Raw genomic sequence first — 260,326 nt, forward strand, 5'->3', positions numbered from 1 at the left:
GTTCTCCGTATCCTGGTCAACAACCCGTGCTTTATAAATTTGCATATGCATCAGAAATGGCTTTCTGTAAGTGGAAATAGCAGTCTGTTGACTAGCAGGATGAAAGTTAGAAATTCACTTCCTTGACGAAACTTTAAAATTGTGACTTGGCCAAAAATTATTTTTTTTTCCATTTGTTTTTATTAGTTGGAGGCTAATTACCTTACAATATTGTAGTGGTTTTTATCATACATATTTTGTGTTCTCTACCCTTAAACAACTCAGGTAATAGAACCCAGGGAGGCCTGTGCCCTTTAGCCTTAGCGATGAAAGTACTGCCGTGTCCAGCTGTGAATGCTGGAGAATTCTGTTTCCTGGTAGGCTGCAATGGTCACAGGGATCATTGGCCAAGTTTTGAGTAAGCAGGTGATCTGTAAGGGTGGCAGAATCTTGCCTCTGGAATCTGGGCCTGCATCTTGAATGACCCTCCTTGATCTTTTAAGTGTCCAAGCACCTTTAAAAGGACTGAGAACTGAGATTCTCATGAGCCCACAAATCAGGCTGGATGAAGTGTTCCACTGACACTTGGGTCTTTCTTCTCGGCTTTAGCAATTAAGTCCCCAAGAGTGAAAGTATAGATTGGTATGACATAATACAGTGTGGTAAATATTAATAATAGCTTTTACTCTGAAAGCACTCACTGTGTGCCAGGCACTGTACTATGCTGAGGTCAGCAAACCTTTTTTTTTTTTTAAAAAGGTCAGATAGTAAGTATTGTAGACTTTATGGACCAACAGACAAAATTGAGGATATTGTGTAGGCACTTATATAGCACTTTGCAATGCAATTATGTGTAGGTAGTTTTATAGTCTTTTCCAATGCAATCATTTAAAAAATGTAACAAAAAAAAAAGTCTTAGCTCATGGATCATAAAAACAAACAAAACAGGCTACTGGCTAGATTTGGCCCATGAACCATAGTTCACTGATCACTGTTCTAAGCACTTTACGTATATTAGCTCATTTAATCTTTTCAGTCACCTCTGAAATAGGTACTCTCATATCCCCATTTTAGGGATAAATAAATAGAAGCAAAGAGAAGTTCAGTTTACTTTCTGGGGTCAGACAGTTACATTCTGTTAGTACAGTATAAATAACAGAGTCTAGTATAATGATTATTTTTCTCTATGTACATATTCTTCTTTGGAAAGCCCAAACACACTACAGAAAAAGACATTGATTGGGATGTCCCTCTAATGAAATAATCTGTTTCTGACATCAAAATGCCCAGTCACTGGCAAGTATATTGGGGGGTCTGTTACAGGATGAAAGTTTGGGGACAGAAGTCAAGCGTTTTCTCTACCTGTGCCCAGCCTTATGAACTCTCTCAGCCTCCTTACCTTCCCTAATCTTCTCAGCTATACAAAGAGCCAAGGCCAGGCATTTGGTGACAATCAAGCCACAGAAAACAAAGAGTGAAGAACACAGTATTCCCTGTAGCTGGTAGGCAGGAGCTCTTATTCCCTCTGTAAAATAATGAAGCTTTTATCAAGGGCCTCCTAACACAATAACACAACTGAACATTTATGTCCCCAGATGGCACATTGCAGTCATTCATCTCGTGTAACCTGCTGATTCATGCAGAGCAGTCGTTGAAGCTAAATTATCAGTTTGTCTTTCAACCTTGCTGATAATATCAGCCAGATACTTGGGACAACTGATGATATGAACTTATGCGTGGAAGAGAAGTTGAAGCTTTACTGTCTCTAAAAGGAAATGTCACAGACAGAAAATGCAAAGATTGCTTTGGTCCCGAGCCTCTGGCACCAAAGAAGGGCTCTTGCTGGCTAATGTTCTGAAAATGGTGGATGCTGTTACTGGCTAACGGGGCAATGATTCTCTGATATGGGTGTCATTTTTCCTGGCTCTTTAATTTGTAGCAAAGTCAAGTGGAAATAGTTTTCTTGTGTGTAGCCTCAAGTCACAGGGCCCTTAGTTGAGTAATCATCACTCTGGGAACATTTCAAAATGTTAATGGCTTAGAACTTTCCAATTTTCTGAGCATCCCTTATTTGGCAAGGCGAGGCAGTGAGGGTTCTGGCCAGATTATAAGCAGCATTCTGGATATAAAAGGGAGTTACCACTTATTCCATATGAGGATTTCAAACTGTAAACCATTTCAATTACTCAATGACTAGTGGGACTTGAATGCCTCCTCTGAGCAAAAAATATTAGGTATCATAACATAGCCAAAAATTCAATGTCATGTTTCTTGTCTATGAACATAATACTAAAATTATACTAAAATCATGGTTACCATCTGGGTTCAGCTGATCCACAAGATTAGCAAAAACAAAGTGTTATGTGGTAAAAGTATGTGAGTGCTAGAATCATGTTGTTGTTCAGTTGCCCAGTCAAGTCTGACTCTCTGCGACCCCATGAGCTGCAGCATGCCAGGCCTCCCTGTTAGAATCATATGAACCTGTAAGTTTCTAGGTCAGAAACAGTTGAATCTTGTTCAACCCACTATAAAGTATTAGATTTCTGGCTTAACGTATGAAATGTTTACTATATTATTATTAAAATTAGTTTTGGAGGCTTTCTTGCATACTACTATTCTTTGAATTCCTTTTCTTTTTTGATTGATGTATGGTTGATTTACACTATTATATAAGTTTCAAGTGTACAACATAGTGATTAACAATTTTTAAAGGTTTTATTACATTTATAGTTATTGTAAAATACTGTCTGTATTCCCTGTGTTGTATAATATATCCTTGTAGTTTATTTTATATCTAATAGTTTGCACCTCTTAATTCCTTATCCCCACCTGCCTCTCCCCACTGGTAACCACTAGTATGTTATCTATATCTGGGAGTCAGCTTCTTTCTATTATATTCAAAAGTTTGTTGTATTTTTTTAGATTCACATGTAAGTGATATCATATACTATTTGCCTTTCTCTAACTTATTTCACTTAGCGTAATACCCTCAAAGTCCATCTGTATTACTGCATATGACAAAATCAGATTCATTTTTATGGCTGAGTAGTATCCCACTGTGTGTGTGCATGGGTATTAGTTTCTCAGTCATGTCCAACTCTTTGCAACCCCATGGATTGTAGCCCACTAGGCTCCTCTGTCCATGCGATTCTCCAGGCAAGAACACTGGAGTGGGTTGCCATGCTCTCCTCCAGGGGCTCTTCCTGACCCAGAGACTGAACCCATGTCTCTTTTGTCTCATGCACTGGCAGGCAGATTCTTTACCACTAGCACCACCTGTATATACACACACACACATATATGTATATGTGGTAGCTTAGTTGGTAAAGAATTGGCCTGCAATACAGGAGACCCCAGTTCAATTGCTGGGTGGGGAAGATCCCCTAGACAACGGATAGGCTACCCAGCCCAGTATTCTTGGGCTTCACTGGTGGCTCTGATGAATCCACCTGGATGCAGAAGACCTGGGTTCAATCCCTGGGTTGGGAAGATCCCCTGGAGGAGGGCATGGCAACCCACTCCAGTGTTCTTGCCTGAAGAATCCCATGGACAGAGGAGCCTGGTGGGCTACAGTCCATGCGACTGCAAAGAGTTGGACATGATTGATCAACTAAGCATGCGTGCACACACACACACATATATACCAGCTTCTTCATCTGTTGATGGACACTAAGGTTGCTTCCATACTTGGCAATTTTAACTTGAGTACTTTGACTGTATATAGCACTCTACTGCCTAAAACACTTAAGACCTGAAACCCCTAACACTTCTAAAAGAAACCGTGCTCACTTTCTCGGTTCTGTGATATCCCTGATGTCCAGTGGCCGTTTACACTGGGTTTACATACCCTCTGCTTGCTGCTGAGCGAGAGGGCACAAATCACAGCTAGTGAAGCGGTAGGAATGTCTTTGCTGAGCACCCCTGGGAGCCACAGAGACCCCACAGTCACATGGCTTCCGGAGGGAGAGTCTCTTGGACCCACAGCAGATGGAAACTTCCAGGTGGGAAGTCCACTCTACACTGTCCTGCCTGAGACATCCTTACAGAGGATGACAAAATGGGCACTAACATCTCACAATACCGCATGCAGTTAAATGAGCTCAAATACACTCTCATCCTAAATATGATATTGTTCAAATTATAAAGTTACATCACGTCTTACCTTCTGGTTGATAATAAGAACTTAAGTGAGAGCTTTAAAGTACCTACAAGTGATTTTCATACCCTTTCACAACAAACAATTATTAGCTATTACCTCCTGTGTCCTGGACTCTGCCAGGCTCTCATGTGTCATCTTTTCCTCTCCACAACTCAGTGTAAATAACAGGGCAGGGGTTAGAACCCAGGTTTTCTGAACTAGATCCAGGGGGACTCAGGTGCCACAGTGGCTTTCTGACCTTCTTTGGATGTCTTTCTCAGGGCCGTTTAGTAGACATTAGCTAATATGTTTTGTAAGAGGAAGCGATTTGGTAACACAGAGAATGAGAACAGCTTGCTTTTAATTTCTTTGGGAGAGATTGTGTGAAATTAAAAGCTTCTACACCAGGCTCAATGACACTTTTCACTTGGGCAGTTAGTGTAAGCAACCCTGAATGGGGCTGTCCAGAGTGATTATTTTCTTAAGGAGGAGGAAACGAGCCAAAGTTCATGATAACCCTCTCCTGATAGGTCAAAATCAGCCACCCAGCTTGACTTCCCTGGGGAGAACCTGCGTCAAATTGAACACAAATATTTACTTACTCAGACTTAAAGAGGAACCAGAGCCTCCTTCCTGCAGGAATTGCCACCCTGCTCTGGAGAACTGGGCAATCACAACTCCAAAGCAGTGACCACAGCAGCAGTGCTGTTCATTGGAATGGTAATTAGATGTTCTGATTTAGTACATTCTGGTTTAGTACTATGCTGTAGTTTATTTGGGCTCCCCAGGTGGTACAGTGGTCAAGAATCTACCTGCCAGTGGCAGAGATGCAAGAGACCCAGAGTCAATCCCTGGGTCAGAAAGATCCCCTGGAGTAGGAAATGGCAACCCACTCCAGTATTCTTCCCTGGGAAATTCCATGGACAGAGGAGCCTGACAGGCTATAGTCCAAGAGGTTGCAAAGAGTCAGATATGACTGAGCCACCCCCCCCACACACACACTATAGTTTATTTAAGTATATCACAGACAATATGTGAAAAATAGGTCTAGAAACAGGACAGCAAATATTGCATTGATTTTTAAAACTTGGAGTATAGTTGCTTTACAATGTTGTGTTATTTTCTGCTGTAAGCAAAGTGAATCAGCTATATGTATGCATTGTTGTTGTTTCAGTCACCAAGTCATGTCTGATTCTTCTGCGATCCTGCAGGGCACTGTAGCCCACCAGGCTCCTTCTATCCATCGGATTTCTCAGGCAAGAATACTGGAATGTACTGCCATGCCCCTTCCCAGGGCGTCTTCCTGACCCAGGGATCGAACCCAGGTCTCCTGCATTGCAGGCAGATTCCTTACCTTCTGAGCCACCATTTGCTATTTAACATAGTACTCCCTCAGTCACGAGTCAATGACAGCACCAGTGCAGACCTTCACCATGATGGACTCCCAGTCCCAGCCCCTCCCTGCGGCTCAGCACATGGCATTGCCTCCGACTGTCCTGGAACCTGCACCCAGCCCCACTGGAGGCCAGAAGAGAACAGCAGTCCCTGGACCAAGGCAGGGGCATGGGCAGTGAAGAAACTGTCCTAGGGAAGCAGTGGGCTCCAAGACACCATCACATCCTCTGTGATCCCATTGGACTTCACTTGCAAAACACAAATGCAAAGATAAGATGATGAAGAATTTCAAGACCATGATGACAGAACATTACACCCCAAGCCTGGAGCCCTCCTGAGCAGGTAGAAAGTGCAGGGGAAACAGTGATGCCCAGGAGGTGGGTCCCAAGGGTCTGGCTGGCCCTCCAAGGAGCCTCCATATAGTGAGCAACCCCGCTATCCAGGAAGAGATTCCCAAAGCAGAAATGACAGCCAGAGAGCCACCGCGCTGCCAGGAGGTAGCTCTCCTAAATTTGAATTTATCAGGAGACAAAATGACCATAATTATGGTGGCTCAGGCAGAAGAGTCTGCCTGCAATGCAGGAGACCCAGGTTCAATCCCTGGGTCAGGAAGATGCCGTGGAGAAGGGAATGACAGCCCACTCTAGTATTCTTGCCTGAAGAATTCCATGGACGGAGGAGCCTGGCGGGCTACAGTCCACGGGGTCAGAAAGTCAGACTTGACTGAGTAACACTGACTAACACTGAAGAGGAAAATGAGCTCAGGGATCTAAAATCTTTGCCTCAGGCTCAAGAAAGTCCAACTAATTATTAGGATGATCTTGTAAGTGGAAAAACTTGTTTGTTGACAAGCTAAAGGGAAGGTACTTAATGAGAGTTCTAATCAGATAATCAGCACAGAAGCCACCAAATCATGAAATCCAAACAAGCAAACAAGAAAGCATTATCTTATTAGCTGGGCCAAAAAACCAGATGGTCAGAGAAACAGCTCTGGGAGCCTGGAAAATAAGATGTTAGGAGAGAAAAAAGAAAAGCGCCATTGACACTTCTGAGATAGGAATAAACCAAAATTCAGATAAGCTTGAAAAGAACAACCGTGGGTCTTGCAGACTCTATGGACGTGAATTTGAGCAAACTCTGTAAGATAGTGAAGGACAGGGCAGCCTGACACGCTACAGTCCCTGGGGTCACAAAGAGTCAGATACAACTTGGTGACTGAACAACAACAGTGGGTCTTGCGTTTTCCAAAACAGAGTACACATGTCACCCTCACTGGGTTATAAGCCTCAAATAGAACTATTTTGACACACACAACTAGGGCATTAGGTCAGGTGTTTTGTACGGGCTGTCATGCCTAATTTTCAAAACCCCTTCATTTTTAAAAACCTTTTAAATTGAAGCATAGTTGATTTACAATGTCGTGTTAATTTCTGCTCTAGAGCAAAGTGATTGAGTTATACATATTTATGCATTATTTTTATGTATTATTTTCTCTTATGGTTTATCACAGGATATTAAAAATAGTTGCCTGTGCTATAGAGTAGGACCTTGTTGTTTATCCTGTATGTAATAGTTTGCATCTGCTAATCCCAGACTCCCTCCTCCTGGGCAGCCACAAATCTGTTCTCTGTGTCTGTGAGTCTGTTTCTGTTTCGCAGATAAGTTCATTTGTGTCGTACTTTAGATGCCACATGTGAGTGATATCATATAATATTTGTCTTTCTCTTTCTGACTTCACTTTTTAGAATGATAGTCTCTAGGACCACCTGTGTTGCTGCAGTTGGCGTTATTTCATTCTTTTGGGGGGCTAAGTAGTATTCCATTGTATATAGGTACCACATCTTCTTTATCCATTCATCTGCTGATGAACATTTAGGTTGTTTCTATGCCTTGGCTGTTATGAAGAGCGTTGCTATGAACATTGGGGTGCATGTGTCTTTTTGAATTACCATTTTGTCTGGATACGTGCCCAGGAGCAGGCTTGTTGGATCCTGTGGCAACTCTAGCTTTTTGAGGAATCACTGTCCTGTTTTCCATGGTGGCTGCACCAATTTACATTCCCACCAATAGTGCAGGAGAAATACCACCCTTCATCAACCTCAGTTTGCGGTGGGAAACCAGGTGATGAGAGATAGGGGTCTTTGTCTGGAGTCTCCCAGGTGGTACCCAGTCACATAGAAGAAGGTGGGACAGCAGCACCTGCCTCCATGCTTCCTCAGATGCACAGTACTGGCTGCCTCTGTTTCCCTCTAGTGGCACAGAAAGCATTGCTTAAAGCCCTGTGTCCTGATTTTTTATTTGAAAACTGTAACCACTAGAGCAAAAGAACTTGGGCGTGACAACTATATGAAGAACAGCAAAAGGACACAGGAGAAATCTCACAGCTCCTCCTGTTTTCTCTCTTCCTTCTGGTATTAATCATTTCTTCCAGACATCCTATGCCTCTGTGTCCTGTTTGTAAAATAAAAATCATAACAAGATCTTCCTAGTAGGGCTTCCCTGGTGGCTCAGCTGGTAAAGAATCCACCTGCAACGTGGGAGACCTGGGTTCGATCTCTGGGTTGTGAAGATCCCCTGGAGAAGGGAAAGTCTACTCACTGCAATATTCTGGCCTGGAGAATTCCATGGACTGTATAGTTCATGCTGTCACAAAGAGTTGGACACAACTGAACAACTTTCACTTTCATCATAGTAGTCCATTAGTAGTCCACTACTACCATTAGTAGTCCAAAACTACTAATATTGGTGATATGTGTACATGGCATAGACCTTCCCTCAATGCAGTGTGTGTTATCAGTATCTGTTCATGTTAGTCTTAATATTAGTGTCTGTGTTGGCATGGAAAAGATCATAGAGTGTGGAAAGGCAGAGGCTTTGGCAGAGATCAAGGGTTGATCTCTGTTGTTTTTGTTTAGTTGCTTGGTTGTCTAACTCTTTGCAACCCCATGCACTGTAGTCTGCCAGGCCCCTCTGTCCATGGGATTTTCCAGACAAGAACACTGGAGTGGGTTGCCATTTCTTTCTCCAGGGGATCTTCCCGACCCAGGGATTGAACTGCATCTCTTGTATCTCCTGCATTGGCAGGTGGATTCTTCACCACTGAGCCACCAGGGAAGCCCTGCTCTCTCCTTAGTAAGACTAAAATAGGAAAAAAGCAGAGCTGTGCATTAAGGTGGGTCAGAAAGAATTACAAATGTAGGGCCTGATGGTAATTAAATCTTGGGTTGTGTTGCAAATATCAAGAAACATACCTAATATGCTTGATTTCCCAGTCTTACTCTCCTAACTCTCAGAAAATTCTCTGGGGCTCCTCAGACCCCACATGTGGCCACCTTAGTCAATCAGTAAGGGTCTAAGGGAAGAACTAATCCCCAACTTCCTGGCTTCAAATGTTGCTGATTTATCCTCTCTGAAATTTATTTCTAAGATATTTCTCAGTACTCCTGATCACTTCATTGATTTATTTTCTATTTAGTAGTTTACTAGCTAAAAGTGACTTAGGAATTGGGTCTCATTATTCATATACTCTACTTATCATTTCAGCGTAGAGTAAAAAAATCTGTCTTTACACAACACTGTGATACAGAGCAGAAGATTTATAACGAAGTCTTCATTGATCTACTTTTTAGGCTAAACAACACTTTCCAACATTCTCTTAGGGAATGTATTCTCCAGTCCCAGTAAGTTGACTTCTGTGAGTTGAGACTTTGGGTCCTCCCATCCAAGTACTAACCAGACCCAACCCTGCTTAGCTTCCGAGATCACTTGAGATCCAGCACATTCAAGGCGGTATGGCCATAGACTAGACCTTGGATCCTAAAGAGGGATTCGGTGCACCAGGGGGCCTTGTGAGAATCCCACCATACTCTAAGCTACACCTGCCACCCAACCACTTCAGGAAACTCATGTCAAAGGCCTTTCAGGGGTAATCTGCCTTGATCATCAGTCACGAGGAAGACCTGCCATTACCCAGACTGGGCAGAGAGGTTTATGTTTGGCACACAAGTAGTCCATCTGGACTGCTCTTAGTATTTTGTCATCAAAGTATGGTACTCATCAACACGTACCCATCATAGATGGTGTAGCTACAGCCTAAGAAATGGGACTGAACCCCCTCAATGGTGAGAGTCTGAATTTCTGGTCAAGGAAACCCCAAAGACCAGCTGAGCCACTAGCCAAGGATGAAGGGAATTTTGAATGATTAGCCAAGGAGGGGGAGAGTGAATATCCTGTCTGGCCTCCCAGCTACCTGCAGTGGTGGGAGTGTTGTCTGTCTCACTTGCTGTCCCCCTGTAAGTTCCCCTCAGAGGCTCACCCGAATCCTAGAGGAGCTGGCCCCAGACTTCATGCAAAGTTAGTAGACTGCACCAGGAAAGGGATGTCTGTCATGTGTGCAGTGGCATGGCCAGATCCTCCCTTCAAGATGGAAAGATTCATGCCCCAACAACTGACCATCAAAGTTGTTGAGGGTTTGCTGTCTTTGGGAATTATCTCAACTGAAGAGGGCCCCCTGGCCAAGGTCACGTGGCTCTCTGGGCAGACTGCATATAGTCCGAAGGGCCTTTCCAGCTTCAAAATGCCCCGCAGTGTAAGGAGAGTTCTTATTGTGACTGTTCCTCAGTTCAGCTTCTCCTTCTGCCCAGCTTTTCTTCATCTTTAACCCCCAACCTTAATAAACTTTCTGTATGCTGAGCTCCATCTCAGAATTTACTTCCCAGGGAACCTAACTCAGGGCACTCATGATTACTTAGACTAACTAACTCTAAGGATAAACTAACTCTTTATCCTTACAATCATATTTCTTTATCTTTGAACTGAAAGTTTGTCACTAAGTCATGTCCGACTCTGCAGCCCGGTCCTATCTGGTGGGTCAGATGGACATCCAAGAAGATGGCAGGTTTGATCTATTGTGTTCTACAGACAGGGACTATCCACTGGCCAAAGGAACTAGTAGCAAGAAGTGGAGAGGTCTTCTTCTAAGGGCCAAAATAAGAAGGTGGATCAAAAACTTCCCACATGAGGAGCTGGAATAGTAGCAGGTCTCATTTGTTGTAGTTGTTGTTCAGTTGCTAAGTAGTGTCTGACTCTCTGTGACTCCCTGAACTGCATCATGCCAGGCTTCCCTTTCCTTCACTATCTCCTGGAGTTTGCTCAAATTCATGTCCGTTGAGTTAGTGATGCTATCTAACCATCTCATCCTCTGTCGCCCCCTTCTCCTCCTGCCCTCAATCTTTCCCAGCATTAGGGTCTCACTGGACACCTTCAAAAAAACTCATACAAAGCTAACATTTTCCTGCCTCCCCCAGAGAAGGCATCATGCACTAGCAAGGATGGACCAAAGATGCCCTATATATTAATACATGTAACAGGATTCCAAGTTAACAACAAGCTTAATCCACAGGGGGAAGTCACTAATTTCTAAATGTTTTGCTCATTTCCACAGTATAATGATTCCCACCATGGCTGATTCTAAGCTACTGATGTGACATTACTCATTCATTGTGAGGTTGAAAAGAATTAGCACAGTAGCACATAGCTCCATGGCATCTCCACCAGACACATGCAAGACATGTCAATAACCTTAAAGACATGATAGATGATAGCAAAATAAGGTAGTGGTGAGCATAGCTGCCTTCCTATATCACCAACGCTCAAAGATAGGAGATAGCAAGTTTTGAGTATTTATCACCTCTTTTTTAATATAATTTATTTCATTATCATTTTATGTAATTTAATTTTTAATGGTGGCATTTGTAACATTTGGTCCATAAAATTCCTAAAAATTTAACAGTTGGCTCAAACAATCTGGTCCAGGCCAACTCCAGCATATCACCTGGTGTGGGAGCAGTTAAGAGCAAAGACTGTCCCTGTTTTCACCCCTCTTAGCAGTCCCCTACACAGAAAGCTAGAAACAGAAGAGGAAGGTGAAGAGAAAAGTCATGTCCCTCTCCCCAGCCAGAAAGATATGGGCATAAGAAATGTTCCAGTTCTCCATTGCTGTGTAATAAACCATCCCAGGATGTAGTGGCTTTCCTGTCTTGCATCTGAGGGTCAACGGGTGCTTCTTCTGCTCCATGAGCAGGTCACCAGAGCTACAGTCGCCTGCGGCCTTGACTAGGCTTTCATGCCCATGGTGTCCTATTTACACATCTGGCCCCTCGTCAGAGACACCTAGAAAACTGGGCTCAGCTAGGACTATTGGTTGTCTGGGCTCGGGACTTTTCCCTCTCCACGTGGTTTCTCCACATGACAGGCTAACATACCAGATTTCCTACTTGATGGCTCAGGGCTTCCAAATACTGCAAAATAAGAAGTTGCCAGGCCCTCTTTTGACTTAGACTCAGAACTGGCACAGCAGCCTTTTCTGCCGATTCAGTTCAGTTCAGTCACTCAGTCATGTCCAACTCTTTGCGACCCCATGAATCGCAGCATGCCAGGCCTCCCTGTCCATCACCAACTCCTGCTGATTAACAGGAGTCAAGGGCCCAGCTCAGGGCTTCCCTGATGGATCAGTGGTAAAGAATCCACCTGCCAATGCAGGGGACACGGGTTTGATCCCTGGTCGGGGAAGATCCCACATACCTTGGGGCAGCTCTGTGCTGTAAAGCCCACGTGCTGCACATACTGAAGCCCACACACCCTAGAGTCCATGCTCTGCAACAAGAGGAGCCACAGCAATGAGAAGCCCACACACTGCAACTAGAGAACAGCCCTTACTTGCCCCAACTAGAGAAATCCAGCACAGCAACAAAGACCCAGCAAAGATAGCCAAGAATAAATTTTAAAAATTGCATAAAAAAAGAAAAGGCCCAGCTCAGATCCAGTATAGGGGGGACAATGAAGGGTGTGGTGCTTTAAGGCCATCTTTGGAGATCAGCTACCATGGGATTGGGGATGTCCAGGAAGTAAGAAGGGACAGATGGTTTAAATCAGATGTGAAATTGGAGGTTTACATGTAAGATTGGATCAGATTGAGAGTTTTTTAAAAAATTTATTAAGTATAGTTGATTTATAATGTCTTAATTTCTGCTGTACAGAAAAGTGATTCAGTTGTATGTGTGTGTGTATACATTCTTTATAATATTCTCCTTGTGGTTTATCACAGGATATTTTTGTTTTGTTTTGGGTTTTGGTATTTATTTACTTTTAAGAAAAGTAATTTTGACTTTCTGTTTCAAGACTATGTCAATAATCATCCACTTGAACGCCCTGCAGTAAAAAAAATAATCACATGAAAATTCAAAATGAACTATCTAATCCAGTAGCATGCTTAAGGGAAATCTATATAGCTTGCCAACTCTAGGAAGCAAAAGAATGTCTTGTTAGTAACTAAAGTTAGGTATTCTAGAAGGTTTCTGTCTTGGTGAATTTTCAAACTTGTAGAGCCTCATATTTGGTAGTGTGTGCTCTTTTTGAGCACACACGTCTCAGCTGTAAAGAATCTGCCTGCCAATATAGGAGCCGCAGGAGACTCAGGTTTGATCCTGGGGTCAGAAAAACCTCCTGGAGAAGGAAATGGCAACCCAATCCAATATTCATGCTTGAATAATCCCAGGGACAGAGGAGCCTGGAGAGCTACAGCATGGGGTAGCAAAGAGTTGAACATAACTGAGTGATTGAACATGCACACACTCTTAAAAATAGAATTTATTTTTTAGAGCAGTTTTAGATTCACAACAAAACTGAGTGGAAAGTACATGATACCCTTTGTTCCCACATATGCACAACTTCCCCCACTATCAACATTCCCCACCAGAGTGGTACACTTGTTATAATCACTGAACCAATATTGATAACATCATTATCACTATCAACTTCCCCCACCAGAGTGGTACATTTATTATAATTGATGAACCTACATTGATATATCATTATCACCCCAAATCCATAGTTAAGACTAGGGTTCATTCTTGGTGTAGTACATTCTATAGGTTTGGAAAGATGTGTAATGGCATGTATCTATCATTACAGTATACAGAATAATTCTACTGCCCTAAGAATCTTCTGTGCTCCATTTGTTCATCCCTCCTTGCCTAATCCTTGGCAACAATTGATATTTTCACTGTCTCCATAGTTTTTGCTTTTCCAGAATGTCATATTGTTGAATTGTACAACATGTAGCCTTTTCAGATTGTCTTCTTTTGCTTATTAATATGTGTTTACGATTCTTCCATGTTTTTTTCATGGCTTGATAAGTCTTTTTTTTTTTTTTAGTGCCAAATAATATTCCATTGTCTGAATGTACCAAAGTGTATTTATCCTGTCTGTTACTGAAGGCCATCTTGGTTGTTTCCCAGTTTGGCCTATTATCAATAAAACTGTTATACACATCCATGTGGAGGTTTTTTTGTGTGGACATAAGTTTTTAATTAATTTGGATAAATACCAAGGAACATGACTTCTGGATGATATATGGTAGGAGTAGGTTTATAAGAAACTACCAAACTGCCTTCCCAAGTGGCTGTGGTGGTGGTGGTTTAGTCACTTCAGTCATGTCCAACTCTTTGCAACCCCATGACTATAGCCCACCAGGCTCCTCTGTCCATGGGATTCTCCAGGCAAGAATACTGGAGTGGGTTGCCATACTTTCCTCCAGGGGATCTTCCTGACCCAGGGGTCGAACCCACATCTCTTGTCTCCTGCATTGGCAAGTGGGTTCTTTACCACTGGCATCACCTGGGCGCCCACAGAGTGGCTGTACCACTTGAGAGTTCCTGTTGCCCACATCCTTGTCAGCACTTGGCACTAAAAGTGCCTTGGACTTTGGTCACTCTGATAGGTGTATTGATAGCTCATTGTTTCAATAAATCTAATCTTTAAGTTGGAAATAATAACACCTAATTCACAGTCCTATGTATTAAATGAAAAAATGTGTAAAATATATAGCACAATGCCTACCATTTTAAAAGATGCTTAATAAATATTAGTTTCCTTGTTCTCTCTCTCCTTAGTTAAACCTTATAACTGTGACTTCTTTTAACTTTTTATTTTATATTGGAGTATAGTTGACTAACAATATTGTGATATAGCAAAGTATCACAGGATAGTGAATGTCTATATACTACATATACCTTACTATACTATATACTTACCATATATACTATGATAAATATGTACCATATACTTACTATATACTATATATACCCTTTGCTATACCTTAAGACCTTGTTGTTTATTCTATACACAATAATTTGCATCAGCTAATCCCAAACTCCCAATCCATCCCTCTCCAACCCGATTTTAAGGGTTTTTTTTTTTTAAGTTTTTATTTTTGGTTGCTCTGTCTTCCTTGCTGCATGCGGGCTTTCTCTAGCTGTGGTGAGGGGAGAGCTACTCTTTATCGCAGTGCACAGGCTTCTCATTGTTGTGGCTTCTCTTGCTGTGGAGCACCGGCTCTAGGCCTGCCGGCTTCAGTAGTTGTGGCTGGAGGGCTCCAAAGTGCAGGCTCAGTAGCTGTAACACACAGGCTTAGCTGCCCCTTAGCATGGGGAATCTTCCCAGACTAAGGATGGAGCCCACATCCCCTTCATTGACATGTGGATTCTTTACCGCTGGACCACCAGGAAAGCCTGAGATTGAGTTTTAATATAACTGAAAAGTGTCAGGAAATCATGGACTCTTAAAAAAAAAAAAAATGCTGTGGGTGGGAAATGAATATTTGACATAAAAGTTTCAGGGGGTATTTGTAATATAAGATAACTTTGTACATATATCTCTACTGTTTAAACGTGTTTTTTGTTTTTTTTTTTTGCCTTTCGTACTTTGTATTTCTCAATAGTAGCTTGACCCAACATCTTTCTGTCTGCTCTATAGAATGAAAATACAAACTAAATGAGAATAGAAAAAAAAAAAAACATTAAATTGTACAAATTACAAATCTGCTCCCAAATATACTTACAGTAAATAAAATACACATTTCAATAAGAGATCTGCAGTGAATGACTGCATTCTGGGAAATGTCAGGAAACCTAGGAGGGGCCGACATTCGTGGGCGGAGCTAAGAGGCTTCGCACCAATCAGTTTGCAGCGGATTTCTGCTGGCCAATCTGCGAGCTATACGGAGCACGTCATGAGCGTCGCCTGTATGGGACTGACTTGGGGAGGGGAGAAGCGGCTCTAACCTTGACGCTGAGTTCATTTCCGGTCAACAGCATGTACAGAACGATTTCAAAAAAAGTAAACACGTTAAGGTAAATAGTAGAACCCCCAGACACATTTTCTGGCAGCATACATATGGAACTCTCTGGCTCCAGTGGGCGGTCGTGAAGAGGTTCTTCCTCGGGACGACGTGGTCACGGGACTCGGACGACCCAGCGGGATTGAGGGGAGCCGAGAACTGGGGAGAGGTTCCCTCTGGTTTTAGGTGGAGACAATCTTCTCAGGCTCAGCCCAGGGCCCTGCAGTCCTCTCCTCGTATCATCTGGCAGAGTGCATAATGTAGTCTTCCACTTGATGCCAGAAGTCCTCCTTGACCTGCAAGTGATGTCCCGCAGCTTGGATATTCAGTGGATCATCAAAATTCCACGGATGAGTAAACAAAGAGTTTAATCCCCAAACAACAGCCTTCGGTGCCCTCATGGGGGCCCAGCCGGTGCTATCGGTCGAATGTTCTCTCAGTCAACTGAGACATATCTTCGGCCATCTCTGTGATGTTGGGGTGCCAGGTCCTGGGCAAGCATTTCCACTTTGGGAGGCACCATGTTGCATGCATCAGGAGCTTCCGTTTCAAACTGAAGTTTTTCACCCTGGTAGTAACCCTCACCTGGGGTGACAGTTTGCTGAAAACAATGAAGCTTGTTTGGATCAGGAACATGTACTTTACACGTTCAAGGTAAATTAGCTTCAAGTTCTACGACCTCTTTCACAAGCAGCTTGTACCTCACGGACACCTGCCGAGTGCAGTCAGGCTGTGGCTGACGCCTGGGACTCTGAAACCGTCATCCCGCTTCAGCTTCCTTGCCAGCAGCAGCATCACTGCCTCCTTTTTCGTGGGCACCCCGAGACAGGCGAGGCAGGCCCGGCACCCAACACCATGCCCGGCTTGGGGAGCAGCAGCGAGACGTGGCCCCTCACCCCTGTACCGGCTCCAGGTGGCAGGACCGGGAGTCCAGTTTAAACTATTAAATAAACTAACTACATAAGACACCGCAAGTAATTAGTGCTTATGAACTATTAAGAAAATGTTTCAACTTCCAAGTAGGATTGAGGTAAATATATAGAGCTGTTGTCTTGAGTCAGTGTTCACTCTCTCTTTGAAGAAGGAACATCTTAATTTCTGTTTGAACAGCGCAACCTGACAACTGGCTTACATTTATATCGTTTTTTGTCAGACATTTTAGGTTAAAACTCAGCATGTGAGCCCCTCCAGCTTTCCATAACTCTTTTGCAGTTTTTCCAAATGTGGAAATTGTGGAAAAATAAAGTGTTCTCTAGAACACACCCACATCCTGCTCAAGTTTGAACAGATTAAGAAACAATTGTCAAGAATTCACAATATCTGTTCCTTTCCTAGAATGGAACAACATGTTGGAGTACATCTGTAAAGTATCATTGGGAATAATATACCAATAAAGTTTTTTGTCTGCAGTGGTAATGTATTTGCTTAGCTCTTTAAAGTTTAAAAAAACACCTTCAGGTATATTATTTCATTCCAACCTTGAGCCACATTGAGAAGGAGACTTTTATTGCTGCTTCATTGCAGAAAAAGAAGCCAATACCTAGATAATCTAAGTGATTTGCTCTAGGTCTGAATACCTAAACCCAGTCTTCGGGCTTCGAATTAAATAGGTTTGGTTTTCTAATTTAATAACATGTTAGCATCTTTCTTCCTAAGAGATAAATCGTCCTTTCTCCAGACAGATCTAGTTTGAAAGAAAAGTGTTATAGAATATGGGAAAACATTAGATCCTAACTCCTAGAGAAGGGTTATCCTAACATGGACAGTATTTCCAATGACTCTTAGTAAGTAAAGTTGCTCAGTTGTGTCCAACTCTTTGCGACCACACGGACTGTAGCCTACCAGGGTCCTCTGTCCATGGGATTATTATTGTCAAAACCCTGGATTTTTCTCTTGCTTCTGTGGGACAAGATCACTTTTTTCCCAGAGACAAGTTGGTTGAGAGAGTGTCTCTTACTGAGGAAGGCAGATCATACAAAACAGGCAAAACTCTAACAAAGAAGTTACTTTGGGCAGGATCTGGAGAGCACTGGTCTGTTAGCAGCCAGGTTGAGTAAGTGTCTAATTCAAGTGTGGGCTTCCCTGGTGGTTCAGGTGGTAAGGAATCTGTCTGCAGTGCAGGAGACTGGGGTTCGATCCCTGGATTGGGAAGATCCCCTGGAGAAGGGAATAGCTACCCATTCCAGTGTGTTCTTTCCTAGGAAGTCCAATGGACAGAGGAGCCTGGTGGACTACAGTCCATGGGGTTGCAAAGAGTGGGACATGACAGAGCAACTAATGATTCAAGCATAGCTTCTTGAGCTGAGGCATGGCTGGCAGTGCACATTTCTATACGAAAGAGTCATTTCAGAAAAGTGCTATGAATTACAGCCTGTTGTAAGAATTGACTTTTAGGCCAGATTTTTAATTAGCATCAAAGTTTCTTAATGGGAGATTGTGTAGTAATTAAAACCATGAGATTTGAAGTGAAACGTCTAAAGCTGAAGCTGAAACACTAAACTTTTCTTAAAATTTTATGTATTTTTTGGCCACGCCGTATTGCACATGGGATCTTAGTTTTCTGACCAGGGATTAGACTTTGCAATGAAGTAGAGTCTTAATGGCCACCAGGGAAGTCTCCCCTGATATTTTAATTTATTGTATGTGTGGTCAGTCAAAAGTCACATAACTAAACTCAGATGTGTTCCTCTTAACACAAAATAATAAGGGCCCATTGGTTGAATTAAGACAATTGTAAATATTAAGATGGATAATCAGTCGCTCAGTAGTGTCTGACTCTTTGTGACCCCATGGACTGCAGCACATCATGCTTCCCTGTCCATCACCAACTCCCAGAGTTTACTCAAACTCATCTACATTGAGTCGGTGATGCTATCCAACCATCTCATCCTCTGTCATCCCCTTCTCCTGCCCTCGATCTTTCCCGGCATCAGGGTCTTCTCAAATGAGTCAGCTCTTTGTATCAGATGGCCAAAGTATCGGAGTTTCAGCTTCAACATCAGTCCTTCCAATTAACATTCAGGACTAATTTCCTTTAGGATGGACTGGTTGGATCTCCTTGCAGTCCAAGGGACTCTCAAGAGTCTTTCCAGCACCACAATTCAAAAGCATCAATTCTTCGGCGCTCAGCTTTCTTTATAGTCCAACTCTCACATCCATACAGGACTACTGGAAAAACCATATCCTTGACTAGAGGGACCTTTGTTGGCAAAGTAATGTCTCTGCTTTTTAATATGCTCTCTAGGTTGGTCATAACTTTTCTTCTGAAGAGTAAGTGTCTTTTTATTTCATGGCTGCAGTCACCATCTGCAGTGATTTTGGAGCCCAAAAAAATAAAAGTCTGCCACTGTTTCTCCTTTTTTTTGCCATGAAGTGATGGGACTGAATGCCAGGATCTTTGTTTTCTGAATGTTGAGCTTTAAGTCAACTTTTTCATTCTTCTCTTTCACTTTCATCTTGAGAAACCTGTATGCAGGTCAGGAAGCAACAGTTAGAACTGGACATGGAAAAACAGACTGGTTCAAAATAGGAAAAGGAGTATGTCAAGGCTGTATATTGTCACCCTGATTATTTAACTTATATCCAGAGTACATCATGAGAAACGCTGGGCTGGATGAAGTACAACCTGGAATCAAGATTGCCAGGAGAAATATCAATAACCTCAGATATGCAGATGACACCACCCTTATGGCAGAAACTGAAGAAGAACTAAAGAGCCTCCTGATGAAAGTGAAAGAGGAAAGTGAAAAAGTTGGCTTAAAGCTCAACAGTCAGAAAACAAAGATCATGGCATCCAGTCCCATCACTTCATGGCAAATAGATGGGGAAACAGTGGCAGACTTTATTTTGGGGGGCTCCAAAATCACTGCAGATGGTGACTGCAGCCATGAAATGAAAAGATGCTTACTCTTCGGAAGAAAAGTTATGACCAACCTAGAGAGCATATTAAAAAGCAGAGACATTACTTTGCCAACAAAGGTCCATCTAGTCAAGAATATGGTTTTTCCAGTAGTCCTGTATGGATGTGAGAGTTGGACTATAAAGAAAGCTGAGCACTGAAGAATTGATGCTTCTGAACTGTGGTGCTGGAAAGAACTCTTGAGAGTCCCTTGGACTGCAAGGAGATCCAACCAGTCCATCCTAAAGGAAATTAGTCCTGAGTGTTCATTGGAAGGACTGATGTTGAGGCTGAAACTCCAATACTTTGGCCACCTGATGCAAAGAGCTGACTCATTTGAAAAGACCCTGATGCTGGGAAAGATCGAGGGCAGGAGAAGGGGATGACAGAGGATTAGATGGTTGGATGGCATTACCAACTCAATGGACATGGGTTTGGGTGGACTCTGGGAGTTGGTGATCGACAGGGAGGCCTAGTGTGCTGCGGTTCATGGGGTCGCAAAGAGTCAGACACAACTGAGCTACTCAACTGAACTGAACTGATGGGACCAGATGCCATGATCTTTGTTTTCTGAATGTTGAGCTTTAAGCCAACTTTTTCATTCCCCTCTTTCACTTTCATCAAGAGGCTCTTTAGTTCTTCTTCAGTTTCTGCCATAAGGGTGGTGTCATCTGCATATCTGAGGTTATTGATATTTCTGCCAGCAATCTTGATTCCAGCTTGTGCTTCAATCAGCCCAGCGTTTCTGATGGGTACAATGTGAATGGATATTACAATGTGGTTTATAATAAATGTAAATGATAGGTTCCATTCAAAGTTGTAACTCTATATCCAAAAAGTTTTTTTCACTTGTCCGTCAGTTAACTTTTCGAGCCTGTCTTCAGGCAACTTACTTACCCTTGACTGTGCGCATAGATGTCCCAAGGTCTAAACACAGCCTTTTGCAAAAACACAGGAAGCAGTTACCTGCATGATACGAAAATCACTCCAGGTTTACTTACTACTCTTGTTTGCTTTTGTTAGGAAAAGGAGCTTTGGTTTTACCATCTGCAGCAAGGTTAAAAATGAAAATGCTGTCTCTTCTCACCTAGTCTCAAAAGGTAAAACAAATGACTAAACAGTAAGGTATAAAACATTGATATAAAATGTTGTGAGGATAGATTTCACGAGATACTGGAGATCAGAGAGAAACACAGGATCTATAAAAACTTGAAATCATGGATTCTTTATAGGGAGAGAGAAGAATGACTTACTACATTTATGTCTGTGGGTTTTTAAAAATTATTTATTGATCTACCTACCTACCTATCTGTGCCAGGTCTTAGTTGCAGGATCTTAGTTGCAAAGATCAAAGATCTTTGATCTTTGCTGCAGCATTCAAACTCTTAGTTGTGGCATATGGGATCTAGTTCCCTGACCAGGGATCGAACCCAGGCACCTGGCATTGAGAGCACAGAGTTAGACACTAAAGGACCAGGGAAGTCCAACGTGTGTGTTTTAATGTGAAGTGAATCCATCGAAGTTATTGCAATAAATAACACTGATGGGAACATGATGTCAAAAAATTTCTCCACTTATTAAGCCCTCGGTGCCAGGGACTGTTCTTGTTGCAGGGGAAACAACAATAAAGAATACCGAGTTCCTGACCTCAAGGGCTTTTCCTCTAAAGGAAAGGATGAGTTATCCAACAAGTAATCACTCTAAGTAGAGGGAAACCCGGAAATGTTATTTTGTGTGTTTTGAAGCATTAGCTTTAAACTTTGATTGATTTTTCATCTTTTCAAATTAGGGCAAGTAATAATTTAGTATTTTTTCCCATGTACTTTGATCCCATTTTATTAAGTGTTTGAGACATTTATGTTTTTTAAATGAGACTTTATCTCAAGCACTAAATTTGCTGAACCTTTTCCTGAAAATTGGCTTCATTTCACCTTCGTTTTCCACTAAGGTTTTACGTCACTGCAAGAGGAGTAATTTCCCTTACAGAGGAGCCATAAGTATACACAGATACAAATCAACCCTCTTTTTTTTTTTTTAACTCTTTATCCATCCTGACGCAGTAATTTCTTCTACAAAAACAGAATAATCAGAAACTACTATAGAAATGTTAGATTTTCATTACTAAAGAATAACTAGAAACACAAGCAACTATAGTACACATTTTCTAGGTGAAATTGATGTTGAAATCTATGTTCCAGTGAGGGGGTGCTCTAGATTTTAAAAAATATTTTAAAAAATGAAAGAAATCAATAACAACAACATACAACTAGATGTTGTTAGAGAATGTTGTGAACCATGATCTCTGGTTCACCTTTGTGGATCACTTTATTCATGCTGTGTCAGTGAGTCATTCATCTTTCTGTGAATCATGTTTGTTGTACTGGTTCCATATTTACTGATCGCTTATTACACAGAGCACCATCCCTGAGGGTGTGAAAATCTGACCATCTCTCTACCTTTGTAAACTTACAGCACAAACTCCAGGAGGTTGGGAGGCGAGGCCAGATAATCCAGTATTAGTGTGGGTGTAACCTTGACCTTGACCACTTTACTGGCTGAGATGAACTCTGGAGTGAGTTATGTAGGAGAGGAAAAAGTGGCCAACACATGAGAAAAGATGCTTACCTTAGCAGAAGAGATTAAGGGTAGACATCATAGGGTTAATCAAAGAGATTTAATGTTAATGGGGAGGGAGTGGTGGTCAGCTTTAAAAGGGAGCCCAGACTCCCCCTTCCTGACACAACGTGACTTTACCCAGTAGGTTACAGGGTTAGGCATTAACAGAGCCCCCTGCAGAGGGTAGAGAACTCGCCACTACCAAGGACGCACATGAGGCCCTACAGTCTGCCCACAGAGGGTCTGTTCTCATTTTGACTGTTCCACTCCTGAGATTGACAGTCACTTCTCTTTTACATTTTAAAATTAGTTTGATTTTTCTTATTGAAGCATAGTGGATTTACAATGTTGTGTTAGTTTTTACTATACAGCTAAGTGACTTACTTCTATATACAAATATATATTTATATATGCTTCTATATATATATGTTTATATATACATATTTATGTACAAAAAAGATTTTAATGACTCAGATAACCACAATGGTGTGACCACTCACTTAGAGCCAGACATCCTGAAGTGTGAAGTCAAGTGGGCCTTAGGAAGCATCACTGGAAACAAAGTTAGTCGAGGTGATAGAATCCCAGCTGAGCTATTTCAAATCCTAAAAGGTGATACTGTGAAATTGCTGCACTCAATATGCCAGCAAATTTGGAAAATTCAGCAGTGGCCACAGGATTGGAAAAGGTCAGTTTTCATTCTGATCCCAAAGAAGGACAATGCCAAAGAATGTTCAAATTACCACCACACAACTGCATTCATTTCACATGCTGCTGCTGCTGCTGAGTCGCTTCAGTCGTGTCTGACTCTGTGCGACCCCATAGACAGAAGCCCACCAGGCTCCCCCGTCCCTGGGATTCTCCAGGCAAGAACACTGGAGTGGGTTGCCATTTCCTTCTCCAATGCATGAAACTGAAAAGTGAAAGGGAAGTCGTTCAGTCATATCTGACTCTTAGCGACCCCATGGACCACAGCCTACCAGGCTCCTCTGTCCATGGGATTTTCCAGGCAAGAGTACTGGAGTGGGGTGCCATTGCCTTCTCCGGATGCTAGCAAGGCTCAAAATCCTTCAAGCTAGGCTTCAACAGTATGTGAACCAAGAACTTCCAATGTACAAGCTGGATTCAGAAAAGGCAGAGAAACCAGAGAACAACTTGCCAACATCTGTTGGACCATAGTAAAAGCAAGGGAATCCCAGGAAAACATCTGCTTCATTGCCTACACTGAAGCCTTTGACTGTGTGGATCACAACAAACTTGAAAATTCTTAGAGATGGAAATACAAGACCACCTTACCTATCTCCTGAGAAGCCTGTGTGCAAGTCAAGAAGCAACAGTTAGAAACAGACATGGAAAAATGGACTGGTTGGAAATTGGGAAAGGAGTATGTCACGGCTATATATTGTCACCCTGCTTACTTAACTTATATGCAGAATACAATCATGCAAAATGCCAGACTGGATGAAGAACAAGCTGGAATCAAGATTGCCAAGAGAAATATCAATAACCTCAGATACGCAGATGACACCACCCTTATGGAAGAAAGTGAAGAGGAACTAAAAAGCCTCTTGAGGAAGGTGAAAGAAGAGCATGAAAAAGCCAGCTTAGAACTCAACATCTGAAAAACTAAGATCATGGCATCCAGTCCCATTACTTCATGGCAAATTGATGGGGAAAGAATGGAAACAGTGACAGACTTGATTTTCTTGGGCTCCAAAATCACTGGATGGTGACTGCACCATGAAATTGAAAGATGCTTGCTTCTTGGAAGAAAAACTATGACAAAATTAGACAATCTGTTAAAAAGCAGAGACATTAATTTGCTGACAAAGGTTTATATAGTCAAAGCTATGGTTTTCCCAGTAGTCATATATGGATGTGAAAGTTGGACTTCATAAAGAAGGCTGAGTGCTGGAGAATTGATGCTTTTGAACTGTGATGCTGGAGGAGACTCTTGAGAGTCCCTTGGACTGCAAGAAGATCAAACAAGTCAATCCTAAAGGAGATCAATCCTGAATATTCATTGGAACAACTGATGCTGAAGCTCCAGTACTTTGGCCAGCTGATGCAAAGAGCCTACTCATTGGAAAAGACCCTGATGCTGGGAAAGATTGAAGGCAGGTGGTGAATGGGGTGACAGAGGATGACATGGAGAGATGAAAATCATTGACTCAATGAACATGAGTTTGAGCAAACTCTGAGAGATGGTGAAGGACAGGGAAGCCTTCCCAGGTCATGAAGCCAAGGAGCTGCAGGACAGAGCTAGAAGAAAGGCACCAGAACTGTGCTGGGCTGACTCTTGAGGCAGACAATGGGCCAGGCTGGAGGACTGGTTCCCCAGTTGCTGAGAGGGCTGACAGAAGAGGATCCTGAGTCGTCATCGTCATTGCTCTTCAAGGATCGCCTTAGCTAAGAAAGCTGTCCTGCTCAAAGTGGTACCACCTTCTGAGGTCGGCTCACATTCACAGCAACATATCCCAGCTCAAAGAAAACTCAGAGTCATCCCTGCAGAAGGCAGTATTAATAGAGTTCAGTTTTTCCCTCTGCCCAGTCCTGCCTCCTTCCTATTCCTTTGGTAGCACAATAGTGAAGTGAGTGAAGTCACTCAGTCGTGTCCGACTCTTTGTGACCCCATGGATTGCAGCCCACCAGGCTCCTCTGCCCATGGGATTTTCCAGGCAAGAGTACTGGAGTGGGTTGCCATTTCCTTCTCCAGGAGATCTTCCCAAACCAGGGATCGAACCTGGGTGTCCTGCATTGCAGGCAGAGGCTTTACCCTATGAGCCACCAGGGAAGCCCTTGGTAGCACAATAACAATCCTTAAATGAAGGTCCTGCTCATTTTTATGAAGTACAAACCTGTCTTGGCTTATAAGCTATGCAGAAACAGGCAACAGACTAGATTTGGCCCATGGCTATCATTTGCCAATCTTTGTTCTATAGCCATTTTCATAAATTAAGTCACTTTGGGTATGAGCTTACATCACGTGATGCTCATTTCCCAAAGTTAAAATAATTACGCTAAAATGGTTACATTTAAGTCATGGATGGAGAAATCAATAATGCCACCAACTCGAAAACAAGCAAAACCATTTCCAAGGAAAAAAAAAACACTCCTACTCTGTCCATGCTGTATTTTCCCATGAAACAAAAGGAAGCCTTTGTCAGTTTGAGCACCAGACATTCTTGAAATGACGTGTATGTCTCTTGACAAAGGAAAACATTGTCGACGCTTAAATGTGAAAATTTGGTGCTGTGATAAAGAGTGGTTTTCTACAATTTTCTCACTTTGAGCTTCATGGACTATAGCAGCTGTAAAGACGGAAAGAAGGCACAATGTCACATTCACTTGGGATTGACATTGGAAAGAAGCTCTCTGGCAACGATTCACTGGACCCATTCATCAAGAGACCTAGAATCTGCTCGGGGCAATTGTGACCTCAGGCCTGCCATGCCAGCCACCACCCTGTTCTTCAGCCACTCTAGCAACTAAAGTGGACATTATGCCCTGGAGGTCTTCCATGTTCCATCTCTGAGCTGCAGAAGAAACCAGCATCAGGGATTGTGCCCTTAAAGGCTATGTACTCAAGAATGGTCATGGTATCAACTGTGAGTCAGTGAACACATGAGCTTAGAACAGATCCTCTTGTAGGCTATACTTCTCTTTAATTTTGTTGTTTCAACTCCTGCACAGGCTTCAGTGTCAAACTGTGAACAGGACATATTTTCCTGATGGCTTATTTGACGTTAGTACCTAGTCAGATGTGACCTTGTATGAAAATAGACTCTTCAGTTTTCACATTTTAATTAACTTCATATTAAAAACTGATTTTTTTTCCCATAGAATACAGGAGTCAGACTCCTGCATTCTAAATGAGAATTAAAATTTCCCGGAGGAGAGTGTCTCAAATAGGCCCCTGATGTGATTCATGATTTCCTTTTGTTGCCTTCTCTCTTGTAGGTGTAATCTTTTTAGAGGCATTCTCTGTTAATCCCATAATGATATCTGAAAGAAAATCAGTGAGGATAGAGGAGGTCTGACTTTTCCAACCCTAAACTCTCTCAGTTAGAGCTAGAAATAACCTCGGGAAACCATCGCCTCAAAGACTATGGTTAAACTAAAAATAACACAATACAATTTGAAGGGGGTGGATGACTGTGGTTCAGACAAGAGCTTTGCCTTTATTGCAGGTTCTCAGGCAGAGGTCACTATGAAGTCAAGCATTGTGGTTTCTGTGACAAGCCTTCTCCAACTCTGCAGAGATCCTGGGCATGATCCCTCTTCAAGCCTCCTTTGACTTCCTGTCCTTCTAAAACATCCTCAGAAAAAAAATGAAAAAGCATCCTCAGATTTTCTGGGGTGCCTTATCTGGCCCCTTCTTTATTCAAAGCTAAAAGACAGAGCATCAGTGTGGAAGGGGGAACCAGAAAGGATGAGGAGTAATGTACCTAAACTACTTTCTCTGCGTCCTAGGTGGCTCAGTGCTAAAGAATCCGCCTGCCAATGCAGGAGACACAGGTTCAATCTCTAGGTCAGGAAGATCCCCTGGAGAAGGTAATAGCAACCCACTCCAGTATTCTTGCTTGGAAAATCCGATGAACAGAGGAGCCTGGTGGGCTACTGTCCATGGGGTCTCAGAACAGTCAGACACGACTTAGTGACTAAACAACAACAAAAAGCTACTTTCTCACCAGGGCTCGTGACCTCCCACAGCTGGCGCAGAAGGAAGAGGTGGTGGGATTCATCCTCTTCCGCACTAATCTGTCAGTGGAGAATTGGAGTCTGAGAGCCATGTCACCTCAGCCCGGGCTGAATGTGAACACTGCTGAGCAGTAGTTTCATCTGCTTGGTGATTTAGTTATTTCCTTATTACTTAACACAAACTCATTTTTTTTAAAAAGAGAAAACAAATCTGTAAAAATAACACAAAATCTTCATGGTCATAACGGTCCTTGATACTGCCCTAACACACTTCACTTGGAGAATCTCAAACAAGTATTGAGTCACCAACCTTTAGGGGAAAGGGGATATGATTTGAAATTGTGATATGACCTGGTCATTCAATGTGTAGAGTCAAGATATAGGGGTAATGGTGAAACACAGGAGAAAATCGAGTTACAGAGTAATCCAGAAGGCTGAGGAGCGCAGGTCAGAGGCATCTGGGTTCTGCTGTCTTGCTCTGTGTCCTCAAGGGAGCACGGTTGCTCTTGCGAGACCCTGCTGTGCAGTGCTGTTTTCAGGCTTTCTCGTAGCTCAGGGTGTCCATGTGATGGTATACTTGTATTCAGTGGAATGTAGGGGGTGGTTGATAGTTCCTGTGAAACCCTGTTTATATTCAACAGCCTGAGCCTTTTCCCCTGTACCTTCCCCCTTCTTTCTTAAAGGCACCATGTTTGGAGGCGTGTGTATGTTTGTGTGCACGCGTGCACACGCGCTCAGTCATGTCTAACTCTTTGTGACCCCGTGGACTGTAGGCCACTAGGCTCCTCTGTCCATGGGATTTTCCAAGCAAAACTACTAGAGTGGCTTGCCATTTCCTCCTCTAATTTTTGGAGGTCGAGGAGCCGAGTTAGCATCTTAAGGAACAGAGGCCCAGCTAAGGGTGGCAAGGCAGAGAGACAGAATCCCTGGACTGGCTGCTTCCTCTGACCTCTGTATTTCAGCTACTGTTGTTTTGATCGTTTAAGCTAAACAGCATCCCTCATGGACACACTTATCAGGTCAGGGGCCCTGAGGACCCCTTAACTGAGCAAAGTCACACAGCCAAGCCATGGTTCAAGTTTGTATCTGCTTCACAGGAGACCACTCTCGCTCCACTTTTTTGTCTATGCCCCTGCTTCCTCAGTGGAGTCCTGGAACGTGGGGTGTTTTCCTGTGGCTGAAGTTCCTAAAAGTAATTTCCTTCACTGTGTTAAGTGACAGACTTATTCAGGTGTATAGCAAAGTGATTCAGTGAATATATATATAAACTATGTATATTATGTATATATATATTATATATACTTATATATATAATTAAACATATACACAAACTGCTATATAGTAGGTCCTTGTTGTTATCTATTTTATATATAGTAGTCTGTATCTGTTAATCCTGAACTCCTAATTTATCCCTCCTGCCCTTTCCCCTTTGTTAATCATATGTTGTTCTGTGAGTTTATTTCTGTTTTGTAAATAAGTTTATTTGTATAACTTTTTTAGATTCCACATATAAATGATACTATATGGTATTTGTCTTTATCTGACTTCACTGAGCATGATAATCTCTAGGTCCATCCATGTTACTGCAAATAGCATTATTTCATTCCTTTTAATGGATGAGTTAATACTCCATTGTGTTTTATGGATGAGTAATATATATGTATATACTCCACATATACATATACACACACACACACACACACACCACATCTTGTTTATCCATTTATCTGTCAGTGGACACTTAAGTTGCTTCCACGTTTTGCTATTGCAAATAATGCTGCCATGAATATTGGGGTGAATGTATCTTTTCAAATTATAGGGGTTTTTTTCTGGATATATGTCCAGGAGTGGAATTGCTAGATCATATGGTAGCTCTGTTTTTAGTTTTTTAAGAAACCTCCATATGGTTCTCCAAAGTGGCAGCTGTACCAGTTGACATTCCCACCAAGAGTGTAGGAGGCTTCTCTTTACTCCAAACCCTCTCCAGCATTTATTATTTGAAGACTTCTTGATGATAACCATTCTCATTTGTATGAAGTGATAACTCATTATAGTTTTGATTGGCATTTTTCTAATAATTAGCAGTGTGGAGCATCTCTTTATGTGCCTATTGACCATTCTGTATATCTACTCTGGAGAAATGTCTATTTAGGTCTTATGCCTATTTCTTGCTTGTGATGTTTGTTTTGTTGTTGTTGAGCTGAGCTCTTTGTATATTTTGGAAATCAAGCCCTTGTCAGTTGTGTAGTTTGCAAATATCTCCTCCCATTTTGTAGGCTGTCTTTTCATGTTGGCGAGGGCTTACTTTGCTGTGCAAAAGCTTGATTAGGTCCCATTTGTTTTTTTTTTTGCTTTTATTTCTTTTGCCTTGGAAGACTGACCAAAGAAAACATTTCTACAATTTATGTCAGAATGTTTTGCCTGTGTCCTCTACTAAGACTTGTATGGGGTCATGTCTTCTATTTAAGTCTTTAAGCCATTTTGAGTTTACTTTTGTGTATGGCATGTTCTAACCATACACATACACAAAGTCATTGATTTATATGCAATTTACTGGTTTTTAAAGATTTTTTTTCTTTTAAAATGAGGTTATGTTTTATTTATTTGGGAAGATTTTTCTTATCAAGGGGAAAATCTATTTTCAGTATGATATCAAAAGCTCAGTGCCATTCAGCAAATAGAATTAAACATCAAAAAGGCAGTATCAACAGTTATTAGCCCTAGTGGACTTAGATTTCCCTATTTTCTCTCATAATTAGTTGCAAAGGAGTAATATTTTATTTTATTTTTTATTTTTTTTAGGAGTAATATTTTATACAAGTTACTTTACATTACACTAATAGTCCATATTTACAGATCTTATTGTATTTGTGTTGAGAATACTTATATGTTATGTTCCTGAACAGTATTGAAGATGAGTTGAGTACCCATTTGACACTAAATTTTCTATTATATTTTATCCAATCATAGAAAGTACACATGGTTTATTTATTTGTTTTACAGTTTTGTTTCATTTGAACTCTATATTGCTTGTTATTTTTATGTTTCTCTAATACAATGTATCATAGAAACATGGATTTGAAGTGAGATTTTTAGAAAAGTGTAACATCTTCCTTTAGAATAATATAAAATACTTCTCAAGTGATCATACATCACCTCAATCAACACCATTAGGTTGTTAGAAGTAGTGACCATTTAAATTCAGCCATTAATATATTTTTTAAAAGATATTAATTATAGGTTCCTTTATCAGCTATGCTACTGTGCTAAAAATCTTATAGCATCTATCTAATGTTGCTGTTGTTTAGTCACTAAGTCATGTCCAACTCTTTGTGACCCCATGGACTGTAGCCCACCAGGTTCCTCTGTCCATGGGATTTCTCAGGCAAGAATACTGGAGTGGGTTGCCATTTCTTTCCTGACCCAGGAATTGAACCTGTGTCTCCAATATTTGCATATGGGTTCTTTATCACTGAGCCACCAGGGAGGCCCATCTAATGTTATTACACTCTTAAAAACAGATACAGCATCTAACCACAGTGGCCTTGTGAATACCGAGTGTAGGTACCTGGGATTTGAAAAAACTTCTCTGAAAAAGTTGTGTTTAACCCTAGCTCAGTGCCTTTCATCAGTCATCCACTTCCTCTAATACTGGTATCTATTAACATGCAGACAATTTATCCCAGAATATGCCTTCAGTTCAGTTCACTTCAGTCGCTCAATCGTGTCTGACTCTTTGTGACCCCATGTAGCGCAGCACGCCCAGCCTCCCTGTCTATCACCAACTCCCAGAGTCCACCCAAACCCCGTCCATTGAGTCAGTGATGCCATCCAACCATCTCATCCTCTGTCTTCCCCTTCTCCTCCTGCCCTCAGTCTTTCCCAGCATCAGGGTCTTTTCCAATGAGTCAGCTCAACGCATCAGGTGGCCAAAGTATTGGAGTTTCAGCTTCAACATCAGTCCTTCCAATGAACACCCAGGACTGATCGCCTTTAGGATGGACTGGTTGGATCTCCTTACAGTCCAAGGGACTCTCAAGAGTCTTCTCCAACACCGCAGTTCAAAAGCATCAATTCTTCAGCACTCAGCTTTCTTTTTAGTCCAACTCTCACATGCATACATGACCACTGGAAAAACCATAGCCTTGACTAGACACATGAGTGTTTCTTCACATGATTTACTAATCAAAAAAATAATTGAAATATTCAGTTTGACTGAATATTCAATACTTCTTTCCAAGTAATAAGTAGAGACTCCAACCAACTAACTCCTCGGAACTTTTCCTCTTCTACAATTTGCACATATTCAGGGGACCCATGCTTCTGAAGTAACATGCCGAAGTGTTTTTAGTTGGATTAGCTTCTTCATTTCTATGCATTTTATTCTAAGATTCTTTATTGTGACAATGTTGAGTGTGCCTGTCTTGTATCACAAAGCTTGTTATGTAAATGTAGCTATATTTCCTTTTAAAAAATTATTTATGCACTTGTTCAGTCACTAAGTCATGTCAACTCTTTGCAACTGCATGAACTATAACATGCCAGGCTTCCCTGTCCTTCACTGTTTCCTGGAGTTTGCTCAAATTCGTGTCCATTGAATTGAAGATGCCATCTAACCATCTTATCCTCTGTCACCCCTTTCTCCTTTTGCCGTCAATCTTCCCCAGCATCAGGGTCTTTTCTAAGGAGCTGGTTCTTCACATTAGGTGGTCAAAGTATTGGAGCTTCAGCATCAGTCCTTCCAGTGAATATTCAGGGTTGATTTCCTTTAGGATTGATTGGTTTGATCTCCTTGCTGTCCATGGGACTCTCAAGTGTCTTCTCCAGCACCCACAATTTGAATATTTCTAAAATAATTCTTATGGTGACATACAATGAAAACTGAAGAAGAGATAAAAACCACAAAATCAAAACAAAATATTCACAAGTATTTGACCACTTAGACTCAGGCCTATGACACTGTCCAGGAGGGCAAGCTCCGGGGGAGAAAAAACAACTATTTGCTGTTTTTTTAAGACAAGCCAACCACAGGTCTTTGATTCCAAGCTTTCCTTGTGGTTTAGTTATGGGTTTGCTGTATTACCAAAACTGATCACTTTTGAAATGGTGACTTTTAAGTCCTTTTAGATATTAGGAATCTCTTTGAGGAGAGAGGACCTGAGCTGATCTGTTACAGTAGTCCAAAATAATAAGGAATTACAGTCATGCAACAAAACAGCTGAGAAAGAGAATAGAGGATATTAGTGGATTTGGTGTTGGAAAGAATCTTAGTGAGAAAATGCCAAAGAATTCCTAGGTTCCTGACACATATACCAAATGAGATATATTATTAATAATAATTCAATAGGATAAAAACGTAATGGACATGTGTTGGTATATTATCCATAAGGAGAAATTTACAAATAACCAAAATGTTCAATAATAGGAAAACGAGGAAGTAAACTGTGGTTGAGAATGAAAAGTATCATTTCATAATCTGACTACATGTGAGAACTTAGGGAGACCAACAAAATTCTATTGTGGAACCGAGATCAGCTTTCTTCCTGAGTTCACTGGATTCTTTCACTTGCCTGTCATTAATATTGTCGAAATGAGGGTTGCCGGACCTGGCAGAGTTCCTAGGCATCTGTGAAGGATGCTCAGGTGAGGCATGATTTACCTAAGGTTAGACAGCTCAAGTGAACAGTCATTGAAAAGCAGTCTATTCAAGCCGAAGCATCACTCCAGGAAGTCCGGGCGTGGACATGGAGGCTCAGCCCAAGGAAGTCCAATCAGCTGAGCTTAGAAGGGATAGGAGGCAGCTGTAAAGAGATTCCCTGAGGACTCGGAACTGGTATGAACCGGTTTCTCAGTGGAGAAAGGGGGATAGGGAATTCACCAAGCACCCACATGCTGTTTTCATACTTCTGTACAACCCATTTCCTGTGGGCACAACCCCACCAGCAGAGCTGTGGGAGTGGCATGTTGTGGAAGAAAGCATAGCTTTCTCTCAACCCTGTGCCAGCCCTGAGATTCCACTTTCCATGGCCCTGAAAGAAAGAGATTAGCAAGGACCCAGAGAAACTGAAGTTACTGGTTCTTTATGTAACCACATTCTTTTTATACTGTATTCCACCCAATAAGCATGTACAAGGAGTACATTTAGCAACAAAATAAGGACTTCTAGGATGGTGACGTGTGTGCCAAGAGCACTGTGGTATAATCTTCGTGTGGCTATTGTACCTTTGGGTTTTAAAGCTCTTAAGAAATCCACATTTGCCTGCTGCAGGCAGCAGGATGTGGTGAGTGGTGCTGGCCTTCTCTTCAACAAGAGATGCCCTGGGGAGCTCAGAAAGAGTCCTGGATTCGCAGGCAGGAGACCCGTCAATTGACTAGCTAAGTGACCTCAGGAAAGGCATTCAATCTGAGCTTCGCTTCCTCCACTGTCATATTAGATGGATGGTGGCTTTCTCATCTTTCGGAATTGTTGTGACCACCGTGAGATACTTAGGTTCAGTTCAGTCGCTCAGTCGTGTCCAACTCTTCGTGGCCCCATGAATCACAGCACACCAGGCCTCCCTGTCCATCACCAACTCCCGGACTTTACCCAAATTCATGTCCATTAAGTCAGTGATGCCACCCAGCCATCACATCCTCTGTCATCCCCTTTTCCTCTCACCTTCAATCTTTCCCAGCATCAGGGTCTTTTCAAGTGAGTCAGCTCTTCACATCAGGTGGCCAAAGTATTGGAGTTTCAGCTTTAACATCAGTCCTTCCAATGAACATTCAGGACTGATTTCCTTTAGCATGGACTGGTTGGATCTCCTTGCAGTCCAAGGGACTCTCAAGAGTCTTCTCCAACACCACAGTTCAGAAGCATCAATTCTTCAGCGCTCAGCTTTCTTTATAGTCCAACTCTCACATCCATACAGGACTACTGGAAAAACCATATACTTGACTAGATAGACCTTTGTTGGCAAAGTAATGTCTCTGCTTTTTAATATGCTATCTAGGTTGGTCAAAACTTTTCTTCCAAAGAGTGCCTTTTCATTTCATGACTGCAATCACCATCTGCAGTGATTTTGGAGGCCCCCAAAAATAAGGTCTGCCACTGTTTCTGCTGTTTCCCCATCTATTTGCCATGAAGTGATGGGACCGGATGCCATGATCTTTGTTTTCTGAATGTTGAGCTTTAAGCCAACTTTTTCATTCTCCTCTTTCACTTTCATCAAGAGGCTCTTTAGTTCTTCTTCACTTTCTGCCATAAGGGTGGTGTCATCTGCATATCTGAGGTTATTGATATTTCTCCTGGCAATCTTGATTCCAGGTTGTGCTTCATCCAGCCCAGCATTTCTCTTGATGTACTCTGCATATAAGTTAAATAATCAGGGTGACAATATACAGCCTTGACATACTCCTTTTCCTATTTGGAACCAGTCTGTTGTTCCATGTCCAGTTCTAACTGTTGCTTCTTGACCTGCATACAGATTTCTCAAGAGGCAGGTCAGGTGGTCTGGTGTTCCCATCTCTTTCAGAATTTTCCACAGTTTATTGTGATCCACATAGTCAAAGGCTTTGTCATAGTCAGTAAAGCAGAAACAGATGTTTTTCTGGAACTCTCTTGCTTTTTCGATAATCCAGCGGATATTGGCAATTTGATCTCTGGTTCCTCTGCCTTTTCTAAAACCAGCTTGAACATCTGGAAGTTCATGGTTCACGTATTGTTGAAGCCTGGCTTGGAGAATTTTGGACATTACTTTGCTAGTGTGTGAGATGAGTACAATTGTGTGGTAGTTTGAGCATTCTTTGGCATTGCCTTTCTTTGGGATTGGAATGAAAACTGACCTTTTCCAGTCCTGTGAGTTTTCCAGATTTGCTGGCATATTGAGTGCAGCATTTTCACAGCATCAAATTTTAGGATTTGAAATAGCTCAACTGGAATTCCATCACCTCCATTAGCTTGTTTGTAGTGATGCTTCCTAAGGCCACTTGACTTCACATTCCAGGATGTCTGGCTCTAGGTGGGTGATCACACCATCATGATTATCTGGGTCATGAAGATCTTTTTTGTACAGTTCTTCTGTGTATTCTTGCCACCTCTTCTTAATATCTTCTGCTTCTGTTAGGTTCCATACCATTTCTGTCCTTTATTGTGCCCATCTTTGCATGAAATGTTCCCTTGGTATCTCTAATTTTCCTGAAGAGATCTCTAGTCTTTCCCATTCTATTATCTTCCTCTATTTCTTTGCACTGATCACTGAGGAAGGCTTTCTTATCTCTCCTTGCTATTCTTTGGAACTCTGCATTCAAATGGGTATATCTTTCCTATTCTCATTTGCCTTTCACTTCTTTTCTAAGCTTTTTGTAAGGCCTCCTCAGACAGCCATTTTGCTTTTTTGCATTTCTTTTTCTTGGGGATGGTCTTGCTCCCTGTCTTCTATACTATGTCACGAACCTCTGTCCATAGTTCATCAGACACTCTGTCTATCAGCTCTAGTCCCTTAAATCTATTTCTGTCTTCCACTGTATAATCATTAGGGACTTGATTTAGGTTATACCTGAATGGTCTAGTGGTTTTCCCTACTTTCTTCAACTTAAGTCTGAATTTGGCAATAAGGAGTTCATGATCTGAGCCACAATCAGCTCCTAGTTTTGTTTTTGCTGACTGTATAGAGCTTCTCCGTCTTTAGCTGCAAAGAATATAACCAATCTGATTTCAGTGTTGACCATCTGGTGATGTCCATGTGTAGAGTCTTCTCTTGTGTTGTGTGAGATACTTAAAATCTTTATTTTTTTATAAAAAATGGGTATGAGTATCTGTAAAGTGATTCCTAAGCTAGTATTGAAATAATGTACTAAAACCTGTTCCTACCTATTACAGAAACTCCTAAACACCCCAGATGCATCCTAGAGTCTCTTTAAATATAACATTGAAACACTGAGGATTTTTAAACCTATCAGTATAGCTAACCTCTCTTCTGAGTTCGAGGCATCTGAATGTCATTTAAGCTTCAGACTCAGAATAGCAAAACTTAGTCTGTCCCTGCTCCTGTTTTCTCTTGCTTAACGAATGACATCACCATCCATCCAATGACACAAACCTGAAACTGTCATGCCGCCCCACTAGCTGCATTGCACCCCATTTACTCCTAAATTCTCTTGACAGACATGTCTGTATCTGCTTCCATCACCTTTACCATAGTTCTTTTCTCAATTCCTGGAACTTATCGTCTTACTTCTGTTTATGCCTCCTATGGCCACTTACCTTTGCTGTTGCCAACAGCATCTTTCTGAAGGTTAAGTCCAGTTACAGTGTGCTATGTGTGTGCTGAGTCACTTCAGTCGTGTCAACTCTTTATGACCCCATGGACTGTAGTCTGCCGGGCTCCCCTATCCTTGGGGGCTCTCCAAGCAAGACTACTGGAGTAAGTTGCCATGCCATCCAGGGGATCTTCCCGACCCAGAGATTAAACCCCCATCTCTTACATCTCCTGCACTGGCAGGTGGGTTCTTTACCACTTGCACCACATGGGAAGCCCCCCAGTTACAACACTCCTAAAATTCTTCAATGTCTTGCTATGCTTCTGATGTCCACCCAACCTGTTAGCAAAGCTCACTAAGCTGTTTATGATTGGCTCCATCTCATCTCCAGAGTTCTGTTTATGCTCTGTGCACTCACGCCCACACCTGCAAATACACGTATTCATGCACTCTGCTCCAAAATACAGACACAGTGCCCTGTGTCTCTCCATGGGTGCAGCCATCGCCCCATCTCTGTGTGTTGTCCATGCTGTTTCTGGAATAATTTCCCTGTTGAGCTTATTCTTAAGGATCTTCAAGGCTCAATTTAAATACTGTGTCTTCCAACATACCTGAAATGATTTCCACGTCACTCCACACACACTCCATCCCACCCAAACTCCATCCCACCCACCCACCCCTTCCATCTCTGTGGCCATAGTCTCCCATGGGCTTCTCTGTTTATAATGGTTTCTTTTTCTGATTTTGTTACCACATGAGCTCCTTGAGGGGAAGTGCTGAAATTTCCCTTGTTTTCTCTCCAACAATTTGTTTGGTGCCTGGCATTCTCCTGACCCTGACAGATATGAGGAGTTGAGGAGATCCACCCAGAAGGAATATTCTTTGGGATCCCTGCCCAGACAGAAGGAGCATCTCTTAAATCAGGGACAACCCTGACATTGTCCAGCAGGTGGAAAACAAGAGCTCAATGGTCAAGTCATAGGTCCTAAAAAGGTTCTACACCAGTGGTACTTTGAAGGAGAGTTCACAGCTATCTGATTATTCTTCAGATATGACATGGCATAGAAAGCAGAAAAGGGCTCCTTTTACTAATAGTAAGATATGGGCCAGAAGAGAATCAATGGGATAGTATTCCCAAGACTCAGGGCCAAGTGAACACGTCAAGTAGGAATGGAAAGTCCAAGGGAGTCAACAGGGCCAGAGAGAGACCACAGCCCTATGGAGTCAGGCCCTCAACCCCTCTGCTTGTCCCAGGGAGAACTTCTCCTAGCACCTGGATCTCACATGCAAATACACATATTCACACACTCTGCTCCAGAATACAGACAAGGGTATTCCCTTGACACACCCTTACCCTTGATGCATCCTTGGGGAAGGGCAGAGGACGAGAGTGGCACCTTCCCTAGATATCTACTGCTCGATCACTGTTCATTCCTTCTTCAGAAGTCACACACGTCATTAAAATAGTGTTTAATTAGTGTTGCTATCTTGATGTGCCCAAGCACTATCCAGGAAGCCCAGGAGAAGTGCTCCCTTCTCATTAGGTCTTGTGTCTTAGGGCCAGCCTTACCCTTCAAACGTTCTCTGCTCGCCCCTCCATACATGCCCCAGGCCCACGCGTGCACTCCCGCTCACCTACTTACATGCATACCCACACATGCAAACACACACACACGCAGAATCCTCCACTCATATGAGAGTCCTGGTATCAGAAACAGCTTTAAAATCCTCTGGAAATTCGATGGCCATTCTCCCATATTATCCTAGCAAAATGCATAGATAACAACAAGCATATATCAAACAACAACAAAAAGAAGGAAGTGAGGAGAATTTGCTCAAATGTGCGGGCTGTGGTATATTTTTCATTCATTCTGTCAGTTATAATCAGATGGATAGAAGCATGGAGATGCATACCACCACACATCTTTCAGTAGTGAGGGCCGCCCTTGCCACTCTCTGGCTGCCAAAGATGGAATAATATGTTATCTGTAACCTGAGTTTTCTTTGTCAATATTTCAGCAGATTCTTAACAGTCTGGCCAGTGATATTTCTGGCTTTATTCCAGCATTCATCCATCTTAATTTTCTTAACAAGATGACTCCAGAAGAAGGGAAAGCCAAAGGGGGTTAATGATGCTGACATTACTTATTGAAAATACATAATTTTAAAAATATTTTAATTTATAATAATTTGGTTGGGAAGCACCCAAATTAGTTCCAATTGTATTAAGGGATTAGGAAAAGAATCAAGAATGCAAGAATCCTGGTGATTATGTTTCTTTGTTTTTGTGTTTATATAAAGTATGAATGTAGGATTGCCAGATTTAGCAAATAAAAGTAGAGAATGTCCAGTTAAATTTGAATTTCAGATAAACATGAGTAATTTTTTAATGCGTGTCCCAAAGATTGCATGGGACATAATTTATAGCAAAAATTCTTCATTATTTATCTGAAATTCAAATTTAACCAGATATCTTCATTTTATCTGGCAACCTTATGTGTATTATGTGTGATAATAAATAGTTACAAGAAAAAAAACTATTGACATTTTAAAATATTTTATTTGATCAAAGTGTAGTTGGTTTACAATGTTGTAATAAATTCTACTTATATAGCCAAGTGATTCGGTTACAATGTTGCAATAAGTTCTGCTTAACAGTAGGGTGATTCAGTTACATGTGTGTATATACACACATACACACATTCTTTTTCATACTGTTTCCCATTGTGGTCTGTCATAAGATATAGAACATAGCTCCTCGTGCTATACTGTAGGACCTTGTTTTTTATCCATTGTATATCTACTATTTGCATCTGCTACCCCCAAACTCCCCATCTCTCCCTCCCTCACCTCCCCTCCCCCTTGGGAACCACAAATCTGTTCTCCATCTCTGAGTCTGTTTCTGTTTTGTATAATAGATCATTTGTGTCATATTTTAGACTCTACATGTAAGTGATTCCATATGGTATTTGTATTTCTCTGACTTAGTTCATTTAGTATAATCTCTAGGTCCATCTATCCATGTTGCTGCACATGGCATTTTTTCACTCTTTTTTATGACTGAGTAGTATTCCTGTGTGTGTGTGCATGTGTGTGTGTGTGTGTGTGTACACACATACATCATCTCATCTTCAGTAGTCCAGTGTGTGTGTGTGTGTCTGTGTGTCTGTGTGTGTGTGTGTGTGTGTGTACACACACATCATCTCATCTTCTTTGTCCATTCATCTGTGGATGGACATTTAGGTTGTTTCCGTGTCTTGTTGGCTTTTGTCAGTAGTGCTGCTGTGAACATAGGGGTGCATGTATCTTTTTGAATTGGTTTTGGCTGGATATACGCCCAGGAGTGGGATTACTGGATCATATGATAACTCTATTTTTAGGTTTTTGAGGAACCTAAATACTGTTCTTCATAGTGGTTTCACCAATTTACATCCCCACCAACAATGCAGGATGATTCCCTTTCTTCCAGGCTCTCTCCAGCATATGTTATGTGTAGATTTTTTAATGATGGCCATTATGACTGCTGTGAGGTATTACCTCTTCGTAGTCTTGATTGCATTTCTCTGATAATTAACAATGTCGAGCATCTTTTCATGTGACTATTGGCCATCTGTATATCTTCTTTGGTGAAATATATATTTATGTCTTCTGCCCATTTTTCAATTGGGTTATTTGATTTTTTTGCTGTTGTTGAGTTGTATGAACTGTTTATACATTTTTGAAATTAAGCCCTTGTCGGTAACATTGTTTGCAAATATTTTCTCCCAATTCATTGGTTGTCTTTTCATTTTGTTAACGGTTTCCTTTGCTGTGAAAGAGCTTATAAGTTTGATTAGGTCCCATTTGTTTGTTTTTGCTTTTCTTTCTTTTGCATATTGGGAGACTGACCAAAGAAAATGTTGGTGTAGTTTATGTCAGAGAAGGTGTTGCCTATGTTTTCTTCTAAGGGTTTTATGGAGTCATGTCTTCTAAGTCTTTTAGCCATTTTGAGTTTATTTTTGTGTATGGTGTGAGGGTGTGTTCTCACTTACATGCAGCTGTCCAACTTTCCCAACACTCCTTGCTGAAGAAAATCTTTTCTCTATTGTATATTCTTGCCTCTTTTGTTGAAAATTAGTTGACTGTAGGTGTCTGGATTTACTTCTAGATTCGCTATGCTGTTCCATTTATCCAAATGTTTGGTTTTGTGCCTGTACCACACTGTTTTTTGGGTTTTCTCCCCACATTGTTTTGGTAACTGTAGCTTTGTAGTATTGTCTGAAGTTTGGGAGGGTTATGCCTCTTGTTTTGTTCTTTTTATCAGGATTACATTGGCAATTCTGGGTCTTCTATGGTTCCATGTAAATTTTAGGATTATTTTCCCTTATTCGGTGAAAAATGTCATGGGTAATTTGATAGAGATTACATTAAATCTGTAGTAGTGTGGGTAGTGTGGCCATTTTAACAAGATCAATTCTTCCAATCCAAGAGCATGGGATATCTATCCCTTTCCTTGAATCATCTTCAGTTTCCTTTATTAATTTTTATAGTCCTCAGCATATAAGTCTTTCACCTTCTTGTTCAGGTTTACTCCTAAGTATTTTATTTATTTATTTAGTTCAAGGTGTGGGTGGTAACTCTTCCCTTAATAAGAATATTAGATAGCTCTATACATACAACTCTATATTTATAACCATACCTGTTCATCATGGAACACTCCTACAATGTTCCTTGAGCTAGGTGGGTGCAGGAGAGCAGGAGGGTGACATTCAAAGTGAAAAAGAGTAGCAAGGGTTTTTCTTAATCAACAAAGCTTGCAAATTAGAAAAAGTATAAATTTAAATTTCCTAGAATATGATCCAACAGTCCTTGTGTGTGAACTTGCATTTATTCTTTAAATTTTCTTTAAATTCAATCACTGTCCTACTGCATAGGTGGACATCAAAGAAACAAAACAAAATTCACACCCATAGAGAATTCTCTTCTGACTTCAGTATCACAGACCACAGATCCATTGAGGCTTTGCTATCCTTTCAGAACTGTGACTGAGTAAACTTACTTTATTGTTAATAATCAAAACCTAAAGTTATTTTTTTCATGACTTAACAAATATCATCAAGGAACTTGCATTAACATCCCATTGAAGTCACATTCATATACCAAATTTGTTTTGATTATATTCCTTTTTAAATTACCTTCACTTCAAGGAATGATTTGTCGAAATTTGATAGTCTCTGTGGTTTTATAAATCATCCTAGGAAATGGTTCCTCACAAATTTGCTGTGATTCTTAACAAGTTTACATGATTAATGCCTATTAAAGGTTATTAAGAACTTAACATGATAAATATTAAATGTCCATTGTGGTAATTATTGGCTCTTATTCAAAGTCATTTCTGCAGTGAGAGTAACTGAAAGATCTCTGGAGGGAAACAAAAAATGTCGAAGATGGGTCTTCCTTTTCACAGAAGCCATGAGCTTCAGCTTTTGGTTTTCACTGAACAGGTTTCTAACCCGGGTAGAAGGATATGTATGGAGAGGAGCTCAGCAGAGTCAACAGGCAGCCTGGTTGGGTGTTTTCAGCTTTCTGTCTTAATTTGGTTTATATTTTCTGTGTTCAGGCTTCATTATTCCAAAACATAGGTAGGGATCTTAAGGCAAGTATGAGAAGGCAGGGCATTCATTGCCTGTAAATTCTCTCAGATGATGAAAAGCCAACCTTCCATGTCAAGGATATGAGAGAAACAACATTGGCACATTTTTTTTTTTTTACTTTTACTGAATTAGTTGATTTAACAGTTTGTATGAATTTCTGCTGCACAGCAAAGTGATTCAGTTATACATGTACGTTCTTCTTTAATGTTCTTTTCTATTATGGTTTATCATGGGATATTGAATATAGTTCCTTGTGTTACACATATACAATAGGACTTGTTATTGTCCATTTTGTATACAGTAGTTTGCATCTGCTAATCCCAGACTCCCAATCCATCCCTCCCCCTCTCCCTCTGGCTTGGCAACCACAAGTCTGTTCTCTGTGTCTACGAGTCTGCTTCTGTTTTATAGATAAGTTCATTTGTGTGATATTTTAGATTTCACATATAAGGGATATTTGTCTTTCTGACTTCACTTAGTATGATCTCTCAGTCCATCCATGTTGCTGCAAACGGCATTATTTCATTCCTTTTATGGCCTAACAATAGTCTATACACACACACATACACACATATATAAAATAATCTTCTTTATCCATTTTCTTTATTCCATTTATGTGTTGATGGCCATTTAGGTTGTTTCCATGTCTTGGCTATTGTAAATAGTGCTATGAACAGTAATAATATGTGCATATCTTTAGAATTCTATGTCTGGATATACGCCCAGGTGTGGGATTGCTGGATTATATGGTAACTCTATTTTTAATTTCTTAAGGAACCTCCAGACTGTTCTCCATAGGGGCTGCACCGATTTATATCCCCACCAACAGTGTAGGAGTGTTCCCTTTTCTCTACGCCCTCTCCAGCATTTGTTATTTGTAGATTTTTAATAATGTCCATTCTGATAACAACACTGGCTCATTAATAAAATAACAGTACAGTCCTGCTTGTCTTCCCTTGATTTTTGAAAGTCCTGTCCTTCTAAAGGTCAGAGTGGTAAGCAGACAGTCAGTTTGCTTCAAGATGCTGCAGCCAAACAAAGGAATTGTTCAGGCCACCTGCAAAGCCAGCAAGCAGGAGGAAACCAAACAGCCAGAAAAGAAAGGGATTATTTTTGCTGCTCATTTAGCAACATTCAAGGTGGTGATAGGTACAAGAGTGTGGAGCATGTTGTCAGAAAGTATAAACTGAGTCCAGTCCTTCCTCACAATTTACCCAACACCTTAAGCCAAGTTTGCCAGGGTTCAGTCCATTGAAGGAAACTGGTGATCACATCTCTTTCACTGAGAAGAGAATGTATAACTTAGATCCAACCAGGAAGTGTCAAAGACAAAAGCCTCAGTGAAGACTTACTTTCAAAATCTTTGTTCATAGGGTTGTATTAGGCATGTGTTCTAATAATATCCTGAAAAAAATGTGAAAGGAAGGGGCAGAAGGAAGTAACGTCACTGGGACCTGGGACCTGGGACCTGGTGCACAGACACTGCAGTTGGACTGAGCTGCAATTCCTCATTTCTCTTTCTTTCTCCTGAGTATGCAAAACAGGAATCTAGTCCAAAGTCCAAAAGTTCTGAATTTTTTTGTTCAGAGTGAGTTTTTGTCCAGTTTCTGCATTGCTTTCTGGGAAGGTGATTTCAGGAAAACTTTCTCTTCCCAGTGTTACTCATTTCCAAGAGTCTGAAATTGGACATTGGATGTTGTTTTATAATGAACATGAAACCAGAACTAGCTCAGCATCGTGACACAGAAAAATCATAAGCTTCTTGGGAGAAATTTGAGAAACGGATTGTAGAATCAAAAGAATCAAAAGTTCTTTTCTCATGGCTAATTCATTTCAATGTATGACAAAAACCACTGCAATGATGTAAAGTAATTAGCCTCCAACTAATAAAAATAAATGGAAAAAAAAATTAAATTAAAAAAAAAGTTCTTTTCTAAGACATACTTGGGAACTCAGAATGCATTCTTCCCCAGGAAATTTTAGACCAGTCCACCGCGGCCATTGGCACTCATCACAAAGGCAAGAGAGTGCTATACTAACAACATTCTAGAACCTGATCAGCACTGCTGAGAGGACGCATCACAAGTCTCAAGTAGGGCTCCCAGAACCATGGCCCTCTTGCTTTCCCTATTCAGTGGCAAGATCTTCTATTATCTTCCAACTACCATCTGGCCCCAGTGAGCCCTGCAGGAGGTTTCCTCCCAGCGAAGGCCTTGCAAGTACCTTGTAAGACCCACAGGACCTGCATGGTGGGGCTTGGCTGAGGAGAAGCTTCCAGCGGAGGAGACGGACATGAGAGCCTCCAGAATTACAGAGCCATGGCCCCAGTGAGAATGGATTCTTCAGGAAGTTTTCACTGAGTCTGGTGGGAAAGGAGCTAGAAAAGGAAAGGAGCTAGAGGGGGGGTGGTAGAAAGAACCAGATGGCAAAGGGAAGCAGAGCCTGATAGGAAGAAATTTTAAGAGAAGTAATTTTCCTGGTAATGGTTTTGTCAGAGGGTCCTTTGAAAGCCCCAGGAGAAGAGCATCAGGGGAGATTTTCTGTTGTCATCTTCACTGGTGAAGGCCCTTTTAAATGAACCTGACTTATCTGCAGTTCAGCCCCCCAACTCGCCTAGGCCCCAAGTCCTGCCTCAGACCGAGGTTCAAGGGTATCCTTGACCTCCTCTTCCATGACTGGGACATCCTGTCTCAACAGAGGGTCAGTATTTATTCTCCAGCACCAGAGGGCAAGTCAGAGACGCTTCTGCTTTTGGAACTGATTAGGTTTCGGTCTGTTTGTAAGAACACATTCTAGGACCAAACCCTTATATCTCTGTGGCCGGGACAATGCAAAAGTTTCTCTGCTTTTCCTTTTCCCTCTCAAATACTGAAGACCCGCTATGTGCTGGACTCACTTTGGCCTTGAAGGAATAAGAATAAACACTAATGGTGGTTGGGTGGAATGGTTGGCGACAACACACTTTAACACAAAGTGGTAAATATTATAGAATCGTTTGGAATCCAAGCTATTGGCCCAAAAGGAGAAAATGAGTAATTCTTCCCACCCTTGTGTTAAAGAGACCTAAAACAGTGGGAGCCAGAGTGGGGGCCTCTCAGGAAGCCACAGTGAGTGCAAACAGTTGTGACCACCTCTGAGGAACCAAAGGAGTGAGTCTTGGTTATCCTACAGTCACCAAGGTCACAGTGACCCCACTCTACTCTTTGACATCTACTCTGAACAGATTCATTCAGATGCTTGCTCACTCATACTGCCTCTTGGCCATGTGGCTTTTCTTCCCACCTCCAACCTACAGATGTTTTGGGGAATCCCCATGTGAAGGAAACCTAGAGTGGAAAACCAGAGCAGTAATGGCCAGAATCTGTTGGGCTGAAGCCTGACAACTCCCCCATCTGAGATTTCTTGATGGATGAATCGGGCAACTTATTTTAACCTTGTGATTCAACTCCCTCAGCTTCAAATGGGGGATTTCCCAACCTTGTGGATTTGTTATGAGAGCTAAATGATACAATGCCCAGAAATCGCAAGGCACACTGCCTGGCAGAAAATGGGCCCGGAAGAGCTGGCAACCACTAGTCCTGTTTGCCTCTTCTCTCTAGAGGCTGCCCCAGGCCAAGAAATACGAAGGCTGCTTCCCCTGTGGTTCTCAGAAGTTTCACCTCTCACAACCCACATTCCAAGGCCTTCAGTGGGCCTTGCTGTTGACCCCAAGGAGACACGTGTGTCTATGAAATGACCAGTCAAGATTTGGCCCACCAGAGCCTGATGCCAGGAAATGTCATCAGATGGTTTCTCCCTTTGCCTGGGAGTCTAGGGTCTCCGCCATCTGAACATCCGTCATTGCCATATGCTGCCACCCTCAGCCTAATGCTCCCTGTAGGTGCCCCGACTGCCAGCCAGAGCCTGGGGCACCACTTTCCTTTCCGTTTCCCACAGTGATCTAGGGTTTGATCCAGAAGGAATGGAGAAGTGGGGTGGGGGGCGAGCAGTTGTACACGAGGCCCAGCTGTCTCTTGATCAGATGCTGCCTCCTCTGATGCCCCTGTGGGAAAACTTTCCTCTGCCACGTCTGGATCCACAGGGCCATGGGATGAAGCTTTGGGGAGGAGCAGTATGTGAAGATAGCAGTTCATGGAGTATCTTCCCCTCCCCGTATCTTCTGTTTCCTTTCCCCACTTCCAACATGGTGGCAGGCTCGGATCTTACAGTCTCAGGGCAGCGGGTGGTACCTCTGAGCGCTTGGAAGATGGAGCAGGGGAGATGCAGCCTGCAAGCCTCTCTGGTGCTTTCTAGAAGTTCCCTTAAGGACACACACCCAGGCTCTGAAAGAAGTGAGAGGAAGAGACTATGAAGAGAATGTCCTGAAGAAATAAGGTTGCCCAAGCTTCCTTCTTGCTCTCTGATTTCGCCTCCAAACTGGAAACAGAGACCCCAGACGGGAGTTGAGGACAAGGCCTGGGATGTGCGTGCTGCTTGCCTTTTGTTACATCGCCGGTCCCCACAAAGCCAGCAGCTTAAAATAACACTCGGGGTTTTGTTTCTGTAGAACCAGCCAGTCTCACTTATAAGCTACAATCCCGTCCTGTAGGTCCAATCTGTTCGGGCTGGATCTCTGCTCAGAGTATCACAAGACTGAAGTCAGGGTTTCAGCCAGGCCGGGAGAAATCCACTCCAAGCTCACTTGGGTTGGAAGAACTCAGTTTCCTGGCGCTCGCGGGGCTGAGGCCCATGTTCCCCTGCTGGCCGCCAGTCAGGGCTGCTCTCCATTCTCCCTTCAGGCCAGCAGTGGTGTGTTGAATCCTTCCCATGCGTTGAATCCTTGACGACGTCCTCTACAACCAGCAGGAAAAATGCTCCGCTTGTAAAAGACTTAGGTAATTATGTCAGGTCCAAGTGAATGCTCTCCCTAATGTAAGGTCAACTGATTGAGAACTTCAGTTACATCTGCAAAATCTCTACACAGCAGTACCCAGACTATTGTTTGTTGATCACTAATGGAAGGCGTGTGTACCCCTGGGGCCAGGAATCTTGGAGGCTGTCGTAGAATTTTGCCTCCTGTTGTCCTGGGGCAAGGAACTGAACCCTGCTTCCCTGCAGAACCGTTAAGGCCGCAGAAGGAAAGGTTGGGTAATGCGTCCAGGGATACAGGATCACGGGGACCCCTGCAGAGATGCTCACAAAGTCTCGGTTTGACACGAAATTAATAGGACAACATTAACTCCCCAGGCATGAGGCCACCATGTGGAACTAGACAGTGGACATGTGAGAAGTGACCAACTGTAATCATACTCTCAAAAGTATGCACTTAGATACGCCGTCAGAAATGAAATTGACTTGCAGAAATCAACGACAGTGATATTTCTTTCACAGCCACAGGATAGCAGTGGGAGACCTTAGTACCTCCAACACTACCTCTAGTACCTGATATGTTTTTTCATGACTGAATGAGTGAACAAAGGAATGAAACTAGTAATGAATGGTTGGCAAAAGTTCACAAGAGCCACCAGCTTCATGAATCAACCTTTCTTTAGGTAATGGGAAAGGAAAAAATGTGTCAGGGAAGCTCTTCAAAAAAAGTGTGTTTGGTGAAAATTCATTAAGTATTATGTTAAAAAAATAATTCTTTAATCAAGATTACTGGGGAAATGCTAGATCACAATGGTGAGCCAGTTTCTTCCCTGCAGGATTTTTTTTTTTTTTTACATCTTTTAAAATGCCAGTGTACATTATTAGGTAATAACATATGTGGGACAGTGTATGTAGCATTTTCAAAACTCATTTGATAACAGAGAGGCCCCTTTGTTCCTGACAGTGTATGGTGAGAATGAGCTGGGTAATGCCACTGTAACAAAATCTCGGTGGTTATAACAATGCCGTTTCTCTCCTCTTTCCCTTACATGACAGCTGCTTGGTGGCTGTAGCTCTTTTCGACATCTTCTTCACTCTTGGATGAAGACTAAACGGGCAGCTCTCATATAAGCCACTGCTGGTCTCATGGTGGAAATCAAAAGAAAATGGTAGAATCTTGCCATGGTCTTAAGATCTTGCTGGAAATGGCACTCATTTTATTAGCGGAAGCAAGTCACATGGCCAAGTCTCATATAAACAGTGAGACCATATATAACCCTCCTATGGGGAGCATTTAGCAATACTGATTGTGTGTGGAACACACTTTTTAAAAGCCCCACGTTAGGGATGGAGAATTGACAGTCACTCTGGGCTGGGGGCACCCCATATTGCCAATGACAGAGGAAGGAGTCAGAACCACTGGGCAGAGTGAAATTAGACCACGGGCAAATCTTGGCTTTCGCCCCAAATCTATTCTGCTTGTCATTTATGCTTCTCTGTCAATTTGAGAAAAACAGTAAACAAAAGCAAAAGGTATAATTATCTGAATTATCTGAACTTTCACTGCTTTAGCTTAATATGCCTCAATATTTTCAAAAGAAGAAAAACATTAAATCTTCCATTATCTTTGGCCTAAAAGTCCTGATTGTTGGCCATAGCCAAGAGAAAATTGAAACCTGCCTGCTCCTCTTGAAAGGGAGCAGAGTTTATTTGGTTTTCTTTATGCTATGAATGATACGGAGCTCCATGAGTAGGAAATTAGCACAGGCCACCCAAGGCTCATCTTTCCTGACAGGGCTGTGAGCGGGTCCTGCCAATGTGTCACTGCACATAGGTCTGGATGACTAGATGAAAAACAAACAGTTGTGTCTAAATGACTGCCTGACTCTGGGCTATATCTGAACCGATAACAAAGCTGATGAAAGGCTTCAAAATCCCAATGAGAGAACATGGTATTCTGCTACCAAGATAAGGAAGGAGGATTCAAGAGAAAAAGGCACAAATCCAAGGTTGATGATTTGGCTTTATTTTTTCATCTTCTACTTCTTACCTTCACCTTCTCTTCTTTTGAACTTGGCGGGGGACTGAGAGAACTTGCCCAAATTAAGAAAAACAATAAGTGATTGGGGTCAGTAATTAGCCAATAGGTATAGTCAAACTTTGGGCTTCCCAGGTGGCACAGTGCAGGAGATGCAAGAGACGAGAGTTTGATCCCTGGAGCAGGAAGATCCCCTGGAGCAGGAAATGGCAACCCACTCCAGTATTCTTTCCTGGGAAACCCCACGAGAGAGGAGCCTGGCGGGCTACAGCCCATGGGGTCACAAAAGAGTCAGACATGACTGAGCACACACAGTCAAACTTCATTCTCCTGGCTGCATCCTGAAAGCACATCAAATTTTACAATGAATCCATATCTGACATTTCTAGAGTAAGGATTACTCGGTGAGCTCCACTTCTGTAGGAAACACCCTTATACTCTTGCCCTGAGTTGCTGACCTGTTCAATACAGTTAGAGAACCACTTTCAAGATCAGCTTTAAAATGGGATCACAGCTACTAGACTCTCTCACCTGTCACTGCCTCTACCATTCCCTCTGGTCCCTTCATTAAAGAAATGTTTCTAATGATGTGAAAACAAACTTTTAATACACACTCACCACACAGACATATACCATATACAGTTATATGTTTAAGTTAAAACTTACTTTAAAACCAAATAGTTATACATTAGTAGCTAGAAAGACCATGATTGAAATCTTCTGTTCTAACAAAGCTTCTTTAAGGTGGTTTTAATTGATGCCCTTTCAAAAGCCTAGAACTGACCCACTGAGTATTTTATAAATGTGTGGGTTTGCCCTTTCCTGGGTCATGTGTTTTGAGCAGTGTAACTATTAAGGATTATATTTTCATCCCTGCTCCCAAGCTATTTGGCTTCACAGACAATACAATTGAGCTGAATTTGATTTTGAATGAGACTATTCCTTGTTCTCAGCTACAGGTCATCAGGATTTGCAGCCAGTACCCCAGGTGGATATGATGGGCTTTTTCTTTACACACAAAAGAAGTTGTATTTCAAGCCTTTTAAGTGGTTTTATGCAAAATAAGTTAGTTTGTACTGCCTATAATGAGGACAAATCCATCAGAGTGTTTACAAAACAACAATCTACACTCTTCTCCACAGGGGTTTTTGTTTGCATTTTGGCCTTTCCACACAGCATGTGGAATCTTAGTTCCCAACCAGGGATCAAATCTGTGCCCCCTCCAGTGGAAGTGCAGTCTTAACCACTGGACCACCAGGGACGTCCCCACATGTCTTTATATGAGTCTGATTATTTTGTTAGGTAAAACCTATCATTAAGATGTAATAAGAATCCCCTACTTATAACTAGATGTCAGAGCTAATCACCTTGAAACACTGAACCATTTCTCAACTTGATGCTTATTATTAAACTGTCCAGAGAAATGAAATGTGATATTTTCTTCTAGGCTATGAAGAATATATACTATAGTTATAGCTTTGATTTTTAAGTGTTATAAGTTATTTATCCAACTTCTCATAGTACCAGAGAACTAGAGGAAATTTAAAGAAAGAAGAAAATGATCAGGACGCCTGTCAGTGAAGACCACAGATGCGAGCTAACTAAACTGTGGCAAATAGTTACTCCCTGTTGGAAAGAAAAGAGTATATGTCGTTGGCTTATAAATATTTCAGGTGGAAAGTTTTATATTTCCCTTTTATAAAAACCAGCTTTAAGAGAACCTGAATCCCATTGCCTAAACCTGAAACTTTTCACTTTTCACTTTCCCCTCCATGACCCCTTCCCGCCCCATCTACATAAAACTTTCAAAAATATAAAGTGTCCCTTTTAGAATCCGATAGACAAGAAATTCACCATGAAGAATTTTACACCTTGGGGAATGTAAAAGGTCATTTTCCATGAGCCTAACGAAGAAAATTTCTGTCCTGCCGAAAAGTCATGACCACATTTGATGACAGGTTTTCCTTACATCTTCATGATATTCACTCAACTGAGAAAACAGACGCTTCTCCAATTTCCTAGCACAAATCCACACAACTGCTTTCATTTTCCTCTATTTTGGCTGTGCCGGGTCTTAGGTGTGGCATGCTGGATGTTTAGTTGTGGTATGCGGGATCTAGTTCCCTGACCGGGCATTGAACCCAAGGCCCCTGCATTGGACCACCAGAGAAATTCCCACGAGCCTTCTCTTACCCACTCACGTTCTTTGTTCTCCCCTTTGCTGAAGGAAGAGGTGCTTCTGCTCCTACTCAGCATCTCCTCTGATCCTCTAGAACCATCTCTCTTTTACCAGGAGGCCCCACCCTTGCTCTTCTTTCCCCCATCCTTGATTTTTCATTCTCTGAATCCCTCAGCGTATGGACATGCTTATGTGTTCCTTCTCAAGGAACCAATTATGAGACCGATTAAGACACTCCTTCAGCCCCACAGCACCCTCTCCTCCTGACTCACTGCTCTTCTCATCTTTGCAGCAAAACTTCTCAAAATGTATGTCTACCCACTGTCTTCACCCCCAAACCCCCTTCTCCCCTCCCCTGACTGCACTTAACAAAGTCACTGCCAAGCTGCATGTTGCCATTCCCAAGGTCATATACCTGCTGCCCTCATGTAACCTGAACTCCCAAGAGCTCTCAAAGAGGGGACCCCTCCCTCATTCTTCACACACACTTCCCCCTCGATACTCCACGCCTTCCTTAGTCCCCTCCTATGTTCCTGCCCACTGCTTTCCTCTCTCTCAGGCTCCTCTTCCTTGGCACAGGCTCTAAGGTTGCAATGCCTCGAATTTAGTCCTCCTCCTCAGCACTCATTCCCTGAGATGAAATACTATTTGTGTGCTAGTGACTTCAGAGTCATCTGTTAGGACTCATACTGAAAATAACCAAACATCAAACTCTGTCTTAAGTAGTAAAGGGGGAATATGACTTCCCTGGTGGCTCAGATGGTAAAGCGTCTGTGCCTACAATGTGGGAGACCTGGGTTCGATCCCTGGATCAGGAAGATCCTCTGGAGAAGGAAATGGCAACCCACTCCAGTACTCTTGCCTGGAAAATCCCATGGACAGAGGAGCATGGTAGGCTACAGTCCATGGGGTCGCGGAGAGTCAGACACAACTGAGCGACTTCACTTTCACTTCACAATGGGTCCCATAACTGAAAAGTTCAGATGCAAGATAATTTTCCTGGCTTCAGCAACTTCATCAGGAATTTCTTTTCAAGTCTCTGTCCCGCCTCCCATGTTATTAGCTTCATTTCAAGCTGATGTCCCTCATGTTGACAAAATGGCTACAGCAGTTCCAGATATTACATCACAAATCATGCTGCCAACATGAGAGAGAAGGTTGATTTCTAGTTGCTTTCTTCATGCTATCAGAAGGACAGGAAACATTCTTTCTTAGAAGATCCCAGAAATGTGACTCCACATGTCTCATGGGCCCAAATGTTTCACAGACATACTTCTTATCTATTTCCTTTGGATAGGGTAATGCCATGCGAAGGGTGGCATCAATCTAAGCTACCTAAATCAGTAACAATGATATGGGAGAGGATTATCTTGGTGAAGATAAAATAATCATGAATCCATGTCAGATTTCAGGTGAGGAGCCCATTCCCTCCAGATAATACGGGTGCCACACAGTGGTGATGGGAAAGCATCGGGGGAGGTGCCCCCATAATGTTTCCAAAATTATGCTTTATCTCTGATTTCTTCTCTGTGCTCCAGACTTAAATATCCAACTATCCGTTTTGACATCTCCTTGTGATATAATCAAAAGAGCACTCTCAACTCTCCGTTACCCCATCTGCCCTCACTAAGTCTGGTTGCTCCAACAAGGACCTACTTTAAGAGCACAGGGAACTCTGTTCAATGTTATGTAGCAGCCTGGATGGGAGGGGAGTTTAGGGAAGAATGGATGCATGTATATGTGTTGCTGAGTTGCTCTGCAGTACACCTGAAACTATCACAACATTGTTAATCAGCTATACTCCAATATAAAATAAAAAGTTTTTAAAAATTAAAAAAGAAATCCAGTTTCTCCTCTAATATTCTGTTGTCAATAAACGGAACCACCATCACTTTGCAAAAGACCAAGATTTAGAGATTTCCTTTGTCTTCTTGCTTGTCCTGACCCTCATCATCTAATCCACCACCAAGTCCTATTGGTTCTACGTCCCAGTTACATACTGCAGCTATTTATTTCCCCGTCTCCCACCACTGTCACCTTCTAGGTTCACATAATCACTGTTTCTTGCCTAAACTATCGCAATCACCAACAAAATGTTGTCCTGACTTCCTTCTTGCCCTCCTATAATTCATTCTCTACACAGCTTCCAGAGTGGTCTTTCCAAAAATATCTGATCATTGCCTTTCAGAGGCTCTTAAATGTCACTGCCATTTTTAAATCACTTCAGTGATTTCTCAATCTTTTTTTTTTTTTAAGTATTTATTTGGCTATGCGAGGTCTTAAGTTACTGCACACGGGATCTAGTTCCCTGTCCAGGGATCAAACCCAGGCCTCCTGCTTTGGGAGCTGAGTCTTAGCCACTGGACCACCAGGGAAGTCCTCCTCTCAGCCTGTTTAGGTGGAGACCTCAACTCTTTATATGAAGGCCCTCCCTTATCTAGCTCAGGCCCACCTCTCCATCATTATCTCATTCCATTTCCCCTGTTCTCTTGTTCCAGAGACAGGTCTTTTTCACATGCTGCACATGGCCAGTTTGGATCTCCTTTTCACTGTTGAACTCTTAGATCCCAACAGCCCATTCTTTGATCATAACTTCTTATCCTTCCAGTCCCCTTCCTCCTACTTCAGTCACTCCTTCTAATGTTCTCCAGGCCCTGACTCTTTCCCAATCCACAGTGTAGCCATCCCTCCACCTGTGCTTGCTTCCTGCCCGGCCAAGACAGCATTGAAAAGATTATACAACTGCACATTAGCACCATTGTCTGATCTGACCTTTGGTCTCAACTCTACCCAACACACTCTTCAACAATCTTACTCGTGTCTCAAGCCAGATCCTCTTTCATTCCCTTTAAACTGTCATCAATCTTCAATGTCATCCCCTCTCTCATCTAGCTTCTTTAAAAAAAAAAAAAAAAGTTTTTATTTATTTGGCTGCACAGGGTCTTAGTTGCTGCATGGGGAATCTAGTTCCCTGACCAGGGATTGAAAGGCCCACATTCTAGCTCTTAAATCACACACACAAAAAGCTCCCTCAGCCTACTGCCTTTTTATCCACAACAGAAGATTTCTATTTTTAATTGTTTCTATCTTGTCTCACAGAGATTTTTTTAGTTTGGATGGTGTCTGCTAAAAAAGTATTAAAATGAACAGAGTTTAAACAGCAGGGAAATATAAACCTTCACATAACAAGAAGTCTGAAGTTTCAGGGTAAGTTCTGTAGCTGATGTTGTCAAGGACCTGTTTCCTTTCCGTCTCTCCACCCTGCATTCCTCATCAGGTTGGCCTTCATCTTTAGGTATCACTTCCTCACTCGACATAGTCCAAAGGCAGAAAGGTTAGTAGTGAGATCTCTTCGTATATCTATTGACTTGAAAAATATTCACAACCTGAAAGTTAAGATACTTTATTTGATAGGAATTTTTAGGACTCCCAGCTCAGGAGTCAGCATCTCAAGTAACCCTGAGAGAACTGCTCCTAGGAGGTGAGGCAGGATGCCAGGTTCTGTAGAACTTTTGCAACAAAGGGCAGGTAGGCTGAGTGGCAAAGGATTATTGTAAATTAAAGGAAAACCAGATACCTTAAGGTAAGGAATTTGGTGCTTTTCTATGTGTGGGAAGATATACAAGAGTCTGGGCTCACTGAAATCATTCTTTCGTTATGCACCTCAGCTCCCTGGGGCCAGTATCCTGTGTTTTCTTATCCTGAGCTTCCTCTCCTCAGGACTCACCATAGGGAGTGGCTACAGTCTGATGGCTGCTAGATGGCAGTCCTTCTTTCCTTCCTGAGTTTCCTCAGGGCTCACTGGGTCACATTCGAGAGTTGCAACTCATGATGGCTATGATATTCTTTGTTTATTGATATGGCAAGCAATGTTCCATTTATCATCTCTTTCAATGGAAATCTTCCCCAGGAGCAACCAGGTATACTATATCCAAGGTCCATAACTATCAATGATCACATGCATCATATGATATAAATGTTTACAACTGCTACCTCTCCATGAAAATGCAAATAATCCCTAGTAATTTATCTTCAGTCAAGACCTTTTATTCCTTTTAATTCCAGATCTCCACAGCCAACCGTCTTTTACACACTGACATAGTAAGATCTCTCAAGCATCTCCAAACCTAGTGCCGCTGCTTTGCTGGTAAAGCCCGTGGCTGACATCAGTTATCCCCGTTAAGATGGTTTAGAGTCATTTTACATCCTTCCATTTCCTCTACCTGTATTCCAAGGAAAGCCCAGCATTGGGAGTCTCTCCTAAACATCTTCCAAATCCTTAGTCAGGGCAGAGTCCATATTCAAGAACTCATCACCTCTTTCGGCACCATTGGAGTAGCTCCAAGTGTTCTCCATGTCTCTGGATTTTCCTGCACACCTTTAATCTATCCTATCCAACTTTTCTAGAGGTCTTTCTGTTGCCTCAAAATTCTTTAGTGGCTCTACATTTTCCAAAGGGCAAACTTGAGCCTCCTCTGATTTATGCATGGACCACCATAATCTTGACTACAAGAGCCTGTCCTTTCTCATCTTCTTTCTCCCCTTCTTCCCTCCTTACTCTAATCTTACCCTTTCACCATAATGACCTATTTGTGAAAAACACATCATACTCACTCCTGCTTCCATTCCTTTGCACATTCTGTTCTTTCAAATATACTTTCTTTGGTTTTATACCCAGAAAACTCTCTGTGGTCCTCATGCTCATAGAGTTGTGTCCAACCCTTTGCAACCCCATGATTGTGACCTGTCTGGCTCCTCTGTCCATGGGATTTTCCAGGCAAGAATACTGGAGTGGGTTGCCCTTTCCTGCTCCAGGGGATCTTCCCAACCCAGGGATCAAACCCACATCTCTTGCTGTCTCCTGCATCAGCAGATGAATTCTTTACCACTTGTGCCACCTGGGAAGCCCAGAAAACATTCAGGAAGTCTCTGTGCCACTGTGAAATCTTCTCTGAGTAAATCAAAGAAAATAGTGGTTTCTCCTGTCTTCTGACTGCCTTTTGTATATATCATTATGAACAGAATTCTCATTGTATTTTAATTCTAGATTTGTAAACTTTTTTAAGGATAAAGACAGTTTTATCCCTGGACCCTCTCTGCCCAGAATAGTACCGAGCACACAATAAGTATTAAATAAAAACTTTTTGAATAACAAATATATTAATACTGAATCTCTAGGATAATAATTGGTGGTGTTCAAAAGAGAACAGAGGCTGGTTTAGTAAAGTATCGCAGTAATGAGTCCCAGATCAAGATCACCAGTCTTGTAAAGATCAGATAACTCTACTCACCTCCTTGTCAGCCAGCCATCAACTTTTTCCCAACAATATATTAAGATTGGTATAAATGTGTCTGCTGCTGCTAAGTCACTTCAGTCATGTCCGACTCTGTGCGACCCCATCCCTGGATTCTCCAGGCAGGAACACTGGAGTGGGTTGCCATTTCCTTCTCCAGTGCATAAAAGTGAAAAGTGAAAGTGAAGTTGCTCAGTCATGTCCAACTCTTCGCGACCCCATGGACTGCATCCTACCAGGCTCCCCCATCCATGGGATTTTCCAGGCAAGAGTACTGGAGTGGGGTGCCATTGCCTTCTCTGATAAATGTGTCTACTATGCAAAAAATAAATTACATGGTCGATTGATAATAGGACTTTATGTACAGTGGAAAACACATAAAAACATACACTTTTGAGATAAAATCAGACATGCAAGACTTCTAGAAGCTAATTCATCCATTTCCTCTCATCTAAGTTGATATTAGGCCAATTATATTAGAATATATCTTTATACATATATTTTTTAAATACCCTGCAACCTCCCAGCACAAAAGTTTTGCATTCTACACTTTTGAACCTTCATCCTGAAGGGACTGCTGCTTCTCTACTATTGTGTCTTGCTTTTTGCAACAATCCATTGCTTGGAGAGCAGATTTAGGAAAAAATATGACTACTATTTGGTTATGTTTTGCTTGAGATGCAAGGCTAAGATTGGCCCAGATGGTCATTGGATGTGGGTCTGGAGGTTGAGTTTATCCATTTCTGGTTGCTATCCATAGTAAATGATGTCACCAATTTCACTGTCAGTGATTTCAAGAATGATGGGATTTGGGTGAGATTTTTTCTATCATATAGATGTTTCTTTCTTTGTATCCTAAAAGGAATTTTAGGTTATGTTTCCTAAGTAAAATCAGAATCCTTCTGTGTGTAAACAGTAACAGTGACTCAAGATAATTTCCTACAAAGTGATGGATTGACTTTCTAATTTTCTCAAAAAGCACACATCAAAAATCATATAGTTATTAAATTCACTCTTAATTAAATAGAGAACAAGTCTTTAAATTATTTGGAATTCAGAAAGAATGGAAGTATGGATGCATTGATGGAATAAATAAAGAACAAGGGTTGAATCCTGAACATTTCTTTAAAATATCTTCAGGAATCCTTTAAAAAGTCTTGGATTGATCAGAAATAAAGTAATTGATAGGCTATTTTAAAACTATTGATTGATGAGTCTTTCCTATTGATTGGTGGTCGTGTGGTTAAGACTCTGCACTCCGAAAGCAGTAGGCCCAGGTTCGATTCCTTAGTCAGGGAACTAGATCCCGCATGCTGCGACTAATACCTGATGTAGCCAAATAAACTTAGAACAAACAAAAAACTTATTGATTGCTAACTTACTTAGTGAAAAGTTACTAGCCTCACTAGTTACTATTTTAGCTTACTTTACCTGAGCTAGGGTCACCTAAAAATTGTTTCCATGGCTATTAGAGTTGAACTTAAAATTAAATAGATTTTGAAATGTGTTTTGAGTCCTTATCAGGAGAGTTTTTAAAATTATAGGTACTTAGAAATAAAATCTTGACAACATTTTATCATAGTCCAGTAGGGACTATGAACCCTGGTGGCTCAGATAGCAAAGAACCCACCTGCAATGTGGGAGACCTGGGTTTGATCCCTGGGTCGGGAAGATCTCCCTGAAGAAGGAAATGGCAACCCACTCCAGTACTCTTGCCTGGAATACTGGCAGGCTACAGCCCATAGGGTTGCAAAGAGTTGGACACAACTTAGTGACTAAACACACACACAAGCACAATTCTTTAACTTTACCAAGTCCCGTTGTTCCAATTGCTGCTTCTCCTCCAGGAACCAGAATACACATCACTCTGCCAGCACTCGGGACTTTCTAGCTATAACCTTTTGCTTATCTTTTGAATCTGAAGTGACATCTCATTGCCAATTGCACTGGCACTTATCAGAAGAGCGTGAGCCTAAGCAACTGAGTCTTTGCTTTGTCTTTCAAAAGTAGGCAGTTAAAGAGTACTCATTAAAAAATTGAAAAAAACCAAAAAACTCAGGAAGAGAAGGCTCGCCCTATAGGAAAGATTCTTGGGAGGGAGAGCCTCTGTTGGGATTTGGACCAGGGAAATGGGCATAGGGCATGCTAGGAAGAAATTATTCTAGTGGGAGAAGGTGGGATAAAACCCATCAGTTCAGAAGCAGCTCATTCGAGGAGGTGTCCTTCAGAAGATGGGGATCCTCAGGCAAGACTAATGTCAGCATCCCACGGAGGTTAGTGCAGTCCATGGGCAGGCATTTGGATTTCTGAGGGAACTGAGAAATCCTCAGGGCAAATTAAGCCTGTGATCCATCACTCTATTGGACCAGCTGGGGTTCAGAAACATACTTGCATCCTGCTTTCCAGACCCCACCTCCATAAGAAGTTAATTTGCATTGCACAACCCAGTCTTCTGGCTTCAACAGAAACATTTCGTTCTTTAGAAATTACCCCCAAATATTTATAGCTTGACGAAGCTAATTTGAAACACACAAGAGAAAGCATGCCATGCCTGACGGAGTTCTCTGGGCTGCAGCTGCGGGTGTGGCCGTGCGTCTCAAAGCCAGCGGCAGCCGGCCGGGGCCTCTCTGTTACAAGCCACGCTCTCTCAGCATCAGGACCGCCACTCAGGTCACCTGGGTCACTCTTGCTGTCACTAGGTGACCGGCCGCATGGATGCCGCTGTTGCCCGTCACACATCCTTCAGAACCTCAGCTTTCGAGGCATTTGGTTCTGGAGCAACATCCTGAGCTTGTCTCAAGATCGAGGCATGTCATGTCCCAAGTCCTGACCCAGCAAAATGTTTTACAATCCATGTCCCAATCCAGGAAAAGCTGAAAACCTAGAGTTTGCCCTGAAAAAAAAAAAGAAAACAATTAAATCAAACAATTGGGAAAAGATTGCCTTTGTTCTGCGGAGAAGATTCCACGCCTGCCCCAGGGCCACAGGCAGGAGTCAAGGCCAACACTGCGGGCAGCCCCAGAGCAGCCTGGGTCATCTGACCCAGCTACCAGATGTTTCTGCATCTTCTCCTCGGCGCTTCAGTGGAAGCAGGAATGATCATGAGCCTCTTTAATATTAAAAGAGCCACCAAGGGATTTTCCTGGCTGTCTGGTAGCTAAGACGCCACACTCCCAGTGCAGGAGGCCCATGTTCAATCCCTGGTCCGGGAACTTGATCCCATGTCTTGCAAGTAAGACCTGGGACAGCCAAATAAATAAATAGTTTAAAAAAGACACCAAAAGGTTCTCAGATTTCCAGAGAATGGGAATATCAGTGTAGCTATACTGGACAAACTCTTTACTTTTCCAATTAAACCAATTAAACTGGAAAAGACTTTTCTCAGACATTAGAAAGGGCATGGGAGGAGAAATTTGAAACATGTTGTTTGCTCTGAAATGTCAACATGAAGAAAATAAGAACGGAAGACAGAAGCAGAAGAGGGGGTGCCATTAGGAAACAGAAGTGCCCACCAAGTCATGTTTGTTTGCAAGCAAATGCTGGCTTCAGCCCACATGTGATTTCCACATGCCTCCTCAGAAAAGCAAAGGGAGCAGGATGACAAAGCCCAGCATTGTCATCACCATCAAGGAATATGCAGATTACGGTCTTCAAATAAGCCTCGCAGACCTGGGCAGCTTCACCCACAAGAAGGCCACCGCTCTGCTCTCTCCTCACTAACACTCATCTCCGCCGAAGCGAGCGTGGCGTTCCTACCAAGGGCAGTGCTGTGATTCATGACATTTAACAGATGAGGAAGGGCCCCCCCACCGCCAGGAATGAGCCACTGGGCTGAGACTGGGCAGAAAATAGCCTGAAATGAGTCACACCGTGTGAGACAGCACAAAAGATGATTCACTGGGTCCCAAGGAAAATAGGAGGGGACCCTGGTGTTGCCGGGGGAAGCTAAGGTCCTGGTGGGCAGAGTTTATGGGTCTGCATCCCTGGGAGCCTCACGGAGCTGGGGGGGGAGTGGGGAGGAGGGGTACTGGGTGGGGGAGGAGGGGGTGCAGGGTGGGGAGGAAGGGGTGCTGGGTGGGGAGGAGGGGGTGCAGGGGGGGGGAGGAGGGTGCAGGGTGGGGAGGAGGGGGTGCTGGAGGGGGAGGAGGGGGTGCAGGGTGGGGAGGAGGGGGTGCAGGGTGGGGGAGGAGGGGTGCAGGGTGGGGAGGAGGGGTGCTGGGTGGGGGCAGGGCGCAGCGCCTGCTGGGGTGGTGGCACCGCCGGGCGGCTGCTTTTCAGTCCAGGATCTCTGTGGCCTGGAGACGCATCTGTACTCAATGCTCTGAAGAGGGTGATGTGAAATGATTTCTCCAGAAGGCTGCACAGCTGGCCTCAGAGAAAACCATTTGGAATCGTTTTCCATGTACGTTACCTAGAGGCAAGCTTTCCCTCGCCGGTGCTAAATTTAAACCATTCCTGTCCTTTCAGACTCTCTATTGAAAATCTGTTTCTCATAGAATGTCTCTGTCTTGGAAGTAGCACGCGACCCTCTCTTGTAAAAATGGAAGGGAATCTAAAGCATATAAGTCACCCGCTCATTCTTCTACCTCCCTCGCTCACTCTCTACACACGCACACATACACACCTTGCTCTTTTAAGACAAATTTTCCAGAAGGGAGTAAGGAAGGCATGGAAGGGAGAGAGATGTGCTTCCTAGGATGGGGAGGGGCTGGTGTCTGGTCCCTGCCAGCAGTTCACAGGCAGCAGCGCCGACTGACTCACGCAGGAGCCCCAAGGGCATCACTGGTTTCCTCAGTCGCCCTTTAGGAGAAGAGAGACAGAAAACGTGATATTGTAAACGTTCCCACAGAATCACAGCCTTACTGGATCCAAGGGAACCACAGGCTTACGCAGCTGCCCACCAGGCTGGAGTGTAAAGAAGCCGATGAGTCCCACACAGCTGAAGATCTCACAGAAAACATTTCACACACACGCTCGCACATGAGAGACAAGCGCCAGTGGGAAAGTTTACACCATCTGATAGTGTGTCCTATTCTACGCTCGAACGTTACAGGAGGTTTTCAAGTCCTCCAGTATTTCTTGAGAGCCACCTTGGTGGCTCAGATGGCAAAGAATCTGCCTGCAATGCAGGAGACCCAGGTTCCATCCCTGGGTCGGGAAGGTCTCCTGGAGAAGGAAATGGCAACCCACTCCAGTATTCTTGCCTGGAGAATCCCATGGACAGAGGAACCTGGTGAGCCTCGGTCCATGGGGTGGCAAAGAGTCAGACATGACTGAGCGACTAACACTTCACTTCAGTATTTCTTGATGCATCTGAAAAGCAAAGTCAAATAAATAAATAAATAAAAGCAAAGTAAAAAATAACTAAATAAAAGCAAAGTCAGTGTGTCACTATTAATTGTTGTTCGGTCGCTAAGTTGTGTCTGACTCTTTGCAACCACATGGACTGACAACAGGCCAGGCTCCCTTGTCCTCCACTGTCTGCCAGAGTGTGCCCAAATTCATGTCCGTTGAGTGGGTGATGTAGCATCTCCATCTCATCCTCTGTCACCTCTGTCTCCTTTTGCCTTAATAACCTTATTATAACTGTAGAGCCCATGATCATTTCAAGAAGTTAAAAACCAAGTTGAAATGAAACTCAGGAAGAGTTCCAGCTTGAAGTCTAAACACAGATGCTCTTTGCTGTCGGCAGACGGGGACCCACAGGCCTCAGCACATCACATCCCTCACTTTGTCGAGGCATCTTGAATTCTCATGGTAACGATGCTGCTGCTCACCCTGGCTCTTCTCCTCGTCTGGAGTGAGTGAGCCCCGGGGGGGACGCTGCTGTACGGGGCGGGGGTGGGAAAGATGCTGGGGTTCTGTGCAGTTTGCAGCAGTGCTCGTAAGCGCCTAGAACTAACTGCAGGAGAGGGTTGGAGCTGCGTCTTGTCTGAGGGTCCTCCCGCCTCCCCGTGAGGCTCAGAAAGAACAAGGGACTAAGTCAGCCTTCGATGCCCCTCGCTGAAGGTGAGCACAGCGGCAGGGTATCTGGAGCCCTCAGCAGAGACGGCTCAGGGAGAACCGGACAAAGTCTTGGGCTGTTCTATGCCCCAGGTAACAGGCCCACCGAGTATTTCCTTAGAGAGTCCAAACCCTCTGGGCTGCCGGGTCTCTTGAGTTTCCAGGGTTTTCTATCCAGGCCTTTTGCCAAAACTGCTGTTACCACTATGCATTGAGATTATGGTGCTCAGCAAATGTGCCTGGAACCCTCCACTTGATATTTTAGGGGCTATGACATAAAGCCACCAGGAAAGAAAGGCATTCTTTGTAGAAAGCCGTAGATCACCATGCATCATTTCAAGTGTCAGTCTTGCTCCTCAGCCGCGTTGTCAATGCTTCTGGCCTTAATTTAGGCAAGGAAACCACCTGTCATCCTCAGGCCGCAGCTAAGAGATTTAGCCTTCCTGGAGTTCTGCCACGTTTTTTACCCATATTGAGTGTTGCTGAAACATGTAATCCCCTCACACGTGTCTTTATGAGGAATCTGTCATCATGAGGATGTTTTCTGAAAAGTCAGGCCAGCATTGACAACCTGGTGTGTGTCAGTATACACTGGTGACCGCAAGTGACTCTTCTGCATCACTTACCATATCCTTTTGCAATACCTTCCTGCATGCTCAGCACAAGATCACCTGCAAAGTGATCTACAAATGTCACAAAGATGAATGACCTTGCTCTATTATCCAGCCAAAATGTTCAACACTGGCTCTAGCCTACCAACTACTGCTGATTGTAAACATCTTGGTGGAGTTAGACCAAAGCAGAAGTTACCTCGATGAAGGTTATGTCAATGAAGTCCAGTCCAGTTCCTGCTTGGTCACTGAAATCTTTACTCAATGCTCAGAACAAAATTTGATTGACTACCTGCTGAATTTCAGAACACACAAAAAAAATCCATATTTTCTCTTTGATTCGCAGAGTCTGGCAATATGTAGTTACAGAAATCTTTCTGTGAAGTATCACAAGATGAGGAACTTCCCTGGTGGTCCAGTGGCTATGATTCTGTGCTCCCAATGCAGGGGCCCTGGGTTCAATCCCTGGTCAGGGAACTAGATCCCACCTTCTGTAACTAAGAGTTTGCATGCTGTGACTAATGAAAGATCCTGCCTGCCACAACAAGGCCTGACACAGCCAAATAATTAAGTACATAAATAAATATTAGAAATACCACAAGCTGATTCATAGGTAACAGTCATGAAACCAGGACTCAGAGTCAGATATAAAATGAAGCACAATTCTAAGGCATATTTCTTTTCTAATAAAAGGTATTTGCAGCGCTCCCTTTTTGCCATAAGAAATAGTTTTGGTTCTTCAGATAGCTAATTTCTAATACTGGCTGTCTCCTGAGGGTTGCCAGTGTCCCTGCTCAAGGCAGTGGTTTCTATAAAGGAATAAGGGTAACAGCCACGTGTGAGGGAGACCTTGTGCTATGCCCTAAGGCTGGGCCAAGAATAGTAAAATAAAAGTTAATTCCCACTTTGAGAGCTCAAAGAGCTTTGAGATTTAGAAAAATTAAAAAAGCTAACTTTGATGGCAACTCACTGAGATAAGGAACAAATGTTAACCAGATTCTTGTTGGACTATTGCAATCCTAGGCGGGGAAGAGCATGGTACGCCAGCAATCCAATCAATCAACTGGGATTAAACCAGTTCAGTTCAGTCACTCAGTAGTGTCCGATTCTTTGCGACCCCATGGACTGCAGCACGCCAGGCCTCCCTGTCCATCACCAACTCCAGAGTTTACTGAAACTCATGTCCATTGAGTCGGTGACACCATCCAATCATCTCATCCTCCGTCGTCCCCTTCTCCTCCTGCCTTCAGTCTTTCCCAGCATCAGGGTCTTTTTAAATGAGTCAGCTCTTGGCATCAGGTGGCCACAGTATTGGAGCTTCAAAGGGGTTAAACCACTCTGCACTAACTTCCGGTCTGTGCGCCACCGACCTAGCTTCCTGTTGAAGCGTCACTTCATGCTTTCATGCAACATACTTGTCCAACATGTGAAACTAAATTCAGAATCATTTTCCTGTGAGTGTAAATACTCCTGCTAATTGAAATCTTGGCCTTCATAGTCACTACCGTCATTGTTAAAATACAGCCAGAGTGATGTTTAGCACCACTAGGAGTTATGTTCTAATGGAAAAATCTATATGAAGTTCATGCCAAATTGAAAAGTCGTAAGGGCAGCTGAGCGAGCGCATTTATCACTAAAGCTATTATTCACAAATGCTCTGTTTAACTAAGAGCATGTGTTTAAACAGTATCCCACACTAAACCCAAGATTTTGAAGCACTGCTTATTCAGTAGCCAGTGAAAACAAGCCTATCATCCCTGTGGCAGCATTGACTATCAAATTGAGTTGGGTTTTTTTTTGTTTTGTTTTTAATGTCCTTTCTGTACAAGCCAGACTACCACTGGAGATCAAATTAGGTCCTAAGAAAAGATTTATATTGTGTACCCGGTAGCTGACATTTCTAACATTCAAGTGGGGGCTGAGTCACAGCTGTGTGTGGGCAGGAGTGTGGAGCTGGGGCAACTGGAGGGGCATGGAGACGGTTCTGCACTAAACTCGCTTCCTGGGATGGGGTGGGAAGGCAGGGACGCTGAGACAACCAGCATTTGTCCACGTGGCTATTTCCAGTTAATGGGAACATACACGCAAGCTGTTGGTCTATCCATGTAACCTATGAGGCAGGGATGGAAGGAAAGATCAGGTAAACTCTGGGTTACTATCTTGGAAAGTGGACAAGAGAGCAGGATTTTTTTTTTTGGGGGGGGGGGGGTGGGCACACAGGATCTTAGTTCCCTGCCTCAGGATTGAAAGTCTTAACTATTGGACCGTGAGAGTCCTTGGTCAGGAAAGTTTTTTTTTTCTTTCACTTTTTATTTTGTATTGGAGTTCAGTCGGTTAACAATGTGTGACAGTTTCAGATGCACTGCAGGGTGACGCAGCCATATATATACATGTGCATGCTCAGTCACTCCGGCGTCCGACCCTGTGGACTGTAACCCACCAGGCTCCTCGGTCCAAGGGATTTCCCAGGCAAGAATACTGGAGTGGGTCACCATTTCCTCCTCCAGGGGATCTTCCCAACCCAGGGATCGAGCCCACGTCTCCTGCATTGCAAGTGGATTCCTTACCCACTGAGCCACATGGGAAGCATTCTTCCTCAAATTGCCCTCCCATCCAGGCTGCCGTATAACACTGAGCAGAGTTCCTGGTCTGGGAAATTGCTAAGCCCAGTTACTTAAATGTATTGACGTAACTTTGTTGGGAGATTGCATTGAGATTTTTTTAAAAAACTTTTCTTTCTTATTAAAAGAAGAAAGCAAGGACAGTGTCCATGAAGCACAGTACCCCTCAGAACCCTCCCTCTGTCCAAAGAAACATAATGACTTCAGTGGCCATGTGTGGTTTGAGTCTGCCTAAGTATTGATATGACTGTAACAGTTCTTAGTATAGCAGTGTCTCAGTGCTATAAGAAGCATATTACTTTGCGGGCATTTCCAAATTGGAAACAGGTTTAAGAAATGGTAAAGGAAAGGAGGTGAAACTTAGGATTCCTTGGAAAAGAAAAGTACCCTAATTCTCTGTGTTCTCTGGCCCTTGCTTGATTTCTCCTGTCTGCATTCTCTAGCGCTTTCCCACGAGGTGTCTGTCCCAGTTCCAGGGCCCTTGCATTCCCCTCCTGGTGGCTCAGATGGTAAAGAATCTGCCTGCAATGCGGGATCCCTGGGTTGGGAAGATCCCCTGGAGAAGGGGATGGCTATCCACTCCAGTATTCTTGCCTGGAGAATGCTGTGGACTGAGGAGCCTGGCGGGCCACAAGTCCATAGGGTCGCACAGAGCCAAACCCGACTGAGCACCTAAGCCTTTCTCTTTTCAACCCCACCTGCAGGACGTGGTGATGAGTCACACAGCCGGTGCAGGGCCCACTGGCTCAGATTGCCTCTGCCCCCAAAACTCCTGGGATCTGCTGCATCTTGGGCTGCCCCCTCTCCTCTCCAGTCTGGCCTCGTGTTCAGGACTGGGTCTCTGTCTGTGTCCTTTAACGTGAGTCAGGCAGTTACCCTGTCTAGCAGACTCTTCATCCTCAAAGCAGATGCTCCATCCCGAGCCTGCCTTACTGGAACTGGAGCCATGATGATTCTCGCCAAACCACAGCTGGAGCTGGCTCCTGCCCCCTTGTCCCCACAACTGTTCAGGCAGGTCATCCAGGCTCCAAGAGCCCAAGTCCCCAGTCTCTATGCTACTATTTACTGGTGTGTAACTTGTCTCCAAGATGGTGACAATAACCTTCCCATCCTACATGCACTTTTTTTTTTTTAACTTTTGTATTTTGAGATAATTAACAGACTCAAGAAGTTGCAAAAATGATACAGTCCCATCTAGCCTTCAATCAGCTTCTCCAAATTATGACTGGAGAAGTATAGCTGGTGTAAGACATCACAATTAGAGGACAACATACAGTGATATAGCGCACATGGAAAGTGACATTAGTCCACTGCTGTACCTGGACTACAGGCCTTATTCAGCTTCCATCATTTTTTAACCTGTGCATGTGTACCAGTGCATATAGTTCTATACGGTTTCATACCATGTATAGATTCACATAATGAATGACCACAGTCAATACACAGGACTGTCCGGCCACCAAAAAAGGACTCCTTTGTGCGGCTGCTGCTTTCCTTTGCCCCTCTCTCCCAAACACCCCCTCCTTACCCCAAGTCTCTGTCACCTGCCAACCACCAATCTGTTTTCCATCTCCATACTTTTATCATTTTGAGAATATTATATAATTGAAACCACCCAGTATATAATCTTGAGATATTTTCACTAAGCATAGGATCCTTGAGGTCTAGCCAGGCTGTTGCTTGTTATCAGCAGTTCATTCCTTTTTATTGATGAGTCGTAGTCCTTTGTAAAGGAAATGGCAACCCCCTCCAGTGTTCTTGCCTGGAGAATCCCAGGGACGGCAGAGCCTGGTGGGCTGCTGTCCATGGGGTCACACAGAGTCGGACACGACTGAAGCGACTTGGCAGCAGCAGCAGTACTCCACTGTATGGATGTGCCAGAGTTCGTTCAGTTGAATGCAGGACAGGAGGGTTATTACTGCCATCTTGGAGACAAACTACACAATTTTCCAGCTGAGTGAGTGGACAGTGCGCACAGAGACTGAGAACTATTCACCCATAACGTGGGAGATGTGAGCTGAAGATTTAAGCTGCATCCAGTATTTTACTATCACACATAAAGCTACTATGAACGTTTGTATACAGATTTTGTGTGAACATAAATTTTCACTTCTTTAGGATAAATGCCCAAGAGTGAAACTGCTGGGTCAGATGGAAAGTGCGTGTTTTACGGCAAACGGCCAAACTGTTTTCCAGAGTAACTGTACCATCATACATTCCCACCAATAAATAAGAAACCCCATTTCTCCATGTTGTCCCTCATTAGGATCTGATATTATCATTTCTTTTCATTTAAGCCATTCTCGTAGGCGTATAATGATATCTCACTGTGGTTTTAATATGTGTCTTTCTAATGGTTAATGATGTTGAACATGGTTTTGTATGCTTATTAGCCATCTGTGTCTCGTCTATGGTGAAATATCTGCTTATATCTTTTGTCCATTTCATAATTGGATTTTTTTTAAATGTTGTTCTTTATATAGTCTATTGTGTGTGGCTTGCCTTTCATCCTCTTAAGTGTCTTTCACAGCACAAAAGTTTTATCTTCTTTTTGTTTGATGGACAGTACTTCTGATGTCATGTCTAAGAACTGTGCACCTATAAAAGAGACTAACATGTATTTGTACATGCTTGAGTATGCATAAAGGAACTAGAAAGACAATTAATCTAATAAAAGTGTGGTTATCTGTAGTTGGAACCAGAAGCTGTAGGCAGGAGCAAGAGGCGTGTCTCTCCATCTTTTTATATTATTTGAGTTTTTAACTATATGGATATGTTCATTTAAAAAGGAGATCATGGGTTTTGGAGTCAGGTCAGAGTTTCAGTCCAGGCTCCAAGATTAGCTGTGGGAGCTTGGGAAAGTTATTTTTTTTTAAATGACTTCCATTTTCTCATCTGTAAAATTAAATGTAAAAATAGACATAATATCTCAGCAACTTTTTTTTTCCTCAGCAGCTTTTAATGAAGATTAAATGAGATAATGTGTATGAAAATTTTACTCAATAAGTAGTGACCCAACTATGGGATCGAATTACTAATCATGAACCAAAGAAAGACTTACATTTTAATATAAAATAGTTCCTATTTTTCCTGCTGCATGGCAGTTGTCTTTGGTGACGTATTGCCCAGTTTTCTAGGCTTGTTACATTCTGCTAAGGGATGAAGTGCCTGCTTCTGTGGTCTCTCTTCTTCAATTAATGCTGTTTTGATAAGTAAGCATTTTTAGTGATAATAAGCTATGTTCTTTACCTGAACTAGTAGTCTGTATTATTTCCATTAGGTAGAAATCATTCCTCTTAGTGTATAGGCAACAGCCCAGGGCTCAGAGAGGTAAAGTGACTTGCTAGATTATCTAATTCTAGAGCTTCTATGTCTAACTTTGTTGCCAGTGTAATTCAGAATATTCTCTATAGAACTCCAGTCCCTAGGGCTATTGCTAAAAGAAAAGAGTTCATTGGTTAAGTGATTTTGGTATACCATTAAAAAATTAAACATGTTATAAGAGTCCCTTCTTGAGACTTTCCTATTCATTTTAGGAAATTTTAAAGGTTCTGAAAAGTCCTGTAGTCTTTAACCCAGCATTTCCCAAATTAAATTAGCAACTGGGCTTTTTAGAAATATAAAGAACTAATATATGGATAAACACCCCTTGGAATTAGTATTCCATAGAAAACATTTTAAGGAATCCTGCACTGAGCATACATTTCTGTGCTATTTTAAAATGCTTGATATTTCTGTAAACTGTCTAATTCTGTTGTGATATCGAATGTTTCAGCTTCACAAGAACTCCACGAATAGCTCACTTATATGGTGTCATAGCATCTTGCTAATGAAAATAATAATCCTATGGCAAACTTAGTATATGTATGTATATGTGTGTGTGTGTGTGTATATATATATATAATATGTATGTGCATACTATATATAATATTTCTTTGGTTTGTAACAATAACCCTAGAGGAATAGCAAGTTTACACCAACAACTCTGAAGGTAAATGATGTTAAATAGAACACAAATCTCCTTTCTAACAAGCCTGCTTTTCACCTTGAATGATGTACAGTTCTGAAAAGTTTAAGGTCATTTGGAGGGTTCTATTTAACTAATGCAAAATATATGTTGTATAGCATACAACCAATCTCAGTCACTACCTTAATTATAGTACTTATTTCCAATATCTCTTCTTATAGGCTCTTATAACATACCGTGTTATATTACATTTCAGTCCCCAGACAGGAGGAATATGCCATATTCTCTGTCTTGAATTCTACTATCTGTACAGTATCAGAGGGCAGAGGGTAAAGAATCTGCCTGCTAAGGCAGGAGACATAAAAGACGAGGGCTCGATTCCTGGGTCAGGAAGATCCCCTGGAGGAGGAATAGCAACCCACTCCAGAATTCTTGCCTGGGAAATTGCAAGGACAGAGGAGCCTGGCAGACCACAGTCCGTGGGACTGCAGAGAGTTGGGCGTGACTGAGCGACTAAGCTCACGGCACATGCGGCAGTTAGCTCTTTAAACAGATGTTTGGTGGTGAGTGTGATGTTGATGGTTTTAGATACATAGCTATGGACATACATAAAATATGAAATCATACTAAATGCCTCTTTGCCTCTAAAAGTTTTCCATTTCTAAGGATGCAAAATGAGTCAAATATTCTATTTTATGGTCATAGCATCAGAATAATGAGCAAATCCAGGCTGGTCACTGTTCCATGTTATTCTTAGAAGGTAAAGGAAAATTCATCTTTTCACTCCAGCTGAATGTTATTTCCATTTCACTGGCATTGGAAATAAAAGGAATACTAGAGTTATAAAACTTGAGTGTTTTTCTATTTTTATTGACAAGTGTGATTTAGTAATTTGTTTGAAAATTATTTTTTAAATGTTTAAATCACAAATTGAAGCCAGTGACACAGGTAACAAATAGCACTTTAGAGATGTAATAGCTAGGAGATAGTTTTCTCTAAAAATTAAAGGAAAAGAAGACTTATTTCCTCAAAATATTATGCAAGAAGTTCAGGGTTGAGTTACAGTAATGAATACTGTGTTTATTTTTAATAGTACTGTCTATATTTCTACCTAGAGCATACTTTGAAAGGTTCTAGACTAGGAGAATTACTAATATTAGGCATAAATTGTTTATGAATTGATCTTAAGATGCTCTTATTTTCTATCTTATTAATAAATGATTTTTTCCAGTGAGGGATATAGATTACGTCCTCTTCATCCTAAGGTATACAAAACATAATTTTATAATATTCTAGGATACACTGTTTCCCAGAACTTTAAATTGGGTCACTAGAATAAGCTAAATACTGGAGTATAGGAAAATTTAGCTTGATCTGAAGTTTATGGCTTGGTTTATAAAACAAAAACAGAACTTTGTTTTTGCTTTCTGACTTTTTAAAGCTACTTGGCTCACAATAAAAAGAAAACAAAATAAAATAAATGCACTTTATGTAATTCTGTTTAAACATTTACTCACCTACTGTTTTCATATAGAATGTCTAAAGAAAAACCAAAAAAGTTACCTTTTCCATTTTTTAAGCTGACAGTTGTGATACAATTCACAACTTGAAAATTCTAAATCAATGTGCCATCTGTTACTATGAATATGAAAGATAGTGCTTCATGAAGACTTTTAATTATATCAAGACATGAAATTTGGACTTTTGGTTACTATCTCAGTAACCTATAAAAAGCTTCTAATTTTGGAATATTTTTAGGATTCACAATTTCTTAAAAGAGCAATTCCAAAGAAGAATCTGAGGCTCAAATCAAACACGAAATTTAAAACCCATTTTAAAAGTGCTTAACCTTAATAGAAATCAACTTGAAGCATTCATAAGTTTTAACTGACTTTCTTAACTTTCTGCTTTGGATTTATTTTCTTTACTGACCCAGATAGTCCATATAGGAAGACCCAGCAATTAATATACTTATTAGAAAAGGGTTTGTTCAAATCTGCTTCTCTGCTGCTCTAACTATGTGGCATGTATTGGTAACTTAACAGAATCCACAATTTACCTCTCTTCATATAATTAATATATCATAATAGGATTCAGAATTTAGTTTTACTTTAACAAAGTCTGAAGTGTACTCAGAGCGCTGAAACATATACATGACTGTATGTAAAACAGCTAATGCGAAGCTGCTATATAACACGGGGGCTCAATGTGGTACCATGTGATAACCAAGGGGTGGGATGCGTGGGGTGTTGGGGGAGAGGTTCAAGAGGGGACATGGGTATCCTTATGGCTGATTCACGTGGTTGTGTGGCAGAAGCCAATGCAATATTGTAAAGCAATTATTCTCCAATTAAAAATAAATTAAGAAAAATAAAGTATACTCAGGACTAAGATTTATATATATATAAATAATCTAAATGTTTCTTACACTCCACCACAGATTTTTGCCTTAAAATATCTAATACAGTTACAACACAGAGTGAAGACAGATGTCTTATGCTTGTACGTTTTCTGAAACTGGGGCTTATTTTATGGAGGAAACTTGGCTTAATATTTCGAACTTTCATGCTAACCAAGTTTAGGGCACTTGCTTTATATAGTTTCAAATTTTAAGATTAAACACAGGGTAGATCAGTATTTATACTGAGCAAGAATTAAGTTCTGGTTCTCTTTTCTATAAAGCCACCTATCTACTTACTACATTTTTGAGTTTATAGTTAACTTTACAATCTTTAAGTTTTATCAGTAACACACACTTGCACAGCTTAGAAGTCAAACCCTGCTAAAAAGATGTGTGCCAGAAGTGGCTCCCAACCCCAGCTCAGAGGTATCACTTTCAGCTCTCCTGTTCCTTCTTTTTTAAATTCTACTTATTTTTAAAACCACTTTATTGAAGTATGATCGATATATAAAAAGCTGCACATATTTATACAACTTGATGAGTTCGGAAATGAGAACATACCGTGAAAGCACCCCCACCGTCAAGGTCACTGACAAATCCCCCATCACGTCCCAGTTTCCTCCCACCCCCTTTAATAGTATTTTGAATGTGTCTTTCAGAATACATGATCTGCATGTTTTAAGTATATAATCATAGTTAGCTGTAGGCACTGTGCTGAAATAGTAGATCTCCAGTACTTATTTTTGCGAGGTAAGTTAGCCCTGGCCCTTTCCAGTCCACTGGGGAAGGAGCGTGCACACACACTCCCACTGCAGGGAAAGTGAGGCTGTGCTTGTGGGTTGCAACACGGCAGCAGTTAGCATCTCGCTGGCTCATCACCAGTCCTGCTGTTTTGGGGTCAGCCTGCTATTGAGATGGCTTGGGCCATGAGCATGCAGCATACATCAGTTATTACAAGTCAGTTCTATTGGCTGACCCACAATTCCTGAAACTTATCAAACTGGATGACCAAATCTACTCTTTGGGGGAAATGTTTCTAAAACTCAGGACCCAGAAGAGCTCAAATCAGAACCAACTAAAAAAAGGAGAAAATACTTAAAAGAACAGGGGCTTTGTGGAGTTATAATCAACTAATAAAAGTGGAGGCCATTCTACTACAAGTTTGATGGGGCCCACACTCATTCTGTCTTCCTACCCTGTGGGGTAGTCTTAGAGATATCTCCTGATTTGATAAAAAATGAACTGTGTGTTTGCTTCTTGCTTTTCTTAGCATTTAGAGGTGATTTTCAAGAGATAGGGGATGATATTTTCTCTATCCTAAAACTAGAAATTCTAGTACACACTAAATTGTGCCTAAAAAATTGCTGTAAGTAAAAGTTTACATCACCTTTTTTCCATCATTTCATGTAGAGATGAAAGGATTGTAGATTCTTTTAATATTTTTAGCTGAATCTTTAAAAACTAGTTTTATTTTTGGCTGTGCTGGGTCTTTGTTGCTGTGAGGGCACTTTCTCTAGTTGTGGCGAGCAGGGGCTACTTCCAGTTGCAGAACATGGGCTTCTCATTGTGAGAGCTTCTCTCGTTGTGGTGCACCAGCTTAGCTGCCTCAGGACATGTGGAATCCTCCCAGACCAGGGATGGAACCCAGTGCAGGCGGATTCTTAGCCGCTGGACCACCAGGGAAGTTCCTGGCCAAATCTTTTAAAAGGGACAATATATTTGCCATCTATTTTAAAAGGACTGTGTTTACAGGATTTTATATTTTAGGAGCTTCAAACACAAAAATACTACATTAAGCTCCATAGTGAAATTTTTAAGCATTTGGAAAATTATTTGCATTATAAGTTGATATTAACAACCATTTAAAATGTAACCACATCTTCATTATCTATACAAGTTAACTTCAAATTTAAAGATAATTATACTAGGTATGGAATCTAAGGACTTCCCAGGAGGCACAGTGGTAAAGAATCTGCCTGCCAAAGCAGGCACTCTAGGGACATGGGTTCAATGCCTGGGTTGGGAAGATCCCCTAGAGTAGGAAATGGATGGCAACCCACTCCAGTATTCTTGCCTGGAAAATTCCACAGACAGAAGAGCCTGGAAGGCTGCAGTCCATGGGATCACAAAGTCTTGGACATGACTGAGCATGTGCACACCATACACATACAGAATCTAAAAAGTTTCTATGTACATTTGTTGTTCAGTCCTTATGTTGTGTTTGACTCTTTGCGACCCCATGGACTGCAACACACCAGGCTCCTCTGCCCTTCACTATTTCCCGGAGGTTGCTTAGACTCATGTCCATTGAGTTGGTGATGCCATCCAACCATCTCATCCTGTCATCCCCTTCTCCTCCTGCCTTCAATCTTTCCCAGCATCAGGGTCTTTACCAATGAGTCAGCTCTTCGCATCAGGTGACCCAACGTACTGGAGCTTCAGCTTCATCACCAGTCTTTCCAATGAATATTCAGGGTTGATTTCCTTTAGGATTGATCAGTTTGATCTTGCTGTCCAAGGGACTCTCAAGTCTTTTCCAGCACTACAATTTGAAAGCATCAATTCTTCTGCACTCAGCCTTCTTTATGGTCCAACTCTCACCTCCCTACATGACTACTGGAAAAACTGTAGCTTTGACTAGATGGACCTTTGTTGACAAAGTAATGTCTCTGCTTTTTAATATGCTGTCTAGGTTTGTCATAGCTTTCCTTCCAAGGAGCATGCATCTTTAAATTTCATGGCCGCAGTCACTGTTCACAGTGATTTTGGAGCCCAAGGAAATAAAATCTGTCACTATTCCTACTTCTTCCCCTTCTTTTTGCCATAGTTTTTTGAATGTTGAGTTTAAGCCAGCTTTTCATTCTCCTTTCGTCCTCATCAAGAGGCTCTTTAGTTCCTCTTCACTTTCTGCTATTAGTTACCACTCTAATATCTGAGGTTGTTTATATTTCTCCCAGCAATCTTGATTCCAGCCTGTGATTCATCCAGCCTGGCATTCCGCATGATGTACTCTGCATAGAAGTTAAATATCCAGGGTGACAATATACAGCCTTGGTGTATTCCTTCCCCAATTTTGAACCAGTCGGTTGTTGCACATCCGGTTCTAACTGTTGCTTCTTAACCTGCATACAGGTTTCTCAGGAGACAGGTAAGGTAGTCTGGTATTCCCATCTCTTTAAGAATTTTCTATAGTTTCTTGTGATCTACACAGTCAAAGGCTTTAGCATAGTCAGTGAAGCAGATGTTTGTTCTGGAATTCCCTTGCTTTCTCTATTATCTAATGAATGTTGGCAATTTGATCTCTGGTTCCTCTGCCTTTTCTAAACCCAGTTTATATATACATCTGGAAATTCTTGGTTCGTGTATTGCTGAAGCCTAACTTGAAGGATTTTGAGCATTTTTGCTAGGATGTGAAATGAGCACAATTGTACAGTAGTTTGAAAGTTCTTTGGCATTGTCCTTCCTTGGAATCGGAATGAAAAGTGACCTTTTCCATTCCTTTGGCCCTGGTTTTCCAAATTTGCTAACATATTAAGTGCAGCACTTCAACAGCATCATCTTTTAGGATTTGAAATAGCTCAGTTGGAATTCCATCACCTCCACTAGCTGTGTTTGTAGTGATGCTTCCTAAGGCCCACTTGACGTCACATTCCTTTTTTTGTGCAGTTCCTCTGTATATTCTTGCCACCTCTTGTTAATCTCTTCTGTTTCTATTAGGTCCTTACCATTTTTGTCCTTTATTGTTCCCATCTTTGCATTAATTGTCTCCTTGATATCTCAAATTTTCTTCAAGAGATCTCCAGTCTTTCCATTCTATTGTTTCCCTCTATTTCTTTATCTCTGTACGCACATAAACCTATATAAAACATGGGTGAAGGGAGACTGTAAAACAGAGTATCTGATTACTTAAGAAGTCATGGTCTATCTTGAATATTTGAAATTCAGTTCAGCCCTATAATTTTTTCCACACTGTCTTAGCCTGAGCCATTTATTTTCAAGCAAAGAATAAATGGCATTAGGAAATTTTTTATTGAAGTATAACTGACATAAACATTAGTTTCAGGTGTACAACTGAGTGACTCAGTATTCACATATACTGTGAAATGATTACCACAATGAACTTAACATGTCACCATGCCTAGTCACAAAAATTTTGTACAGTGCTATACATGACACCCCATTTTTTTTTTTTTTTTTTTGTAACTGGAAATTAGTACTTTTTGGATCCCTTCACCCGTTTTGCCCAACCCTTACCTCCTACCTTTGGCAATCACCAATCTGTTCTCTGAGCTCAGGTTTTTTTCGTGTTTTTCTAAATAGCACGTAACAGTATATGCCTTTCCCATCTGACTTATTTCACTTAACATAATGCCCTCATGGTTCATCCATGTTGTTGCAAATGGCAAGATTTCCTTCTTTTTTATGACTGAATATTTCACTCTGTGTGTGTGTGTGTGTGTATTACAGTTTCTTTATCCATTGGTGGACACTTGGTTTATTTCCTTACTTTCACTATTGTATATAATGCTGTGTATTTTTCATTTTCTTCAGATAAATACCCAGAAGCAGAATTACCAGATCATATGTTAACTTTTTAAATTTTTTGAGGAAACTCCATACTGTTTTATATAGTGGCTGCACCAGTTTCACTCATGCCAACAGCTCACAAGGGTTCCATCTCCACATTCTTGCCAAAATATTTGATAATAGCCATTCTAACAGGTGTAGGGTGATGTCTCATTATGCTCTTGATTTGCATTTCCCTGATGATTAATAGTGTTGAGACCTTCTCATGGCCGTCTGTTAAGTATTTTTTGAAAAAGTGTCTGTTCGGGTACTCTGCCTATTTTTTAATCAGTTTGTGTCTTTGTGTTGCTACTGAGTTGTATGTTCTTCATACATTTGTTCTTTATGCATTTTGGCTATTATTCCCTTATCAGATATATAAGTTGAAAATATCTTCTCTAATTTAGTAGGTTGCCTTTTGTTTTTGTTGGTTTATTTTGCTGTGCAGAAGCTTTTTAGTTTGATGTAGTCCCACTTTTTTGTTTTTGCTTCCATTACCCTTGCTCCTGGTGACAAATATAAAAAACCATCACCAAGACCACCTTTCCCCACCCCCCCAATTGTATGGTTTCACATATTTCAGTTAAATCTAATCCATTGTCATTTTTTGTATAAGACAATAGTCATTTCATTCTTATGCATATGCTGTCCAGTTTTCCCAACACCTTTTATTGTATGATCTTGGTTCCTTTGTCATATACTAATTGCCCAAATGTGTGTAGGTTTCTGTTTTGTTGACCTATGTATCTACTTTTGATTACTATAGCTTTAAAATCAGAAGTGTGGTGCCACTGGCTCAATATTGCTTTAGCTATTTGAGTTCTTTGTGGTTCCATTGAAATTTTAGGTTTGTTTTATTTTTTTGTGAAAAATGCCATGGAAATTTTGATAGGGATTGTATTGAATCTGTAGATACTTTGAGTAATGTGAACATTTTAACAATAATTCTTCCAATTCATGTGCACAAAATATTTTTTCACTTATTTGTGTCTTCAATTTCTTTCATCAGTATTTTAGTTTTAACAGGTGTTTCACCTCCTTGGTTATATTTATCCTGAAGTATTTTATTCCTCTTGGTGCAATTATAAATGGGATTTCCTTAATTCCTCTGACAGTTCTTTATTAATGTGTAGAAGCACAACAGACTTTTTTTTATTTTAATCTATTTATTTTGGGTTGCTCTAGGTCTTCATTGCTACACCCAGGCTTTCTCTAGTTGCAATGTGTGGGCCTCATTGTGGTGGCTTCTTTTGCTGTGAAGCATGGGCTCTAGGACACTCAAGACTTCAGTAGTTGTAGCTCCCAAGCTCTAGAGCGCAAGCTCAGTAGCTGTGGTGCGTGGGCTCAATTGCTCGCAACATGTGGAATCTTCCCAGACCAGGGTTCAAACTCATATCCCCTGCATTGGCAGGCTGATTCTTAACCACTGGACCACCAGGGAAGTCCAAATTTTTTTTTCATTTAATTTTATTAATTGGAGGCTAATTACTTCACAACATTGCAGTGGGTTTTGTCATACATTGACATGAATCAGCCATGGATTTACATGTATTCCCCATCCTGATCCCCCCCTCCCACCTCCCTCTCCACCCGATTCCTCTGGGTCTTCCCGTGCACCAGGCCCGAGCACTTGTCTCATGCATCCCACCTGGGCTGGTGATCTGTGTCACTATAGATAATATACATACTGTTCTCTCAAAACATCCCACCCTCGCCTTCTCCAACAGAGTCCAAAAGTCTGTTCTGTACATCTGTCTCTCTTTTTCTGGTTTGCATATAGGGTTATCATTACCATCTTTCTAAATACCATATATATGTGTTAGTATGCTGTAATGTTCTTTATCTTTCTGGCTTACTTCACTCTGTATAATGGGCTACAGTTTCACCCATCTCATTAGAACTGATTCAAATGAATTCTTTTTAACAGCTGAATAATATTCCATGATGTATATGTACCACAGCTTCCTCATCCATTCGTCTGCTGATGGGCATCTAGGTTGCTTCCATGTCCTGGCAATTATAAACAGTGCTGCGATGAACATTGGGGTGCATGTGTCTCTTTCAGATCTGGTTTCCTTAGTGTGTATGCCCAGGAGTGGGATTGCTGGGTCATATGGCAGTTCTATTTCCAGTTTTTTAAGAAATCTCCACACTTCTCCATAGTGGCTGTACTAGTTTGCATTCCCACCAGCAGTGTAAGAGGGTTCCCTTTTCTCCATACCCTCTCCAGCATTTATTGCTTGTAGACTTTTGGATAGCAGCCATCCTGACTGGTGTGTAATGGTACCTCATTGTGGTTTTGATTTGCATTTCTCTGATAATGAGTGATGTTGAGCATCTTTTCATGTGTTTAACTGTTAGCCATCTGTATGTCTTCTTTGGAGAAATGTCTGTTTAGTTCTTTGGCCCATTTTTTGATTGGGTCATTTATTTTTCTGGAATTGAGCTTCAGGAGTTGCTTGTATATTTTTGAGATTAATCCTTTGTTGCTTCATTTGCTATTTTCTCCCAATCTGAGGGCTGTCTTTTCACCTTACTTATAGTTTCCTTTGCACAACAGACTTTTATATGTTGATTTCTTACACTGCAAGTATACAAAATTCACTTATTCTAACAGCCTTTCAGTGGAGTCTTTAGTGTTTTTTGTAAATAGCATCATGTTACCTGCAAATAGTGAAATTTTACTTTTTCCTTTCTAATTTCAGTGCCTTTTATTTATTTAGCGTAATTGCTCTGGGGCTTCCAAAACTTCGTTAAATAAAAGTAGTGAGAATTGGCATCTTTTTTATTCCTGATCTTAGAGGAAAAGCTTTTAGCCTTTCACTGTTGAGTATGGTGCTGGCTGTGAGCTTGTCATATAGTATTTTTCCTCTAAACCCACTTTGTTGAGAGTCATCACAAATGAATGTTGGATTCTGTCAAATGCTCTTTCTCCATCTACTGAGATGATGATTTTTATTCTTCACTTTGTGGTAGATCACATTGATTAGATGTTGAATCATGCTTGTATCCCTGAAATAAATTCCACCTCATCAGTGAATGATCATCTTCATGTATTTCTGAATTCAGTTTCATAATGTTTTGTCAAGGATTTTTGTCTTTATTTTCATCAGGGATATTGGCCCGTAGCTTCCTTTTATTGTGGCATCTTTGCTTGGTTTTAGTGTTAAAGTAACATGTCACGCATCAGAATCACCTGGAGGCCTTGCTGAAGCACTGATGTAGGGATTCACGCTACACATTTTGGATTCCACAGAATTCGAGTGGAGCCAGATACTTTGCATTTCTCTTAAATTCCTGGTGATGGTGATGTTGCTGATGTGGAGACAATCTGAGAACCACTAATTAGAGATTATCCAGTTTCTTCCCTGCAGTTTTGGAGAAACAGATAGCACTTCCTTCCCACAAGTTTTACTTTGTACTGCTGCTTCCATCTTCATCCCCATTCTACAATTATTTCCTCTTTTCCCAGCACCTTCTATAAGCACTGACTTCCCACCTCCTGTTGTCTGGATGCAGAGACTTCCATTTTTTAAAACACAAAACAAGTGCCCTATCTGACTATTATTTCTGTGTCTCACACATCTATCTATTCACTGCCAAGTTTCTAAATGATATCCTGGAATCAAAACCTCTACATTCTGTTACTTTTCTCCATTACTTGGATCATCTCTGAATTAGTTAAGAGTCCTAGCAGGAAACAGCACTCTCAACTTGAGAAACTACTGAAGGACTCTTTATAAGAAAGTGTGGTTACAATGGATACTAGCAGTAACCTAGGCTGGAAACAATGGGAGGTCTTCTGCCAGTCCTAGAACAATGGGTGAAGGGAAACCGAATCTAGAGGGAAAGTGCTGTGTGGAGAGTGAGCTATCTGAGGAGCCGTGACCTGCCTGAGAGACATATGGCCCATAGCAGTACCATGGAGGTGAAGGGCAGGGGAAGAAGAAACGTTTTCTTCCTGTCAACATGCCAGTATTTTGCTAGTGTTCCAAACTGGCTAATATGACCAGAAACCAGAGGTTCCCTAATCCTGGCTGGCAAAATCGTAGAGTTCAACCCTATTAAGACATAGGAGTGGGGAGAAGAACAGAGAATGGGTCTGAGGTACAAATAGAATACACCTAGGATCATCCGCCCCTTTTGTTCTTTGGCATATATTCTTGTCCTTTATTTAGGCAACAAATTTATGTTCTCAATGTAAGAAACATACAGAGTCCCGAGGCTATCATTTCATAAGAGGTTGATATCAATCTAGTCATACTCTTCTCATGAATACAATGGAACTTTCTCCAGGATAGATTATATATATGTTAGATGATAAGGCAGGTCTCAATAAATTTAAAGGACTGAAACAATACAAGATCCAAATTTAACAAAATTAAATTAGAAATCAACAATAAAAGGATATTGGGGTAAATTCCCAAATATTTTGAAATTAAACAATATACTTTAAATAATCCTTGGTTCAAAAATGAAATCAAGAAGAAATCAGAAAATATTTTGAACTGAATGAAAATGAAAACACAACATATAATCAAGAATGAAAGTGGGGACCTCACCACCAACTTTACATAAATTAAAAGGATTAGAAGTAAATGCTATCAACAACTTTATGCCAACAAACTAAACAATTTAGATGAATTAGAAAAATTCCTAAACATACAAATTATTGAAACTGACTCAAGATACAGAAAATCTCAAGAGGTGTATAACATGTAAAGAGAAAGAAACTGAATTAATAATTTAAAACCTTTCCACAAAATCCATATCCAAATTCTAGGACACATAGGGAAAAAGGACTACTTAAAACAATCTATGAGGCGATCACTAAACTAATTCTAAAGGTAGAAAAAAGGGCAAAAGAAAACCACAGACCAATATCATGAATTACAGAAACAAAAATCCTTCGTGAAATACTCACAAATCAAATCCAGCACCTCTTTTCCAAGGGGCTGTTAATGGTCCATTTCTTGACCTACTGGTAAATCACTGAACTAAATATTTTTCTCTTGTGCACTTATGTCTCTGTAATGGTTCAAGTTTAATGATTTAAATACACACAAGAAAGAAAAGAGTGCCTAGTTCTATGCCTTCAAACTATAACAGTAAAAGATAAGGACTAACAGAAAAACAAAAATAATGGCAGAATTTGACAAATTCCCTAAAAAGGTATAAAGTGTTCAGAGGAAATGGGAACATAATTGATCCATGTATGCTACTCTATTTTTTGAGGTGGTATGAGAAGGAAAAAACAAAAACTTCATAAGAAAAATAGAATTGGGGTTGCATTTATCATGGACGGGTAGACTTTCAATAGGCAAAGAAAAAAAAATTTAGGTAGAAATATGCATGAAAAAACTTTAAGCCTATCTGGGAGAAACACCAGGTCAGGTTTGGCTCTACCACTATATATACATAAAGATTAAAAAAAAAAAATCACTGGAAGCCCAAGGTGAGCAAAGTATAGAGGGAGTAACTTAAGTTTTCAGAGCAGGAAAATATGCTTTTGGGGGTATTTTTTGAAAGTTAAAGAGCTGAATGTCTTGGACCAGGAGAAAGAGAATAGGGTGGCAGTTAAGGGACTCTGGCAGTTAACTGGACCACTTTCTCAACCTTTCAGGAGTTGGTAAGGTCAAAACTATTCATGTTATTTGCCTTTTTCAATCTCAATCTTTCAAGTTTCCAGACACTATATGACTTTTGTTTTCATACCAGATTAAATGTGGAAATAAATATGAGAGTCTAGGGGTCCTCTATTAAACCAGGTGGTAAAGACCTAAACCTGAAATACTGAGTTACATATTTTTATATGTGAAAATATAAAACAAGCTCACTTGTGTAATTTTTTGTAAAACAGTTACTTTTTCATTAGAAATGTTATTTATGTTAGCATGCATTGGTTTATGATTTTTTAATGAATTAAAATCTTATAGTCTGTTGTAACTTGCAATACATTATATATGATAGATATGTAATCAATATAAGTGAAAGTTGTTTGGGGTCCTCAAAAATTTTAATCATTATAAAGGGATCCTGACACCAAAAAGTTTCAGAACTTTCAGAGAGACTTAAGAGCATACAACAGAGTAATACTGATAAGAATGAAATGGTGAAAGAGACAAAGAATTCAAAAGTTTATGACTTAGGAGAATGACAAATTAAGAGAGAAGGAAATAAAAAAGATCAGAAAGTTTGGGAAAGGCAAAACTGACAAGAATTCAGCTCTACCAAGTAACAACATGTAAGAAAATGAAGTATTTGTAGGGTCTAAGATATAGTGTGATGGTCATTTTCAAGCAAAAGATACACATAAACATTACCATGAATATATCTTGGATCACTTGTCCCCAGTTCCTTGGTGGAAGGTTGTGGTAGCTTCTTCTGAAAATAGCTCTTAAATCAATAATTCTGTGAGCTTCCAGACTATATTTATTTTTATTAAGTGTTATTTTAATATTTTCTTACTCTTGGCTAAATTACTATAGACAATTAGAAAGAGGCAGTCTGGTATAGCTATAGGCGGACCAGACTGAAAAGACAGAATTCTCATTACTCATTTTCTCTGGAGTTTACACTCTTTTAATTTATACAATAAAAAGATATACAGGGTTGATCTATTAGGCTTCTTCAAATCTAAAATTTTATGAATCGGTTATCAACCCCCTTCTCATGAACTAAAAAATATACCCCAGCTTCCAGAAGAGTTATAGAACAAACCCAGATATTAGCTACTAAGTAGCAATACCTTTCTCAAGCGACTATATCTGTTGTTGTTCCTCTTTACAGTAAGTCCTAAATCCTAGTATTTTGTCAAAAAATATGACTTTATCTAGCTCATAGACTTCTTGATCTTGTAGATTTTAAGCATATACTGCTCTGACACTTCTATCCCCAGCAATTCTCCATCCAGTCAACACCTTTCCAGGCTAAGGAGTTCTACAGCAAGTGTTGTCATCAATCTTAAAAACCTCTTCATCCCACTGATCCTTTAAATTGCCCACTTCTAGAGTTTTAAGACTTTCTCCAACTCATGAGATTAAAGATGAATTAATTATTGTAGGCTGAATAATGTTAGGGGGAAAAAACCATTACTTCCCTAGGCTTTTTGGTCATAATATACCAGGTTGCTTTCATGCATTTACAAATCAGTTTATAGCAGTGCTTACCTTTCATTTCAATAGCAAAAGAACTATTTCCACTCCCTCCGAATGATGTTTTCTATAATACTCTACTATATAAAGCAGGCCATAAAGTGCAATTACCCTCAATGAGGTTGGTAAAGACCTAAAACCCCACAGACTTGGTCAGGCCCTGCCACTCCTTCACATCCCATCCACTGAAGGCCCTCAGGGTGCTCCCCAGGCAGCAAGGAGCACATCAGGAAGACCATCACTTTACGGCATCTTCAAAGATGCCACGATGCATGGAGGAGTCAGAGGTTCAAATGCAGGAAAATTACTTCAGAAAATCTCTTTACAGCAACATCAGTAACAACACATTACAAAAGTTGTTTTTTCTCAATTTACTCAAATGTACATAATATAAAACTTTTCACAGATGCATTTTAGGAAAATTGCCCTTTTAAGTAGTGGCTACAATACATGATATTAGGAATAATCACTGGTAATTCCTCCTATAATAGATGTCAGTAGAGTATAAGATATCAAACACACATCAACAGTGAAATGGATCAAGATTATTTTTTTATTGCACACTTGCTTACAAGTTTGCTGCTGTGGGAGGAGCTAAAAAGCTCAAGTGTTGTTAATTTCAGCCATATTTCATCAACCTCATTACAGCAGTGATTTGCCTGTATGTTCCCCGAGGCTTATTATTTTCCAGAAACATTAACCTTCGCAATTTGTCTAGGCGCTGGAGCAGATTTAACATTTGTTGTTTTAAAATTTTAACCACTCAGAAACAACCCGAACAGCATACTGTAAAGAAAACAGTGTTTCTGTCTGTTCATATAATCCAGGCTCAGAAAATCTGATTATGTAACATTGCAGAGGTAACTATAAACCAAACTTCCCCCACACTATTCAATTCTTGTATGTATAATTAAGTATTTACTTTAGAAAATTTTAACACCTTTAGGAACTGATTCTTTCACAATTAGGCTTTTTATAAGGTCTCCTCTCCCTATCAAAAAACAATCCCCACAATGACTCCTAATTTTATCTTAGACTAAGCTGCTCAGAATAGTTTTATTTCCTTTCCACAATACTCCACAGATCAATGCAAAATGGAGAAAGTGCTGTTCAAACAAATAATATGGCATTCAAACAGCTCAAGCTTTAAAAATCAGGCTAGAACCCAAAGCCTGATGGAAAAAGACACAAGAATGGAGACATAAAACTACTAATAGCAAACACAAAATTTTGACCATTAACAGATCAGAAGTAATGGCTGATGCTCCTACTTTAAGCTCATCAATGTCACACTAAAAAAAAAAAAAAAAGATATTTGGCAAAACTCTTCTAAATTATTTATCCCAAATGAAAGTTATTTTTAATCCATCACTCTTACATTTTACACTTTAATCACTCATGTTTTCCTTTTAAGACTATTCAGAAGAAATAGTTCTACTCAAGCTAATAAGTTTTTCCTCTCACACAGTTTTACATAAAAGGTTACTAAAATCACAATTCTGAAGAATTTCTTTTTAATCATACAAACATTATATACTTAAAATTCAGTAAAGAAATTATATCCTTTCATATTCTATCCAGAATGATCAGTTACCAAATTTGTATGAACTCTTTTTCCACAGCATTTACTTGTAACAATCAATTTATGAAACTTGTATCTCAACTCCATGGTGAACTAGCATCCATGCTTATTCCACATAGGTACTGCCAGTGGCCCCTGTGGTGTCCTTTCAACAACGACAAACTCATCAGGGTTGCCAAATGCTTCATAGAAAACCAACAAATCCTGTATTGCACGCTCCTCAATCTGAAAGGAGGAAGGGAAGAAAACTTGCTTTACTCTTTGAATTACCACTTTCTATGCCTGCAATACAGCACAATAGGTATCCTGCAAGGAGAAGGGCTGAGGCCTGAGCTACAGTAGTCAGATACCCACCTTTCTTTGATTTTAATCTTGAGCAGAAGGAAAAAGAAACTGAAGATAGCAGATGGAATCCATTCATTGCAATCTCTCATCCTGTGAGATACTTCCTGTCATTGCACAAGTTGTCTAGCTCTTTGAGCTCTTTAGGACGATGAGTCTCGTCTGTTTCCTAAGCCTGGCTCTCTGGTTTTCAGCTAAGTCTATGGAATCTTGGTGTCTCTCAAATAAGTTCTGTTCTCCTTAAGTCAGCCTGGCTGGGTGTCTGTGGCTTACAACCTATCAACTCTGACTGATACAGAAGCCAGATGGAGAGCTAGGGAAGGCCAGCTCTCTACTGGTCACTTTCAAAAACTAAAACAGTCCAAAGCATCACCAGTGCTAAAAATATTAGCTTTACACAATTTAATTTTTATTATCCTGAATACCTTCAATTAATACTTGCTGAATGCTTCAGTTTTGTTTTACACTACATTTACATTTTACTGTGCTAAATACACATGCACCTCTGCAAAGCAAATAGAATTTTCTTAAGACCTAAGAATGAAATACAGTATATAGTTCTTACCCTGAAATAAACCCAAACAGGCATGTTACTTACCTGAATCAAAGCCAAGGGCTTCTCTCGGCTTCTGATAAGAGCTGCTTCCTGCTGTAGCTCTTCTTCTACGATAGACGCGAAAGTGACTGGTGCTACCATGGAAGGAACGGTCAGTGAAGAAGACAGCCAGGGACTGAAAGAATAGGAATAATGAGCTTTCAGTCATCTTGCCAAATTTTTGCACATAATATCTCCCCTGAAATACTCTTTACCAGGGTTGCATTGTCTCCTCGTGACCTAGAACATAAGGGGACCTGGAAGCTTCTGCATTCAAATGTAACAGAATGACGAGGTGAGAAAGAGAAACAGGGAGAACTGATATTTTATTTGAATCAGGGCTGTAAGGTTTGGAAACACCAAAAAGTGGAACAGAGCAAAGCAATATAACAGAAAGAGGACTCAAACTGTAGAGCAGCGTATTCAGATAATACATTTCTATTGATACCATTCTCAACTCTTAGTGTTCTCTCCCAGTGCCAAACCAAGTCTAGCTTTGAGGTCCCAAAGCTGATCAATTAACCTTACTTAGGACTGTCTGGAAGTGGTACATCTGAAATGTGGTTGCCTTCTCGTCCTGGGGAACCATGAGTAGAACATCTGCAAAACAAATGCCAAAACTGGAGATTAAAGCTTTTAGTAACATTAGTAAAATTGCTTATTAATAGAAATACAGAGAAGAATTGCAAGGCTCTGACTCGAGATAAATTAATTTATGAAGTCAGACTTACCTTTGAAATTGTAAATAAAACAACAAAAATCTCTAGATAATTATAAAATTATGTGTATAAAATATCATGGGGGAAGATCTTACAAGATATTGGGTCTGTTCTTCAGAAACAGAGTCACAAATGTAGAAAACAAACTTTATGGTTAGCAGGGGGAAATGGGGTAGGCAAAGGATAAACTGGGATTGATATCTACACTACTATATATAAAAGAGATAACCGAGAAGGACTTACTATGTAGCACAAGGAGCTTTACTCAATACTTTGTAATGATCTATATGGGAAAAGAATCTAAAAGAGTGGGTGTATGTACAATCGATTCACTTTGCTGTATACTTGAACTAACACAACACTAAATCAACTACACTCTCCAAAAAAGGTCTGTTTCTTTCTAATAACATTCATATAGCCAATTTATTATTTAAAAAAAAACACATTAGGAAATAGACAACTCTATGAAGACTGTTTTACATTAATAACATTTTATGAATAAAAGTGACAGATTAGCACGAAGTTTCAAAATATATAAAAACACAATGGTCAGCAGCCAAATTTTGTGAGGGACTCTAACAGACAGTATAAATACTGTGAGCAAGAAAAATACAGAAAATGCTTTGATACCCCAGAGATTATAGATAGGACAGAAATTTGTTTTATTCAGATACAGCTGACATACAATGTTGATTACTGCTTACTGCTGTCCAGCAAACTGATTCAGTTATACATATCTATATATTCAGTTTTTTAGAAACACTGTTTTCCATTATGGTTTTTCATAGGACACGGAATACAGTTTTCTGTGTTATACAGTGGGCCCTTGTTGTTTATCCATTCTGTATGTAAAGCTTACACCTGCTAACCCCAACCTCTCACACCATCCTTTCCCCACCCCCCTTCTCCTTGGGAGCCACAAGTTTGTTTTCTATGTCTGAGGGTCTGTTTCTGTTTCATGGATAGGTTCGTTTCTGTCATACTTTAGATTCCACATATAAGTGATATCATATGATATTTCTCCTCTGTCTGTTTTACTTCACTTAGTATGATAATCTCTAGGTCCATCCATGTTGCCGCAAATGGCATTATTTCCTTCTTTTTTATGGCCGAGTAGAATTCGGTTGTATCTATGTACCGTATCTTCTTTATCCTTTCCCCTGTAGATAAGACATTTAGGTTGCTTCCGTGTCTTGGCTATTGTGAACAGTGCTGCTAGGAGCACAGGGGTGGCATGTACTTTTTTGAATACAGTTTTGTTCAGATATATGCCCAGGAGTGGGGCTGCTGTGGTAATTCTGCTTTCAGTTTGCTGAGGAGCCTCAATACACTGGCCACACCAACTTACATTCCCACCAAAAGTGTAGGAGGACTCCCTTTATTCCACATCCTCTCCAGCATTTGTTATCTGTAGACCTTTTAATGATAGCCACTCTGGCTGGTATGAGGTGGCACCTCATTATATTTTTTATTTGTATTTCTCTAATAATTAGCAGTATTGAGCATCCTTTTGTGTGCCTTCTGGCCATCTGTATGTTTGCCCGTTTTTATCTTGGTGAGTTTTATGAGTTGTTTATATATTTTGGAAATTAAGCCCTCATCAGTTGCATAGTTGGCAAATATTTTCCCCCATTTCATAGATGATCTTTTCATTTTCTTTATGGTTTCCTTTGCTGTGCACGAGGTTTTTTTTTTTTTTTTTATTTCTACTGCTTTGGGAGGCTGATCTAAGAAAACATTGGTATGTTTATGTCAGAGAATGTCTTGCTTAAGTTCTCTTCTAGGAGTTCTATGGTATAATGTCTTACATTCAAGTCTTAAGTCACTTTGAGTTTATTTTGTGTATTTTTGTGTATGGGGAGAGCGTGTGTTCTAACTTCACTGATTCACATATGGCTGAGAGAACAGAAATGTAAAACACACTAAGAACTCACAAACTAGATGAGGAACCATGATACAAAATGACATAACAGAAAAGAATTTAAGAAAACAAACTTAAAGGTCTACTGACTGTAAAGATTAAAACAACCAAATAGATTTGGTCATCTGAGAAGGCCTCACAGAAAAGACGATAAAAAGGGTATAGAATGAGGGAGGTAAGAAGCATTCCTGTAAGGAGAGAAATGAACAAAGGAACTATGTGAGCACCCTAGCTGTGGAGTTTTATGCTTAGAAAGATACCTAGAAATTACTTAGATTAATCGACTGCCCTCATTCAGCAATAAGCAAACTAAGGTCTCGATGGGCTTTACAACAGAAACTCAAACAGAACATGAATAAACGGGGCCTAAAATACTGACTTTCTGATTCATTTATGCACGTTTATTGGGTATATGTCAGTACTATGGTACTGAAAATCACGCTAAAACCCAGTTCTCTTCACTCTGGTAGAAGATTTTTTTAAAGGTATTTAAGTAATGATAAAGCAATGTGAGAGTGGATAATTGATATTTACATCAATATATACAAAGTACTATGGATTCAAGGGAGAAATTACATAATATGGAGAAGGGTATATACACTATTGGCTTCACTGAGGAAATGACATTAAAGCTGACTCGGAGAGCGGCACTGGGATGGGGGTTGGCTGTACAAATACATGAAACAGTTCAAGACTGTTGGCTTAAGTAAAGGTGGGTTCTCTTCAATGAACTGAATGACTGGATTAAGAGATTAAGAGGGAAATAAAGTTAAAACGAAACAGGGTCAGAGTACAAATGCACTAAGAACTAAAATGTTTAAACCTGATGTGTGTGGGCAAACAAATTTACTGAATCTATTTTCATATACATTATCGCAGTTAATCTTTCTAATACTCTGAAGAAAGCATGTATTGCTCTTATTATATTGATGAGGAAACTATTAAAAATACTCAAAGAATATTCGATAATTTGCCTGATTAGCAAGCTGGGTAAATGGTAAAGACAGAACTCAAATCCAGGCTTTTTTCACTCAAAATATAGAGTATTTTCCATACACTGTAGCACAGAATACAGTCCATTACAAGGTCTTCTAATTCTTTAAGGACTGATTCAACTATCACCTTTTCTCTCTGCAAACAGAACTGAATATAAGGACTACAGTATCTTGTATAGGTCTTGTTAAGGCCAATCAATCAAAACTTACTTAACATTATATAATTTATAAAGTACTATCATACGAATTACCTGATATAATCCTTGTAACAAACCCATATGATAGGCATTACTGCTCTCATTTCAGAAAGGTTCACACTGGACTGCTATAAGAATTATACCCAACTCAAATCTGTTTTGTAAGATGTTAAAATTTTTTTCATCAATGATTTTCCAGTGGATAACATTATTAATTATAAATTTACTCAAACATCTTTATCAAAATTTCATCGTAGAATGAAGTAAAATTGCTAAATAGAGCTATGACTAAACAAATACGAAAAGAGTATAAGCTTTCCAATGATAAATAACAGCATTATTAAGCCTCAGGTATTTGCAGCATAGAAACAGACATCCCAACAGATAATCTTATAAAATTTAGCCTTCTGGAAATAAAAGCAACATAAAAGGGCTGGCTAAAATCTTTCAAAGATTTTTGTTCAAACTGAGGAACATTAATCTTGCCAAATTTAGACTTCAAGAGAAACACTTACTTTTTGCTCGCGTGGTTGACAATTATTTTTTTTTATGGTTGACAATTATTAAAAATAATTTTGTATAATCGCAATTACAAAGATTTTATATAAAATTAGAGCTGATATAATGATTTTATCTCACATGTAGTTTTCCTTACTAATTAGAAATGCAGATCACATTTTCTTCCTAGAAGCACCCTTTTAAGGGGGTATTTAAGTGAAAGGAAAATGAAAGAAAACACATTAAAATGAAAAAGAACACAGAAGTAACAAACAAACAAAAAGTACATAAACCTCTCTTTTTACATCAGTAAGTAACTTTGCCATTCTTTTATTAGCTCCCTAGCCTGGGGGTGGGGGATGATCACATTTTCTATAATTAAGACAAGAATGTATTATTTGTGGAATGAGCCCTCCATCCCTGCCACTGAGTCCCTAAAGTATTCCTGTCTTCTTGCTCTAATTCCCACTATTTCCTCTCTTTATACTGCCCTTTCTCCTCTCTTCTTTTAAAAATCCCATAAATATATGGCCATTTGATCATTATGTTATGTTACGATAAATAATCATTTAAACATATAGCCATAAACATAATGATCAAAATATTTGAGATTGAACAGGAAAAGTGTTTATGAACTAATACTCAAACTTTTCCTCTTCAATGAAGTTTTTCTGGACAGCTCTAGCCCGTGGTCATTTTCCCTTCTCTGAACCACGCATACAGCATACAGTCATATATTTCCGTGTGACTTCTTTAACACTGTTATATTACACTGTATTTTTGTTCTGTCAGTTAACTTCCATGTATGCATATTTAGACTTACCAACCAGATTTCAAACATACTTCAGACTGGGTCTGTGTATTATACTTTTATATATATACCCAAGAGAGACCAGCAGAATACATATATCAAGTGTCCCATAATCTGGTGAATTAATAAATATTCTACTTTATCTGTTATGTATTACTTCCTAAAATACAGCTCTCTTAATGGTAACATATTTTCTATGATGAAATTAAAAATGAAATCAAAGCTGTTTTCTTTCTCAGTGACCAGAAGACAAAAAACTACTTAAAACATTAACTTCCACTTGCCAAACACCCAAGCTATGGATAGCAAGATACTATCATACATTCCTTTAACTAAAATATCTAAAGCACTGTAACATCACACACTACTTTTCACATTTAATAGCCTGATGTTATAGCACACCCTAGCGATCAACTATGAAACCACACATCCTTAATATTTTAAAAGATAAACAGTATCTATCCAAAGAAAATTAGAAAATTTTAAAAATACATTCAATATTTAAAATGTAAAAATGTTACAAAACAATCTTAACATTCACACCTTGACATTTATACATCCAGGGCAAACAATATAGCTCATTACATTAAAAACAAATGCTACTTGAAGTAAGAGCTACAATTTTGTTTCATTTATTCTTCCCCTCCGTTCACCAGATGACCACTAAACACCTACTACACACTAGGAAACATTCTAATCAGTGATAAGCAAAAGTCAATCTTCCTTGCTCTCACTGAACATACAGCTGAACACAGACATTAAAAGACTAGTATTTGAAAATACTGGGCTTCCCTGGTGGCTCAGTGGTAAAGAAACCACCTGCCAATACAGGAGACAAAAGAGACACAGTTCAATCCCTGGGTCAGGAAGATTCCCTGCAGGAGGAAATGGCAACCCACTCCAATATTCTTGCCTGGGAAATCCCACGGACACAGGAGCCTGGTGGGCTGCAATCCATGGGGTCACAAAAGAGTCGGACACGACTCAGTGACTAAACAACAATTCAAAAACAGTAAACAAAGAATCACACCAACAGTAAGTTTACGATAGTTCCCATGTTATCTACAGGAATGCATTCCTAGTCCCCTAGTGGATGCCTGAAACTGCGGATGGTACTGAACCTTATACACACACTGTTTTTTTTCCCCCATACATACATACATACCTATGGTAAAGTTTAATTTCTGAATTAGGCACAGTAAGAAACTTGCAACAATAATAGAACAATTATATAACAATATAGTGTAATAAAAGTTATGTGAACGTGCTCTCTGGCTCTTTCAAAATATCTTAGCGAAACATAATGCCTTTTACTTCTATGTTCTAAAGTATGATAGCAAAACTAGCATGAATATTTCATGGGTAGAAGATTCATTTATAGCATAATCGTAGCACCCTAAGGACAATTTTTTTTTTCTCCTTACTAGGTTGAGAACTTTCCACTTTTTTTTTTTTCACTTGAAGCTTTCATTTAAATGGCTTCTCTTTGGCATATTTGAATTGTCAACATCACTACTCTTGTGCTTCGGGGCTGTTATTAAGTAAAATAAAGATGACTTGAACATAAGCATCGTGAAGCCCCAACAACTGATCCGATAACTGAGACAGCTACTGAGTGACTTACGGGCAGGGCACACTGGACAAACGGGTGATTCGTGTCCTCGGTAAAACGGTAAAATGGATCAGGCAAATGGTCAGGATGGAGAGCGACTTCATCACGCTACTCAGAACAGTGCAGAATTTACAACTAAAAAAATTGTTTGCTTCTGAAATTTTCCATTTAATATTTTCACACTAGAGCTCACAGCAGGTATTTTCACACTAGAGCTCACAGCAGGTAACCAAAACCATGTAAAGGAAAACGGCAGACAAGGGTACTCCTCAGACTGTGGTGAATGTGACAAGCGAGAAGAGCCACGAGGGCATTAACAGGAAACTGGCCCAGTGAGAGAAGTCAGGCTTCTTCAACGCATTGACTGAACAGAGACTGGAAGAAGTGAGTCAGCAAGTCAAAAGGCAGTCAAGTGGGAAGAGGCAACTGGCATCTGAGAAACTACAAGGTCAAGGCTAAAGTACAGAGATCATGTTAAAAACTAAAGAGGTTGACAGGAGCTAGACTGTATCAGCCTTGAGGGCCATATAAGAATTCTAGCTTTTATCCTACGAGGTAAGATTTGCATTTAAAAATACACAAACACTAGCCAAATATGCCATAGAGAAGGATAAAAGGCTATATGGCAAGACTTGTTAGGCGGCTTATTCAGACGGCCCAGGTAAAAGATTACAGTAGTCTAAATGAGGGTGGTGGCAGTGGAGATAGTTAATACACAAATGGATATAATACTAAAGAGCTATAACTGGCATGTGCTGCTGACAGACTGGATACTGCTGAGGAAGATGATCATGTAAAACTTGCGAATGACATTTACTCAGGAAATCAAGAATAGGCTGGGTTTATGTTTTGCCTGTATTTTGGCTTTTATGAGAAGGCTATGAGGAAAATGTTCAGTTTGGTTCGGGACATAAAAGTTTAAGGTATTTCTGAACATCCAAATAGGATGGCAATATCAAAGAAGGCAGATGGAGACCTAAGTCTGAAGCTCACATGACAGATGTGAACAGGCAATTTAACTTTGAGTCTTTCATGTATAGCTGATAACTGAACAGAGAAACTCATGAAACAACACAGAACATAAGTGAAATGAGAAGATAACCTATAAGTGAACTTCAAGTATGATGAGTCATATAAAAAGCCCATGGTGTTGGCAATATGGAGGCTACTTCCGAATTTAGCCTGAACTGTTTCAGTTTAGTTGTGGGACTGGAAGCCAGAAAAAGTAAGTGGGCAATGACAGCTCTTTTGAGAAATCTGGCTGTGAAGGAAGCAGGGAATGGGGAACAACAGGACAATTCTGGAAGAAAGTAAGGAGGCTGAGTGAAGGATTGACTTTCCTCGCCACCTCCCCACCCACCACCACTCCACATGTGAGATACCTGTGCATATTCAAAACCAAATGGGAAGAATCTACTTAAAAGGAAAACACTGAACATCCATAAGAAAAAGAGAGACAGTTAATAATTTAAGCCTTCATTAGTGGGCCTGGGTTAAGATACAAGCACAGGTATAAATCGAACCCGCGTCTCTTATGTCTCCTGCATTAGCAGGCAGATTCTTTACCGTGAGCCACCAGGGAAGCCCGTAATGACTTTAGAAGATCCTAATTGAAATAAATGGGCTTCCCTGGTGGTTCAGTGATGAAAGAATCCGCCTGCCAGTGCAGGAGACATGGATTCAATCCCTGGGTCGGGAAGATCCTCTGGAGGAGGGCATGGCAATCCACTCTAGTATATCTTGCCTGGAGAATCCCATGGACAGGGGAGCCTGGCAGACTACATACAGTCCATGGGGTTGCAAGAGTCAGACATGATTTAGAAACTGAACAACAGTGAAAATAAATACTATACAATTAAAACATGAGAAATAAATTGAATATCGAGGCTGATAAACTTCCTCTTCATAATGTGTTGTCACTTTTGTATAAGGTTGGTCTTCTCTTTTGGACTAAGTTCTGTATGAGCAGGGGCTATGTTAATTTTGTTCACCACTGTAACTCTATTATCTACTATAATGTCTGATACACATCAGCTAATATATGTTAATATTAAGACATCTTACATTGCACCCAATTTGTATTTATGAGCCTATCACAATAGCTTTAATATTCCCTTAATCAAACATAAACATTATATAAAAAGGTTTATCTGTTTTACACATTAGAGTTCGAATTAAGATTTTTGTTTTAAAATAACATTACATTGCCAAAAGTATTTGAAAAGTTAGATACAGATCATGACTTCTTTAGATCCCTTCTAATCTGATTTTCTGTACTGTAAGTAAAAGGCTCAAAAACTACAGTCACAAATATACATATCTGTAACAAGAAAGCCAATTACAAAAACAACAAAGCTATGTTTAAACAGTTCATCTAAACCTGCACTTTCCAGGTCGTTAGGAGACTCTGGCCTTCCTCAGGAGCTGCTTACAGGACAGGTAAGGTGACAGTAAAGCAGTATGTTTCCTAGACCCCTCTCTTCACTCCAGTCAGAGAAGTTTATATTACCTGTTTGATATGTTACAATTGGACGAAAGATCTGATTTTTAAAAAGGAGTTGAGGGGGAATCTGACAATCAAAAACTTTAATCATTATGAAAAAATTATTAATCTGGCTACAACTAACATTTTTAATTAATTTTTATTTTGTCTAAAACATTCTAGGGAGTATAATATATAGGAGATGTCATATTAGCAGAAATAAGGTAAAAAAGAAAACTCCATTTAGTCAACCTACTTGAAACAGTTTTTCCTTCCAACATTGGCCTAATGCCCCAAGAATGTTTGTTCCCTTTTGAATGATAATTAAAAGAGAATTTACATACCATGGTGCAGAAACTTTTTAAAATACCACTTTTAATCTATGTTTAGATTTTCATGTAGGCATTTATAATATGAAACATGTTTTTAAAATACATTGGACTTTGACAACTAGTATCAAAAACGGCTAGAGAAAAAGATGGAAATACCTAAACAGACTCAAAAAAACTTGGATGCATCTCAAAATGGATGCTAAGTGAAAGAGATTTTTTAAAAAGCATGTGCAGAATGATTCCACTGATATAATAAAACTACAGAATATAAAAGTTAATCCATAATGACAGAATCAGGTTAGTAGCTGCAAGGAGACAGGATGGGGAAGGACTGTAAAGGAGCATGAAGAGACTTTTGAGAACAGTGGTTAATAGTCACCAACCTGAATAGCTGGTGATGATGGTTTCACAAAGGTATACATATGCCAAACTTCAAACTGTATACTTTAAATATATATAGTTTACTGTAAGCCACTTATCAAAACATATCTTAAAAATAAACATGTTAATTTTGAATGTAAAAAGAATGTATAAAAACCTGCCTTATAAATTTTTAAAGATTATTTCAGAACATAAAACCACTATAAGAACATTTAAAGGTAGGAAAATATTTTACCTTAAAACTTTTGGAGACTGGGAATTTTCAATTCCTTTAAAACAAACTTTTTTGACATGATCTCCTGAGCTCTGGCCAGTAACAGATTTTTTTTCTTCTACTAAGAAATCCCGGAATGACTTGGATGAAATTGAATGTTGAGAAGATACCCTGTAGAAGACAACAAAGATAATGGAAAAACATTCATTTTTCTTAAAAGGCTGTTGCTGAAAGTGACGAGGGGACAATGAAGTGAATATATACCAAAAATTTTAGTGATATAATTACAGTTTTCAGTGTGATGTTGGATTTTTGCTGTCAATTATAGACTAATGAAAACTGTGATAAGAAAAAACAATCAATGGAGATCAACATGGGTGATAGCCCAGATGCTGAAATTAACAATGCTTTTAAAAACAGTATTATAACTATGCCTCAGATAACAACGAAAAATATGGTTAGAATAAATAAGCAAGCTCAGCAGAAGGAAAGTGTCTATCAAAAAGACACTATGAAAAAAGAAAACAGAAATTCAAAGACTTTAATATTCAACAACAAAATTCACTGGAGGGGTGTAACAGCAAGATTGGAAAAGTCTAAACTGGAAGATAAATTTTTTCAATCTTTTCTTCTGATTAAAAATGTTTTATTGATTTAAGTCAGTCATGGTGACTTAAGGTAATATTAAAAGTAACTGGAGAACCAGAAGGACAGGAGATAGGGCAGATAAAAATATCCCAAGAAAACAATGGCCACCTCCAAATCTGGTGAAATCCATAATGTGAAAGAACTCAAGAATTTTAGCCAACCCCAAAGAAGAAAAATGTAAAAAAGAACATATTTAGACACATAGTGGGCAAACTGCTAAAAACTAGAGATCAAAAAAGAAATCTTAAAAACAGCCACAGAAATCCAACACAGTATGAAAACACCTGGCTTATTTATTAGAATGAAAGTCAAAAGAGAAACATCTTTAATGTGATGGGGAAAGGGCGTCCCCCCACTTAATTACATTAAAAAGAGCATTAACCAACCTAAGCCATAATGGATTCCTGACCCAAATGACCATAAACACTGGTTGTTTTAAGCTACTGTTTAAGGTAATTGGTTACAAAGCAATAGATAATACAAGATAACAATTTCAAAGGACAATAAAGAAATATTAAAAATAACTATGCAAATAAATTTCACAATTTATAAGAAATGGACATACCCTAATCAAAGATAACAAAAAATAAAATAGAAAATCTGTATAGACCTGTATCTAAACAATTGAATTAATCCCACCAGATTTTTACTGTAGAAACTAACAAATTGATTCTAAAATTTGTATGAGAATAGAAAAACCTAGATTAGCTAATGCTGTCTTAAAAAAGAAATATAAAACTGGAAGGAGATAAAATAAGTTACTGTAATCAAGACTGTGGTATTGACCTAATTATTAACAGATCAATGGAACAGATTAGAGACCTCAGTAACAGACCCTCATGTGGTAGTCACTTTACTTTCAATAACAGAATTGCCAGAGCAAACAAGTGGGAAAAAGTGTTTTTTATAGAAGAAAATAAAAAGGCCTTTATTTCACACCATACCCCCCAAATTATTTCAAGATGAATTATAGACCTAATGTAAAAGCTAAATTCCCTGGAAGAAAATTGAATTACAGACTTAATGTAAAAGCTAAATGTCCCAGAAGAAAACAGATTATCTTCGTAACTTGGTGGCAAGCAAAGGTTTCTTCAGACATAACCAGCAATAACCATCAAATCAAGGAATGATAAATTAGACTTAAGCAAATCAAAAACTTCTGCTCATTAGAAGATATCATTAACTGACTGAGATATGAAGGAAGACCTAAGAAAACAAAAAATATCTGTAAAACATACATCTGACAAAGAACTTTTTTTTTTGGACAAGCCAAATCTAAGATTTATATAAATGTGGTTGACATTAAAAATAATTCTGAATAAAAAGAACAAAATCAGAGAAACTGCACTATCTGATTTTAAAATGTATAAAAGATATCATCAACAAGTCAGTCTATATGGGCATAAACACATGCACATAAGTCATGAAACTGAGTGGGCTCCAGGATTAGACCTACACATACACGGTCAACTGAGTTCCACCAAAACTGCCAAGTTAACAAAATAGAGCAAAGACAACCTTTTCAATAAGTTCTGCTGAAACAACTAGTTATCTGCATGAGGAAATAAAAATCTTGCCCTGTACCTTACCCACATACAAAGAGACACTTGATCACAAAAGCTAAACTAAGGAAACATCTACATCAAAACAAAAAATGTTTGTAACCTTAGTTAAAGACATGGAGATGCTAATACCATCTCCTTCCTTATAGAGGTTGTTATATGGATCAAATGTTAACTCATGGTAAAATATTTAACAGTACCTGATACACAGAAATGCTATGTAAGTCTGTACTATCCACAATTTTCACAGCACTTAACAAAATTTGCTTAAAGAGAAAAAGACGACAATGAGAACACAAATTCTGATATGAAGAAATATAGTCAATTAACAGGCATAATATCTTTCCTTCCTAAAGTCTGACTTAGAAAAACTAATCCAGAAATGTAACTTTTTAGGTATTAATCCTAAGCATCATTTTCAGAAATCCTTAATAAGTCAATATTATGAATAATATAAAAAATTTCCTAGTCAAACATTAATTTCATCTATTTTATTTCCTCAGAAAACAAAGTGAATACAAATGCTAACCAGTTAATTCCTCCCAAAACTAAATTCATACTTTGAAGAAACCATAAAATTCACACCAGAGTAAACTCATATACTATTTGGGGTTCCCCATGAAAGATTAGCAAAGCCTTCTAAAATCCTATTATCTTATCTGAACTCAGGAATTCAGTTCAGTTGCTCAGTCATGTCCGACTCTTTGCAACCCCATGGACTGTAGCACGCCAGGCTTCCCTGTCCATCACCAACCACAGGAGCTTACTCAAACTCATGTCCATCGAGTCAATGATATCATCCAACCATCTCATCCTCTGTCGTACCCTTCTCCTCCTGCCTTCAATCCTTCCCAGCACCAGGGTATTTTCAAATAAGTCAGTTCTTCGAATCAGGTGGCCAAAGTATTGGAGTTTCAGCTTCAGCATCGGTCCTTCCAATGAATATTCAAGACTGATTTCCTTTAGGATGGACTGGCTGGATCTCCCTGCAGTCTAAGGGACTCAAGAGTCTTCTCCAACACCACAGTTCAAAAGTATCCATTCTTCAGCACTCAGCTTTCTTTATGAACTCCCAACTCTCACATCCATACATGACTACTGGGAAAACAATAGCTCTGACTGGACAGATCTTAGTCAGCAAAGTAGTCTCTGCTTTTTAATGTGCTGTCTAGGTTGGTCATAGCTTTTCTTCCAAGGAGCAAGCATCTTTTAGTTTCATGGCTATAGTCACCATCTGCAGTGATTTTGGAGCCCAAGAAAATAAAGTCTCTTTTTCCATTGTTTCCCCACCTATTTGCCATGAAGTGACAGGACTGTATGCCATGATCTTAGTTTTCTGAATGTTGAGTTTTAAGCCAGCTTTTTCACTCTCCTCTCACTTTCATCAAAAGGCTCTTCAGTTCCTCTTCACTTTCTGCCATAAGGGTGGTGTCATCAGCATATCTGAGGTTATTGATATTTCTCCCGGCAATCTTGATTCCAGCTTGTGCTTCATCCAGCCTGACATTTCACATGATGTACTCTGCATATAAGTTAAATAAGCAGGAAGACAATTTACAGCCTTGACATACTCCTTTCCCAATTTGGAACCAGTCTGTTGTTCCATGTCCAGTTCTAACTGTTGCTTCTTCACCTGCGTACAGACTTCTCAGGAGGTGGGTAAGGTGGTCTGGTAGTCCCATCTCTTTCAGAATTTTCCAGTTTGTTGTGATCTACACAAAGGCTTTGGCATAGTCAATAAAGCAGAAGTAGATGTTTTTCTGGAACTCTCGCTTTTTCCATGATCCAACAGATGTTGGCAATTTGATCTCTGGTTCCTCTCCCTTTTCTAAAGCCAGCTTGAACATCTGGAAGTTCATGGTTCATGTACTGTTGAAGCCTGGCTTGGAGAATTATAGGCATCACTTTACTAATGTGTGAAATGAATCCAATTGTGTGGTAGTTTGAGCATTCTTTGGCATTGCCTTTCTTTGGGATTGGAATGAAAACTGACCGTTTCCAGTCCTGTGGCCACTGCTGAGTTTTCCAAATTTGCTGACTTATTGAGTGCAGCACTTTCACAGAATCATCTTTCAGGATTTGAAATAGCTCAACTGGAATTCCATCACCTCCACTAGCTTTGTTTGTAGTGATGCTTTCTAAGGCCCACCTGACTTCACATTCCAGGATGTCTGGCTCTAGGTGAGTGATCCCACCATTGTGGTTATCTGTGTCATGAATATCTTTTTTGTATAGTTCTTCTGTGTATTCTTGGCACCTCTTCTTAAATCTTTTGCTTCTCTTAGGTCCATACCATATCTGTCCTTTATTATGCCCATCTTTGCATGAAAGGTTCTTGTCTGAATAACTAATATATATCTGATTGACCTACCCACCAAAACACTTTTATATGCATCATCTCATTTAATCTTTACAACAATAATCCTTAAAGTATTTTCATCACAACCTAAATTTAAAAGAGCACAACCAAAGCTGAGGCCTTTGAATGACCCTCAGATCACCAGAGATAAGCAGAACTGGGATCCAAACCCAGTTATTAATGATCACAAAACTCATGCTTGGCCATCTAGTCTATCACTGGCTTCAATAAGAATCAAAATAATACTCCTTATAAAGTGCCAAAGATGACACAGATGGAAGGAAAATGATGATTCACACTTAGTTTTGTTAGTATATGAGCTAATAGGCATCTATTCATAACAAAATCAGCTGAAAGCTTCTACCAAATTTCTATCTGCTCAATAATTAAATACAACTGCTTCACATAAGGTTTTTCTTAGGAAAAAACTCACCAAAATAACTCAGTACATGCTAAAGAAATCAATCATGTGAACATATTACAAATAAAGTTATACTTTATTTATATACTAATGGTTAATATTATACAATGCTTAAGGTGCTGTTCTAAAAGTGTTTCATTAACTGTTTACTCTTCACAATACCCCTGTGAAATAGGTCCTGTTTTTAGCCTATTTATGAACAAGAAAACAGAGAAAAATTAAATAACTGATCTGACAGAGTAAGACTGGAAAGTCAAATTAAAGACTTAATCTGAATTCACACTGCTACTAGGCAATAGATCCACATTTTAAAGTTCAGGCAAGGCTGACTCCTAATTACCAGGCTTAATCACTATACTACTATGTTCACAGAAAATCATTCACCCTATGTAAAATTCTTAAATTGAATGAGATAAATTTTCTTTACAGATTTATCAGAAATATGACCTACCAAGGAATTTATGTTAAAAATATTTCTTCAAAAGGAACTTACCTGACTGACTTTATCACAAAATTTTCCCCAAAGCACATACATGTGCAGGACATTAAAAATTTAAACACAAAGAACCATGCCCCATTTCCTTACCAACTCCCTTCTCCTCCCCAAAATACACATACCTGAATGTTTCTACCGGCAATCAACGCAACTGTGCTATAAAGTACTTTGTATTATTAGTCACTAGGAACACTGCAGGCAAATACTCTGCCAAAAAAATCTGATGAATGTCTTTTGTAAGTAATTCATGTCTCTAAATACAGAAACTTCACAATCATCTGTATAAAAACCACAAGATGTCAAATTACCAAACTCTGGTAATCTGCAAACTTCTAGACGTGGTAAACAGTGTACACCCTAAAAAAAAATTATTTCTTTCATAGCTATTTATGATAACATATCCTTAAGAATCAATATAGGTAACAATGCTTATTTATAAGATATCTTATATTCACATATTAATCATGCATAGTGGCTACTTATAAATTGTCTTATATAGACTTCTTTAAATGAATTCTATTATTCTTTCCACTGATCATGCCATAATTTGAAACAGTGTCTGATGTCTGATTTCCCACAATTTTACTTTCCTAACTCAAAGGCTCTGGCTCTTTTCCATTTTAGCAGCCAGAGAAACTTAAGAAGCATTTGTAGACATTTGTAGCCACATAAAAAATTAATCAACATTTTTTTTCTCAACTAAGGAAGCTCTAAAAATTGTGCTTTAATGAGTAAAATTTCTAGCTAAAAAATTAACGAACTGAACTCAGTTTATAGGTTAGCTCAAAATGGAATTTGGAAGAAGTTACATTCATACAGCCAGGCCACAAAGATCGTGCATTCTTCCACTCAAGATGGCTGGTGAGAAATGCAGTTTTATTTCTCCAAGTAAAATAAAGGATAATGAAAACTGATCAACTCCCATATATACTTGGTATTTTCACAACAGATTTAAAAGTCAACTGGTTAGAATTTCATTGTAATGCAGAAACCAGTTATTTTTCATATTTAACATTGTCACACCTAACTGCATGCAGCAGGAGTACTGTTACATACTAGAAGTCATCATACAGACTAAGGGAAGGAATGGGTGAACAAACTAAGTAAATTCCCTATCACAACCAGAAGTAGACTTAAAGGGCTAATTTGTGATTTGCTAAAGAATTGCACATTAACCTTATTATTAAGAAGTTGATGTTTAGTTGCTAAGTTGTGTCTGACTCTTTTACAACCCCATGGACTGTATGTAGCCCACCAAGCTCCTCTGTTCTTGGGATTTCCCAGGCAAGAATACTGGAGTGGGTTGCAGTTTCCTTCTCCAGGGGATTTTCCCAACCCAGGGGTCAAAACCACACCTCCTATACTGGAGGTGGATTCTTTACTGCTGAATCACCAGGGAAGCCCGTTATTAAGATAAAAACAGAATAAAAACATCCTTTAATAATTAAGAAAAATCACATTAGATGATTTATCAGGAGATGAACATGTTCCTTTGAGAAGTAATTGAAAAAAATCACTATAGCAATGAATATATTCCATATATATAATCTGTAAATCAAATCAAATTAAAATGCTAATTTCATATTAATTTTCTACTTTTTTCAAAGCTGAGCAAACTTTAAATTCTACCAACTTTATTTAGACCAACATTTACAAGAGATATCCTCAGAAAAACAAATCTATTCCTTTTTTTCTAATATGATTTTAGTAAGGAAGAAAGTATCAAATAGTATACAAGTTGTTCCTAGACTTGGATGTTCCTAGACATGCTTTTCACAATTAATAAGAGAGCCCACCAAGTAGCCAGTATAAGGTATCAAAAAAGAACCCACATCAAGGCACTTCACTATGAAATTTAGGAACACTAGAAATAAAAAGGGGGGAGGAGGAAAAGAAACTGGTAACATATGAAGAGTTAGGAATTGGAATGGCATTAGACTTCCCAATAGAAATAAGAAAAAGGAACTCTACAAATGATTTCCAACTCCGAATTCTGTTCCCATCTGTCAGTCAAGGGTGGCGTGAATAAAAACATTTTCAAAGTTATAAGAGCTCCAAAAATGTACGTCCTATACATTCTTCATCAGAAAACTACTGGTTTTGATGTGGAGTATGCTACCTCAAATCAAAGAATAAACCAAGAAAGCAAAAAACACAGCCTCTAGGAAACGGGATTGAACACTGGAGGGAAGCAAAGGAAATCCCAGGATGACAATTAAGAGAAACTTCAAGATCACAGTATTAGGCGTGCCTGAAAAAGGCCTAGTTCAGACTAGAGAACTCAGAGTTCTAAATGAAAATGGTTCCAATAAAAAACAAAAGTCGTAAGTTAGCTGGGATGTTTCCCAGTAAGGGAATTAGTTATTCCTGGGAAAAATAAAGGCATAAAAAAGGAACCAGAATCATACGATGGTTCTGTTGTGAATCTGAACCAGTCAAAAGAGAATTTTTTTATTGGGGTTGGAATGAACTCCAGTGTTTGAAACAGATTTGAAACCAAGAGTTAGGTTAAGTCTATTAGCTGGATTTCCCAACTTGAGTGATCACTGTTTTGCCCCTTCTTTTGCTCGTTTACTTTTTGTTTTTACATAAGGAAACTGGTGGACGGCATGGCTGAAATTGTTCCTCCTAAGCCCAACGCTTCCTCAGGCTTCCCAGGTGGCACTAGTGGTAAAGAGCCTGCCAGCCAACGCAGGAAACACAGGAGACACGGGTTTGACCCCTGGGTCGGGAAGATCCCCTGGAAAGGGAATGGCAACCCACTCCAGTATTTTTGCCTGGAGAATCCCATGGACAGAGGAGCCTGGTGGGCTTCGGTCCATGGGGTCGCAGAGTCGGACACGACTGACATGACAGCAGAAAGCTTCCTCATGTGCTTAGTTAACTGGCTCAAATTGCAATATATTTAGTATCTTGAGAACTAATTTAAGAAGATTTATTCTTTTTTTTTGGTCTTTTCCATGCTTTTGTTTAGGAAAAACATTAACTCTATTTTAACAGCTACTCCATAAACCTAACAGAGGCAGTGATCAAATTACTTTTGTATATTGCCTTATCAGAAACTAGAACATGCCTTGCATGTAGAAGCTACACAACAAATACCAATGAATTGAAACATTCTATTAAACCCATTCCCTCAAGTTTTACTCTTTTCTTTTTAAATTGGGTTTTCTCATCTTTTTTTTTTCTGTGATCAAGTTTTAGATTTACTAGTGGTTCTGACATTTAGTCTTCCTGATAGCAATCAAAATAAAATGAGTTGATACTCTCCTCAAAATAATTTGCAATTAGCCTCCAACTAATAAAAATAAATGAAAAAAAAAAAACCACCAAAATAATTTGCATTTTAATTGGGAAAAAATATTCCTTCTTACAAATAGAAAAAAAGTGGCATTAGAAGCAATGAAAGGATCTCCCCATGCCCCCCCACCCCTCCCGCAATCAAGGGTAATCTCCAGTACTCTCTTCTATGCTTGTGACAGCAACAGGGTTTTTTCCTGCCCTTCACATATCCATGTATTTTTCCTCTAAAATTGGTTTCCACATATTCTATTAGTGGACTTGCCTGGTGGTATGGAAGCTGGGGATCTGCCTACCAATGCAGGGGACGCAGATTCAATCCCTGGTCCAGGAAGATTCCACATGCCACAGAGCATCTGGGCCTAAGTGCCACAACTACTGAAGCCTGCATACCCTAGAGTCTGCACGCCACAACTACTGAGCCCACATGCCACAACCAGAGAAAGCCCATGCAGACCAATGAGGACCCAGTGCAGCCAAAAATAAATAAAAATTTTTTACAAAGTCTATTATGACATTAGTTACCAAAAAAGGAGGATGGAAGGGAAGCAGGAAGTACAATCTATTTAACATATCTCAAAATTGCCATATGAACTCTTTGGAAATGATTCCTGCTAATGCTGCATTTATGGTTAAATTCTAATGGAGAAAACTATATAACACATTGTTAAGTAAATAGTCCTGCTTAAAAGTGACAATGACAAGCTATGATAACAGAGATATTCATGATACATACAGGGAATGTGCAAAGAAATTAGGGTGCTAAGAGATTTACTTTTATCAAACTTCTCCATGATATATTTTTTATAAAAAAAATGAAAAAATAATGCTCTCAAACTACTTTAGCAATAAACATTAATTAAAATACCAAGAAGAAACTTTATCTACACATATGAAAAAATTTGAAAATCATGATATACTTGTCAAAACAAACAAAAAAATAAAGCATTTCCCAAGGTCTGATTCATAACATAAAAGCTAAGGGGGAACAAAATATTTGAAAAAACAGGAGGAAAAAAAAAAACCAAAGCCAAGAACCACCTTAAAAGCTAATGTACAAAGCTTATTTTAATAAAAATTAGAGCATACCATGCATTTGCTGGCTTGGGGCTTTTTGAAGGAGCACTTAAAGCTGTTTCCATGTTATTCATTCCTGAATTATTATCTTTGGTAGTCATTGCAATCATTTTTCGTTGCTTCTGAGAAAGTTTAACTCCATGAGAAATCATTTTTCTAGAAATTAAATTAAACCAATCAGTTTTACTGCTTCTGAGAAAGTTTAATTCCATAAGAAATAATTTTGCTAGAAATTTCTGCTTAAGATTACAGGTAATTATATTGTTTTGTGTTTATTTGATGAAATTTTACTATTACTAGATCAAAATGACCACAAGTTTCAACAGTGACCATATATATATATATACATATATAATCAGTTTATACTACCAAGGATAAAATAATAGCTACAATGAGCCTTTATAATAGCGTGCATCACACTTGTATCAGAAATAGCCTATATGGATTATTTTAGAGGCCAATTTCTGGTATATAATATTATATTCCACAAGAGCTGGACTATCAACCCAACTCAATCTTTAGCACGTACGTAAGAAATAATGTTATGGAGGCTAAATTACCTATCAATAGAAAAGAACTTAGAACTAACTTTAACATCAAATGCAGAAAAATAATAGGAAAGGTCCAGTAGGTCTTTCTAATTCCTTAGGGCAAAACTATAATACAACATGTTCTTTCCTTTCTATGATTTTGTAACCAACCCCAAATTTGTCTTTGGTGTAGTTCCACATTTTTGTCTACTTTCTTCAATTTGCATGATGGTTCTGAGATCCACGACAGGAGGGCTGACAGGGCTAAAAGACATATAAAAGCTACTTTACAACCCATTCATTACTTTATACCCAAATATTACTGAAACTGTAAGTTATATATAACATCATTAATGAGAGGACAATTTAGGTCCATTTTGTCAGCTGTGGTCAACTTCAAAAAGGATAAATGAAAGCTTCTTTTATATATACATACATAAATAATAATTAAATGTATCTAAAGTCAAATGTTAAGTGATATATGTTTAATAAAGCAGTCTAACATTAATGATTAGAAGATGCTTCCAAGTGTTCCCACAATTATGTTTACTTAGGCAAAAAATTTTGAAACTACTTTCTGACTATCTTTAGATCATGAACCATCATAAACCAGGACATCATAATCTTTATTCCAACTGTGCAATAGAGCATATTTCAAATATTTACACAAATGGTCCAAATGATAACTAGTAAGGCAATTAACAGTTTTAGCCTATAATAAACCATACTAGGTAATAAAAGATGAAGAACAACCTCAATAAGCATTTTGAAAGAATACTGTATTTTAATTATATTTATTCCTTGTTTTAAAAACTGGATTTTCTAAATAAAATAAAATCATGGACAGAATATATAGGTAAGGTAAAACTACAGTATAATAGTATAACTAAATGAATATCTTCTGACAATAACTGTGAACAACAACACATTTTATGAGCTCTTAAAATACCCTTTAATGTGCTAAAGAAAAGATAAAGTAAGCCTATAAGAGACAAAATGGTCTTCCTGAGTGGGTATTTTCACTAATATACACTATTCGTTAAAAAAAAAATGGTGATGTCAAGTCACTGCGTGCATCTATGTGTTTGTTACAGAGGATTTACTAGTATTCACTAATGACACTACAAAGGCAACTATATTTTGTCTGGAAAAAAGAGCCTATTTTAGCTGGTTAGTAATTTGTATGCACTTTAGCTGATAATTTGTATGCAGTTAGATCATTTCCTCTATATTAGAAATTTGTATTAATGTTTTTAAATGTGCTCCATTAAAAATTTTCATTTGACTAAGAATGAATGATATTTTTGCCAACTAACAAGTATAGTACAGAACAAAATAAAAATCCTACCTGAAAGAGCCAGAAACCCAACTGGAAGAGCTTGTAGTATCAATTCTGTTACTGGGAATGGGCTGTGGAGCAGTTATTTTAAGTACTGGTGATTTTTCCCATGGTTTTAAATCTTCTCTAAAATATGTAGGAGGTGTACCATTAACATATGATTTAATTTTCCCCTGGAGGTAAAAAAAAAAAATTTTTTTTTAATTGAGTAGTAATAGGCACCCCTAGCACAGCAGTTTACACACAGTTGGTACTCAGCAGATACTGGTTAAACTATATTAAAGAATAAAATTTTATGACAATAATCATCTAGCACTTTTAAATGTCACACAATTCACTCTGAATATACTTAAAGGACTCTGAATAAAATGAAAGCCAAATAATATTGTCACTTCAAAAGGGATGCTAAAACTGTTGCTATTAAAAAAGGTCAAGGAAATTACTGAAATAGTTATTTCCACTGCAAGGATAGATTCTTCTACTACTGCTAGAAAGGCACTTCAACCTTTCTTTAAACCTCAAATGTCTTCCAGGCCAACCTTAGTGTAATATGAATTGTCCCCAAACTTCTACTCTACATAAAAAATTTTAATAAAATTTTGTTTTGTATCAGTCCTTGAGTCCTGAGACTCTTAATAAAGGGTTCATTTTCTAAGGTCTCACAAATTTCTAGATATTCTGATATGTTTTGTGAATGCAGAGAGATTAGAAAAAGATTATATCTGGTTAGTTAGATGTTTTCATTCCCTGTATATTAACAACTAGGAATAAAATGTTGAAATGTCTAAAATATGGCCTCCCCAGAGTTCACCAGACTAGGAATTCAGCAGCTTGGTGTCAATTATGCTAGACTAGGAGACTCCATTTCAGATTGCATTGTTGTAATTAATACCATGGAGGAAAGATATTAAACAGATTTTGCAATTCAGCTCGTTTTCAAAATCATTTTCCTTAGTTTTTGGCTGGTATTAACTGACATTCCAAAAAATAAATTTCAAGTAATCCAGCCATGAATATACGGGTGGTGCCACTGGTAAGGAATCTGCCTGCCAATGCAGGAGACACAAGAGACATGGGTTCCATTCCTGCTTCAGGAAAATCTCCGGAGTAGGAAACGGCAACCCACTCCAGTATTCTTGCCTGGAAAATTCCTAACAAAGGAGCCTGGTGGGCTACAGTCTATGGGGTTGCAAAGAGTCAGACACAACTGAGCAACTACACATACACATATATTTCAACTGCCTATACAGTACTGCTATACTTTACATCAATATTATATTTAATGTAGAAAGATTAGAAATATAACATCATAAACAGCTCAACAGTGCCAATAAAATCTTTAAGAGTAGAAACATGAGGCAAACATGAGAAAATTAATACTACATGACATGTATTATGTCACTAGTTTTATATATATATATTTTTTATAAACCAGTTAGAGGAGTGTTTTAGAGTAAAACACTTGTAAAAAAGCCCAGTAAAAAAATGCTGGGTTCTTAGTAGCTCAGCTGGTAAAGAATCTGCTGACAATGCAGGAGACGCCGGTTCAATTCCAGGTCAGGAAGATCCACTGGAGAAGGGAAAAGTTACAAACTCCAGTATTCTGGCCTGCAGAATTCCACTGTATAGTCCATGGGGTCGCAGAGTCAGACACAACTGAGCGACTTTCACTTTAGAGTAAAAACAATGAAAAGACTAAACCGTCTCTAGACTAGAATTTGAAGAAAATAGTGCATTAAAAAACAAAGACAAACCTCAGACTTATCTGAATGAAATCCTGTTGTAAAGTCAGGAGACTGTAAATCTCTAGGACTACCCACTCCTGCATAGCTTCCTTCAGAGTCTGATGTCAATAGTTCTGGAAGAGACTCCACAGAATTGGTCTTACCAGACTTTAACAATCCTAAAAGGTAAAAAGTTTTCAAACATTTAAACACATATACATTAAACATATATGAATTACATTTAAAGAACCAAATAATTTAATGAAGTAAGAAAATTGAAATGGAGGTTTTAAAACAAGTTTCATTCATTTCAATTACATATCAACTATGAGGAAGATTGTTATTTGGTATCTAATGTAAGAAGTGACTCAGAATATTTTCCCCCATAAAGATAAAAAAGGAAGACAAAAATAAGTAAATGCTACTCTTTTTTATAAAAAAGAATATATTTACTAGTGGAATGTTTCCAAAGGTTAATTATAAATTAATCTAATAAATAATGTCTTCTAACTTTAAGGGTCAACACAAAAATTAAGCTGTCACACAACCATCCTTGATGAAATTAGCCTCATACTCAAAATTTCTTCAAGAATAGGTCTTTTTTTTTTGGCCCCTATTAAATTTAACCTTTCAATCATTATTTGCTTTGGCCACAGAAAGAGTAGTATAGCAGGAAAAATACCAAAGGGAAATCAAGAAAATAAATTCTACTTCTGTCTATTACTACCTGAAATCACGTTACAGTTTTCTGACCTTGCTTCAAGTTTAAAGGAAGGGGCATAAATTAGTTCACTACTAATGTCTCTTCCAACTCTCAAATGCTATGACTCTAACACATGTGCTAACAATAACATCATTTAAAACAAACCAAATGTCTGCTTTTTCCATAAACCTTTTAGGTATTTGGAAAATCACTAGTTCCATGATTATCTATCCATTTAAATACCTTCTCATCAATGTACCTATGCTTCCTTCTAAGGATGTGAGGTAATTCATGTAACACAGAGAATGAAAAATCACAGAATTTTAAACTTGAAAAGGTCCTAAAATAGGAATCAAGATATGTAGTAAATGAGAAAGACCTTTATATTAGCTATCTTTTAAAATATATTTTATATTACCTAAAGCAATTATTCTTCACATTATTTATCAAGCATGTCAAATACCTCATTTGTACTTAAGTTGTTTGTATAAAGCTGATTGACTATGAAAGAAAATACTGTGGATAGAAATTGCACCAGTTTGTCTTACTGCTATAGATACACCTACTATTCCTTGAAGCCATATTGTAGTGTCATTATTTGTTTACACTTCAAAGTTTTATCTAAAGAAACTTAAAATTTAGGTAGTTTAATTTAGATCTAATCAGATGAATCTACAATATAGGGTAGTCTATACCACCACTGGCCTTAACTTCTGAAAACAGAACAAAACGTTGTGAGGGGGTGCTACTCTAGTGTAAAAACACTAAAAAAACAATAAGCAAAGGCAATGTCAATCTTAGTAAGACATCAGATTTTCTTTTACATTAAAACAAAAAAGGCTATAAAAACATTTTTGGACAAGTAGGGAAATTTGAGTGTAGACTGTAACACTAGACAGTATTATGAATTAATATCTTCCAAAGTCTGACCCTCTCCCACCCATCTCCTATCTGCAGAGATCTGATATGGCTGAACTAAGGGGAACTGTGTGCATAAGATATGTGCAATCTTTCTACTGTCTCTAGGCTTGAAACACTGCCCTGTTCTCTTACCACGTCAACCTGCCTCCTCTTCTTAACTAACCTCTTTACTCTGCAAGAGCCAGCTCAGCTATCGCTGTCCTCTAACAGACGTGTCCTCTAACAGACGTGTCCTCTAATAGACGTGTCCTCTAACAAACCTTCTCAGGCTGCTTTGGGTGCCTCTCTTGTTCTCACAGAGCAGGTATCAGAGTACTTAACCACAACACACACCATTTTCTGTGGCCTCCCTAAGACAAGGATTATCTGTTTCTGTAGGCCCAGCAAATGGCATGTATTGGCATTCAACACATGTTAAATGAATTAGATAAGGAATAGAGTCGTGAAAGATTACATCAGAAAATACACCCTCAAATAGGTTCCACTAACCTGCAGATGGCGGACTCTGAATAATATCTGAAAGATTATAACCTCCAGAACTATCTGACCGTTTACGTGGCTTCTTTTTCGCTTTTGTTTTTGTCTTCTTGAACATACTTTCCCTAGGAAAAAAGCAAACATAAAAGTCATTTTTAAAAAGTTAAGTTAGAGGTAAAACAGAACAATGAAATTTTGAGCAATGGAATACAGCATTTTGATCAAACAGAAAACACAGAAGAATACACATGCTCTAGAGTCCCCTTTATCTATGTGGCCCAGAGTTCCACTAAACTTCAATGCGATACTATCACACTGTAACTAGTATTTCTGTGAAAGTCAGAAACAAGGTGGTATATATGAAAATACTTGAGAAGTAAAATACTGTACATGCTCACATACAAACTATTATAATCTATGATCTGGAACTAGAAATATTTGGTGATAATTTTTAAAGCATTTCATGGGATGCTGTAAGCATTATTAACCAGGAAAGGGAAAATAACACTATCTATGAGGACTACAAGTATCTTATCTCATCTAAAAATAACAAATCTCATTATATAATTTATCCCCAGTTAACACAGGTCAGCTATGAATACTATTATTTTGTAAAGTATAATATACTTAAGTCAGTGTTAATTTTATGATCACTTTTAATGTGGTAACACATCATACATCCAAGTCAGACATTTATAAATATCAAGTAGCCTGACAGGTACCATCAAACTCCAGAAAAGAGGTTAAAAAAAATTCCTGGAACCAAGAGGAACTTTTCAGAGAGCAACATAATTGATTATTATACACTTACATATATATATACACTCATATGTAGTAAATTACTTGAACATCCCAAAATTTTAACAGGTCATTTACCAAGTAAAGGGAAAGTAATTCTATAACCAGCTGGTAAACTAACCTAAAACACAGGGTGGAAATTCTAAACCTGACTTGTCAAACAGTCAACAGGGAGATTATGTAGAACCTGGGATATTTTATCAGAGGACTCCCAAATGCCAGGCTTTATAGGTTGTATCTCTTGAACTAGTAGGGTTCTCTATACTGGGGGATCCAGAGGAATGGCTGATGAATCCCCTTGGTTCACCCTCCCCAGAAGGCAAACCTTTTCTCTTCTATCAAGATGGAGGTGAGGCACTTATTTGGTTCAGGAATAGATCAATGCTTTTAGAAAAATTCTCAAACAATGCTCTTTTTGAAATCCAACCAGGTACACTAGTCTTCATAAACCTAGTACCTCTAATTCTTAAGCCTGTCAAGAATTCTGTTTTGTCTTTTCTGTTCTAAGTCACTATTGCTCAACAACCACTTTCTAACTTCCAAAACATTAACGTCTCCTGACCGACATTCACTCCTTTCCTGTTCCCTCTACTCTAACACAACATGCCTTTTTCATTTCTTTACTATGCTCTCTGCAGGGTTTGGAAAGGTACTAAGATAACTGTACTTATTCAACCCAACATATTAAACTGGAAGGCTATATTCCTTTTATGCTTATGCTTAATTTTGTTATATCTACAAATATTAATTATGCAGTCATATCAAGACTAAGAATGAACATAAATACCTATTTTCTACGTTTTCACATTTTCTTTCAGTGGCAGTACAAAAGTGCCAACAGTGTCCAAGACTGGAAATGGGGGAAGGAGAAAAGAAACGGGAAAAAAAAAAAAAAAAAACCCAAATCTAAAGCTTACGAGTAATTCTGTTCCATATTTACTTCTTCTTTCAAAAAGATATCTCCATCTTCTACATCCAAATAGCTAATATCTGGTCCATCTTGATATGGTGTAATGACTCTTCTCTCCATTGCTGGAATCTATAAGAAAAAAGATGTTACTTTTTCTTATGAATTCTACTAAATGTGTAGAGGAATTACATCACCTACCTTTCTCTTGCCCCTTCAATCTACAACCAGTAAAACAGCCAGAGCTCAAGAAGGTGCTTCTGTCCAACACTAGGACATCAGAGATTTCCACACATCTGCACGTCTAAAGGTGCAGGCTGGAACACACAGAGGAAGGAGGCAGAACCACCAAGAGTGGAGTCTGTGCCTGCAATCCTGGGCCTCTCACCATGGCAGCTGAGTCTACAGCTTCAGAGAATCAAGAAGCAGCAGGCAAGGCGGTACACACGTCTCTAGTCTCCTGAAAGGAGTGGTGGTGCTCACAACCCCAGGTCACTGGGTAGCAGTGGCAGTGGGCCCTGGAACCCAGCCCTCTACCCCCACCTCCCACAGTGGCGGAGCCCAGAAACCTTACACAACACCAGACACAGTAGAGACACCTGTGAAACTGCTCCAGCACTCTCATGCTCCTCCTCCCCCCATGCAGAGGAGACCGTCACTCAAAGAATCCCAGACGCTGGGGAAGGGCCCCACATCCCACTGACGACTGCAGCTCTGGCAGAAGAAAGGCAGCAAGGATCAGGGAGGCACAGAAGGAACAGACAAGGCACTGACACACTTCTCACCGAGCCAGTGGAAGCCGGAAAAGTGCCAACAAGAAAATACAATCGGACGCAACCAGGGAAGAAACCAAAATCTTGTGTCAGAACGCCACCTACTGGGAAACAAGAGTAAGGACTCCAACTTCCAACCTATCACCAACCTCAAATGCACCTGCAGAGGAATCACTCATCAAGCACCGTGTACAACCACAGTAACACTGTATCACAAAAGAGAAAATAATTCTCCAGAAACCAAACTGAATCACAGAGTGTTTCAATATAACTGAAATATAATTCAAGATAGCTGTTAACTCAAGGAGCTACAAGAAAAGTCAAAAAGGTGGTTTAATGAGCTCAAGAATAAAATTAATGAACAGAAGAAATCCTTTACCAAAGAGATAGAAACTCTAAAAAAAGAACCAAACAAACACTGGAACTGAGGAATCTAACAAATGACATAAAGAATGCATTAGAAAGAAATAGAAATAGAGTTAATATATGGAAGAATTAGCAAGCTCAAAGATAGAAATCTTGAAATGATACAAGTATAAGAAAAAGAAGGAACAAAATATTAAAAAATGAGGAAATTCCTCAAGACCTATCTCTTTTAGGAAGGATGACACTAAGGTAATCAGTAACCCAAAAGGAGAAGAGAGGGAGAAGTCAGCAGAGTGTTTATTTAAAGAAATAACAGCTGAGAAAGTCCCAAATCTGGGGAAGGAACTGGATATACAAGTACATGAAATTACCTCATACAAAATGACCTTCTCCAAGACAAGTAATAAATAATAAGATTGCTAAGAGTCAATAGCAAAGATTTTTAAAGGCAGGCAGTGTAAAAAGGACAGTGGCCTATAAAGAAACCTCCACTAGGCTATCAACAGATGTCTCAGCAGAAACTCTACAGGCCAGGAGGGAGTGAAATGACAGTCTCAGCATATTAAAAGATTAAAAACTGTGAGCCACAAATATTCTATCTGGGAAAGATATCATTTAAATATGACAAAGGCTTTCTCCAACAAACAAGCTGAGGGAGTTCATCAACATTAGACCTGTGTAACAAGACATGTTGAAAGCAGTACTTTAATAGAGAAAAAAGTAAATAAAACTTTGAGCAAAATGATAAATAGAACCAGGAAACTGTAGAGCATAAAGGTTAAACAGAGGAAAAAAAGAAGAAGAACTATAAGCCACTCCTGTTTGGTAGCAAACTCACAACATAAAAAGGGATAATTTGAGAAAACAAAAACATAAAAGGGGATAAGAAAAACTGAACAGGTAAAGGAAGGTAACCAGCATAAAAAAGATTTTTTCTATGAGCTGTTTTTTTTACAAAGCTCAGGACAACCACAAAACTTTATCCTACAAAGCAGAGATATGAAACATAAAAAAAGAAAACACTGAGAAAAAGACCAAAGAAACCTCCACACCAAAATGACAAAAACACAAGGAAAAAGAAACAACAGAAATGTCAAGCAACAAAAAACAAAACATAAAATGTCAGGACCAAGTCCTCATCTATCAATAATCACTCTAAATGCAACGGACTGAATTCATGAATCAGAAGACAGAGACTGGGTGAAAGCACCAAAAAACAAGACTAGCTCTGTGCTACCTCCCGCAGGCACACCTCAGCTGTGAGGAGAAACACAAGCTCAGAGTGAAGAGATGGGCTACTATACTCCAAGCAAATGGCAGCAAAAAAGAAGCAGGTACAGCCATCCTCACACCAGATAAACAGACTTCAAGCCGAAAAATGTAACAGACAAAAAATGGTCAGCATACAGTTATAAAGAGGACAACTCATCAAGAAGACATTGAAGTTACTAATGTATGTGTACCTAACCTAAGAACTATAAAATATGTAAAACAACTATTAACCAGCCCAAAGGGAGAGAAATGACAGCGACAAAATAATTGTAGGGAGTATTTACCACCCACTTAAATCAAGAGATGGGCTTCCCTGTGGCTCAGCTGGTAAAGAATCCACCTGCAATGTGGGAAACCTAGGTTCGATCCCTGGTCTCCCTGGAAGATCCCCTGGAGAAGGGCAAGGCTACCCACTCTGGTATTCTGGCCTGGAGAATTCCATAGACTGTATAGTCCATGAGGTCACAAAGAGCCAGACACATCTAAGCGATTTTCACATATACATAAACAGATAGATCAATCTAGAAGGAAAGTCTACAAGGGAACAGTGGCCTTAACTGAAACATCAGACCGAATATATTTGACAGATCAAATTTGAACAGAACATTCCATCCAAATGAAGCAGAATATACATTCTTCTCAAATGCTCATGAAACTTTCTCAAGGATAAGCTGTATGTTGGGACACAAAAAAGTCTCAACAGATTTAAGAAACCCAAAATCCTATCAAATATCTTTTCTGATTACAATGGTATAAGAAAATAGAAATTAAGAACAAGAACGATAGAAAAATCACAAATATGTAAAAAACAACATGCTATGGAACAACTGGGTTACTGAAGAAATCAAAGGAGAAACAATCCTACCAGAGGACAAATGAAAATATGATATACCAAAATCTATGGAAAACAGCAAAAGCAGTATGAAGGGTTTGTAGCGATAAAGGCTTACCTCAAAAAACAAGAAAAACTTATACCTAGAGGTACTAGAAAAAGAACAAATGAAGACCAAAGGAAATAAAGACCTAGCAGAAGGAAGGAAACAGGAAGAGAGGACAGTAGAAAAGATAAAGTAAGAGTTGATTCTTTGAAAAGATAATAAAATTGACAAATCATTAGCTAGACAAAGAAAAAAGAGAAGGCCTGATAAATAAAATAAAAAATGAAAGAAAAAAATGATACCAAGAAATGTAAAAGAATATACGAGAATACAAAAATTGGAAAACCAAGAAGAAATGGACAAATTCTTAGAATAATAAAACATTCCAAGACTGAATCATGAAGAGACAGAAAATCTGAATAGGTGAATCATGAATACAGAGATTGAGACAGTAATCAAAAAGCACCTAAAAAACAGAGATCCAGGACCAGACTGCTTCACAGGTGAATTCTACAAAATAGTCAAAGATTTAATACCTATCTTAAAACTCTTTCAATGAACTGAAAAGGAGGGAATGCTTGCTAACTTCTTTTATAAAGCCAGTATCACCCTGATACCAAAACCAGACAAAGACAACATAGAGAAAGAAAATCACATGCCCATATCTCTACTGAACAGATACAAAAATCCTCAAAAAATATTAGCAACCTGAATTGAATAATACATCAAAAGAATTATACAGCATGATCAAATGGGATTTATACCAGGGATGTAAGAATGGTTAACATCCTCAAATCAATCAATGTGATATACCACATTAACAAAATAAAGCATAAAAATCATGAGATCTTCTCAATAGATGCAGAAAAAGCATGTGACAAAATTCAACACCCATTTAGAATAAAAATTCTCAAGAAAGTGGTTATAATATACGAAAAATCCACAACTAACATACCCAATGGCAAAGTATTAAAAGCTATCCTCTAACATCAGGAATAAGACAAGGATGCTGACTCACCACTCTTATTCAACACAGTATTAGAAGTGCTAGCCAGAGCAATTAGGCAATAAAAAATAAAAGACATCCAAATTGAAAGAAAGAAGTAAAACTGTCACTATTTGCAGATGACATGATTTTACACATACATAGATACACTACACATTCCACCAAAAACCTGTTAGAAATAACAAATGAATACAGCAAAGCAAAGGATACAAAACCAACATACAAAACCCTGTTGCATTTCTATACACTAAGAATAAGCTATCAAAAAGAGAAATTAAGAAAACAATCACATTTACAATCACAACAAAATACAACACCTAAGAAAAGATTTAAACAGGAAGGTGAAAGATTGAAAACATTGAAACATTGAAAACTCTAAGACACTGTCAGAAGAAATTCAAGAAAATACAAATAAACGGAAAGATATTCCAGTCTCATGGAACGGAAAAATTACCATATTACAGTCCAACTCAATAAAATCCCTATCAAAATCCCAAGAACATTTTACACAAAAAATTCTAAAATTTACATGGAACCAAAACAGATGCTGAATAGTCAAAGCAACACTGATTAAAAAGAACAAAGCTGGAGGTATCACACACCCTGATTTCAAACTATATTACAAAACCATAGTAATCAAAACAGCATGGTATTGGCAGAAAAATAAATACAAAGATCTCCAAACAGAATTAAAGCTCAGAAATAAACACTTGCATATATGGACAATTAATTTACAACAAAGGAGCAAATATACAATGGAGAAAGGACAATCTCCAATAAATAGTGCTAGGAAAACTGGACAGCCACATGTAAAACAAATTAAACTAGACCACTATCACACCACAGACAAAAATTAATTCACAGCAGATTAAAGGCTTTAGTGTAAGACCTGAAACTGTAACACTCCTAAAAAAGAAAACATAGGTGGCATGCACTTTGATATGAGTCTTGCAGTATCTTTTTATTTTCTCAGTCAAGGAAAACAAAAACAAACATAAATTAGATTACATCAAACTAATTTCTACAGAGCAAAAGAAATCATCAAATGGGAAGAGAGATTTGCAAATGATATATCAAAAAACAACTTATATATATGAACTCAATGATATATTTAACAACAAAAAACTGTCTGATCAAAAAATGGACAGGAGTTGAATACATATTTTTCCAAAGAAGACATACAGATGGCCAATAAGCATATGGAAAGATGTTCAGCATCACTAATTATTAGGAAAATGCAAATCAAGACCACACTGAGATATCACCGTACACCTATCAGAAAGCTAGGGTCAAAATGACAACACAATATCCTGTGTTGGCAAGGACATGGAGGAAAGGGAACTCTTGTACACTGTTAGTGAGATTTTAAATTGGTATAGTCACTAGAGAAGACAGGATGGAGATTCCTAAAAAAATTAAGAACAGACTACCATATTACAGCCAGGTATTGCACTTCTGGGTATTCATCCAAAGAATACAAAAACACTTATTTGTAAAGATACATACTCCCCTTTGTTCACTGCAACATTATTTACAGTAGCCAAGATATGGAAGCACTGTATGTGCCCATCAAGGGATGAAGAGATAAAGAACCTGTGTTATATGCATTTGCATATACAAATACACACACACACATATATATACATAAAATGGGATACTACTCAACCATGAAAAAAGATGTAATCTTGCCATTTGCAACAACATAGACCATGAAGGTATTATGCTAAGTGAAATAAGTCAGATGGAGATAGACAAATATTGCATGATTTCACTCATAGATGGAATATAAAACACTAATAAATAAAAACAAAATAAATGAATAAACTAAACCCCAAAATTCCCTTTGTAAGGAGAACAGAGTGTGGTTATGGAAGGGAAAAGCAGGTGGTGAAACAGGTAAAAGGGATCAACCATATGCTGACAGACAGAAGTTAAATTTTTGGTTGGAAGCAACCTGCAGGGTATACGGAAACAGAAATATAATGCTGTACCCATGAAACTTATACAGTATTATAAATCAACATCACCTCAATAAAAATAAATAAAACCATTAAAAGCCCATGTTTTTATAATTTCCAGATCTTTGCTAAATAAAAAATAACAAAAAAACAGACAAAAAATAACAAGACCCTGAAGCTTTCCATAAAGTCCATTTATAAAGGAATTTAAATAGATATTACTTTTATCATTGAATATCTTTAATTCTGATTATCAGGTTTGCCTGTACAGTGGGTACCTAAGTCTCATGACCTCATTTTTAAAAGATCCTAATGAATCAGAATTCATTAGGAATTTGTTCTACTGAGAAGTTGGGCCAAATATACTGCTTTACTTGATACTGTAACTGAAAAAAAATAAACCTTACCATTTTCCGGTAAAACACAGAAAGGTCCTTCAAAACACCATCACTTAAAACATCAAGAGATCTAAAAAATAAATTATAAAATTCTATCTTAAGACTCAAGTAATTTAATACGTGGTAAGATTTTCAAATATATAGAGACATTTTATATAGTTGAATAAGTAACATTTTTTTTTTACTATGTCAGCAGCAACAAATTCTTTTTGGAAGTATGTGTGATTATATATTTCAAATATACAGCAAACAGACAAACATACTGAATAAAACTCAAGCAACTCTTACAAATAATAGAAAAATATTTTCTATCATAATAAAGTATAAATTTTCAACTTTCATTTCCACAAATTAAAATCCTTAAAGAGTAATAATTAATATAGTTATAATATATAATTATATGTAATATATAATCATATGTAATATATAATTAATTATAATCCTACAAAAGAGTATTATATTGATAGAACAATGGCCTATCAGGTACCTGAATTCTATCTGAATTATCACTGTTTCTAATCATCTACCTTATCTTGAGCAACTCACTGCATCTCTCTAGGTTTTAAGATCTTCATATATAAAATGACATTTGGACTAGTTCAACTGAATTCAAAGAGATTTCAAGGAATTTTACTGATACTTTGAGGCATCAGTAAAAATTTAAATCAGTTTTCATTCTAAAGTATACTTCAAACTTTTTTACAACTAAAAATGAAACATGGAGAAGGAAATGGCAACCCACTCCAGTATTCTTAACTAGAGAATCCCATGGACAGAGGAGCCTGGTGGGCTACAGTCCATGGGATCGCAAAGAGTCAGACATGACTTAGCAACTAAACAACAATAAGCAACAAGCATATTCAAATCTGTACCATACCAGTTTTTTTAGCATTTAAAGATAATTAACTTGTAATGCTACATCAATTTACATGCAGCTCCCCTTTCTTAACATCTATTTGCATATTTATTTACACTTTCGAAAAACACATATTTGACTAGAAATGTTTACATTTATACAAACAAATCTTTATTTTAATGAAACTTATGCAAGTCTACTTATGTAAAATTATTCAACACAGCACATGTGCCACCCTTAATACTTCAGCTGGCAAATTTGTCACAACATAATAATTGAAAAACAGTAGTGTGACACATCATTTCCCACATTTTTTTTTTCATATTTTAGATATGGTGTTCATTTCACACTGTGGTTGATTCTTATCTGACATATTAAATGAGCTTAATTTGGCAATAATGAAAAAAATTTCTATGATTAGAATTAATAATGTCAGCAAAAATAAATGAATTTGTTTGAAACCTTTGTTCCGACACTAAACTACCAGAGGCATTTTAAATGACATTGTCTAACATCCCATACTATTAATTTGTATTTAGAAAGCATTTTGCACCAAGTAACAAAGATTAAACAACCATAAGAATTTCTTCTAAATAGACCCTAAATGTCAATTATTAAGAATCTCTTAGTGATTCACCTTTATAAAAAAGTAGAAAACTTTTATTTCAAACATGTTTTGAAATTAGTTTTATTAAAAATCATCCTGACTTTGAAAAGTTAGTTATCAAACAACTGTTACCACTTCTAATTATATGAATCAAGGTTTTTCTTGATTATTTGCAAAAAAAAGTTTCATGGGCTTTTTCTCATCCTCACATGAGGATATAAAAAATCTACTTTATAAGGTTTTCATAAAAATTATGAGAATCCATACAACACCTCTAGAATGCTGCCTGGCACATGGTAGTATTATTATTATTATCACTATTATTATGTAACTATTATTATATTGCTACTATTAGTTATTATTAATAACTACTTTTATGGCAATAAATGTTACCTATTATTACAATTAAAACAAAATACAGAATTATACTGGATACTGACTTTAAAAATGCAACTGACACCAAAAACTCTAATCTGAAATTTCTGTATTCACCAAAAAGACTCATCTTCTTATCACTGATTTTATAGTGAATAAGTGTAATAACATCTTGACCATACACTAAAAAATGAATCTGTAAATTTATTTCATTAAAAAATTCCACTGCTAAAATAGTTGAAAAGAATGGGATTAAATTTCCTAAGATTCTTCTAATTCTAACATGTCTATGACTCCTAAATCATTAGCATTTATCAAATTCCTTTCATCCAGGTAAACAACAATATAACGTGAAATATTAGCTTATAACATAGGATATAATGTTTAACTTGTAACATGTGTCATTTTTCATAATGAATATTCCATTACCATCAAAGCTTGCACACATGTACCAGCTTTTAATAAACCAGACCAACTAAATTTTTCAGGCCATCTGCTGCACACTAAGTTTGACCAAAGAATCAATACGTAGTATAGGGAACATCTTAGAATAAATACAAAGAGAAAATAGAAATCAACCCATAACAAATTATATGCATAAATATATCTGAAGTAATTAAGTGCTGGCTTAATTAGTATTACAGATAGTTTCCAAAAGCCAGGTAACAACTACATAGTTACAAATTAGCCTAAATAAGCAGAAAGATATGAATATATATACAAATATATTTGTGATAATATTGTCCCACAACCTTCCAATCAGAATGTAAGCTCCTATAACACTGAGGGCAAGGATATTGTCCATTTGTTCACTGTAGTATTATAGCAATGGCTGGCATATGTTAAGCATCCAAATACTGATGAAATGATTAAATGTCTTACATTTTCACTTTTTCTACCAAGTTAGGATTTATTGTTATTCACTTTCAAATTACTAACATATTTGCTATTATATATAAATAAGTGCTTTTGCAACAGTCTGTATATAATACTCAGCCTACCTTGCTTCAAGTAAAGCTGCCATATTCAGTCCAATAAACTGTAAACAAGAGAGTTTCAACTGTTCAGCATTATACATTGCTGCAAATTCCAGCAGCATAGCAGCATTCTTAAGGGTAACTACAAAGGAAGAAAAGATCTATAAAACAAGATGAAAGACATTTTAACTATAGCAAATGAAACATACAATTATTTCTTAACATGTCAGGTTTGAACATTTAGAAGAAAGAAAACTGAAAGTACTGTCCTGCCAAAAAAAAGTTATACTAGGGCAAATATAGAATCTATTTTTCAACCCGATAAGCCAAAGTAATTTTAAATGATTCATTATGAGGAAAAATAAACACACACAAAATTTTAAGCAAAAGAAAAGAGAAAAGGTGCATTACAGTGTCATCTAAAAGTAAACACCTAAGAACTGACAATCTTCCATCTAAACTTTTTGGAGTATTTTTAACTTTCACTGATAAACAACACTCCTTTTCATTTACATATCACAGAATAGTTATTTCCTCTTCTATAAAACTAAAAAGATATATTTATGACTAAGAGAAAGGGAAGAAATCATTCTATAAAATATATTTATGTTAAATCAACTATCAGATTTTATGTGAATATATTTATATATATAAACACAAACTATATATTCAGAAAATAAGTACATTTAAATATTAACTATATTATCATTCACGCCAGTGCACAATCTGGCGTACTGCACAAAAGATGCTAGATTTTGTTATAATCCTTGTAACTGTATATATGAAGTGTGTTTTACTGGAGACTGTCCAAGAATATTCTGCTTACCTAACATGTAACTTGGCTTCTGAAATCCCCTTTCTTTATTTACTCTGGTCCCAGCCAACAGAGAAACGCAACTATTTTCTACACCTGGCTTCCTCCATTTTCTTTCTCTTTCTCTCTTGTAACTCAGTCAAAAGTTATATGCAGACAATAATGATCTCTGCCTCACTCTGGACTAACCCAAAGTCTCAACTAATGATGAATCCAAAGTCTCCCATTTCACAGAAATAAAAATGAATCATATAAAAACTTTATAAAGAGTTGTTCAGCTGGTTTCAAGGACTGCCCAATAAACAGACACCAAAGTTCTGTTGAATCCTTCTCTTGCTAGATTCTAAGATGATCAAGAAATTCATCTGTAACAGGGGCAACTGTGCAGCAGGAGCCAAGAAAGAATATCCAAAGGATAAAAGGACAGTCGACCGAACAACTGAAAATATCCTCAATTTGTATATTTTATACCTACTGCATGTTGTGTCCTTTAATATAGAGCTGGTCCTCCATACCAGCAAGTTCCACACACAGAGGACCAGCTGTATTCACTGTATTAATACTATAATATTTTACATGAGGGACCTGAGCATCCACAGATTTTGATGTCTGCAGAGGCTCCTGGAGTCAATCCCTGTGACACAGAGAGACAACTGTATTTCTTTTTTCTGGTTTTAAGATCATAGCTGTTGCTCTCTTTTTGATAACCAAGAAGAATATACTCCACAGAGCTCAAGTGAGTAAATAAGATACCTGAGCTAAGATAAACTATTAGCAAGCACAAATCAGAAAAATCTAACAGGAAATCTCTTCACACTTCCTTAAGAGGCAAAGAAGGAGAACAAGGATAAGACTAGAAAGCCAAGAAACTTTTGTTATCAGGCTAAGGAAATTTAACGATTATCTCAGAGGAAGCAATTAAAAACATATGAATAGGAGAAGACACTAACCACTTCCTATAGGAAGATTAAAGAAAGAGAAGTCAGAAGAGAGAAAGAGGACTTAAAAGACTACTATGACACTACACAGAAGGGACAAGTAACAGTGATCAACTAGCATAGTGACAGGAAAAAAAAAGGTGGGGGAAATGTGATCAACATAGTTAAGAGACTGATCAGTTTTGACAGCTGCAATTTGGATGTAAGGCACAAAATAATAAAAAAATAACTTTGGTTTTCAAAGTTCAGTGTTAGGATGACAGTCCTGCAAATAACTGAAAATAATAAGCAGAAAGAGAAGTAAGAGCTTCAGAAAAATAGATACTTTTGTACTTTTGATCAAATACATTGATGGGATGGTTACATAAAAATTCCAGCAAATATAATTCTCTGGCAGTCCACGGGTTTGAACTCTGTACTTGCACAGCCAAGGACACAAGTTCATCCCTGATGGGGAAATAAGACCCCATAAGCTGTACAATGTGGCTTAAAAAAAAAGAAATTCCAAAAAAAAAAAAGAAATTCCAGTAAATAACAGGGTAGTTAAGTGTAGACTTACAGACCAGGGCAAGTGCAAAGAATTTCCACTTTCAAACTCTCATCCTTCAGGTTGCAAAATAATTTCATGCCATCTTTATTATTCAACTTTTATGATATTTCAAAAAAAATTAAGATTTCAATTATAAGATTTACATGTATTCACATATTAATATCTCTGAAATAAGGATGTACTTACAAATGATGACAAGAAATAATTTTAACTGTCTTGACATTTTTCATGATATAAAAACAGGCATTTTACTTAAACTGCATCATCAAGTCAATAAAATACCATAAATCCTGAATCAACCTGAGAAAACACTAAGATTCTAATTCAAAATTACTCACGTTTTTCAGTTAATGCTACTTCACAAATTTCTTTCAGTCGAGATATGAGAAGCTGATCAGCCACCACAAGAACACTACAAACAAAATCCACATTTTGAGATTCTGGGGGAGAAAAAAAAAAGTGTCACTCATACTATTTTGTAAACATTATACCTAGGGAAAAAGTCCAAGTAATTAAGATACTACAAAACACTACAAAAGAGAGGTAAGATGATTCGTTTCTAAATGTTGAAACTGTAAGTATGATAAAATATTTCTATCTCATAGGTAGAAAACTGTTAAAAAAAAAACAAAAAACACAAAACCATCAAAATGCCCTGGTTTACATTAGGACCATAAAATGGGCAACTTGAGGAGATCTCTTTTAGTCTAAAGGGCTAGAATGCCTGCCTTATTTAAAATCAACCATTATTGTTACAAAAACTAATAGGGGGGAAAGTCAATTCTCATCATCAAAGATAATATACAGGTATATGTTAAAACATACACACACACACACATACAGCAAGGGACGGCGGAGGTGAATAAAGCTCTTAGGCTTATTTAAAATGAAACTGGTCATCTAAGAGTACTTTTAAACTATAGAGAAGTTCCTTAATTTAACATAACCTTGGTCCAGTGTACTGTTTATGACCTTAAGCAATGCCCCCAAGTCATTGCCAGAATAGTAATATAAATAGAAAAAAAAAAAAAAACACCATAGGAAGAAAAAAATGGTTAAAAAGAAAAAAATTAAAGTAGAAAAAACATTAAATGAGAGGTGAAGTCACTGTAAATGGCAGACTAAGGACTATGTCAAAAATTCTTCTCTTCTACCAAAGCAATGAGAATTATTACAAAAAATGAGCAAAAATCAACTCTTTCGGAATTCTAGAAATTAGCCAAAGGCTCACAATCATCAGGGAGCATTGACTCCAAAAACTTGGCTGAATCTTGCTAAGAACAGTGAGCTTCGGGACACCCTGGCTCCTCCCACTTAGATCCTACTCTCCTCCATTCTCAACAGTAGTCCTGAAAGCCATCACTCCTGCAATCATGGGCTGAAATAAGCAGGTACAGACACTGGAGGTGACAGAACAGTTGTGGGGCAACATTATCAAATAACTGTTATTATTTAACCTATCTGGCAGTTTCCTGGAAACCCCACTAGTAGGGGGTTATTTGACCTGACTCAAAGCTTACTCAGTGTGAACAGCCTCAGAAAAGGGTACTTATTAAAAACATATAGCAATTGTTTAACACTGAGGCTGTCCAAGACAATGATAAGGGGCAGAGGAAATAAGAGGCAGGCCAAAAAACTTAAAAAGAATAGCTCAGGGAGAAGATCTTGTCAAAACTGAATGTCTGTGTCCCCTGAAAATTCACATGGTGCAGTCCTAAGGGTAGGGCCCTGATCTGACAAGATTAGTCTCTTTCTAAGAGACAGAGGTCTATCCATATTTCCCCAAAAAGCTGTTCCACGTGTGTGTGCTCTCTCACTCTTTCTCCATACACACTCACACACAAGCGCTGAGGAAAAGCCAAGTAAGCACATAACAAGAGGCTTGTTACACAACACAACAAGTAAGGACACAATAACAAAATTATACACATAACCTGTGTATAAGACAGGAAGAGAATCCTGCCAGACCTTGGTCTGAGACTTCTAGCCTCCAGAACTGTGACAATAAATTTCAGTCTGTTATTTTGTTGTAGCAGTCCAAGCTGACTAATACAAGTGTCTAAAAGGGGCTTTGAAAAGTTTTAACATATTCCTATGAATCTAGAAGGCCATACAAATGTGGACTGTGGACATGCCCAGAAAACACTTAGGAAGGCCCCAAACTCTTGAAGCCACTCCACAACACACAGAAACAACTCCTAGGCGTAGGCTGGGAAATTTCCTGGTTTAGACATTTAAGGAAAACTCTATTAGCTGAACAAGCAGAGGCCTCAGTGGTCACACATGACAAAGAATATCAATCTGACAGAATTAGCTTCAAAAAGTCACTAAATAAACAGAAAAAATAAATAAATAAAATAACCCCTGGAGAAGAAAGAGAATCTGATTTCAAGAGTTGCTACATTATGGGAATTCCCTGGTGGTTCAGTGGTTACTGCGATTGCCCTGCTAAGTCCTGGTCAGGGAACTAAGATCCAGCAATTATGAAAGATGAAAAGAGAAACGTCAAGTGTGACCTACAGGCAAAAAAAGAGAAAAAAAGTCAAGAGAATGTCCCTAAGAATGCCAAGATCCTGAACTATTACAAAAAGTTTAAATCAATTATTTTAAATATGTTCAAAAACAAATTTAAAAAATCTTGTCTAAAAACTTAAAATAAAGTATCAGAATAACATCTCAAGAAATGAAGACTATCAATAAAGACAGAAACTATAGGTTAACTGAGATAATCCAATATGAAGAACAGAAAAAAGAGAATGAATAAAAAACTGTATATAAGGGATTTATGGGATACTATAAAAAGATACATAGGGGACTCACAAAAGCAAATAAGAAAGAACGTAATATTTGAACAAATAATGGAACTGGAAGATAGGGACTGACATATACACATTATTATATATAAAATGGATAACTAATAAGGACCTCCTATTAATACAGGGAACTTTACTCAATACTCTGTAATTGCCTACATGGGAAAAGAATCTAAAAAAGGATGGATACATGTATATGTATAACTGATTCAAACTAACACAACACTGTAAATCAAGTATATTCCAATAATTAAACAAATAAATGCTTTAGTGGTATATAAAAAAAATAAAGTCAGCAGTAATCTGGAAAAAAAAATAATATCAGAGGGGGAGAAAACTAAGAGTGAAGAAAATCTGAATGTAAAATTAAGCAGTAAATGACAGCCAAGATAGGTGTAGTTCAGTCACTAAGTCGTGCCTGACTCTTTGCAACCCCAGACGCTGCAGCACACCAGGCTTTCCTGTCCTTCACCATCTCCCAGAGTTTGATCAAGCTCATGTCCACTGAGTTGGTGATGCCATCCATCCACTTCATCCTCTGTCATCCCTTCCAAGAAAGGGAACAACCCAAAAAACCATCACCCAATGAATGGATAAAGGAGATGTGGTGTTTACATGTATGTAAACATACATATGTGTGTGTGTGTGTGTGTGTCACATACAGTGTAATACTATTTGGCCATAAAAAAGAATGAAATTCTGTAATTTTCAATAATGAACCTAGGAGATATTATGCTTAATGCTGCTGCTGCTGCCAAGTCACTTCAGATGTGTTTGACTCTGTGTGACCCCACAGACAGCAGCCCACCAGGCTCCCCCATCCCTGGGATTCTCCAGGCAAGAACACTGGAGTGGGTTGCCATTTCCTTCTCCAATGCATGAAAGTGAAAAGTGAAAGTGAAGTTGCTCAGTTGTGTCAGACTTTTAGCGACCCCATGGACTGCAGCCTACCAGGCTCCTCCATCCACGGGATTTTCCAGGCAAGAGTACTGGAGTGGGTTGCCATTGCCTTCTCCAATGCTTAATGAAATAAGTCAGAAAGGCAAATACCTCATGTTATCACTTGTATATGGAATCGTGGAATTTAAAGCACACAAATGTATATAAAAAGGACAAAAAGAGATAATGAGAACAAAGCACTAGTTACCATTGGGAGAGGGAAAGTGGAGGGGCAAGGTAAGGTTATGGGATTAAGACTTAAAAACTACTATGTATAAAATGAGAAGGCATGGGAGGAGCCAAGATAGCGTAGGAATAGGACGGGGAGACCACTTTCTCCCCTACAAATTCATCGAAAGAACAACTGAACGCAGAGCAAACTTTACAAAACAACTTCTGATTGCTAGCTGATGTCATCAGGCGCCCAGAAAAGCAGCCCACTGTCTTTGAAAGGAGGTAGGACAAATATAAAAGATAAAAAAAAGAGACAAAAGAGCTAAGGATGGAGATCCTTCCCGGGAAGGGAGTCTTAAAAGAGGAAGTTTCCAAACACCAGGAAACCCTCGCACTGGCGGGTCTGGGGGAAGTTTTTGAATCTCGGAGGGCAACCTGACTGGGAGGGGAAGAATAAATAAAACCCACAGATTACATGCCTAAAAGCAACTCTCAGCAGAAAAGTACCCCAGACGCCCGCATCCGCCACCAGCAAGTGGGGGTGGAATGGAGAGGAGCGGGCGGCATTGCTTAGGGTAAGAACCGGGCCTGAGTGCCCCGAGGACAATCGGAGGGAGCTTTTGTGAGTTACCAACCTAAACTGTGGGATAGCAAGAGAGAGAAAATTAAGCGGCCCGAACACACTACCGGCCGTTCGCAGGACAAAGGGTCTGAGCAAGTCCAGAAAAGAGCTCGCAGGCTGCAAACCGGCCCAGCCCCGCCAGAGGCAGGAAGCAGGGGGGAGGTGAAAGGGGCAGGCTAGGCCCCAAGGACCGCATCCCCTACCTCACTGCAAGCAGGCCTCCAGTTTCTAAGCAAAGACTTCCTGAGATTCTGGATGGTCGACATCCACAGGGAGGGTCGCGGCATCCGCAGGGAGGGTCGCAGCGAGACACAGGGCGCAGGAACCTGACTGGGGCTGGGGACGCGGAGGGGAGAAGGTGCACCGCACCCGGGGAGAGTGCGCCCGTCAAGCTCCTGGCTGCCTGAGCCGCTCGGACGGGGAAGGCACAAAACGCAGGCACAGCTTTTTGTTCCGCGCTATTGTGGAACACCTGAGGGCTGGAACCGCGCACAGGGCACGCTCCAGATAGAGCAGCCGGGAGTCTGAGCAGCGAAAACGGGGAAAGCAGCGCCAGTCCCTCCCCGCAGCGCGACGGAACTAGCAGCCTGAATAAGAGACCACCTCTGCCCGCCTGTGTCAGGGTGGAAATTAGGCACTGAAGAGACCGGGAAACAGAAGCCAAATAAACAAAGGGAACCGCTTCAGAAGAGACTGGTGCAACAGATTAAAACCCCTGTAGATAACACCGACTAGACCGGAAGGGGCCTACAGATATCAAGAAGGATAAGCTGGAACAAGGAGCTATCTGAAACTGAACCGAACCCACACTGGCCACAACAGCTCCAGAGAAATTCCTAGATATATTTTTACTTTTTTTTTTTAATTAAAAAAAAATTTATTTCTTATTTTTTATTTTTTCTCTTTTATTTTCTTTGAAAATTCCCTATTACTCCCCCATTACTCCTTAACTTTCATTTTCATATATTTTTATGATTTTTTTAATTAGGAAAAATATTTTTTTCTTTTTCTCTTCTTTTTTCTATTTTTCTTTTTCTCTTATTTCCTTTTAAAATCTTCTATTACTCCTCTACTACTCCTTAATTTTCATTACACTATAACCTTGCAAAAAAAAAAAAAAGAGAAGCCCTATTTTTAAACCAAACTTCATATATATTTCTAAAATTTTTTGTGTGTTTTGGTTTTTGTTTTTAATATTGTATTTTTAAGAGTCTAGCCTCTACTCTAGATTTTTAATCTTTGTTTTTCAGTGTATGATATAAATTGTGGACATTTAAGAATCCAATATTCAGTTCCTGTTTTTATTCAGGAGTGTGTTGATTACTCTCTCCCACTTTTGACTCTCCGTTTTCTACCTCAGAACACCTGTTTCCTCCTTTCCCCTTCTCTTCCCAATCCAATTCTGTGAATCTCTGTGGGTGTCTGGGCTATGGAGAACACTCTGGGAACAGACAACTGCATAGATCTGTCTCTCTCTCCTCTTGAGTCCCCCTTTTTCTTCTCCTGCTCATCTCTATCTCCCTCATCCCTCTCCGCTTCTTCATGTAACTCGGTGAACCTCTCTGGGAGTCCCTCACGGGGGAGAATCTTTTCACCATTAACCTAGAAGTTTTATTATCAGCGCTGTATAGTTGGAGAAGTCTTGAGACTACTAGAAGAATAAAACTGAAATCCAGAGGCAGGAGACTTAAGCCCAAAACCTGAGAACACCAGAAAACTCCTGACTACATGGAACATTAAGTAATAAGAGACAGTCCAAAAGCCTCCATACCTACACTGAAACCAACCACCACCAAGAGCCAATAAGTTTTAGAGCAAGACATACCAGGCAAATTCTCCAGCAACGCAGGAACATAGCCCTGAACGTCAACATACAGGCTGCCCAAGGTCACACCTAACACATAGACCCATCTCAAAACTCATTACTGGGCACTCCATTGCACTCCAGAGAGAAGAAATCTAGTTCCACGCACTAGAACACCAACACAAGCTTCCCTAACCAGGAAACCTTGACAAGCCAATCGTCCAACCCCACCCACTGGATAAAACCTCCACAATAAAAAGGAACCACAGACCTCCAGAATACAGAAAGCCCACTCCACATACACCAATCTAAACAAGATGAAAAGGCAGAGAAATACCCAACAGCTAAAGGAACATGAAAAAAGCCCACCAAGTCAAACAAAAGAGGAGGAGATAGGGAATCTACCTGAAAAAGAATTTAGAATAATGATAATAAAAATGATCCAAAATCTTGAAAACAAAATGGAGTTACAGATAAATAGCCTGGAGACAAAGATTGAGAAGATGCAAGAAATATTTAATAAAGACCTAGAAGAAATAAAAAAGAGTCAATTAAAACGAATAATGCAATAAATGAGATCAAAAACACTCTGGAGGGAACCAAGAGTAGAATAACAGAGACAGAAGATAGGATAAGTGAGGTAGAAGACAAAACGGTGGAAATAAATGAAGCAGAGAGGAAAAAAGAAAAAAGAATCAAAAGAAATGAGGACAACCTCAGGGACCTCTGGGACAATGTGAAATACCCCAACATTCGAATCATAGGATTCCCAGAAGAAGAAGACAAAAAGAAAGGCCATGAGAATATACTCGAGGAGGTAATAGCTGAAAACTTCCCTAAAATGGGGAAGGAAATAGCCACCCAAGTCCAAGAAACCCAGAGAGTTCCAAACAGTACAAACCCAAGGCAAAACACCCCAAGACACATATTAATCAAATTAACAAAGATCAAACACAAAGAACAAATATTAAAAGCAGCAAGGGAGAAACAACAAATAACATACAAAGGGATTCCCATAAGGATAACAGCTGATCTATCAATAGAAACCCTTCAGGCCAGAAGGGAATGGCAGGACATACTTAAAGTAGTTAAAGAGAATAACCTACAACCTAGATTACTGTACCCAGCAAGGATCTCATTCAGATATGAAGGAGAATTCAAAAGCTTTACAGACAAGCAAAAGCTGAGAGAATTCAGCACCACCAAACCAGCTCTTCAACAAATGCTAAAGGATCTTCTCTAGACAGGAAATGCAGAAAGGCTGTATAAATGTAAACCCAAAACAACAAAGTAAATGGCAACAGGACCACACCTATCAAAAATTACCTTAAATGTAAATGGATTGAATGCCCCAACCAAAAGACAAAGGCTGGCTGAATGGATACAAAAACAAGACCCCTATATATGCTGTCTACAAGAGACCCACCTCAAAACAAGGAACACATACAGACTAAAAGTGAAGGGCTGGAAAAAAATATTTCACACAGAGAACAAAAGAAAGCAGGAGTCACAATACTCATCAGATAAAATAGACTTTCAAATAAAGGATGTGAAAAGAGACAAAGAAGGACACTACATAATGATCAAAGGATCAATCCAAGAAGAAGATATAACAATTATAAATATATATGCACCCAACATAGGAGCACTGCAATATGTATGGCAAATGCTAACGAGTATGAAAGAGGAAATTAATAGTAACACAATAATAGTGGGAGACTTTAATACCCCACTCACAACTATGGATAGATCAACTAAACAGAAAATTAACAAGGAAACACAAATCTTAAATGACACAATGGACCAGCTAGACCTAACTGATATCTATATGACATTTCACCCCAAAACAATCAACTTCACCTTTTTCTCAAGTGCACACGGAACCTTCTCCAGAAGAGATCACATCCTGGGCCATAAATCTAGTCTTGGAAAATTCAAAAAAATTGAAATCATTCCAGTCATCTTTTCTGACAACAGTGCAGTAAGATTAGACCTCAATTACACGAAAAAAATTGTTAAAAATTCAAACATATGGAGGCTAAAAAACATGCTTCTGAATAACCAACAAATCATAGAAGAAATCGAAAAAGAAATAAAAATATGCATAGAAATGAATGAAAATGAAAACACAACAACCCAAAACCTATGGGACACTGTAAAATCAGTACTAAGGGGAAGGTTCATAGCATTACAGACTTACCTCAAGGAACAAGAAAAAAGTCAAATAAATAACCTAATTCTACACCTAAAGCAATTAGAGAAGGAAGAAATGAAGAACCCCAGGATTAGTAGAAGGAAAGAAATCTTAAAAATTAGGGCAGAAATAAATGCAAAAGAAACTAAAGAGACCATAGCAAAAATCAACAAAGCTAAAAGCTGGTTTTTTGAACTGGTTTCTTGAAAAAATAAACAAAATAGACAAACCATTAGCAAGACTCATTAAGAAACAAAGAGAGAAGAACCAAATTAACAAAATTAGAAATGAAAATGGAGAGATCACAACAGACAACACTGAAATACAAAGGATCATAAGAGACTACTACCAGCAGCTCTATGCCAATAAAATGGACAACTTGGAAGAAATGGACAAATGCTTAGAAAAGTATAACTTTCCAAAACTGAACCAGGAAGAAATAGAAGATCTTAACAAAACGATCACAAGCAAGGAAACTGAAAGTGTAATCAGCAATCTTCCAGCAAACAAAAGTCCAGGACCAGATGGCTTCACAGCTGAATTCTACCAAAAATTTAGAGAAGAGCTAACACCTATCTTACTCAAACTCTTCCAGAAAATTGCAGAAGGTAAACTTCCAAACTCATTCTATGAGGCCACCATCACCCTAATTCCAAAACCAAAGATGCCACAAAAAAAAGAAAACTACAGGCCAATATCACTGATGAACATAGATGCAAAAATCCTTAACAAAATTCTAGCAAACAGAATCCAACAACATATTAAAAAAATCATACACCATGACCAAGTGGGCTTTATCCCAGGAATGCAAGGATTCTTTAATATCTGCAAATCAATCAATGTAATACACCACATTAACAAATTGAAAGATAAAAACCATATGATTATCTCAATAGATGCAGAGAAACCCTTTGACAAAATTCAACACCCATTTATGATTAAAACTCTCCAGAAAGTAGGAATAGAAGGAACATACCTCAACATAATAAAAGCTATATATGACAAACCCACAGCAACCATTACCCTCAATGGTGAAAAATTGAAAGCATTTCCCCTGAAATCAGGAACAAGACAAGAGTGACCACTCTCACCACTACTATTCAACATAGTTTTGGAAGTGTTGGCCACAGCAATCAGGGCAGAAAAAGAAGTAAAAGGAATCCAGATAGGAAAAGAAGTGAAACTCTCGCTGTTTGCAGATGACATGATCCTCTACATAGAAAACCCTAAAGACTCTACCAGAAAATTACTAGAGCTAATCAACGAATATAGTAAAGTTGCAGGATATAAAATTAACACACAGAAATCCCTTGCATTCCTATACACTAACAATGAGAAAACAGAAAGAGAAACTAAGGAAACAATACCATTCACCATTGCAACAAAAAGAATAAAATACTTAGGAGTATATCTACCTAAAGAAACAAAAGACCTATACATAGAAAACTATAAAACACTGATGAAAGAAATCAAAGAGGAAACAAACTGATGGAGAAACATACTGTGTTCATGGATTGGAAGAATCAATATTGTCAAAATGGCTATACTACCCAAAGCAATCTATAGATTCAATGCAATCCCTATCAAGCTACCAACGGTATTTTTCACAGAACTAGAACAAATAATTTCACAATTTGTATGGAAATACAAAAAACCTCGAATAGCAAAAATAATCTTGAGAAAGAAGAATGGAACTGGAGGAATCAACCTGCCTGACTTCAGACTATACTACAAAGCCACAGTCATCAAGACAGTATGGTACTGGCACAAAGACAGAAATATAGATCAATGGAACAGAATAGAAAGCCCAGAGATAAATCCACAAACCTATGGACACCTTATCTTCGACAAAGGAGGCAAGGATATACAGTGGAAAAAAGACAACGTCTTTAACAAGTGGTGCTGGGAAAACTGGTCAACCACTTGTAAAAGAATGAAACTAGAACACTTTCTAACACCATACACAAAAATAAACTCAAAATGGATTAAAAATCTAAATGTAAGACCAGAAACTATAAAACTCCTAGAGGAGAACATAGGCAAAACACTCTCCAACATGAATCACAGCAGGATCCTCTATGACCCACATCCCAGAATATTGGGAATAAAAGCAAAAATAAACAAATGGGACCTAATGAAACTTAAAAGCTTTTGCACAACAAAGGAAACTATAAGTAAGGTGAAAAGACAGCCCTCAGATTGGGAGAAAATAATAGCAAATGAAGCAACAGACAAAGGATTAATCTAAAAAATATACAAGCAACTCCTGAAGCTCAATTCCAGAAAAATAAATGACCCAATCAAAAAATGGGCCAAAGAACTAAACAGACATTTCTCCAAAGAAGACATACAGATGGCTAACAAACACATGAAAAGATGCTCAACATGACTCATTATCAGAGAAATGCAAATCAAAACCACAGTGAGGTACCATTATATGCCAGTCAGGATGGCTGCTATCCAAAAGTCTACAAGCAATAAATGCTGGAGAGGGTGTGGAGAAAAGGGAACCCTCTTACACTGTTGGTGGGAATGCAAACTAGTACAGCCACTATGGAGAACAGTGTGGAGATTTCTTAAAAAACTGGAAATAGAACTGCCAAATGACCCAGCAATACCACTTCTGGGCATACACACTGAGGAAACCAGATCTGAAAGAGACACATGCACCCCAATGTTCATTGCAGCACTGTTTATAATAGCCAGGACGTGGAAGCAACCTAGATGCCCATCAGTAGACGAATGGATAAGGAAGCTGTGGTACATATACACCATGGAATATTACTCAGCCGTTAAAAAGAATTCATTTGAATCAGTTCTAATGAGATGGATGAAACTGGAGCCCATTATACAGAGTGAAGTAAGCCAGAAAGATAAAGAACACTACAGCATACTAACACATATATATGGAATTTAGAAAGATGGTAATGATAACCCTATATGCAAACCAGAAAAAGAGAGACAGATGTACAGAACAGACTTTTGGACTCTGTGGGAGAAGGCAAGGGTGGGATGTTTCGAGAGAACAGCATGTATATTATCTATAGTGAAACAGATCACCAGCCCAGGTGGGGTGCATTAGACAAGTACTCAGGCCTAGTGCACTGGGAAGGCCCAGAGGAATCGGGTGGAGAGGGAGGTGGGAGGAGGGATCAGGATGGGGAATACATGTAACTCCATGGCTGATTCACGTGAATGTATAACAACACCCACTGCAATGTTGTGAAGTAATTAGCCTCCAACTAATAAAAATAAATGAAAAAAGAAAAAAAAATGAGAAGGCAACAGAATATATTGTATAGTACAGAAAAATAGAGACATTTTTTTAACAACTTTACATGAAGCATAATCAATAAAAATATTGAGCCACAATGCTGTACACCTGAAACTAACATTGTAAATTAACCATACAGCAATTAAAAGAAATACAGATTTACATGTATTCCCCATCCCGATCCTCACTCCCACCTCTCTCTCCATCTGATCCCTCTGGGTCTTCCCAGTGCACCAGCCCCGAGCACTTGTCTCATACATCCTGGCTGATTCATGTCAATGTATAGCAAAAACCACTACAATATTGTAAAGTAATTAGCCTCCAACTAATAAAAATAAATGAAAAAAAAAAAAACAGGTAAAAAGCAGGAAAAAAAAAAAAGAAATACAGAAAAAAAAGTTGTGATTGTTATAATTACATTATTGCTTTCCCTGGTGACTCAGATGGTAAAGAATCTGCCTGCAATGCATAAGACCTGGGTTTGATCCCTGGATTGGGAAGATCCCCGGGAGAAGAGAATGGCAACCCACTCCAGTATTCTTGCCTTGGAGAATTCCATGGACAGAGGAGGCTGGCAGGCTACAATCCATGGAGTCAGAAAGTCAGCTATGACTGAGCCACTAACACTTCCAGTTCCATGATTATATTACATGTAAGCCTCATGGTAACAACAAAGAAAAAACTACATTAGATACGTTGGAGCACCTATATAAAGGAAATATTAAAAGCTGAAGGCAGAAATGGACATGAATACAATAATAGAAAGGACTCTGGGCATCCCTGGTGGTCCAGTGGTTAAAAAAATGCCTCCCAATGCAGGGAACACAGGTTTGATCCTTGGTCTGGGAAGGTCCCACACGCCCGGGGCAACTAAGCCCATGTGCCAGACTACTGAGCCTGCACTCCAGAGCCCACAAGCCACAGCTGCGGAGCCCAAGCCCTGACAGCCTGTGCTCTGCAGCAAGAGGAGCTACTGTCACGAGAAGCCCACACACTGCAACTAGAGCAACCCGTACTCGCCACAACTACAGAAAGCCCATGGGCAGCAACAAAGACCCAGCATGGCCAAAAATAAACAAGTAAACATAAATATTTTTAACAATAATAGAGGAGTTCAATACTCCATATTCAATATGAATAACCCAGACAAAATTAATAAAGAAACAGCAGATATGACTAACACTATAGACCAAATCACCTTAACAGGCATATATATAATACTCCATCCAACAGCAGCAAAACTGACATTCTTCTCACGTGTACACAAGACACCCTGCAGGAGAGACCATGTGCAGACCCACAAAACAACAATTTAAGACTGCAATCATATTAAGTATCATCTCCAACTACAAGGCATAAAATTAGAAAAATAGGAATAAAACTGGAAAATTCAGATGGTCTTGAATAACCAGGAAGACAAAGAAAAAGTAAAGAAAATACCTTGAGTCAAAGGAAAATGGGAAACACAACATATCAAAATTTAAAGGACAAAAGAATTTCTAAGAAAGATGTTTATACTGACAAATGCCCTAAAAAAAAAAAAAAAACTCAAAAGAACAACCTTTGAAGGTTTTTACACCACAAAGAACTATGAAAAGAAAAAAGCCCAAACTTGGCAGAAGGAAGGAAATACTAAAGACAGAGCAGAAACCAATGAATCAGACACCAGAAAAGCAAGAGAAAAGACCAACAAAAAGTTGCTTGTTTGAAGAGAGAAAATTAACACACCTTTAAGTAGACTAAGAAAAAAACTCAAATAAAATTGCAAATGAAAGAGGAAACATTACCAATGACATCACAGAAATATAAAGGATCATAAGAGACCATTATGGATAACTATATGCTAATGAACTGGACAACCTAGAGAAATGGATCAGTTCCTAGAAACAAGAAACATACCAAAACTAAATAATAAAATAGAAAATCTGAACAGACTAATAACAGAATAAGGAGAATGAATCAGCAATCAAAAATCTTCCACATAAGGAAAAGTTCAAAAGCACAATGCTTCATCAGTGAATTCTACCAAATATTTAAAGAAAAATTAACATAAATCCTTCTTAAACTAATCCCAAAAATCAAAGAGGGGGAAACACTTGCAAATTCACTTTATGAGGTCAACCTTATCCTGCTACCAGAGACAGACAAGTTCACTACAAGAAAATTACAGAACAATATCCCTGATGAGTGTGTATATAAAAACCTTCAATAAAGTACCAATAAACACAATTAAACAGCATACTAAAAGGACCATACACCACGATCAAGTGGGATTTACAGATAGTGATACACAGATAGTTCAAAATGTGCAAATCAATATAGATGATATGCAACATTAACAGAATAGAGGTTAAAAATCATATGATCATCTCAATAGTTGCAGAAAATACACATGATAAAATTCAACATCAGTTCAGTTGCTCAGTCATGTCCGACTCTGTGAGTCAACATACATTCATCATAAAAACTGTCAACAAATTAGAAATGCAACAGGTTTTTGTACATTTGTTTTTAACCCTGTAAATTTATTCATTTATTATTTTTAATAGTATTTTGGTGGCATCTTTTACTATTAGAAATAATAAATGAATAAAGTTGCAGAGTAAAAAAATCAATATACAAAAACCTGTCGCACTTCTATACACTAACACTGAGCTAAGAGAAAGAGAAATTAAGGAATCAATCCACTTTAAATCACATCAAAAAGAATAAAACACTTAGGAATAAATTTAACCAAGGAAATGAAAGATCTGCATACTGAAAACTACAAAACATTGAAAAAACAAAGAAGATACAAATGGAAAGATATCTGATGTTCATGGGCTAGAAGAACTAATATTATTAAAATGCCCATTCTACCCAAAGCAATCTACATATTCAGTGAAATCCTATAAAAGTTCCAATGGTACCTTTCATAGAAACAGAAAAAGTAATCCTAAAATTCACATGGAACCACACAAGACCATAAATGGCCAAAGCAATATTGAAAAAGTTCAACAAAACTGGAGCTGTCATATTTCCTGACTTCAAAGTCCCATTACAAAGCTAGAGTAATCAATACAGGAACACCCTGACATAAAAAGAGACACGTAGACCAATGAGATAAAACAGGCCAGAAATAAACCTTCATGTATACAGCTAATTAACCTCTTTCAAGAATGTCAAGAATACAAAATGGGGAAAGACCGTCTCTTCAGTTAAGGATATGAGAAAAACTAATATCCACATGCAAAATAATGAAACTGGACAAAAATCAACTCAGAGTGGACTAGAGATTTAAATCTAAGACCTGAAACCAAAAAACTCCTAGAAGAAAAACCAGGAAAGGTTCCTAGACACTGGCCTTGGCAATGATTTTTTAGATGTACCAAAATCACATGTAACAAAAGTGAAAATAAACAAGTGGTGTTCCGTGAAACCAAAAATCACACCAAAGAGTCAACAGAATGAAAAAGCAACCTTGGAATAGGAGAAAATAATAGCAAAGCATGAGATTGATGTCCAAAATATATAAAGAACTCATATAAACTCAATAGCAAAAACAAACAAACAAAAAAAAAAAACTACAGACTTAGAAGTCAAACTTCAGGTTACTAAAAGGGAAAGCTTGGGGTGAAGGATAAATTGGGAGTTTGGGATTGACATATACATACTACTATATTCAAAATAGATAACCAACAAGGACCTACTGTATAACACAGGGAATATTCTGTATTCTGCAATAACCTAAATGGGAAAAGAATTTGAAAAAGGATGCATGTATATGCATAAATGATTCAGTCCTGTATACCTGACACTAATACAACATTATAAATCAATGTCAGTCCAATATAAAATAAAAACTTTATTTTTAATGGGCAAAAGACCTTAGACATTTGTCCTTGGAAGACATACAAATGGCCAACAGGTAAATGAAAAAGTGCTCAACGTCACTGTTTATCAGAGAAATGCAAATCAAAACCACAAGGAGATGTCACCTTATACCTGTTAGGAAGGCTATTATCAAAAAAAAAAAACCAAGATAACAAGTGAAGATGTGAAGAAAAGGTTACTCTTCTGCTCTGCTGAGAGGAGTGTAAACTGGTGAAGCCACTATGCAAAGAATATGGAGCCTCCTCAAAAAATTAAAACTAGAATTATCATACGATACAGTAATCCCAATTCTGAGTATTTAGCCAAAGGAACTGAAATCTGTATTTTGAAGATACACCTGCATTACCATGTTCACTGCAAAATTATTCACAATAGTTAAAGTACAGAAATACCTATATGTCCATCAACAAACTGATTAAGAAAATTTGGTATATACAGAAAACAGAGTGTATCACTCCTGTGACTAAAGACACCTGGTAAATAAAACACGGGTGTGTTCCTGGCAAAGTATATAAATGCATCCTCTTTATAAAATTCAATTCAATTATTAGTCTATTTATTTTACTTCAGACATATTACATGAGGGGAAAAACAGACAAGAAAGAACTATACTCCCTGTTGTCAATTTTTCATCTCAATCATGTAAGTAGCTGGGTATGAAAATGTTAAATCTAATCTCAACCATTGTTAACAATTCTTATAGAGTTCATTTTCACATAGGTAATGAAAATTTTCTATTCCATTCCTTTACTGTGTAATCATCTGCATTGCTTATTCTAAATTTAAGCCTTTGTTGATTAATTCAATTAAAGCAGAAACTAAGATTTGTGTAATTTTATCATTTTTAAACTATATCTTAAATATCTAAAATGTCCTAACTTTTATTAATACCTTTGATCACAACAGCTTCATCAGTATAGAGGTAGTCCAAAATAACTTTCAGTATGTCAGAATGTATTGGCATTTCCAGAGCTGCACAACTGGAAGCCTAAATAAAAGTAAAACAATTAATTTTCAACTACAAAATAACACTGCAATCTGACTGAGGTGATCAGTATGAAAAACTTTTAACAGGAATCCTATCAGTTGCAAAAGAATATAATGTTAAAACACAAAGCTAAAATGAGATACATTTAATTTTAAAATGCCTTGTAACATGAAAAAGAATCAAGAAAATCTGAGAAAAAAAGAAACAAACTGGTATTCCACATATAACTCCAAATAATAATGGAAAATTCATTTAAGTAACTATTTTGCAACAACTTTAATTTCAAAAAATTGCTATTTTCCAGCCAGCTTAAGCATAAATAAAGTCAATACAAAAGAAAAACTGAGTTGAAAATATTTTTAAATTTCTTTAGTGTATAATTTCCCAAAAATATAAAGCATAATTAACAGCCTATGTGGTTTCTACTTAAATCTTACCTCAATCCATGAGCTACTCAGCATACTATGAAAATATTCTGAAAGAAAAAAAAAATCAATTAAGAATAGGAAACAATACCAAAACAAATAAATCTGCAACCAACAAAAAAGTAAACCTACCAAGTCTAGCACAAAGAACGCATTTATGACAAGGAAATTCCTTTCCATCCAGTGATTTCATGGTCACATCACATAAAAATGAACTGGAAAAAAAAAGTTTAATTGAAGCAAAAGCTTTCGGAATTGTCTTAACTTTTGATTTTCTCCTAATTAAAGGTGGCATATAACAAACTTGAGGGTATACATACAAATAAAATATTTTATCTCCTCCCACTATAGGGAAAAAAATGAGGCCTTACAATGAAGATAGTATTTGTAAAAGGAACTGCATACAGATAAATATTCAAGAAAGTCTTTTCTAATTTTCCTTTTTCAATACAGGCCAGGTGCTGATTAATATGACACTAAGTGGCATCACAGTCAAAGGTCATTAATTCACTTTTATTTGTACAACCTACTTCATGCTAACCACAGTCTATATACAACCAAGTTTTTCTCTAAAATTTTCTACCTACAAGAGACAAATACCTAAAAATAAAAACCTTTTTTTTTTTTTTCATTTATTTTTATTAGTTGGAGGCTAATTACTTTACAGCATTGTAGTGGTTTTTGCCATACATTGACATGAGTCAGCCATGGATTTACATGTGTTCCCCATCCCAATCCCCACTCCCGCCTCCCTCCCCATCCCATCCCATCCCATCCCTCTGGGTCTTCCCAGTGCACCAGCCCTGAGCAGTTGTCTCATGCATCCCACCTGGGCTGGTGATCTGTTTCACCCTTGATAGTATACTTATTTCAATGCTATCGCTCAGAACATCCCACCCTTGCCTTCTCCCACAGAGTCCAAAAGTCTGTTCTATACATCGGTCTCTTTTTCTGTTTTGCATATAGGGTTATCGTTACCATCTTTTTAAATTCCATATATACGTGTTAGTATACTGTATTGGTGTTTATCTTTCTGGCTTACTTCACTCTGTATAATGGGCTCCAGTTTCATCCATCTCATTAGAACTGATTCAAGTGTATTCTTTTTAATGGCTGAGTAATATTCCATTGTGTATATGTACCACAACTTCCTTATCCATTTATTAAAAATAAAAATGTTTAATAATAAACATATTTAGAATAATATACTTATTTTGGAAAAAATTTATACTAAAGGAAATAATCTTCATAATGATGAAGATAAGAGGCATAATTATTTTGGTTTCTGGGTTAACATAATTACCTATTTATAAAAAAAAATACAAAATTTAGGGAAATTTTTTTAAAGTCTTCATTAGACAGTAATCAGGAAAAAAAAAAATGACCTCTTATGTCTTACTGAGCAGTTAATATTTTACCCATTTGCCTCAACAATTCTCCAACATTTCCAGACATGAAAAAGATTAATAAAGGTGAGAGGGTATCCACATACACATTTTGCTGCATACATGTGTAAATAAAGAGAGCTCTATTTCCAGTCAGGTTCCCAAAATCTAGAGATGAAAAGTTTATCTTCATTTCTTAACTTACCATTTTTTCTGATTTAGCTTTGGTTTACTACCAGTTTTCTTGGCAATGATACTAATTTCTTCATTTTCATATCTGACTCCATCTAACCTATCAAGGACAAAAAGTAACAATTGGCGACTATATTCCCCGACCAAAACAACAAAAATCCAACAAATGAGCCCACGTCTAAACATGATTATATAATCTGTATCACCTAAAAGAGTATCTCAGCAAACACCCGCTCTGTGATAAAGTCATACAGCCTCCTTCAATTTTACTTAATATTCAAAATGTGTTAAACATCATTACCGACAAAAAAACAAGTGAAAGCCATGACACAAAACCCTTTATGGTTTCAATTAGAAAACATGATAAACTCTCCTCCCTTGGCTCCTGCCACACAACTAAGGTTATCCTGCCACAGGCAACATAAATACCTTAAAAATAGAGAATTCCAAAAAATCTGGTTGGTAAGACGAGAAATATTGTCAAGCACTGTACATGTGCTTTATGACCAAACTACACCAATAATATAAGGTAAACATTATCCCTCTCATTTTATCTACGGAGAAACTGAGGTTCAAAGAAGTAAGAAATCTGCCCTAGCTAGTTACAGTGGAGCTAAGAGGCACATATAGGTCTAACTCCAAAGACAGTACTCATTGCAGAATACCACACCACCTGCCACTCCAGATCCCTGTTACAGAGACACCATGAGAGTTCAAATCCACGAATAGCCTTCCTATCCTTTAATGTTTTAATCCAGGGATTCTACAGATAGCTTTAGCAGAAAACAGAGAAACACAGGTCCCTGAAAAGAAACAGATCCAAACAGAAAGGGGAGGGGGAGAGAAAAGGAGAAAGAGAGGGAAAGTAAGGGAAAGACAAAAGGAAGATGAGAAGGGGATGGAGGAGGGTGGGGAGGGGAAGAGAAGAACCAAGATCAGAAGCAGGAGCAAAAGCAAACTAAAGCTGAGCAGGGGGAAAAAAAAAAAAAGAAGCAGAATTTCTAAAAGGAAGACATAATGAGGTACATGAATAGATACTAAGGAGGAGTCATACCTACTACTTAAATTACTGAAACCAAATTTCTTTGCGACATTTTGTAACATTTTTACAGGATCATCTTCCCCAACACTTTTTACTTTTTTGGAAGATTTGGATTTACTCTTCTGTTTTTCACTAATTGTATGAGCTTGATTACTTTTGTAAACTTCAAATGCTGACTTCTGATTATCTTCATGGGAATTCATTTTATTTGAATGACAATTTGGAGTGCCCAGATATCCTTCTGGTTTTCTGTTTAAATTTAGTCTTGGTTTGAAGCCATGAGTTAAAAAGTCACAAGTATCTGTGTATATAAACTGCAAAAGATATTCAAACAGGTCAGGATGAACCTTCTCTACCACAAAGAGATGGCAGCCTGAAGAATCTTCATCTTTCCGGTAAACATCTGTGAAGTCTAATGCAGTACCATCCGAAAGAAACAATTTCTGGAAAAAGTCCGAACGCACTGCCAAAATATATTTATGTGCAGGGAAAAGTCTACTGCCAACTTGAAATGTCACATCATGGATGTTGTCCATTTCATCCGTTTCCCTCAACAGCTTGCCAAACTCTTCAAAAAAGGATGAGGAGGACACAGTTGGAATTTCATAAAGGCTAGAAATAAAACAAAAATTATTTTTACTTTCAAAATAATGAAAAAAAAAAAGAAAACACAAAAAACCAAGAGCATCCCTCCTTAAGTATAATTTTTTTACATATTAAACTTAGAAAATCTTTCATTTGACATTTCTGATAAGAATATTGCACATAATTTTAGATACCCTTTAAATATTTTCTATTCATTTATGTATCTTATTTCCTCTAAACTAACATGACTAGAATTAAATTTTCCTTTGAAAGGAGAGTTTTCTGTTTCTATAAGGAAACACTAAAACATAAATTTGAATGACTTCTGGAGAAATTTTTTAAATGTATTTTTAAAAGCATAACTAAAAACATTCAAAAAGAGTACAGTACAGTGTTCAACCTTTTCCTGTTTATATTTTTTCATGTCACAAGTGGAGAAGAATATATACAGAACAGCAAATAAAAACTTCAGGTCCCAGATCCCAGAATAAGTTAGAAACTCAAGGAAATAAAGATAAATATACACACATACATCAGTCCATACCATGGCTCTTGAAGTACTGTAAGCATGCAATTGTACCTTCCCAATCTACATTTCACTCTTCTCGGTAGGGTGACCAAGTCCCCTGGTCTGCCTGGGGCTGAGCAGTTTCCCAGGAGAGGAAACTTTCAGTGCTCAAGGTGGGACAGACCTGGGCAAACCAGGAGGAATGATAATCCTGTCTCTAGGACTTTTTCCCCTCTTAAATGACCCTTGATATTTATCTTAAACCTGTCATCTCTGTACTAACCTGACAGGAGATTTGCACTGAGATTCACAATGCCCTCCAAAACTACACTACTTCTTCTATCATTTCCCACCGTACTCAATGGTCAGAAAGTTTTGTACACTATGTAACAAATATTTATATTTCCCAAAATCTGAGAACCTTCAGGACCTCATGAAATACCAAAGATATGAATAAATTCTGTGTGTATGTACATATTACCTTCAACATTTTCAATAAATATCCTTTTGCAAGAACAAACACTCATAATTTCCAATAAAACAAATTCCACCTTTGAGGTAACCTAGTAATAGGATTATATGTCTGAAGTCTCTACGAGACTTGACAACAGCTTTTCAATTAAATCTGTACCAGGAGCTATTGAAAACAAAAGAAAACCCAATGACTGTTCCTTCTAAAAATGAAATTTAATATAGACAAGTGTACATTTACCTTGTTTTAGGATCTGACTGCAAGATTGCAAAGTTGCATCCACTTGGATCTGTGCTGACACTAACAGCTCTATGGGCAAAAGTAAGTTTCTCAAGTCGAATTCTTTCATATACACTATTTATATCAGAGACACAAGACACATCTGGTGAGGAATTATGAAGGTTTGATAAAATCTCTGATAAAAAGAAAAAAATAAACTTTCATTAATCAAGGCTTTATTGAAACTGTTAAAATGATTTAGGAGTAAATGGAATAGAAAAATGATTAGGAAAACAGGGAAATCTTTTGCCTGCATTAAGTCCTTTTGAAGAACTACATCTTCTCTCTCTTCAACATAATTTACACCCTATATATTATTCGTCTGATAAAAGAAATTTTGGTAGGTCAATTCTCCATTATTCATGATTTTTGTTTTATTTTATTTTCAGTATTGAAAGTGGCGGGAGCCTCTTTCAGGTCTTTATTCATGATTTTTAAAAAATTTTCTTCTTTTTCCAATTACTCATGATTGTGTCCTCCACACCGCAACCAAAGCTGTCTAAAAGGCAAATACAGTGTTATACTACTGTTGAAAGTTCCTCAGCTTCCATTAAAAATTGTATTTGCTTCCTCCCTTCTTCTCCCCCTTCCTTCCATTTATTTAGCAAATATCTGAATGACCACATGTGCTACGGTGATATGGCACTTTTCAGTGTAGCCCTAGTAATACTGTAGTGAACAAGACAGCATGCCTCTACAATCTTGGAGTATACAATCAAACAGAGAAGACAGATGTTAAACAAATGATTTTATCAGTAAAAGTCAGATCAGGGATATGAAAGAAAAATATGGCACATGCATACAAGTAAATGTTTCTGCCTGTAGTATGAAAAATGTTTAAAGCAAATAAAGACAAAGAGATCACTGACAAAACTAAGAGTCCAGAAAAAGAATGAACACTCTAAAACTGAGGTTGTAGCAATGAAACTAGAGAAAGCGGAGATTTCAAAACTATTTGAGATGGAAGCGACAAAACCTGGTGACCAGGGGAAATGGGGCGTGAAAGGCATCCCCTAAAACCAGTGAGAAGCAGACACGAAGCATGAGCGCGTGAGTCCAGCTTCAGATCGCTAGAGGACTAAGGCACAGTTCTAAGGGCTCCGACACAAGACAGAGTCCCTCTGGTTACCCTCAAACTCACCCTTTTACTCACAGGGATTTACTGATCTTCCTGACACTCAAAAAACTTATTATGTGCAAATTAGTATTTGTCTCCATGAACTGCAAATATTTATAAATGTATCTATTGCCCCTGCAAACTCATGCCTGTCTGAGAACAGGGGCCCACCTTACATATTTTTGTATCATTAAAACCTAGCCCTATATCCAGCACATAGTAAATATACCTTAAATGTTTATAGACTGGTGTAATCTATAAAGAAAGAAAATACTACAAATCAATAAACTATCCAAAAATCATTTTCCTTTGTGGCTTTATAATTTTGAAGAATATTTTTATAATTTCCTGAGTAATTATAAATGTTCTTTATATATCTTTTAGTATATAATAACTAATTTGTTCATTCAATAGATGACTTAATGAGGGAAGGAAATATGCTGAATGCTAATGATTACAAAGAAATCTTTATTTCACTGTGAGGATATAATGACTATACGTCATGGTCCTTGCCATCTTATGATATGATAGGAGACCAACATTAGAAAAATTAATCACAAAGATAAATACATAAAAACAATTAAAACTAAGCTACATGATAAAAATACAAAGAGAACATTAAAAGTTAAAAGGGGTAACCAAGTTTAAATAATCGGTGAAAACAACTCTGATGAAGTATAAATTAAGCTGAGATGTGAAAATAGAAAAGGCCCTGGGACTAACCATAAGTGGACAAGACTAAATACCTGAAGGTCAGTGTGTCTGGAGAGTGGTAATGAGAGGGAGAGAACTCAAGAGGAGTTCAGAGATGCAGACAAGGGTCAGACCAGGAGCCTTGTAGGCCATGTTCAGGAAGTGAGGAAACCATCAAAAAGTTTTTAAGCACAGGAATATTGGGATCAGATCTTAAAAGCTCATTCTGCTAAGAGAATAAATAAAAAGAAACAAGAGTTGAAAAAAGGGAAACATTTTTTGCAGTGACCATTTGATATGACTTGGGCTAGGGTGGAAGGAATGAGATGTGAAGAGGTAAATGAATTCTAGTTTTTCTGGAAAGAAAAAAAAAAACAGATTACTAACTATGGATGAAAGAAAAAAGCCACTACTAGAGTTAAAAAAAAAAATGTTAAGCAATCCACAAGTTTGTAAATTCATAGTCAGAAAATCAAAAATGAACTATATAATGTAATGAATAACTTCTATTTTCCATGCTAGCATCTTAAAGCTCTCCTTTATATTCATCAAGGAACGAATAAAACTTGCCTCCAATTATTTTATTTGCTTAAAATAAATTGTTTAATAAAGTTACCTGAACTTTTTAAAATTCTCAATGAATATAAAAACCTTATTCTTCCTGTAATCTTCCTCTAAATCCTAAAACACCTTATGAAAGTTTCATTTTATATATTCAAACATGTAAAAAAAACAAAACAAAAAACCCCAAAATACCCCCAAAGCATAAGCCACCCAATTCTCAATTTGGGGAGAGGGGGAAAAAGGAATTTGGAAGATTGTTCAAATCCACCTGCAAAGTTTTTTGTTGTTTTTTTGTTTTTAATTTTATACTGCCCTGTCCCTAGAGCCAAGGCTAGAGATTAGCAATACTCAGCTTCTGTTATTGATGAGAATGTACCATGATTTCAGGGCATACTGACAGATATAAGGTTGAAAATTTAGGATTTAAGTGGATTGAATTCCGTTTGTTTACCTGCACACAGACAAACCAAAATCAAAAGAAGAGATATAAAGGTAAAACCTAGTAACACTTGTCAGTTAAACCTAATAATAAATAAGTATAAAATTAAACATTAGCTAGAAGGTACTTTTACATGCCATTCACATATATGAACTAACCTTTCTTTTCAGAACTCTTTCTTTTTTCTTCAAACCATTTCCCTCTAAATCCCTCTCCATCTTGTGTGACAAAAAGAATTTCATTTCTACTTAAAGCAATATCAGAAATGAAGACTTGGCGTGGATAGGCCCATCGACACTGCTTCATAGAACTGTTGACAGATCTCCAACAAAATACCTAAGATAAAACCAAATTACAGTGGAATAGAAAGCAATATAGCATCTAAACAACCAAAAAATGAAATCAGCAAATCTTACCTCAAAAAATAAGAGCTCTCAGTATGTTTCAATGTTCATTTTTCCATAGTAAAAGATATATATAAAAGCCATGATGGTGTGTCTCTCAGAAAACACATCAAGCAAACATGAAGCATTAAAAATACTTCAAAGACACTTCTCTTAAGAAGTAATGTTCAGTGTTACTCATTTGGAGCAAACATATGCTACAATGTGTTACTCATTTGGAGCAAACATATGCTACAATGTTTAGCATACAATGTTAAGCATACAATATGCTAAAGAAAAACAAAATTCTTAATGCTAAAACTTGAATGTCAGACTTAAGTGTAATATTTACAAGAAGAATGAAGACCACCCTACAAAAATCCAAACTTTACTCTAGAGGGGAACAAAAAAAAGATGTATGCATAACTCAAGTAAAACAAAATCTCAGAGACAGAACAATCATCACAGAATTCAGCAGCTTCCACGTGATTCTGCCAGCCTTAGTGCTCCCGAGAAATGGCCAAGGGGCTGCTGCTCAAGGACTGGAAATGACAAGAGACCAGGGGCTGGGCTTTCCAATCCAGCTCTATCTAGAGCAGCAAACCTTGTTTTTTATCTACATCATAGACAGGCATTCCAAGTACAATTTCATTTGAAAAATTAATACTGCTGATCTTGAAAAGCTCAATCCCCTCATAATTAAGAATCTTAAAGCACAGAATGGTATCTGCCAAGGTCACTCAAATAATATACACAAAATATAGATTCTACTGATTAGCTGATACTATCAGAGCTTGTCTGTCATTATTACAGTAAAGTTATTAATTTTACAAGAAGTAAATATCCACATGTATAAACAATCTAGATCTCTATTAATGTACATGAAATATATCCCAAAGTCAAATGTTTTTAATATTCAACTTTTTAAACGTAATTCTATGCCTCTGCTTCCTTCTTTTAGTACAAATTAGATCTCTAATTCTTAAAGATAGTTCCCTCAAATAAAATGATCAATCAAAGATTTATGCCTATAATGTACCAGGAGGTGGAGTTTTATGATTAATTCTTCAGTTTCTAAAATGTCAATTTTTATAGCACTTTATAAAACCTCAATACACTTACTGTATGTTTATATTTTATAAACAAAAAGCAGATAGCAATCTGTTTTTCCAGTCACAGTGTAAAACTTATTCAGTGTTTCTAATGTATAATACATATTTTCAGTTGACAATTTTATCAGAGAAATGAAAATTACAACTCTATTTACTTAAATGAAAAGAGATAAGAGAGGCTTTTTTTTTTCAGTTGCACCAGGTGGCATGAAGGATCTTAGTTCCCTGACCAGGGATCAAACCCAAGCTCCCTGCACTGGGAGTGCTGAGTCTTAACCACATGACTGCCAGGGAAGTCCCAGAGATTGTATAGTGATCCAGAAATACATTATATTTTCTATATGATAGTTATAATCTCTGTATATATAATATTTTGTATACATCTAAGATCAAATTTGAGAGAAAATTTCCAATTACGTATTTTTAATACTGCCAGCTTAGTTTTTTACTTTTTTAGAGTAGTTATATACCTCATATCTATTTAATTCAATATCATTTTTGAATACTTACTGTATATATCAAATAACTCATCAAATCCCTTACTTCTATTTTAAACACAATAAATGAAATTTTAAACTACAGTTTAACAAGGCAGTACTATGCAACATGAAAGGTCATGCTTTCTCTGAAATACCAATTAGTATTTCAAACCAATTAGTACTGGACATCAAAAACAAGTAGGGACAAAAACATGTAGGGAAACAAAAGTCAGTAGGAATCCACTATCATAGAAACACAGTTTTACATTATCAGGTCCTCTATAGCTATCAACTGAGAACAAGATTACTAAGCTTTTGCATAAATATATACTCACCCTTCCAGCTCCATCCATTGCAAGAATGCAAATTTTTTGACCCCCATTTTCTTTCAAATGTTCAGGATCAACTTTGTATTCCATATGACCCCCAGATACAAGAACCTTTTTCAAGTTCAGTTGTCTGAATGAAAACAAAAAAAAAATTCTAGATTAATATGTTTGTTATAATATACAAGCTCAATTTTAAAGAAATGACTATTCAAACAATACTTTAGGGTGATTGCTGTGAAAAGATAAAGTAAGGTGATTTGACCTTTGGTATCCTTAGTCCCTCCTTTTATGAGTTTCCCCTACACAATGACCATCTCCTTCTATGGCAAGTTTATACCTACTCAGATACACATGCTACATGCTATGTATCTAAAACCCCATGTACTAACATATGTATTCTCCCCAGATTAAATAACTGGTAAGGTGAAAAAGCTCCTATATGTTATCTGCAGTTTTAACAGAAAAAATTTAAACCTCAAAACAAGACAGAAATCCTTAGTTTCAAATGTGGACAACTTTAAATAGATATAGCTACCATTGGTGTTGCTAATTTAATAACCCATCCACTAGCCAATTCATTATACATTTCATTATATCCACACATGTGATGCCTATGACACTGTGTGAAATCAACCTGCTACTACTCCAATGACTGTCCTCTCTTTCAGATATTTTTAAATGTTTAAAAATATTTTATTTTTATATTTTAAATAACATAATATTGTATTTTTACATTTTATTTTAAAAAATAAAATAAAAACTATTTTTAAAAAATATTTTTAAATGTTTTTCTTTTCAAAATTACTATGCTATAACAAAAGAATTTTCTTAGGCAAAACATGATGTAACATATCTATGTAACTTAGTGTTGTCAGGTTAAGTTTTATAAATGCAAAGTAAAAACAAACTCTAACAATCCACAAATCATCTCATGCTCAGAAAGATACCTACATAATCAGTTCTAAGAAACATGTTTGATCACATTTTCATGTTTTTATAACTGAAATATGACCTTACAATTGAAAACTTTCCAATTTTTATACACTGAAAATAAGTTGTATATATCAATCTTCTGTTCATAACGGTATCTGTTCATGAAGTTACCATCTCACTGACATTAGTAAAAGCACATTCTGTTGTATTTCAGTTCAAATCCCTGATTAGTTTAAAAGCTGGATGGCTACTCTCTAGAATTCCTACACACGCCTACTCCGACTTATAGGTCATATTTAACCATATATTATCGTAATTCAGAAATACTCTTTACAACCCTACAAAGAACTTTTACATATATTTACTGAACATTTGCCAAAAGATTATCATCTTAGGCAAAAACCCTTGACTTTCCCACCATTCAATGGACCCATTTGACACTTCAGAGAATAACACAGAGCTGAAACTCAGATATTTGCTGGAAGAGTTGAATTATTAAGGTATGTTTCTTTCACAGAAATATACATACTTAGAAGCCAGCTTCTTGCATTGATAGTCTGCAAGTAAGTAAATATCTCCTTTTGTGGTAACACAGACAGTAGCCCCATCACTAGCAGCAACCAAAGACAGAGTGATGTCCTTATGATGAAGGGCAGAGACTTGACGAGGAGCAGTTACACACTTTTCTCCATTGGGATCTAGTAAATAACCTAAAAAATTACATCAACAAACAAATCACAAAATATCCATTTTAAGAACACAATTTACTTTTCAGATCCTGTCATCCTGGATTTCTTACCCAGCTGTCCACCGTTTAGTCCCATAGTGTAAACAGCCTCTCTAGTCCACAGCACGGTATGAAACCTTCCAGCTGCTACTCCAATGACTGTCCTTCCTTTCAGATACTTTGCCTGCATCTATTCAAAAGACAAGTGAGGCTTCAGTTGATTATGTATCTATAAACTAATGGAATTTTGCAAAAGATCAGGCAGACCAGGGTAGCCAATACAGGGCATACTTGCTGCCAATAACCCCTTCAAGTGCTAACGGCAGTCATCACCAATAGATCTCAGCACTAACACTGACTCCAACTCCTCTCAGAACCTAAGACATTTTGGTGCAGCCACAGCAGTTTTAACATATAAAAAACCTTACATATACCAAATCATTAAACTTTTGTTAACAAGCAATATTCACAACAGGCATTCTGGTTCTTATTAGAAAACATGGTACTTTTTACATTTGACATATCCAGAGTCTCTCAACAGTAACACTGCTGACAGTTTGAACCAGATGATTGTTGTGGGGGACTGTGTCAAGGAGGTTTGGTAGCATCCCTGGCCTCTGTCTACCAGATGTCAGTACCACTAACCCCACCCCTACCCCCACTACTCCCGTTTTAACAACTAAAACTGTCTCTAGACATTGCCAAATGGCTCTGGGGCACAAATCTGCCCTCACTTAAGAACACTGGATATGTCCTTAATAAGCCAGAGCTCCAAGACAGCCACACAAAGAGAATGAAAATGAGTAAAAGCTACCATTCCTAAAGAAGTCTACAAAATGATTAAATAGCTACAAATTCCACAGTTGGTTGAGGAAAATGGATCTTCTAAGTACCAAAGATAGGAAACTACCTCTCATTATCTTGGAGTAATTACTATTGATTCACTAGCCATCCAGAACGCAAAAGCATTGGATTTTAAAACTTTATTAATAAAAAATGTATATCTAATAATCATTTTAAATCCAGAGAATTAAACCAATGAAGAAATTTAATACCGGAAATGCAAAATTTTATGAGTTGAAAACACATGTGTTACAGATGATTCTGCTGCTGCTGCTAAGTCGCTCCTGTCGTGGCAGACTCTGTGCAACCCTGTAGACGGCAGCCCACTAGGCTCTTCCGTCCCTGGATTCTCCAGGCAAGAATACTAGAGTGGGTTGCCATTTCATTCTCCAATGCACGCATGCATGCTAAGTCGCTTCAGTCGTATTGGACTCTGTGCGACCCTATGGACAGCAGCCCACCAGGCTCCTCTGTCCACGGGATTTTCCAGGCAAGAATACTGGAGTGGGTTGCCATTTCCTTCTCCAATAGATGATTCTAGTAATATATTAATTTAAAGCACCAGTCCTGTCCTGTGTACTAGGTCCCTGAAGTTGAGGAAAGGTCACCTTCTGCTGGTAGCTGTACAAAAGAAAAAGGGACAAGAGAACACAGAACAGTGGCTTTCAGGCTTATATTCCCTCAAATAAACTTGCCAGGTGTGATTTCTGTGCAGAGACAGATTGACCATGAAGCCATAAGCTTAAGCTTCTGGGTACCTCATTTGCATAGCCCATTTTTTACTTATAAACTTTTTTTTAAACGAGGGCCTCAAAATTAAGCTTCAAACCCCAAATATCTGGATCCCCCTCTGCAAAATATCTGGATCCCCCTCTGCTTGTCACCACTTGTAAGTTGAATCAAAGGCACATTGCTGCCTAATATCCCAAGTGCTTTCTTTCTCACTCCAAACAAATTTTACTTTGTACTATGCTCAATTTCTCCCATGAAAAATAAGATATATACCATTTAATAAACATATACCATTGACTATAGGTAAAATAAGTTGCTCTTATCAACACCTTCTATCCTTTTGTCCATGTAGGTTTTATGGCAATGATCACATTATTGTTTAAAAAAGAGAAGTTTACCTGTCTGGGTACATTACAACTGGAAGGTGGAGGAATGAGTCCTAATTGATGAAAAATATTTAGACCAAATGTATAAACACATCCATCTTCAGTTAATACAACAGTATGATCCTTAGCAGCTGCTACTTGAGAACAATTATGACCACTCAGTCCTTCCACAAGCCTAGGGACCTACAAAATAAAATTAACTTTGGTATATTACATTAACCATTTATATAAAATATACAAATAGAATCTGAGAATATTACATCCCAAATGACATGACTGCTATATGGCTGTATCAATCATAGGCAAACTCTACAATTCAACAAGGAGGGGGATGAATTAAATAGGACACAGACATTGCTTTACAAATAAAATACAAAATCCCAGTGAGAGATTTTAATAAAACAACTGGATTCGATAAATGATTCTGAGCCCTTATCATGTATCATACACCAAGTGCAAATTTGTTTGGTTTGAACAAAGGGCACTCTTTAACCAAAGTATTCACTCGTGGAGTGAAGCAATTAATAAAAATACAGGAATCAACATAGCCCTTCAGTGAATACCAAACGATGTTATATTCCTTTAAAGTCATCTGTTCTGGGTTCAAATCTTAATCCAGCCATTTACCAGCTGCTGCTGCTACTGCTAAGTCACTTCAGTCGTGTCTGACTCTATGCGACCCCATAGACGGCAGCCCACCAGGCGCCCCCGTCCCTGGGATTCTCCAGGCAAGAACACTGGAGTGGGTTGCCATTTCCTTCTCCAAGGCATGAAAGTGAAAAGTGAAAGTGAAGTCGCTTATTCATGTCCAACTCTTAGTGACCCCATGGATGGCAGCCCACCAGGCTCCTCCGTTCATGGGATTTTCCAGGCAAGAGTACTGGAGTGGAGTCCCATTGCCTTCGCATTCAGCAGCTATTTGATCTCAAAAAAATCTCTTAACTTCTCTCATTTTCTTCATCTGAACACAAAATAATAATGGTATTTTGGATGATAATAAGATCAACAGAAGGAGTAAATGAGTTGGTAAGCACAAAACAACCATCTCTGGCTCAGAGTAAACAACTGATAAACGAGTACTATTATTACTATTGTCATTATGTATAAAATGAGGATAGTAAGGCTATAACTTCACAAGGCTATTTAAAGCTTAAATCAAAGTAACAATACTAAATGGAAAGCATAAACAATGCCTAGCACATAATATACCCTTCAAATAATAGAAGCAATTATCATAGCGCTCTCTCCTTTTTAAAGACCTCTTAAACGATGAATATGCCAGCAGTCCCCTCAAAAAAAAACAAAACCCTTAGTTAAAAGTAAGGTATTTTTCTGAATGTAATGATTATTAGGTTTTCCCCAGAATTAGCACTAAGTTTCAGTAGCTAACTCAATTTTGTGATTATATAATGAAAATACTGGCTCAATTTTTAAACCAAAATACCTTAATGAGAAGTTAAAAATGAATAAATCCTGGACTACAGCAGAAAAAATCTTTACAATCAGTAAACTCCTTTTAAAATTTCAACTATGGAAATATTTTAAAGCTTATTTATATACTATATCTCCTGATTCAATACTTGCTATAAGAAAAAAATTTTTTGATGCTTTAGAATTTTACATATTTAAATCTTTATTTTAAACACAATATACCAGGAAAGTAACTCATCTTTTAAAATCAGTTATCATTGATATACTATTGGTATACAGTTGGTATACTATTTTCTCCTTTCAGTTAGTTTAAAAAAAAAAATTTAGTTAAGTGAAGCTTCCAATCTATCAAATTTTACCAAAGTTACCTAAACTGTATAGTGACATTTCAATTACCAAGCATGTCTGTTCATCTCCATGGCCTAATCGTCCTCCAGGACCATGACCACAGGTGTAAACCTGCCCTTTCTGAGACAGAAACACTGAGTGAAATTTACAAAGCACCACCTACAGGAAAACAAGAGAATATTATTAAATGTCTCTGTATAAAATATCCTGTATTTTATAAAAAAGAAATAACAGAATATTACTAATTGTTTAAGCTAGATAATGGGTACATCAGAATTCATTATACTATTCTCTCTACTTCATACATGTTTAAAGTTTTCTGAAATAAAAATATAAAATATATACTGGTCTATTTTAAAACTATGTCTAAAACCACTGACATATGGGGAAAAAAAATTTAAAAGGAATTAAGCACGTGTAACACAGAAGAGACTAAACAAAGGAAAATACAAAAAGTAACCAATTGTTTTCCAATTTCATAAAATCCGACACAACAAGAATTGAACGGAATAAAATATGAAGCATAAAGATTACCAAATAGTGAGATACTACTAGAGAAAACAGTAGAAATGCTGTTAAGAATATTTTTTTCAATATCACCTATACAGAGGGAGTGGTAGGTAAACAGTATGTCCTTTTTATATCTCTGAAATGTTTAATATATCTTTAATATCATTACATGGCTTTAAATAATTTATACTGATTTTCAAGCTTTTTTCAAGGCATCATCAGTACACTCATTTTACCTAAATACTACTTAACATCCTTTATCTTTAAAAAATTTGCATTTGTATTTCTTATGCTATCCATAAATATTTCTAACTTAGGACATTAAAAAAGGATTAAGAAATTAAAAAATCCTAGAATTGTTTATAAAAAATCCTAGAATTGTTTATAAGAATATTATAAGCTGAACTGCAAATGCTATTTACACATACCCTTAACCACTTGGCAAGTTCTGTAAATACTTTTTTATAGACTTGTTTTTTACAGAAGAAAGTTTATCAAAGACTCTGGGTCTAAAAAAAAAAAAAGACTCTGGGTCTTTGATTAAAGAAAAAAAGTCATTTATTTAGCTGTACCACAAATATCTAAAAGGTTAAAAATAAGATAAAAAATTTTATTCAAATTTGTAATACAAAGTTAAAATCTGTAAAGGAAATATTATTTTATGAAACTAGAAATAATACATTTTGTTCAATCCTATATTCAACATTAGAGCATCCCTATAATTTCCAACTTCGCTTCCTTGGTGGCTCAGTGGCAAAGAATCTGCCTGCCAGTGCAGGGTTCAATCCCTGGGTAAGCAAGTGCCCCTAGAGAAGGAAATGGCAACCCATTACAATATTCTTGTATGGCAAATCCCATGGACAGAGAGGAACCTGGCGGGCTACGGTCCACGGGGTCTCAAAAGAGTCAGACGCGGCTTAACAACTAACAACAACATCAAACAACCAACGCCAGAGTATAAGACCTTCAAATTTAAAACCTCTGAATTTTTTAAAGAAGCAACTGATCATGGATTTTCATCTTAATTATCAGAAATACATTATGCTAACAACAATAATCTCTGTCCCACGGCAGTCGCACGGCAGTCAATTCATCTGGTAGGACAGAATCGGCTGTTTTTCAATGAGGAATGGAGCTATCTACATAACCAGGCACTCAGTAAATAGTGCCAAAAACGTGCTTCCTCTTTTCTTACTAACTTACACTTCTTTCCTTTCTCTCAAACCTATCCATAGTGTTTGTGTTTCAACCCTTTCTCTGTGGTTAAGACAAAAAAATCCTTTACATCCTTAATTTCTTCACGAAATACTTAAGTGTCCTTGTCTTAACTGAAATGGAGCTTTGTCTTCATGTACAGTTTCATCCTTAACCCTACCAAGTGGAATATGCTCAATTCTTCTATAGCACATGTGTCTTAGGATCAGAAGGTACAATCAGCCCATTTCCTGATGCCTCCACGACTCCTTCCCATTCGTGTAAAAATCTCTGCTCCTGAAAAATCTTACCTCACAAAATCTGACTGTATCTTGTACCAAGTCAGAGAAGGAAAACAGGAGCCTTTCTAAGTGCCTCAACTCTGATCAGTCATTTGTAGCTGCTGACAGGTGAACTCTGAGGACTTGTCCCAATTCACTTTAAAACAGAGAGGCGGGGAAGAGAGTGGGACTGAAGGAGGAAGGGAGAGGAAGTGTGCGCTGTGATTGATCAGCAATGTCTACCGAAAGCTTTTAAGTAGGTGAGAAAGAAGAGCCAGCCCTGCTCTAACAGTTTCCTGCACCTTCTCTAGAGACCCTGGCCCCAGGCGTAAGACTCTGGTCTGTCCCAAGTCCTTTCAGCATCCTCAATTCCTTCCAAGTCTTTGTATTAAAAGATGGCTAGCCAGAATCAGGACACCTGACCTGAAGAATTGAGCATAGTCCACTTGGTAGGGTTAAGGATGGAACAGTGTACACAGAGACACAGCTACACTTCAGTTAAAGCAAGGACACCGAGTACTTTGTGAAGAAATTACGGATGTAAAGGATTTTTTTTAACCACAAAATAAGCGTTGAAATACAAACACTGTGGATAGGTGTGAGAGGAAGGAAAGCAGTATTCGGCACTATTTACTGAGTGCCTGGTTATGTAGACAGCCCCATTACTCCTGATGCCTCCACTGCTCCTGCACATTTGTGTAAAAATCTCTGCTCCTGAAAAACCTCCCCTCACCAAACCTGACTGTATCTATACCAAGTCAGAAAAGGAAAGCAAGTGCTTTTCTAAGCTTCAGGATAACACCCTACTCTACTTCTCTCATCACTCTTATCATGTGGGCTCCTATTCTTGCCCTCTCAAATTTTAATATTCTCTTGGGTTTAACTCTATTACTTTTTCTAAATTGTTGATTGTGATACATTAGTGACTTCTGGTGTAAAAAACAGTGTCCTACATAGCTCTAAATAATGGTGGCTATATAATTTATCATCCAAATAATTGGGGGAATAAAAGAGTTATGATTACATCACGGGGGAAAAAAAACGGAGAAAAGAACTCAGTAGACATATTCTGAGGTGTAGTTTTCGTATTTAGAAAATGAGATTTATAGCTTTAAAAATTATTAAGTAGAGGTTCTCTAGTAGTGGCAAAATTAACACTTCAGTTAAACTTAAAACTTTGAAGACTATCCAAAGTGCAACTGAAATGAAGCTCAAGAGGAAGAAACGCTGAGGCCAGATATGTATTATACACACAGAGACACACACATACAGAGCATTATAGAAAAAGATGAGTAGGTCAATAGTAGCGAAATACACTCAAGAGGGAGGTAACCAGAATTATGATATAAGGACAAAGGCAAAACCTTTACAATTATCAATTAAAATTTTACAATTACTTATATTTAACCAGGTTCACTTACCTAAAACTAATAATAAATTGAGTTTGAACAACAAATTCACTTGAGAAACAATTTTAAGAACTCTAAATGGAAAAATAAAGCTAGAAAATCCAACAGAAGTTCTACCTCTAAAAAACTACTATCTGTATAATGCCTTCTAACTTCTAATGCTCCTTACACAAACGTGAACGTGTTAGACACTCAGTTGTGTCCAACTCTTTGTGACCCCGTGGATGGTAGCCTACCAGGCACCTTTGTCCATGGAATTCTCCAGGCAAGAATACTGCATAAACATCTCATAGTTTTATGATACTGTATACAGTCTAACTATGCTTAAGACTAACAAAATCTTAAAAGAATTAGTAAAATACCTGCTTGATATAAATCCCACTCCTGGAAAACAGATCCACCAACTCTGGATGATGTTTGCTATTCTGGCTTCCATGACCCAGGGTGAAATTTGTATTATCTCCCCAAGTGTAGACATCTGTAGGATCTAAAATGAAAATTAGTTTTTATATTCTGTCACATTTTAAACAAGTATCAGTGTTGTTTAATTACATACTGAACTAATCAGTTTACTTCAAATATGACTCTTTACAAAACCAAACTACCGCATTTAGAAAGATACTACCAAAATTTTCTTTTAAATTATCCATCTATATTTATTATAACACTCTAGAAACAGAAATCAGAAGATCCAAATCAGCACAGGCCTGTCTCAATGAAGGCAATTTAACACGTTGAACCCTTGTTTCTTTAGCAGCTAAGGTTTAACTGCCAAATGAGTAAAATACCACCTGCCATATTCACCTAGCTCTCATGAAAATACTACACATAACTATTTAAATGTCGAATGTCATTAAAACATTTCATATATACTGGTTCTAAATGAAGCACATGGTATTAGTTTCTATTATTACATAAACATTATTTTCCAATAGTTTGCTCTTGACAGATGCAGAATTACACTAGGGATTAGGGCAACAAAAATGAAAATGGGATAAAAATCACAGCTAATTATGATATAAATCTTCATTTTTGTTTTGGAACACTTATCAAGGTCTTCAATGGAATAATGACTGTAACTTGGAATACAATGCCCAAGACAGAAGTAAAATGAAGAACATGTCCTCACCCAGCATGTCGCTGGTTAACATGCAGATTATACTAGTGCCCCCATCTACATCTCTTCTTCTTTTCAATCAATTTACATTCACAAAGCTCACAGGGCAAAAAAATTGAAAAGATAAGTGCCGTTACAAGAACAGACATGTGGATAGAAGAATCACTTCCTTTCCCTTCGACCTCAAATACTGTCCTTTCTCAATGCACATCAATCACTTTACAGTAGTTACAATTCTAGCTGCCTTTATTTGTTGTTCAGTCACAATCATGACCAACTTTGTGACTCCTGGACTGTAGCACACCAGGCTTCCCTGTCCTTCTCTATCTCCTGGAGCTTGGTCAAACTCATGTCAATGGAGTCGGTGATGCCATCCAACCATCTCATCCTGTCGTCCCCTTCTCCTCCTGCCTTCAATCTTTCCCAGCAGCAAAGTCTTTTCTAATGACTCAGCTCCTCGAATCAGGAAGCCAAAGTACTGGAACTTCAATGTCAGCATCAATCCTTCCAATGAATATCCAGGACTGATTTCCTTTAGGATGGACTGATTTGATCTCCTTGCAGTCCAAGGGACTCTCAAGGGTCTTCTCCAACACCACAGTTCAAAAGCATCAATTCTTCCGTGCTCAGCTTTCTTCATAGTCCAACTCTCACATCCATACATGACTATTGGAAAAACCATAGCACTGTCTATATGGACCTTTGCTGGCAAAGTAACGTCTCTGCTTTTTAATACACTGTCTAGGTTGGTCACAGCTTTTCTTCCAAGGAGCAAGTATCTTTTCATTTCATGGCTGTGTTACCATCTGCAGTGATTTTGGAGCCCAAGAAAATAAACTCTGTCACTGTTTACATTGTTCCCATCTATTTGCCATGAAGTGATGGGACTGGATGTCATGATCTTAGCTTTGTGAATGTTGAGTTTTAAGCCAACTTTTTCACTCTCCTCTTTCACTTTCATCAAGAGGCTCTTTAGTTCTTCTTCACTTTCTGCCATAAGGGTGGTGTCATCTGCATATCTGAGGTTATTGATATTTCTCTCTGCAATCTTGATTCCAACTTGTGCTTCATCCAGTCTGGTATTTCACATGATGTGCTCTGCACAGAAGTTAAATAAGGAGGATGACACTATACAGCCCTGATGTACTCCTTTCCCAATTTGGAACCAGTTCACTATTCCATGTCCAGCTCTTACTGTTGCTTCTTGACCTGCATACAGGTTTCTCAGGAGGCAGGTAACATCGTCTGGTATTCCCATCTCTTTAAGAATTTTCCAGTTTGTTGTCATTCACATAGTCAAAAGCTTTAGCACAGTCAATGAAGCAGAAGTGGATGTTCTTCTGGAACTGTCTTGCCTTTTCTATGATCCAATGGATGCTGGCAATTTGATCTCTGGTTCCTCTGCCTTTTCTAAATTCAGCCTGAACATCTGGAAGTTCACATATGGCTGAAGTCTAGCTTGGAGAATTTTGAGCATTACTTTACTAGCATGTGAAATGAGTGCAACTGTGCAGTAGTTTGCACATTCTTTGGCATTGCCTTTCTTTGGGACTGGAATGAAAACGGACCTTTTCCAGTCCTGAAGCCACTGCTGAGTTTTCCAAATTTGCTTGAGTGCAGCACTTTAACAGCATCATCTTTTAAAATTTGAAGTAGCTCAGCTGGAATTTCATCACTTCCACTAGGCTCTGTTCGTAGTGATGCTTCCTAAGGCTCACTTGACTCTGCATTCCAAGATGTCTAGCTCTAGGTGAGTGAACATAGCATCGTGATGTTCTGGGTCATAAAGATCTTTTCGTATAGTTCATCTGTGTATTCTTGCCCCTTTTCTTAATATCTTCTGCTTCTGTTAAGTCCGTACCATTTCTGTCCTTTATTGTGCCCATCTTTGCATGAAATATTCCCTTGGTATCTCTAATTTTCTTGAAAAGATCTCTAGTCTTTCCCATTCTATTGTTTTCCTCTGTTTCTTTGCACTGATCACTGAGGAAGGCTCTCCTATCTCTCCTTGCTATCCTCTGTAACTCTGCATTCAGATGGGTATATCTTTCCTTTCCTCCTTTGCCTTTTGCTTCTCTTCTTTTCACAGCTATTTGTAAGGCCTCCTCAGACAGCCATTTTGCCGTTTTGCATTTCTTTTTCTTGGGGATGGTTTTGATCACCGCCTCCTGTACAATGTTACCAACCTCCGTCCACAGTTCTTCAGGCACCCTGTCTGTCAGATCTAGTCCCTTGAATCTATCTGTCACTTCCACTGTGTAATTATAAGGGGCTTGACTTAGGTGATATCTGAATGACCTAGTGGTTTTCCCTACTTTCTTCAAGGCTGTGTTTTTACTCTGATACACATAAATCTAGATTGAAAAAGTATAAAATAAACCTAAGTGTTCTGAAAGAAAACCAAAGTTATCAATCTATATATATTAGAGTAAAAGTCTTTGCAGATATCCACACACAAATTTTCTCAGTTATTTTTATAACAATAAAATTTTGTTAAAATTTTCTAAACTTTACTTTAATGAAATATATTTATGGAATTTTCTTACCAGTATTTTTGAATACTACATGAGTTGGTCTATCCTTCATTACAAGATCCAAAGCTGACAAGCCTTCTTTATCTTGAATATACAGATTAACACCATGCTAAAAAAGGAAAAAGTGTGCATATAGATATAGATATACATGCATATATTTTTAATCATTTACCTATAATCAGTAACATTTATATTTATCAAGTCAGATGATCAAACTATAAAGAATATTAAGAATAAACACCTAATAACAATTATCTCCTATGCTCATAAACATTTATTTCTCATACAGAAGAAAACTAAGAGAAATCAAATATCCAATTCTTGGCAGAATAAAGAAGAACCATAAAAAGTAAAGAAGCAACATTTAAAACCAAAATGAAACAAAAATCTAAATGAACTAGATACGAAAGTTTTCCATGGTAATGCAGGTCAGTTACCTAAAGGGCCCTAACTCTGACAGTGTGTGTCTATGTACATACACAATTCTTTTTTTTTTTTTTTTTTTTTGTATTTGAAGAACCAAATTCCACATCCAGATAAAGGGTGTAAATATTTCTACACAATAGCAAACAATAGTTTTTACTTTTTGTATGTTTATTTTTTCAGATTTACTGTATATAATGTGATCACCTATGCTCCATCTTTTTGATTTAAATTCTGTTCTATCTATTATTGACAAGAAGACAATTATATTTTTTATTTCTATTTGTGTGATTTATATCTTTCCACTTAAAATTTTCTATGTGAAATTTCACAGCATTGTCTTATCACTTAGACTGTGTCTTAAAACTCACAGCTGAGGGCACAGGTTTAAACCCTGGTTGGGAAACTAAGATCCCATAAGATGGTGTGGTATGGCCATAAATAAATGTGAAAGCGTGCATTTGTGTGTTTTAAGAATGAATTTAATCTATAGTTTTATATCTCCAGAATTTAAGCATGAAATAGAACATTTTCCATCCCATTTATTTAAAGTAATTAGTACACCCTATCCTTAGTACACTGTCTTTTAAAATATAATGAGAGGAGAGGAGAAAGTGCAATGTTCAATTCATAGTACTATTACATTACAGCTTTCTAAATACAAAATATACTCCTTTTCAACAATAACAGTACTTGTTGACAGTTTAATAAGGCATTCAACAATTACTTTTTAATCTAAGTTTCTTTTTGTTGGGATATATCATGTATTTGGCTGTGCCAGGTCTTCGTGGCTGTGCTCAGGCTTTCCCCAGCAGCAGGGAGCAGGGCCCCTCTGTCCCGGGCACGAGCCTCACTGTGGCGGCTCCTCCTGCGGCCCCGCAGGCCCCCTCGGCGTGCGGCCTTCAGCGGTGGCGGCTTGCAGGCTCAGCAGCTGTGGTGCGTGGCTTAGTCGCTCCGGGGCACGTGGGATATTCTCAGAGCAGGGATCATGCCCATGACTTCTGCACTGGTGGGTAGATTCTTAACCACTTAACACAGGGAAGCCCTCAACAATTCTTTTAACTGATGTGAGTGATCACTGCCTATCCATACACACTGGAGTTATAGGTTGAGATGGAACCATGAAATTTTTAAACTTTAACCGTGATGTGTCAGAACACTGTTTTGGGTTACTTAAGAAAGGGACTCTCCTCTTATCTTGTAACAATGAATTTTAATAAACTAAAATCAATTCTTTACCACAGAGCCACCTGGGAAACCCAGTCCATGGCACTGTAAAAGAGATGGACACAACTTAGCAACTAAACAGCATGCCAATCCTAACTTCATTGTGTTCCAGAAGGTAATGACAACTGATTTCACAAGGACTGTCAATGAACAGAAACTACTCAAGACAGTGAGCTAACAAATAAAACAAAATTCAGAAGTCATCTTTTAATAAGATCTTAAATTTTAAAATGTATATTGCCTATTTTCTAAGTTAGATATAATAAATCCACATAGAAAGACCTAATTTTGACCTTTAAAAGAGTAAAAAGGGCTGATTCCAGGGCAGTGTTCCAAATTATGAATTTGACAAACAGGATCCCAGAAACTTAGATCCCTGCAGATTTTACTTTACCAGTTTTATAAATTCATCCAAAACTTTACTGGACCCTATTTGTATCTTCTTAAGTAGCCCCAACTTCAAAAGGACTAGGAACTTTTTTTTTGCCTTTGGAGTTCCCTAGATATGGTGGTCTCTGATGCTTTTTTAATATGCTCACTTTAAACTCTAAAGGTAGAAGACCAGTGTGTAGTCTATCTCATTTATTTAAAGATCAAGTCTTTACATATCCCCCAAAGAGAAGATAAATTCACCCGCTTACTAAATAGCATCTAAGCATAACAACAACAACAACAAAAAGCAAAAAAGGATTCTTTTTTTTTTTTTTTCATTACAATATCTCTAGCACTGAGATCACTGCCTAATACACATCAGGCACTAAAGAAAAATTTCTGTTCCAAATACTTCACAAACAGGTTATCATTTAGTCCACACAATCTTATGATTCAGCTAGTTCTTCCACAAGAAGTTTCTGCTGAGGGTTTTCATCTTTGGCAACTGGGAAATGACAGCATGGGTGTATATTTACTGTACAATTTTAGCACTTAATTTTAAAATTTCATACTATGAAGTTTTTATCAAACGGAATTCATTTAAAATGTGTTTTTCTGTATAGTCTCTTCCTGCTCATCCATAACACCTTAAATGCTAGAGTTGTCAGCAGAAGCAAAATTGACAACAAACACCTCTATCATTGCAGCCCTTCCGATTAAAGAATTAAAAGGGGAAAGGAAAGAAGTCTGGACTAAACAAATGCAGATGGATTACAGAACATGGGAGTACTCAGTGAAAGAAAGGAGTTTCTATGGGATATTTTATCAGTGGGAAGCATCCATGTTGGATGTCTATCACTGATCAGAAGGACTCTTGATGAAAATCAGAGTCAAGCCAAGAGCAAGGTGGCCCAAGGCACCATTTCCTGGCCTCTCCTAGCCAAGGTAGCAAGGATGACTGAGGATTTCTAAAGGGAAATGAAACCCAAAGGCAGGGAAGGTCCAAAATTCATACCAGGACCTATTTCAAGCTGAAGACCCAAATCCTCACACCTGAATGGCAAACCCTAAGACAGCAGAAAACCGAAGGACATTCTCAAGCTTGTAAGGGCTGGCAGTCATCCAACTTTCCAGCAGAAACTAAAGGGAAAGGGCAAAAGTAGAGCTGATAGACGCTTTAACTCTTATTAACCTAACTTTTCCTATAGAAGAGTTTATAATAAGGGAATTAAACTGATACCCAAAGGTTTTAGATAAAATAGGAATTAACAGTCCTATTAATACTTAAGAAAAGTTTTTCTTCACTGAAACTCCCTGGGGAAAAACAAATGAGGATGGTACTATCATTATCCTCTTTTTATAGATGAAACTGAGGTTCAAGATTCAGTAACTCATCCAAGACGACTTGGTAAGTAGCAGACCTAAATAGTTTAGCTCCAAAAAGGATATTTTGCCATTAATATATACTGAAAATCATTTTGATCAGTAAATGTTACTACCTAAAGACCACTATGCAAACAATTGTTTTGAAGTAAAAAATAAAATATAAGCTCCCTAATGTCTTACAATGTGACCACAAGTTCCTTGAGGACAGGAACTGCTTTGTTCTTCTCTGGTCCTCCACAAACACAACTGAATGCCTGTACAAAAACAAACTGTGCAGTTTAAAACTCATGATTTCTGACAGTTTTTAACTTGCATTTATTAATGAAATGGTATCAGGCTATATCTCAAAACATTATTTGTCTAACCAGTACAACAAGCCTAGATTTAATCTACTTCATGGGAAATTTAAAATAAACTGATTCTGGGAAATCCCATGGACAGAGGAGCCTGGCGGACTACAGTCCATGGAGTTGCAAACAGTCAGACACTACTGAGTGACTAACACTTTTTGGGCTTCCCAGGTGGTGCTAGTGGTAAAGAACCTACCTGCCAATGCAGGAGATGCCAGAGACATGGGTTCAATCCCTGGTTGGGAAGATTCCCTGGAGGAGGAAATGGCAACTTGCTCCAGTATGCTTGCCTGGAGAATCCCATGGACAAAGGAGCCTGGTATGCTATAGCCCACAGGGTCACAAAGAGTCGGACATGACTGAAGAGCCCTAGCATGCATGCAAAACTGATTCTGATTATTAATTTTTCAAACAACTATAAAAACTTTGCCTTCTCATACTGTTTACGGACAGCAAGAACGTCAAACCAGTCAATCCTAAAGGAAATCAACCCTGAATATCCAATGGAAGGCCTGATGCTGAAGCCCCAATGCTTTGGCCATCTGATGCAAAGAGCCAACTCACTGGAAAAGACCCTGATGCTGGGAAAGACTGAGGGCAGGAGGAGGAGGCTGCAGGAGACAAGATGGTTAGACAGCATCACTGACTCAATGGACATGAATTTGAGCAAACTCTGGGAGATACTGAAGGACAGGGAAGCCTGGTGTGCTGCAGTCCAAGGGGTCACAAAGAGTTGGACATGACTAAGTGACTGAACAGAAACCACAGTAAAAACTTAATCCCGAGCCAAACAAGAAATGAACACACTACTCAAATCAGAGTCCTTATATGATTTCAATAACTAGTGCCCTTTTAAAGTAGCTAATAATACAGTTATAGAAAAGGAAACCATACTTCTTAAAAATACTGACAGATATATAGTACTGTGTAAATGACAAAATGTCTGGGATTTACTTTAAAATAACATGGGGTGGAGAAAGTCAGTGGAGACATATTAAATATGTAACACAAAACTGGCCCATAGTTTACATTATAAACTTTAGTATATGTTTAGAATTTCACATCGTAAAAGGTTTAAATTAAAAGGATAATTCTAAAAATGGTTACAATAGTAAAAGATATCAAGTTCTTATCAATTGATAAGAACGCCAATCTCTTCGTGGAGATTAAGAAAAACACCTGCCAGACTGAAGTTTTAAAAAAACAAATGACACTCACCTTCAGTAGAGACCAAACACAATCAATATGTCCATAAAAAATGCTTCTATGCAAAGCTGTCCATCCTGACTCCTTGTCTTTCACCAAGGGATCCACTCCTTTCTCGATAAGCCAATCTAACACTCCTTTTTTTCCACAGGAGGAAACAAGGTGGAGGGCATTCCGGCCAAAGGCATCCCTGATGGTTGCAGCATTGTAACAATGACTGGAGACAAAGGCCTTAATCTGGTTTTCACTCCCCTTTGTCACCACAGAAAGGACGTCCAGAGCATGCGTCAGGGATCGACACTTTGATGTGCAGTCAGGGATGGAAGAATTCATCCTAATTGTTTTTATGCAGCTTCCTTCTTCAGAAAAGTCAGATAATTTTAAAAAATGAAAAAGCCAGGCCACAAAGGTGCTATTCAGAAAGACTGGTAGAGAATAAACAGCCTGCTTAGGGTTATAATTTAAATCCTCCTGGTAACAGTATAAAACTATATAGATTTGTACAATGTATTTTGGCATTTAAATCAAAAAATTATAAATAGCTCTATAAAGTTTATATCAAATACAAGTTCTTTCTTTAAAAAAGAAAACTTTCCACAGTTTATAAATTATTCCTGGAGTCAAGCACCAAGGGGGAGTGAGGAGGGGAACTCCCCCTCCACACTGTCTGATCCTTTTAAATATCCATAATTGCAAGGGTGACCTGTAAGAGAAGGAGAAACACAGTAAAAAATACAGAATCTCTCTCTTACTGAAGTATTTTACAATACAATTACCCCCTATTGAAGTGCCCCTGATTCCTACTTTCAAAAGCAAGCAAGCAAATCAATGGCAGGATCTGACTTTTGTTGCTCCTCCTCCCCTGTGATACTCTCCTATGGAATTTGAGGCAAAGTTAACAGCTTCACCGACAAAAGCTCGGCCTCCTCTCCCAGTTTTGATCAGGGAGGTCAGTTCTGCTTGACTATAAGCCTGCCTGAAAGGTGACTTCATCCACCCCCACCGAGAAAGTTGAGGTGGAAAGGGAAGTGGATCCACCTGGCAGCCACCTTCCAGCTCGTCTGCCTGGATTCTACCAACAACATCACCATACAGATCACTGGAAGGGTCTCTCACATCCGAGGTATGTCTAAAGTTCCTTGACTTCACTCTAACTTTACTTCAGGACCCAGGAATTATGGGTAGGTATGTATATGGGGAGTGATGAAGTTAATTCATTTAATCAGGCTCTGCTCGTATCACAAACCCAAGCCTTCATCAGTCCGCACTTACAGATACACCTATCCAGGAAACCTAACACCAACCAATCCTCCAACTCTGCTCTGGTGTGCTCACCTACCTGCACAAAATAGGACCCGCATGCCTCGGCAGGGAATCCCCAACCTCCTAGTCAAGCACACCCTGCTTCAGGGTTGCCTGTTTTCAACATTCTGCAAAATTCTCTCTCGCCCGAAGTCCCTTGGAAGACTGCCTCACTGCTAGTGAGAACTGAACTCCCCGCAATCCATGGCTTGTTTCCCCTTGAGTAAAGAAGGCCAAAGTTGTTACCAATTTTTTAAAAATTTTGTCATCTGACAGGAGAGAGACTGTGTGTGAGTGAGAGAGATGAGGGAAGGGAAGAAAGGAGAGAAAGGAAGAGAGAGGTATTACTTTGTGCTATTCCTGCATTTTAGGAGATTTCAAGCCCTGAAACTGTGGTCACCTGTCCCTACTTCATACGTAACTTTCAAAGAAATGAATTTTGAGGTCACCTTAATATTGTTTTTTAGATGGCCACAGTTTTGCATTATCAGCCCTGTTATGGTTGCCCCAAAAAAAAAAAAAAAAAAGTTAACCAGGTTTTAAAAAAAAAAAAACTTTTCACTAATAGAAGAAATTTTCACATACTGATATATGGAAAGGTCATTCTTGCTTATACATGATTTGTCTTTGAATTTATGCTAACTAAAAACAGCCTGTCTTATGGCCTGTCAAACACACTGCACATCTGCTTTTACCATTAAAGAAGAGTGTGGCTCACCATCCAGCAGTAACACAAAGCTTGAGTCACAACCCACTGCAGTAACCCCCTGACAGTCACCCTGAGGAAAGTTTAGGATGGGAAAAACAGGATGAAACATCCTACACTGGGGATCTACAGGCTCCACGACAGGTAAGACGACCAGATTCTCGCACCTCCCCATACACAGGAAAACACTACCATCATTTACTCGAGCTATCTGTCATTTGTGATTAGCAGTACTCTTTTACCAACATGTACACTTGACTGTATGTATTTCCCAGCAAAAAAAAGTTCATGTTTATATTGGCTCCTCCCAAGTTACTGAGATATTGTTTCCTGGGCTACCGTCTGCAGTTGAGTTGGAATAAAAACCCTCTTTTATTCTTACTATGGGTCACTAGTTATTTGCATCAACATCACCTTCACATCTATAACATTCTGTATCTGTATCAGTCATCCTCTCACCTGTTTTCCAGTCTTATGTTTAAGGTTAACTACTGTGTGTTACTCTGGAACCCACCTCTTTTCTTCCAGAACCTTCATTATTCTCTCCTGTATTTCTACACTCTAACCAGTTACACCTCCACAAGCTATAAGCACACTTAAATCTACTGTCTTTATAGGAATCCCACTTGAAAACTTTATCCCTTAAAACTGAATGATCAGGCTTCCCTGGCGGTCCAGTTGTTAAGAATCTGCCTGCCAATGCAGAGGACAAGGGTTTAACTCCTGCTCCAGGAAGATCCCACAAGCCTCAAGCAACTAAGCCAGTGCGCCACAACTCCTGGGCCCGCGCTCTGAAGCCCTCCAGCCACAATTGAGTCCACGAGCCACAACTACCGAAGCCCACGTGCCCTTAAGAGTAGCCCCCGCTTGCGGCAATTAGAGAAAGCCCTCGTGCACCAATGAAGACCCAGAGCAGCCAATTAAAAAAAAATTTTTAAATAATCATTATCACCAACACCTCCACAACTACTAACACCACTAACACTCTTATCACTTAATATTTACTAAGTGCCAGGCACCGTGCTAACATTGTTTTCTCTGCCTGGAAGGCTCTTCACTACAGAGGGAGATGTTAATTAAACATCAGGTATTGGAACTTTGTGGTACACAACTGAAGTGACTTAGCAGTAGCAGTAGCAGTGGCTAAGACTCCATGCTCCCAATTCAGGGGGCCCAGGTTCAACCCTTGATCAAGAAACTTGATCTTGTAACTAAAGACCCTGCCTGCCACAACAAAAAGATCCTCCGTGCCCTAACTAGAACCCAGTGCTGCCAAATAAATAAGTGTTTTTAAAAATATGCCAAACAACAAGTATCAAAATAACTGGATAGCTATCTGGGGGGAAAAAAATTATAAATACTTATTTCATACCTTATGCCAATATAAATTCCAGATGGGTCAAACATAAGATATAACACCATAAAAATACTAGAAGAAAAACAAAGAGACTCTTTTTTATAATCTCAAAGCACAAAAAGTCTCTCTAAATATGATCTAAAATCCAAAAGTTATAAAACTCCAATAAATTCCATCAGTTTAAAACATACATAAAAAACTTTAAAGACAAAAAAGGAGAAAAATTTTCCTTTAATATATCATCTATACAAAGTAGTAAGAGACCAACAGAATAAAAATCAAATAATATGACCAACTTTCTCACACAAAACGGGGAGGTGGGGTGGATTTAAATGGATTTTTAAAAAGAAACTCATCTCATTCAAAAGAAAAGAAATGTAAATTAAAACTACAATGAGACACTAATTTTATCAGAAAGACAAAGATCAAAAAGGTTAATATTACTATGTATAGACAAGGGTGTGGAGAAATAGAAACTCTACTCCATTGTTGGTGAATGTACACTAGTACAGTTATTATAGACAGCAATTCAGTAATATTTGCCAAAATGTAAAATGCATTCCTTCTGACTCAAGCAATTTTACTCCTAAGAGTTTATCCTGTAAAAATATATCCATGTGTGAAACGGCCTAAGTATAAGAACAGTCACTGCATCAATGCATGAAAAAAATCTTCATAGTTAAAAGATAGTTATGGTATGTCCATGCAAAAGATTGTTCATGTATCAAAAAAAAAAAAAGGCAGCTACATATTTTCTAATATGAAATAGCCTGCAAGATAAATTGTAAAATGTCTCTTAAAACTAGATGCATGTGTAATGCCACTATGAGAAAATGTATATGTAAGCACACGTTTATGCTTAAACACGCATGAAAGATGTTTAGAAGAACATACAAGAAAATGGTTAATAATGGTTGCTCCAGGGAAGAGCACATGGCTGGAGACAGAAATGGAAGGCAGACTTACTTTTTACTACAAACCTCTTCTGAATGCTTTACCAGGTACATGGAGACATTTTAAAATAAACATACATCTTAAAAACACACATAAATGCTAATGTGTTGATTAGAGAGGCCACAGGCAAGTCAAGAAAACTCAACCATCATACATGAGCCTCTAGTCTTTATCCAATATGCTAATCTTCTTGCTTTGCCCTTTCAGATCTGGAGAAACAAACATTATTTGTCAACCACTTGATAAACTACTTATCTTCAGTTTCTTCACTGTTAGAAAACTAAACACCAATATACTAGAAATTTTATATCTAGAGTGGACTACTTCACATTAAGCATTTCTCCATCACCTTTTATTTATCATCTCTTATCTTCTCCTTTCAGTACTTGTGTCTTCTGGATTTTAAATGAGCAGTCAATCCATCTATAATGCCTAGATCTTAAAGCTTTTATAATAGAAATTCTACATAAATTACCCTTTTCAAGGTATCAAATTAAGTTCCCAAAATACTTTTTTTATTTTAAGTATGTAGTCAGCCCTTCATGTCTGCAAGTTTCACATCTGTTAATCAAACAAAGCTTGGATTGAAAGTATTTAAAAATTCCAGAAAGTTCCAAAAACAAAAGCTTGATTTTGCCTCATGCTGACCAACTACATTTACACAGCATTTTCAACTACAGTTGACCCTTGAACAACACAATGACCCTCTCACAGCCAGCTTTCCCTATGCTAGGTTCCTCCTAGTCACAGTTCCACATCTGCAATTTCAACCAAAGGCAGATCTTGGTAGTACTGCAGTACACATTTATTAACAAAAATCCAAGTATAAGTCAACCTATGCACTTCAAATCCATGTTGTTCAAGGTTTAACCATATCTACATAGCATTGACATTGTATTTAGATACTGGAAATAATCTAAAGATGATTTAAAGTATACTTGTATGCAAATATTAAGTCATTTTACATACAGGACCTAAGCATCTGTGGATTCTGGTATACCATCGGGGTCCTAGAACCAACACCTGACTGATACCAAGAGACTTCTGTATTTATATGAATGACAGAGGAAAAACAGTTATATGACTATTTAGAGGGACATAGGTGAGTTTACATGTATGTACAGGAAAAACTTCTGTGTAGCAGACATAAACATTCCAAATCCATATTTTCCACTCCCATTTCACATCACACTAAGTCAGAAATTCTAAATCTAACTGGTTCCTAACGATTATGATTTCCCCATTTGGAAATGATAGCACAGAATTAGAGAACACCTAGTTCTTTCTAGCTCTAGTTCTGTTTCCACTAGACTACATGTAAACAAGCTAACAAAGTGTTTGGTAGTTAGTTGACATGAAGACAAAGTACCAAAGCCTCAAGAAATTTAAAATGTTAAACTGGAAAACACGATAGGTGGCAAAATAGTCACAAGTACTTAATTCCTTTGAGGGTCTAAAATTTTTCAGTGTCTTCCTAATACCTGAAAAGAACCACTTACATCAGTCACTCAAACCCTACATGCAATAATTAAGGTACAAGAGAAAAGAATTCCCTAATTTGTTATGATACATAATTCAAACACTTAAAGGGAAAAAAGAATATTAAATCTAAATAAAAGTGATACTATACAATATTTAATGAGAGAGGCACATACAGAGTACTATGAACATAAATATGGAAGTGACTAAGAGGTAGCACTTCTCTGAATCCTACATATTTGAATTCAACTATAGCAATGCCAGCTGTTACCAATTATGTAACTACAAAGCACAATAATCTCTCCAAGCCTTCATTTCTTCACCTGAAAACAGAGACAATGCCACCCACCTCACAGAGTTACTATAATGATAAATGAAGCTGCTCAGCATGGTATCTGCCACCAAATGTATATTCCACAAATAGTAGCTTTTATTACTACCACTTCCTTCAATAACAGAAAGATAAAACTTTTATCCCAGAGCTCATGTTTGGTCTTCAGTATCTCCGTCACTGGTTTCTGAGCACTTTCCTCCAATGAAACCGTACATACTAAGGTTACCAGTGACATCCAAATTACCAAATATTACTTGGGGATAATGTTACTTGACTTCCCTGCTGTTGAATCATTACCACCACATTCACATCTCCAAGCAGTAGCGAAAGGACAGGGAACCACTGAAGCATTTAAGCATGGGCTCTCTCTCCCACCACTTCTTCCAAAGGCATTTTCCCTTCTCCTGACACTCAAAACGTTGGGCTTCTCTCAGTGTTCCACTGAGTCTTCCTTTCCTAATTCATACTCTCCTTTGATAGTTTCAATCTCTTCATGTTACTTTAACCTATGTGCTCATAATCCTCACACCTGTCTCCTGCCCTCATGTTTCCCCTAAATTCCTGGCCCAATGCCTAGTGTTAATCTTACTTATGCTTTAAACAATACTTATTGATGGCAAAGAGAGCAAAGGAAGTACTCATGATGTGGTATTTTACATTAGAGAGGTTAAGTAGGCCACCCAAATCACACTATCAGCAACAGAGTTAGGATTCAGGATTCAAACACAGATCTATTTCACAGTAAAGTCCAAGCTACTTCTACAACACTATGCTGCCTCAGTGCATCTACAGGTCACAGGTGCTGCAAAAACAAAAATACGTAGAGCTTGAGGGCTTCCCTGGTGGCGCAGACGGTAAAGAATCTGCCCGCAATGCAGGAGACCCGCGTTCAATCCCGAGGTTGGGAAGATCCCCTGAAGAAGGAATGGCTACACACTCCAGTATTCTTGCCTAAGAAATCCCATGGACAGAGGGGCCTAGAGAGGGCTACAGTCATGGGACTGCAGAGTCAGACACAACTAAGCGACTGACAGTTTTCACTGTTGCTCTAGATAATTCGAAAAATTCTACTCTCAATATTCATCGATAATACTTGAATGAAAATACAGCTCATTTAACATTGTATTGACTGAACAAGCTTTATTATCTAGTACATAGTCTACCATCAGTGGGTCAGTTTAGCACAGGGGAATGAACTGCTTAGTAAAAGGGGATGAATTTAAGCAAGTACTAAAAAAATCATGAGTAAAAATCTATGGTAAAGATACAACAAGTGACTCATAGGAATGTAGAGTCAATAAGAGGGATAGAGAGATTTCCCAAAGGATATGTATAAACGAAGACTTAAGATGAGCATGTGTCAGCCTGGGGTTAGTGGGCATTTAAGGCAGAAGTAAGAGTAAATATAAAAGCACTAAAATCACCTTGGTCCATTCTGAAAACTCCAAGAAGTTCAGAAAACAGAAATGCATATATATATATATATATATACTGGATGCACTAGATTATAGACAGTCTTACATGCCTTTCTTTAGGGATAAGGAAAGTGAGCAATCAAAAACATATTTAGGACCCTGAGTTGATTAGATATGGTGATAACTCCTAGGTTTCTGGCTTGGGCAGCCAGGAAGAAAAGTAGAGGGTAAATACTTTAGAAATCAGAGAAAACAAACTTAAAACAAAAGGAACAAACAGAAATTAAAGGTAAAAATTTGTTTTACATGTGATGAAATGTTAATGAGAAATTGAGTGGAGGAGTATAGCTAGCTACAGGCAGTTGCTAACCTTGAAGACTGGTTCACTACAAAGTGCCAGTCAGTAGAGGCTGAGCCCTCAACAATGGCTCATAATCCTGTTTATACCCTTGGTTAAGAGTTCAGTTATATTCCTAAAACACAAATCTGATCATGCTAGTCTCTGAAATATTTAAGACCAAAATGAAACAATATATTTAATCCATTAATAGCCTTGTGACCTCAGAAAGAGGATGCCAATTAGACTTGGTGATTATGTGGCACATAAAGTTCAGACTGTGAATTCAGAACACCGAGCTAGTAACTCAGATACACAACTAATTAAATTATAAACTACCCTGGGCACATCACCCATCGCCTAAGCTTCAACTCTCTCCTGTAAAAAGTGAGTAACTATTTATCTCCTGAGTTGTTCTGAAAAATCAGTGAGACAATTCATGCACATGTAAGTACCCAAGAAATGTTATGAAGGAAAAAGGAACATAGTGATATATATAGATCAGAAAATCGAGTAACTATATTAAAGTCCCTCCTGCTTGGAACGTTTTTACTCAAACCTCTACAAGGCTGCCAACTTGTCCACGGCTTACAAACACTACGTCTACCATCTTTTGAACTTCCACGTGGACAAGCATAGTGCTTTACATAAATGAACTAACTTAATCTTCTTTCCAGCCTGTATAGCCCTGTATATATTATTACCTTTACTTTACAAGAGGAAATTGATGTAAAAGCTTGAATAGCCTATCTAAAATCACACAGACAGAAAACAGTGTGAATTCTACCTATTCTCTCTACCCAAACTGTTCTTTCAAAATGCAGTTAGGAAATCTTCAATAAGAACTAGAATAGTGTGGCAGAAAAGAATTACCCTTACTTGTAGTCGTAAGAATTGGGCTCCTACTATGGAGGTGACTTCAGACAAGTCCATGTATTACTAAGAACTTAAGTTTTCTGAACTGCGTCAAATTTGGGATGCCACCAACCAGTCTCAAGAGAATGTCTGCTAGCAGCTGGTGACCACGACCTTACTTTTTAAAGGCCTCCTCTTATAATTATTGTATTTTTAGACAATGAATTTGCTTTAAATCATATGTTAACAAGGTGAGAAAACACATGTGCAGGGACCAATAACACTCGTTATTTATATGTCAATACCACATCAAGAGTTAAAACCTACCTAGATAAAACGAGACAAATGGCTACCTGGCTACAAGTCTCTCCAAAGCACCAAGGCCAGACTGGGTTTCTGACTTACTCTCCTGAAAAGAAATGTGACCAATTTTGTCTATTAACATTCACATTGTCACTTGTCCAACTACTTCTAACTGGGTCTGTGACAACTACATCAATCATACTGGGCTAACAGGACAAGAAAATGTGTATGACCACACCAAATAGCTCCATTCCTCTGGACAGGGTAACCCAAGCTCTGACTCTATCTAGCCCAGGATCAAAACTGCTATGAAATGTAACCTGGTTCTTACTCCTGCTTGGGCTCCCGGTTACAAAAAATTATTTTATTGATACTTGGCCCCTGATTTTTTCAATCTAGATTATTAAGTTTGTCTCTTCCAAATTATAACAGTTTTGCATCAAGATGACAGTGATGGAGAGATACCAGCCACTCCTCAGAATAGATCCTGCCAAAATAACAAGTCACCCGGGTCCCTTGGTGAGACAGAACAAGAGCTCCATGACCCCAACTAGGTAGACTGTATGAGCTCCATGTCAGTCTAAAGAAGCTAGAGAAGACAGACCTTTGCCCTTCATCCTCCCAATAAAGATTTCTTGGGGTTCATCTCTCTCAGGGGGGATTTGAGGCAGACATTATTTTGTCAACAAAGGTCCGTTAAGTCAAGGCTATGGTTTTTCCAGTGGTCATGTATGGATGTGAAAGTTGGGACTATAAAGAAAGCTGAGTGCCAAAGAATTGACGCTTTTGAACTGTGGTGTTGGAGAAGACTCTTCAGAGTCTCTTGGACTGCAAAGACTCCGATACTTTGACCACCTGATGCGAAGAGCTGACTCACTGGAAAAGACCCTGATGCTGGGAAAGATTGAGGGCAGGAGAAGAAGGGGACAACAGAGGATAAGATGGTTGGATGGCATCACTGACTCAATGGACATGGGTTTGGGTGGACTCTGGGAGTTGGTGATGGACAGGGAGGCCTGGTATGCTGTGGTTCATGGGGTCACAAAGAGTCGGACACGACTGAGTGACTGAACTGAACAGTTTCTCCCCAGTGGACAGAAACTCTATAAATACCAGAAACTCCATAAAAGCAGGACAAGGGAAGAGTCTGGGCCCCGGCCCAGGTAAGATATAAAAGATCACTTATTCCTCATTCTTGAAGTCAAGGAGACCTTGCAGACTACACATGAAAGGCTCCTTAGAGGTCAAAAAGGGAGGAGGCATCACCTCACAGTAAGTGATGTCAACTACCCATAAGCCTCTGCGCTAGACTCCATCTTGGCTAAAAGATGAGCAGGCACACATGGGAAGTTCCTAAGCTATACTGAATATAGACTCAGAACCAGGCAGATCAAAATGACAGGTCAAATGAAACCCGGAAGAAATGGCTCCTAAAAAGTAATTCAAACTACCATGAGGGAGCAATTCTTTTCTGCCTAATAAATACATGTTTCACTTAAAAAAAAAAAAAAGAAAGAATTGGATTCCTACCATCTAAAACCCTGGTCAAGTAGCTTAATCTCCCTAATCCAAATTTCTTCATCTGCAAAATGATAACAACTTGCCTTATGAGTGGAGACCTTGCCTACAAAGATTTTAAGCTCCTGAAGGGAGGGAAGGGAATGCCATACTAACTTGTATTTCTCACAAAATATAGTATGTATTCAACCAGTAGGTTTTTTTTTTTAAAGAGCTCTCTAAAATCAAAATATCTTCCCTAAAGACTTCCCTAAAGCTACAAATTATGGTGATTTATAATCAAAGAATTTTTAAAATTTTAAATTCCTTCTGTAAGCCCTGAAAATATTTCACCTAATTTTAAAACATCAGGACTTACTACTTTAGGAAATAATTTAGCTTTATCAATACTGTATTTCATTCTAATGTTTTCTCAATTATTCTCTGGGTACAAGAGATAGAAAATTCAACATTTTATTAGCACAAAATCCAGTTTCACAATTTAACAATTCCCCAAATTTTAGGGGGCAAGCACATCTCTGGAGGTGGCAAAGAATCATCACCCTATTGCCTGGAGAATCCCAGGGATGGGGGTCACACAGAGCCGGACACGAATGAAGTGACTTAGCAGTAGCAGTAGCAGCATGATAATAAAGGGATTTTCTCAGGGGTCCCTCCAGTGGTTAAGATTCTGTGCTCCACTGTAGGGGTTACAGATTTGATCCCGGGTCCTAGTTCGGGAACTAAGAGCCCACATGACATAGGACGTGACAAAAGATTTTAAAAAATAATAATAAGCAGACTTTGAAATAATTTATAATAATTAACCAAGTAACACTGAGCTCCTTATGTAATATGATCTATTGAACTTTATGGTCTTGAAGCATAAGGTACAATTTAGCATAATGAAAGCTGTGAACACAAGTTTTTAAAATATTTAAGTAACAGAAGAGCCATTTTTTAAAATTCCTTGAAAGAAGCTGCTTTGACTAAATATCTGTACTTTCTGCCAGTATCTATAATTCTTTGTAGAAAGCAGCTCTTTCTGCCCTATATTAGTTTCTAAAATCCATAAAAATCAAGGAATTCAAATTCGAAAGGGCAGGGATTCCCCCAGTGGTCCAGTGGCTAGGACGCTGGCCTCCCAGTGCAGGGAGTCCAGGTTTCAACCCTGGTCAGGGAGCTAGATCCCAGATGCCCCAAATAAGACCAGGTGCAGCCAAATAAATAAAAATTAAAATTAAAAAGTTTAAAAGGGGGGGGGGGCAGTGAAAAGATCAAGGATATATGGCAGGATGTGAATTTGGACATCACGGGCATACAAACACTGGTTCTTTTATCATTTCTGATAAATTTCGACTTTCAAACCCCCTACCTTCATGCATGGGCAAAAAAAAAAGGTGTCACATCAATTTCTACTTCCTGACCTGTTTGGTGAACACCCTTTACGTTTTATTACCTACGCTGGAAATCCGGAATCACGGATATCCTGGGTTACTTATCTCGCTGCTGAACTAAAACTTTTTTTTTAGAAATCCGCAACATGATACAAGAACAGAAGCCCTCTATCCTGTCTCCTCCATCCCCCAAGAAAAGAACGGGTCCCTTTCAGAGAACAGTCGATTCACTCTGCACTTCGTCGTTAGCATCCCCAGAGTGAACGAAAACTTCTGAGACGCGCAAAGGGGCTGGCGCCTCGAGGAATGGCTTCACAGTCAAGGCTCAAGGGACAGTGACACGAGACAACCACCAAAAACAAGCAGCGCGACGGCGCTGGAGGGCGTGGCAGGAGAACCGCAACGTAGCGCGCTGCCCGCACACACCATTCATTAGCTCGGGGAGGAGGCGGGGAGGTGGCCGCGGGGACCCGGGCCACACGGCCGGCCTCGCGCCGCCTCGCGCGGAGCCCGGCGGCCTCAGCGCCGGGGAGTCCCCGGCCCGCTGTCCCCCGCACCCTGCGGGAAGATCACACCGTCCCGTCGCCTCTGCCTGGCTCCGTAGGGCCGGGCGCGGCCGAAGCCTCCCTCACCAGTCGCTAGATGAAAATGCGCCAGTGGTCTCCGCGGGGTGGGCGCATGGCCGCGCAGGGACTCATCCTCAGTGAAGGCAGCAGGATAAAGCGAAGGGCGCCAGTGGAGGCCGGTCCCCAGGCCCGGGTCAGCTCTGGAGGCGGCTGCAGCTACAGCCGCGTCTACAGGCGCCTGGAAGGGGGGGTGGATGGGTGGGGGGGTGGGTCTGAGAGGAAAGGCCGGCGCGGGCGGGACCTAGGAATAAGACGGGCGCTGATTGGCTGGGGCTCGTGTATGCCTCTTGAGGATTGGCTAATGTCTGCCCAGAAGGCCTCGCGTGGCAGCACCGAAACTGTGGCCTTTCCCGGGCGCCCTAAAGGAACTTGACCCCGCCGGCCTTGGGACTGCCGGCGCTGGCGGGTGGGGGGGGTGCCGAGGGGGACGGGGTGGGGGAAGGCCGCAGTCGGGGACTCTTAAGCCAACGAGGGGTGGTGGAAATGTCCGTCCCGCGGTCAGCTGTCGCCCAAGGGGAACCCGTGTTCGCCCCCATAGCTGGAAACTTGGCAGTTCACGATAAACCCTGGTGGAGAGACTGAACTTTGGGAACCTGGACGGATGCCTTGGTCACCACGCAACAGAAAGCAAAGGCGTAGGCATCTGGCACCTGAATTTCCTCCCCGACGCCCTACCAGCGGGGTCACTGAAAAGCTCAGGGCGCGGTCTGGCAGAGAGACAGCCTCGCCCCTCCCACACCCAGATGATCCGGGGGGTCACTCCCTGGGTCAGAAGGCGTCATGGACTTCCTAGATCATCGCTGTGCGGGTCCAGCCGCCGACCCGGGGCCTGCCAGTCACCAGCTCACGGCACTCTGCCTGACGCCAGGCTGGCACTATCCACCACCACCACCCCACCCCCGCTTTAACTCCGCACGGAAGGGCAGCTTTTTTAAATGGTCGCGTGAAAAATGTGGGAGGAAAAGCAAGCAGCCAATAATCGATACTAGGGTAGCGAAAAAGAAACACCCTGCCTGGGAATGCCTAATACAGTAGGCGCCCGGTCAGTGTTTATTCGGGGAGGGCTGGGTGACTCAGAACAAACAACACGAGGAGTCAGGAGGCAGCTGTGCGGCTCTGCCACGTGGTCAGTTATACAAGCCATTGAGTCTCTCTCATCTGTAAAACGACAGAGTTGGACTAAACTAAATGTCTTCTTCGGGACAGCCCATTCAGCGGTACTCTTTCTGGAGCCTGGCTTGTGGAAGCCCGAAGACACCCAGCTGGTTAGTGAAGAGAATAACTAGCTCCGTTCTGTCTCTTTGCCCCTTATTCTAGGTGCCCTTCTTTGACAGGTAACAACAACTAGTTTATAATGTAAACATTGAAGTGATTTTGAAAATAAGCTATGTATGACGACTTTTATATTCATGCACAAAGAAGCTAGCAATGCCAAGTAAAATAATAGAAATAAATGCACTGACCAAAGATGAAATATTTTATCAGTCTCTGGACAAGTTAATTGGCTTTTTGGAAGCCTCTGTTTCCTCATTTGTAAAATAGGAGCAACACTGCATATTACCATTGTGAAAATGTAATTATATAGAGACATATTGCACTTAGCAGAGTGCCTGAAACACAATAACACTTCCTAAATGGTAGATGTTACTTTTTATAAATAAGAAGTATTTCCTCAGCAGTGGAATTATCCTAGTTCCATTGCAATTATTCCATTCATTTTAACAATAGCCAGTGTCAGGCACTTGTAAACAATAGGGATCCGATTAGTGAACAAAACACTTACATAGACCCAGATAATCCCACACATAAGAATTGTTTGCAACTTGTACAAAAACTGCAAATAATACTATGATAAATTGAAGCTCCCAAAGAAGTGACACTTGAACTAAGATTGGAAGAATGAGTATATGATAACAAGATGAAGCAGGTGAGAAAGAACACTGCAAGCCAAGGGGTGTGAGATTGCTCCCCATTTCCCTGGAAGATTAGATGTCTTCAAAGATACTGGTAATTTGCAGGATGGAATACTGCAATGATTAGGAACTAGTACAAATAAAGGAACATGAAATGAAAAATGCATTGGCGATGTGGTTAGTGAAGGAAGAGATCAAAATTAGCCATTAAAAAAAAAAATTCTCTTTGTGCTGACACATAGAAGAAGAGAGAGAACTATACCAGTAGCAATTATGTGTGGTGGGTTATTGGTGACTCTTAATTTCTATCATGTTGAATTTGTCATTTTTATTTGCAATAATTAAAGTTACTTCATTAAGTTAAAAAAAAATGGCAATTTAGAAAAATAGTTGACTGGAATCTCCAAAGTAGGCTTAGGAAATTCCCTGGTGGTCCAGTGGTTAGGACTCTGTGCTTTCTCTGCCGAGGGCCTGGTTTCAATTCCTAGTCAGAGAACTAAGAACCCAGAACTCATATGGTATGGCCAAAAAATAAACAATTTTTTTCAATTAAATTAGGCTTAAAGCAAGGAATCTAAGGATGGCTTTAGAAGATTACAGTGATTTAGAGGCAGAGAAGTAGGAAAATAATCCAGGCATCAGGAATGGAGCTTGAGATGAGGCCAAGACAGAGCATCACAGATGGTTAAACCACACCATTTCCAATAAACTCCATAAATGCCACTTTCCCCATGTTAATTGTGCTATCCTTCATAATCAGAGTATATTGTGCTACCATTGAAGTTGTACAGTGACAAGGAATGCAGTACTGCCCCAAATTCAGCTGGTGACAGAAGAAAGAATATCAGAATTCGTATGCTTGCAATGAACCAAAACCCAGACCTGCTCAGGTTTTGCAAGAGTGGTTATCACTACTGGAAGATCAGCAATGCAGCTGGCCTACAGATGACGAGAACTTTATTGTTTGACCTGATTTTCTTTTACTCCAAATTGCCTTCCAGGTAAGAACACTTGGCTGGAAGCAGCTTGCTGACACCCACCTCGGCTTTGCCACTAGGGAAGACAGCACTGAGCCCTCTGCCTCAAGCACAAAAATCTCAGGGCCCCTGATGTACCCTGAAACTGTCTCAAATTAGGTGAAGCATAAGGGCATCATGACTGACAGCCTTTATTAGAGTTCTATAGTGACTCAGTGGTAAAGAATCTACCTGCCAATGAAGGAGACATAGGTTCAGTCCCTGAGTCTGGAAGATCCCCTGGAGAAGGAAATGACAATCTACTCCAGTATTCCTGCCTGGGAAATTCCATGGACAGAGGAACCTGGGCTGGCTACAGTCCATGGGGTCTCAAAGAGTCAGAAATGACTTAGCAACTAAACAACAAATAACTGAAGCAGAATGACAAATAGTTCCCCAAAAGAAGACAGGGTACAATGGCAGATAAAATTAGATAACTCTAGGGTGTTTCTGTGCTTTTAGATCCAGGGGTTATGGTCTCCACTGCATGCTTGCAATGGGAAAATTACCCTTCTAATTCTCACTTAAAGGAGGCAACCTCCTCACAAATTTGTGACGCCTTCCCTGATGTCCTTTTCTAACAGTTATCCTCTCTTCTCTGCTAGTTCTATAGCTTATTAATATTACTGTGTCACACTGGGTTGTTTTTAAATTTATTAGTTTTATATGTGGGTGCAGTACAAGCAAAGGTCCTAAAGGCAAACTGTCTGAATATAAAAATTTCCTTTTATTATTACTAGCTGTGAGACCTAAGGCAAATTATACAACCACTCTAGGCCTTAATCTCATCACCTCTGACGGGATTAACAGTACCTCCTTCATAAAGGCCTTATGAAGTTTAATGATTTGATACAAACCTCAGTACCGCTGTTAGTGCGCCTAATAAACGTTGATATCCCTGAAATCTTCTGGATGAATATGTTTGCATGAGTGAGTTTGAGGGGTGGGATTGGGAGACCCAAGAAATGACCCACAAGATGCAATGTTTGGATGTAACTTTAGAAATACACAAGCTTCAAAGTAGAGTTCACCAATAAATCCAAAAATTCAAGGCAAATACTGGAGAAATTCAAGACCACTTCAAAGCCTACATGAGGCAAACAAAAGTTGTGAGAGATCAAATCTATGGATTTGGGAAGCTTAGTATTCTTTTATAATCAGGACAAACTATTCCCCCTTTACTATGAGAATTTGTAGCGCTCGTTTCTTAGCCCAACTTAACTTAGATTTTCTTGTGTTCCTTCTTTGCCTAACTATGTGATTAAATCAGATTATCACCACTTCTTCTTTAAGAAGAGGGAGTGGCAGGAGAAGGAAGAGGAGGCAGGGGATTGGGGAGGAGGAGAAGAAAAGCAAGTTGGATTTAAAATGGCAGGCTGGGCACATACTGCATGCCACAAATCTCTAGACCTGGCAGGAAAAGCATCTTTAAAATTGAATTTTAAAATTCATAAATGAGTGCATTGGAAAGTAAGAACGTTGGCTATTGATGGTCCAGAACTTAGGAGGGTTCTCTGAAAGATGAATAGGAGGCTGGATTGGACAGTAGAAAGTAGTAACAGCCCCAAAACAAGACAGGACTACTACAAAAGACAACAGCAGTGCGAAAGTGTTCCACAGCCAGGGTGGCTATCAGCAGAAAGGAATTCATACTAAGCCACCAAGTGATTAACTGGACTATCACAGCAGGAGCAGATAAGCTAACTGAATCTTCCTTAGCCTCCCTCTTCAATGAGCACAGTTGGGATATCTGCCTCCAGGTAGAATATTGGACCTTCAGTTTAAAAGACAGGACAGTGGCCATGTGGAAGGTGAAACCTGGAGTAATCAGGAAACTCTTATACCTCAACACTAGCTACTAGCTCTTCCTGTTCAGCAACATGACCCACCCCTTCCTCATACCCCTAAAGCAAGACAGGTATTCAGGTGTGGCTACAGGTCTTATTCCTCCCCACCACAGACACAGCCTCCTCCACAAACAATAGTGTTCTAATCTCTTTTGTGCACAGATGAGCACAAAATTAAGAATCAGCAAATATTTAAGGGAAACTAACATTGTGAGAAATATGCATTTACAGATCCAAAGAAGCTCAACAGAACCTAGGCAGAATAAATTCAAAAACAGCTATGCCCAGAAACATCATAGTCCAACTGCTGAAAACCAAAGAGGAAGTGAAATCAGAAAGCACCCCGAGAAAGATGTAGTATTATATAAAAGGAAGAGTGACTTGAATCACCATGGGTTTCACATCATAAATCATGAAGATGATGTGCATGTGTCCTAAGTGGCTTCAGTTGTGTTCGACTCTTTGTGACCCTATGGACTGTAGCCTGACCAGCTCCTCTGTCCATGGAATTTCCCAGGCAGGAATACTGGAGTGGGTTACCATTCCCTTCTCCAGGAGATCTCTCTGACCCAGGGATTGAACCAGCATCTCTCGTGTCTCCTGCGTTGGCAGGCAGGTTCTTTACCACAGTGCCACCTATGAAAATGACAGTAGGTCAGTATATTTAAAAAGCAGAAGAAAGAAAACTGTCAACCCAGACATTATCCCTCAATAATGAAGGCAAATGAAGATATTTTTAGAGAAACAAAAACTAAGAGAAGTGACTGCCATCAGAACTGGCCCACAAGAAATGCTAAAGATCTTCAATGGGAATGCTGCCACTTGGAAACTCAAAATTTCAGGAAGGAAGGGAAAGTGTTCAAGGAAATATAGTCAGCTGTCAGTTTTCACAGATTCTGTATTTGTGAATTTACCAGTGGGCTAAAATTTATGTGTAACCCCTAAATCAGTACTCAGAGCTTTCCCACTCATTCAGGGATACACACATTCAGGGATTCAGGGCAGCGGAAACTCTGAGTCACCTATTCCAGGTGTTCTCAGCACATTCCAGATGGGCTCAAACAAGACAACGCTCTGCCTTCCTGTTTTAGCTCTCAAGATGCAAATAGGTGTCATTTTATATTGCCATGTTTTTTGCATTTTTGTGCTTTTTATGGATGACTTTTTTCTTTAAAGTGGCCCCCCCAATATGAAGTGCTGAAGTGTTCCGAAGCCCAAGAAGTCTGTAAGATGCTTTGAGGAGAAAATACATGTGTTAGATTAACTTTGTTCAAGAATGAGTTATAATGGCCATCAGTTCAATGTTTAAAAAAAAAAAATCAGTCAAATCTTGTTTATCATTTCCTTTGCTGTGCAAAAGCTTTTAAGTTTCATTAGGTCCCATTTGTTTATTTTTTGTATGTATTTCCCTTATTCCAGGAGGTGTCAAAGAGGCTCTTGCTTTGATTTATGTCAGAGTGTACTGCCTACGTTCTCCTCTAAGAGCTTTGTAGTTTTGGGCCTTAAATTTAAGTCTTAATCCATTTTGAGTTTATTTTCATGTATGGTCTTAGGAAGTGTTCTAGTTTCATACTTTTACAAGTAGCTGTCCAGTTTTCCCAGCACCATTTATTGAAGAGGCTGTCTTTTCTCCATTGTATATTCTTGCCTCTTTTGTCAAAGATACAGTGCCCATAGGTTTTGGGGTTTATTGCTGGACTTTCTATCTTGTTCAATTGGTCTGTAATTCTGTTTTTATGCCAGTATCATATTGTCTTGATGACTGTAGCTTTGTTGTATAGTCTGAAGTCAGAAAGGTTGATTCTTCCAGATCCATTTTTCTTTGTCACGATTGCATTGGCTATTCAGGGGTTTTTTTGTTTCCATACAAACTGTGATTTTTTTGTTATTGTTGTTCTAGTTCCATGAAAAATACCATTGGTAGTTTGGCAGGGATTGCACGGAATCTGTAGATTGCTTTGGGTAGTATAGTCATTTTCACAATATTGATTCTTCAGAATGGGAGAAAATAATTGCAAATGAAGCAACTGACAAAGGATTAATCTCCAAAATATATAAATAGCTCATATGGTCCAATATCAGAAAAAGAAACAGTCCAATTAAAAAATGGGAAGAAGACCTAAACAGATATTTCTCCAAAGAAGATATATAGATGGCCAATAAGCAGATAAAAAGATGTTCAATATCACTAATTATTAGAGAAATGAAAATCAAAACTACAATGAGGTATCACCTAGTACCAGTCAGAATGGCCATCATCAAAAAATTTACAAACAATAAATGCTGGAGAGGATGTGGAGAAAAGAGAACTCTCTTGCACTATTGACAGGAATGTAAATTGATAAAGCAACTATGGAGAACAGTATGGAGACCCCTTAAAAAACTAGGAATAAAACTACAACATGACCCAGAAATCCCATTACTGGGCATATACTCTGAGAAAATTATAATTGAAAAAGACACATGTACCCCAATGTTCATAGCAGCACTATTTACAATAGCTAGGACATGGACACAACCTAGATGTCCATTGACAGATGAATGGATAAAGACGTGTGGAACATATATACTGAATGGAATATTACTCAGCCATAAAAAAGGAATATGCTTGTAATGCAGGAGACCTGGTTTTGATCATTAGGTTGGGAAGATCCCTTGGAGAAGGAAATGGCAACCCACTCCAGTATTCTTGCCTGGAGAATCCCATGGCCAGAGGAGCCTGGTGAGCTACAGTCCATGGAGTGGCAAAAGAGTCAGATACAACTTAGTAACTAAACAACAACAAAAATAAAAATACAACATATCATTTGTATGCTGCAACTAAAGTAGTGCTCATATACAGAAATTCATAACTTTCAATACTTATGTTAGTAAGGAAGAGCAACCAAAAATCAATCTCCTAGAGAACAGACTTCTGGAGACAGCAGGGGAAGGAGAGGGTGGGACAAATTGAGAGAGTAGCATTGAAACATATGCATTTCCACGTGTGAAACACATGGCTAGTGGGCAGTTGCTGTATAACCCAGGGAGCTCATGCCGCTGCTCTATAACCATCTAGAGGGTGGGGTGGCATGGCCAACGGAATGAGCATTATGTTTGCATCACATCCAGATTCTCTGGAGGAGGGCATGGCAATCCACTCCAGTATTCTTGCTTGGAGAAGTCCATTGACAGAGGAGCCTTGCGGGCTATGGTACATGAGGTTGCAAAGAGTTGGGCACAACCGAGTGACTAAGCACAGCATACAACATGTTTTTATAGGCTGGGCAATTTCATAGGCTGATAAGTAGGAGGATTGTGAGCTGTGCTAAGTCACTTCAGTTGTACCCAACTCTTTGCAGCCTCGTGGACTGTAGCCTGCCAGGCTCCTCTGTCCATGGAATTCTCCAGGCAAGAATACTGGAATGGGTTGCCATGCCTTCCTCCGGGGAATCTTCCCAACCCAGGGATTGAACCCAGGTCTCCTGCATTGCAGGTGGATTCTTTACTGTCTGAGCCACCAGGGGAGCCCCCATACAAATTAACCATGCCATATTTCAGGGCCACTCTTGCCTTCTGAGATGGCCTACACTCAGTTTGAATAGTGTGTCTGTCTCTAAATAAATCCACTTCTTACCTATCACTTTGTCTCTCACTGAATTCTTTTTGCAATGAGACATCAAGAACCTGAGCTTCATTAAGTCCTGAGACCTGGTGTGAACTCAATGAAAAGACTGTGGGTTCAAGTCTCAGTCTGGGTTTCAGCTGGGTTCAAGTCCTGGTGAGTGGCTTCAACTCCCAATCAGAGGTACACAGTTTCACTTTTGGTCCCCAAATCCATCAAGAACGACAGAGTGGCTCAGGTAGGTGTTACAAATGTTAGTGAGTCAGCATCCCAGCTAAGGAACTCCAAGCTTAGGGAAACAGTACTTTAAAATATATTGCAAGTAGACCTGTTTTTATCCCCGAAGCAGAAATTGCCTTTATTATACTAAATAGTAAACAAACATGTCCTCTGCTCCAGAGAAAGCCACTACTGCTATCTACCAAGGCTGTTTGCTATACCAACACAATGACCTTGAGAAGACAGTGGAGGACAAAGGCTGTCAGTGTCCTCCTCACAAGATGTGCAGAAACATGAAGACATATAAGTAGATAGGGTGGGGGTTCCTGGGTACAAAGAACCAGGTAAAGAGTTTTTTACACAAGAGAAGCCATTTTGGGCCTAAGCCACTCTGTGACCTAAGCCTGCACAGTGCTCGTCCTTCAACAGGGCTCAGAGATTATAATTTTAAGGAACAAAAGAATGCAGGAATAAATTACTAATATCAGGGAAGAGAAGTGAAAATAGCAGAGATAATAAATCAGTTGTAAAGACTACCAGTTAATGGTAATGACTAACCTGAGGCATGCTTGAGCTCCTTTGCAGAATTCAAGCTCCCTCCAGCCTTCAACCACCAGATCAACTGGAACCTAAGGAATGACAAAGGCTGACCTTTTCTGATCCTCCCGACTGCTTCAGCCAACCAAACTTGGACTCTCTTAACCGCTGCCCCAGTTCTGTGCTGAATTCTCCTCTGCTCAAGCCCCTTCAGGAATATGAATATGCCATCCCAATCCCTTCATTGAATATACATGTACCCTTGGCAATTTTGCTATTTAGGGAGATGGTGCTTTGGGGAAAATTCCTGGTATTCTTCTTACTTGCTGCAAGTAATAAATTCTTCTTTTTCCCGCTCTTTAGCCTGGTTGTGTCTTTTGACTCAATATCCATCAAGAGGTAAACCTAGTTTTCAGGTAACAGAGACCCATGGGTAATTATCTCTCAATAAGAACCCCAATTACCAGTATCAGGAATGAAAGTGAAGTCATCACTCTAGATCCTACAGACATTAGAAGGAAAAATTAGAAAACATTATAAACAACATTGGGTTAGGTGGTCTGCCTTTGAAGAATTAGGGATAGATATTGTCTGGGAAAGGGTATAAGAAAACTTTCCAAGTTGGTAAAAAAAAAAAATTTTGTATCTTTACAGGGGTGTGGATTACAAAACTGTATGCATTGTCAAGACAACAGATATGCACTTAAAATTTGTGCATTTCATTGTTTAAATGTTACTTCAAGAGGAAAAAAAATAGCAAATAATATGAACTTTAGCAATGATTTTATGCCAAAATATTTAAGTGTAAATTAATGCCTGCTACTTACTATGTATCAAGAAATATAATTTGGAGATAAAGATGAATGATGATAGATATGTGATAAGGGAAGTATACTAAAAATGTTTACTGTAGTTCATAGTAAAACTCCTCCAAATTTGTTGCATGTTTAAAGTTTTCAAAATAAAAAGAGGAAAATTGATTTAAAAATTGTATAACTCAGGGGCTCCCCCGGTGGTGTAGGTGGTTAAGAGTTTGCCTAGCAACACAAGGGACACAGGTTCCATCCCTGATCTGGGAAGACCCCCACATGCTGCGGAGCAACTAATCTCATGTGCCACAACTCCTGAGCCAGAGCTCTAGAGGCCAAGAGCAGCAACAATGAAGCCCAAGTATCCTAGAGCCTGTTCTCTGCAACAAGAGAAGCCACTGCAGTGAGAAGCCCATACACTGCAACGAAGAGTAGCCCCTGCTCACCGCAACTAGAGAAAGCCCTCACGCAGCAACAAAAATCCAACACAGCCAAAAATAAACAAATCTTTTAAATAAATAAATCAGTCTGAAATTTCAAACAAATTGTATAAATCAATTACAATGTATGGACTTGATTTGGATCATAATTTGGACACGTAAGATGCTAAAAATGATGAGACACTAGGCGAAATCTGAACACTGGCTGATTACTTGTTAAAGTGTTTTTATGCCTGTGTAGAGTAAGTTCCCAGGTCCCATAGTCATTCACCCTTACTAGTAAGGTGCATGCTATCCAGAATTTTGCTCTCTGCATCTGCATTTCTTCCCTGAAGGCTTTCTCTGCCAGCTGAAGTCTTGGTCAGCCCTTGGTTGTCTGTAAGTGCTGAGGAGTTAATGCTTACCAGAGCAGCTTTCTCCCCATGTTTAACTTACAGCCTTCCCTTTTTCGTCACACTTCCTCCTTTTCCCTAATGGGGCTCCTTCTCTCAAACAGACTATTTGCATTCAAGTCTTTGTTATATTACGAGTTTCTGGAGGAACCCAGAGTATGACATTGGGATAATGACATTTTAGTTATGTTTTTTTTTTAAGTTCTTCATTTCTGGAGATACATACTGAAATATTCACAGATAAAATTATAGCTTGGGGATTTGTTTCAAAATAATCAAGTGTTTGTAGGGAGAGCAGGTGGAGATATGAGTGAAAGACTTGGCAGAATCACGATACTGTTGAAGTTCAGTGATGCTCATGGGTATTCATTTTACATTTCTGTCTACTTTGTATATATTAGAAATTGTATATGTACATAATTATTGTGTATGTTAAAATCTCTATATATTTCTAGTTTGTATATGTTAAAATCATATATATATAATTATATATACTTTCCACTACAATATTGTAAAGTAATTAGCCTCCAACTAATAAAAATAATTGGGGGAAAAATTATATATACTCTGTATATGTTTGAAATTGTACTAATCATACTAAATGACCAATACAGATTAATGATGATAAGGGAGGTCTGTTAGGAACCTTGGGCACAAACTCTGATCTGGGTTCTATCAAGCAGATCTATCTCTACTGGGTCAGTGGGTCAATGTGATGAAGACCTTGGTTTAAAAGTGGATCAGGGAAACTACGTGAATATTCAAAGCAAGTTTGTTTGTAAAAGTTCCAAACCAGAAACAACCACAATGTCTTTCAGTGGGTGAATTGTTCAATAAGCTATGTTATATCCATACCTTGGTATACTACTCAACAATGAAACGGAACTAACTTTTCATTCTTAACTAACACAATAATTTAAATGGATCTGAAGGGCAATAAGCTGAGTGAAAACAGTGGGGGGAAAAGTCAATCTTAAAATATCATACATGACTGCATTTACTTAACATTCTTGAAATGGCAAAAACATAGAGATGAAGACAGATTAATAGTTGCCGGGGTTAGCAACAGGAAGAAGTAGGTATAACTATGAAAGGATAGCACAAAGAAAATTTTTATGGTGATGGATCAGTTTTGTACCTTGATTCCGGGGATGCTTATACAAATCTATACATTTGCACAGACCGGTACACACAGACACATAAATGAATTCACATGTAAAAGTGACAAAATCTGAATAAGGGCCATAGATGGTACCAAGTGAGTTTCCTTATTTGATTTGTGCTACAGTTATATAAGAGCTTTCCTGGTAGCTCAGTTAGTAAAGAATCTGCCTGCAATGAGGGAGACCCTGGTTCAACTCCTGAGTCAGGAAGATCCCCTAGAGAAGGGTTAGGCTACCCACTGCGGTATTCCGGACTTCCCTGGTGAGTCAGATGGTAAAAAATCTATACATTTGCACAGACCTGTACACAGGTCTATAGTTATATAAGGGCTTTTCTGGTAGCTCAGCTAGTAAAGAATCCACCTGCAATGAGGGAGAACTGGGTTCAATCCCTGGGTTGGGAAGATCCCCTGGAGAAGGGCATGGCAACCCACTCCAGTATTCTTGCCTGAAGAATCCCCATGGACAGAGGAGCCTTGTGGGCTGCAGTCCATGGGGTCAAAGATTCAGACATGACTGAGTGACTAAGCACAGCACGGCATAGTTCTATAAAATGTAATTATTGGGGAGATGTGGAACTGGGTGAAGGGTATAAGGGACTTACCTGAGCTATTTTTGCAGCTTCCTGGGAATCTATAATTACTGCAAAATAAAAAATAAATATATTTTATAAAAAGTAAAGAAATGGAAATAAAGTTTAAAAAGAAAAAGCATTCAGATTTCAAAGGTAATTAGGGTGAAGGTCCTAGAACTTGAGTTGCATATTCATTGTTGACACTGCAAAAGAACAAGCTTCTTTTCCTCTGTCCAGAAGCAAGAGAGATACAGTCTTTACTGGATAACCCAGTAGCCAATTATTACAGGCCCTGTAGCCTATAAACCCAATTATAAAGGTTCTCTCAGAAATTGTAAGGCGCCCAACATCTTAATACATTCCTTTTAGGCTTAAACTAAACAATGCAGGCTCTGTTGTTTGCACTTTTGAATGCTGGCTGGTTCTTATTCTGAGGGTTTCAATTGCATATCTTAATTTTCTGAGAGACTTAAAAGGGTGATCAACAAAGCCTAAAGCATATCTCTACCCACTGAAACGACTGAGAAATTGATATCAGGCTAGACTGTAATAAGGTTACACAATATCCCTCAAGAATTTCTTTGTTTTGAGCCTGAATGTAGCTGCTTGGTTACCTCTAGAAGCAGAGAGAACTGGAACTTGCACTAGTCAGTGGCCCTCCCTTTCTGAGGTTTTTTGTTATTCTGAAATCCCAAAGAAACCAGAATTCTGGCATGTCTTCCGTGTCCAGAATGTGGGTTTCTCTTCTATAGCTCACTCACGCTATGCAGCACAGCCCTCCCTAAACCCCGAGTGACCCATCCTGGTTCTCAGATGGAAGGAAGACTAAGCCGCGGAAAACTTCCTGCTTTTGTGCTCAGTTGCATCTGACTCTCTGCAACCCCATGGACTGTAGCCCATCAGGCTCCTCTGTCCATGGGAATCTCCAGGCAAGAATACTGGAGTGGGTTGCCACTTCCTACTCTAGGGGATGTTCCAGATCCAGGGAACGAACCCACATCCCTTGCATTGGCAGGTGGACTCTTAAACACTAGCGCCACCTGGGAAGCTCCTTCCTGCTTTTAAGCACAACGTTAAGTGAGGGCTCTGAAAGGGGGATACTAAAGGGAGCTGCACAATTGCTCTCTACTGTAAGCAGATCAGGAGTGGACAAGAAGACCAGCACAGAGCCAGAGGAGAAGGCAAGAGAACAGGCTGAAACACACAGCTCAGAAAAACGAAGTAAGACTCAGAGAAATTATCTTGGCCTAAGTTAAAGAAGGAGGAGGAAGACAGCCAGGATCTTGAGGACCTCATTTCCCCTATAACCCTTATGACTGCTTTGCCTTCAATGTGTATGTGGATTTGGATCCTTGCTGCTGTTGGCAATTTGCTCCTAATTTGCTCAGCCTTTAATGTGAAGAAATTAACTTACGAAGTTTACAAGAGCAGAGACACATGAACAACTTCATTTGAATGGAAGCTTTCTTTGCTCCCAAATAGAAAAGGTCATTGTTCGTGTACATCTGTTTCCTGATCCCAGTTTTAGGTTTGCGGATAAAATGCAGCTGAATAAACCCTTCCTAAAAATTTACATCATTGCCCAATGGACCTGCCCCCAAATGGAGATGACAGAGAGGTACATGTTACGACTTGTGTAGCAATTTCTTCTTCACAGCTTTGTTCTTTTCAAGTCTTCTAAAACTGCCACCATTAGATACTTAGATTTTTGACCAAAGACAAAAACAAAGCAAAACATAGTAAATAGTATCATAGTCAGGGTACCTCTAGACCAGCTGAGGTCCACCATTCATTATCACCATCATTGCCTACTTTTCTTTGGTGTTTTCCAGTTTGGAAGTTACTTTAACATCCTTTGTTTCCGATTATGATTTTGCATCTCAGCAATAAATCCTGAGCAAGAAGTAGGGACTTACAATCAAAAGGTTTATCATAAAAAAGATGATGCTCTAAGGGGTTAAGTGACTTGCTCAAGGTCACAGAGCCAGTAAAAGATTCCTCATCCATCACATCAGAAACAGACTGAGCCTGCTGCCCCCTGTCACGCTAACAGATTAAATGAGAGAAAAGGGAGCCCTGGGGAATTTCCTCTAATCACCCCACATTAGCTGAACTGCACAGATTGCCTTCTATGTCCTCTCAAATCCCATTGCACTTGCCATCTGTAAAATTCACTTGAGGCCGTTCTCACATTTTGCCTTGTCTTGCTTTTTAAGAGTTGAATAAGTGAATGGGTGAGTGCTCTGTGTGTGTGTGTGTGTGTGTGTGTGTGTGTGTGTGTGTGTGTGTTCGTACTTAGTCGCTTCAGTCACATCTGACTCTTTTCGACCCCATGGACTGTAGCCCTCCAGGCTACTCTGTCTGCGGGATTTCCCAGGCAAGAATACTGAAGTGGGTTGCCATGCCCTCTTCCAGGCGATCCTCCGGACCCAGGGATCGAACCTGTGCCTTTTACGTCCCCTGCCAAGGCAGGTGGGTTCTTTACCACTAGGGCCAGCTGGGAAGCCCCTGTGTGTATGTTAACACCCTTACTATATATAGCAGAAGGACTAGAAACAGGAACCTAGACTTCTGTATTCTCACAAAATTTAACGCTGCAATACTTATAAATAGTTTTTATTTGATTTTAATCAAATTAGATAATAGCATGAAAAATATGGACTCTGGCCCTATAAGACAAGACAGAGAAAAGGAAAATTTTAGTGGAGGAAGACCAGATATTTTTAAGCCTATGGAGTCTACATTCACTTATCATTCTTTCTTAAATATTTTCATTTAAGAAAATGTTTTTCATTTTCTTTCAGTCTTAAAATTTTTTTTTTCTTTTAGTATTTATTTATCTGGTTGTGTCGGGTCTTAGTGGCAGCACTTGGGGATCTTTCGACCAGCATCCCCAGCATTGCAAGGCAGATTCTTAACCAATGGACCACCAAGGAAGTCCTTTGCGGTGACTTTTAATTCCCTGAATTCTTGGGGCACATGCCTGCCTCAAACTCAGTGGTAATCCTGGGTCAACCTGCACCTCAGCCTTCTTCACTCCTTACCTTAGTTATGCTGGAGACAAGATAACAACTAACGGGAAGATGAACACACACTTGTGTAAATAATGAAGGGCATCTGAACTGAGAAGACCGAAGGTAAAACTGCCTTCCAACACTGCTTCATCTTAGAGCTCAAATGATGTGAGCAACAGCAAGCTTCCCTTTGTCATTTCATGCGGCCTTCCTTGGGGTTGGCTTTGTTCTCAGGCCAGGCGCCTTCTGGTGAGCAGTGTTCCTGAGAATTCTGATGTCATGCTTGTTCCTGCTCCTTGGTATGTGATCTACTTTATCCCACTGGAAGCCTTGTACATGTTCAGTTGTTCAGTCATGTCTGATTCTTTGTGACTCCACGAACTGCAGCCCACCAGGCTCCTCTGTCCATGGGATTCTCCTGGCGAGAATACTGGAGTGGGTTGCCATTTCCTACTCTTGGGGAATCTTCCTGATCCAGGGATCAAACCCATGTCTGTTGCGTCTCCTGCATCAGCAGGCAGATTCTTTACCACTGTGCCACCTGGGAAGCCATTGGAAGCCTTAGGGTTCTAAAATTTTGAAATAATATATTTTTCCCATCATATCCAGCAGGGAAAAAACAAATATGTGTCCCAGCACTCATGGTAAAAGTCCTAGGTTGTGTGCCCACCACTGAGCCAGTCACTCTGGCCAGGTAATTCAGATAAACTGATAATCTTCAATTCTGTTCTGTGTTCCCATACTGGTGCTGGAAAGGGAATTAGTTTCCCTAGAATCTCATGGATCCCAAATAGAAATCAGTAGCTACTAGAAAGAGGGAAATAACACACTAAAGAAGTAACTAACAGTGTCCTCCACTGCCCTTTATCTTGACTGATGGGTGTTACTAGAAGAAATTAAACAATTATGTGTAATTCACAAATGAAAATGTTGATCTCTACTGTCTGCTGGATTCTCATTGCATTATTCTCCCTCCTTCACAGTTCACTCTCTACTGAGCACTTCTCCTCGGCTTATTGGTCAACTGTCTTTCTTCAAAAAACAAACAAGACTCACCCCAACTCATGCCACTGAACACAACCAAACATTTGATGTCTTCACACAGTGGAAACCATAATAAAGTGAGACAAAAGTAAGGTCCCTGCAATACACACAATATCAATCATCACCCTCCTCCAGCTAATAAGAGTGACTACTACCTCCTTACAATCTTCCCTCTAGGCTGCCCTCCCAATAGATATAATTTATTGAGACATCCAAGCATAGAATTGCCCTCACTTTTTCGTAGTGAGTAAACCCCTCATTTCCTTACACTTTTCCCCAAATTACCCAACTAATCCAATAAAGCTCAAATCCAATAAATAGTTTCCTTCTAACACCCTCTTATGCAAACACCCCTTGGTTCCTCATGGTGAGCATTCACATTCCTTTGCAGTGAGTAGTAAAATCAACTTGTTCAACTAAACATATGTATCTGGTGGTCTTTGACTGGAGGGTGTTGGCAGTCCTTACTGTATCCATTGATGTATTATTCACCTAAATCCATTAAGTACTTTTCATTTCTCTCCTGAATTACTCCAGCAGTCTCATAAAATAGATTTCCTTGTTTCCAGTCTTATTTCCTCTAATCTACATCCCAGAGTCCTTTCCAGGGTGACCTTTCTGAAATTCAGACCTAATGATGTCACTTCCATGATAAAGTCTAAAGTATTGGAGCCTAGCCTGTGACAGCCTCCTTGCAATCACACCTCCTAGCTTATTAGTCATGCTCTCTCCAACTCCAATTCCATGCATCAGTCATGATGAATTTGCAAGTAGCTCTTTCAAAGCACTTTTCTGAACTCTGGCATGACCCTTGGGCCTCTTGCGATGCCTAGAAATCCTCGTCTAGCTCATTTTTATTTGTTCTCAAACATTTTATTTGGTCTCAAGACGTGGCTCAGACATTTTGTCTTCTGAGAAGCCTTCTTGAATACCTCTGGGAGTCATTAGTTTGTGTTTATTTTTCTCATATCACGTGTCAAGCTGTACTGTATTTACTCATCTGCTTTTCTCTGAGGTTGCCAACTTCTCGAGGCCCACAACCTTGTTTTATTCATCCTGATACCCTCCCATGAGACATCATACCCAGGTTCTTCTGCAATGTTTGGAAATGGAAGTGGGGAGTGGGTTAGGATACTCAGGGAGTGAGAACAAACTGCTTTGTGGATGGAGCCTAGAGATGACAAATGTTTTGCAGTCTATGGGACCATCCAGCACAAGAATATCTCAAAGATTTATCTCCCCCAGGGACTTCCGTGGCAGTCCAGTGGTTAAGACTCTGAGTGCCTACTGCAGGGGCCCGGGTTCAATCCCTGGTCAGGGAACTAGATCCTCTAAAGATCCTGTGTGCCATAACAAAGACACAGTACAGCCAAACAAATAAATAAAAAGATCTTTCTCTCCCAAAATGCCAATAGCATCTCCAGTAAGAAATAGCTGAGATTCTATTCTATACCTTGATTCAACAATGGTATTTGTTGGTTGAAGGAATGACTAAATAAACATGAATGAATAAGTACAACAACATAAGCATGAAAGAATAAATTAAGAGGGAGAAAGGCAGGGAGCACTGTATTAGAGATGCAAGTGGGGAGAAATCAATTGGCAAATTCATGCTTTGACAACTTAATTTTTTCTCCTGGTCATATTTGCTGTCCCTTTCCCCTGGGATTGTGAGTGCAAGGTACAAACTGGATTGAAATAACAAATTCAAGTGAAAAGATTCATGCGAAGGTATCTGTGGGGGGAGATAAACCCAGGCTATCTAGAAAGTGATGGTGTTCAGTCGCTCAGTTGTGTCCCACTCTTTGCAACCCCATAGACTGTAGCCCACCAGGCTCCTCTGTCCATGGAATTTTCCAGGCAAGAATACTGGAGTGGGTTGCTATTTCCTTCTCCAGGGGATCTTACTGACCCAGGGATCGAACCTGCGTCTTCTGCACTGGCAGGCAGATTCTTTACCACTGAGCCACCTGGGAAGCCCCATCTAGATTGGGGGGGGGGGGGTGGCAGAGTGTCATTTTTGTAAGGCTTCTCAGAACATTTGGCCTCTGACATTTACCTCATCGTTTTCAATACAAGATGTTTTAATTCTGATTTGAACTTTATATTCAACCATTTAACCTAAGGCCCATTACTTGCAGCTTATTGTTGCTGCAAATTAAAATCCGCAGGGAGCAGACATGCACTGTGGTTTTATTCGCCAGTGTAAGCACTGTGTGACTCACATCCTCCCTTGAGGGGAATCTGAGCTAGGTAAAACTTTTCCAGGGCTCAACTTTTTTTTGGAATAACTTTGTCATTAAAGACACAGATACTGAATCAAAAGCTAATTGAATCAAAACTGTGAGTGATTTAATCTGGGATTCTAGACCCCTTTAGTGAATAAATGATTGCTACCCAGTGTCTTTCATGCAAGGATGCCAACTCCTCCTGGGTCCCAGTGCAATTGTTTCTAGTTTTGAAGGCAGTGTTTTAAACTCTCTCTGTTTACATACCGAATGACCTAAAAGTGATTTCGAGGTAATACCAATCCATAAATGATTAACTGGTGATCAGGATCTAACCCGAACTTCAAAAAATAAAATGCGTTCTAAAAAATCTTTAAAAAAAACTTTTATTCACATTTTTTATGGGAAAACTTTTCTAAACTTCTAATTTCATTGGAGGAAATCATAGTAAAATCTCATAAGGATGACCATGAAGGACTTCTGTTCATTTAAATCATTATAAAGCCCACACTCCAAAGGTTTAATTTTTTTCATTTACTGGTAGTAAAAGGGAACATTGCCAGAAAAGAGACATAAGGCAGGGACTTCCTTGGTGATCCAGTGGCTAAGACTCTGCCGCCTCCCAAGGCATGCAGGGGGCCCTAGGTTTGATCCTTGCTCTGGGAACTAGACCCCCACATGCCGCAACTAGGATCTCACATTCTGCAACTAAAGATTCCGAGCACCACAGCTAAGAGCCAGTGCAGCCAAATAAAAAAATTTAAAAATATATATTTAAGAAAAACAGAGAGAGAGAGAGACAAGGCAATTGTGGAGCTGTTAATATAAGAGAGAGCTACAATCAGTTGAGAAGATCAGAATAAACTTTTATTTATTTTTTTTTGAAATTTTCCCCGACTTTATTGAGATATAATTGACACGTAAAAATCTTACCTATTTAAATGTACAATATGATGATTTTATATATGTAAATATTATGAAATCATTACCAGAATCAAGCTAACATGTTCATCATCTCACACACTTTTTTCTTGGTGAGAACACAGATTTATTCTCATAGCAAATTTCAAGTATACTGTACAGTATTATTAACTACAGTTATCATGCTGTACATTAGATCCTCAGAATTTGTTCATCTTATAACCATTCTTATACACTTTGACTAATATCTCCCTGTTACCTACCCCTCAACAACTCCAAGCAACCACCATTCTACTCTTTTCTTCTTTGAGTTTGACTTTTTTTTTTCCATTTATTTTTATTAGTTGGAGGCTAATTACTTTACAAAATTTTAGTGGTTTTTGCCATACATTGACATGAATCAGCCATGGATTTACATGTATTCCCCATCCTGATTCGCCCTCTCACCTCCCTCTCCACCTGATCCCTCTCAGAATAAACTTTTAAATTGAGTTATTTGTAAATGAATAGAAGGATGAATAGGCTTCAGGGGAGCCTCAGAAAACAATCTCTTATTTCCATGATTGCCAATGTAGGAAAAAATTGTGGAAAGACATTGAAATGGACCAAAAAGGTCTGGGTGACACTAATGGGAAACTAGGTGAATTCGCTCATATTACTGGGTCCCTGGGCCTTTCAGTGTCTATGAGCTATTTTATAGCACTGTAATTTGTACACAGGTGATAGCAAGGCCTCAGAGAACTCCTGTTCCCAGACAGGTGGATCTATCTGCAGACTGTCTAGTTCCCCAGCATTACGTACAGTCAGTGTAGGCACCTCATGTAGACTCCTGGTGCCCCAGTCCTCAGACCCAGGTTGTCAGCAGCATTTATAGTGCCTCGCACTGAGGTCTCGTCTTGTAGAGACTGATGTCTAAAGCAGGCTTGGATGCTTTCCCAGTGGAGCCCATAATATCTGTCCTTCCTTCTCAGTTTCTGCCCACACATCTGCCTCACTCCTATCCCCAACACACAGAAATCACCCTGTCCCCCCCACCCCCACTTTTTAAAAATACAAAGCTAAATCGTTTCTTAAGACAATACAACCTGGGTTCTAGTCTAGTGCTGTGAAGATACAAATATCTGTCTATGTTCATCCCTATCCATCCATCACCTTCTCTTTAGTTGTAGTTTTAATCGCTAAGTCATGTCTGTCTCTTTGCGACCCCATGGACTGTGGCCTGCCACGTTCCTTTGTTCACGGGATTTTCCAGGCAAGAATATTAGAGTGGGTTGCCAGTTTCTGCTCCAGGGCATCTTCCTGACGCAAGGATCAAATCCTCGTCTCCTTCACTAGCAAGCAGATTTTTTACCAATGAGCCACCAGGGAAGTCCTCTCTTTAGGACCTGAAGCATAAAATTCCCTCTCTGGATGAGAACTGTAACATGGGGTCGTGGGTCCCTTACAGCTCTCAGAGTAGGAAGCTGTCTCATAAGATGAAATGTCCTTTTATTTCCTAATTACGTCCATAAAACCCAAGAAATTTTTATAAGAAACCTAGATATTCTAGAAATATATTTTTGGAATCACGGACATGCTTAATAAGACTTCCTTGGTGGTCCAGTGGATAAGACTCTGCCTGCCAACACAGGGCACACGGGTTTGATTCCTGGTCCAGGAAGGTCCCACGTGCCGCTGGGCAACTAAGCCTGAGCACCACAACTACTGAGCCAGAGAGCTCTAGAGCCCGTGCTCTGCAACAGGAGAAGCCAGTCGAATGAGAAGCCCTCACACCGCAACTGGAGTAGACCCTGCTCACTGTAACTAGAGAAAGTCTATGCACAGGAATGAAGGCCCAGCAAAGCCAAAAACAAACAAACAAGTAAATAATAAACCATTACTATCCCTGGAAGTCAAATGGGCCTTAGGAAGCATTACTACACACAAAGCTAGTGGAGGTGATGGAATTCCAGTTGAGCTCTTTCAAATCCTAAAAGATGATGCTATGCAAGTGCTGCACTCAATATGCCAGCAAATTTGGAAAACTCAGCCGTGGCCACAGGACTGGAGAAGGTCAGTTTTCATTCCAATCCCTAAGAAAGGCAATGCCAAAGAAAGCTCAAATTACTGCACAATTGCACTCATCTCACATGCTAGCAAAGTAACGCTCAAAATTCTCCAAGCCAGGCTTCAACAGTACATGAACCATGAAATTCCAGATGTTCAAGCTGGATTTAGAAAAGGCAGAGGACCCAGAGATCAAATGGCCAACATCCACTGGATCATTGAAAAAGCAAGAGAGCCCCAGAAAAACATCTATTTCTGCTTTATTGACTATGCCAAAGCCTTTGACTGTGTGGATCACAGCAAACTGTGGAAAATTCTGAAAGAGATGGGAATACCAGACCACCTGATGTGCCTCCTGAGAAATCTGTATGCAGATCAGGAAGCAACAGTTACAACTGGACATGGAACAACAGACTGGTTCCAAATCGGGAAAGGAGTACATCAAGGTTGTATATTGTCACCCTGATTATTTAACTTATATGCAGAGTACATCATGAGAAACGCAGAGCTGGAAGAAGCACAAGCTGGAATCAAGATTGCAGACAGAAATATCAATAACCTCAGATATGCAGATGACACCACCCTTAAGGCAGAAAGCAAAGAACTAAAGAACCTCTTGGTGAAAGGGAAAGAGGAGAGTGAAAAAGTTGGCTTAAAACTCAATATTCTAAACTAAGATCATAGCATCTGGTCCCATCACTTCCTGGCAAATAGATGGAGAAGCCGGGGAAACAGTGACAGACTGCATTTTGGGGGGGGGGGGCTCCAAAATCACTGCAGATGGTGACTGCAGCCATGAAATTAAAAGATGCTTGCTCCTTAGAAGAAAAGCTATAACAAACCTAGACAGCATATTAAAAAGCAGAGACTACTTTTCCAACAAAGGTCCGTCTAGTCAAAGCTATGGTTTTTCCAGTAGTCATGTATGGATGCGAGAGTTAGACTGTGAAGAAAGCTGAGTGCTAAAGAATTGATGCTTTTGAACTATGGTATTGGAGAAGACTCTTGAGAGTCCCTTGGACTGCAAGGAGATCCAACCAGTCCATATTAAAGGAAATCAGTCCTGAATATTCACTGGAAGGACTGATGCTGAAGCTGAAACTCCAATACTTTGACCACCTGATGTGAAGAACTGACTGATTTGAAAAGACCCTGATGCTGGGAAAGATTGAAGGCAGGAGGAGAAGGGGAGGACAAAGGATGAGATGGTTGGATAGTATCATCGACTCAATGAACATGAGTTTGAGTAAACTCCGGGAGTTGGTGATGGACAGGGACTCCTGGCGTGCTGCAGTCTGTGGGGTTGCAGAGTCAGACACAACTGACTGACTGAACTGAACTGATCCCTGGTGGCTTAGATGGTAAAGAATCTTCCTGCCATGTGGGAGACCCGGGTTTGATCCCTGGGTCGGGAAGATCCCCTGGAGAAGGGCATGGCAACCCACTCCAGTATTCTTGCCTGGAGAATCCCAGGACAGTGGAGCCTGGTGAGTGACAGTCCATGGGATTGCAAAGAGTCAGATAGGACTGAGCAACTAACACAACTTGTTTCTAGTTTTATGAAACTGGAACAACCTCATAGTTCCTGCCAGTCCTAAGTTCCTTGTAAGGAGAATGGCTCTAGTTCCTGGTTAAACTAGTCCACTCTCTTCAGGAGGTATCTTCTACTGCAGGCAAGAATTTGTTTTAGGTGCTATTTTGTTCATTAATAAAATGATGTGCCAGAAATGGGTCAGTGCCCCAGTACTGTGTTCCAAACACCTTTCCATGATGAGTGGGATGTGACAAAAGTTATTTGGAAGGGAGGGCATGAAGCCCACAGCTTAGCATCTATGTGTCCTCTAGTCACACATTCTTGAGAAGGGTGACAGAGACAGAAAGAGAGAGAGAGATTCCTAGGGGAGCATCTTACTACTGAGTCTCATGATTTTACTTTTTTTTTTTCCCAGACCTTTGGCTGTGCCCCTCGGCATATGGGATCTTAGTTCCCTGACCAGAGATTGAACCCACGCCCTCTGCATTGACAGGCAAAGTCTTAACCACTGGACCATCGGGGAAGTCCCTCATGGTTCTACTTTTAAGAGCAGCATAAAATAGTGTCTAACAGGTTACCAGAAAGTTCAAGCACTAACAGAAACCAGAAGGACACAGGAGGAAGGCTTTTCTTACTATACGCCCAGGAAAACTCTGAGTTAATGCCCACACAGAGAGAAGAGAAAGAGATGCCAACACAGACTAGGTATTAGTTTAATTGAATCTCCATATGTGATTTGATTAAGACTTCTGAAGCGGGGGGTGGCGGTGCAGCATGGGGAGGTATATTTAGGGTTGTAAGACAGGGCATTCATCACCACTTTGCATCGTTGCTGTGTTCTGGTTATGTAATTATGAAACAATTAAACTGCCCTCATAAAATTATATGAACATTAAATGATTACATTTTAGAAATGAAGCCCTTGATCCTGCTCAGTTTCTAACCCGTAATAAACTTGGCACCACTGGAGTAGGTTGGAAGGGAGACAAAAAGTGAGCACGCTTGGCATTCTTCCACTAAAATTCCTGCTGTGGAAGGTTGGCCCTTTCAAAGAACACCAGATACCAAACTGGTATTTAATTTAAGACTCTTTAACAACAACTTGCCCAACAACCACTTCAACTTCACCGCATGTCAATTCTAACCAGCAATTATGAGACTACTGCTAATGCCATCAACAAAATGGAAGCCTTTGAATTAGAGCAGTAGAGGGATTCTAAAACCACAGAGATCAAGAGACTAGCATCCTGTTTCTGAAAAGGCAAATTCTATAGTAGTTTAGCCAAAATTCAGAACAGAGGTTTTGAGTTCTTTTTAACTGAAAACTGCTTTAGACAGGTGTACCTCATTCAGTTACTCTCTAATTAACATGGCAAAATGATAGTAAAATCCCTGTTCTAAAAGCCTCTACCCTGAAACATTCATTTTCATTGTATTCATTTTCAGAGTTAAGAGCACCTCAGTGAAGAAAAGATTAAGGGGGCGGTGGGAGGGAGGTTCAGAAGAGAAGGAACATATGTATAAACTCTGGCTGATTCATGTTGATATATGGCAGACACAACACAACATTGTCAAGCAATTATCCTCCAATTAAAAATAAATTAATAAAAAAAGAAAAGATTAAGACCAAAGATGTCCTTTTGTAAATGTCAGGGAACCATGACAGGAAGACCAAACTTCTTTAAGAAGAAATGCCCCTCTGGGTCTTCCCATGGGGAACACATGTAAATCCATGGCTGATTCATGTCAATGTACGGCAAAAACCACTACAATATTGTAAAGTAATTAGCCTCCAACTAATAAAAATAAATGAAAAAAAAAAAAAAAAGAAGAAATGCCCCGATGATGGGATACTTAAGGAAATTAGGGATCTTGACCCCAATTCAACAAATATGTATCTCAGCAGACATCCTATGAGGGCTGAGTCATTCATTCAAGTACCTCCTATTCAAAACATTTTAGACTCGCACAGCCTGTCTTATATTTCAGTTGACATTCGTGTTTGTCAGTTTATCCACAAGATCAAGACAGAAAGCAAGCAAGCACAGCAGGAAGAGGGCCTGAGAAACACATCTGAGGTCTCTGAGGTCAGCATGGTAAGGAGCAACCTCTGTCAGCGGCTAGGAAGCATGTGATTACTGACGCATGCAGATCTGATCAGCTTCTCAGTGCTGATACCAGAGGACAGCCCTCTGAGAAAGCCAGAAGGACTTTGGGGCAAGATAGAATTCTGGTCTTGGAAGAAGCCCACAAAGCAAAGCCCACCTCAATTCCAAATGCAAGATCAGTCTTCAAAAGGGCATGCAGAGCCTTGGAAACACAAATAAATTAGACCATAGTTTCTGATTTGGCTTCATTTTTTCTAATTTTTTCTTTCTTTCTATATGTGTGTGGGGGGAAGGGTTGTTTATTGATTCTGAACTTTGCTAGCAGGGGGCAGCTTCTCAAACTCTGGTCTTATCTGCGTAAAAGCGTCTCTCTTTCATAAATATAACTAATTAAACCTTTGTACATATTCACATAGTTAGCATTTAAGAACAATAGGTTTAAGTGAGAAGAGCTGGAAGAGGAGAGCATCTTTGTATTTTCAATGGTTATGATCATTGCTGTTTTCTTAGATTATTAACATTTTTCTCTTCTCAGCAGAATCTGTTTTACAATCACAAGTGGAGTGGCAAGAAAGTTTAAAGTTAAAACAGCAATGCAGCAGCAATTCTTCTGGATTTTCAGAGTTTTTCTGGCTCTCCACTAAGCAGATTAAAACTTTCTCAATGACACCAAAAAGGGTCCCCATGATAGGATATCCCCATAGAAGGTAATACATGAACCGTGAACTTCCAGATGTTCCAGCTGGTTTCAGAAAAGGCAGAGAAACCAGAGATCAAATTGCCAACATCCGCTGGATCATCGAAAAAGCAAAAGTTCCAGAAAAACATTTATTTCTGCTTTATTGACTATGCCAAAGCCTTTGACTGTATGTATCACAATAAACTGTGGAAAATTCTGAAAGAGATGGGCATACCAGACCACCTGACCTGCCTCTTGAGAAACCTATATGCAAGTCAGAAAGCAACAGTTAGAACTGGACATGGAACAACAGACTGGTTCCAAATGGGAAAAAGAGTACGTCAAGGCTGTATACTGTCACCCCGCTTATTTAACTTATATGCAGAGTACATCATGAGAAACGCTGGGCTGGAAGAAGCACAAGCTGGAATCAAGATTGCCGGGAGAAATATCAATAACCTCAGATATGCAGATGACACCACCCTTATGGCAGAAAGTGAAGAGGAACAAAAAAGCCTCTTGATGAAAGTGAAAGAGGAGAGTGAGAAAGTTGGCTTAAAGCTCAACATTCAGAAAACTAAGATCATGGCATCTGGTCCCATCACTTCATGGGAAATAGATGGGGAGACAGTGGAAACAGTGTCAGATTTTATTTTGAGGGGCTCCAAAATCACTGTGGATGGTGACTGCAGCCATGAAATTAAAAGACACTTACTCCTTGGAAGGAAAGTTATGACCAACCTAGAGAGCATATTAAAAAGCAGAGACATTACTTTGACAACGAAGGTCTGTGTCTAGTCAAGGCTATGGTTTTTCCAGTGGTCATGTATGGATGTGAGAGTTGGACTGTGAAAAAAGCTGACTGCCGAAAAATTGATCCTTTTGAACTGTGGTGTTGGAGAAGACTCTTGAGAGTCCCTTGGACTGCAAGGAGATCCAACCAGTCCATCCTGAAGGAGATTAGTCCCGGGTGTTCATTGGAAGGACCGATGCTGAAGCTGAAACTCCAATACTTTGGCCACCTCATGCGAAGAGCTGACTCATTGGAAAAGACCCTGATGCTGGGAGGGATTGGGGGCAGTAGGAGAAGGGGATGACAGAGGATGAAATGGCTGGATGGCATCACCAACTCGATGGACATGAGTTTGAGTAAACTCCAGGAGTTGGTGATGGACAGGGAGGCCTGGTGTGCTGCGATTCATGGGGTTGCAAAGAGTCGGACACGACTGAGCGACTGAACTGAACTGACTGATAGAAGGTAAAACAAAACTAGAATCAAGCCTGGAGATTCTAAAAATCAGACCCTAATATTAATAGCAGCAGTTTTCTAGGTTCATTTAAACAGTCCGTCAGTGAAAGTGTGTGTTAGTTGCTCAGTCGTGTCCGACTCTTTGCGACCCCATTAATCGCAGCACGCCAGGCCTCCCTGTCAATCACCAACTCCAGGCTCCCAGGTCCATGGAATTCTCCCGGCAAGAAAACTGGATTGGGTTGCCATTTCCTTCTCCAGAGCTTTTAAACATCTCTGCCACTAGATGGCACTATATAGACACCTTTATTTTCAGTTTTCCTATCTCAACGAAATCGGAAGGAGGCAAAATATTAAGTAAGGGAATCCATTCAGTCCTTGAAATTGCTATCATTTATTAATTTAACTAAATCTTTAAATTATAAGCCTAAACACCTTGTAACCAATTTGCCAATACCTTAATTCTCTAACAACAAGTACAGTTCCATTGATGAGAGATTGGCTCACAAGCAGCTTTAGATGTGTTATTTGGAAGCTAGCAAACTGAATAATAATAAGGTCAGAAAATTGATAATACGTGAGAGGGCATATAGGAAAAAAGAAATACATTTAAAAGAAATTGTCTAATCTTGACTTTTCTTTGGTTTCCATTAAAACTCCCAGTGCCTCAGAAGAGTGTCAGTTTAATATTCCATCAGTAGGGCTGTAATTTATTCTTTTGTTAGACGATGAGGATTGGAGACGAAAAGGCCCATGCTAGCTAGCAGGAGACACTGGAAGAGATTATATATGCAAATCATTCCATTGCTCTCTACCAGCAGAAGGTTTGTCTTGTAATATTTCTTTTAAGATGCACAGAGAAATCTTTGGTTGTTTGCCAAAAAGCAGAATTGGGAGGTTAAAAAGAAGAGGAAGAAAGGAAGAGACGATTTGAAAGGAGCATGCAAAGCTGTGATGAACAGTCAGAAGATGTGTGATAACTGCAGTGTCTGTGATTTCTTTTTTTTTTTTAAGAGCTGAGAATGGAGAGGATCTGGGGGTGGGTGAGGAATGCAAAGCAGTTTGGAGAAGCAAGGTTAAGTGTATTCAGGCCTGGGGAATTGAGGACATCTGGTCAGATACAGACCAAAAGTAACCTGGGAGGCCGGCAGTCGGCAGCCATAACCCAGGTCACCTGCCTTCCTAACCAAGGATGGCTACCTCTTGATCCTCCTTCCCAGGAGCAGACAGCCGCATCCCATAGACTGGAGGTGCCAGATGCTGCTTCTTTGCCCGAAAAAGATAAGCGGAAACTGAGACAGAATTTTAAAGACATCAAAGAGCCTGAGTGAATTATGGCATCCCTGTAGCTGGCCGCTCTACTGGTCCAGGAAGGTCAGGCAGGATGAAGAGGAAGGAGTTGGGAGACTCTGGTAGGGATGGGAGTAGGGAGTGAGAGAGGGCTGGTTTGAATGAGCTTTCTTCTTCCTCTAGCATAGAGTCAGTAAACTTGATTGTCTTTGTACTTGAGCTTACAAACATTGGCTGCTCTCTGAAAAGGTCACCCTGCTATTCAGAAAGAATTTGTGACTCTCAGCAGCTGGGAATACCTTGGAACCAAAGAGAACCTATTAGGAGAGGAAAGAAAAAAAAAAAAACTCAATCGCTAAGCCAAAATATGGGGAAAAGATTAACCTCTAAAGGTTTTTTCTTTAATTGTAACAACACAACATTTCTCTTTGACTCATAACCTTAATAAATTCTGCTTATCATCTGCAATAATTCTAAGTTATTCTTAAGACACTTTTTTATTATTAGAAAAGCGTTTCATGTTAGTTTAAATTACTTTAGGAAACAGATGCCCTATTCCACCACTAGAAGTTATGGAAAAATCCATAGGAGGACATGTTTTATTCTCCCTAATGAAGAAAAAACCTAATAAAGGATTGCTGAATTTTGGAGAGGGGGGAGCTGTGTTTATACCCACAATAAAATGTTAGGCTGGTACATCAGAAAAGCCTTGGTTCATTTATTTTGACACAAGCATTCGAAATAATTTAGTTTCCTTGGTAAATGGTCTGTGGAGCTCTTCGAAGTGTTGTTAGCTAAAATATTATTAATGTGAATTCACTCAACACATCTCATATTTTTGCTGAGAAGTGAGATGTGAACATTGCGTTTATGGGAGCACAAATTGGATGAGGGGAGCAGAGAGAGGCACAGGGATGAACAAACAGCGGGGTTGAATTTATGAAGTTCTGCCCCCAGTGGCTCAGCGGTGAAGAATCTGCCTGATGCAGGAGCCGCAGGAGATGCAGGTTCGATCCCTGGGTCAGGAAGACCCCTGGAGGAGGGCATGGCAACCCACTCCCAGTGTTCTTGCCTGGAGAATCCCATGGACAGAGGAGTCTGGAGGGCTACAGTCCATGGGGTCACAAAGAGTTGGACGTGACTGAACATGAGCACCTCTAAAATAGTACTGCAACACAGAGAGGATGAGTTTCTCCCCTTCATGGGGAAAGAAAGAAAGAAAACTTGTCATTTTCTCCATACATTTCTCCATTCATTTAAGTGTGAAACAAACATTCATGTCCTCATGGAGGATCCTCCAAGAGATCTTCCCAACCCAGGGATCAAACACATGTCTCATGACTCCTTCATTGGCAGGCAGGTTCTTTACTACTAGCACCAGCTGGGAGGCTCTGAGGGCACTTTTTAAAAATTGAGGTACAGTTAATTTACAATTTTGTGTCAGTTTCAAGTGTACAGCAAAGTGATTCAGTTATGTGTGTGCATATGTGTGTGTGTGTGTATATATATATGTACATATATACACTTTTTCAGATTCCTTTCCATTATAGGTTATTACAAGATATTGAGTATAGTTCCCTGTGCTGTACAATAGGTCCTTGTCGTTTACCTATTTCATACAGAGTAGTACATATATGTTAATCCCAAACTCCTAATTTATTGCTCTAAGGGCATCTTGAATTGTCTGTCTCTTATTCATTCATGGATCACCAGAAGCTGTCATTGTATCTGGTCCATAGTAGGTGAGCAATAAAGGAGCAAAAGAAAATGTTGAAAATACAGAGGAATTCATTCACAAGCCTTTCATCAGACTGACATAGACATCAGAGGCACTGAATTTAATGAGGAGATGCTCATAATAAGAACATAGACTTAGTAAGCACTCTGTATTATTTTATTTAATCCTCACAACAAACTTCACAAAGTTTGAATCATCCCATGAAGGAGGAAATAAAAGGTCAGAGAGATGAAGTAATTGTCCAAAGTCACAGAGTTCATGAGAGGCACAGTCCAAGCTGGTTTCATATTCCATTTCATCTCACCGGCTTTTATCTGGGGACAGAGGCTTTTGATGTGGACAAAAAAAGCAGGAGTTTGAAAAACTACCTCCAGTATATATTAGTGATGAAGGATGGGGATATGCTGAGAAGGGTATACATTATGACTAAAAGAATTTGTGGGGACTTCCCTGGTGGTCCAGAGGCTAAGACTCCACACTGCCAAGGCAGTGGGTACAGGTTCAATCCCCGGTCAGGGAACTAGATCCCACATACTGCAACTAAGAATTTGCATGTCGAAACTCAGACCCAGTGTAACCAAATAAATAAACAAATATTAAAAAAAAAAAAGAATTTGTGGAACCAACCAGTTCCAAGGCTCCCTTTAAATGAGATATTAAACATGACTTTCTCAAAGTTCTCATCAAGGATATACGTTCTTTATTTCTACAAGAAAAACTTTTGAAAAGTGAAGAAAACATCTTATCTTGCTAGTCTCTAGAATAATCTGGAAGTTTTACCCATTTCAAAAACAGTATTCAATTATCGTGAGAGCCTTTTAAAATACCCACGAAAGTTTTCTCTGACAGCGCAATCATTACGTTCCAAGGTTGTGAAAAAAGTCCTGTCCTGTGTGCTGTCATGTCTGACTCTTTGCAACCCCATGGACTGTAGCCTGCCAGGCTGCCCTGTCCATGGAACTCTCCAGCAAGAATACAGGAGTGGGCTTCCATTTCCGCCTCCATTTAAAAAACTATTAACCTTCTAATATATTTGATAATCACATACTGATATGTACTAAGTATAATAAGGAAAAAAGTTTTTCTTAATGTTTAATATCCACTTTTGACACTTTGACTTCTAGGGTGAAATAATGTAAATCAAAGATAGCTATCAATTTAATTAAAACTGAGTTTTCTAATATTGAGATTAGTTGACAGTGATATCAAAGGCAGAGCTGGTTAATTTACATTGATATTGGTACAAAAAAAATTTTATAAACAACATTTATACCTCTCGCTTTTCAGAGATCTTTCAATATGGAAAGGGAACGAGATCAAAAGATAATGGAAAGCACATTGGTTCTAACAGAAAGAATTAATCTGAAAAGAACGGAAGGTACAGAGACTCAGTTAACTCCAGCTGTGCCAAACCACGTGGGACGGAACCAGCGTTAACTGTCACCTTCGCTTGGGTTTACGTGACGTCCCTCGCTGCTAGCACGATTAGTACGTTCATTTAACGTAAGTTCGCTCCATCCATACGCACGCAGCAGTCAACAGTGAGGTAAGGAGGAGGCCAGTGCAGCTTTCTAACAACCAGGCAGATTTCTATAGCAGCTTCCTGCCAGTCTCAAGCTCAGCTGTACCAAAGGGCTTCTGTTCCCCTCTGCCCCTCCCACCTGCGACCTCACCTCCATCCCTTCACAGTGGACACAGAATGGGAAGAAAAGTCTCTGATCCTTCTCAGATCTATTTTAGGCACATGGATCAATACATACTGAACACCAACTTTAAGAAGCTACAGAGACCTTTACCTTCTTTTATATTTTTCCAATATTGATCATTCTTTATTTCCTATATTCAGGGCAAGTATGGGACAGGTAGAAGGCTGCAAGAAAAGTGGTCCTGTGGAATTCACAAAAAAGCATAAAATAGAGACTTCCCTGGTAGTCCAGTGGTTAAGACTTCAGAATTTCAATGCAGGGGGTTGTGGGTTTGATCTCTGGTTGGAGAACTAAGATCCCACATGTTGTGTGGCACACCAAAAAATAAAAAATAATACAAGAAAGAAAGGGACTTCCCTGGGTATCCAGTGGTTAAGATTCCACACTTCCACTGCAGGGGAGCATGTGTTGATCCTCGGTTGGGGAACTAGATTCCACATGCCACACAGTGAGCCAAAAAAAAAAAAAAAAAAGCCCCTGTTGGTGTATCATGAAAATGCACAGTAGGCATGAATAGTATTGGATCTAGAATTGAGGGCATTGCTATGATCTGAAGATCTTTAGGAAACTATAACTGTGTTGAATGTGTTCTAGTAAAACTATGAGAGAAGCAAATTTAAGAGATAATAATAGCTAAGATTTATTGAGTAGTTTCTATGTATCAGGCATTTTCTTACAGGCTTTATTTTATTTAATTTTCACAATCCCATCCTGAGGGGGTACTACCATTATCCCTATTTTACAGATAAAGAAGTGAGGCACAGAAAGGTAAATTGTCTAGCATCACACACTTAGTAAATAGTAGAGTACTTATACTCCGGGTAGACTGATACAAGAGGCCATGCATCTATTTAGTCTCTATACAAAGAAGTCTATACAAGATTGAAGGCAGGAGGAGAAGGAGACGACAGAAGATGGGATGGTTGGATGGCAACACTGATTCAATGGACGTGAGTTTGAGCAAGCTCCAGGAGTTGGTGATGGACAGGGAAGCCTGGTGTGCTGCAGTCCATGGGGATGCAAAGAGTCAGACACAACTCAGTGACTGAACTGAGCAACAAAGTCACATAATCAGGGTAGACACCTCAGGGAATTAAAAAAATGAACTCCAGGGCAGGAATAAGTCCTTGCATATGGTCAAATGATCTTTGACAAAGATATCAAGAACCCTCAATGAGAAACTCTCTCTTCAACAAATGGTGCTGGGAAAACTGGATATCCACACACAAAAGAATGATGTTGAAGCATCATCTTATACCATATACAAAAGTAAATTCAAAATGGATTAAAGACCTAAATGTAATACCCTAGGGACTCCCCTGGTGGTCTAGTGGTTAAGAATCCGCCTTGCAACACAGGGGATGCAGGTTCGATTCCTAGTCGGGGAACTAAGATCCCACATGCCATGGGGCAGCTAAACCCATGTGCCACAACTAGGAGCCTTCATGCTGTAACTACTGAGCCCGCATGCCATAACTAGAGAGTCCGAGTGCTGCGATGAAAGATTCCACATGATGCAACGAAGGCCCTGCCTGCTGTGACTAAGACCTGACAGCCAAATAAATAAATAAAAAATAAATGTATTACCCCAAACTATAAAACTCCCAGAAGAATTTGGGAATATAGGGGAAAGTCTTCCTGACAATGTATTTGGCAATGATTTCTTGGATGTGATATCAAAAACACAAGCAACAAAATAAAAAACAGACAAATGGGACTACATCAAACTTTAAAACTCCTGTGCATCAAAGGATACAGTTAAAAAGGCAATCTAGAGAATGGGAGAAAATATTTGCAAATAATATATCTAATAAGGAGTTAATATAAAGAACTCTTATAACTCAATGACAACAATAACAACAACAAATAACTCTTTAAAAAATAAAGGACTTAAAGAGACATTTTTACAAAGATAATATACAAATGACCAACAAGCATATAAAAGATGCTCAATATCACTAATCATTAGAGAAACGCCAATCAAAACTACAATGAAATATCACCTCACACATATTAGGATGGCTACAACTGAAGAAACAGAAATAGAAAGTGTTGGTGAAGATATGCAAGGTTGGAACACTTGTGCACAGTTGGTGGGATTGTAGAATGGTGCGGCTGGTAAACAGTAGTGGTTCCTTAAAACATTTAACATAGAACTATTATATGCTCCAGCAATCTAGGTATAAATCCAAAAGAATTCTAAAATAATTGAAAGCAGGGTCTCGAAGAGATGTTTGCACACCCATGCACATATCAGCTCTGTTCACAATAGCCAAGAAGTAGAAGCAGCACTAACATCCATTAATGGATGAACAGATAACCAAAATGTGGCATATACATGCAATTGAATATTATTTAGTCTTAAAAAGGAAAGAAATCCTGTCACAAGAAATGCTACAGCATGGGTGAATCTTGAAGACATTATGTGAAGTGAAATAAGCCAGTCACATAATGACAAATACTGTATGATTCCACTTAGAGTGGTCAAATTCATAGAAATAGAAAGTAGAAGGGTGGTTACCAGGCAATGTTTGGGAATGGGGTGGTGGTGGATCTGGCAGTTGTCTAATAGATACAGAGTTTCAGTTTTTTAGGATGAGATGTTCTGGAAATCTGTTGCACAGAGACATTCTAGAAAACTGTTGCACAACAATGTAAATATAGTTGACATGACTAAACTGTACAGTTAAAAATGGTTAAGGTGGTGAATTTTGTGAGAGATATATACCACAATTAAAGAAGCAAACACACTGGAGACACTGGCTTGCGGAAAGGCATATATCAACACTTTTCTTCTATGATTTCTAAGATCTCTTCCGCGCTGATGTTCTTTTGCAATATCTCAAATTGTGCATGGTGATCCCTTATCTCTTTGCAGAAGCTCTTTCTAAAGTAATCAGTGTTCACAATCTCCAGTCCTATCCTGTAGTACTATTTAGAGTCTTGATTCTTCTGAGTCCATCATCTGACAACTTTGCAAATAATGAGTCTCAGATTTATCAGATAAACCAATCATGTTAACGTACCATCTCACTAAAACAGTACTGAGTCCCTTAAGCCAGAGATATACAGATTGACTATGCCAAAGGTTTTGATGGTGTTGATCACAACAAACTGTGGGAAATTCTGAAAGAGATGGGAATACCAGACCACCTGACCTCCCTCTTGAGAAATCTGTATGCAGGTCAGGAAGCAACAGTTAGAACCAGACATGGAACAACAGACCGGTTCCAAATAGGAAAAGGAGTACGTCAAGGCTGTATATTGTCACCCTGCTTATTTAACTTATATGCAGAGTACATCATGAAAAATGCTGGGCTAAATTAATCACAAGCTGGAATCAAGATTGCTGGAAGAAATATCAATAACCTCAGATCTGCCAATGACACCACCCTTATGGCAGAAATTGAAGACCTAAGGAGCCTCTTGATGAAAGTGAAAGAGGAGAGTGAAAAAGTTGGCTTAAAGCTTAACATTCAGAAAACTAAGATCATGGCACCTGGTCCCATCAATTCATGGCAAATAGATGGGGAAACAGGGGAAACAGTGGCTGACTTTATTTTGAGGGGCTCCACAATCACTGCAGATGGTGATTGCAGCCATGAAATTAAAAGATGCTTACTCCTTGGAAGGCAAGTTATGACCAACCTAGACAGCATATGAAAAAGCAGAGACATTACTTTGCCAACAAAGGTCCATCTAGTCAAGGCTATGGTTTTTCCAGTAGTCATGTGAGAGTTGGGACTATAAAGAAAGCCAAGTGCCGAAGAATTGATGCTTTTGAACTGTGGTGTTGGAGAAGACTATTGAGAGTCCCTTGGATTGTAAGGAGATCCAACCAGTCCATCTTAAAGGAGATCAGTCCTGAATATTCATTGGAAGGACTGATGCTGAAGCTGAAACTCCAATACTTTGGTCACCTGATGCGAAGAGTTGACTCACTGGAAAAGACCCTGATGCAGGGTAAGATTGAAGGCAGGAGAAGGGGAAGACAGAGGATGAGATGGTTGGATGGCATTACTGACTCAATGGACATGAGTTTGGGTAAACTCTGCGAGTCGGTGATGGACAGGGAAGCCTGGCGTGCTGCAGTCCATGGGGTTGCAAAGAATCGGACACAACTGAGCGACTGAACTGAACTGAATACAGATGTATCCAGCAGGATACCCTCAGATAATCAAAATATCTGAGAAGGAAATGTCCTATTGAAGGAAATTTTTTGTTAGGAAGTAGGGGCAGGAAGGAAGAGTGTTTTGCCTCTCAAATAATTGAGTGGCTTTTCAGTCCACCAAGAGGAACATTAGGCCAGGGAAGAGACAGTGTTCCTGGAAGAGAAAACAATACTTGGGGATTCAGGGAAGATGGCAAAGACAAGGAATGTTCCCAGGAGAGCTGAAAATAAGAGTCTGGTTGTTGGTCAATTAATTTAGGCCTCATTAACAGTCAGCACTGACTGGATGGTATTACCTTCTTTCTTTACAGATGCCAGGTCATTACTTTTGGAGCTGGGTTTTTCCCTCCTATCTTTGCATGCCCAGGACATTGCACCAAATGAGACTGTCATGCAGGATTGTGTTACAAGGGAGCAGTGGAAGAATGAGAAAGATGGTAAGGAGGCTAGAAGACCCAGTGTGGAGGGCACATTCCTCCCTGCCCAAGATGAGAAAGATGAGAATGATCTAACAGAGAAACAAGATGATGATCACTAGCAAAGATCTCTCCCTTAGCAACCACAAAGAGAGATTTTCTCTCCCCAGCTTCCACAGGCAACTGTTTCTTTTGTTCACTGGCTTCCAAGAAGGTGATAAATGAATAGATTACAGCCAGAGAAATGGAATAAGGCCTTCTAGACAGAAGAGATGATGATCCTACAGGCTCAAAGCCAAGAGGAAACTAAATCAGTGTGTTATTTCAACAAAGGCTCTGTTAATCTTTAAAGTTCTTGCTTTCGTGTTAAAGCAAGATCAATCATCAGTCTCTTTCTGCTATTTTGCATAATGCAAAGTCATATGATTTGATGATAGACTTTTTTTTCTGCCTTTTTTCTTGTATCTCTTCAGAACACAAAGTTGCATATTCTTAGCATAATAAATGGATATACATGAACACATGTGGAAACCACGTTTCATTTATAAACAAATAAAGTTCACATGTGGAACTTTAGTCATTTGATTGGAACCTGGAATGACTGTATGTATAAAAATGTTAGAATTTAATGTTTTTAAAATTATTGTCCCATGAGGTCTTGGTGTCCCACAAGGAACTCTCACAGAAAAATATAAGAGCAATAACCTTTCTCCAATTTTCAGGGTAATGTAATTATTGGATACTGTTTTCCTGGCTTTCAAGGGTTTCCTCCATATATTCTCTCTCAATAATACAGGAACATTTGAGAGCTAACTGTGAGATAAGTGTTTTGAACACATCATCTTATTTAAATCTTCACAAGGATCTTATTTTATAGATGGAGAAACCCAAATGACTAATTTCCCTCCAGGATACTCCAATAAGTGGAAGAGTTAGGTTAGTGGATTTAAACCAGTCCACAAATTTTTTCACATTTCTCCCACTGAGAGGTAGGCCTCCTTCCCTGGAAACTGGGCTGGCCTTAGTGACTCACTTGTAAGAAACAGAATCCATGGAAGTGACACTGTGTAACTTCTGAGGCTGGGTCAGAACAGGTCATGCAGCTTCTGACTGGCTCTTTTGTGATGCCTGTTCTGGTAGAAGCTAACTGGCATGGAAGAAATCTGACCATCCTGAGACCTCTATGCAAGAGAGGCCACACATAGGCACTCTGGTCGTCAGCTCACCATTTACATTTCCAGCACATGGAGAAAAATGAACCCTCCTACACTGTTGGTGGGAATGTACTGGGTTGGTCAGAAGTTTCGTTCAGGTTTTTCTATAACATCTTATGGAGAAACCCAGATGAATTTCTTGGCCAACCCAATAAACTGGTGTAGCCACTGTAAAGAACAGTATGAAGGTAACTTAAAATACTAAAAACTAGTTACCATATGACCCTGCAATCTCACTCCTAGACATACATAAGGGAAACAAAAACTCATTTCAAAAAGATATATACACCCCAGTGTTCATAGTAGAACTATTTACAATAGCCAAGACATGGAAGCAACCTAAATGTCCATTGACAGATAAATGGATAAAGAAGATGTGACGTGAAATATTCAGTTCAGTTCAGTTCAGTTGCTCAGACATGTCCGACTCTTTGTGACCCCATGAATCACAGCACACCAGGCCTCCCTGTCTATCACCAACTCTCAGAGTTTACTCAAACCCATGTCCAACAAGTCAGTGATACCATCCAACCATCTCATCCTCTGTCGTCCCCTTCTCCTCCTGCCCACAATCCATTCAGCATCAGGGTCTTTTGCAATGAGTCAACTTTTTGCATGAGGTGGCCAAAGTACTGGAGTTTCAGCTTCAGCATCAGTCCTTCCAATGAACACCCAGGACTGATCTTTAGGATGGGCTGGTTGGATCTCCTTGCACTCCAAGGAACTCTCAAGAGTCTTCTCCAACACCACAGTTCAAAAGCATCAATTTTTCAGCGCTCAGCTTTCTTCACAGTCTAACTCTCACATCCATACATGACCACTGGAAAAACTATAGCCTTGACCAGACGGACCTTTGTTGTCAAAGTAATGTCTCTGCTTTTAATATGCTCTTTAAGTTGGTCATAACTTTACTTCCAAGGAGTAAGCGTCTTTTAATTTCATGGCTGCAGTTACCACCCACAGTGATTTTGGAGCCCCCCAAAATAAAGTCTGACACTGTTTCCACTGTTTCCCCATCTATTTCCCATGAAGTGATGGGACCAGATGCCATGATCTTAGTTTTCTGAATGTTGAGCTTTAAGCCAACTTTTTCACTCTCCTCTTTCACTTTCATCAAGAGGCTTTTTTGTTCCTCTTCACTTTCTGCCATAAGGGTGGTGTCATCTGCATCTCTGAAGTTATTGATATTTCTCCCGGCAATCTTGATTCCAGCTTGTGCTTCTTCCAGCCCAGCATTTCTCATGATGTACTCTGCATATAAGTTAAATAAGCGGGGTGACAATATACAGCCTTGACGTACTCATTTTCCTATTTGGAACCGGTCTGTTGTTCCATGTCTGGTTCTAACTGTTGCTTCCTGACCTGCATACAGGTTTCTCAACAGGCAGGTCAGGTGGTCAATGGAATATTACTCAGCCATAAAAAGAATGAAATAATGCCATTTGCAGCAACATGGATGGACCAAAGACAGAGAAAGACATATATATATATATATCACTTATATGTGGAATCTTAAAAAATGATACAAATGAACTTCTTTACAAAACAGAAATAAACTCACAGATCCAAAAGACATAGAAAACGAACTTATGGTTGCCAAAGGAGGTGTGGGGAGGGTTAGAGATAAATTAGCAGTTTGAAATTTATATATACACATTTGTTGTTGTTGTTGAGTTGCTAAGCCTTGTCCAACTCTTCTGAGACCCCATGGACTGTAGCCTGCTAGGCTCTTCTGTCTGTGGGATTTCCTAGGCAAGAATACTTGAGTAGGTTGCCATTTCCTTCTCCAATATATACACACTACTAACATAACACAGAAAACCAACAAGGGCCTACTGCTACTCAATATCTTATAATAACCTATAATGGAAATCTGAAAAAGAATACATGTATATACACACATATATATGACTGAATCACTTTGCTATATACTTGAAAGTAACACAACATTGTAAATTAACTATACTTCAGTAAAAATATAAATTTCCAGCACAGCCAAACCTTCAGTTACCTGCAGCTCAAGATCAACTGCAAACATATGAGACTCCATATGAGAACTTCTGGTTGCTAGGTTAGAGTTGGGGTGACTCTTATGCAGAAATAATAACCAGAACAGCCAGTAGTAGAACCCAGGTATGCTGGACCTTAACACTCATCTTAAGCTATACATCTCACTATGTTCCTTAAACATTTGCTACTGTTACTACTTTTCCACACTCTAGTATGAGATTCAGTGTAGTATATATTCACCGTCCCTTAACAAACCAGAAGATCACTACTTTATAAGTTAACAGTCAAGCTCTCATTCACTCACCAACATTTACTGAATGCCTACTATATGCCATGCAGTGTAGAAACTGCTGTAGATACAAAAATAAGTATGAGCCTCATCTTCTAGTCAATTATGTGCATGCTAAGTCACTTCATCATCTCTGCGACCCTAGGGACGGCAGTCTGCCAGGCTCCCCTGTCCATGGGATTCTCCAGGCAAGAATACTGGAGTGGGTTGCCATGCTCTCCTTCAGGGACTCTTCCCAACCTGGGGATCAAATCTGCATCTCTTACGTCTCCTACACTGGCAAGCGTTTTTTTTTTTTTTTTTTTTTTTTTTTAGCTACCTGGGAAACCCCAATCCATGATGGGGAGTGGGGCTGGAAAAAAATGGGGAAAAATGCACATATAAACAAATGGGACAATAAGAAGAATTCTTTAGTGGAGGAAAGCACAAAAGAGATGCTGCTTGAGCAGTCTAGAATTTTGGAGGTGACTGGAGGGAGGAGGGGAGGAGAACAGAGAAGGGAAAAGACCCTTGGTCTAGTTCATCCACTAACCTCAAGTTCTTACTCCAAGATTCCTTGAGCTCTGACCAGCCAGAGAAAGATGGTCTCCTGGAAAAGCAGTCCTGGAGGGATGTTGAGCTTGATATAGTCCAGAGGTAAATATCAGATGCTTTTCCATCAGGAAGAGTTTCTGATTTAAAGATTGCCTACATTGCGTCTACCAGGCATTGACTTTGGATAAAGACATTTTCTCTCTCTCTTTCTCCTATAAAAGAGTTGTAATGGTTCTAACTCCTAAATTGATTGTTGTTTCAGAATAATAACTATGGAGATTCCTGATTTCCCTGCTAGGAAAAAAACAAAAATGCTTCAGGGAAGGAAATTATCATTATTCCATAGTATAGGTCTACATATTGAGTATAAGGAAAACATCTATTTTGTTCAAGAAGTGAGCTCTGCTCAAGGGAGCTATTTTTAACACATTGCATCTCTTGCTTAATGAAGTAAGCTTTTCTCATAAACTTATCCTGTTCATGTAGCCTCCCACAACTAGCGGCTGTCCTGTTTATTTAGTTAACAAGTTAGTAATTTTGTCACTGTTTTTATTTCCTTACTTAAAAAAAAAAAATCTGCCCAGCCTCCTTCTGTTTTGGAAACTCTTTGGGGAACAGTTGGGGCTGCTGATGGTACGATCTTACCTGGCTTACTAGGAGTGAGCCTCTGACTTAGGCTGGTCAATGAGAACATTGTATTTGGCTCAAACACTGTGGTTGGTTCAGGATGGGCACATGATCCAAGCTGAGTCGCAGGTCTTTCACGGATCCACATGGATGGTCAGGGAGACAGCCTTATTTGTTTGAGGTTGTGAGCCATAGGATTATGTAAATCTGATTCTGTCAAGACTCACCTTCTCTATTACATGGACACAACCAGCCTGCAAGTTAAAGCCAACACCTCCCTGCCCTTGGGGCATGGTGGGGGGGGATTGGTAAAGGAATGATTCCTGGAAACTTTGTTTAAGTGGTTCTATGCTGGCAGTCACCAGTCCTTGAAGTTTTAGGTTAATTAAGTCAGTCCCCCCACCCCCCTTAAGCTAGAAATTGAATTGGGTTTCTGTCACTTCCAACTGAGAGTTGTGGCTAATCAAATTTACCCTTGTATATAGTTCTCTTTTGGGGATCCTGGACCCAATTCCAAGGGGAGGGACTAGGAGACTTCCCACACAACACCAAGTAATCCTTATATAACAGCTGGTGGGCTGAGAATTCAACACAATTCTAATCTCTATTTACCTGGAGACAGCATCAGATTCCACAGGGCAAGGGTTCTGTCCTACCAGACTTCTCCGACCCCATACCCCCTCCCCCACCCCAAAAAGGAAAATCCACACACAGACACACGCATTCCAGATGCCAGTCACGAACGCAGGCTGATACTGGTATTTCTGACTGGCCATAGATCACAGGTTCCTAAGACTCCCCTCCTCAGGTTCAATTAATTTGCTAGAGTGGCTCATAGAACTCAGAGAAACATTTTACTTACTAGATTACTTACGTTTACTTACTGAACCCAGGGATCAAACTGGAGTCTCTTAGGTCTCCTGTATTGGCAGGTGGATCCTTTACCACTAGGGCTTTGCTGATAGCTCAATTGGTAAAGAATCCGCCTGCAATGTGGGAGACCTGGGTTCAATCCCTGGGTTGGGAAGATCCCCTGGAGAAGGGAAAGGCTACCCACTCCAGTCATTCTGGCCTGGAGAATTCCATGGACTATCCATGGGGTCTCAAAGATTCAGACACAGTTGAGAGACTTTCACTTTTCTTTACCACTAGTGCCACCTGGAAAGCCCAATGCAAAAAAAGTACGGGACAGGGCACTGGGCTTCCTGGGCCCTGTCAGAAGCACATTCTCCCAGCACCTCTATGTGTTTGCTTACCAATCCAGAAGCTTCCAAATCCTGTCCTTCTGGATTTTTTATGGAAGCTTTCTCACACAGACACGTCTGACTAAATCACTGGCCACTGACAATTGATTGAAACTCCAGGAAGTGGGACTCAAAGTTCCTATCCTCTAATCATGTTGTTGGTTCTCCTGGCAACCAGCCCCTGACCTCAGGTGCTTTCCAAAAGTCACCCCATTTTCACAACAAAAGACAACTTTATGATGTTCAACACTTAGGACAGAAGTCTTGGGGAACTGTAAACCACGAACTATGGATGAAGGCCAAATGTAATGAGAAATAATTTCAGTCATCTGAATGACCAAATATCTATTTCTTAGCAATCATAATATCACAGATTCAGAACTCTGGAAACAACTTTAACCATCCATGCTTTATACCATCTCACTATCCTCCTCCTAAACTCCCTGGCACACTCATTCTATGTCTTGTGGTTGTTAGGTGCAAAGGTGCTGAACACAGACAAAACTGGGTTTTCAGCTCTACCATGTACAAGTGGTATGTCTTTGAGCAAATCAGTGGTTTCCTCAAATCTTCTCTCTCTGTAAAATAGAGATTTAAAAAATTTTTAGTTTAAAATAGAGATACTGAAGCATGCATCTTCCACATTTAGTTTGAGGTGAATAATTTAAAGCACTCAGCTCAGGACCTCTTTTGCAGGCTATCCTAGACAGCAAAAAAAAAAAAAAAAAAAAAATGTGAAGGGGAGCTTGGGCAACATGTATTGTGTTGGCCAAAAATTTAATTTCCTTTGGGTTTTGCCATGCCATCCATGGAAAAATCCAAAGGAAGTTTTTGGCCAACCCAATACATCCGAGGGTACCTTTCTCTTTCACTTCTCAGGTCATGTCAAAGTTAACTTCACAGAGGACAATATTCTCCTCTTAAACATTTCATGTCACTGCCTGACTCCACAGTAAACCCTGAAGACTTGCTGGTCAGGGCCATATCCTCATGCTATGATTGCTTCTGGAGTCGAGGTGGTCTCTGACCCAGTTAGGGAGTTGGGTTGAAACGAAGGCTCTTGCAGAAATTCTTCCATCACTCTCTTGGCAGTTGCAGACACAACCAGACGAAGGAGCACCAGGCAGCGGGCCAGGCTGGCTGGCAGTCCTCAGGGGCGGATACTGCAGTCCATCCTCTGCAAAGATCCAGAGCCATCCCCTCAAATTAGTATTCAGCCCTGAGGAAGGAATCAACACTGCATCCTTCTCTCCAGCTTTTGGTAATCTGTTTTTGCCTCACTGATTTCCAAGAGGAATGTAAACTCTTGTCATGGTTGGTTGAGACCTTGACTTTAGAGGCAATAAAAAAGAATTTAGAGTTCAAAAGTGTACATCCTTGATTGTGTCTGACTTCTCCCAATGCTTAACTTGACTTCTGGATTGGCTGTTGCAGCTTGGTTTTCTGCTTCAAAAATTGCTTTACTATTTCTTATGATACAGAGAGTTTGGAGCTGATCCGTGGTGCAAAGGAGGTAGCCACAAGACCAAGGTGGATACCACTCAAATACTTCCCTTACACCGTGCTCTGCCCAGAACTCAGACCTTTCCCCAGGAATGGGGAGGGAGGCGAGGCCTAACCTCTGTCTCCACAACAGCTACTAGGGTGTTAGGAGGGGAAAATGTCAAGGTGAAACAAAACTTGACTCCAGTTACTTTTGCCTTCTAGGAAGTGGCCAGCAGTGGTCCGGCCACCCTTCACCTTGCTAAGATTCTGTTTTCAAAGTTATACCAAATAAACACCCAATCTGTTTTGGTGATTCGCCATCACCCAATCCCACCTGACCTGTTCAGGGTCTGCAGACTCCTTCGCCTGGGAGTCTCCCCTGCCCTCTGACTTCTGGTTGGGTTCAGCCCCTGGGAAACATCTGCAGGAGTTCGGAGGGCAAGGGGAAGGAGAGATCAGGGTACCTCTTTGGGACCTGTAACCCCTGAAACAACAGCTCCTCCTGACTCTTCCCAGCCATCAGGAGCACAGAGACGCCACTTCCTCCTCTTGTTTCTTCAGCACTGGGGGTGAGATGCTGCCACACTCCCCCTGTCCCGGGGGCCTCAAGGATCCTTGCTAGCTTCTCTAACTTGCCCACACCTCTAGAGACAGACCCTTAATTAAATTCTCTTCCTTTTAAGCCCTTTGAGTGGAACTTTGATTTCTGCAGGACTTTGACTGATACACAATTAAGTCAAGAGGAGTTTGTTTGCTATGCAAGCACAATTTCAAATCAGATTTTCTCAATTTCCTTTCAATTAGACTAAATCTACAGAGCTCCTGCTACACAGAACTTCTGGAACTCCCATGAGTAACGTCATACGTCCATCTGGGGGGTGGAATGGAAGTATTAGTTGCTCAGTATGTAGTTTGCTCAGTTGTGTCCAACTCTTTACGATCCCATGGACTGTAGTCCTCGGGGCTCCTCTGTCCATGGGATTCTTCAGGCAAGAATATGAGTGGGTTGCTGTGCCCTCCTCCAGAAGATCTTCCCCACCCAAGTTCTTTTTATGAAAACATCATAATAAGATGGTTTTCTTGGTTGAGGAAGGTCCCCTTGTCATTTGCCTGGTGGGAGGGGGAGAACTTATTGGGAGAACTTAACTCCCTTAAAGAAGGGAGTGAATACATGAGTAAAGAGCCTGAGAAACAAAGAGAAGCAAGAAGGGTCACGAAAGGGAGGAAACTTGAGATCTGGCAGGAGAGAGGCAGTGAGAAATTCTTAGTTGTGGGAAATGGCTCAGAAGTGCCAGGGAGAATGATGCCTGAAATCAAGGTTGCTTTGTGTTCTGGGTTGAAATGACTGCTATTGTGTTCTCTTTACCCTATCTTCTCCCACCACACCATCCCTTCCTCAGAAGATAACACAAGTTAGCTACGAGTAACAGTGAAATTAATGCTCCAGGGACATGAAAAAGAGAGTGGAGGTACCAGATTGTGTTTGCTCAGTTGCTCAGTTGTGTCTGACTCTTTGTGACTCCATGGACTGCAGCACGCCAGGCTTCTCTGTCCTTCACCATCTCTCTGAGTTTGCACAAACTCATGTCCATTGAGTTGATGATGCCATCCCACCTCTCATCCTCTGTCAACCCCTTCTCCTCCTGCCCCCAATCTTTCCCAGCATCAGGGTCTTTTCCAATGAGACCCAGGTGGACCTCCTCAAAGAAAATGGAGCCTTATTCACACTGAGAGGCACGTGAGAGGGAAGGAGGTGTGGAGAAGCAGCCAACTAGGAACCCTAAGGAGAGCTGTGAGTCTTAAAAACTTCTCAGAGATGTTGAGGAATATAGATAGGACTTCTTTCATCTTGGATATAAAATGATACACAATGAAATAGCCCCAGAAGGTTGGAGAGTTTAAAGATATCTTGACTAGAGCATTTGGGCTGCATTTGCATGTGTACTATTATTTAATTAATACTATAGCTGTTAACTCCATTGGCTGTTAACTCCAGCAGGCAGGAAAGTGTTAGTCACTCAGTCATATCTGACTTTTTGTGACCCCATGGACACAAGAGCCTATGAGGCTCGTCTGTCCATGGAATTCTCCAGGCAAGAGTACTGGAGTGGGTAGCCATTTTCTTCTCCAGGGGATCTTCCTGACCCAGGGATTGAACCCACATCTCCCCCATTGAAGGCAGATTCTTTACCACTGAGCCACCAGGGAAGCCATAACTCCAGAAGGTAGGAGTTATGTGCATATGGTCATAGGACACTTACATGAATCACTGAGAACAAATAATGACAATAACATTAAGATTAACCATCCCTGAAAGTGTGTTTCTGAGTATGAAACTTTTTTCTTTTTTTTGAAACTTTTACATAGGATTTCTAAAGTTGCAAGTGAATGCTTGGGTATTTACACTGACAAATGGGAAATTTTCTCTAAATGTTTAGAATGGTACCTGGCACAAAGTAATTACTGTATGTATGTTTGGTGTTTTATTGTTTCAGATGAGAAACTTCCATTAACAACTAGCTTCTTAGTTGGACAGACCATACAATTACAGTAGGATAAGAGAGAGAGAGAGAGAGATGAATAGATAGATGGATGGGTGGACAGTTAGAAGGGTGGATAGACAGATGTAAAATAAAATATTAAACAAATAACAGCTCTTATTTCATTGTTGTTATAGTTATGACCCGGGTTTCCTTGTTCCCTTTTTGTTTTCTGCACATAAACTGTACCTTCTGATTCTCATAATGGTCATGCTGCTACCTATTTTAATAAATTCAGATTTAACTCAAGAAAACGAATGTAACTGTGTGTTTATGGTCAATTGAAAGCACTGTTGACGGAAGAGATAACATGACATTTACAGGAAAGCAGCCACAATAAGTGTTATTCTTGTCTGCTCTGTGTAGGACTGCCTTTCAAACACTTTAGATACATATGATACTTAGAGCTACTTCCTCTTATCATCCCGTTTCACACAGGAGGAGACTGCGGCACAAATAAGTTAATTAACTGGTTGGAGGTTTCACAACTAGTAAGTACCAGCACTAGGATTCAAACCAATAGTTTGATTCCAGAGCTGAAGCCCTCAATGACTAAATTACCTAACCTGAAACCCAGAAATAACCAGTCAGGTAAACATCCCACCTTGGTCCAACTCCCTAAATATTTTATTGTCATCTTTGGGGGCACAATTCTAAAAGGGCATAAGATATAGTAACTTTTTATCACTGAATGTGGGAAGGATATCATCTATTAGGGGTGTTTAAATTTTTAATTTTATAGGAGTATGGTTTATTTACAATATCATGTTAGCTTCAGGTGTATGTAAAGTGATTCAGTTATACATACACATATGTTCATTCTTTTTTAGATTCTTTTCTCATATAGGTTATCACAATCTAGTAGGGATTTAACCATTCTTTCTACAGGTACTTAGTAAGCATCTATTAAGTACCAGAAACTCTTCTAGGCAGTGGGGCAATAGCTGTGAACATACAGACAGGAATCCATCCTTCATGGTGAGTAGATTCTATTAATAGCAAAGTGGACACGGGTGAGAAACAAAACAAGCATCAATACTATGAAGAAAAGCAAATTGGAGAAGGATGAATAGACAGGGAAAACCTCCACAAGGGATCTTTGTTCAGGAGGCTATGTGGAAGGAAAGGAAATCTATGTCCCTTCCCCCTTTTAAAAAATATTTATTTAAGGAGTATGTCAAGGCTGTATATTTTCACCCTGCTTATTTATCTTATATGCAGAGGACATCATCAAAGTACTAGGCTGTATGAAGCACAAGCTTGAATCAAGATTTCTGGCAGAAATATCAATAACCTCAGATATGCAGATGACATCACCCTTATGGCAGAAAATGAAGAGGAATTAAACAGCCTCTTGATGAAGGTGAAAGAACAGAATGAGAAAGCTGACATAAAACTCAACATTCAAAAAACGAAGATCATGGCATTTGATCCCATCATTTCACGGCAAATAGATGAGGTGAAAATGGAAACAGGGATGCATTTTATTTTCTTGGGCTCCAAAGTCACTGCAGATGGTGACTGCAGCCATGAAATTAAAAGATGCTTGCTCCTTGGAAGAAAAGCTATGACAAACCTAGAAAGTGTATTAAAAAGCAGAGATACCACTTTGCCAACAAACATCTGTCTAGTCAAAGCTATGGTTTTTCCAGTAGTCTTGTATGGATATGATACTTGGGCCATAAAGAAGGTTGAGCACTGATGAACTGATGCTTTCAAACTGTGGTGCTGGCAAAGACTCTTGAGAGTCCCTTGGACTGCAAGGAGATCCAACCAGTCAATTCTAAAGGAAATCAACCCTGAATATTCATTGGAAAGACTGAGGTGAAGTTGAAGCTTCAATACTTTGGCCACCTGATATGAAAAGTCGATTCACTGGAAAAGACCCTGATGCTGGGAAAGACTGAAGGCAGGAGGAGAAGGGGGAGACAGAGGACGAGATGGTTGGATAACATCACTGACTTGATGGACACAAGTTCCAGCAAATTCCAGGAAATAGTGATGGACAGGGAAGCCTGGTGTGCTGCAGTCCATGGGGTCACAAAGAATTGGACACAACTGAGCGACTGAACAAATTTGGCTGTGTTCTGGTCTCAGTTGCAGCTCACGAGGTCTTCATTGCAGCATGTGGGATCTTTTGCTGTGGCTGGCAGGCTCTTCATTCTGGTGAGCAGGCTTCTCTCTAGTTTCAGCATGTGGGCTAAGTTTCCCCCAAGCATGTGGGATCTTAGTTTCCTGACCAGGGTTCAAACCTGAGTCCCCTGCATTGCAAGGAAGATTCTGAACCACTGGGCCACCAGGAAGGTTCCCTCCCCTATACTTCTATTCTCCTTTCCACGAAGACGCCACTTGAACTTGAGTGGGAGCAAGTTCACCCCAGGAGCCTGCTTACCACAAGTGTAGAGATTCACTCCTCAACCAGTGCAAAGCCAGAGTGCTGCTATTGTGTTGTGGCCACTCCTCATCAAAAGTCTTCTTTAGGTCCTTTGAGGTTGCTTGGCTTTGCCCTGCAATGTTACCCTGTGCTGGGGTTACTCACATGTCTGTAGTTCCTGAAAGATCCTGCTAAGCCAGAGAAGCTCCTCTCTTTGATCAACTTTTCACTCAAGAGATATGGAATTTTGAACTTCACCCAATGCTAGGCATGTCAGGGTTCCTCAAACATGGGATATCCGGTTTAGCAAGAGATGAGTTGGATTTTCTGAGGCTTGATCTCAAACTTGTCTGAAGTTAAGACATTGACTGATGAAATTTTCCCTTGTCTTTCTATTTTGTATGTATTTGTATTTGTGCTATAAAGATAACATTGTCACAGAACCTACAGAGATAATCATTACAGAACTATCTACCCATGGTAGGAAATCACGCTGACCAAGTATGGGTTTTCCATGTATTCTCACAAATAATCTCACCTACATGCTCTGAATAATAGTCCCCAAACCAGGATAAAGAAAATCTGAGCAAAATCCTCCGCATGAAAAGAATATATTTTGATTCACCAAAGGGTTTATTTCTACTCATGAAAAAAATATCTTCAGAAATCTGAAATGGTAACCATTTACCTGCTTTCTCTCAGCTTCTTGAGGAAGGGCATTTCTTCATTCATAAAACAGAACCTCAACCTACTCATCTGGTTTTGAGTATTATGGAAAATGTAAGCTAGGGTCCCACTGTACCCATGGTGATGCTGTAGCTGTGGGGTAGTTTTACGTAACAGTTCTCATAGCCAGTGCGTGACTTCAGTCCATTCAAGCACGAAAACAAGGTGACAGTGAGAGCAGAGGGATGCATTCTCCAGGGGCATCCTCACCACCCAGACGGCACCCTTCTTCCCTCCCCACCTGTTTCCGCCACATCCAAAGCTAGGTAGCGATGACCAGTTTCTACTGCCACCCTTCCCTCCCCTCTTTGAAAGTTTATGCCTGGATTCGCAGTCATTCTCAAACTTGAGAGAAAATAGGGATCTCCTCAGAGCCGACTAGACACAGTCCTGAATCCCTCCTCCCATTCTACAGACTTTTTTCGGACTATTATTTTCCCCAGCTTTATTAATATATAATCGACATATAACACTGTGTAAGTTTAAGGCGTACAAGGTAATGATTTTATATATATGTATACACATATATATATCTTGTAAAATGATTATTATAATCAGGTAGTTAACACCTCACAGTACTATCATTGTGTGTGTGTGTGTGTGTATACATATCTGTGTGTGGTGAGAACTTTACAATACTGTTAACTACGGCCACCTATACATTAGTTCCCATCCTAAAGATTTTGATTTAAGAGGCTCGGGTCAAGGCTCAAGATTCTGGTTTCGCTGTTTGTTTGTTTTGCTGCTCAGCTTGCAGGATCTTAGTTCCTCAACCAGGGATCGAACCTGGGCCCTGGCAGTAAGAGTGCTGAGTCCTAGCCACTGGAACGTCAGGGTATTCCCAAGATTCTGCATTTTAAATAAGCATTCCAGATAATTCTGTTAGAAGGAAGCTTGAGGACCACAATTTAAAAAAACGGTGTTAGTGGCAGCAAAATGATGTCTCAGGCGAGGATCCACATAGAATTTGAGATTTCAGACATGTTCAGTGTGGGAAGAAGATTAAACCTGAGACCTGTAGAGACACAGCATTATGGGCTATGCGGGCTGGGAAGGAAGAGCAAGTCTGGTCTCATGCCTTCATTTTGCACATAGGAGACACAGGCTCTGGGAAGTTAGGTGATGTGCCCAAGGGTTTACATCACATTTGTGGCAGAATCGGGGCTAGATATAGGGTCACCATTCCCCATTCAGGTCTTCTCTTCTTCCATCTTGCATTCTAAAGAGAAGTAAAATTACTACTGCATTAAATAGATAACTAATGAGAGCCTTCCCTATAGCACAGGGACCTAAATGGGAAGGAAATCCAAACATTCGCGTATGTATGGCAAATTCACTTAGCTTTACAGCAGAAACTGACATAGCAGTGTAAAGCAACAATACTCCAATAAAAAAAAATAAATAAAATGAAGTAAAACTAGGAGGATTAGTTAGAAAAGTTCTTTTGTCTTTTGCAACCTTTGGTAGCACTCTAGAGTTTTTCTAATTGTCTCTCAAAATATAGCTTCAGTCTATTTAAACACTGGAAGGCTAACAAAGAAGCTGACTTCCACAAAAGCAGAAAAGAGCACAGAAAAAATACAGCTGGTAGAGGACAAGCTTTTCTCTGCAAAGAGATTCTAAACAATGATTTTATGCTTCAAATACCTGTAATTAGAGCCCTCGGTACAACCATCTCAGTCTCCTTTTGTTTTTTTCCCACATACAATCTTTCTGTTTTTTCAGCACCACAAGGTCAAATTGTACACAGGATGAGCGTGGTGTATGTGTCGTGACTGCTAACACAGATGACATCATTCTTTTCAAGAACCAGGTATTAAGTACCAGTGACACCTGGATGGAAAAACAAACCTTTGACTCTAGCCTGTCAAACACTTCTCCATGCTGATAAAATAAAAATCAAACTCACAGTGGTGCTGTTAAGCAGTTTTATAGGAAATTTGTAGTTTTTAAACAAAGTGATTTCCACGTGGAAAAAAGACAAGCCCAAGTAACATATAAATTTATTATACAAATTGCATTGCCTCGGTTGCTTGAAATATCTAGCACCCCAGACATTCTTCTTCAAGGACAAGGGTTCATCAGGAAGTAAACTGCACATTCAGAACTTGAAATCTGACTTTCTTTTTTTTTCATTGTTCATTTTTAAAATTAAATAATTAATTTATTTCAGGTGCACTGGTCTTCGTTGCCGCCCATCACTCCATCACTCCATCACTCCGGCTTCAGTAGTCGTGGCACATGGGCTTAGTGCCCTGAGGCACAAGGAATCTTCCTGGACCAGGGATCGAACCTGTGTCTCCTGCACTGACAGGCATATTCTTAACCACTGGACCACCAGGGAAGCCCCACAAATGTGACGTGCTTGTAGGAAGAAGAGTTTCCACTCTCTCTACAAAAAAGAGAGTGGGATATACTAGAACAGAAGGAACACTGGTGTTGGGTCCAGGTGACAGAAAGACCATGGCTCGGCTATTACAAGTTTTAATTTCAGTTCGCTCAGGTGCCAAGTCAGGCTTCCCCAGCCTATCTGACTGTCATGAAGCTTCCATGAGTTTATATTGCATGATCAAATAAACATTGTTATTTAGTAATTCATACTTTTACTCATAGTGAAAGTAGTATTAAGTACAACATGTGGTGTAAGGAGGAAACTGTGACAATGCTGCTGCTGCTGCTAAGTCACTTCAGTCATGACCAACTCTGTGCGATCCCATAGACAGCAGCCCACCAGGCTCCCCCGTCCCTGGGATTCTCCAGGCAAGAACACTGAAGTGGGTTGCCATTTCCTTCTCCAATGCATGAAAGTGAAAAGTGAAAGTGAAGTCCCTCAGTCGTGTGCAACTCTTAGCGACCCCATGGACTGCAGCCTACCAGGCTCCTCTGTCCGTGGGATTTTACAGGCAAGAGTACTGGAGTGGGGTGCCATTGCCTTCTCCACAGTGACAATATCTACCATTGAATAAGACCTATGCTTATCTTTTGCAAGCATAGCACTGCATAAAGCATGATAGTGGGACTTTCTGAGTGGTCCAGTGGCAAAGAATCCGCCTGCCAATGCAGGAGACATGATCCGTGGTCCAGGCAGATCCCACATGCGGCAGAGCAACTAAGCCCAAGCACCACAACTACTGAAGCCCATGCCCTGGGGTCCGCAACAAGAAAAGCCGCCCCAGTGAGTAGCCCGCAAACCTCAACTAGAGAGCAGCCCTCACTCGCCTCAACTAGAGAAAGCCCATGCGCGACAACAATGACCCAGCAGAGCCATCGATCAATTAAGGGAATTAAAAAAAGAAAAGCACGACAGTTACTGTTATTGTTGTTATATTATTGTTATCATTATATATTACTGTTTTTCCATGTTTCCCTAGGGGTTTGGAACTAGCTTGTAGGTGTCAACTGGCACAAATCCCAAATCTCCATTCCAGGCAGGAATTAAGCCCAGTATTGACAGAGAAGAATGTTAGAGGGGAGGGTAGAGATAAGAGAGTTACACTCTCCCTACAACTTTGTAATTCCTTCTTCTTCTTGTTTAATCGGAAAGTTGTATTTGACTCTTTGTGATCCAATGGACTGTAGCCCACCAGGCTTCTCTGTCCATGGATTCTCCAGGCAAGAATACTGGAGTGGGCTGCCATTTCCTTCTCCAGGGGATCTTCCCCACCCAGGGATCGAAACTGTGTCTCCTGCATTGCAGGAGAATTCTTTATCACTGAGCCACCAGGGAAACCGCAATTCCTTGTACATAAGCCCAAACTTAACATTTTTCTCTAAGTGGATCACCCACTGCAAGCTCTTTGCTTCTGTAACTTGTTAAATCAAATTCATTGAGAAAAATCAACAGCAGTGATCTGAGCGCCCCTTGGTCATAATCAGAGTTTGGAACTGGAAGGGAAGCACTTTTAGAAGTGCTTCTCAGTGATTCTGATACCTAACCAGGTTTGGGAATCAAGATCATCTTTCGTAATTGAACTCAGGAGCTCTCAATCTCTGTTAGAAGCAACAGGGGAATTAAGAAAATTACCCAGACTTTTTTTTTTTTTGGACTTGCATATCACAATTTTCTAAGTCTCAAGATGTTTCTAATGTGCAAGAGGGGTAAAAACAATTAATCTAGTTTAATTCCTTATTTAGTGAGGAAACTGAGTTCCTCTCCTCTTGTTGTTTAGTTGCTAAGTCGTGTCCTACTCTTTGTGACCCCATAGACTGTAGCATGCCAGGCTCCTCTGTCCTCCACTATCTCTTGGATGTTGCTCAAACTGATGTCCATTGAGTCAGTGATGCTATCTAACCATCTCATTCTCTGCCATCTTCTTCTTTTGCCTTCAATCTTTCCCAACATCAAGGTCTTTCCCAATGAGTCTGCTCTTCGAATCAGGTGGTCAAAGTATTGGAACTTCAGCAAACTAAATAACTAAATCTCTATAAGCACTTACAAATGATGAATACTCAATTCAACTCAAAAAATCTATATTGAGTGCATGCATGTCTATGGTATAAAAACTGGTCCAAATGACTTCATCATGAGAGGGATAAAAACAATTCAAAATTATACAAGGCAGAATAATGTAAATTATTATAGAGTAGGAAAGACAGGGTGTTTTGGTATTCCAAAGGGCTGAGAAATAACTTGAGATCTTTATCAGGAATATGGCAGATGATTTCTTAAAATCAGAGGATGCTGATTCCTGAAAGCTGCTGCTATGTCACTTCAGTCGTGTCCAACTCTGTGTGACCCCATAGACAGCAGCCCATCAGGCTCCCCCATCCCTGGGATTCTCCAGGCAAGAACACTGGAGTGGGTTGCCATTTCCTTCTCCAATGTATGAAAGTGAAAAGTGAAAGTGAAGTCGCTCAGTCATGTCTGACTCTTCGAGACCCCATGGACTGCAGCCCACCAGGCTGCTCCGTCCATGGGATTTTCCAGGCCAGAGTACTGGAGTGAGGTGCCATTGCCTTCTCCAAGTCCTAAACTTGTGGAACTGTAAGTAGTTGTACAATATGGATACTGCAATTCTATCTCATGCTTTGAAAGTTAGCCTGTGTGTTAAACAATTGTAAATACTTTGTTTATCATGGACAATAGAACTACAAAAATGTCCTGAAAGGAATATTGCTACAAATCAGGGTAAACTTTGATTTCTTTTAAGTGTTTAATTTATAAGCATTGCACTATTTCCAAAGTCGTGAAAAATTAGTTGAGAATGCACTATAGATGATGGCCATGGAATATGTGGTCATTCCTGGATATCTTTTAAAATACTTTTTAAACCTCCAAAATATGTTCTACTATGTCACTACTCCTATTTCAGAGGTATCCATCTAGTTCAGGGTCTCATCATCTATCATCTTAACCATCCCAAAGTCCTCCTAGTTCTCTATCCTCTAATCTCTTACCTCACTCAATCCATTCGACATAAGGTTGTGAAGTAAGTCATTCTAAAACACTACTACAAAATGTTTTAAATGTAAAATGAAACTTTACTGTACATATTTTTATACTATCCATTTATTTTCTCTTTACAAGGTTTAATTATTGTTTCTCAAAGTAATATATTTAATAATTTAAGAACCAGAAAATATTACAAAGCTTATAATGGACACAGCTCTCTCCTGCTTTATCCCTGTGTGTTCCCAACTGCTGCTCCCCAGAAGAAACTGTTTTCAAGGATCTCATGGGTTTGTACTGGTATTATTTGATACAATATGTTTATACTCTTAAGATTTCCCAATTTTAGACATTGCCTGTTGATCTTCTATCTGAAGGATGGGGATTTATTTCAATTAAACATGTCTTGCTCCCTTCCTTTCTGGAAATAATTGGGGATATATCAATGGATAAGACCAAGTCCCCATCCTTAGGAACTTACATTCATTCTGGTGTGAAAAAATAAAAAGCAGACAAGTAGCCAAATAATTGGAGAATTCCAGAAAGTGATCCATGACATGAAAAAATTAAGCAGAGGAAAGAATACATGTCCCCTTCCTCCACTTACCCAATAGAGTTCTAATAAAATGTTTGATGCTTGCATGGGTATAACTAGATAAATATTACTCAACACTGCAGCATAAATTATACTACGATTAACTTTCACTTACTGTACAAATATTTTCTCTGAGTTGGAAAGGGCCTTGTTATTGCATTTACTTAGTTTTTCATGTGCTGAGAACGAATTCATTCCTAAACATGCTGCCAGGACTAGAAAACGTCTCTCGAGATGATCCAGCACTACAGCGAATCTCTCAGTTTCTCCTCCTCCTCCTCCTCCTCTTTCATTACCCCTCCTGAGAGCCAGGTCCTCCCTCTCCAGTCCTCTCTGGGAGCTTTCCCGGCCTCAGAACAGCTGTCATCCAGGGCTCTCCTTTATCACCTTCCGGGATTTCCCTCTGAGCTGCTCTTCGGTACATCATCTCCTTTCCTGGACACCACATCCTCCTCGTTCTGTGGTCTTCCAGTAGCTTCTTGAGAAAGAGTGCACGGGAAGTGAATGTCTGCAGCCTTACCTGACTGACATGCTTTTATTCCACTCTCCTCCTTGCTGAGAGCCTGGTCTAGAACTCTGGACAGGAAATGATTTTTCCTTAGAAATCAGGATTGATTGCCCTATTGCTACTTGGTGTGCATCGAGAGCTATTGAGAATTCTGATGACATTCTTGTTCCCTGTCCTGGATGTGGGACCTGGAAGAATTAGGATTCTAAACTTTCAGAATAATTGGGGTTTTTGCAAGATTTCTTTTTTTATTTTTTGAGAGGCAAAAATGTGTGGTGATTAGGAGCACAGATTATAGAGCCAGACTGCCGGGTCTGTCACTTAACTAGCTCTCTACTTTGCAAGGTACTCAACTTTTCTATGCCTTTGTTGGCTGTAAAATGAGGATAACACTAGTACCCCCATCACAGGGTCTTGGGGAGGATAAGAGGAATACTTCAAAATGTTTAGAACCGTGCTGGGCACAAACATGCTCTTGTAAACCCTAGCCATTATTATTATGTTATTACTATTAACTTATTTCTTTATTGCACTGGATATTTAGTAGACTATTTTAATTTGGAAACTCAAACTTTCACAGTTGGGACATCTGCTTGTATTATTTCTTTTATAATTTCCTTTCACTTTCTTCACACTTTTTCCCTGGAATCCTTATTATCAAATTTCCTCAATGTTATATTTCAATCCACCTGCAATCATATTTTAAATATTCAATATTTTTGTCTTATTTTTTGAATATGTGTATGTATATGTGTGTATATATATATACACACACATATGTATATTTATGTATATATAGTATGCATGGATGTATACTATATGTGTTTGTATGTGTTCATCATTCAGTCCAACTCTTTGCAACCCCATGGATGGTGACCCGCTAGGCTCCTCTGTCCATGGGATTTGTCAGGCAAGAATACTGGAGTGGGTAGCCATTCCCTACTTCAGAGGATCTTTCCAACCTGGAGATCGAAACTGGGTCTCCTGGATTGCAGACAGATTCTTGACCATCTGAGCCACCAGGGAAGCCCTGCCCTTACGTATACCATATGTGTGTGTGTGTATATATATATATATATATATGTATGTGTATATATAAATAAGATTTTGAACTTCCCAGGTGGCTTGGTGGGTAAAAAATCTGCCTGCAATGGGGGAGGTGTAGGAGACATGGATTCCACCCCTGGGTTGGGAAGATCCCCAGGAGGAGGGCATAGCCACCGGTTCCAGTATCACGCCTAAAGAATCCCAAGGGCAGAGGAGCTTGGCAGGCTATAGTCTATAGGGTTGCAAAGAGTAGGACACTACTGAAGTGACTGAGCGCATATAAAGTTTTTAAATGAATATAGTATTTTGTCTTTTCTTCCTGAAGATATTTCTTAAAAGGTTTATTTTTATTGTTGAAATTTCTTGCTGCTTTTTTTCTGTTTATTTTGCTGAAGGCTTTTCTTTGGTGATTCTTGAATGTCTATTCATGCTAAAAGTAAGGCTGTTAAGCTCTAGGACTTGTCAACCAGTGAGCTTTGCTGTAGGGAGACTGGGTCAGAGTTGAATCCCCTGAAGAGACAGATGGGCCCCTGTAAATGTCAGTTTCTGTAGATCTTTGGCTTCGAGCTGGGAGTGTTTTCTAGTCTCTTGCCTGGGAGTATAGTGTGGCTATAGTGTTCTGGGAGCTAAGATGTGGCAGGAATGGAAGGGAAATGTTTTTCATGTAGATTCTCACACAATCCTCTTGTTTTTAACACATGGGACCTAATTAAACTTAAAAACTTTTGCATAATAAGAGAAACCATAAACAAAACAAAAAGACAACCTACAGATTGGGAGAAAAATAGTTGCAAATGATGCAACTGACAAGGGATTCATTTCCAAAGTAAACAAACAGCTCATACAGTTCAATATCAAAAAATCAAACAATCCAACTGAAAAATTGGCAGTAGACCTAAATAGACATTTCTCCAAAGAAGACATACTGCTGGCCAACAGACACATGAAAAGATGCTCAATATTGTTAATTATCAGAGAAATGCAAATCAAAACTACAAAGAGGTATCATCTCACACTGGTCAGAATGGCTGCCATCAAAAAGTCTGCAGATAATAAATGCTGAAGAGGGTGTGGAGAAAACAGAACCATCTGACACTGTTGGTGGGAGTGTAAATTGGTACAGTTACAATGGAAAATAATATTGAGGTTCTTTAAAAGCTAAAACTAGATCCAGCAATCCCACTCCTGGGAATATACCCAGAAAAGATGAAAACTCTAATTTGAAAAGATACACACACCCCAAAGTCATTGCAAAGCTATTTACAATAGCCAAGACATGGAAGCAATCTAAATATCCTTTGATAGATGAGTGGCTAAAGGAGATGTAGTATACATATACAATGGAATATTAACATTATTCTGCAATAAAAAGAATTAAATAATACCACTGGCAGCAACATAGATGGACCTAGAGATCATTATAACAAAGTAAGTCTGAGAAAGACAAATACCACATGATGTCACTTATATGTGGAATTTTACAAAATGATACAAATGAACTCATTTACAAAACAGAAATATTAACAAATTCACAAACATAGAAAACAAGCTTACAGTTGCCAAAAGGGAAAGGGCAAGAAGGGATAAAATTGGGAGTCTGAGATTAACATACACACACTACTTACAAAGTAGATAAACAACAAGGCTCTACTGTATAGCACAGGGAACTATACTCAATATCTTGTAATAAACTATAAGAGAAAAGAATCTGAAAGAAAATTTAAAAATATATATGTATATGCATAACTGAATCACTTTGTTGTACACCTAAAACACTGTAAATCAACTATAGTTCAAAAAAAAAATTACCCCTTGGATGTGAGAATTGGACTATAAAAAAAGCTGAGCACCCGAAGAATTGATGCTTTTGAACTGTGGTGTTGAAAAAGACTCTTCAGAGTCCCTTGGACTGCAAGGAGATCCAACCAGTCAATCCTAAAGAAATCAATCCTGAACATTCACTGGAAGGACTGATGCTGAAGCTGAAGCTCCAATACTTTGGCCACTTGATGACTCATTGGAAAAGGCCCTGATCCTGGGAAAGACTGAATGCAGGAGGAGAAGGGGACGACAGAAGATGAGATTGTTGGATGTCATCACCAACGCAATGGACATGAGTTTGAGTAAACTCCGGGAGCTGGTGATGGACAGGGAAGCCTGGCATGCTGCAGTCCATGGGGTGGCAAAGAGTTGGACAGGACTGAGCGACTGAACTGAACTGAACCCTTGTTTTTAAAATGGTGTCTTCTGGTTCAATCTCTCCACCCTGTCTAGGACAGATGTAAGTTTTGTGGAGTCTCAGGCTTACATCATTTGGAGGACCCTCTTCAAGACCAAAAAAAATGTAAGATTATGAAGCACAATTACATACAAGGCTTTGGAAGGGACCCGGGTGTGGGCAGCCCCAGGCCTAGGCTTTAGTAGCCTCAGGATCAGGTTGGCTTTGCATCCTACTTTCTCCTAGATGCTGGAGGGGTATGCCTGATGTTACTGGCTGCAGGGAGCATCTGGAGTCTTATTGTCACTTACTGTCATTCAACTAATTCTCTACTTTTTAGCTCCACCCCACACCCTGGTTCTTCAGGGATAACCAGCATCTTCCTATCCTGGAGCTTCACAATATTTATGGCTCAGCTGGTCCACTTCTTGTGGGAGGAATCTCTCACTGCAGGCATTTGGGCTTCCGTTTCTCTGCTGAACTAAATCTCACCATTCAGTCGTGTACTTTGCACCTTCTAAAGCCATGTGGATATCTCTTGGCTGCTATTATTACCTATCTTGTTCTCTTTGTCATAGCGGGTTTATTCCTTTTTTTATTCCATTGCTGCCATTGATGAGGAGTTTTAGGAGAGCACAGAAATAAACAGGCTCAATTTGCTGTGTTTAATCAAAAGTCTTACTCTGGCCCTAGATAATTTCTATTTGTCATTAACACTACTGTTGTGTTTTATTCATTTAAGTAAGTCAGGTGGTGCTAGTGGTAAAGAACCTGCCTGCCAATGCAGGAAATGTAAGAGACATGGGTTTGATACCTGGGTTGGAAAGAGCCCCTGGAGGAGGAAATGGCAACCCACTCCAATATTCTTGCCTGGAGAATTCCACATACAGAGGAGCCTAGCAGGCTACAGTCCATAGGGCTGCAAAGAGTAGGACACAACTCAAGCAACTTAGCACACATGCACGCATTCTAAAACTAAACATCCACTGTACTGTGTATTTGAAACATAAATACTTCCATGTCTTCATAATCTGGTGCATTTTGAGACAATAAATGAAGTTAGTGTGTTCTGATATTAATTAACCTGAACATTCTGTAAAGGAGAATATACCAGAAAATGTCCACAATTTTTTAAAACAAAATTACAAAGGTATTCATATTAATAAAGGAATCTATAAAATCCTTATGTTTAATGAAAAATACTTAGTCTAGTTTATTCTTCTAGATGGTGTTCAATAAATGTTTGTTAAATAAATAAATGCTCCCAGAAACAGTCCATCTCATCCACTCAGATGACTTCATTTTTATTAAAACACTTCCTTTCTCAAACGACTCTGCAAACTCTTGGTGAATGAGATGCAGAAATATTTGTGGTAAGTTTTCCCAAACTGGAATCTCAGATTTTCAAGAACACTTTAAGAAAATCATGTGGGGCCAAGAACATTTTATAAACTCTTAAGTTCAACAAATTTCTTTACGATAAGGACTCCTTAGGGTTCTAACTATGATAATATGAATTGTGAATCCTTTAGAGGGGGATAATGATAAGTATTTCTCAAATTTATTTCTTACCAATCCAATTTAGAAAGCATACTTTTATTCCTTCCAGAGAAAATTGCATCAAAATACAGTTTAGAACATTTTTTGTCAACAGTGAAAGTGAAGTTGCTCAGTCGTGGCTGATTCTTTGTGACCCCATGGATTGTAGCCTGCTAGGCTTCTCCATCCATGTGTCAACAGTAGGTTTCCTAATTTTGGATGTGGAAAAGACCTCCTTTTAATTCTGAGGAGGAGGTATTTTCCTCCCATGCCAACTCTATTCTAGATCTTAATCTCTCAGCATTACCTCGCCTTGAAATTCTCTGGAATATCAGACTGTCTTCCCACAGGATCTAAATGATGCAGAGTGAAATAAAGCCTGTGTCAGGGAACATTTGATAAGAGTTATTGGGGGAAAAGCAGAAATGAATAGAGGATAACAGTGAGATGGCCTCCCAGGTGATGCTAGCGGTAAAGAACCTGCCTGCTAAGGCAGAGGCATAAGAGACCCAGGTTCGGTCCCTGGGTTGGGAAGATTCCCTGGAGGAAGACATGGCAACCCACTCTGGTATTCTTGCCTGAAAGATTCCATGGACAGAAGAGCCTGGCAGGCTCATAGAGTTGGATGCAACTGGGAGCAGCGCTGCCTATGCATTTCTTTTACACAAAGATGTTACATACTCTGTACCTTGTTTTGAGAAAATCAGGTAAAAACCTAACTTATATCTTGGAGACTTTTATAGATTGAATTGGGTCTCCAAAGAGACATGCTGAACTCCTAACCCCCAGTATCTTAGAAAGTGACCTTATTTGGAAGTAAAGTCTTTGTAGATGTAAATAAAGTTAAGACGAGGTCATAGTGGAGTAGATTAGCCCTTAATCCAATGTGACTGTTGTCCTTATAGTAGAAGGAGACACATACATGGTGACACTGTGATGTGATGACTGACATCAGAGGCAGACAACGGAGTGATGCAGCTGCAAGCCGAGGCATGCCAGGGCTTCGATACAAATAATCACCAGAAGCTAAGATCAGGCAAGGCAACATTTTCTAAGTTTCAGAGGGAGCAAGGCCCTGCCAACACCTTGATTTTGGACTTCTAGCGTCCAGAACTGTGATACAATACATTTCAATTGTTTTAAGCCACACGGTTTGTACCTCTTTTTTCCAACAGTCCTAGATCTTTCCAAATCAATGGAGAGATGCTTCATTCTATTCGACAGGTACATAGTATTTAACTGCATGGCTGGACAATGATTTACTTTTAATTTCATTTACTTCATTTATTAGGCCATGCAGCACGGTTTGTGGGATCTCAGTTTCCTGACCAGGGACTGAACCCAGGCCACATCAGTGAAAGCACCAAGTCCTAATCACTTGACCACCAGGGAATTCCCTGAACCATAGTTAATTTACTCAGTTCTCTGCTGACGAACATTTCAGTTGTTTAACTTTGTCATTAGAAACAATACAAAGCAAATAACTATATATATATATAGTTATATAACATAACTTGTTATATATATTATATTATATATTATAATCTACATATAGATTATATTATATATTATATATACTATATATTATAATCTATATATAGATTATATTATGTATTGTATATATAATATATTATATATACAGTATACTATAGTATAGTAGAGCTTCCCTGGTGCTCAGCTAAAGAATCTGTCTGCAAAACAGGAGACCTGAGTTCAATCCCTGGGTCTGGAAGATCTCCTGCAGAAGGGAGTGGCTACCCCCTACAGTATTCCTTGCCTGGAGAATTCCATGAACAGAGGAGCCTGGTGGGCTACAGTTCATGGGGTTGCAAAGAATAGGACACGACTGAGTGAATTTCACAACATAATAGTATAGTATAGTTATATTAATAACTATATATTAATATATCACTATATACATCATATACTATAGTATGTGTCTGTGTGTGTGTGTGTGTATATATATATATATATCATTTCAAACAAATGTGAGACTATCCTGAGATAAACACACAGGAGTGGTGGATACTTAAACTGAAATAAGATGTTTTGTAAATGAACAAGAAATTATTATGACTTGAATAACCTTAAGTTTCCACAAACAGAGTATAATAAAATTGTGCTTAAGCCAATAATGATGCTAAATGGCATAGCTTTGTCCTGATTCTCCCCATCTCTCTCCCTAACTGTCCCCCTGCTGTGTGACCTTTCATACAAGCCTCCTTTCTTTTCTCTGGATCTCTGCTGCACTTGAATTTTCAGGGTGGTTTTTTTTTTTTCTTTTTTTAAACTGTTGTATAGTTGATTTACAACATTGTGTTAATTTCTACTGTACTGCAAAGTGATTCAGTTTTATATGTATACTCACAGGCACACATATACATATACATACTTTTATATATTCTTTTTCATTATGGTTTATCACAGGATATTGACTATATCCCTGAGCTATACAGTAGCATCTTGTTGTTTAAGTTTTTAGTATTTTAATGTTTATTTTAATTTTTAAAATAAAATTTAATATTTATTTTAATATTTTAGGGTAGATATGAGAATAAAATTACAAAAAAACTATGAGCGCAATTGCCCCATATATGTTTTCGCCTGTTTTGGTATCTTTATTATGCCCTTCAACCACACTCGATTCTCACTAATACACACACATAGCTGCAGTGGGTAATATCTGTGTCTCACATTTGTTGTCATGTATTTAGTAGTTTCTTACCATCTCCGCCTTTATATTTGCCCACAACAGTTAGCCTACTGTCCTTTCCACAAATGTTACTCCCTGATTTATAAGTATTACTCAGTGTTTTTGTATGCTAAGTTTTTCATCAGTGACAATTCTCTATCTCCTGAAGGCAGCCTGAGGATTTACTTTTATGGAGTACAGTTTCTATGAACCTCATTCTTCCTCTTTCTTCTTTTCTCAGAATAGAATAATGGTTGGGGATATATATTTTTAACCAACATATTTAAAAAAATCAGTACGAGATACATTTGTCACGGCTAATCCATGATGAGAGCCCCATAAAGGAAGGAGGTAATTCACCTTGATTTCCTAGATCACGAAGACTTTTCTTTCTAGAAAGGGTTTAGGATTGGGACTCTGGTCACATGGTTATTATTCTTAGTATCCTCAGTCATGTTGCCTGCCAAGAATCGATGGAGTTAAGAGTAGGCTGTTTATACAATATAATTGGTAAAGTGCTGGGAAGAGGCCTAAGTCTTTACAGGTCTCCCCTAGAGCATTCCGAAGTACTTAAATTCCTATCTTCAGAGTCAAAGCTTTCTCTTGCTCAAATGTAAATAGCCTGAAGGGATATCATAATAAACCATTATCAGAAATCAGCAACTCGCTGGAAGTAGGTCTTTTAGATTCTTCTCCTGCTAACACTATTTGGCCAAGAAGAAAGTGAGAATTCAGCCAAGACGTTTTCACTGAAGTGAGCTGAGTCCTGTGCTATTGCTGTCGTCATGAGAGACAGAAGGCTGGCCAGGTACACGGCCCCCATCACTCTCTCCACTGACCAGGAGACCAGAGCTCTTTTGGAAAGAGGAACTACCGGGAATGGAGCGGTCTAGGGAACTGGGTTACAAGGACCTTCTTCACTTGCGTGCAGGGTCAAATGGATCATGAAAAGGTAGCTGTTACGTTTTTCTAAACTTTCAGCGTGACAAGTTGATGATTTCTGGTAAAGCTCAAAATGGCATCTGGAAGGCAGAATGGTTCATCACATTTTTAAAAACATAATAATTTTGGAAGTGTCTATTTTTTAACCAAGCTGTGTAGTGAGATGAAAGTATTCTGTACTTTCCTCCGTTTTCCCTTCTGCCCATTTCTTTAATCATGTGGGTCTACCAGTCTCCATCTACTGCCAGGGGCTATTTGACTTCCTTGATGAATATTTATGGATAACAAAGTAGTCACTATTTTCCACTGGGTCTTACTGATGCTAATTCCCAAACCTGAGATCTGCTTGGGGACTGATCGCCTGATTCGTTGAGATAGATAGGTGTTTGTCTGTCTCTCCTTTCAAGTCTCACATGACTAGAAAAACTGTTGGAAGGGGGTAATCCAGGTAGACCTGTCCAGATTCTTAGCCACATCTTTCAAGAATTCATGTTCATTTCAGAAGCAGTAAAGAATTACAAATTGAAAAACTGAAAGCACTCCACAGAGGAAATAAGTTACTTTGCTTGAGAACAGCCAACAAATTGCAGGTGCTTTCATAAATTAGATTCACCCATTGATGTTTCAACTCAAATATTACTTTCTGTTATTGATTTATTGAACTTGTCATATTATCTCTTTGTGAAATTTATCCATTATGAAACAATCTGATCTAAGTAAAGAACCCTCTGCTTCTTACAATAGTATTTTTATTCAGTTACTGGCCCTTTCTCTTCCACCTAAAAACATGCACAAGACTTCTTGAGAAGCCCTCATGTCCTAACTCCCCATTTTCTCTTTAACTGACTGCAATAGTATCATTAATAATAACAATAGTTAATATTCCTTGAGTGAATGATATGCGCCAGGCACTGTGCATCTTCCATGTATTACCCGGTTTAGGTCTTCCAAGCGTCCGATGCGGTAGGTATCATCAGCAGCCCATTGATACAGATGAGAACACAGAGGCTTAGAGAGTATTTGAGTGTTGCTCACTCAAACAGTGAGTGGGTGACAACAGAGCAAGTCTAGTTTCCTCCTGGAGATGCCGTCTATATCACTGCTGCAATGCACAATGTGTACTGTCTCTAATCACTTCTTGCAGCCAGTCATAGCCTACTCATCATATCCATGGGTTTACAGTCAGTCTTCATTCTATTCTTTCTTCCCACAGCAGTTGCCACTGTTGGAACTTTGGCCTTTTCTACACCCTTCATTCCTATGATAATATGCAATTGTTGCTTCTACATTTCTAACTATATGACTTCCTGATTTGTCCTCCCATTCTCTCTAAAATGTTGGACTTTCTTCTTCTTTTCAATGTCTCCCTTGGGTGATGTCAATGACTCCTATGTTCTCAATGATCAGTTCAGTTCAAATTCCACAATTCAAACTCCAGGTCCATCTGTATTTATAGGCACTGCTGCTGCTGCTAAGTCACTGCAGTCGTGTCCAACTCTGTGCGACCCCATAAACGGCAGCCCACCAGGCTCCACTGTCCCTGGGATTCTCCAGGGAAGAGTACTGGAGTGGGTTGCCATTTCCTTCTCCAGCGCATGAAAGTGAAAAGTGAAAGTGAAGTCGCCCAGCTGTGTCTGACTCTTAGCGACCTCATGGACTGCAGCCTACCAGGCTCCTCCGTCCATGGGATTTTCCAGGCAAGAGTACTGGAGTGGGGTGCCATTGCCTTCTCCACTTATAGACACTAGAAATACACAAATCAAATTTCATTCTATTTCCTTTAAAGCCTGTTTCTCCCTCTGCATTTCCTCCATCATTTAAAACACAGATTATCTAACATACAAGCTGAAGGATGGGGGAAAGGTTTTCTTTTTTTACATTTATTTCTTTTTCACACCTGCATTTAATTGGTTACTATATCCTGTGTATTCTGATTTTTTAACGTAAAAATTTGTTCATTCATGTCCATTACCATTCCTGCTGCTTTAACTCAGACTCTTACCCTATCTTATCCCTTTTGAGGTCAAGTAGTGTATGTTGTACTTCATAGTAGTCCCTGCAATAGCCAGCCCAATTTTGTACACAGATATAGATTATCAGGCACTTGTTCAGTGATAAAGTGAAAAAAAGTGAAAGTGAAGTCGCTTAGTCGTGTCCAACTCTTTGCGACCCCATGGACTATAGTCCACTATGCTCTTCCATCCATGGAATTCGCCAGGTAAGAATACTGGAGTAGGATGCCATTTCCTTCTCCAGGGGATCTTCCTGACCCAGGGATCGAACCCGGGTCTCCCACATTGCAGGCAGATGCTTTACCATCTGGGCCATCAGGGATAGATGAATATCTATTCAACACTTAACATTTCATGAATATTCTACGGTCTAATATTTACATAGAACTTGCTCTCATCAGACATAATTCTAAATGCTTTAGCTGTATTAACTTAGTTAATCTTCACAAATTTCTTCTGAAATAGGTACAATTATTATTCCCACTTTATAGATGGGGAAACAGAGATAAACTGACTTGCTCAAGTTTATAAAGCTAATAATTGGTAGAACTGGAATAAGATGAGTTTGGCTTCAAATCCATGCTCTTAACCATTGTACTTCCCTGTTGTTGTTTAATTGCTAAATCATTTCTGACTCTTTTGTGACTTCATGAACTGTAGACGCCAGGCTCCTCTGTCCACGGGATTTCCCAGTGGGTTCATATTTCCTACTCTGGGGGATTTCCCAGCCCAGGGATCAAATCCATGTCTCCTGCTTGGCATGTGGATTCTTTACCCCTGAGCCACCAGGGAAGCCCATTGTACTTTCTTATGCTTCCCTTTGTTCTGCTTCTGTGTTCAGACTGAGATCCCAATTATTTTCCATTAACAATTTTTATTTTTTTGTCCACTTCCTGTTAGATCTGATTAGACTGTCATTATTTTTATATTGCAATTTGGCTGACAGAGAGCTTTTTCTTAGATTCAGAAAAGTGTCAGTAATGTCATTTTCTTGTTCACTGGCTCTTAGAGATCAGCAGTATTTTCATCATGAAATTTCTTTGCAAAATCTTTTCAACAAGTGGGAAGCTGTTGAAGAGCGCAGGGAGCTCAGCTCTGTGATCTGTGATGACCTACAGGAAGGGAATGGGGGTGGGAGGGAGGCTCAAGAGAGGGGATATATGTATACTTACAGCTGATTCCCATTGTTGTATAGCAGACACAAATGCAACATTGTAAAGGAATTATACTCCAATTAAAAACTAAATTAAAAAGGAATCTTTCAGAAATAGAAACTAGTCTACTGCAGACAGCCAATGAAAATATAACATTCAATACAAAAGAAAAATCTTTTCAAAACGGGTATCCATTTTATGAGCACGAGTTAACTAGAGCACATAGCACATACTTTCATTTCCCTGACTTCTTGGATTCCCTCAAGGGAAGGACTAAGCGCAGGTCATTTTCTGGGGAGCTGACCCTCGGAAGCATGATGCAGAGTATGGTAATGATGCCGCTCTGGGCTCAACCCCAATAGTGACCTTCGGAGAAGCCAGGTGAGATATACCTCAGAATCCTGGGCCTGGATGCAGCGTGGCTGCGGCACTTAAGACACCAGCTTCCAGTCCCCGAGGGTTGATGGATGTCCATGGCGGCTTTCCATCCCCGTGACTTCTGAGTGGCAGAAGTCAATCTTTGGCAGAGCAAACTCCTGTGGTGCTGGAGAACCGGGAGGAAGAAGAGAGACGGTGGTGGTGCTAGAGGTGGGAAGCTTTTAGCTTGCTGCCAACTGGGCCTGAGGTGAACTCAGGTGGGTCTGGCAGGTATGGGGCGTGGTATCTACAGTATCTGCTGCACCTGGTGAAAGTGAAGTCGCTCAGTCATGTCCTACTCTCTGTGATCCCATGGACTGTAGCCCACCAGGCTCCTCCGTCCATGGGATTCCCCAGGCAAGAATATTGGAGTGGGTTGCCATTTCCTTCTCCAGGAGATCTTCCCGACCCAGGGATTGAACCTGGGTCTCCTGCATTGTAGGCAGATGCTTTACCATCTGAGCCACCAGGAAAATCCGAATCCTAACCTTCTCCACCTGGTGAAGAAGGTTAGGATTAAGGTCTGGATTAGGACACTCTGATAAACTGAAAGGATTAAGACACTCTGATGAAGCAAAGAAAGAAAGGAGGGCACCTGCATCTATTTCTTCCTTTCTTTCCTCAGGATGTATTCAGTACCATATTTTGGCAATCCATGTATTAAACATTAGCAGTAAAGTATAATTTCTTTAACATTTTGGGGCTTCCCAGGTGGTGTCAGTGGTAAAGGACCCACCTGCACTGCAGGAGGCATAAAGAGACGCAGGTTTGATCCCTGGATTGGGAAGATTCCCTGAAGGAGGGCATGGCAACCCACTCTAGTATTCCTGCCTGGAGAGTCCCGCGGACAGAAGAGCCTGGCAGGCTGCAGTCCATGGGGTCGCAGAGAGCTGGACATGACTGAAGCGACTTAGCACACATACAATATTTTCTTCCCACATTTAGAAGATCATCTTGGATATCTCTTGGGAGCTTGCTAGGTGTTGCAGGCTCCAGCAGCCTTTGTGCTTTCAATGCAAAACTGTGGGTTTCTGCATACTCTCCAAGGACAAGTGTTAGAATATTCTGGAGACCTCTGGAGGGCGCTGAAACATCAAGGAGCCCTCTTACAAGAAGTATTGCAGGGAGCTGCTGACTATTCAAGAAAACGAACTAGAGGAAGATGATGATACCTTATTTCCATATGCGTTGATCTATAGGACATGTTTCAATATTATGTCATTGATGTATATATAATCACGGTGAAACTAAAATTTTCCCTAAACACACTTTTGGCATTGTCACAATTCTATACTTGAATTTAAGAGAAATTAATTGAATAATCTGACATTCTGATAACATTGATTAGGTAACTCCTAAACGCTAAATCTCTGTAAAAAGTGGTATGAGTTATAAAAAGGTGAAAGTCAGTCTCTTACAATACAGTAGAAGGAGTGAGCATTGCATATAAGCAACCATAAAGCAGGGTGGAAAGTGATAAAATCCATAAAAAAAATACCATGGGTTGTGAAAATTCTAAGATAGAAAAATTATTTCTGCACCAAGCAATTTATTATTTCTTATGGTAATATTACTAGCTAAGCTTAGCCCAAATGTCCTGGAAATTTCATTAAACGTGGCCTACTTGCTGGCCCCACTTGCCAGCCTGCTAGTTGAAGTTTAATAATAAGCAGACTTGGGCTTAGAAAAGACAGACAGGTCCCAGATAGGCCTTTAACTTAGTGATAACTGCACGGGTCTCTAAAAATGCTCTCAAGAGGAAAAGAAAAGCCCTTCTTTAATTCCTAGTTATAAAAAAGTCTAACATCATGTGGTCTGCTTTTAAGCCACAAACTTTTAGGTATACAAAAGGAACACTGGAAACAAAAATTGTGCACTATCTGTATTGACAAAGCTATTGTTGAGTTTTCTTGAGCATGAAAACATTTTTCTCAACAAAGATTTTATCATAAAATAGAACTGTTAGGTGTCTTTTTTCTTAACCAAAAGTCAATTTTTAATGAAATTATGCAATTGAAAGAGTCTTTAACAGATATTTTAATAGAAAACCAAGTTCAGCAAAACTATTGAGAATTAAAGTAAATATTTCATGCTCAAATAAGTAGGAACTCTGTACTTTTCATATCAGGTACAACTTGTGATCACTAAGTATATCTTTTCATTCTGTCCAAAGACTGGAAAAAAAAAAGTTATAATGAATTGCCTGTGATAATATCTATTCTTTGCATTGTCCACATAGAGCATGTATTAGATAGCTCTTTGAAAACACATTTCAGTCACAATCTCCAAATTAGTATTTACATATAAATATACATGGTTATGGGAGAAACTCCTGGCTCAGATGGTAAGGAGTCCACCTGCAATGCAGGAAGACCTGGGTTCAATCCTTGGGTCAGGAAGATCCGCTAGAGAAGGGGATGGCAACCCACTCCAGTATTCCTGTCTGGAGAATTCCATGGACAGAGGAGCCTGGTGGGCTATAGTCCATGGAGTCAGAAAGAGTCGGACACGACTGAGCGACTTACACTTTTACTTTCATGCATAGTTATATTTTATTTAATTATATATAATTACAATTTTATATATTTTCTTTATGTGAACCTGATAAATGACTTCCCTGGTGGTGCAGTGGATAAGAATCCTCCTGCCAACGCAGAGGATTCAGGTTCGATCCCTGGTTTGGGCAGATCCCACATGCCGCAAAGCAGCTAAGTTCAGGGTACCACATATACGGAGTCTGTTCCCTAGAGCCTGTAAGCTACAGCTACTGAAGCCTGCATGCCTAGAGCCTGTGCTCTGCTTCAAGAGGAGCATTGCAAAGAGAAGCCTGCACTCTGCAGGGAGGAATAGCCACCCCCACTCACTGCAACGAGAGAAAGCTCATGCAAAGCAATGAAGACCCAGCACAGCAAAAAATAAGTAAATAAACAAAATTATTAAAAAAAAAACTCCTCCTAACACCCAAATATGGAAGTATCAAGCTAAATTCCCATGATATACATTCATGGGAAGTCTATTACTAATTTTTAACATTTTTTTCCCCATGGAGTACTTTTTTTCCTTTAGGAAAAAGAGTAAGAGAAAGATCAGTTTGCATGAAAAGTGATGTTATATAATCTCTAAAGCTTTTTCTGAAAATTAAAAAAAAATTATTCTAAAATTCCTGTTAGGAAGCCATCAGATTGATCATTTAGGTACTTGATTAGGTACTTGATCATTTACGTACTACCCTAAGATTAAAGTAGATGATTGAAAAATAAAGTAGATGATTGAAAACCTATAATTAGTTTGTAATTTATCCATCCATCCATCCAGTCCTTCAATAAGTGCTTTCCTTGACACTGAAGATACAAAGAAGGAAGGAATGTAGTCTGATGTTAAAGTGAACCATGTAAACAAATAATTATCATGCATGAGGAGTCATGACTTGCATGGGTATTGCAGAGGATGGGTCAGTACACGCTATTTGAGGCCAGCATGTTTCAAGAAGAAGCTGATGTTAAGCCAAGTATGAGAGAATAAATTTGAGTTTACCAGGCAGGCAGAGAAAACGTATGTGTAGAAAGTCCTCTGAGCAGAGTGCTGAATGCTCAGAAAATAGAAAGAGAAAAAATATGACAGGTTTAGGGAACCATAAACTGAATGGTATTGCAGGAGAATGGAACACAAGGAGTCGTTTCAGGCAAGTGGTGTGAGAGGCTGTCAGTATTATACTAAAGGTCCATTATCTTACTCTGGAGGTAAGCAGCTACCATTAGGGCACTGAGCAGGGAGTGAACTGCTCAGAATTCTACCTTTAAAAGACCTCACCTGTGATGGTGTGAAGGGCGAGTTAGAAAACAGACAGACTGGAAATACTGGGTTTTGTACATGTATTTCTACTCTCTCTATGGAATGTCTTCGGTCCTTCCAGATCCACCCATATTCACATCGAGTTCTTTAATCTGTGAGACTGGAAGTTTAACACTTCCACAAATTTCTCCCAGGACTCTCTTATTTATGGTCGTTATTACGTCCGAAACTTACTTGTCCAATGGTGTTTCTTTCTAATTAAAACATTTTGCTATTATTTTAACAGTTTTGAGATATAATTTACATACTAAATAATTAATCTATTTAAAATACAAAATTAATTTTTCTGGGATACTCACAGAGTTATGAAGCCATCACCAAAATCAAATCAATTTTAGAACATTTCCATCACTTCCCCAACGGAATCCATATCCATTAGCAGACACTCCCTATTTCCCCCACTACCAGTTCCAGCCTTGGGCAACCACTCATCTACTTTCTGTCTCTATAGATTTGCCTACACTTGATATTTCATAAAAATGGGATCATACAATATGTGACCCCTTCTGACTGCCTTTTTTACATAGCAAGATATTTATGATTCACTCACGTTATAGTATGTATTAGTATTTCATTATTATTGTCAAATAATATATCACTTATTGACATTTTTATTGTCAAATAATGTACCATGAAAATATTGGCATTATTATAAAGAAATATTTCACTTCTCGCACTACTACAATATTTGTTTATAATTTGTTGTTGTTACAGATTTGGGAACAATGTCCAAACATTGTTCAAAGTGTGAAAACACTTTTTGGCTAGTATGCCTAATGCTGCTATGAACATTTACAAGTTTTCATGGGGACATATGTATTCCTTTCTCTTGGATATTTACCTAGGGGTGCAATTGCTGAGTCACATGATAACCTTTTACTTAACAACTTAAGGAGCTGTCAAACTGTTTTCCACAGCAGCTGCACCATTTAATGTTCCCACCAGCAGTGTCCAAGGACTCCAGTTTTCTCTAAATCCTCACCAACACTTGTCATTACTTGTCTTTCTGATAATAGTCATCCTAGTGGGCTTGAAGCATTATCTCACTGTGGTTTTATTTTGCATTTTCCTAGTAGCCAGTGATATTGAGCCTCTTCTCAAGGTCTTATTGGCTATCTGTATATCTTCTTTGGAGGGATGTCAATTCAGATATTTTGACCATTTAAAATGCAGGTTTGTCTTTTCGTTGCTGAGTTGTAAGAGTTCCTCGCATATTCTGGATATAAATCTGTTATTAGATATATGACTTATATGTTTTTTCCCATTCTCCAATACTTTGGCCACCTGATACAAAGGGCTGACTCATTTGAAAAGACCCTGATGCTGGGAAAGATTGAGGGCAGGAGGAGAAGGGGATAACACAGGATGAAATGGTTAGATGGCATCACCAACTCAATGGACACGAGTTTGGGTAAACTCCGGGAGTTGGTGATGGACAGGGAGGCCTGGCGTGCTGCGATTCATGGGGTCGAAAAGAGTTGGACACGACTGAGTGACTAAACTGAGCTGAACTGTCAATGTTTGCAAAAATCTCAAATGAGAATTTAACAGGGACTGTTTTGAATGTGCAGATCAATCTGTAGATTTCTATCCTCTTATTTGGATCTCCTTAAGTTATTTCAGTGATGCTTTGTAGATTTGCCCACTGGCTTTATTGAGATATAATTGAGGTAAAAAATTATATATATTTAAAGTATATGATGTGATGATCGTATATGTATGTCATGAAATCTCTACCACAATCAAGTTAATGAACACATCCATCAACTCACATAATTACTTTTTTTGTGTGTGCTCTATAAGATCTATTCACATACTCACCATGCTGTGATCCTCATAATGTATTCATCTTATAACAGTAAGTTTGTACCCTTTGAATAGCATCTCATTTCCACCACTCTCAGACCCTGGCAACCAACATTCTACTCTCTGGGTCTATGACACAAAAACTGTTTTATTCCATATATAAGCAATACCATGTAGTATTTGCCTTTTTCTGTCTCGCTTATTTCACTTAGCATATGCTCTCCCAGGTTTATCTATGTTGTCACAAATGGCAGAATGTCCTTTTATTTAATGGCAAATAATAGTCCCTTGTGTACATATACCACATTCTATTTACTTATATGCTGATGAACAGTTAGACTGTTCACATCTTGGCCACTTGTGAATAATGCTGCAATGATCACAGGAGTGCAGAAATCTCTTTGAGATACTGATTTCATTGTCTTCAACTATATACGAAAAAGCAGAATAGTGGGATCGTTTTAATTTTTAATTTTAATTTTTTTAATTTTTTACTTTTAATATTTTTAAGGGACCTCCACATTGTTTTCCATAATGGCTCCACCAATTCTCATTCCCACCTAACAATGTACGAGGATTTCCTCCTGCACGGTTGGTGGGAATGTGACTTGATGCAACCACTTTGGAGAATAGTATGGAGGTTCCTTAAAAATATAATCCCTAATCATATGATCCTGCAATCTCAATCCTGGGCATATATCTAAAGAAAACTCTTCCTTGAAAAGACACAAGCACCCCAATATTCAATGCAGCACTATTTGCAATGGCCAAGATGTGGAAGCAACCCATGTCCATCAGCAGATAAATGGATAAAAATGATGTGGTATATATACAACAGAATATTACTCAGCCATAAAAAATAATGAAATAATGCTATCTGCCACAACATGGATGGACCTAGAGATTGCCATACCAAGTAAAGTCACACAGAGAAAGACAGGTATCATATACCACTTATAGGTGGAATCAAAAACAATGATACAAATGAACTTTTTTTCAAAATAGAAGCAGACTAACAGTTATAGAAAACAAACTTGGGCTTACCAAAGGGGAAAGGTGCAGGGGGAAGATAAATTAAGAATATGGGGTTAACAATACATACTACTAAATATAAGGTAAACAAACAGCAAGGACCTACTATATAGCACAGGGAACTATATTCAATACCTCATAATCTATAATGGAAAAGAATCTGAAAAAAGAGTATGTGTGTATGTATGTATGCATATATATAACTGAATCACTTTACTGTGCACTTAACACAACATTGCAAATCAACAACACTTCAATAAAAAAGAAATGTTACCTTCTTTTCTATTTTTGGAAAAATTAATGAAAAATTAGAATTCTTATTTAAGTGTTTGGTATAAATTACCTGTGATGTTGCCTGGTCACTGGCTTCCCCTTGTGAAAAGTTTTTTGATTATTAATCAAGTCTCTTTACATGTTAGAAGTCTATTCAGATTTTCTATTTCTTTTTGAGGCAGTTTTAGTAACGTGTTTTTCTAGAAAATTTTCCATTCATTTAAATTACCACTTTTATTGGTACACTCTTATTCATAGCATTCTTTCATAATTCTTTTTATTTTTGTAAGGCTGATGATAGTGTGCTTTCTTTCAATTCTGATTTTAGTAATTGCAGTCTTTTTAAAGTTTTATCAATTTTTTTGACCTTGAAGAACTTACTTTAGCTTTTGTTGATTTTCTTTATTATTTTATCCATTTCATTTATTTCCGTTCTAATTATTATTATTACTCCCTTATCCTTGCTTTGGGTTTAATTTGATCCTCTTTTTCCAAGTATCTTTTAAAAAGATATTTATTTTTATTTACTTGGCTGTGCCAGGTCTTAGTTGTGGCATGTGGGAACTAATTCTCTGACCAGGGATCAAACCCAGGCTCCCTGCATTGGGAGAACAATGTCTTAGCCACTGGGCCACTGCAGAAGTCCTCCCAGTATCTTAAGTGAAATGTTTAATCATTGTTTGAGATTGTTTCCTTTTATCCCCCCATGCCGGTGTTTGCTGTTCAGTTGCTAAGTTGTATCTGACTCTTTGTGAACCCATGGACTGCAGCATGCCAGGCTTCCCTGTCCTTCGCAATCTCCTGGAGTTTGATCAAACTCATGTCCATCAAGTCAGTGATGCCACCCAACCATCTCATCCTCTGTTGTCCCCTTCTCCTCCTGCCCTCAATCTTTCCTAGCATCAGGGTCTTTTCCAGTGAATCTGCTCTTCATATCAGGTGACCAACGTATTGGAACTTCAGCTTAGTCATCAGTCCTTCCAATGAATGTGCAAGGTTGATTTCCTTCAGGATTGACTGGTGGGATCTCCTTGTAGTCCAAGGGAGTCTCAAGAGTCTTCTCCAACACCACAGTTCAAAAGCATAAGTTCTTCAGTGCTCAGCCTTCTTTATGGTCCAACTCTCATCCATACATGACTACTGGAAGAACCATAGCTTTGACTATACAGACTTTGTTAAAGTGATGTCTCTGCTTTCTAATATGCTGCCTAGGTTTGTCATAGCTTTTCTTCAAGGAGCAAGTGTCTTTTAATTTCATGGCTGCAGTTACCATCTACAGTAATTTTGGAGCCCAAGAAAATAAAATCTGTCACTGTTTCCATTGTTTCTCCATCTATTTGCCATGAAGTAATGTGACTTTATTTTTCTGGGCTCCAAAATCACTGCAGATGGTGATTGCGGCCATGAAATTAAAAGACGCTTACTCCTTGGAAGGAAAGTTATGACCAACCTAGATAGCATATTAAAAAGCAGAGACATTACTTTGTCAACAAAGGTCTGTCTAGTCAAGCCTATGGTTTTTCCAGTGGTCATGTATGGATGTGAGAGTTGGACTATACAGAAAACTGAGCACTGGAGAATTGATGCTTTTGAACTGTGGTGTTGGAGAAGACTCTTGAGAGTCCCTTGGACTGTAAGGAGATCCAACCAGTCCATCCTAAAGGGGATCAGTCCTGGGTGTTCATTGGAAGGACTGATGTTGAAGCTGAAACTACAATACTTTGGCCACCTGATGCGAAGAGCTGGTTCATTGGAAAAGACCCTGATGCTGGGAAAGATTGAAGGCAGGAGGAGAAGGGGACGACAGAGGATGAGATGGTTAGATGGCATCACCGACTCAATGGACATGGGTTTGGGTGGAGTCCGGGAGTTGGTGATGGACAGGGAGGCCTGGAGTGCTGCAGTTCATGGGGTCACAAAGAGTCAGACACGACTGAGGTGACTGAACTGAACTGAACTGAATGTGATCACAAGTAGGTGTTTACAGCTATAAATCTCTCCCTAAGAATTTCTTAGCTTCCCTGGTAACTCAGGTGGTAAAGTATCCACCTGCAATGCAGACGTGGGTTCAACCCCTGAGCTGGGAAGATACCTGGAGAAGGGAATGGCAACCCACTCCAGTATTCTTGCCTGGAGAATTCCACAGACAGGGGAACCTGGTGGGCTACAGCCCATGGGGTCGCAAAGAGTTTGACAGAACTGAGTGACTAACACACATGCATATGAGAACTGCTTAAATTACATCTCGTACATTTTAGTATATTATATTTTCATTTTCACTCATTCATCCTAAAATATTTTCTAATTTTCCTTTTGACTTCCTCTTTGACCCATTGGTTATTTAGTAGTGTACTGGTTAAATTCCTCATTATTTGTGAATATCCCAAATTTCTTTGTTATTAATTTCTAATCTCCACTTTGATCAGAGAAATACTTTCTATAATTTCAATCCCTTTAAATTTATTGAGGATTTTTTTTATAGCCTAGCATATAGTCTACCCTGAGCATATACTCAGACAAATGTGTATCCTGATGTTGTTGGGTGGAATTTTCTATAGATGTCCATCAGACTGTTTTGCATATAATGTTCAAGATTTCCATTTACTTTGTTGATAGTCTGCTTTGATGTTCTATCCATTATGGGGGAAGGTAGTGAACTCATGAACTGTTTTTGCCAAATTGTCTATTTTTCCTTACATTTCTGTTTGTTTTTATTTCATGTATTTCAGAGCTCTGATGTTGTGGGCATATAGGTCTATAGTTATTACAACATTCTGATAGTTTGACTCTTTCATTATAAATTGCCCACTTTATCTCTAGTATCATCTTCTTTTCATTTTAAAGTCTATTATATTTCATATTATTGTAGTCATTCTAGCTTTCCTTGGTTGATGTTTGCATGATTTTATCTTTCTCCATTCTTTTACTTTCAATCTACTTGTATCTTTGAACCTAAGAAGCTTCTTCTGTAGACAGTAAATAGTTGGATCATGTTTCCTATCCAATTTGACAATTTCTGCCTATTGATTGGATTATTTAACCCATTTGAATTTAATATTATTATTGATATAGCTGGATTTATGTCTGTCATTCAAATTTTTATTTTCTACTGGCTAATGTAATGACTGTCTAATGTCCATCTAGTCAAGGCTATGGTTTTTCCAGTAGTCATGTATGGATGTGAGAGTTGGACTATAAAGAAAGTTGAGCACTGAAGAATTGATGCTTTTGAACTGTGGTGTTGGAGAAGACTCTTCAGAGTCCCTTGGACTGCAAGGAGATCCAACCAGTCCATCCTAAAGGAAATTAGTCCTGAATATTCA

The 260,326-nt window shown here is 39.2% G+C and overlaps 1 protein-coding gene, 1 non-coding gene and 1 pseudogene across 2 annotated transcripts; all 3 read right to left on the reverse strand.

Moving 5' to 3' along the window:
* Positions 1–15,928: 15,928 nt before the first annotated feature.
* LOC110150886 (NEDD8-conjugating enzyme UBE2F pseudogene) lies at positions 15,929–16,484 on the reverse strand (annotated as a pseudogene).
* Positions 16,485–83,815: 67,331 nt separating this feature from the next.
* Positions 83,816–182,029, reverse strand: IBTK (inhibitor of Bruton tyrosine kinase). Its single transcript, XM_020913943.2, has 29 exons — positions 181,833–182,029; positions 169,277–169,967; positions 164,313–164,409; positions 161,012–161,136; positions 157,304–157,414; positions 155,489–155,659; positions 153,588–153,705; positions 153,318–153,498; positions 151,862–151,985; positions 149,711–149,888; positions 146,701–146,875; positions 144,908–145,507; positions 143,867–143,953; positions 142,409–142,491; positions 142,289–142,326; positions 141,755–141,851; positions 125,509–125,610; positions 122,893–123,010; positions 120,063–120,123; positions 113,413–113,534; positions 111,710–111,822; positions 109,627–109,775; positions 107,882–108,045; positions 106,705–106,797; positions 106,016–106,159; positions 96,162–96,311; positions 86,507–86,578; positions 85,982–86,114; positions 83,816–85,266 (listed from the first exon to the last, which is right to left on the reverse strand). The coding sequence occupies exons 2-29, from the start codon at positions 169,781–169,783 to the stop codon at positions 85,135–85,137; spliced, it is 4,245 nt and encodes a 1,414-aa protein (XP_020769602.2). The 5' UTR covers positions 169,784–169,967; positions 181,833–182,029; the 3' UTR covers positions 83,816–85,134.
* A 68,411-nt stretch (positions 182,030–250,440) lies between these two features.
* TRNAC-ACA (transfer RNA cysteine (anticodon ACA)) lies at positions 250,441–250,513 on the reverse strand. Its single transcript has one exon. It is a non-coding gene; the product is annotated as a tRNA-Cys (tRNA).
* Between the last annotated feature and the right edge of the window lie 9,813 nt (positions 250,514–260,326).

This window comes from Odocoileus virginianus, chromosome 19, assembly GCF_023699985.2.
Source record: "Odocoileus virginianus isolate 20LAN1187 ecotype Illinois chromosome 19, Ovbor_1.2, whole genome shotgun sequence".
NCBI lineage: Eukaryota > Metazoa > Chordata > Mammalia > Artiodactyla > Cervidae > Odocoileus > Odocoileus virginianus.

Excerpts from the sequence above, each read along its gene's own strand:
- IBTK (XM_020913943.2), bottom strand. The coding sequence starts at position 169,783 with ATGCCAAAATACATTGTACAAATCTATATAGTTTTATACTGTTACCAG. Across the intron at positions 149,889-151,861 it reads CAATGGATGGAGCTGGAAGG|GTATTTTGTTGGAGATCTGT; the intron begins GTGAGTATATAT and ends GTTTTATCTTAG. Across the intron at positions 86,115-86,506 it reads CCACTTCCAGACAGTCCTAA|TCCCTGGCTGTCTTCTTCAC; the intron begins GTAAGGTTAATT and ends CTATTCTTTCAG.